General features: G+C 45.8%; 4 protein-coding genes across 17 annotated transcripts; 1 reads left to right on the forward strand and 3 right to left on the reverse strand.

The window, feature by feature from the left end:
* Positions 1 to 14,204: 14,204 nt before the first annotated feature.
* On the reverse strand, positions 14,205 to 43,520 carry Fam186b (family with sequence similarity 186 member B). Its single transcript, XM_004650433.2, has 8 exons — positions 43,425 to 43,520; positions 40,718 to 40,943; positions 36,909 to 37,091; positions 30,721 to 32,374; positions 28,980 to 29,172; positions 18,131 to 18,297; positions 17,199 to 17,381; positions 14,205 to 14,391 (listed from the first exon to the last, which is right to left on the reverse strand). Exons 1-8 carry the CDS (start codon positions 43,518 to 43,520, stop codon positions 14,238 to 14,240), a joined length of 2,856 nt encoding a protein of 951 aa, XP_004650490.2. The 3' UTR covers positions 14,205 to 14,237.
* A 16,980-nt stretch (positions 43,521 to 60,500) lies between these two features.
* On the reverse strand, positions 60,501 to 61,004 carry LOC123453220 (chromobox protein homolog 3-like). Its single transcript, XM_045153370.1, has one exon. The coding sequence runs from the start codon at positions 61,002 to 61,004 to the stop codon at positions 60,501 to 60,503; it is 504 nt and encodes a 167-aa protein (XP_045009305.1).
* An 8,685-nt stretch (positions 61,005 to 69,689) lies between these two features.
* Prpf40b (pre-mRNA processing factor 40 homolog B) lies at positions 69,690 to 94,787 on the forward strand. 11 transcript variants are annotated; one of them, XM_045152298.1, is made up of 26 exons: positions 69,695 to 69,823; positions 79,434 to 79,514; positions 80,234 to 80,377; positions 80,666 to 80,731; positions 81,432 to 81,459; positions 81,722 to 81,747; positions 81,870 to 81,980; positions 82,283 to 82,403; positions 82,494 to 82,518; positions 82,856 to 83,050; positions 83,262 to 83,388; positions 83,473 to 83,537; positions 84,008 to 84,172; positions 84,273 to 84,381; positions 84,728 to 84,878; positions 85,830 to 85,963; positions 87,008 to 87,122; positions 87,267 to 87,358; positions 92,261 to 92,377; positions 92,549 to 92,686; positions 92,895 to 92,990; positions 93,159 to 93,248; positions 93,415 to 93,592; positions 93,832 to 93,911; positions 94,010 to 94,153; positions 94,210 to 94,787. In XM_045152298.1, the coding sequence occupies exons 1-26, from the start codon at positions 69,821 to 69,823 to the stop codon at positions 94,324 to 94,326; spliced, it is 2,718 nt and encodes a 905-aa protein (XP_045008233.1). In that variant the 5' UTR covers positions 69,695 to 69,820; the 3' UTR covers positions 94,327 to 94,787. The 11 variants fall into 11 exon arrangements, with proteins under 11 accessions (XP_045008237.1, XP_045008233.1, XP_045008236.1 ...); XM_045152301.1 differs by having other exon boundaries at positions 94,234 to 94,787; XM_045152303.1 differs by having other exon boundaries at positions 94,238 to 94,787.
* A 393-nt stretch (positions 94,788 to 95,180) lies between these two features.
* Positions 95,181 to 174,965, reverse strand: Fmnl3 (formin like 3). 4 transcript variants are annotated; one of them, XM_045152052.1, is made up of 27 exons: positions 174,726 to 174,965; positions 120,286 to 120,369; positions 117,417 to 117,497; positions 116,983 to 117,059; positions 113,522 to 113,605; positions 109,845 to 109,997; positions 108,607 to 108,715; positions 108,410 to 108,486; positions 108,088 to 108,181; positions 106,184 to 106,258; positions 105,628 to 105,738; positions 105,182 to 105,328; positions 104,713 to 104,814; positions 102,582 to 102,864; positions 102,079 to 102,144; positions 101,875 to 101,999; positions 101,478 to 101,680; positions 99,672 to 99,906; positions 99,434 to 99,502; positions 99,227 to 99,307; positions 99,006 to 99,135; positions 98,322 to 98,482; positions 97,527 to 97,628; positions 97,103 to 97,195; positions 96,730 to 96,853; positions 96,522 to 96,638; positions 95,181 to 96,100 (listed from the first exon to the last, which is right to left on the reverse strand). In XM_045152052.1, the coding sequence occupies exons 1-26, from the start codon at positions 174,849 to 174,851 to the stop codon at positions 96,547 to 96,549; spliced, it is 3,084 nt and encodes a 1,027-aa protein (XP_045007987.1). In that variant the 5' UTR covers positions 174,852 to 174,965; the 3' UTR covers positions 95,181 to 96,100; positions 96,522 to 96,546. The 4 variants fall into 4 exon arrangements, with proteins under 4 accessions (XP_045007987.1, XP_004649868.2, XP_045007988.1 ...); XM_004649811.3 differs by having other exon boundaries at positions 105,182 to 105,331; XM_045152053.1 differs by lacking the exon at positions 109,845 to 109,997 and having other exon boundaries at positions 105,182 to 105,331.
* Between the last annotated feature and the right edge of the window lie 35,734 nt (positions 174,966 to 210,699).

A 210,699-nucleotide genomic window follows, 5' to 3' on the forward strand; every position in this document is an offset into this window, starting at 1 on the left:
GCTAGAAGAAGCCATTCTGCATGTAGTTCAATGGGAGAAAGAGAAATCACCAGTGAAGATAATCAACAGTGGACACTGCAAGCCTTATATTTGGCCAGTCAGGCCAAATGAGCCATCGGGTGCAATAGCGGCTCGTCTGTCATGGTGGGAATCAACTGCCCTCTAATTAGACTGGAGGCCCGCTCCATGGCAGGGAATATATCCCTGAAACTGAAAACTTAAAACAGGGTGAGTTATGAGCCCTAGTGGTGTAACGTCTGCTGCCATTTGGCTAAATGTATATACTATGCTTATCAAACTGCCCAGTAAGCGCTTCTCTCAATGTTCACACAATTATATTAATGCTACCCTCACTTTTGGTAGAGAATCTTCTCTTTTCAGATGGCAGTGACCTTGGGATGACTCAGAAGGTATCATGGTGCTGTATAGAAGTGATCAGAGTGCTCAGTAGTATAATATCTCTAGTACACCTTCCAAGGCTCAGGGTCTAATGCAGAAGAGGTGGCAGAAAGAATGTAAGAGCCAAAGGAAGGGTAGGACTCCTTACAATGTGCTCCCCCCAGACACAAAATGGCCTGGATATCCATGACCTCAGAGTGTCTGACACTACCTACACAAGACCATTATAATAGGAGGAAAAGACCATGACATCAAAATAAAAGAGAGACTGATTGAGAAGGGGAGGGGTTATGATGGAGAATGGAGTTGCAAAGGGGTAAGTGGGGGGGGGGAGGGTATTACCATGTGATACTTTTTTATAATCATGTAAGTTAATAAAATCTGAAAAAAATTACCCATGATTCTCTGCTGGATAGTCCTCTGGGTGGCCTTCAAGCCCAACCAAATCCAGTCTCCTTTGTCATCTGGTGCTACCTGCTCAGCCGCAGCTACACTGACCTCTGTTCCACGAACATGCTTTGTGCTTGGGCTGTGCTATACATTGATTTCTTCCAGATTTGCTTGCCCTGCCACCTGTGGCAGCTCTGCTCCTCCACCAGTGTTTTGTCAATGCCCCACTTATCCCTGAAGGCCTTCTCTGATGTCAGCCTCTGCTATCTCCTGCTCTCCATTGCACTTTTCACAACACATGTTTTTGGTATGTCAGCTTCCTGAAGTTCATTAGTCTGTCTCCAAACTGGAGTGTGAAGAGAGAGTGTGGTCCAGTGCCATTATAAGCCGGAACATTCGCGGTTCATTGGCAAACTTCTCACTTGATAATGTCGTCATTGCAAAGTCATCACTTAGCACAGCACATTCAGGACGCAGTTGCTAAATGAGTGGGTGGGTGGATGGACGGATGGATGGATGAATTGTGAGTTCTCAGTAATACCAAAACATATTTTTGTAAGCATTCCAGGGCTTTATGTACAGTCAGAACCCAGTATTTGTGAAATTTCATTGACAGTCTTTTACTCACTTCTGTGTTCTCAGTGCCTGGTACAAAGCATGACACCAAACTAGATTCCCAATAAGTGATTAGAGGGCTGAGGAGATGACTCAGTAAGTAAAGTACTTGCCAACAGGCATGAGGATGTGAGTTGTTATCCCCAAAACCCGTGTAAAAAGCCTGATATTGCCAGGCATGGTGGCACACGCCTTTAATCCCAGCACTTGGGAGGCAGAGGTAGGAGGATCACTGTAAGTTCAAGGCCACCCTGAGACTACACAGTGAATTCCAGGTCAGCCTGTGCTAGAAGGAGACCCTACCTCAAAAAAAAAAAAAAAAAAAAAAAAAGGCAAACCCTCCCAAAATAGAGTGAGACCCTACTTTGGAAATAAACAAAAAAAGCCAGACACAATAGGGAACATCTGTAATTCTAACTCTATGGCAAGAGACAGAAGAATCCCCAAAACTTGAGGGCCAGCTAACCTGGTATATGCAGCAGCGAATAGAGACACAGCCCCAAACCGGGTGGAAGATGAGGACTAACATCAGAAGTTGTCCTCTGACCTCCACACGTGTGCCATGGCACGTGTGTGCTTGCATTCACTCACACAATTTTTTTATTACAAAGAGGTGAGGAAAGTTTCTGAGGAATGACACCATTCTGGCCTTCACATGTACCTGCAGTAAAGCACACACACGTGTGACCTCCCCCCACAAATATACACACACATACTATGCAATAAATCAGTCTACAAATAATTGGGCATTTAATTTGATCTGTTTGCTTTTTTTGTTTGTTTGTTTTTGTTTTTCAAGGTAGGGTCTCACTCTAGCTCAGGCTGACCTGGAATTCACTATGTAATCTCAGGGTGGCCTCGAACTCATGGTGATCCTCCTACCTCTGCCTCCCAAGTCCTGGGATTAAAGACATGCGCCACCATGCCTGGCTAATTTGATCTGCTTTCTAAGCAGAAACACATCCTGATACAAGCCTCAGAGTCCAGAGCAAGACAGCCCCAAAAGGAAGAATTCACCTATTCCTTCAGGGGAACTCAATGTGGACAGTATGTACAGTCCTCTGAGGAGATGGTGTGCCATAACTGTGGGCCTCTCCTTGTATGGCTTCCAGGCTCACTGTCCTAGTTCAATAGACCAAATGTGGTTATGCTGGAAAACGCAAGAAGGAAAGCAGAAGAGGCCTCAGGAGAAAAGGAATCTGGGGAGGGATAGGGTGCTTCATTATGAGAGAGAGGGTTCTATTTACGCTCATTTAAGCTTTTTCTTTTTTGGGTTTTCTGAGGTAGGGTCTCACTCTAGCCCAGGCTGAGCTGGAACTCACTATGTAGTCTCAGAGTGGCCTCGAACTCACATTGATGCTCCTATCTGTGTCTCCTGAGTGCTGGGATTAAAGGCGTGTACCACTCCTAGGCATATATCCGAAGGACTCATCTCATTTCCTTAGAAGTACGTGCTCAACCATGTTTATTGCTGCTCAATTTATAATAGCTGGGGAGTGGAACCAGCTAGATGTCCCTCAACTGATGAGTGGATAATGAAGATGTGGCACATTTATACAATGGAGTTCTACTCAGCAGTAAAGAAAAATGAAGGTATGAAATTTGCAGAAAAATGGATGGACCTGGAAAGGATTATACTAAGTGAGGTAACCCAGGACCAGAAAGCCAAACACCACATGTTCTCTCTCATATGTGGATCCTAGCTACAGATGACTGGGCTTCTGCATGAGAATGAAAATACTTAGTAGCAGAGGCCAGTAAGTTAAAAAGGAGACATAAAGGGAAGAGAAAGGAAGGAGGAGGGTATTTAATAGGTTGATATTGTATATATGTAAGTACAATGATTGTGATGGGGAGGTAATATGATGGAGAATGGAATTTCAAAGGAGAAAGTGCGGGGGAGGGAGGGAATTAACACGGGATACTTTTTTATAATCATGGAAAATTCTAATAAAAAATTTTTTTTAAAAAAAGGCATGTGCCACCATGCCTGGCTTCATTAAGCTTTTTTTTGTGTACTGTGTGTATACATGTTTATGTGTATCAGTGCAGGTACATGTGTGTCACAGCACTCATGTGAAGGTCAGAGGAGAGCCTTGGGTGCTGGTCCTCACCTTGCACCTTCTTGAGACAGGGTCTTTCCTTGTTTCCACTGCACTCTCCAGACTAGCTGGTCCACAAGCATCCAGGGAGTCTCATGTCTTCACCTCCCACCCCACAGCAGGCATGCTGGGATTACAGATGCTTGTGCTGTTACTCTGGCTTCACATGGGATCTGGGAAACCAAAGTCAGGTACTCACACTTGTGCAGCAAGCCCTTTGTCCACTGAGCCACCTCCCAGTCCTCGTTCACTAAGCTTTCTTTTTATTTTTTATTTTGGAGAGAGAGAGGGAGGGAGAGAAAGGGAAAGAGAGAGAATTGGCATGCTAGGTCTTCAGCCACTGAAATCAAGCTCCAGTCACTCGCACCACCTAGCGGGCCTGTGTGACCTTGTACTTGCCTCACCTTTGTGTGTCTGGCTTATGTGGGACCTGGAGAGTCGAACATGGGTCCTTAGCTTTGCAGGCATGCGCCTTAAAGGTGAAGCCATCTCTCCAGCCCTCATTAAGCTTTCTTAGTGGAATAGGGATTATAATAGCTTTCAGCTGATTTCCCTGCCTGCATGTACCCCATCCCAGTATCCCTGATTTCACCTGTGCTGTGCATCATGATGGGTGATTTCTTGGGTTGAGGACCAGATCATATCACTTCTTTGTTCAAAATTCCACAATAGCTCCTATGTCATCCAGAGTTATCAAAAGTTTTTACAGTGGGCTGGAAGGATGGCTTAGTGGTTAAGGCATTTGCCTGCAAAGCCAAAGGACCCAGGTTTGATTCCCCAGGACCCACGTTAGCTAGATGCACAAGAGGGAGTTCATTTGCCGTGGCTGGAGGGCCTGACGTGCCCATTCTCTCTTCCTCTCTCGCTGTCAAATAAATAAATAAATAAAAATAAACAATAAAAAAGTCTTTACAATGGAGCTGGAGTGATGGCTTGGTGGTTAAGGCGCTTGCTGGTATAGCCAAAGGACCCAGGTTCAATTCCCCAGTTCCCACATAAAGCTGGATGCACAAGGTGGTGCATGCATTTGGAGTTTGTTTGCAGTGGCTAGAGGCTCTGGCATACCTATGCTTTCCGCCTCTTTCTCTCTTTCTCTCTTAAATAAATAAATACATAGTATTTATAGTGGGCTGGGAATATGGTCCAAGGTGCTTGCTTGCAAAGCCTGATGGTCTGGGTTCAATTCCCCAGTACCCATGTAAAACCAAATGTGCACAGTGGCACATGTATCTGGAACTCGTTTGCAGCAGCAGGAATCCCTAGCGTGACCATTCTCTTTCCTCTTCTCCTCATCTCTCCTTACAAATAGATAAATAAAAATATTTTTAAAAAGTCCTAAAAAAAAAAAAAAGTCCTTACAGTGCTGGGCATGGTGGCACATGCCTTTAATCCCAGCACTGGGGAGGCAGAGGTAGGAGGATTGCCATGAGTTCAAGGCCACTCTGGGTCTCCATAGTGAATTCCAGGTCAGCCTGGGCTAGAGTGAGACCCTGCCTCAAAAAAACAAACAAACAAACAAACAAAAAACTCCTTAAAATGACTTTCAGGACTGATATAATCTGCCCCAAATCACTGCTCCTGCATCATTCATCCTATTTTCCTATGCATTCACCCACTCCAGCCACAGCCACACAGGAAGGACACAGCTGTTCCTTGGATATGTCAGGCATCCTCACATCTGGGGCTGGACTCTCCTGGCATGTTTGACTCCCATAGCTCACATCCTCACCTTCTTTAGGCCTTCACTCAAATGTCACCCCAGTGAGGGCCTCTGGGACCTATCTATATTAAATTGCCACCCCTATATTCTGGAACTTCATTCCTCTTTTGAAATTTGTTTCTCCATGACACTGTTGACCATCTGACAAAATGTGTATGATTTTTTGTTTCTTGTCTACTCCCTCTTCTAAAATGTGAGCTCCATGAAAACTCTTTTTTGTTTGTTTGTTTTGAGGCAGGGTCTCACTGTAGCCCAGGCTGACCTGGAACTCACTTTGTAGCCCCAGGATGGCCTTAAATTCACAGTGATCCTCCCACCCCAGCATCCCACGTGCTGGGACTAAAGGTATGCTACCATGCCTGTCTTGAAAGAACTTTTCTTTTCTTTTTTTAAATTAAGTAAAAATTGCATGGTCACATCATGTGTTAGTATCATAATTTCCCTCCTTCCTGCCCCAATTCTGCTGGGGTTCCACCTCAGTGGGATTGCTGGTATTCCCCCTGAGGTTGTGGGTTATGAGATATGAAATATGAGAGCAGCAGTCAGTCATTGCAAGGAGAGAGGTTGAAAGGACTTTTAAAAAATATTTTATTTATTTGAGACAGAGAAAGAGGGAGAGAGGGAGAGAAGGAGAAGATGGGCACACCAGGGCCTCCAGCCACTGCAAATGAACTCCAGACATGTCCACCCCCTTGTGCATCTGGCTAATGTGGGTCCTGGGGAATTGAACCTGGGTCCTTTGGCTTTGCAGGCAAATGCCTTTACCGCTAAGCCATCCCTCCAGTCCAAGCATAAAATATTTTTTAAATTATCTATTTTTATATTTTTATTTATTTTCAAGGAGAGAGAGAATGGGTGTGCCATGGTTTCCAGCCACCACATTCGAACTCCAGAGGCGTGTGCTGCTTCATGCTTTGTGCTTTTTGTGGTGCTATGTGGGTACCGGCAAATCAAACATTAGTCTTTAGGCCTTACAGGTACCTTAACAGCTAAGCCATTTCTACGGCTTCTCTCCTCCTTTTTTTTTTGGTTTTTCAAGGTAGGGTCTCACTTTAGCCCAGGTTGATCTGGAATTCATTCTGTAGTCTCGGGATGGCCTTGAACTCATAGTGATCCACCTAACTCTACCTCCCAAGTGCTGGGATTAAAAGTGTCCACCATCACACCTCACTTGTTTGTTTGTTTGTTTTGTATTTTCAAGATAGGGTCTCACTGTAGCCCAGGATGACCTGGAATTCACACTGTAGTTCCAGGCTGGCCTCCAACTTACAATAATCCTCCTATCTCTGCTGGGATCAAAGGCATATACCACCATACCTGGCTCTCTCTCCCTCTCTCTTTTTTGTTTTGTTTTTTGAAGTAAGGTCTCACTGTAGCCCAGGCTGACCTGGAATTCACTATGGAGTCTCAGGATGGCCTTGAACTCATGGCAATCCTCCTACCTCTGCCTCCCGTGTGCTGTCTCCTTTTTTTTTTTTTTTTTTTTTTGAGGCAAGCCCAACAGACTGGCCTTTTAAAAATATATGTATATATATATATATATTTTTTAAATTTTTATTTATTTATTTGAGAGCGACAGACACAGAGAGAAAGACAGATAGAGGGAGAGAGAATGGGCGCGCCAGGGCTTCCAGCCTCTGCAAACGAACTCCAGACGTGTGCGCCCCCTTGTGCATCTGGCTAACGTGGGACCTGGGGAACCGAGCCTCGAACCGGGGTCCTTAGGCTTCACAGGCAAGCGCTTAACCGCTAAGCCATCTCTCCAGCCCAAAAATATATGTATATTTTTATTTATTAGAGTGAGAGAGAGAAAATGTGCATGCCAGGGCCAACAGCACTCTGCAAACGAACTCCAGATGGCATGGGAAATTGAACTGGGTTCCTTTGGCTTTACAGGCAAACACCTTAACCACTAAGCCATCTTTCCAGCCCTCTCTTCTATTTTGATGTCATCACTAAGTGGTCATTTTCAAGGACAGGTGTCTGTACTGTGGAGCTGAGCCACTGCAGGGGATACATGGCCAGGAAAGGATAAAGTGGCCTGAGATTGAAGAATGGCCACCACACATCACCTACGGATGGGTCAGGAACCCCTCAAGTCTTTCTCCTCCCTTTGCCTCACTTGTCTCCTGCGTTCAGCCTAGCACCTTTTCAGACGGATCCCACACCAGCCTCTTGGGAGTCACCTTTCAGCAGTTCCCAAGTTTCCATCTCTTCCCACTCAGGCCAAGCCTTCTTAAACAAGCACTCTGCTGCCTCCTAGTGGCTTCTGCAGCAAAGGAGCGCTTCTGAAAGTGGGGCCCACTCAAGACCTGGGAACCTGCGGATGGGAGAGGATATCGGAATCTTCTTGGCCTTGAGGCCCTAACTATTGGTGACTGGTCCTTGTCACAGACCGCTGCCTGCCTAAGGCAACAAGCTCCCCTCAGCTGAGCTCTGGCTGGAGCACTGACTGCACTCAGGCTTTGATTATTCCAGGGTGGTTATCTTCAAGGGCCAGCAGGGCCTGCCTCAAGGGCCACTCAGGTTAGTGGCTAGCATATCCAGCCACTGGGGTCCTTAGGCTTCACAGACAAGCGCTGAACTGCTTGAGTCCTCACAACTCAAGACCTCTAGTCTTTGCAGGTGGTGAAGACAGCACAGAGCTGCCCTCAAGGCACGTAATGTAGTACTGGTCAAAAGGCTAAGGCTTATGGAGAATTAGGGGGCCCATGCTTTGTGGGGCACTGCTCAGTAGCTCCTTATGTGTTCCAGCCAATTGCTGTTATTTGTGTTTTTGTTTTTTTATTTTTTATTTTTCGAGGTTGTGTTTTGCTATAGCTCAGGCTGACCTGGAATTCACTCTGTAGTCACATGGTGGCTTCGAACTCAAGGCAGTCCTCCTACCTCTGCCTCCCAAGTGCTGGGATTAAAGGTGTGCACTACCACACCCAGCTCTAATTGCTTTGTTTTTAAGACTTTATTTATTTTATCCATAGTGCCTATTTTTTTTTAATTTTTATTTATTTGAGAGCAACAGACAGAGAGAGAGAGAGAGGCAGAGAGAGAGAGAGAATGGGTGCGCCAGGGCCTCTAGCCACTGCAAACGAACTCCAGACGCGTGCGCCCCCTTGTGCATCTGGCTAACGTGGGTCCTGGGGAATCGAGCCTCGAACCGGGGTCCTTAGGCTTCACAGGCAAGCGCTTAACCGCTAAGCCATCTCTGCAGCCCCATAGTGCCTATTTTTAATCACTATTGTTAAGACTTTATTTATTTAATCTTTTTTTTGGGGGGGGGTTTCAAAGTACAGTTTTGCTCAGGCTGACCTGGAATTCACTATGTAGTATCAGATTGGACTCAAACTCACCACAATCCTCCTACCTCTGCCTCCAGAGTGCTGGGATTAAAGGTTTGTGCCACCACACCTGGCTGCTGATTTCTTTTTCTATAACTTTCTATTCTCTATTCAAAGTCCCTATTTGCTTCTGCATGTTATCTACCTTTGTACTAGGCCAGATCCTCTAAAATTTAATTTTACTTTTATTTATTTACTTGCAAGAAGACATAGAGATAGAAAGAAGAGAGACAGACAGAGAGAGAATGGGTATGCCAAGGCCTGTAGCCACTGCAAACAAAACTCCAGATTCATATGCCCCTTGTGCATTTGGCTTACATGGGTCCTGGGGAATCAAACCTGGGTCCTTTGGCTTCACAGGCAAATGCCTTAACCGCTAAGCCATCTCTCCAGCCCAAGATTTTTTTTTTTTTTTAATATTGAGCTGGAGAAATGGCTCAGAGTTAAGGCATTTGCCTGCAATGCTTAACGACCCAGGTTTGATTCCCCAGGACCCACATAAAGCCAGATGCACAAAGTGGAACATACATTTAGAGTTTGTTTGCAGTGGCTGGAAGTCCTGACACACCCATACTTTTTCTCCTGTCTCTCTCTGCTTTTCAATAAATAAATATTTATTTTTAAGTATTAAAAATAATTTTATTTTTATTTATTTATTCAATAGAGAGAAAGAAGGAGAGGGAGAGAGATAGAATGGGCATGCTAGGGCCTCCAGCCACTGCAAACAAACTCCAGATGCATGCGCCCCCTTGTGCATCTGGCTAACGTGAGTCCTGGGGAATCAAGCCTTGAACTGGGGTCCTTAGGCTTCACAGACAAGCACTGAACTGCTAAGCCATCTCTCCAGCCCTTATATGGCTCCTTTATTATCCCTAGCTGATATTTGTAGTATCTTAGCCATGCATATCTTTGTCTTGTTTTCCTCTCTCTTTCTCTTGCTCTTTCTTTTGTTGCTTTATTTATTTATTTGACAGAGAGAAAGAGGGGGGGAGAGAGAGAGAGAGAGAATGGGCACACCAGGGCTCTGGCCACTGCAAATGAACTCCAGATGCATGTGCCCCCTTGTGCATCTGCTTAAGTGAGTCCTGGGGAATTGAATCAAGGTCCTTTGGCTTTGCAGACAAACGCCTTAACTGCTAAGGCATCCCTCTAGCCCTCTTTTGTTGCTTTAAAAAATATGTTTATTCTCACTTTTGGTTAGAGAATCTTCTCTTTTCAGAGGGCCATGACCTCTGGAATGACACAGAAGTCACCATGGTGCTGAGAATAAGTGACAGAGGAGTGCTCAGCACTGAAACATCTTTATCACACCTTCCAAGGCTCAGGGTCCATTGTGGGAGAGGTGGTGGAAAGAATGTAAAAGCCAAATGAAGGGTAAGAATCCTTACAACGTGCTCCTCCAGACACAAAATATCCATGACCTCACAGTGCCTGACACTGCCTACACAAGATCCTCATAATGGAAGGAAAAGATGATGACATGAACATAAAGGAGAGACTGATTGAGAGGATATGATGGAAATGAAGTTGCGAAGGAGAAGGGGAGGGAGGGAATTACCATGGTTTATTGTCTACAATTATGGAAGTTTTCAATAAAAATATTAATTAATTAAAATAATAAAATAAGCTGGGCAAGGTGGTACATGCCTCTAATCCCAACACTTGGGAGGCAGAGGTAGGAGGACTGCCGTGAGCTCAAGGCCACCTTGAGACTACATAGTGAATTCCAGGTCATCCTGGGCTAGAGTGAGACCCTGCCTTGAAAAAAAAAAATTAATTAAGATAAAATATTATAAGAATGTTTATTTTTAGCTCTGCATGGTGGCACACACCTTTAATCCCAGCATTCTGGAGGCAGAGGTAGGAGGATTGCCATGAGTTTGAGGCCACCCTGAGACTACATAGTGAATTCTAGGTCAGCCTGAGCTAGAGACCCTACCTCGGACAAAAAAAAAAAAAAAGTTTATTATTTATTTATTTATTTGAGAGAGAGGCAGATAGAGAGAGAGGGAGAGAGAATGGGTGTGCCATAGCTTCCAGCCACTGCATTTGAACTCCAGAAGCATGCACTACCTAGTGCGCATGTGCAACCTTGCACTCGCATCACCTTGTGTGTCTGGCTTATGTGGGATCTGGAGAATCAAACATGGGTCCTTAGGCTTCCCAGGCAGATGCCTTAATCCCTAAATTAATATTTTTATTGTGGCTAGAGAGATTTCTCAGTCATTAAAGGTGCATGTTTGCAAACAAACAAAATTTAAAAAGCTGAGTGTGGTGGCACATGCCTTTAATCCCAGTACTCGGGAGACAGAGGTAGGAGGATCACCATGAGTTCGAGGCCACCCTGAGACTACATAGTCAGCCTGGGCTAGAGCAAAAATCTACCTCAAAAAATCAAGGGAAAAAAAAGATATGTACTAAAAATCATTCTCTGAAAGCCGGGCGTGGTGGCGCACGCCTTTAATCCCAGCACTCGGGAGGCAGAGGTAGGAGAATCGCCGTGAGTTTGAGGCCACCCTGAGACAACATAGTGAATTCCAGGTCAGCCTAGGCCAGAGTGAGACCCTACCTCGAAAAACAAAAACAAAAACAAAAAACCAAAAAAAAAATCATATTTAGCCAGGTGTGCTGGCACACACCTTTAATTCCAGAACTTGGAGGCAGAGGCAGAAGGATTGCTGTGAGTTTGAGGCTACCCTGAGACTACATAGTGAATTCCAGGCCAGCCTGGGCTATAGCAAAACGCTACCTGGAAAAAAAAATTAATTTTTGGCTTTTCAAGGTAGAGTCTTGTTCTAGCCCAGGCTGACCTGGAATTCACTATGTAGTCTCAGGCTGGCCTTGAACTCACAGCCATCCTCTTATCTCTACCTCCTGAGTGCTGGGATTAAAAGCATGTACCACCACATCTAGCAGAGAGAGACAGAGAGTGAGAGAGAATGACCATGCCAGGACCTCTAGCATCTGCAAATAAACTCCAGATGCATGCACCACTTTATACATCTGGCTTTACATGGGTACTGGGGAATTGAACCCAGGTTGTTAGACTTTGTAGGCAAGCGCTTTAACCACTGGGCCATCTCTCCAGCCCCAGTGAAGGATTTTTTTGTTTTGTTTTGTTTTTTTGTTTTTAGAAGTAGGGTTTCACTCTACCGTAGGCTGACCTGGAAATAACTATGCAGTCTCAGGGTGGCCTCAAACTCGCCATGATCCTCCTACCTCTGCCTCCCAAGTACTGAGATTAAAGGCATGTGCCATCACACCCAGCTTTTTTTGTTTCTGTCTTTAATTTTTTTTATTTTTATTTATTTGAGCAAGATAGAGAGAATGAGCACACCAGAGCCTCCAACCATTGCAAATGAACTCCAGATGCATGTGCCCCCCTTGTGCATCTGGCTTATGTGGGTGTTGGGGAATCGAACCTGGGTCCTTTGGCTTTGCAGGCAATTGCCTTAACCACTAAGCCATTTCTCCAACTTTTTTTTTTTTTCAGGTAGAGTTTTTCTCTAGCCCAGGCTGACCTGGAATTCATCATATAGTTTCAGGCTGGCCTCAAATTCATGGCAATTCTCTTACCTTTGCCTCCCAAAAGCTGGGATTAAAGGCATGTACTACCACACCTGGTAGTGACAGTATGCTTTAAACATGTGTGTGTATTTGTATATATTGGCATATATGTGCTATGGTACATGTGTGAAAGTCTGAGAGCAATCTTGGGGTGTTTATCCTCCCTTTCCATCCTGCTTGAAACAAGGTCTTCCTTGTCATTTTGTTTTTGTCACTTCACTTTGTGTGTACTAGTCTACCTGGACTGCTAGTTTCTGGATTCTCCTGGTTCTACACCCTTCTTGCCATTGGCGTGTTGGGATCACAGATTCGTGTGCCACTTTGTGTCAGGCTTTATGTCGGTGTTGGGGTGTTAAGTTCAGTTGGCAAGCTTGCAAGCCAGCACCTTTACCATTGAGCAATTTCCCCAGCCCCAGAGAAGGCATTTTGATATGTTGAGTATGATAGGGATGAGGCCTCCCAAAAAAGAGTGAGCCTGGAGACCCTAGAAACTTACCCTTCCTGTCATAGCCACTCTGTGTGTGACTTGCATCTCAACGCTTTCACTTTTCTCCTGACCAGGCAGCCTGTGTTGTCTTAGGCTGTGTCTCAGAAAGTAAAACCTATTTCTGACATCATCCATGAACCAGCTGCTCACATCCCATGTTTTCATTCCCAAAGTTTTTTTTTTTTTTGTAATATATATATATATATATATATATATATATATATTTTTTTTTTTTTTGAGAGAGAGAGAGAGAAAGAGGCAGAGAGAAGAGAGAGAGAGAAAGGGTGCGCCAGGGCCTTTTAGCCACGGTGAACGAACTCCAGACGCATGTGCACCCTTGTGTGCATGTGTGATGTTGCATGCTTGCATCACTGTGTGTCTGGCTACGTGGGACCTGGAGATTCAAACATGCATTCTTACTTTCGCAGGCAAGCACCTTAACCGCCAAGCCATCTCTCCAGCCCTCATTACTAGAGTTTTAATCTCAGCTGGAAGCAAGGGTGGCCACTAGTTTTCTGAAGAGAACCTGGATATGAGCTCTTGCAGGAAAGGGCCACTGGCTGCTTGCTATGCCTAGTTCAAGGCCAGCTGTGGCTAAGTCAGCAGAGGAGCAAGCAGGGAGAGGCTGAGTGGGGATGAGGCAGGTCTGTGTGTCAGGAAGAGTGAGGGGAGGCAAGTGCTCATAACCAAACAGGTCAACCAAAACAGGGCTTCCACTAAACAGACACACGTGACTGCTGATAATAACTTCTAGGCCCACACCAGTACATTCAGAACCTTCATGTCTTTATTTCTTCTACCCTTGTCCCCATTCCTCAAAGACGTATTCTCCTTTGTCTCCCACCACTTGACTCTGACTAATGTTTGATGTATCTTTTTCTTATCTTACTCTCTTTTTTTTGGGGGGGGGCAGAGTGTTCAAGATAGGGTCTCACTGTAGCACAGGCTGACCTGAAACTTACTCTGTAGTCCCAGGCTAGCCTTGAACTCAGCAATTCTCCTGCCTCCGCTTCCCTCCTGAGTGCTGGGGTTAAAGGTGTGAGACTTGTTTTTTTTTTTTCGGTGCTGGAGATTGAATCCAAGACTTCATGCATACTAGGCAAACACATTCCTAAACTCCCCCCAACTTTTTTGAGATAGGGTCTCATGTAGTCCAAGCTGACCTTGAACTATGTAGTCAAGGATGTTCTGATCCTCCTACCTTTGCCTCCCAAACCTGGGATTACAGACACTTGCCACCAGACTTGTTCTCATCTTCTGAGCTGTCATGCTCATTAACAGAATGCTAGTCATCACTAGGACAGCTTGCCGGTTGACCAAGGGCAGTAATGACACTTGGAAGAGCCTCCGATCAGTGCTTAGCTTATTGTCAGGACGACCTTGGACTTGGTTCCAAAGATGAGTCAAAGAGGTGTGGCTTTTAGCAATGAGACAGAAGACTTTAAAACCAATCTCTGTTTTATTAAAAATAAACAGTTTGGGGACTAAAGGAAAAAAAATAGTGTCTCTCAAAATTCTAGGACAAGTTAGCAACACTCAAGAGTGCTTACAAGCACCAGCTAGGAACCTGCATTTGGGATCCTGTTTGATTTTTAGTCACTTGGAAGTTTGAGACTTACTAGCTAAGGAATGGAGTGGGGTCTAAAGCTGCCTCGATCCTTCTTGCTTTGTAGGACTCCAGGGAGTGAATGGCTTGATTTTTTGTAGACAAATTCAGCTAGCTCCTCTGATGGGTCCTGGCATTCCTTCATCTGGGTTGTTGAGGCACTGAAAGAGCTAATACAGGTACAGTTAAGTGAGACAAGGCCCACCCAGCACACCCAGGAGCTTCCTGAGCGGGGAGACAAGTCCAGAACTGGGTCCAGACTCAACCTAGATGTGGAACTGCTTAGCATAATGGTTCTCCAAACCCTAAGGGTTCTGACTCCTCTCTTGTGAGTCTACTTGTCTTACTTTTCCTCTTCCCTCTTTTTTTTTTTTTAAGTTTTTCGGGGTAGGGTCTCACAGTAGCCCAGGCTGACCTGGAATTCACTATGTAGTCTCAGGGTAGCCTTGAACACACAGCGGTCCTCCTACCTCTGCTTCCTGAGGGCTGGGATTAAACGTGTGCACCAGCATGACCAGTTTCCTTCTTTTTAATTTTTTTAAAATTTACTTGTGTGTGTGTGTGTGTGTATGTGTGTGAGACAGAGAGAGAGAGAGAGGTGCCAGGATCTGAAAGTTCATGGCCCTATTAGCCTGGTATATGTAGCAGTAAACAAAAAGAGACCCTGCCTCAAGGTGCAAGGTAAGGACCAATACTGCCAGTACTGGAGATTGTCCCCTGATCTCCACACATGCTCTGTGCATATGCAAACATACATATGAACACATACACATCACACACACATACATATACACAAAGACTTTTATTTTTTTAAAAAAGGAGGGGCTGGAGAGGTGGCTTAGTGGTTATGGCACTTGCCTGCAAAGTCTAACAACCTGAGTTCAATTCCCCAGTACCCACATAAAGCCAAATGCACAAAGTGGCATATGCATCTGGAGTTTGTTTGCAGTGTATGAAGGCTGTGACATGTCCATTCTGTCTGTCTCTCTTCTATCTCTCTGCTTGTAAATAAAAAATAAAAATAAAAAGGAAAAAGGGCTGGAGAGATGGCTTAGTAGTTAAGGTGCTTACCTGTGAAGTCTAAGGACCAAGGTTCGATTCCCCAATACCCACGTAAGCCAGATGCACAAGGTGATAGATGTATCGAGTTTGTTTGCAGTGGCTAGAGGCCCTGGCATGTCCATTCTCTCTTATCTGCCTCTTTTTTTCTCAAATAAATAAGTAAATAAATGAAATATTTTAAAAAATGACTATTCTAAAAAAAAAAAAAAAGCCTATTAAAACAAAGAAAAAGATAGGCAGATCTTCCTTCTTCAACTATGCTAACAGGGTCCGTAACACAGCTCAGGAGTCCCCATAATAAAGCATCAAGGGCAGACTGACATATAGGGAGGTGATCCAGCCTGGGGAGCAGATAGAAAGAGGAGCAAGCATCTGCCAGGACAGATGACAGTGTGATGAATCGAAGAAACTTGTAGAATTGGAAAAGGGGGAAGAAAATTGTATTCACTGAAATTCCCTTAGAAAGGGGAAGCTGTCTTTGCTGGGAACAATATTTTGATAAGTACTTCAGCCTGCAGCCAAGATCCCAAAGGAGGCCTGTGGGTGGGTGGAGCAGCTCTGCTTGAGACAGGAAGAGCTCTTAGAATTTTGCATGCTATACTAAAGAGTTCAAGCAAAAGAAGAAAAGAAAAGGGGAGGAGGGTATTTTTTTCACTGTGAGTCTCTTTACCTCTTATACCTCCCACCCCTTTTCTTTTTTTTTTTTGAGGTAGGGTCTCACTCTGGCTCAGGCTGACCTGGGATTCACTATGTAGTCTCTGGGTGGCCTCGAACTCTTGGAGATCCTCCTACCTCTGCCTCCCGAGTGCTGGGATTAAAGGCGTGCGCCACCATGCCCGGCTCCTTTTCATTATTTTATTATTTGCAAGCAGAGAGAAAGAGAAAGACAGACAGACAGACAGAACTGGCACGCCAGGGCCTTTAGCCATTGCAAACAAACTCCAGATGCACACCTCACTTTGTGTCTGTTTTTTTTTTTTTTTTAATTAATTAATTTATTTATTTATTTGAGAGCGACAGACACAGAGAGAAAGACAGATAGAGGGAGAGAGAGAGAATGGGCACGCCAGGGCTTCCAGCCTCTGCAAATGAACTCCAGACGCGTGCGCCCCCTTGTGCATCTGGCTAACGTGGGACCTGGGGAACCGAGCCTCGAACCGGGGTCCTTAGGCTTCACAGGCAAGCGCTTAACCGCTAAGCCATCTCTCCAGCCCTGTGTCTCTGGTTTTACATGGGTACTGGTGAACTGTGCTCAGGTTGTTAGGATATGTAGGCAAGCACCTTAACCACTAAGCCATCTCTCTAGCCCCTCCCACCCTTTTGTTTTGTTTTTCAAGGTAGGGTCTCACTCTAGCCCAGGCTAACCTGGAATTCACTATGTAGTCTCAGGGTGGCCTTGAACTCATGGCGGTCCTCCTACCTCTGCCTCCCAAGTGCTGGGATTAAAGGTGAAAACGACCACACCCCACCTGGGACAGATAATTCTTAAAGTCAGTGAGGAAATAAAAATGACAAAGGTGGGCCTAAGTCTTAAATTTGTCACAAATTTCATGTTTTCCCTCAATCTCTCCATTCCTCCACCTGGTTCTCTATAAGAACAATAATAGGCCAAGATGAAGGTAAGACACTAGAGAGAGCCATATGCAGCCCAGGAAACAAGTGCGAAGGAGAAATTCACTCAGTGACCTGAGTGCTAAAGAAAATCCCGAGGGAACTACAGAAGTGTTGGCCTGGGGAATCAAGCTGATGCTACTGAACAGATGAGGCAGGTGAGTCTCTTTTCTGATGTGGTAAATAACTGAGACCAGAACTAGTGTTTGGGAAGACACTGCCTGCGCTGGTAGATAGGGACACTGTACCCTTGGTGGACAGGTTTTCCTTGAACCCACGTTAAGTAATGGACTTTGCTCCTTACTGGGTCTTGGAGGACTTCATGTTTCTGTGATAGGAATGTTCGTCCACTGCCAGCAGCCGGGGGATATCTGGGTATCCCTCTAGTTGATCCCAGGGCAGGCTAGCAGGGGTCTTCCTTTCTATTGGGTGACTTGAAGAGGCCACATCAGCCTTCCAGATGGCTTCCATCTTCCTCCCCTGGTGGCTGGGGGTTAGAAGGTACAGAGGATGTCAAAAAAAGACAGACATAGCCATGCATGGTGGCGCACACCTTTAATCCCAGCACTTGGGAGGCAGAGGTAGGAGGATTACGGTGAGTTCAAGACTACCCTGAGACTACTTAGTGAATTCCAGGTCAGCCTGGGGTAGAGAGAGACCCTACCTCAAAAAAATAATAATAGTAATAAAGGACAGTAGTGGCTGAAGAGCCGCAAGCTGTTCAGGGTCACAAGGTCCAAGACCCTGGGCTTTGTTTTTCTCCTCTCCCCAACATGGCTCTATGCTGCTTCTGTGGAAGCTGCGAGTGCTTCCAGACACATGCTGTGAACCAGGACACGCTAAGGTGGGTGTTCAAGTGGGTCTTGGCTGCCCAGAGACTCACCATGTCTGCTTGAGTCTGGGGTCGCATGGTGAGGTGGATGGGGCTTGCTTACATGGACAGTTCAGTGGCAAGTGCTTGGTCAATGCTTAGGGTAGAAATGTTATGTTTTCAGTGTGGGTTCGCAGATGCAGTCTGAAGCACACGTAGACTAGAGCCCAAAGCCCACACATTGCCACCACATCCCACCTCTGGCTCGGAGTACCACAGCTGGGCAGGGCAGCTGAGAAGACAGGATCTTGAGGCTCATGAGGTGACCTCTGCCTGTTGGTGCTTCTGTGCTGCCTCCCCAGGCTGATCACCCCATTCCCTGCCTCCCCTCCTACCCAGCTGCCCCTCAGCTTTCCAGAGCCTACCTGGCCATCTGCAGGGGCGCAGACTCCAGATGCTTAGAAGCAGAGGGGCCCTTGCTAGTGGTGCCACCTGAGTGGACTCTCTCCAGTAAGGCTGGGGGTGACTTGCATTTCTTTGGCTTTGTGGAGGTGACTGGGATGTTCAAGTGGACGTTCCACTCCCGCTGGAGCTAGAAGAGCCAGCAGGGGGAGGAAGAGAGATGGAGGTTAGGCCTCTCCAGGTGTGGAGGTCGGCTGTCTCTGCTGCGCTCTGGGAGGAGAGGCTATGTATGGGCCAGGTGGCGCACGCCTTTCATCCCAGCACTGGGGAGGCAGAGGTAGGAGGATCACCATGAATTTGAGGACATCCTGAGAGTACAGAGTGAATTCCAGGTCAGCCTGGGCTACAGTGAAACCCTACCTTGAAAAAAAAAATTGATAGGCCAGAGAGATGACTTAGCAGTTAAGGTGTCTGCTTGCAAAGCCAAAGGAACCTTGGTTTGATTTCCCAGGACCCATTTAAGCCAGCTGCACAAGGTGGCACATGTATCTGGAGTTCACTTGCAGTGGCTGGAGGCCCTGGTGCACCCATTCTATCTCTCTCTCCCTCTTTCCCTCTCTCACTCTCTCAAATAAATAAATAAAATTTTAAAAATTGACAATAAAAAAGTTTAAAAATCATGGTTTATTGTCTATAATTATGGAGGATGTCAATAAAAAAGTTTAAAAAATATTTAAGGGCTGAAGAGATGGCTTAGTGGTTAAGGCGGTTCCTGGCAAAGCCAAAGAACCCAGGTTCAATTCCCTAGTACCTACATAAAGCCAGATGCACAAGGGGGCAAATGTGTCTGGAGTTTGTTTGCAGTGGCTAGAGACCCTGATGTGCCCATTCTCTCTCTATCTGCCTTTGCCTCTCTCTCTCTCTCCCTCTCTCAAATAAATAAATAAAATATTTAAGCCAGGTGTAGAGGCACACACCTTTAATCCCAGCATTCAGGAGGCAAAGGTGGGAGAATCGCCATGAATTCAAGGCCACCCTAAGACTATATAGTGAATTCCAGGTCAGCCTGGGCTACAGCGAGACCCTACCTCAAAAAAAAAAAATTATTTATTTAAGAGAAAGAAAGAGACAGAGAATGGGGCACACTAGGGCCTCCTGTTGCTGCAAACAAACTCCAGATGAATGCTCTACCATGTGCATCTATCTTTATGTGGGTACTGGGGAATTGAGCCCTGGCCATTAGGCTTTGCAAACAAGCACCTATAACTGCTGAGCTGTCTCTCCAGGCCCTGTCATATGATCTTGCTCATTCTCAACCCTAAGTGGGTTTAGCAAGTCAAGTCAGTTACAGGAGGTTTTTCTGTCAAGACTGCTGCAAGGGGATAGGTACTGAGCTGGGAGAGAACACCATGGAAACCATGATAAGGCTTTTCCCAATACCTGATGCTCACTCACTGCTCCCCCGCACTCAGGTCTCAAGGTGGGGACATCTAAACCCAGGGGAGACCTCAGCCGTTCTGAGTTACTGCTGGAGAATCTTCTAATCTCTGCTAGCCACTGGTGAGCCTATGTGGACATGCCAGCACTTGCCACTTTTCTGCCCTAAAAGTTGAGGGGTATAAACTGGGTGTGGTGGCACACGACTTTAATCCCAGCACTTGGGAGGCAGAGGTAGGAAGAGTGCCATGAGTTCAAGGCCGCCCTGAGACTCCACAGTGAATTACAGGTCACCCTGGGCTAGAGCAAGACCCTACCTCGAAAAAAAAAAAGTTGAGGGGTAAGCAGAGGCTTACTGTAACTAGCCCTGCTTTCCCCAGCCTTCCCAAACCTCAGGTCCAGAGCTGAGCGATACTCTTCCCCAAACATGTATTGGAAAATTTTTAAAGGAAGGGTCCAGCAAGGAACGGTAAGAGCCCCGAGAATTGCTAAAATTGCTAACACCCAGTGTTGACAAGGATGTGTAGCAAAAGAAGCTCTTCTCAAGCAAATGGAAAATGGAAAACAGTTTGACCTTTTTAAAAATTTATTTATTTATTTGAGAGAGCGGGAGAGAAACTGGCAGAGAGAGAGAGAGAATGGGTGCTCCAGGGCCTCCAGCCACTGCAAACAAACTCCAGACACCTGCGCCACCTTGTGCATCTGGCTTACGTGGGTCCTGGAGAATCGCACTGGGATCATTTGGCTTTGCAAGCAAATGACTTAACCGCTAAGCTATCTCTCTAGTCCTAACCATTTTAAAAATATTTTATTCATTTTTATTTATTTATTTGAGAATGACAGAGAGAGAAAAAGGCAGAGAGATAGAGAGAATGGGTGTGCCAGGGCCTCTAGCCACTGGAAACGAACTCCAGACGTGGGCGCCCCCTTGTGCATCTGGCTAATGTGGGTCCTGGGGAATGGAGCCTCAAACCAGGGTCCTTAGGCTTCACAGGCAAGTGCTTAACCACTAAGCCATCTCTCCAGCCCCTAACCATTTTTTTTAAAAATAAAATAAATAGCCGGGTGTGGTGCCACACGCCTTCAATCCCAACACTTGTGAGGCAGAGGTAGAAGGATCACCATGAGTTCAAGGCCACCCTGAAGCTACATAGTGAATTCCAGGTCAGCCAGAGCTAGAGTGAGATCCTACCTCGAAAAACCAAAAAATAAATAAAATATCCATCCATCATGACCCCAAAACTCATTCCTATGCATTACCAAAGAGAAAAGACAACATAAGTTCACACAAAGACTAATGTTTATAACAGCTGCTTTTTTTTGGTTATTCGAGGTAGGGTCTCACTCTAACCCTGGCTGACCTGGAATTCACTATGTAGTCTCCGGGTGGTCTAGAACTCACTGCAATCCTCCTACCTCTGCCTCCTGAATACTGGGATTAAAGGCATGCCCGGGTCGCAGTGGCATTCTTAATAGCCCCACCCTGGAAACAGGACAGACATGCACACAATGGAATATGATTCTGTAATAGGTAGGAATAAAACATTGATACACATAGCAATGTGGATGGATATCCCAATAATTAAACTAGGTGGAGACTTCCATGATTTCATTCAGGTGAAAGTCTAGAAAAGGCACATTTACCATCATCATAGAAAGCAGCCCTGGGTTTACTGTAAGATTGGAGGAGGGGACTGGCTACAGGGGCACATCAGAGAACTTCATGGTATGTCGCAAATGTCCTACGTCCTCATGTGGTGGTGGTTACGCAGCCATGTGAGTTTGTCAAAACCCTCCAAATTATACACAACACTGGTGTGGTGCTTTGATTCAGGTGTCCCCCATAAACTTATGTGGTTTGAAAATGAGGTTCCCGGGCTGGAGAGATGGCTTAGCGGTTAAGCGCTTGCCTGTGAAGCCTAAGGACCCTGGTTCGAGGCTCGGTTCCCCAGGCCCCATGTTAGCCAGATGCACAAGGGGGCGCACACGTCTGGAGTTCATTTGCAGAGGCTGGAAGCCCTGGCGCGCCCATTCTCTCTCTCCCTCTATCTGTCTTTCTCTCTGTGTCTGTTGCTCTCAAATAAATAAATAAATAAATATTTAGGAAAAAAAAAAAAAGAAAAGAAAAGAAAATGAAGTTCCCTAGCTGGTGGCAATTTAGGAAACAGAGACTCCCGGAGATGGTATATTGTTGGAGGTGGCTTATGGGTGTTATAGCCAACTTCTCCTCGCCAGTGTTTGGCACACTCTCCTGCTGCTGTTGTCTACCTGATATTGACCAGGAGGTGATGTCTGCCCTCTGCCCATGCCATCATTTTCTCTGTCATCATGGAGCTTCCCCTTGAGCCTGTAAGTCAAAATAAACCCTTTCCTCCCATAAACTGCTTTTGGTCTGGTGTTTTCTAACAGCAACGAGAAGCTAACTGCAACAACTGGTACATTTTATTTTGTTTTTTAAAATCTTAAGATTCCAGCCAGGCATGGAGGCTCATACCTTTAATCCCAGCTCATGGGAGGCAGAGGTAGGAGGATTGCTGTGAGTTCAAGGCTGCCCTGACACTACATAGTGAATTCCAGGTCAGCGTGGGCTAGAGTGAGACCCTATCTTGAAAAAACAAAAACAGTGTTGGGCATGGTGGCACATGCTTTTTATCCCAGCATTTGGGAGGCGGAGGTAGGAGGGTCTCTGTGAGTTCAAGGCCACCCTAAGACTATATAGTGAATTCCAGGTCAGCCTAAGCTAGAGTGAGCCCCTATCTTGAAAAAAAAAAAAAAAAAAGGTGTCAGGTGCTATGTCTCACATCTGTAGTTCCAGCACTTGGGAGGCTGAGGTGAGAGGATTGGCCTCTACTTCAAGGCCATCCAGGACTACATAGTGATATCTCTCTCTCTTTCTCTCTCTCTCTCTCTCTTTTGTGTGTATGTGTTTTTGAGGTAGGGTCTCACTCCAGCATCCTGGGTTGTAGTCTCAGGCTGGCCTCAAACTCACACACAGCAATCCTCCTACTTCTGGCTCCTGAGTGCTGAGATTAAAGGTGTGTACCACCACATCTGGCTACATGGTGGTTCAAGCCCAGTCTGGGAGGTATATAGCTAGACCTGGTCTCAAAAACAAAAACATAAAAACAAAAGAAAAGAAGGAAGGAAGGAAGGAAGGAAGGAAGGAAAAGAAAAGAGGGCTGGAGAGATGGCTTAGAGGTTAAGATGCCTACCTGCCTAAGGACCCAGGTTCGATTCCCCAGTACCCATGTAAGCCAGATGCACAAGGAGGAACATGCATCTGGAATTTGTTTGCAATGGCTAGAGGCCCTGATGTGCCCATTCTCTCTCTCTCAAATGAACAAATAAACTTTTTTAAGTTAAAAAAAACACAGTGCTCTGGGGATGGCTCAGTGGATAAGGTGCTGGCAGTGTAAGCATGAGTACCTAAGTTTGGAACTCCTAAACCCACATGAAAAGGCAGACACACTGCAATCCAGTGGCCTGTAACCAGAAAGGAGGCAGAAGCAGGGAAATCTCTAGGAAGCTCACAGCCTAGCTAGCCTGGTGAACACAGCAGTAAACAAAAGAGAGACCAAGCCTCAAAGTGGAAGGCAAAGACCAGCACCTGAAGTGGTTCTCTGGCCTCAGCACATGAGCCACACATGCACACATGTACACACGCACACACACAGTAAGATCATAGAAATGAAAATCCCAGTAAAGAACTAGAAGATGGCCATGGGTGGTGGAGAATATCTTTAATCCCAGCACTCTGAAGGCAGAGGTAAGAGGATCACTATGAGTTTGAGGCCAGCCTGGATTGCAGAGTAAGTTCATGCATATGGAGTTCAATTACAGTGGCTGGAGGCCCTGGCACACCAATTCTCTCTTGCACTATCTCTCTGTCTGTGTGTAATAAATTGGTACCCAGAAAATAAAGAACTAGCAGATAGAGTTGATAAGCTTCATTAGAAAGTACAAGCAGGGCTGGAGAGATGGCTTAGCGGTTAAGGCACTTGCCTACAAAGCCGAAGGACTTATGTTTGATTCCCCAGGACCCACGTAAGCCAGATGCACAAGGTGGTGTATGTGTCTGGAGTTCATTTGTAGAGGCTGGAGGCCCTGGCATGCCCATTCTCTTTCTTTCAAATAAATAAGTAAAAATAAAATATGTAAAGAAAGTACAGGCAAAATGTAAAGTGTTTGGAAAATAGTAAAGAAGAAAACTAGAAAATATGTAAGTTCCAATATCAACAGGAGGCATAAACTGAAGCCATTGAGGGCTGGAGAGATGGCTTAGCAGTTAAAGCATTTGCCTGGAAAGCCAAAGGATCATGGTTTGATTCTCCACGACCCACATAAGCCAGATGCACAAGGGGCACATGCATCTGGAGTTCATTTGCAGTGGCTGAAGGCCCTGACACATCCATTCTCTCCCTCTCTTTCTCTCTCTCAAATAAATAAATATTTTTTTTCAAAGAAGGAAACTCTGATTCATGACTGTTTCAGCCTCCTGTGTGTTGGGATTACGTGTGGGTACTACCATAAGACTCAGCTCTTGTATTTTTAAAAAATTATTTGTATTTATTTATTTGACAGAGAGAGGGAGACAGAGACAGAGTCAGACAGAATATGGGTGTGCCAGGATCTCTAGCCACTGCAAACAAACTCCAGATGCATGTGCCATCTTGTGCATCTGGCTTTACATGGGTGCTGCGGAATTGAACCTGGATCCTTTGGCTTTGCTTGTAGGTACCTTAATAACTAAGCCATTTCTCCAGCCCTCTTGTATTTTTTAAAATATTTTATTTATTTCACACACACACACACAGTGAATAGGCATGCCAGGGCCTCTAGCCACTGCAAATGAACTCCAGATACATGTGCCACCTTGTGCATCTGACTTTACATGAGAATCAAACCCAGATCCTTAGGCTTTGCAATCAAGTGCCTTATCCGCTGAGCCATCTCTCCAGCCCAGCTCTTGTATTTTATAATCACAGAGCACTTTGTGAGCATAGAAGACAGATTCAGGTTCACAGAGATGAAATTCCAGACCAGGCACAGTTATGGAGGAAGGGATTTATTGAAGCTTAGAGATCCAGGGGAAGTTCCACAATGGCAGAAGAAGCTGGCCTGCCTTCACAGGTCCAAGCAGAGAGAGATTGAAGCACAAGCCAAAAAGCCACACAGCACCGCACACTTCAAGAACTCCATCTAGGCACACTTTGCCTATCTTTAGATTGGAATCTCAAACCCACCAGCACACCTGAGGGCTGGACCCTAAAACCCACCCAGTGACACAGCCTCCAGCCAGGTGGCTGCAGATCCAAACTACAAGCTAATAAAACACTGAATATATTGGAGGCCATATATTCAAACTACCACAATGAGCATTTTCCATGTTGTAAGATAGAACCATTTTAAAAAATGTGCATATGATGGGCTGGAGAGATGGCTTAGTGGTTAAGCGCTTGCCTGTGAAGCCTAAGGACCCCGGTTCAAGGCTCGACTCCCCAGGACCCACGTTAGCCAGATGCACAAGGGGGCACACGCGTCTGGAGTTCATTTGCAGTGGCTGGAGGCCCTGGCGCACCCATTCTCTCTCTCTCTCTCTCTCTCTCTCTCTCTCTCTCTCTCTGCCTCTTTGTCTGTCGCTCTCAAATAAATAAATAAAAATAACAAAAAAATGTGCATTTGAGCTGGGTGTGTTGCTACACACCTTTAATCCTAGTACTTGGGAGGCAGACATAGGAGGATTGTCATATGTTCCAGGCCATCCTAAAATTACATAGTGAATTCCAGGTCAGCCTAAACTTACCTCAAAAAAAAGTGTATTTAAAAAGTTGAGATTACGCCTTTAATCCCAGCACTCGGGAGTCAGAGGTAGGAGGATCACCATGAGTTCAAGGCCACCCTGAGACTACAGAGTTAATTCCAGGTCAGCCTGGACCAGAGTGAGACCCTACCTCGAAAAACCAAAAAAAAAAAAAAAAAAAAAAAAAGTTGAGATTAATAGTTTTTCTGCTTCATCTAATACTCCCAAATAAAATAACTTACATGCCTAGATGAAACTATATTTTTTTTTATTTTTGGTGTCCAGTGGGAAAAGACAGCAACCACTAACCAGCAGGCAATTCTTGATACTCATAATGTACCAATAGTTTTATCCACTATTGCTTTGGCCCCACCAATGCAAATATCTACATGGTGGGGCAAGGTACTTATTTACTAGTATAAAATATTCAATAGCAGCCAGGCAAGAGGGCTCACGCTTATAATCTCAGCACCTCAGAAGTCGAGGTTGGAGGATCACCCTGAGTTTGAGGCTAGCCTGGGCAACAGAGTAAGAGTCAGCCTGGGGCAGAGTAAGACCCTGCTTAAAAAACAAAAAAACAAAAAAACAAAAAAAAGGAAAAGGGCTGGAGAGATGGCTTAGTAGTTAAGGCACTGCCTGCAAAGTCTAAGGACTTATGTTCAACTCTCCAGGTCCCATGTAAGCCAGACACACAGTGACTCAAGTGCACAATGTCGCACATGTGCACAAGGGGATATATGTGTCTGAAGTTCAATTGCATTGGCCAGAGGCTTTGGTGTGTCTCTCTGTCTCTCTCTCGCATTAAAAAAAAAAAAAAAAGCCAAGCCAGGCATGGTGACACATGCCTTTACCTCCAACACTTGAGAAGCAGAGATAGGAGGATTGCCTTGATTTCGAGGCCACCCTGAGACTACATAGTGAATTCCAGGTCAATCTGGGCTAGTGTAAGACCCTACCTCAAAAAAACAGAAAACAGGGCTGGAGGGATGGCTTAGCAGTTAAGGCGTTTGCCTGCAAAGCCAAAGGACCTAGGTTGGATGCCCCAGGACTCACGTTAGCCAGATGCACAAGGGGGCGCATGTGTCTGGAGTTTGTTTGCAGTGGCTGGAGGTCCTGGTGCATCCATTCATTCACCCCCCTCCTCCTTCTTTCTCTGTCAAATAAATAAATAAATAAATTTTTTAAAAAAACTAAGTGTTAAAAAAACCCAAAAATCTTTAATCCCAGTATCCCAGCACTTTGGAGGCAGAGGTAGGAGGATCACCATGAGTTCAAAGCCACCCTGAGACTACACAGTGAATTCCAGGTCAACCTGGACTAGAGTAAAACCCTACCTCAAAAAAAAAAAAAAAAAGCCCAGCCTATTGGACTTGCCTTTAAAAAATAAAAATAAAGATAAAGGAAACATACAGCCTGATTAAAATATGAGCAAATGACCAAAATACACATTTATCCAAGACACAATAATGGCTAACAGGCATGCAAAACTGGCCAACATTACCAAACATCAGGGAAATGCAAGTAAAACCACCTATTAAGGCCTGGAGGGACAGTGTGGCAGTTAAAGTGCTTACCTGCAAAGCCAGAGGACCCAGGTTCAATTCCCCAGGACCCACATAAGCCAGATGCACAAGGTGGCACATGCATCTGGGGTTCCTTTGCAGTGACTGAAGGCCCTGGCTGCCCATTCAGAACATAAGTCCTTAGACTTTGCAGGCAAGTGCCCTAACTATCTACCTCTTTCTCTCTCAAATAAATAAAATATTTTAAATTATTTAAAATAAATAAAATATATTTAAAAAACACCTACTATTAGCCAGGTGTTGTGGCACATGCCTTTAATCCCAGCACTTGGGAGGCAGAGGTAGGTGGATCACCATGAGTTGGAGGTCACCCTGAGACTCCGTAGTGAATTCCAGGTCAGCCTGGGCTAGAGTGAGACCCTTCCTCGGAAAAAAAAAAACAAAAAAACAACCCTATTAAAAGGGGCTGGGGGTACAGCTCAGTTGGTAGAGTGCTTGCCTAGCAAGCATAAAGCTCTGGATTCATTCCCTAGCACCCCATAAACCCAGTTATGATCTGGGTGTAGTGGCTCACATCTTTAATCCCAGCATTTGGGAGGCTGAGGAAGGAGTGAGTTTCAGGCAACCTTAAGCTACAAGAATGAACTCAAGGTCAGCCTGGGCTACAGTGAGATGCTGCCTGCTTCAAAAAAAAAAAACCAACCAATAAAATATGGGTGTGGTGACACACACCTGTAATCCAGCACTCCATAAGATCAGAAGTTGAAGGTCATGCTCGGCTACGTGAGATACATATTAGAACAACTGTCCCCAGAAAGGTCAGCAGTCTGGTAATGGCATAGAGAAAACAGGAGCCTTGTACACTATTATGTTGGTGGAAATTTGGGGGCTGGAGAGATGGCTCAGCAGTTAAGGTGCTTGGCTGCAAAGCCTGATAGCCTGGGTTCCACTCCCCAGGCCCTACGTAAAGCCAGATGCACAAAGCAGCATGATCAGCTGGAGTTCCTTTGTAGTGGCAGGAGGCCCTGGCGCACCCATACTCTCTTACTCTCTCTTTCTCTCACTCAAATAAAGAAATAAAAATTAAAGCCAGGCATGGTGGCACACACCTTTAATCCCAGCACTTGGGAGGCAGAGGAGGATCACTGAGTTCAAGGCCACCCTGAAATTACATAGTGAATTCCAGGTCAACTTGGACTAGAGTGAGATACTACCTTGAAAAACCAAAATTTAGTAGACTATCAATTAGAAACCAGGGCAGGTCCTAAGTAAAGATACTTTCAGGGCTGGAGAGATGGCTTAGCAGTAAAAGATGCTTGCCTGTAAAGCCTAAGGATACAGGTTCAATTCCCCAAACCCAAGTAAAGCCAAATGCATAAAGTGGCACATGCACCTGGAGTTTGTTTGCAGTGGCTTAAAGCCCTGGAATGTTTACTTCTCTTTCTCTCTCTCCCTCTTTTTTTCCCCTTGTAAATAAATAAAATTTAAAAATGAAGCCAAGTGTGGTGGCGCACACCTTTAATCCCAGCACTCAGGAGGCAGAGGTAGGAGGACTGCCATGACTTTGAGGCCACTCTGAGACATACTGAATTCCAGGTCAGCCTAGGCTAGAGCAAGACTCTACTTGGGGGGGGCGGGGGAGATGAGATAAACTTAGAAGAAAAAAGAAAAAAAGATACTTTCTGACAGCCAGGGTCTCCATGATTTACTTTCCTCTGCACCTTTTTTCAGGAGGTGCCTGGAGGAGAGAAGGGACAGGAAATGAATCAAGATAAGACCTGGAGTTTGGGAAGCAAGAGTGAAGCAGAAAGCAAAACCACTCCTATGCAAGAAATGAGACAGCTGTGCCTCATGCCTGGAGGGCAACCAGAGCCAAAGCGGGCCTGCAGGACCCAGCTTCCTCACCCCAGCAGAGGAGCCTTCTCATCGACAATTTTTGGGGGGCCCCTCCTCACTTGATCTCCCATATGCAAACATGATAAAATTACCTTCCCTATGTTATACAGTCCAGACCAGAAACTGTAACTTGCCCTCTCATCTCCCATCTGCTAACAATGCGCCACCCACCCTCCCTGTGTCCTCACTAAACGGGTGACAAGACTGGAGACCCACCCTGGGGAACATGGTCACCATGCTGCGCAGGCACTCCCGGTGCTTCATCTCCAGGTGCTTCCTCTTGTCTGTCCAGGCCTGCAGCTTGACCCTCTGCTGATGGTCTATATTTTCCAGGAAGAGATAGAGGCTCTGGGCTTTATGGGTGGCCCTTGTTTGTCGCATGGCTCTTATGTGTCTGATCACTTCTTGTCTGGGAAGAGAGAGGAGTGATTCAGGAGGTAAGAAGCCCTTTCTTCCCTCCAAGTCAGTTGACCAGATATGCCTCTGTTTTCTATAATTCCTGAGAACAAGAAGAGGAATGGGGGTCTGGGGAGATGGCTCAGCTGTTGAAGGTGCTTGTTTGCAAAGGCTGTCAGCCTGAGTTTGAGTCCCCCCCAGTACTTATGTAAAGCCAGATGCACAAAGTGGCACATGTTTCTAGAGTTTGTTTGTAGCAGCAAGTGGCCTTGGTACACACATACTCACTCACTCTCTCCTCATAAATAAATAACAAAATAGGGCTGGAGAGATGGTTTAGCAGTTACGGCAATTTGCAGGCAAAGCCACAGGACCCAGGTTCAATTCCATAGCACCAGTGTAAAGCCAGATGCACAAGAAGGCACATGTGTCTGGAGTCTGTTTGCAGTGGTTGGAAGCCCTAGCGTACCCATTCTCTCTCTCTCAAATAAATACTTTTTTTTTTAAGGTAGCTGTGCCAGACGTGGTGGTGCACGCCTTTAATCCCAGCACTCAGAAAGCAGAAGTAGGAGGATCACCATGAGTTCAAGGCCACCCTGAGACTACATAGTACCAGGTCAGCCTGCGCCAGAGAGACCGTACCTCAAACAACAGCAACAACAAAAAAGGTAGCTGTGCTACCCAGTAACACTGGGCCTATTTTGAAAAAAAGAAAAAAAAAGGGCCTGGAGAGATGGCTTATCACTTAAGGCCCTTGCCTGTGAAGCCTAAGGACCTAGATTTAATTCCCCATTATCCACGCAAGCCAGATGCACAAGGTGGTGCATGTGTCTGGAGTTCATTTACAGTGGCTGGAGGCCCTGGTGCACCCATTCTCTCTCTCTCAAATAAATAAAATAAAAATAAAAAATATATATTGAGCCGGGAGCCGGGCGTGGTGGCACACGACTTTAATCCCAGCACTCGGGAGGCAGAGGTAGAAGGATCGCCATGAGTTCAAGACCACCCTGAGACCACATAGTGAATTCCAGGTCAGCCTGAGTTAGAGTGAAACTCTACCTCAAAAAACCACTATTTATAATTTTTTAAAAAAAAAAAAGAAAAGAAAAGATCGGTAGACGAAGAAAAGCAGGAAGGCAGAAATAAGGTGGTATGAGGGGAGGAGGCTCAGAGCTGGACTGAAACAGGACAACCAAGCAAGTGGGGAAGATACTACATAATAAGTAATATAATCTATGACATGATATGTAAGTAATCCGTGTCAGTGAGTGAAGGGCAGGATAATAGGAACTGAGGAAGAAATGGGAAAGCCGGTGTGGAGGAAAAGCCCATACAAGTAGAGCGACACGCTGGTGTCCTGCCTCCCACGCACCTTCAAGTGTGGCCCAGGGCCCGAGGTCGGACAGCTTTTTCCAGTCCTCAGAAGACCATGCCCAGGCCTGGGTGACTCTCTCCATGCCTCTTGCCCACGTGCCTTTTTTCTTTCCCCCTTGGGTTTTGGCTCTGCCCCGTGTTGCAGTGGGTTGTGGGGAGGGGTACCCGGTGCCTACTGGGTACCTACCGGAGTCTCTGGAACCGTCGGTAGTGGATGTACTTCTGGCACAGGCACTGCAGCTTGCAGATGCTCAGCTCTATCGTGGTGGTGGTGAGCGCCAGGGCCTTGCTGCGCAGGTAGTGCGGCAGCGCCAGCTCCGCCTCCCCGCCCAGGAGCTGCAGGTTTTTCCGCTGGGCCTGCGTGTCCATGCGGTACTCCTTCTCCTTGGGGGTGACCGGGTATTTATGCATAGGGGGCCGGGCCACCCTGCGGATCGTTGTCCCAGTGATGGGACAGGAGGTTGACTTCTTGGGTTTGGTGGGAACCTGCTGGGCGGCCCGTGGGGGTCGCTGCGTGACCTCGGCGGAATTCGCGGTCCTCAGGGCTCGGGGGCAGGGCTCCTGGGCGTGCGGGGCCACGGGCAGGCGCGGCCGCCTGCTTTGGCAAGCCGACTGCGACCGGCTCGGGGGAGGCACTGGCGAGGGTTCGGCCTTCTCCAAGTTCCGCCAGCGGCTGGTGGTCGTGAAGATCAACCTCTCTGCGTCCTCCTTCCGCTCCCTCGGCCCCTTCTTGGAGCTGCGGGGCTCCTCCTCGGGCTGGGTGAGCCTCTGCCACTGCTGCCGGGCCGCCGCCTCGGCCTCCCACTGCCGCAGCTTCTCCTGGTGCTCCTGCTCTTGCAGGGCCCACTTCTTCTGCCTTTGGAGCCACATCTCCTCCTCCTGCAGCCACTTCTGCCTCTGCCGTTCCCAGCCCAGCTCTTCCTCCCAGTGCCCCACCTGGCTCTCCAGACTCATCTTCCCGGAGCCGGGTGGGGACGAGTGCTTGCTGTGACAGGACTTTTGGACATCCTCCTTCTCCTCGTCTTTATCTTCGGGCCCTGGGTCCTCGGCCACCAGTCTCTCCCAATGCACCGGGAACTCGGGAGCTCTGGAGGGTAGGAGCACGGGCTCCAGGCTCCTAGTGTGATCACTGAACACATCCGCGATCCTTGCATGCACCGCCAAGCTGGGGCGCGGGGGGCGTGCGGGAGGTGTAGCCCCACCGTCCGAGGCCTTGGCTGAGGATCTTGGGGAGAGAGGGGAGAACAAATGCTGCTCTTCCTTGAGCTCCGGCTGTGTTTCCTCCACAACCATCTCCTTTTCTGGAAGGGTCTCTTTTTCAGGGGTGCTCGTGGAGTGAACAAAATCTTCACCCAAGTCTTCTGCTTGGCCGCCGGCAGTCTGAGCGGCCTGCAGCTGGAATTCTAGGGCGCGCTTTATCAGGAGGAGGTCATGGTACTTCCGCCCTAGGGCCTCTACCTGCTTTAGGAGAGCATCCCTCTTGCTCTCAAGGTCTTCGATGGACTTCTGGAAGTACTGTTTCTGGCTGCCCAGCTCTTTGGTCATCTCTAACTGCAGGTGCCTGTATTTGGTCTCCAGGTCCCTATTCTCCTTGTGCTGGAAGATCAAGGCCTTGTTGAGGTTCTCCACCACAGTGGCCATGTACCTGATGGCCTTGACCTCCCCCTTGTTGAACATGGTAGAGTCCAGGAGCTCCTGCAGCATGGACTTCACCTCGGAGACCTTGGTGCACGCGCTGGGCTTGTCCTGGAACATGTGCTCTGGGCTTGGTGGCTGGGGGTGGGGTGAAGACTTTTGTTGGCTTTTCTCCAGCCAGTCCGCCCATAAGTTATGTTTGGACACTGGAAAGAAAAAAGGTAGCAAGCTCCCATGAAGGAAGACAAACTCACTAGAAGAGAATCATACTGATTCTTCAGACAACTGCTTTGGCCAAAATTCCCATCCACACCTCTTTGAGATTAGGCAAGAAAAAAAAAAAAAAAGTTGCTGAGGCTGTGAGTCAGAGAGATGCTGTTAGGAGAGACCTCTGCCCGCCTGGAGCTTGCCCTGAACTTGGCCTCTGGTTTGCCAAGTGCACAGCCCCTGCCGAGCCCCAAGGGGCCCGGGGATAGTCAACAGTCCAGCCCAATTCAACTGCCTAACCAGAGTGGAGTTACTTTTCTTTTACTTAATTTGTATTTTTATTGACAACTTCCATAATTATAGACAAAAAAACTAAGGTAATTTGCGGTTCTTCCCCCTCACACACACACTTTACTTTCCCCTTCACAACTCCACTCTCCATCATATCCCTTCCCCCTTCTCAATCAGCCAGTCTCTCTTTGGAGTTACTTTTCTTTGTTTTACTTTTTTTGTTTTCTGTTTTTCAAGGTAGGGTCTCACTCTAGTCCAGGCTGACCTGGAATTCATTGTGTCGTCTTAGGGTGGCCTGGAACTCAAGGCCATTCTCCTGCCTCCCAAGTGCTCAGCACTGGAGTTACTTTTTTTTTATCATGCCCCGTCCCAGGTTGAAAATCTGTGTTTGGAGCCAGGCGTGGGGACGTTCATCTTTAATCCCAGCACTTGGGAGGCAGAGGTAGGAGGATCGCCTTGAGTTCCAGGCCACCCTGAGATGACATAGTGAATTCCAGGTCAGCCTTGACTACAGTGAGACCCTACCTTAAAAACAAAAACAAACAAACAAACAAATCTGTGCTGGCTCCCTAATCCCAAACCCCTTAAGATTCATTTCCCCTTTTAACTACCAATGTATTGTGCCTGTAGATAATTTATTACAACTGGCCATACTTTTTTGTTATTGTTGTTTGTTTTTGTGAGGTATCACTCTAGCCCAGGTTGATCTGGAATTCAATATGTAGTCTCAGGATGGCCTGGAACTCACTGTGATCCTCCTATCTCTGTCTCTTGAGTGCTGGGATTAAAGGCATGTGCTACCACACCAGCCACATTTTCAAAATATTTATTCATTTATTTGTAAGCAGAGAGGGGGGGGGGAAGGAGGAAGAACAGGATGTGTCAAAGCCTCTAGCCACTGCAAACAAACTCTAAATGAATGCACCACTTCGTGCATCTGGCTTTACATGGGTACTGGGGAATCAAACCTGGGTCGTTAGACTTTACAGGCAAGCACCTAAACCACCGAGCCATCTCTCCAGCCCACTCTTTTGTTTTTAATGATTGTCCTTTTACATTTTTGGGGTCACAAACTCTCTTGATACTCTGGTGAAAGCAGTGGACCTCCCAAGGAAAATACATCAAGCACAGACAAAACCCCAACAGACCCCAGGTTTTCGAGGGCTGCTCATAGTTGTGGTTGTACCCTCTTAGACCTACTATGTGTGGGGCTGATAGGCTCATCAACTTGGAGCACCTACTCAAGAAACATCACTGGAAGACAAAATACTGGCTAGCTTTGGATGTGGGCCTAGAAGAAATGTGCAGATTAAATGAGTTTAAGGCAAGTGAGCATCTGCCTAGTACTGTCAGGCCATATGACCCAGGAGTTCAGAGCTTGAATTCTAGGATCAAGAAACCTGGATTTGAATCTCATTTTTCATACTTTGAATAAGTTTCTTAACTTCTCAGTGTCTTTATTTCCTTATCTGAAAAATGGGGACAGCCAGCTGAGCTTGGTGGCACACTTCCTTAGTCCCAGCACTCAGGAGGCTAGGAGGATCACTGTGACTTCGAGGACAATCTAGCTTTATAGGGTGTGTTATAAATCAGACTAGGTTAGAGTGAGATCCTGTTTCAAAAAAAGGGGGGCTGGGCTGGAGAGATGGCTTAGCAGTTAATGTGCATGCCTGCGAAGCCTAAGGAACCAGGTTCAATTCTCCAGGTCCTACATAAGGCAGATACACATGGTGGCACATGTGTCTGGAGTTGGTTTGCAGTGGCTGGAGGCCCTGGCGTGCCCATTCTTTCTGTCTCTCTCCCTCTCTCCCTATTTCAAATAAATGAATAAATCTAAAAAAAAAAAAAAAAAGGCTGAGCCAGTCATAGTGGCACATGCCTTTAATCCCACCACTTGGGAGGCAGAGGTAGGAGGATCGCCAAGAGTTCGAGGCCACCCTAAGATTACACAGTGAATTCCCAGGGGTAAAGTGAAAACCTACCTGGAAAAACAAGGGCTGGGGAGATGGCTTAGTTGTTAAGGTGCCTGTGAAGCCTAAGGACCCAGGCTCTATTTCCCAGTATCCACTTAAAGCCAGATGCACAAGGTGGTACATGTATCTGGAATCCTTTGCAGTGGCTAAAGGCCCTGGTGCACCCATTCTCTATTTGCCTCTTTCTTTCTCTCTTTCTCAAATAAATAAATAAATAAAATATTTTTAATATATTTTATTTAGTTATTAGAGAGAGAGAGGGAATGGGTATGCCAGAGCTTCCAGCCACTGCAAAGGAACTCCAGATGCATACACCCCCTGTGCATCTGGCTTACATGGGTCCTGGAGAATCAAACTGGGATCCCTTGGCTTTGTAAGCAAATGCCTTAACTGCTAAGCCATCTCTCCTGCCCAATAAAATATTTTTTAAAAAGGAAAGAATGAAGGGGCTTTAGAGATGGTTTAGCAAGTTGAGGCACTTGCCTGCAAAGCCTAATGACCTTGGTTCAATTCCCCAGTGGCCACATAAGCCAGATGTTCAAAATGGTGCATGCATCTGGAGTTTGTTTGCAGTGGCTAAAGGCCCTGGTGCATCCATTCTCTCTGTATCTCTCTCTCTTTGTGTCTGTCTCTCTTTTCTTGGAAATAAATGAACAACAACAAAATATACATATGGGCTGGAGAGATGGCTTAGTGGTTAAGGCATTTTCCTGAAAAGCCTAAGGACCCACACACCTTTTATTTCAGCACTCAGGAAGCACAGGTAGGAGGATTGATCACTGTGAGTTTGAGGCCACCCTAAGACTACACAGTGAATTCTAGGTCAACCTAGGCTAGAATGAGACCCTACTTGGAAAATACAAAAAGAAAAGAAAAATATAAGGCACAGTTTTTTTAAGGACTTTTATTTTATTTATTTATTTGAGAGAGAGGGGGGCAAGAGGCAGGTAGAAAGAGAGAAAAAGAGAATAGGCACACCAGGGCTTCCAGCCACTGCAAATGAACTCCAGATGCATGCGCCACCTTGTGCATCTGGCTTGTGTGGGCTCTGGGGAGTCGAACCTGGGTCCTTAGGCTTCATAGGCAAACACCTAAACCACTAAGCTATTTCTCCAACCCATAAGGCACAATTTTTTCACTTCAAGAATTTACATCCTAGCAAGGAAATAAATATACAAATGACTGGATTTCAAACATAGTGTAGTGAAGACTGTGGGAGAAATAGTCTCTATACCCATTTTCCCTGTCTTCCTCCTCCCTACCCCTCACAATGTTCCTTTTTCCTCAGACAATAATGATTTAAAACGTACTCCAAGCATGGTACCACATATCTCCTATCCTGTAGAAACCCTCTCAGGCAGGTAATGTTCCCCTTCCTTTTATATATGAGAAGGCCAGAGGAATGAGGTGACTGTTCAAAGTCACACAGAACAAGGCAGAGAGGGAATTCAAACTGAAATTTGCCTAAATCCAAAGCCTATGTTCTTGAGCAAGAAGGGTAGAACCTGTTTGCCACCAACTTTCTTGTGGCCTCTTCTCTTCTCTAAGCCTCAATGTTCTCATCTATAAAATGCAGGAGATGGGCTGGAGGGATGGCTTAGCGGTTAAGGCATTTGCCTGCAAGGCCAAAGGACCCAGGTTCGATTCCCCAGGACCCATGTTAGCCAGATGCAGAAGGGGGAGCACGTGTCTGAAGTTCATTGGCAGTGGCTGGAGGCCCTGGTGCACCCATTCTCTCACTCTCTCTCCCTCTTTCTCTGTCAAATAAATAAATACAAATAAAATATTGAAATGCAGGAGTTAAATAAATAAGCTCAGGTCACTGATAGTGTGAATAGGAGTAAGATTCCAAGGTTTAGCAAGGCAGCTGACTCAGAAGCAGCCAGAATCAGCAAGGCTCCAGAGGAGACTCTGGCTGAGCCTCCCCAGACTACCAGCTCAACAACTGAGTTTCAGTGTTCCTCAGTCTCTGAATTTCAAATTTTGGCTTTCCTTCAGACCTTGTTTTCCAGAACCTATGTGAGGTGACAGCCCCAGCACCCACATGTGGACCCCTGTATCCACCTCTCCCCTATTTGCATTGTGGGACTGCTCAGAACAACTCAGTACTCAGCTGGGTTCCATGGCCCCAATTCCACACCCACTCTGGCTTCCCACTCTACTGAGGAGAAATCAGAAACCCCTGTACGTCTTCTAGGGACTTCTTCCTCTGAGATGGCATCTACCCCATCCCTACCCAACAGCTCTACTAAATACTCCAGGAACCTACTTTGTGTCTTTTTCTTTTGTTCTTCAATGAGAGTTGAGCAAAGAGAAATGAGAGACTCAATGCCTCCCTTGGTAGCCATGAGGGAGAGAGGCAACACTTTCTCCATCACCTCAATCCATTCGTCCATGCCTTCCTCTTCCTCCTCACTCTTCCTGTTCTTTATCTCATAGGTTAGACTGTCACCTGCAGGACAAGGAGCGAGAGGGGCTGGCTAAGGACAGTCTGTCTCTCATGGATGACTTGAGGTTGGACTGGTTTTACCTCATTCTAGCAGATCACTTCCCTGAGCTTCAGTTTCTTTCCCTGGAAGAGGGTTGGATGAGGATTACATAAAATTAAATACAGGCTGGAGAGATGGCATAGTGGTTAAGGTGCTTGCCTGCAAAGCCAAAGGACACAGGTTCAATTCTCCAGGACCCATGTAAGCCAGATGCACAAGGTGGTGCATGCATCTGGAGTTTGTTTGCAATAGCTAGAGGCCCTGGCCTGCCCGTTCTCTCCCTCTCCCTCTCTCCACTTCTTTCTTTTTCTTTTTCTCAAATAAATAAAAAATTTAAAAAGGCCAGACGTGATGGTGCACACCTTTAATCCCAGCACCTGGGAGACAGAGGTAGGAGGATCGCTGTGAGTTCAAGGCCAACCTGAGACTACATAGTGAATTCCAGGTCAGCCTGGGCCAGAGTGAAACCCTACCTCAAAAAACCAAAATTAATTAATTAATTAAAAATAAATGATCAAATGAATTAGGTGGAATCAACACCTCTCTTAGTGGTTTTGGTTGTTTGTTACTTGCTTGCTTATTTGCTTGAAATAGGGTCTTGCTATATAGCCAGGCTGGCCTTGAACTTGGAACCTTCTTGCCTCAGCCTCCTCAATGCAGGGATTATAGGACTGTATTACCACACTCAAGCCTCTTAGTTGTTTTTTTGTTTTTTGTTTTTTTGAGGTAGGGTCTCACTCTGGCCCAGGCTAACCTGGAATTCACTCTGTAGTCTCAGGGTGGCCTCAAACTCTTGGCAATCCTCCTACCTCTGCCTCCCGAGTGCTGTGATTAAAGGTGTGTGCCACCACACATGGCTTTTAATTCTTTTTTTAAAACTATCATTTATAAGGCTGGAGAGATGGCTCAGTGGTTAAGGCGCTTGCCTGCAAAGCCTAACCACCCAAACTTCATTCCCCAGTAACCAACGGAGAACCAGGTGCATCCCGAGTGCTGGTGTTAAAGGTGTGCACAGGTGGTGCATGAGTCTGGAGTCTGTTTGCAGCAGCTGGAGGCCTTGGTGTGCCCATTGTCTCTCTTCTCTCTCTCTTTGCTTGCAAATAAATAAATATTAAAAGAAATATTATTTATTTATTTGAGATAAAAAGAGAGAGAGAATAGGCATACCAGAACCTTCTGCAACTGTAAATGAGCTCCAGATACATGTGCCACTTTGTGCATCTGGATTTATGTGGGTAGTGGGGGATTGAACCCAGCCTTCCAGGCTTTGCAAACAAGCACCTTTAACCACTGGGCAATCTTCAGTCCCCAATTAAAACTTTTGACGGTGGGCTGGAGAGATGGCTTAGCAGTTACACACTTGCCTGTGAAACCTAAGGACCCCGGTTCGAGGCTCAATTCCCCAGGACCCATGTTAACCAGATGCACAAGGGGGCGCACGCGTCTGGAGTTCGTTTGCAGTGGCTGGAGTCCCTGGTGCACCCATTCTCTCTCTCTCTCTCTCTCTCTCTCTCTCTCTCTCTCTTTCTCTCTTTCTCTCTCTCTGCCTCTTTCTCTCTCTGTCACTCTCAAATAAATAAATAATTTTTTTTGATTGACTTGTATGTGAGTTGGAATTAAAGTCAGTAGTAGAGGCCAGTAAGCTAGAAAGGGGATACAAGGGAGGAGAGAGGGGGGTACTTAAGGGGATGGTATTGTATATATGTAAGTAGAAGAACAGATTAATGGGAGTGGAAAGGCCTAAGTGAGTTCAGGGGAAGAGATTGAGTAAAGTAAGGGTGGGGGAAGGGTTAATCAAAATCTACAAGAGTATGAATAAGTCATATGGAAACATACTCTTTTAAACAATGGTGCACCCAGAAGGCATAGACTATTACTAGAAAATCTTCAGTGCCAGGGATGGTATACCTTCCAATGAGTTGTTGGACAGGGAGGTCACTTATTCCCCCAAAACATTACAGACCATTGTTGAGGCTCTTGGTTTCCCACCAGGAACAGATGGTAAGACCCTACTGCTGAAGACTCCACATGTTTGGACTGTAAGGTCACTGAGAAATCCTGCCAGGATGAGCTTTAAACCTCCCCCGTGTAGACCAGCTGTCAGAAAGGTAGAAAAAATGCTGCATGCAGCTCTGTGGGACAGAGAGAAATCACCAGTGGAGATAAGCAACAGTGGACACTGCAAGCCTTAAATGTGGTCAGCCAGGCCAAATGAGTCAACGGGTACAACAGTAGCATGTCTGTTATGGGAGAAACCAATCACTCCCTAATGGGACTGGAGGCCTACTCCATGGGAGGGAATACATGCCTGATACTGAAAACCTGTGATGCAGGAGGTTATTAGCCCTAGGGTGTAACACCTGCTGGTATCTGGCTAAATGTATATATTATGCTCACCAAACTGACCATGTAGAACTATGGAAGGCAGGACCTCATTGGAAGACATGGGTCACTGGGAGTGTGCTCTTGAAAGGTACACCTTGCTCCTGGTGCTTTCTGGTTACTCTTCTTTAGTTCCTGGCTACAATAAAGTGAGCAGCCTCCTCTGCCACACATTTCAACTGCCATCATGGTGCTCAGCCTGGCCACAGGTTGAAAGAGACAGGGCCAAGGGACCATGGACTGACACCTCGGAAAGTATGAGCCAAAATAAAACTTTCATTCTCTTTTATTTAATTTTTTAAAAAATATTTTATTATTTATTTATTTAGAGACAGACAGTGGGAGAGAGGGAGAGAGAATGGGCACACCAGGGCCTCTAGCCACTGCAAATGAACTCCAGATGCATGCTCCATTATGTGCATCTGGCTTACATGGGATCTGCAGAATCAAACATGGGTCCTTGGGCTTTGCAGGCAAGCACCTTAACCACTAAGCCATCCCTCCAGCCCAAAACTTTCGTTCTTTTTTTTTTTTTTTTTTGGTTTTTCGAGGTTGGGTCTCACTCTGGTCCAGGCTGACCTGGAATTAACTCTGTCATCTCAGGGTGGCCTTGAACTCATGGCAATCCTCCTACCTCTGCCTCCCGAGTGCTGAGATTAAAGGCGTGCACCACCACACCCGGCTTAAAACTTTCATTCTTTAAGTGGCTTCTCTCAGGTATTTGTAGAGCAACAAAATATTGGGCTGGAGAGATGGGTTAGCGGTTGAGCGCTTGCCTGTGAAGCCTAAGGACCCCGGTTCGAGGCTCGGTTCCCCAGGTCCCACATTAGCCAGATGCACAAGGGGGCGCACGCGTCTGAAGTTCATTTGCAGAGGCTGGAAGCCCTGGCACGCCCATTCTCTCTCTCTGCCTCTATCTGTCTTTCTCTCTGTGTCTGTTGCTCTCAAATAAATAAATTTTAAAAAAAATATTTGACTAACACAGTCCATCTGAGGAGTGGAGGTAATTGCTGTGACATGAGTTGTAGAATGGTTCACCAGGAGAAGGAGTGTTGTAACGTGTCCTTATCTATCCTGTGTCTACAACCCACATTCCCCTCCCTGCAAATGCTTACCTAGGTAGGGAAAGAAAGAGACTGAGCCAACTGGGACCAGCGTCTTAGAGGAAAGCACCCACCCTGGGATTTTGCCATGCCCACTGACTCACCCCAGTCACCCAGCCAGTCAAGGATTTCATAGAGGTGCTTCTCTTTAGTCTTAGCATCTTTGGAGAAGGAGGCAATTTTCTCCAGCAAGATGAATCTCTTCTTTCCTTTTTGCTCTGGCTGATGAGATTTCGCCTTTTCTTTTAAATCATATCCTAATTCTTCCTGGAAACGGTTGATGGCACAATTGACGTTGTCCAAGATGTCTGAGAGCTGGTGAGAAATATCCTGTATAGAAGGGAGCAGAGTCTGGAGTCAGGTGCCACATTCTAGCAGTATGACCTTAGACAAGTCCATTCGACTCTTTAGGTCTCAGAGTTTTAAAAAATATTTTCAATTTTTAAAAATATTTTTATTCATTTGACAGGGAGATAGAAGAGAGACAGAAGAAAGAGAGAATGGGCACACAGGGCTTCTAGCCACTACAAACAAGCTTGAGATGCACTGCCACTTTGTGCATCTGGTTTTAGTGGGTACAGAGGAATTGAACTCAAATTGTTAGGCTTTGCAGGAAAGAGCCTTAACCACTTAGATATCTGTCCAACCCTAATTCTTTTAAATTTATTTGCAAGGAGAGGGAAAGAGAGAGAGAAAAAATGGGCATGCAGGGCCTCTAGCCACTGCATACAAACTCCAGACGCATGCACCACTTTCTGCATCTGGCTTTTTATGGGTACTGGGGAATCAAACTGAGGTTGTTAGGCTTTGCAGACAAGTGCTTTAACTGCTGGGCCATCTCTCCAGCCCATAGATTTTTTTTAAAAAATATGTTATTTATTCATTTGCAAGCAGATAGAAAAGAGAGGGGGAAGGGTGCACCAGGGCTTCTTGCCACTGTAAATGAACTTCAGAAGCATGTACCCCTTTGTGCATGTGGCTTTCTGTGGGTACTAGGGAACTGGGCTCAGACCAACATCAGGCTTTACAGGCAAGTGCCTTTAATCACTGAAACATCTTCCCAGACCCAGATTTTTTTTTTAATTTTTTTTTTGGTTTATTTTTTATTTATTTATTTGAGAGTGACAGACATAGAGAGAAAGACAGATAGAGGCAGAGAGAGAGAATGGGCGTGCCAGGGCTTCCAGCCACTGCAAACGAACTCCAGACGCGTGCGCCCCCTTGTGCATCTGGCTAATGTGGGACCTGGGGAACCGAGCCTCGAACTGGGGTCCTTAGGCTTCACAGGCAAGCGCTTAACCGCTAAGCCATCTCTCCAGCCTTTTTTTTTTTTTTTTTTTGAAGTAGGGTCTTGCTCTATCCCAGGCTGACATGGAATTCACTATGTAGTCTCAGGATGGCCAGATTTTGTTTTAAACTGGTAAAGTGGAGATCATTTTACTGCTTGCGTCTCAGAGCCTTGTGAGGGTTAAGCCAGTGAGCATTCGTAAAGTACGTGCAGCAGTGTCTGCCACGTAGCAGAAGCATTTGTTTTTTATTGTTGTGACTGTAAATAAGGTTAGTGAACTAAAATTCCACAGTGAATATTTCTCCAGTACTTCAGAACTTGCTGAGACCTTCTGGGCATCTCTTTACAAGGATACCGGGGTTAACATGCAAAAATAAGGACTCAAGACATCCTCTCAGAGCCAGGTGTAGTGGCAGACACCTTTAATCCCAGCTCTCAGGAGGCAGAGGTAGGAGTATTGCCATGAATTTGAGGCCACTCTGAGACTACCCAGTGAATTCCAGGTCACTTTGGGCTAGAGTGAGACCCTAGCTTGAAAAACAAAAACAAGGGAACCGGGAAATGGCTTAGTGGTTACAGCCTTTGACTCTGAAGCCAAAGATCCCCGGTTCAAATCCCCAGGATGCACGCAAGCCCGATGCACAAGGGGGCGCTTGTGTGGGCTGGAGCGCCTGGTGTGCCCATTCCCTGCCTCTGTCCCTTTCTCTCACCTTTAATCCCAGCCCTTGGGAGGCAGAGGTAGGAGGATTGCTGAGAGTTCGAGGCCACCCTGAGACTACATAGTGAATTCCAGGTCAGCTTTGAACCAGAGTGAGACCCTACCTCGAAAAACCAAACAAAAAAAAAAAAAAAGAGAGAGAGAGAGAGAGAGATACTCTCTAGATCGAAGGTTCAAGTGAAAAACTATACTAGAACCTCATATATCGAGTGAGACCCTAGCTTGTGGTCATCATCCCCAAGTGCTTGAAGAACTCAGTTTAGCAGTTTGCTAAGAGAGCCTGAATCAAACAACCTGCATTTCCATGGCCTGGAAAGAAGGTTTAGAAGTTAAAGATGCTTGCTTGCAAAGCTTGATGGCCCAGATTTAATTCCCTAGCACCCATGTCAAGCCAGAGGAGTTTGTTTGCAGTGGCAAGAGGTGGTGGTATGCCCATAACACTCCCTCCCTTTCTATGTATCTGTCTCTATCTCTCAAATAAATAAAACTTGTGAAAATCTGTTTCCTTCTGTCCTAGGACTCACCACTAGAGGATGTTCTAGCTGTTTCTGCCCACTTTCCCAGACTGCTCCCTTCAGGTCCTTTCTGGTTCTAGTCCTGCCTCTCAAGAGTGATTGATCTCAGCCCAGAGGCAGAAGTGAAATGCAGGAGCGATATGCTGAACTCATTTGTCTTCGAACACAGGTGGCCAAGCATCCTACCCCCACAAAGGCTGAGGGCTAAGAATTGTGGTAAACCTGTGGTCAGTCTCTAGCCTCTATATCAGATCCCAGTAGAAGGACGTTTCCTTCGTTTTGTGGGTTACCTCCTGAGTCCTAGTTAGCTGGGCAGCCTCAATCCTTGAGATAATAGTTTTCACCGATGTGGGAATCACCAAATGTGGGGGGTTGTCCTTCTCCATTCTAGATAACTCTGTCAGTCTCACGATGCCCTGTGTCTCTGGTACATAGACCTGGGCACACAGTGTTGGCAGCGTCGGGGGTTAAGGGCCCAAGGTGGCTCTTGGGTACCCTGTGCCTAGCCATAGCTCCTTCAGTAACTGTCAGAGGCTAGATTCCAACTGACTCCCAGTGACATCATCAGTTTGATTTCAAGAATTAAAAGATTAGAGTTCCTGCCAGGTATCTCCTTTTGATTCACCACTTACTATTGTATTTACTTGACCAGTTGGGGTTTTTATTTTATTTTATTTTTTTTTTTAAGGTAGGGTCTCACTCTAGCCCAGGCTGACCTGGAGTTCACTATGTAGTCTCAGGGTGGCCTTGAACTCATGGCGATCCTCTTACCTCTGCCTCCTGAGTGCTAGGTAAAATTTTGTTTTTAAATTCTCTCTTTCTCTCTCCCTCTTTTTCTGTAAAACAAATAAATAAATAGAAATAAAAATAAATGTAAGTTCAAGCCTCAGCAGTGCCATGTCTACTTTGAATTTGTCACCTGACACTCACCTGTCTTATACTATTATTCATTCATTTATTCAATGTTAATACTCAGAGGCTGGGCTTAGTAATTAAAGGCACTTGTTTTCAAAGCCTTCTAGCTTGAGGTTCGATTCCCCAGCCACCCATGTAAAACCAGTCGGGCATTTGTTTGTAGCAGCAAGAAATCCTGGTGCACCTACACATGTACATGCAAATAAATAAAATTTAAAAAACAGGGCTGGAGGAATGGCTTAACGGTTAAGGCATTTGCTTGCAAAGCCAAAAGGACCCAGGTTCGATTCCCTAGGACCCACGTGAGCCAGATGCACACGGGAGCACACATGTCTGGAGCTCATTTGCAGTGGCTGGAGGCCCTGGCTCGCCCATTCATTCTCAATCTCTCTCCCCCTCCCTCTTTCTCTGTAAAATAAGTAAATAAAGGGCTGGAGAGATGGCTTAGCGGTTAAGCGCTTGCCTGTGAAGCCTAAGGACTCCAGTTCGAGGCTCGGTTCCCCAGGTCCCACGTTAGCCAGATGCACAAGGGGGCGCACGCGTCTGGAGTTCATTTGCAGTGGCTGGAGGCCCTGGCACACCCATTCTCTTTCTCTTTCTCTCTGCCTCTTTCTGTCTGTCTCTCTCTAATAAATAAATAAAAATAAAATATTTTTTAAAACAAAGATAATTATTTTACTGGCTCCTTGATTTAACAAATACTTAACCTTGGTAACATGTTGGGTGTCACGTGCATGGGGTTAAGTCGTAGCAGTACAGAAATAAGTGAGCTCCAGTTTGTCAATGAGGCACTCAGACCCTGGCTACTGGAAACATGTCTATTATACGTCTGTCCTGCCTAGATTGTCCTTTAATCCTTTATGATTCCATAACATCTTATAGTTTACCAGTTAGTTATTTACTTGAATTTATTTATTTATTAATATTTTTATTTATTTATTTGCAAGCAGAAAGAGATAGAGAGTAGAGAGTCAGACAGAGAATGGGCACACCAGGGCCTCTAGCCACTACAAAACTCCAGAAGCATGTGCCACCTTGTGCATCTGGTTTACATGGGTACTACGGAATTAAACCTGGGTCCTTAGCCTTCGCAGGCAAGTACCTTAACTGCTAAGCCATCTCTCCAGCCCTATTTTATTTTTATCTTTTTAAAGATTTGTTTTATTAATTTATTACAGACAGAGAGAAGGAGAGAGAGAGTGAGAATGGGCACATCAGGGCCTATAGCCACTGCAAACAAACTCACATGCACCCCCATGGGCATCTGGCTTACATAGGACCTGGAAAATCTAACCTGAGTCCTTAGACTTCACAGGCAAGTGCTTTAACCACTAAGCCATCTCTCCAGCCCTTCTTATTTTATTATTTGAAGGAAGGTCTTACTCTATCCAAGGCTGACCTGGAATTCACTATGGAGTCTCAGGCTGGCCTCAAACTCACAGCAATCCTCCTACTTTTGCCTCCCAAGTGCTGGAATTAAAGGCATGTGTCACCACACCTGGCTAAAAATATTTTATTAAAACATAAATAAACCAGGTGTGGTGAGCTCCAGGTCAGCCTGGGCTAGAGTGAGATCTTCTTCCTAAAAAAACAACAGCAGGGGCTGGGGAGATGGCCCAGAGGATAAGTTGCTTACCTGAAAAGCCAAACGACCTGGGTTCAATTCCCCAGTACCCATGTAATACCAGATGCACAAAGAAGCTGATACATGTTGAGTCCATTTGCAGTGGCTGGAGGTCCAGGCATGCCCATTCTCTCTGTAATAAATAATTCAATATAATTTGAAAATAAAAACAGCAGCAATTTTTTTTTTTTTTTTTTTTGGTTTTTTGAGGTAGGGTCTCACTCTATCCCAGGCTGACCTGGAATTCACTATGGAGTCTCAGGGTGGCCTTGAACTCACAGCCATCCTCCTACCTCTGCCTCCGGGTGCTGAGATTAAAGGTGTATGCCACCATACCTGGCTAATAAAAACAGCAGCAAAATTTTTTTAGTCTCTCTCTCTCTCTCTGTTCTGAGGGTCAAACCCAGAGCTTTATGCATGCTACATACCAACTGCAACTCTTTAGTAACATATAGGAGCCAGCTCAGAGGGGCAGTGAGGTTTACCTGTTTACTACAGACAGAACTTCAGAGTTACAACTGACCTGATTTCTGGATTTTTTTTTTTTTTTTTTTTTTTTGAGGTAGGGGCTCACTCTAGCCCAGGCTGACCTGGAATTCACTATGGAGTCTCAGGCTAGCTACCTCTGCTGCCTCCCAAGTCCTAGGATTAAAGGCATGTGCCAGCAAACCCAGCTTGATTTCTTGATTTTTTTTAATTACTTTTATTTATTTGCGAGAGAAAAAGGCAGAGAAAGAGAATGGGCACAACATGCCAGAGCCTCTAGCCACTGCAATCGAACTCCAGATGTATGCGCCACCTTGTGAGTCTGGCTTATGTGGGTCTTGGAAAATCAAACCTGGGACCTTTGGCTTTGCAGGCAAATGCACTAACCACTAAGCCATCTCTCCAGCCTGATTTCTTATCTGGATTCTTCTTTTCCCCTTTCCTCCCACTATAGTTTCTCTCTCTCTCTCTTCTCTCTTTGGTCTTTCAAGGTAGGGTTTTACTCTAGTTTAGGCTGACCTGGAATTCATTCTGTATTCAAACTCATGGCGATCCTCCTACCTCTGCCTTCCTAGTGCTGGGATTAAAGACGTGCACCACCTCATCTGGCTTTCTTTTTTTTTGTTTTTTGTTTTGTTTTGTTTTTTGGCATGTGTACGTGTGTGTGCATGTTCATATGCATGTGGATGTATCTGTGTGTGTATGTGAATATGTGTGGAGGCCATAGGTCGATGCCAGGTGCCTTCCTCAATTGCTCTCCACCTTTTTTTAAAAAAATTATTTATTTATTTATTTATTTGAGAGCGACAGACACAGAGAGAAAGACAGATAGAGGGAGAGAGAGAGAGAATGGGCACGCCAGGCCTCTGCAAACGAACTCCAGACACGTGCGCCCCCTTGTGCATCTGGCTAACATGGGACCTGGGGAACCGAGCCTCGAACCGGGGTCCTTGGGCTTCGCAGGCAAGCGCTTAACCGCTAAGCCGTCTCTCCAGCCGCTTTTTTTTGAGTGCAAGTGAGTGTGTGGGCATGCACGTGCTATGGCATGTGTGCAGATCAGATGACAGCCTCAAGAAGCCTGTCCTCTTCTTCCACCTTCTTTGTCTCTTTTGGTTTGATGTTTTGTTGTTTTTCATGGCAAGTGTTTTGTCAAATGAGCCATCTCACCAGCTCCCTATTTCTTTTAAACTCTACCTTACTAATAATCAGATTACATGTAAATGACATAGACAAGCTGATTAAAATACAGAGGTTATATAGTTCAATTAAGAAAAGCCCAGGGGCTAGGGAAGTGGATCAGCAGTTAAAGGTGCTTGCTGGCAAAGTCTGCCAGCCTAGGTCCAATTTTCCAGTACTGGTTCATGTGGAGTTCACTTGCAGTGGCAAGAAGCCACGGTGTGCTCATATTCTTTCTCACTCTCTCAAAAAATAAATGATCGGGGCATGGTGGCACACGCCTTTAATCCCAGCACTTGGGAGACAGAGGTAAGAGGATCGTCATGAGTTTGAGGCCGCCCTGAGACTACATAGTGAATTCCAGGTCAGCCTGGGCTAAAGCAAGACCCCACCTCGAAAAGCCAACACAAATAAATAAATTTCTTCCAAGCAAGCACCTTTAACCACTGAAAAATCATTCTAGCCACAATATAAATACTTAAAAAAAAACAAAAAGGCCTGGCATGGTGGCACACGCCTTTAATCTCAGCACTTGGGAGGCAGAGGTAAGAGGATCACTGTAATTTCAAGGCCACGCTGGGAATACATAGTGAATTCCAGGTCAGCCTGAACTAGAGTGAGACCCTACCTAAAAAAAAAAAATAAAGAAAATTCCAAGACCCAGTTATATGCTGTTTATTAGAAACTTTAAACTAAAAAGACACAGTTTGCCAGGTGTAGTGGCCCACGCCCGTACTCCTAGCATTTGAGAGGTAGAGGCAATAGAATCAGAAGTTCAAGGCCATCCTCAGATGCATAGCCAATTCCAAGATGGACTATGTGAGACCCTGTTTCAAAAAATTGAAACAAAGGGGCTGGGTGTGGTGGCACTTGGGAGGCAGAAATAGGAGGATTGCTGTGAGTTTAAGGTCAGTCTAGGCTGGAATAAGACCCTACCATGAAAAAACAAAAACAAAAAAATTAAAATTGGGCTGGAGAGATGGCTTAGCAGTTACAGCACTTCTCTGCAAACCTTAAGGACTCACATTTGACTCTCCAGGTCCCACATAAGTCAGACGCAAAAGGCGACACAAGTGCGCAAAATTGCACACTTACATTATGTGGTGCACATGTCTGGAGTTCGTTTATAGTGGTTGGAGGTCCTGGCACGCCAATTCTCTCTCATGTTCACTCTCTCACATTAAAAATAAAAAAGACAGGGCCGGAGAGATGGCTTAGCGGTTAAGGGCTTGCCTGTGAAGCCTAAGGACCCCGGTTCAAGGCTCAATTCCCCAGGACCCATGTTAGCCAGATGCACAAGGGGGTGCATATGTCTGGAGTTTGTTTGCAGTGGCTGGAGGCCCTGGCGTACCCATTCTCTCTCTTCTCTCTCTGTCTGCCTCTTTCTCTCTCTGTCACTATCAAATAAATAAATAAAAATAAATTAAATAAATAAATAAATAAAGACAGAAAGCCAAGCGCCACATGTTCTCTCTCATATGTGGATACAAGCTACAGACGACTGGGCTTCTGCATGAGAATGAAAATACTTAGTAGCAGAGGCCAGTAAGGTAAAAAGGAGACATAAAGGGAAGAGAAAGGAAGGGAGGAGGGTACTTAATAGGTTGATATTGTATATATGTAAGTACAATGATTGTGATGGGGAGGTAATATGATGGAGAATGGAATTTCACAGGAGAAAGTAGGGGGGGAGGGAATTAACATGGGATTTTTTTTTATAATCATGGAAAATGCTAATAAAAAAAAAAAAGAATCCGGTTCTTAAACCAGGAGTGGCCGCACACACCTTTAATCCCAGCACTTGGGAGGCAGAAGTAGGAGGATCGCCCTGAGACTCTATCGTTAATTCCAGCTCAGCCTGGACTAGAGTGAAACCCTACCTCCTGGAAAAACCAAAATAAAACAAAATAAAAGTCTAAAATAAATAAATTAATTAATTAAAAAGACAGTCTGTTGGGCTTGCCTCAAAAAAATATTTAAACAGATAATATCATGTCGCTATAAAAGATAAACACATTGTAAATACAGCATCATTAGTCGGTGCATTAGAGAAATGCAAGCTGAAACCACAAGATACCAACTCTGGTAAGAATGAATCAGATGGTAAGAAGTGTGAAGGAGGATGCTGGGAAAGTGAAGCATTCATATATTGCTGGTGGGGATGTAAAACAATATCACCACTTGGCAAAACAATTTGGCAGGTTTGTTGATTTTCTAGAATGCATATAATGTGTGGTGAGTAGATGTGAACATGCCACAAAGTGCATGTAAAGGTCACAGTTAACCTTCAGTGTTAGTCCTTGCCTTCCACTTTGTGTGAGGCAGAGTCTCTTATTCTTTAAGCTGCATTTGCCAGCCTTGCTAATCCACAATTAAAAAAAAAATATTGACTACTTCCATAATTATAGACAATAAACCATAGTAATTCCCTCCCCTCTTTCCCTTTGCAACTCCACTCTCCATCATATCCTCTCATCCTCTCAGTCTCTCTTTTATGTTCAAGTCATCACCTTTTCCTCCTCTTATGATGGTCTTTTGTAGGTAGTGTCAGACACTGTGAGGTCATGGATATCCAGGCCATTTTGTGTCTGGAGGAGCACGCTGTAAGGAGTCCTACCCTTCCTTTGGCTCTTACATTCTTTCCACCACCTCTTCAGCAATGGACCCTTGCCCCCGACCTGCGGGGCCAACGTTACGCGGGGTGGTCGAGGAGGGCTGCAACCTGAAAAGAACAGGCGGGAAGGAAGGAGACCAAGGGGAGGTTTTGTCAAGGTCTCCTTTAATGTCGGATTTTCTAGCTCTTTTATAATCAACCAGCAGGTAGGGCAATAAGAGGGGAAAAAGGGGGAGGGGGTACAAGGAGGTAGGGCCACCTGGCCGTAATCTTTCTGGATCATCTTGAAATGGAAAGTCTTGTGACCTTTTCCCAGAGCTGTTGTCTGCCCTCGGGGAGGGGTCATATGAAGGCTGTTATCTCTTCTTTTGTCCTAGGGCAGTCAGGTCAAGGTCTCTGACAGACCCTGAGCCTTGGAAGGTGTGATAGAGATATTGCAGTGCTGAACACTCCTCTGTTACTTTTTCTCAGCACTATGGTGCCTTCTGAGTCATCTTAATGTTACTGCCATCTGAAAAGAGAAAATTCTCTAACAAAAAGTGAGAATTGCTTTAATATATGGGTATGAACATTAAGAGAAGTGCTTACTGGGCAGTTTGGTGAGCACAGTATATATATTTAACTAGCCACCAGCAGACAACATACCCCTAGGTCTTATGATTTCCCCCATCATGGGTTTTCAGTATCAGACATGTATTCCCTCCTGTGGAGTGGACCTCCAATCCAATTAGAGAACAGTTGGTTTCTCCCATAACAGACATGCCACTATTGCACCCGTTGGCTCATTTGGCCTGGCTGGCCAAATATAAGGCTGGCAGTGCCTACTGTTGTTTATTTCCACTGGAGATTTCTCTCTCTCCCACGAAACTTCATTCAGCATAGCGTTTTCCAAACTTCTGTCAGCTAGTCTACACGGAGGAGGTTTTCAGCCCAGCTCCAGCAGAGTTTCTCAGTGACCCTGCAGCCCAAGTACATAATCCATGAATTTTTGAAGGGATTCTCCTATTTCTACCTCTGTTTTCACCATAGGCATGCTGAAATTACAGATGCTCATACTATAGCACCCGACTTTATGTGAATTTGGGAGATCCAAACTCAGATACTCTGCTGGGCATGGTGACTCACGCCTTTAATCCCAGCACTTGGGAGGCAGAGGTAGAAGGATCGCTGTGAGTTCAAACTCAGCCCAGACTACAGAGTGAGTTCCAGGTCAGTCTGTGCTACCCTGAAGAAAAAACAAAAACAAAACAACTCAGATACACTTGCACAGCAAGTACTTTATCCACTGAGTCATCTCTCCCCAGGCTGACATTTTTTTTAAGTACTATTATTCAGCCCAGCAATTTCATTCCTAAGTATTTACCCAAGAGAAATGAAAACAAAAAGATCTACAGACAGGGCCAGAGATACGGCTTAGTGGTTAAGGCACTTGCCCATGAAGCCTAAGGATACAGGTTTTATTCCCCAGTATGCACATAAATCAGATGCACATGATAGCACACACTTCTGGAATTTATTTGCAATGACTGGAGGCCCTGGTGCACCTGTTCTCCCCCCCACTCCCTCTTTCTTATTTTTTAATTTTTTCATTTATTTGACAGAGAGAGAGAAGGAGAGAGAACAAGGCAGATAGAGAATGGGCACATCAGGGCCTCCAACCACTGCAAATGAACTCCAGACACATGCACCCCCTTGTGCATCTGGCTTACATGGGTCCTGGGGATTTGAACCTGGGTCCTTTGGCTTTGCAGGCAAATGCCTTAACCGCTAAGTCATCACCCCAGCCCTCTCTGCCTCTTTCTTTCTCTATCTCTCTCAAATAAATAAAAGTTTAAAAGTTAAGATCTACAAAAAAATGTTCATAAGTGGCTCTATTTATAATAGTCCAAACTTCAAACAACCTGAACCCAACAATCCATCAACTGGTGAATGTATAAACAAACTGCAATGTGTGCATGCAATTGGGGCTGGATAGATGGGCTAGCAGTTAAGGTGCTTCCTTGCAAACCAAAGTACCCAGGCTTGATTCCCCAGGACCCACATAAAGCCAGATGCACAAGGTAATGCATGTGCTTGGGGTTCGTTTGCAGTGGCTAGAGGTCCTGCTGCATCTATTTTCTCTCTGTATCTGCCTTTTTCTCTTTCAATTAAATAAAAAAGAATGAACTGGCCATGCATGGTAACTCATGCCTGTGACCTCAGCACTCTAGAGGCTGATACAAACAAGATCATCATGAATTAGAGGTCACCCTGGGTTATATAGTGAATCCTAGGTCAACCTGAGCTACAGAGTGAGACTACCTCAAAAAAAAAAAAACAAAAAAAAAAAAACAACTAGGGGCTGGAGTGATGGTTTAGCAGTTAAGGCACTTTCCTGCAAAGCCAAAGGATCCAGATTCAATTTCCCAGGGCCTACATAAAGCCAGATGCACAAAGTGACACATGCATCTGGGGTTCATTTGCAGCAGCTGGAGAAGCTGGAGTGCCCTTTTTTTTTCTCTCTCTCTCCCTCTCTTCCTTGTCACTCTATCTCTCTCTCAAATAAATAAAGATAGCTTTAAAAAAATGATTTAAAAAATAACACAACTAGCCAGATGTGATGGTGCACACCTTTTTTTTCCCTCACCCTCACCCCCACACCTGCCGGGTGCACACCTTTAATCCCAGCACTTGGGAGGCAGAGGTAGGAGGATTGCCATGAGTTTGAGGCCACCCTGAGGCTACATAGTGAATTCCCTGTCAGCCTGAGCTAGAGTGAGACCCTACCTCAACAACAATAACCAGCTGGACATGATGGCATAAGCCTTTAATCCCAGTACTCAGGAGGCAGAGGTAGGAGGATCACTGAGAGTTCAAGGCCAGCCTGAGGCTACATAGTGAATTCCAGGTCAGCCTGGGCTCGAGAGAGACCCTATCTTGAAAAAACAAAAGCGAAAAAATAATAATAACTTTAAAAAGTGGGTCCAAGGGCTATGGAACAGGAAAGCTGATGTTCCCCTCTAGTCACTGCAGAGTGCATGGAGCGCCGCATGGGTACATACACACACATATACCCCCCCACACACACTCGTGTGCATATGCACAAAAAAATGCAGTGGGTTTGGTGATGGCTCAGTGGTTATAAGTGCTTGCTTGCAAAGCCTGCCGGCCTAGATTCAATTCCCCAGTGCCCATAAAAAGCCAGATGCAAAAAGGTGCAGAGCCGGGAGTGGTGGCTCACGCCTTTAATCTCAGCATTCAGAAGGCAGAGATAGGAGGACTGCCAGGAATTCAAGGCCTGAAATGACCTTGATGTATCTCCCCCCACATGTAAATACATAACTGAATATATGTTGTGGGGTTTTTAAATTTTAATTGATTTTATTTATTTGAGAGAGACAGACAGAGAAAGAAATGGAGAGAGAGAGAGAGAATGGGCACACCAGGGCCTCTAGCCATTGCAAATGAAGTCTAGATGTATGTGCCACCTTGTGCATCTGGTTTATGTGGGAACTGGGGGAATCAAGCCTCAAACTGGGATCCTTAGGCTTCACAGGCAAGCGCTTAACCACTAAGCCATCTCTCCAGCTCAGTTTTTTTGTTTGTTTGTTTGTTGTTGTTTTCCAGGTAGGGTTTCACTCTAGCCCAGGCTGACCTGGAATTCACTATGTAGTCTCAGGGTGGCCTTGAACTCATGGTGATCTTCCTACGTCTGCTCCCTAAATGCTGGGATTAAATTTTTTTTGTTGTTCATTTTTATTTATTTACTTGAGAGTAACAGAGAGAGAAAGAGGTAGATAGAGAAAGAGAGAGAGAGAATGCTAAGTGCCGGGATTAAAGGCGTGTGCCACCATGGCAGGCTTTTTTTTTTTTTAGGCGGCCCAACAGACTGGCCCTTTTAAATTTTATCTTATTTATTTATTTATTCTTCACACTGGCCTCTTTTATGAGAAAAAATGAGAGCAAGAGAGACACAGAGAAAGAGAATTGGTGTGTCAAGGCCTCCAACCACTTTAATTGAACTCTAGACATGTGTACTACCTTGTGCACGGGTGGGACCTTGCGCATGCATCTGTCTGGCTTACATGGGATCTGGGGAGTCGAACATAGGCTCTTAGGCTTCACAGGCAAGTGCCTTAACTGCTAAGTCATCTCTCCAGCCCGAATATACATGTTTTTAAAAATGCAACGTTTTGAGCTGGAGAGATGGCTCAACGGTTAAAAGCACTTGCTGCTTGAGCATGAGAGCCTCTCAGGCAGGACGCTGCCCAGTTTAACTCCCCAGAGTGCATGTAAACGGCTGGATATGGCCGTGTGCCTCTGTAACGCCAGTCCACATGAGGCAGAGATGGGAGAATTACTGAGGCTTGCTAATAGACAGCAGCCCCAGGTTAAGGGAGAGACCCTGTCCCAAGGAAATACACAGATAAGCCATAAGAGGATACCCAGCGTTCTCCTCTGGCCTCCACAGGAGCTCACATGGGGTATGCACATCTGCACACGCACATGGCACACACCATATCACACAGACCCCCCCCCAACACACACACTCCAGTGATTTGTAATACTCCAGACAATGGAGGGATTGTGGGCAGACAGTGCAAGGAACTATGTGTTAGAAAGGTACTGGACAGTAGAAGGAGACAAATCTTCATAGCCTAGTCCCTTGGGACTAGGATGCTCACTCCTCCAGACACTTGTCCTTCTGAAGCCCTCTCCCCTGGCCAGCCTCATGGCCAGCTGCACCACCCTTCAAAGCCACACTCAGGAGATCTCTAGCCTAGGAGAGATATTTACAGACAATTATTATCTCCATTTCTTTTTCGAGGTAGGGTCTCACTGTAGCTCAGACTGACCTAGAATTCACTATGTAGTCTCAGGGTGGCCTCGAACTCATCTACGGCGATCCTCCTACCTCTGCCTCCTGAGTTCTAGGATTAAAGGTGTGTGCCACCACACCCTGCTCAGACAATTATTTTTAATGCAGCCAGCTCCCCTTTCTAAACAAAGCTTTGTGCAGAGCCTCCTAATCTAAAACAAATGCAGTATGTTACCAGTATTGATTTACATTAGAAAGCAAGATTGTGGCTCATGACAATGATCTCAACACTTAGCAGCCTGGGATCACCCTGAGTTTGAGGCTAGTCTGGGCTACAGAGTAAATTCTAGGTCACCTGAGCTAGATAAAATCCTGCATTTAAAAAAAAGAAAAAAGAAAGGAGCCCGGGGCGTGGTGGCACACGCCTTTAATCCCAGCACTTGGGAGGCAGAGGTAGGAGGACTGCTGTGAGTTCAAGGCCAACCTGAGACTACATAGGTCAGCCTGAGCTAGAGCAAAAGCCTACCTCAAAAATCAAAACAACAGGGCTGGAGAGATGGCTTAGCGGTTAAGCACTTGCCTGTGAAGCCTAGGGACCCCGGTTCGAGGCTCGATTCTCTAGGACTCACGTTAGCCAGATGCACAAGGGGGCACATGCATCTGGAGTTCGTTTGCATTCATGCCCATTCCCTCCCTCTCTCTCTCTGCCACTCTCAATAAATAAAAATGAACAAAAAAATTTTAAAAAGAAATAAAGAACTTTAAAAACAACAAAACAACAACAAAATTCGAGGCATGGTGGCACATATCTTTAATCCCAGCACTCGGGAAGCAGAGGTAGAAGGATCACCGTGAGTTCAAGGCCACCCTGAGAATCCATAGTCAATTCCAGGTCAGCCTCCGCTAAAGTGAGACCCTACCTTGAAAATTTAAAAAGAAGAAGAAGCAGCAGCTGGGTGTGGTGGCACATGCCTTTAATACCAGCACTTGAGAGGCAGAGGCAGGAGGATTGCTAAGAGTTGAAGACCAGCCTGAAACTACATAGTGAATTCCAGGTCCTGGGTTACAACAAGACCCTGCCTCAAAAAACAAACAACAACAACAAAAACGAACTTCAGATGCCTGCTCCACCTTGTACGTCTGGCTTTATGTGTGTACTGAGGAATCAAATGCAGGACATTAGGCTTCACTGCCAAGTGCCTTAACCACTGGCTGAACCATCATGTGTGTGTGTGGGGTGGGGGGCATGCATTTTTGTCACTTTTTTTATATAGGTGAGAGAGAACTGGCATGCCAGGGTCTGCAACCACTGCAACCAAACTCCAGACGTGCACATTCGTGACCTTGTGCATGCGTGACCTTGTGCACCTGGCTTACATGGAATCTGGAGAGTTCAACTTTGCAGGCAAGTGTCTTAGCTGCTAAGTCATTTCTCCCCTCCATCTCTCCTAGTGTCTCTTTTTGCATCTGGCTTTACATGGATGCTGGAAAATCAAACCTGGACTAACAGGCTTTGCAAGCAAGCATTTTTAACTGTAAATTCATCTCCCCAGTCCTTATTTATTTATTTGCAAGCAGAGATAGGGAAGAGACAGAAAGAATGGACATGCCAGGGCCATCAGCCACTGCAAATGAAACCAAGACACATGCGCCACTTTGTGCATCTGGCTTTATGTGGTCACTAGGGATTCAAACACAGGTCTGTTATGCTTTGCAGGCAAGTGCCTTAGCAGCTGAGCCGTCTTTCTAGTCCCTCTTTCTTTTCTTGAGATAGGTTTTCACTTGCTATATAGCCAAGGATGATCTTAAACTTCTAATTATCTACTTCCACCTCCCAAGAGCTAAGATTATAGATGTGCACCATCATGCTTGGTTTTATTTTATGCAGTACTGAGGGTCACACCCAGAGCCTTATGCAAGCTAGACAAGTACTCTTTACCAACTGAGCTACATCCCTAGCCGTGTGTGTGTGTGTGTGTGTGTGTTAGAAACTATTGCCAAGCTAGAGAGATGGTTCAGTGAATAAGATGAGGGCCTGAAAGGGTCCAAGACTGTCTGAGTTTGTATTCCCCAACACCCACATAAATAGCTGAGTGTCTGTAACACCAGTTCTGTGGGGAACAGGACCATAGAATCACTGGAGTTCATGAAAACTGTAGATCCAGCTTCAGAGAGAGACACTGTCTCAAGGAAATACTTGATGAGAGATAGATGAGGACATCTATTCTCCTCTGGCCTCCACATGCACATCTCAGGGCATCTACACACACACACACACTCTCTCTCTCTCCACACCATCCACACAAAAGATGGTGACATTACAATGTCTTCATAATTCTGAAGGAAAGCAACAGCATTTCCAACAAGAAGACACAATCAGGGTAGAGTAAACGGCAAGGAACAATGTGTAGTTTCAAAAACAATTTATCTCCTTTCCTAAAAAATTTCCAAAAGATGGTTTCTTCCAAAGAGGAAGTACACCAAGGAAGAGAAAAATATGAAATATGGAAATACATGATCCAACAAAGGAGACAGGCAAGGAGGGTAAAAAATGTGATGCCTGGTTGCTTGATAGGCAGCAAGGCTTGAGAGTAAACACTCGAGAGGTCAGAAGGTGCCCGCACAGGTCTCTTTCAAAAGGATTAAATAGTACAATATTTGTTCCACCTAGCTATTCTGAGGTAGGGGAAGCTCTTGTGGAAAGATTTTGAGGCAGATTTTTTTTTAAGTTTTTTTTTTTTTTGGTTTATTTTAATTTATTTATTTGAGAGTGACAGACAGAGAAAGAAGCAGATAGAGAATGGGCACGCCAGGGCCTCCAGCCACTGCAAACGAACTCCAGATGCATGTGCCACCTTGTGTATCTGGCTTACATGTGTCCTTACAATTCCCCTTATGTGGGAATTGAGCCTTGAACCAGGGTTCTTAGGCTTCACAGGCAAGCTAAACCATCTTTTCAGCCTCTGGGGCAGTTTTTTTTTTTTTTTTTTAAACTTTTACTTATCTTTGTATGTGGGTATTGGGAGATTGAACTCAGGTCTTCATGCTTGCAAGGCAAGCAGTTTACCTGCTGAGCTCTCTCTCCAGCCCTTGAGGCAGATTTTTTTGAAAAACACACACACACAACAGTGCCGGGCGTGGTGGCGCACGCCTTTAATCCCAGCACTCGGGAGGCAGAGGTAGGAGGATCGCCATGAGTTCAAGGCTACCGTGAGACTATATAGTGAATTCCAGGTCAGCCTGGGGTAGAGTGAGACCTTACCTTGAAAAACCAAAAACAACAACAACAACAAAAAACAGCACATGAAGCAATTGAAAAAGAAAAAATGCAATAAAAATGAAAATTTGCCCAACTCTGAAAGCAGTCACAGTGTTGAAAGAAGTGAAAGCTGAATACACAAGAATTATTACAGGCTGGGAGTGGTGGCGCACACCTTCAATCCCAGTAATTGGGAGGCAGGGATAGGAAGATCCTCATGGGTTTAAGGTCACCCTGAGACTACAGAGTGAATTCCAGGTCAATCTGGGCTAGAGCAAGACCCTACCTCAAACACACACACGAATTATTATGGAACTAAATTTTGGAGATGGGCATTGGAAATGATATATAAATGGCAAAAAGAGGAAAAGAAAGGAGCTAAGCCTCAAATCTGTCTCTGTTCTTTCTACTTTTTAGAGGCTGAGGCAAGACTAGATGAAAACTCATATACTAAGAGCCGGGCATGGTGGTGCATGTTATTAATCTCAGCCCTTGGGAAGCAGATGTAGGAGGATTGCTGCGAGTCTGAGGCTATCCTGAGACTATATAGTGAATTCTAGGTCAGTCTGGGCTAGAGTGAGGCCCTACCTAAAAAAAAAAAAAGAAAAAAGAAAAAAGAAAAAGAAAATTCATATACTAAATGTTTCAAACTATAAGTTAAGCTAGCAAACTATTAAGTAAAATGAATTCTAAATTCTTCACTTGATCTTAGCCAAAAGGCCAAGAAGCGATCATTCTAAATTCTTTTTTTTTTTTTTTTGAGGTAGGGTCTCACTCTAGCCCAGGCTGACCTGGAATTCACTATGGAGTCTCAGGGTGGCCTCGAACTCACAGCAATCCTCCTACCTCTGCCTCCCGAGTGCTGGGATTAAAGGCATGTGCCACCACGCCTGGCTAAATTCTTTTTTTTTTTTTTAAGGAATATAAAACTATTTATTGACCACTGTTCACCATTATTTACAATAAATTAAACAATATACAGCTGGATAACATTCTGATACTACAAAGTTATTATCCTGGGTTCTGCTGAATCAGTGACCCAAATACTGAAAAGACTGAGCCTCCATGTGAGGAATGCGTCAGGGTAAATAAAGCAGCATGCAGGTCAGGAACTCATAGTATCAGGTGTTGTGCCAGCAGGCCCTAAACTGCCATTTCTAACCAGGATCACATTGCCATGCATTGCCTTAGAAATTCTATGAACTGTGATTTTTTAGTATAGATTTTAGCTTTCAGCACAGGAATGACTTCATAGAAGAACTATACAAGTCTTGACCCATTAACAAACTGGGATTTGTCTAGTGTTCCTGATTGAATGAGGAGTTAGTTGGTTAGTAAAAAATTTTGCAAATATACTATTGAATTTATGTGAGAGTATAGGTAAGAATTATGATGTGGCTGCCTTTTAAATTATCCAACCTTTGATATTGTATATATGTAAGTACAATGATTGTAATGGGGAGGTAATATGATGGAGAATGGAATTTCAAAGGGGAAAGTGTGGGGGTGGGGAGGAAGGGAATTACCATGGGATATTTTTTTATAATCATGGAAAATGTTAATAGAAATTTAAAAATTAAAAAAAAAAGAATTTGGTATATAAATATATCTATTATTGTAATAAAATAAATAAATAAATTTTACTTTAAAAAATAAAAAAAAATTATCCAACCTAAACTATCCAGTTAACTACAGAATCATCTAATTTCAAAAGTCATGGCTTCAGGAAAAATTTGAACTTAATCTGATGTGATTTCTTAGGAATTCTTAGAATAACAGCTCATCATCCATCTTTTTTTGAGGGGTGGAGGAGGGTGTGTGTGATGGGGAGTATTAAAAACAAAGCTACTTAGAGTAAGTATTTTATGCACACACACACATAGTACAACAACAAAAAAATACAGAATGGTCCTTCTTCACACCAGTTAGAATTAAGTTCTGACTGGAAAATTTCCTCTAACATTTAGAAAAAAACTATTTTCCAATGTAGAGGAACTATACTATGGTATCAAATATTCTACTGTTAAGAAGCATCTATAGAAAGCTCAAAGTAACCAGTGCTCTTGATGCAAAAAGTAAAATAAAAAAAATTCTGACAACTGTCAATATTTTCAAAACCAATGTATCAAACTTGATCTGTATTAGAATGTAGTTATTTTCACGCCAGTAATTCAAAACCCAAGACCAGATTTTATATATACGTATAAATATTAAAAAAAAAAAAAGCCGGGCGTGGTGGCGCACGCCTTTAATCCCAGCACTCGGGAGGCAGGGGTAGGAGGGTCGCAGTGAGTTCAAGGCCACTCTGAGACTACAGAGTTAATTCCAGGTCAGCCTGGACCAGAGTGAGACCCTACCTTGAAAAACCAAAAAAAAAAAAAAAATTTATATATATATATATATATATATATATATACACACACACACACACACACAATGCAAATAATTACTGAGCTTCATCTTCTGCACAAGAGTGCCAAGTCAGCCTTTCTTCCTAGAAAGCGATGACGATCTGAGGACATTTCCTGTTCGCCTCCTTCGCCAGCACCAAGTCGGCCTCATCGGAGTCCTTCCATTTCATGAGAAACATCAATTCCCCACTGCTGTCTGTGGCACCAATTATTCGTTCAGGATCAAGACCTCTGGCAAAGCCTCTGGGTTTGTCAGCAGCATCTCTTTTCTTCTTTGATTTGCTGTCATCAGATTCACTGTCAGATAAAGATTTTCTTTTTGTACCATCTTTTTCTTTACCAGCCTTTTGAGAATTAAGAAATGCTTCAATTAACTCTGGACAATCTAACTTTTTTTCAGGTTCCCAAGTATTGTCAGCATCTGGAAATCCCTTCCACTTCAGGAAATACTCCACCTTCCCATTTACCACATGTCGATCCAGTACTTTTTCTACCACAAATTCTTTAGGCTCTGCCTCTTCAAGTTTTTTACTCTTTCCATTCTGTTTCTTTCCCACCTTTTGCAAATTAGTTTTACTGGAGGCCATTTTTTTTTTTTTAATTGCAGACTGGAAGAGTTCACCGCTTCTGATGCTCCAGGCCGCAGGTCCTGCACTAAATTCTTAATTTAAGAAAATCATACCTGGAAGGCCAAGTTCTGAATCAGAATTTTTGGACTCTCCAGAATTCTACATTACAAAATGGCAACACCCGCCCCTGGCTCTTTCCTACCTACCTTCCTTTCTGCCCTTGCTCTGTCCTGTATTGAGGAAATCTCACATAGGACTCAGCGAGCCCTGGCTTATTCTGAGCCTTTCTTTACTAATAGCTCCTCCCTCTATTACTCCTCAGGCCCAAGTATGCCCACATCTTCCATTTCTTAGGAATTCTTAGAATAACAGCTCATCACCCCTCTTTTTTTGAGGGGGGGAGGAGGGTGTGTGTGGTAGGGGGGCACAATTTCCCTGGGAAAGGAAGATCAACTAGAAATTGGTGTTGGCCCCAGGAAGCAAGTTGGACAGGGAATTCCAGAATCCCTGCATTCAGAATATGATCTATAAAAGTGTAAATAGGGCTGGAGAAATGGCTTAGAGGTTAAGGCATTTGCCTGCAAAGCCAAAGGATCCCAGTTTGATTATCCAGGGCCCACATAAGCAGATGCATAGTGGGCGCATGCATCTGGAGTTCATTTGCCATGGTTGGAGGCCCTGGCATGACCATTCTCTCTCTCTCCCTATAAAATATATATATAAAGTATAAGTAGCTTTGGATGGGCATATTTCCTTGTATCTCTCACCCTGTGGGGAGGGATACAGCTGGTGGAGGGACAGACATATGAAGGTAAATATATTTTTAAAAAGTTGGGCGTGGGCATGTATGCCTTTAGTCCCAGAACTTGGGAGGATTGCCATGAGTTCAAGGCCATCCTGAGACTACATAGTGAATTTCAGCTCAGCCTGGGCTACAGCGAGACCATAACTAAAAAAAAAAAAAAGGACTAGAGAGATGGCTCAGCAGTTAAGGCACTTGCCTGAGAAACCTAACAACCAGAGTTCAATTTTCCAGTACCCACTTAATGCCAGATGCACAGGGTGGGACATGCATCTGGTGTTTGTTTGCAGCAGCTAGAGGCCCTGGTGTGCCCAGTCTTCCTCCCTCCCCCCCCTTTCATAAACAAACGTGAGCTGGAGAGATGACTCATTGGCTAAAGCCACTTGCTTGCAAAGCTTGCTGGTGTGGGTTTGATTCTCCAATATTCATGTAAAGCCAGATACACTAAGTGGCACATATATCTGAAGTTCATTTGCAGTGACAAGAGGCCCTGGTGTGCTCGCTCTTTCTCCTTCTCCTTGCAAATAAATAAAAATGTAAAAAAAAGGGGGGGAGGACCTGGAGAGATGGCTGATGGTTAAGGCATTTGCCTGAAAAGCCAAAGGATACCAGCTCAATTCTCCTTGGTCAAGTAAGTAAATCTGTCTGAACCTCACCTTCTTTATAAAGCGGGGGTCATTTCTAAGATGGTTGTGCGGATTAAGGGAGTGAGTGGTGTGGCATCTGGCTCATAATAAGCACTCAGTAAACATTACCTGTTAGCTGCTGCTTCCTTTCTCTTCTCTTCCTCTATCTCTCCATCCTTGTCCCTTTCTCCTTTTGTTCTTCTGACTACTTAGTTCTGAGACGCACCTTGGATCTGAAGGCTGAGCAGAATTGTCTTCTAGTGGGGTGCTGCCACTGGCCCACATGAATACATGCTAATCTGATGGTCAATGGCTTAAAAGTGATCTATTTGGGGCTGGAGAGATGGATTAGCAGTAAAGGCTCTTGCCAGCAAAGCCAAAGGACCCCAGTTTGGTTCCCCAGGACCCATATAAGCCAGATGCATAAGGGGGTGCATGCATCTGGAGTTCATTTGCAATGGCTGGAAGCTCTGGCAAACCCATTCTCTGTCTATCTTTCTCTCTCTCAATTAAATAGAATATAAAAATAAGCCAGGCATGGTGGTGCACACCTTTAATCCCAGCACTTGGGAGGCAGAGGTAGTAGGAGGGCCTTGAGTTCAAGGCCACCCTGAGACTACATAATAAATTCCAGGTCAGCCTGGGGTAGAGTGAAACCCTACCTTGAAAAACCAAAAAAATAAAATAAAATAAAAATTAAAATAAAAAGTAATAAATAATAAAACAAAGTAAATAAAAAAAGAGAAAGTGGGGCTGGAAAGATGGCTCAGTGATTAAGGCACATGGCACATGCCTGAAAAGCCTAGTGACCCAAGTTTGATTCCCCAGTTCCCATGTAAAGCCAGATGCACAAAGTGGTGCATGCATCTGGAGTTCATTTGCAGCAGCTAGAGGCCCTGGTGTGCCCATTCTCACTGCTTGAAAATAAATCAATAAAAATATTAAAAGACAGACAGAGAGAGAACATGCAAGCCAGGCATGTTGGCTCAAATCTCCAGGCTCACTGAGTTGGGCTATAGAGAATTTTATGTTAACCTGTGCTAGAGTAAAACTTTCCCTCAAAACAAACAAGCAGGACATAGTGTGCACTCCTTTAATCCCAGCACCTGGGAGGCAGAGGTAGGAGGATCAAAGTGACTTTTAGGCCATTCTGGGACTACATGGTGAGTTCCAGATCAGCCTGGGTTAGACTGAAACCCTACCTCAAAAAACAAACAAACAAAAAATGGCTAGGCATGGTGGCACACACCTTTAATCCCAGCACTCAGGAGACAGAGGTAGGAGGATTGCCATGAGTTTGAGGCCACCCTGAGAATACAGAGTGAATTCCAGGTCAGCCTGAGCCAGAGTAAGACCCTACCTTGAAAAACCAGAAAAAAAAGGGAAGGTACTGGAGAGATGGCTTAATGGCTAATGTGCTTGCCTACAAAGCCTAAGGACCCATGTCTGACTCTCCAGATCCCACATTAGCCAAACACACAAGGTGATGCAAGTGTGCAAGGTCACACATGGGCACAAGGTGGTACATCCATCTGGAGTTCAATTACAGTGGCTAGAGGCCCTGGAGAGCCAATTCTCCCCCCCCCCCCCCCCCCCCCCCCACACACACACACACACACACACATTTTAAAAAAGGCCATGGGCCGGGCGTGGTGGCTCACGCCTTTAATCCCAGCACTCAGGAGGCAGAGGTGGGAGGATTGCCATGAGTTTGAGGCCACCCTGAGACTCCATAGTGAATTCCAGGTCAGCCTAGGCTAGAGTGAGACCCTACCTTGAAAAACAAAAAAAGAAAAAGATAAAAGGATGGCTTAGCAGTTAAGGCATTTGCCTGCAAAGCCAAAGGACCCAGGTTCAATTCTCCAGGACCCACATTAGCTAGATGCACAAGGGACACATGCGTCTGGAGTTCGTTTGCAGTGGCTGGAGGCCCTGGCGTACCCATTCTCTCTCGATCTCTCTCCCTCCCTCTTTCTCTGTCAAATAAATAAAATATATATTTTTTAAAGGCCAGTCTGTATGGCTTAGTGGTTAAGGCACTTGTCTGCAAAGCCAAAGGACCCAAGTTCAATTCCCTAGTACCCAAGTAAGCCAGATGCACAAAGTGTCTGGAGTGTTTGCACTGGCTGGAGGCCCTGGCACACCCATTCTCTCTATCTGCTTCTCTTTCTCTCTCAAATAAATAAATAAAATAATAAAAAAATCAAGAAGCATACCATCAACATAGGCAAAGGTGAGCTGGCCCCAGCAGGCCCTGGTTTCTGCTTCCTGACAGCAGCAGATTGACTGTTAGTGTTCTTGCTGCCACGCCTCCCCAGCCACAATAGACTGCATCCTCCAGAACTATAAGCCAAAATGAATCCTTCCCCTCCTTACCTGCTTTTTGTCAGGAATTTGATCACAGCAATAAGGAAAGTAACCAACACATTAAAGAATTTCCTTCTGTAAATAAAATTGTGAGATGGTTTTATGAGGTGCGTTATAAGTTAGGGATGTTGGGTTGGAGAGATGGTTTAGCAGTTAAGGCACTTGCCTGCAGAGCCTACTGACCCAAGTTTAATTCCCCAGCACACACATAAAGCCAGATGCACAGGGTGGCGCATATGTCTGTAGTTTGTTTGAAGTGGCTAGTGGCTCTGGCATGCCCATTCTCTCTCTCTCTTTCTCTCTGCTTGCAAATAAATAAAATTAAAAATATTTAGGGATAGCCAGCCGTGGTGGCACACGCCTTTAATCCCAGTACTTGGGAGGCAGAGGTAGGAGAATTGCTGTCAATTCAAGGCCACCCTGAGACAGCGTAGTGAATTTCAGGTCAGCCTGAGCTACAGTGAGACCCTCCCCCCCAAAAAGAAAAAAATTAGGGATGTAGAAGAGTGCTAGTACCTTAAAACTCAAGGCTACAAACATTCTGGCCCTAAGAAATCATAGTTTTTGTTTTTGTTTTTTTTGGATTCATACTTACTTATTTCAGACTTTATGACCATACAACCCTATTTATTTTGCTAATCAAGCTGTTTAAGCTTTGGCTATTGGGGGCATTTTCGGGTTAGTTCTCTCTCTCTTTCACATATCCTCTTTTTTTTTTGAGGTAGGGTCTCACTCTAGCCCAGGATGACCTGGAATTCATTCTGTAGCCCCAGGCTGGCTTACAGTGATCCCCCTACCTTTGCTTCCTGAGTGCTGGGCTCAAAGCCATATGCCACCACAGCTGTTTTTTTTTTTTTTTTTTTAATTTTCTTTATTAATGAGAGAATATGGGCATGCTGGGGCCTCTTACCACTGTGAACAAACTTCAGATGCAGGCATCTCTTTGTGCATTGGCTTTACATGGTTACTGGGAATTCCAATCCAGACCAGCAGGCTATGCAAACAAACACCTTTAACTGCTGAGCCATCTCCTCAATCCCTCTTTTTTTTTTTTTTTTTGTTGTTGTTTTAAAGATTTAATTATGATTTGTGTTATTTCAAAAACATCAGTTCTTTAAACCATGTAAAAATAAGTGTGGAAAAAATGCACAAGCAAAATGTAATTTAGGGCTAGAGAGATGGCTTAGCAGTTAAGGCTCTTGCCTGTGAAACTAAGGACCCATGTTCAACTCTCCAAATCTCAGGTAAGCCAGATACACAAAAGTGAGGCAAGTGCGAGGTTGCATATGCCCAGTATGTGGCACAAGCACCTGTAGTTTGATTTCAGTGGCTGAGGTCCTGACGTGCCAATTCTCTCTCTCCCTCTCTGTCTCTCACTCTCTCCAGAATAAAATAATAAAATATCAAAAAGAAAACATAATTTAAATGTGAGTAGATAAATGACCTGAAATCTGAATAATCCAGTCACTTTCTTCTTATGTTATGGTAGCCAAGTAATCCTTAACTTCAGGTGGAGAGTCTCCTCAAGCCAACTTCATTACAGATCAGGCTTCCATGTTTTCGTCTGCCCTTTGCCTTTTGAGGATTTCTTTGAGTGTTAAGAAGCCTGCATGAATGTCATCTTCTAGGTCATGTCTCTTCTCAAGGAAAGTCTTCCCATTTGCGTAGTTCTTTCTCATTGCTGGGAAGGATAAGCTCTTAGCCTCTTGAGTGCTGGGATTAAAGGTGTGTGCCACCACATTCTGCAAGATGTCAGGGTTTTTTTGTTTGTTGGTTGGTTGGTTTCTTTTGGTTTTTGAGGTAGGGTCTCACTGTAGTCCAGGCTAACCTAGAATTCACTCTGTAGCTCCAGGCTGGCCTTGAACTCATGGTGTTCCTCCTACCTCTGTCTCCTAAGTGCGGGGATGATAGGTGTGTGCCACCATACCCGCACACCGATTGACCTCCTCAACGAATGCCTCTCACGGGGCACACTAGTCTGCCGGGTTCCTGTGGCCCCCTGTTTTTTTGTTTTTTGAGGTAGAGTCTCACTCTAGCTCAGGCTCAGAGTGGCCTTGAACTCATGGCAATCTTCCTACCACTGCCTCCCAAGCGCTGGGATTTAATGTGTGTGCCACCATGCCCAGCCCTGTTTTTGTTTTTTCAATGTAAAGTCTCACTCTAGTCCAGGCTGACCGGAATTCACGATGTGGTCTCAAGCTGGCCTCGAACTCACAGAGTTCCTCTTGCCTCTGCCTTCCAAGGGTTGGGATTAAAGATGTGCCCCACAACGCCCAGCTGTTACTGTTTTGTTTTTGCTTGAGATGTCTTTAGAAAAGTGTGGGAAGCCATGCTGGCTTTATCAGGCTTTGCTGTGTCAGCAACTGTGGGAAGCCATGCTGGCTTTATCAGGCTTTGCTGTGTCAGCTTGTTTACTGCTTTTGTATCCTAATTGTCTGTGCATGAGCACATGATGTTATCCTAACATGGCTGCTCACCTATCCCGATTGGGTGATGCATAGTCAGCTGATGAGACTTAAGCCAATCAGACGACACTGCACAATCATCTGACCACTAGTATATAAGCTTGGGGCTCTGTAGGGTCAGGGTCCTTCTCTCTTTCAGTCTGGAGCTCCCAATAAAGTGTGCTTGAGAAGAATCCTGTTGTTGTTGTTCTTCCTGCTGGCGGGAGGGGCGCAACAGAAAAGAGACATGTTATTATCTCTGTAGGCAATTCTGGCTTTCTCAGTTCTTGTAGTTACCTTCCCGTTGCTTGGACAAAACACCTGACCATACAAGTAGTTGATAGGAGGCAAGTTTTATCTTGGCTTACAGTCTCCAGGGGAAGTTTCATAATGGCAGGGAAGACATCACCTCTGCTATGTAGCAAGTAGAGGACAGTAGCAAGGCAGTAAGCCCAGCTCCAGCAAGGGGGAGCCAGCTATAACACCCCACAGTTCACCTACAGGAACTCACCTCCTCCAGCAAGGTTCCACCTCTCAAATTGCCTCCACAATTGTGTTCAAGTTTCTTTCTTTTTTTTTTTAATATTTTTTTGTTCATTTTTTATTTATTTATTTGAGAGCAACAGACACAGGGAGAAAGACAGATAGAGGGAGAGAGATAGAATGGGCACGCCAGGGCTTCCAGCCTCTGCAAACGAACTCCAGACGCGTGCGCCCTCTTGTGCATCTGGCTAACGTGGGACCTGGGGAACCGAGCCTCGAACCGGGGTCCTTAGGCTTCACAGGCAAGTGCTTAACCGCTAAGCCATCTCTCCAGCCCGTGTCCAAGTTTCTTGACTCAGCAGGAAAAGCAAATTAGAACCCAGGGCAAGGGGCTTCTTTCCTTTGTTCCTTTAATTTTCCCTTTCTAGCCTGCCTCTAAGCCACAATGAAGTTTTTCTTTACAGTAGCCCACAAGAATGAATCCCACTTTCTTTCCCCTCCACTTGTCCTTTACAACCAGTAGTTTTACTTCCAGTTGGTTGTTTTCCCATCCCTCCTCCAAGATTCTAAGCTTCTTGTACACAGTAACCAGGCACCTATCTTATTTGAAAGGAATCTGCTGGAGTAGTGAACACTTATTGGCCCAGATTTAGGTGTTGTTCAATAAAGGCACAGGAAGCCTCTTTACTCATGCTTTGGAGGGTTCTATGCTTGGTGCAGGGGCCTAGAACACGAGAAGTCATACTAGCCCCAAACTGCCCTTATCAGCGTAACAACGTTTATCTCCCACTTTAATTCCTATAAAAGATTATAGGAGCTAATTTCCCAAAGTAATTTCAGGGTCGTGTGAGAGGAGTGGTAAAGGTTTAGAAGCTCTGTACACTTCTCCTCCGCCCACCCTGGAAGAAAGCTAGTTGGAACAGGTGCTCAATAAGTAGCTCTGGAGGGTTTTTAATTTAAGTGCTGAAATTACACTGGAAATTTTAAAAAGATACTTTGTGGGCTGGAGAGATGGCTCAATTGTTAAAACGCTTGCCTGCAAAGCCTAAGGATGTGGATTCGATTCCCCAGTACCCACATTAAGCCAGATGCAGATGACACATGTATCAGGAGTTCATTTGCGGCTGCTGGGAGCCCTGGCACGCTCATTCCCTCTGTCTCTCTACTCTTTCTGCTTGCAAAAAAAAACCCCAAAGAACCCAGGTGTGGTGGTGCATGCCTTTAATGCCAGCACTCGGGATGCAGAGGTAGGAGGATCACTGTTGAGTTCAAGGCCACCCTGAGCCCTGAGACTACAGAGTGAATTCCAGGTCAGCCTAAGCTAGTGAGACCCTACTTTGAAAAACAAAAATGTAAAAGATAAATAAAAATAAAATAAACATTCCAGGCCAGCCTGGGCTAGAGTGAAACCCTGCCTCGAAAACCCTCCAAACAAATAAATAAATAAATACATATTCTCTTAAAAAACAGACTTCGTGAGCTGCAATGGCGCCTTACATAAAGAATGAAGGACTCGGGCTGAGGAATAGTTAAGGTGTTTGCCTGCAAAGCTAAAGGACCCAGGTTCGATTTCCCCAGGACCCACGTAAAGCAGATGCACAAGGGGCACATGCATCTGGAGTTCGTTTGCAGGCTAGAGGCTCTGGCCTGCTCATGCTCTCTCTGCTTGCAAATAAATAAACAAATTTTTTTAAAAAATGAAGGATTCGGTCCAGCCCGGCCCCGGCCCAGGGAGCGGCAGCGGCAGGTTGCGAGGCCGAACTCGCCGAAGCGCGAGGGCGCTCGGGACCGCGCTCTGCGTGGCTCTGCGTCGCGCTGCGGCCGGCCGGTCCCGTCACTCAGGGGCGGGGGCAGGCTTGCCCCGCCCCCCGGGGGCGGGCCCAGGAGCCGGCGGCACGGGGCGGGGCCTAGCTCTCCGTGCCGGGGGGCGGAGCCGGGCCCTGACACACCGTGCCGGTTAGGGGCTCCGCTCGCCGGCGGGAGCCACCGGAGCCCCGGCCACGAAGGGGTGCGACCCCCACCGGCCCCGCCCTCCCGGCTGCAGCCCGGCCAATCAGAGTGGCTTTTACTGGCGAGCGGGCCGAGCCGGCCCAGCTGCTCTGAGGCTCTGGCATGGTAACGTCCCCGCGCGGGGGTGGTGAGGCCCGGGGCTGTCCCACAGCGCCCCCTGCGGCCCGGGTCGGGGCTGAGGGGTTGGGGAGACTACCGGGGTACCCCGGAGTCCGAGGGAGGGCGAGGGGACCGAGGGGTGAGGGAAAGGAGCCCCAGAGGGGGATGGGGGCGGGGATTTGGGGGAGAAGGGGCGGGGAGGCCATTATGGAGCATGGCGAGGGGTGTGCTGCGGGGGGTGGGGGGGCCTGCTGAGGAGAGTGCGGCCCCGGGTGAGGAGGAGGAGGGGGAGGAAGAAAGGTCGGGAAGGAAGAGAGGGCGGGGGATGAGGGAATCACAGTTACCCCTCCTGGGATGTTTTCGCATGCCCCGTGCCCCTCCCCCAGAACTGGGGCTTATTCCCTTTGGAAGCCCCCTTGGGACCACTAAGGGTCACCCTCCTTTTGCTCCCGCATTCGCAAGGGTTCCTGACGTGAGGAGGGGGCGTCTGAGGAAAAACAGGCTCCTGGCCATCACCTCAGAGCTGAGCATTCCAAGAAATGGAAAAGCAGTGGTCACCTGGTCCCATCCCCTGGCTCTGCCATCAACAAACTGTCATAACTCTTGTGTGACCTTGGGCAAGTCACTACCTTTCTTTGGGCCTCCGATTTCCCATTGATTTTGAAAAAGGGGAAATGGTTGAAAGTGATAAGCCAGTTCTCCAAACAGGGGCATCTTTTGGAGGAGGAAATTCAGGTGAATGGGTTCTAGGGAAGCAGGAAGTATGATTCTGGTGGGGAGATTTTCAGCTGGACTAGAGAAAATCCCCAAGGACCAGGGTTGGTGTGGGGAAGGAAGGAGAGACGGGTTGTAAAGCTGGGGCCCAGCAGCCTGCACCTTCGGAACCTATGAGGAATGGGAGAACTCTAAGTAGAGGAGGTTGAACCCTGACCCAGGAAAGATGAGGACCAGAAGCAACATTCTGTTTAGAAGAGTGAGGAAATGAAGGGAGATCAGAGCAGCAAGAACATATTTTCTAGAAAGTTCTTCCAGGCTTTTTGGGGAGCAAGAGGAACCATAGAGCTAGTATAGGAGAGTAGGAGCTAGGAAGGTAAATGGAAGGAGGGACTGATGCTGTTGTGGGGCAAGGGAAGAAGGATAGCAGGGTAGTCAGCTGGTTTCTCAGCTACCTTTTGTGGTGCAATGTGTTGAATTTAGGGCCTTGTTCATGCTAGGCAGATGTGTTACCACTGAGCTACACTTCCAATCCTCAGCTATTTCTTCTTGGTAATGGCTACCTCTTTCTCAGAACCATGTCTTCCTAGCTTTTTGTTTTCCAACAATCCCTTCTGGGAGTGAGAGTGAGTCAGACCAGGCCGACTGGGATCACCTGGCTCTTTGAGACTCTCAGGATTGGGGTAAAAAGAAAATAGGAATGAGCCAGGTGTGGCACATGCCTTTAATCCCAGCACTCAAGAGGTAGAAGTAGTTAGGATCGCTGGCAGTTCAAGGATAGCCTGGGACTACAAGAGTGAGTGCCAGGTCTGCGTGGGCTAGAGTGAGACCCTACCTCATAAAGAAAAAAAAAATCAGAATGAATGTGAGGGTAAGAAATAGCATCTATGGTGCCATACTCCTTGCTGGGAGACAGTTTTGTGGAGTAGTTGAAAGTACAGGCTTTGGGGTCAGACTGCTTGGATTCCAAACCTGCCTCTGCTATTTAATCTCTTGGAGCCTTGGTCAAGTAAGTAAATCTGTCTGAACCTCACCTTCTTTATAAAGCGGGGGTCATTTCTAAGATGGTTGTGAGGATTAAGGGAGTGAGTGGTGTGGCATCTGGCTCATAATAAGCACTCAGTAAACATTACCTGCTAGCTGCTGCTTCCTTTCTCTTCTCTTCCTCTGTCTCTCCATCCTTGTCCCTTTCTCCTTTTGTTCTTCTGACTACTTAGTTCTAAGACGCACCTTGGATCTGAAGGCTGAGCAGAATTGGCTTCTAGTGGGGTGCTGCCACTGGCCCACATGAATACATGCTAATCTGATGGTCAATCAAGTATTTTATCATTGTCTCTCCCTAGCACCTAAATGTGTATTTATTCCAGGGAAGACAGAATTTTTTGCTTCATTTTCAGCTCTTTCCTGTGTCCCTCTTTTGCATTGGCTGCTTCTTTGGAGTCTCATTCAGAAATATAAGCAGATCCAAGGTTGTACTGGCATTGTAACAGGTGGCAGAAGGGTGTGTGTTTCAAGAGAGAAGTGACAAGGCAGCTCAGGAAAGGAGGACTTTGAAAGTTCTGTAGTAATTTACAGCCATCCTGTTATTGTAGCTTACCTTCATCCTATTGCTCAAGCTTCCCTAGGGAACTGATTGAAACAGGCTACTGTCTGAATTCAGGCCAGAAATCTCCATCTCAACTTGAAGGTGGTCATATAGTTAGCCTTTTATCATGTAGGTTCCCCAAGTTGGTATTTGATGCCAGCTACCTTTTACTAAGCCAGCATCACTTCTGCCAAGGATCCTTTTTCTATTACAGCTTACATTCAGACAATTTACACAAATGTGGATGAGAAAACACTCTTTAGGACGTTTCCATATGCAAAGATCTTTTAATAAAATTAGGGATGAAACTCCATTTTTTCACAGCATTTTAAGTGTAGGACCCCCAAGTGGGGACATTTTGAAAGAGAAAACTCAGTCTGTAAATGTAGGGAAATCCCTAATAAATTGGAGAGACTGGTAGTATAATATGAAACACTCAGCAAACATTCACAGAGGAGATGCCACTCTGCAAAATAGTGCAGCATTTATCTTTAAAGGACATAGGTAGGAGGGGGGTAGTGTAAAAATAACTTGAAGGAGGTGAATATTGGATCATCTTGAATAAAACGAGAGGCAAAGTGGAATAAAAGAAACCCATGAAGGTAATCTAACAATTACTGTGCAGAGAGGAGGAGGAAGCCCCTCAGTCAGGATGTGCCAGAGTGTGGAATGGGCTTTGTTGAAAGGTTTGTTTTTATTTTTAGTTTTTGTTTGTTTTCAAGGTAGGGTATTGCTGTAGCCCAGGCTGACTTGGAATTCACTATGTAGTCTCAAAGTGGCCTTGAACGGGATTAAAGGCGTGCACCACCACACCCAGCAGTTTTTTTGTTTTTGTTTTTTCAAGATAGGGGCTCCCTGTAGCCCAGGCTGACCTGGAATTCACTATGTAGTCTCAGGGTAGTCTCAAACTTCTGGCAATCCTACTACCTCTGCCTCCTGAATGCTGGGATTAAAGGCATGTGGCACCATGCCTGGTTTTAAAAAAAAATCAGAGAGAGAGAGAGAGAAATGGCATGCCAGATCCTCTAGCTACTGCAGTCTAGATGTGTGTGCCACCTTGTGTGCATGTGTCAGCTTGTGCATCTGGCTTACCTGAGTCCTTAGTTTTCACAGGTAAGTGCCTTAACTGCTAAGCCATCTCTCTAGCCCTATTGAAAGGTTTTGCATGTGATGTGATGTAGGTGAGATCCTTTGTAGGGTAGGCTGTAGGGAAACAACATCTCAAGAAAATGTTGGGAGGGCTGGGGAGATGGCTGAGTGATTAAAGCGCTTGCTATGCAAGCATGAGGTCTTGAGTTGGATCCCCATAATCTACATAAAATGCTGGGCATGGTAGTATGTGCCTTGTAATCACAGTGCTGGAGAGGCAGGGACAGGGAATCCTTAGGATTCACTGGCCAGCTAGTATAGTTAAAACAGTGAGCTCTGGGTTCAGTCAGATACGCTGTCTCAAATAATAGAGCAGAGGGGCGTGGTGGTGCACACCTTTGATCCCAGCGCTTGGGAGGCAGAGGTAGGAGGATCACAGTGAGTTTGAGGCCACTTTGAGACTACACAGTGAATTTCAGGCCAGCCTGGATAAGAGTGAGACTCTCCTCCTCCACCCCCCCAAAAAAAAGAATAGAGTGGAGAGCAATTGAGGAAGACCCCCAATGTGGACCTCTCACCATTCATACATGTACATGTGCCCATGCACATAAACATGCCTCTATTCACTACATACACACACACACAGTTGCAGGACTACTGATTTAACCACATAAGTTGCAGTGAAGGTTTGTTTTTTCTGCTTTTTCTGTCAGGTACTGTGCTTGCAAGGGAGGAGAGCTAGAAGACAGATTGGATTCAGGGATTTACTCCCTAACCAGCTATGGGGACTTGGATATTACTCCTCTTATCTTTCTCACATAAAAACGAGAGTACCTGGGCTTAAGGTACACCTGTAATCCCAGCACATGAGGGTGAAGGTAGGAGGATCAGGAGCGCAAAGTTATCCTCAGCTACATAGTAAGTTTGAGGCCAGTCTGGGTTACCTGAAACCCTGTCTCAAAAAACAAACAAAAGCTAGTGGAGCATGGTGGTGCATGCCTTTAATCCCAGTACTTGGGAGGCAGAGGTAGGAGGATCACCATGAGTTCAAGGCCATCCTGAGACTACATAGTAAATTCCAGGTCAGCCTGGGCTAGAGCAAGACCCTACCTTGAAACACCCCCTCCTGCAAAAAAAAAAAAAAAAAGAAAAGAAAAGAAAAAAGAAAATGAGGCTGGAGATAACGGCTCCTGAGCAGTTAAAGGCACTTGATTGCAAAGCCTGAAGGCCCAGATTTGATTCCTCAGTATCTACATAAAGCCCTGGAGTTCATTTGCAGCAGCAGGAAGCTCCGGCATGCCCTCCCCCCTCTTTCTGTGTGTATGTCTTGCAAATAAATAAATTAATAAAAATTTTTAAAAATTTTAAAAAACAGAAAGGAAAAACTTTGGTAAATACTTGATATGTGAAAATGAGGTTGGATGTGTAGTAGTACATGCCTATAATCCCAACACTTAGAGGTAGAGGCTGGAGGATTGGTGCGTGTTCAAGGCTAGCGTGGGCTACACAGTGAGGTCCAGGCCAGTCTGGGACACAAAGTGAGACCCTGCCTAAAAAAAAGCAGGGGGAGTATTTTGTGTGGTTGTTAAGTCCCCTCCAGCTCTGAAATTGTACTCCCTGAATAGTAACCCTTATAGTGGTCCACTGTTATTTCTTGGGACTTGCCAAAACCAGTCATTAAATCAACAAGTGCTAATTAGCACCTACTCCTGCCCTTTTTATTATTATTGTTTTTTGTTTTCGTCCTTCCCCCCTAGGTAGGGTATTACTCTAGCCCAGGCTGACCTGGAATTCACTGTATAGTGTCAGGGAGGCCTCAAACTCACAGTGATCCTCCTACCTCTGCCTCCCGAGTGCTGGGATTAAAGGCTGAAATTAAAGGCTTGCACCACCACACCCAGCTATGTTGTGTTTTGAGGAAAGTTCTCACGCTGTAGCCAAGGCTGGCCAGGAACTCATGTTTCTCTTGTGTCAGCTTCCTAGATGCTAGAGTATAGGCATGAGCCACCATACCCAGCTTATCCCTACCCTTAAATTCTCAGTTTAGTGGGTGGTATACTAGATATTTTGTTAATTCTAAGACTCAATCAGGATTTATCTTAAAATTAATGTGTCAGTTAAATGGGCAGCATTGGTTTTAATGCCACATAAAATACCACTACAGGGCTAGAGAGATGGCTCAGTGGTTAAAGGCCCTTGTTTGCAAAGCCTGATAGCCTAGGTTTGGTTCCCCAGTACTCATGTAAAGTCAGATACACAAAGTGGCACACATGTCTGGAGTTTGTTTGCAATGGCAAGAGGCTCTGGTGCACCCATTCTCTCTTCCTCCACCTTGCAAATACATAGGATAGAACATTAGAAAAAAAGATGGGCTGGAGAGATTGCTTAGTGGTTAAGGTGCTTGCCAGCAAAGCCAAAGGACTCAGGTCTGATTGCTCAGTATCCACATAAAGCCAGATGCATATGGTGGCACATGCACGGTGTCTTGTGAGCAGTGGCTAGAAACCTTGGTGTGCCTATTTTCTATCTGCTGCTTTTTCTGTCTCTCAAATAAATAAAATATTTATTAAAAATTTTAAAATCCTGGGTTAGAGTGAGACCTTACTTCAAAAAACCAAAATAATAATAAATAAAATAAAAGAGGCCAGGCATGGTAGCACATGCCTTTAATCCCAGCATTCAGAAGGCAGAGGTAGGAGCATCACTGAGTTTGAGGACACCCTAAGACTGCAGAGTAAATTCCAGGTCAGCCTGGGCCACAGCGAGATCCTGCCTTGAAATCCCACCCCCCCAAAAATTTTTTTTTAAAGATAACCACTACAATCAAAACTACAAATGGCCAGGCGTTGTGTTGCACATCTTTAATCTCAGCACTTGGGAGGTAGAGGTAGGAGGACTGCCAGAAATTTGAGGCTACCCTAAGACTACATAGTGAATTCCAGGTCAGCCTGAGCTAGAGTAAGACCCTACCTCCAAAAACCAACAACAACAACAAAAAAACCCTATACAAATGACTGTAAAGTCCCAGTGGGCAAATGCTGTCAGGATGGTACATGGTATTGAGTGGGTATGTAAAGGAAGGTTATAAATAGAACAGTGCGTTGGCAAAGACTTTTCCTTGGAAATGTTTGGTTTCTATGAAGTGTATGCAGGTGAGGTGGCCGGTGCACATGTGGATGCCTGAGGTGAGAGAGCCCAGTATGGCTGAAGCACAGATAGGGAGATGGGCACGGGTGAGGAGACACAGTCATTGGCAGCCTAGTAGACCTGAGTGGGGCTTTGGTATTCACCCTAAAACCAGTGGGAAGGCATTGGAGAGTTTTAAGTAGGAGCATGATGGTCTGGGGAACATTTTGAAGACTGTGCTATTGAAGTTGACATGGGGAGGACAGAAGAGTGCACAAGAGGTCAGATGGAAAAAGCGGTGGCTTGAACAAGATATGGAAGTGGAGGTGGAAAGAAGTGGTTTGAAAAATCATAAGTAACATTAAGAAGACTAAGTAATGTATTAGCAAGGATGCTATGGAGAGTGACTTGTAGGTTTCAATCTTAGGCAGATGAATGAATGACATGGTGCTAGTTTTGGAAACAGGCAGCCCCAGGGTTTGATAAGACCCAGAGATGGTTACCTGGGAGGTAGAGAGTCTTCTAAGGTAGCTTGAGAATAAAAGGTAAAATTGGATTTCTAGCCAGGCGTGATAGTGCACACCTTTAGTCCCAGCACTGGGGAGGCAAAGGTAGGAGGATTACCATGAGTTCGAGGTCATTAGATTAGAAAGTATTTTTTTTGTTTTTCGAGGTAGGGTTTCACTCTAGCTCAGGCTGACCTGAAATTCACTATGGAGTCTCAAGGTGGCCTCGAACTCACAGCGATCCTCCTACCTCTGCCTCCCGAGTGCTGGGATTAAAGGCGTGTGCCACCACGCCCGGCTAGAAAGTATTTTTTAACTGCTCAGCCTTTCAGGATAGGGGTAACAGAGATAGTGGAGAAGTGGCTTCTGTTCATCCAACCTGTTACCTTTCCTCAGAATGCCTCTGCCACCTTCAGCTTTCAGGCAGAGAGGATGAAGAGCAGCAGCAGCTCTAAACCTTGGTTCAGTTAGAAATATTTTTCAAGGGGAGGGAGGGTATTACCATGGGGTATTTTTTAAAATTTTTATTAGCATTTTCCATGATTATAAAAAAATATCCCATGGTAATTCCCCCCCCCCCACTTTCCCCTTTGAGATTCCATTCTCCATCATATTACCTCCCCATCTCAATCATTGTACTTACGTATATACAATATCAACCATGGGGTATTTTTTATAATCGTGGAAATTGTTAATTAAAAAATTTAAAAAATATATATTTTTCAAGGCTGGGCATGGTGGCGCATGCCTTTAATCCCAGCACTCAGGAGGCAGAGGTAGGAGGATCGCCATGAGTTTGAGGCCACCCTGAGACTACATAGTGAATTCCAGGTCAGCCTGGGCTAGAGCAAAACCCTACCCTGAAAAACAAAAACAAAAAAGTGGTTTGTTTTTTTTTTTTGAGATTTGAAGAGGGTTCAGCAATCAAGGTGCTTACTTACAAAGCCTGATGGCCTGAGTTGATTCCTCACTACTCACATAAAGCTGGATGCACAAAGTGGCACATATGTCTGAAGTTGGTTTGCAGTGGCAAGAGGCCTGGTCATGCACATTCACACACACTCTCTCCCCCTTGCCAATAAATTTAAAAATATTTTTGAACAGGTAATAGTTATGTAGTTGCATAGTCATAAGGAGGCCTGCAGTGAAGACTCCCACCTCTCCCCCCCCCCACCTGTGTCTTGTGTGTCATCTCTTATGGTCCTTATCTTGACAATGAGCTTCTTTGTTCTTTCTTAGGACTGTGTGGTGTTCCATTTATGTTTGTGTATAATCTCCTGGTTCCTTACTGATGGATATTTAGGTTGATGCGAACCTTCTATGTTTATAAGTAATACTAAAATGAATATGTGGGGTTGGAGAGATGGCTTAGCGCTTAAGTGCTTGCCTGTGAAGCCTAAGTACCCCGGTTCGAAGCTCCATTCCCCAATACCCACATAAGCCAGATGCACAAGGTGGTGCATGCATCAGGAGTTCATTTGCAGTGATTGGAGGCCCTGACGCACCCATTCTGTCTCTGCCTCTTTCTCTTTCTGCCTGTCACTCTCAAATAAATAAATAAAAATAAACAAAAAAATTTAAAAAAATGGACATGTGGTACAAACATCATTTTGGCCATGGGGCTATGTGTGTAGAATGACTTTTTAGAATTAGATTGTTCTGTATAGAGAAGAACTGTTTCTTCATTTGTTCTTTCATTCAGTCAATATTTATTGAGTACCTATTATGTGCCAGACCCTGAGGCAGGTACCAGGAATCCAGCCTTCAACAAGTCAGATATTATCTCTGCCCTTGTGAAATGACATTACCCTCTGTTAGGGGGAGGCATTCTCAGGCAAACATTGTAATAACAAAATTGTGTACATGAAGAAACTAGAGGAGAATAAATTAGAAAGAGCTACTTTAAAGAGCATCAGGAGGGCTTCTTAGAATCATAGTGCTTAAACTGAGCACTGATGGATGTGGTTGGCCAGTGAGGTGGGGGGGGGCTCAGAGGTACTTAGGCTGGGCAAAGCTTGTGTCCACAAGGAGATGAGTTCAAGATTTGTAGAGGAAGGCTAGCTACCACAGAGAGGGTGGATGGGATAGTACAAAGAGATGAAAGTGGTGATCGGGAATGGAAGATGAGGCTGGTTAGGTGAAGAAGCTGGGAGAGGAGAGGAGATGGTAAAGGGCTAGCCGCTCTTTGTGTTGAGAACTTTGAATTGAATCTCCAACCCAAATAACTGAACATGGAAGAGGCCAGGCCCTAACTGGCTTCAGAGAGGTACGGGTGGATGGGTAAAAATCTGTAGGAAGAGCCAGATGTTTGAACTAGAGCCACCTTCTACGTCTTTTTTGTGACTTTGGCAAAATGGAAATTACCAAAATAAAGCTGACATTGAAGTGCTCAAGTCAGCTGGTTCCCTGGGCTGGCACAGAAAGAACAGTTCCCCAGGGCTCACAATGTCGGGAGGGGGGGGTGTCAGGAAATTGGGTTTGGAGACTCCCTCCTGAACTTTGTGCTCCTTTTTCATCCTCATCCCTTCTGCTTCCCTTCCACAAAGCCCATCTCTGTGCCCATCCTGGGTCCTATGACTTTTCTCTCCCTCAACAGTCGGTTCCCGATTCTGGTCCCCGGCCCCCAGCAGCGCCTGCCCCCTTCCCACCGGGGCCCCCCATGATGCCACCACCCTTCGTAAGTTTTATGTGTTTCCCTGGGCTTGGCTTTTCCAGCCTGCACCCCAATTTCCCAGTCCTTGCCGCTGCTGTGTTGCCAGCACGGTTCTGTAACACCCTTTTTTGTTGCCCTTGAAAGATGGGTGGTTTTGTGACCACTAGGGTGGGGAGAGCTGCTGTGAAGCATTAGTCCATAAAGTGACAGGTCCACCTTTGTCTTTTTGTCCTGTGGACACACTGGGGCTGGAAGAAATGGAAGGGAAAAGACCCCCCCCCATAAAGTAAGGGCTGGGGAGGCTTCTTTCTCACTACTTCTTACCTGTGCTCTTTTAAATTTGGGCTGGAATAGCATTGGTGGTCATGAGTTGGAGAGAAAGGGAAGGGAGGCAGGGGACTGGGATGCCTGCTTTCTCCCTTCACCTGAAAGTCCCCTTGTGGGGAGTTCTAAAAGACTGCAGCTTCCCCACAGTCTGTTGCTATTCCCTTTTCCTTTCCCACCTCTTGAGAGGCTATATGCTTGTTGTTAGGCCCAGAGGACTCCTCAGTTACCTGTCTTGCTCAGTGGTGAGGAGGGAGGTAGTTTCTTGCCTCTTGCTTCTCAAATAAAACCCTTATAATTGCCTCCCAGCCAAGAGGAGGGCTGGGTGGGTAACAGGTGGATGTCTCCTGATGGGTCTTCTCTTCTCTAACAAGACCATATCCTCTCTGTTCAGTGTCTCTTCCTTTCCTCACTTCCAGATGCCCCCGCCGGGGATCCCCCCTCCCTTTCCTCCAATGGGGCTTCCCCCTATGAGTCAGAGACCGCCAGCCATCCCCCCCATGCCACCTGGCATCCTGCCCCCAATGCTTCCACCAATGGGGGCACCACCACCGCTCACACAGGTAATTGTCTCCCTCCACAGGGCTCTCAGGAAACCCTGTTTAGCTGGCTACAAGGTGAAAGTGGGCATCTAGGCTTTAGAAACTGGGGAGGAAAGGGAGCTTTAGGCAGGTCCATGTGGATTTGACTGCTGTAATGAGAGCTTTCAAGCAAGTTGAATGCCTAGAACCCAAGGATTGCCTGAGAAGGTAACCCTGGGGAGGACTGGAGCCGCAAAGGGAACTACAGTTCACAGAGACCCTGCCTAACCTGTACCTACACACATTGGTGGCTGGTTTTTGTATTCATAGATACCAGGAATGGTACCTCCAATGATGCCAGGAATGCTGATGCCAGCAGTGCCCGTCACTGCAGCGGTAAGCACTAGGGGATGGCAGAAGCAGGTTCTGTACTACATTTCTGTGGGTCTGACTTGGAGTATGTGAATATGGACTTCTTTTTCTCCTTATCATCATATCCACCCTGGTCCCTGGTAGCACTTCTCACATTCACAAATGTGAATTCAAATACTCAACAGCCACATACTCAGCCATTCTAGTTTCCTTCTCATCCCCAAAGGCAGCACATTCTCTTTTCCTTACTGTCCATGTTGCATCCAGCACCCTTAAGGAAAACACTCATGCTCATGCCAGACATTCCTCACAGAACTATGCTTTGTAGACATACTAGTAAGGTCCCTTTTATCATATCCTCTTTGCCTCTGGAAGAGGCAGTGGCACCTGGGGATCTTGCTGTACCTTCTTGTACTGTTCTTCAGTATAGTAGAGTCTGAGTGGGGTGTAGATTCGGCATCTACTGTGAAGAGATGAGTCTCAGGAGTTGCCCAAATACTGTCACTCATGGAAAAATGAAGAAAGGAGCTGGTGTGCAACTCCCTATAGGGTCTGAGCATCACAGCCCCGGAGTGGGGTGGGAGGACGGTACTGTTAGAGGACAGAGATCCCTGGGAACAGGACACACAGATCCTAGCCTGGCCTGCTTTTCTATCCCCATGGCCTGGATCCTGGGGACCACTGGGCTTGGCCCCAACCCTTCCCCCTCCTCTTTCTTCGGCAGACGGCTCCGGGTGCGGACACCGCCAGCTGTGAGTCTTCTGGGGGTCTGTTCCCCCCAGGCTCGGAGGTTGGGGGGCATAGGGGAGAGGGGACCATGGACTGAAGCCCACCCTGGATCATGCCTGTTGGGATGACAGGGAGCCTGGGATGTTGATGGGACCAGGGGGATATCTATGGGGGATGGAATAAGGGAGGACTAGGTGGGAATAAGAGGAGGATTGGAAACAAGTGCTTAGTAGATTTCCTTTGTGTTTTTTTTTTGTTGTTGTTGTTTTGTTTTGTTTTTTCTAGCTGCAGTGGCTGGGACAGGCCCTCCGGTGAGTCCTTCTAGCTTGGGTCTCTGGGTAGAAAGTGGGAGGCTGATGGTTAAATCTTCGGGGTGAGAAAAGACTTTGGGAAAAGGGCCTTGACCACCATTCTGTGCCCCCCCTCCTCTCAGAGGGCCCTATGGAGTGAGCATGTGGCCCCTGATGGGCGCATCTACTACTACAATGCTGACGACAAGCAGTCCGTGTGGGAGAAGCCCAGCGTGCTCAAGTCCAAGGCGGAGGTCCTGAGTGGGGCTTACTGGCTTTTCCTTTCAGCTGCCTTGACCCTTCCAAATCCTTGGCCTCCCCTGAGTCTTTAACCATAGTCATTGTGGTTTCTCTGACCCCAAGATCCCTGACCACCCCATATTCCTTGGAATTACCTCCTTATAGGATCATAGGAAGTCCACCTTTCCCCAGTCAAGCCAGGTCAGGTGGTAGCTAAAAATTACTATGTCCTCTACTCACTGGGCCACTTAGCTCCCCTGACTATGGCTGGAGAGCTCCCCAGCCTACTGATGTCCTCTGACCCATCCTCTTGCAGCTGCTGCTGTCTCAGTGTCCCTGGAAAGAGTATAAATCAGACACGGGAAAGCCTTACTACTACAACAACCAGAGTCAGGAGTCTCGCTGGACACGGCCCAAGGACCTGGATGACCTAGAGGGTAAGGGGCCCTGGAGGTAGTGGGAGAGGCTTGGGCATAGCTGCTGGGAGTCCTTTGCTACCATGTGACTTTCTTCTTTTCCCATTGCAGCTCTAGTCAAACAAGAGGCTGTAGGGTAAGTGACTTGCCCACATATCCATCCTTACTTGAGGGACCTGAGAAAGGAAGTAGAATCTTTTGTTTTTGTTTTTGAGGTAAGGTCTCACTCTGGCCCAGGCTGACCTGGAATTTACTATGTAGTCTCAGGGTGGCCTCAAACCCATGGTGATCCTCCTACCTCTGCCTCCCCAGTACTGGGATTAAAGACGTGTGCCACCACGCCCGGCTTAGAATGTTTTTATTATCCCTACTTTGTAGGACTGGTTGCTCTGGCCCTAGGCTAGAGAAATCAGCTTACCTCTATTTTCCCATCCTTATTCTACTGTGACACCACTGTTTTGGCTTGTCTGCAGGAAACAGCAGCCACAGCCACTACAGCCACAGCCACCTCAGCCTCAGCCTGACCCCCCGCCTATACCTCCTGGTCCCATGCCAGTACCCACGGGCCTCCTGGAACCGGAACCAGGTCGAAGTGAAGATTGTAATGTGTTGGAGGCTGCCCAGCCCCTGGAGCAGGGGTTCTTGCAGCCAGAGGAGGGTCCCAGCAGGTGAGGGCTGCCGCTGTAGACTCAAGCTCTCAATCATTCATTTCAGAGCCTCGGGGAGGGATATGTGAAGGTCTGGACATGACCTCTTAAGAGCTCCTTGGGGAGCAAAGACTGTGTGATATGTTGCTGAGAATGTAAGCACTGAAAGTTGTGAGGACTAAGGATCCTATGGCTAAGTCCTTTCTATGCTCTTCCTCCACCCCACCCCCAGTTCTGTTGGACATCAGCTACCACAGCAGGAAGAGGGGGAATCCAAGCCAGAACCAGAGCGGTCCGGCCTCAGTTGGAGCAACCGGGAGAAGGCAAAGCAGGCGTTCAAGGAGCTGCTAAGGGACAAGGTGCTGAGGGTGGGGGTTACTCAAGGAAGGCCTGGAGGGTCTAAAGATGAACAAGTCTTAATACCTGTACTTGCTCCATTCTAGGCTGTCCCATCCAATGCATCATGGGAACAGGCCATGAAGATGGTGGTCACTGATCCTCGTTATAGGTAGGCCTGGCAGAGAGGGCCATTCCTTGTTCAGGAGAGTAGCTGGGTCAGGGCCTCCCTGAGAAGTCTCAACTCAACATTCAGGCTCAAGGGGCTTGGGTAGGGGACAATGAGAGGAAAAGCTGGTGGGCTTTCCAGACAAGGAAAGGTATTAACATGTTCTGCTTAGTAAATGCTTACTGGTTTGGATTGAACTGGACTGAAATTGGAATAAGAGGAGCTCAAATAAGGTGGAGGTCTGACAGTGACTTGACATCTTCAAAGCAGACTTAGTAGCAGCAGTGTCTTAGGGCCACACCTCTTCCCTCATGCCTTCTCACTTGTGCTGAGCCCATGCATGGATCCTTAACTAGTACCTATGGTGACCTTTCCCTGTATCCCATGGCCTTACTTTGTGGGCTGTGCAGAGATTGAGGTTGCCTTCTTCCCTGCCCGCCCCCCAAACCCCAATTGCATCCTGTCCACTCCAGTGCCTTGCCCAAATTGAGTGAGAAGAAGCAGGCATTCAATGCTTACAAGGCACAGCGGGAGAAGGAGGAGAAGGAGGAGGCCCGGCTGAGGGCCAAGGAGGCCAAGCAGACTCTGCAGCATTTCCTGGAGCAGCATGAACGCATGACTTCTACCACCCGTTACCGGTCAGAGGGCTGACCTGGGCTGGGGTTTGGGAACCCTGAGAACACACAGGTGCAGGGGTTTGTTTTCTTCCTACCTACTCACAGCCCATGTGCTCCACAGGCGGGCAGAACAGACTTTTGGGGAGCTGGAGGTCTGGGCTATGGTCCCTGAGAGGGACCGAAAAGAGGTTTATGATGATGTCCTCTTCTTCCTGGCCAAGAAGGAGAAGGTAATGGTCACTGGGCCAGAGTCTCAACCCTAGTCTCACTGCGGACTCTCCTTGTCTTTGCTTTCTTGTGGGCCCTGGCCATTCATTTCTCTACTTGCCCAGTGTCCCAGCTCCTGCACTGGAAGCTGATATGGCTGTACATTCCCTATTTCTGCCCTAGGCTTATAGCTCTGGGTGGGGAGTTCAAGGAGGAATCTTAGAAAGGTTGTTTACTGTTCCTGTGCTCTGACTCCTTTTCTGAGACACAAAAATCTTGAGTTTGACCTCTCTAGAGCTCTCTAGCTACCTCCCTTTTCCATATCCCTGTCTACAAGCCCTACCTCACTTTGTTACTATGGCTCCCCAGGAACAGGCCAAGCAGCTCCGGCGCCGCAACATCCAGGCCCTGAAAAGCATCCTGGATGGGATGAGTAGTGTCAACTTCCAAACCACATGGTCCCAGGCCCAGCAGTACCTCATGGATAATCCCAGTTTTGCTCAGGATCAGCAGCTGCAGAGTAAGCCTAGGTCTCTACTCTTACCTGTCCCTTCCCCTTTCTTCACTGGCCTGAGACGTTAGAGTCTGCCTTATAGCACTCCTCTGTCCCTTTCCCCTTGTGCCTATCCCAAGATTCCTTAACACACTGTCACTGTCCCTTTCTTGACTCTGGGGTCCCAAAATGTCTCTCATTATTTTTTGTCTGTTGTTTTGGTTGTTGGTGTAGTTCTAGGAGATTAAACCCAGGCCCTCACACATTTTAGATTAGTCTGTTTCTTTTCTGTCTATTTATTGTTACTGGGAATTGAACACAGCCCTTACATATGTTAGGCAAATGCTTTGCCACTGAACTATCTATGCCCCCAGCCTTGGAGTCTTCTGTTCACCTGAACATTGTATCTCTTAGAGAAAAGAATCTTTGTGTGCCTCTGGAATAGCAATCAGAAGTTCTGGAGATGATGTATTTGCAGCTCATGTGAAAATGGTTTTAAATTGTCATAGTACAATAGGCCTTAACTGTTCACATATGCTAATAGTAAACAGTTGTTGGCTTGTAATCACTTATAGTATGAGAAAGTCACCTGAAGTTTCATCAAAGCCTGGTAACAGTGTCTTGTCTTGTCTCTTCATGGCTAGACTTCCTGTTGTGAGCCTAGTACTATCCAAGTTCCACTAGACCCCTGTGATAGTTTCCTAAGATAACTGGTTTCATGTTTTCATGTGATGATCTCCAGTAACTGAATTCACTAAAGTTGAACACTTGCTAACTTTTTCTGGTACAAATAATGCCCTTCTGCCTCAAGAATCATCATTAATGTGTCTGTTCCAATAGAGCCCTCTCTTCACCTTTTCCTATTCCCTTGGGTGTTTGCAGCACCTATAGGTGCACCATCCTTGAGACATGGGATGCTGAGTTCTGAGAGGGAAGTCTACTGGTATGGCACTTGCTGAATCTCTTCCCTGCCTGTAGATATGGACAAGGAAGATGCACTGATCTGCTTTGAGGAGCACATCCGAGCTTTGGAGAGAGAAGAGGAAGAAGAGCGGGAACGAGCCCGGCTTCGGGAACGGCGCCAGCAGCGCAAGAACCGGGAGGCCTTCCAGGTGTTTTTCTTTATTTATTTTATTTTATTTTGTTTTTTTAGGTAGGGTCTCACTCTGGCTCAGGCTGACCTGGAATTCACTATGTAGTCTCAGGGTGGCCTCTAACTCACGGCGATCCTCCTACCTCTGCCTCCCGAGTGCTGGGATTAAAGGCATGTACCACCACGCCCGGCTGTTTTTCTACCTTCTCCTGTCCTCTACCCTACTCCTTTCCAAGTTCCATAAGACCTTTCTGCAGTTGTGCTGTGCTGTGTGCCCTCAGCTCAGGACTGTGCTTTTTTTTTTTTTTGGGGGGGGGGCTTTTTGAAGTAGGGTCCCACTCTAGCCCAGGCTGACCTGGAATAATTCACTATGTAGTCTCAGGCTGGCCTCAAACTTAACAGCAATCCTACCTCTGCCTCCCAAGTGCTCAGATTAAAGGCATATGCCACTACGCCAGCAACAACTAATATTCATTTTATTTTTATTTTTTTGGATTTTTCAAGTAAGGGTTTCATTCTATTCCATGCTGACCTGGTATTCACTATGTAGTCTCAGGGTGGCTTTGAACTCACAGCGATCCTCCTCCTTCTGCCTCCCGAGTGCTGGGATTAAAGGTGTGCGCCACCACATCGGGCTTAGGAGGACTGTGCTATTTTAGCTGTGTATGTACCCCTAGAAACCATCAGAAGCATGCATCCTGTAGTCACAGGTACAGTGTCTTTCTTATGGTTAGCCAGATGGGCAGTTTGTCCTCCAGTTTAGGGGCTGCAATTGTGGGATGACTAAGCTGGATCATGTCAGGAAGTTGAAGTCATAAAAGATTATGCTGCTAGCAAGGTTCTGCTTTCTTGCCTTCCAAGCAGGCTTGTTTCCAGTTTTTGTTGTCTTACATCACCTTCTTTTGTAGTAGTCCTTCCCCACATCTGTATCTTTTCATCTCTGCCTCCTGGATTTCCTCAGTCTATATTGCCCATTTCTCCCCATGCCATTCCTTCTCTTCTTCCCTAGTCCCTGCCTTCCTATCTCACTTCACTGTCTTATCACTGGCCTGTCTTTGTTCAGACCTTCCTGGATGAGCTACATGAGACAGGGCAGCTGCACTCCATGTCCACCTGGATGGAGCTGTACCCAGCAGTCAGCACTGATGTCCGCTTTGCCAACATGCTGGGCCAGCCGGGTAAGGCAGCCAGGCTCCCTTGTCTGGTCTGGCTTCCTACCCTGCCAGCTTCTCTGCAACCCCACTCCCTGGTCCTGTCCTCTGCCCTGCCCCAGGCCTTGGGAAGCTGCCGCCCGCCAGGCCCCCCTTCCTCCCTCCCTGCAGGCTCCACCCCTCTGGACTTGTTCAAATTCTATGTGGAGGAGTTGAAGGCACGATTCCATGATGAGAAGAAGATCATTAAGGACATTCTGAAGGTGAGAAGGACCTGAGCTTCTGTGTGGATACAGGCTGGGCACAAGCCAGAGTCCAGAGTTGAATCCTCAGATAGGACTTAATTTGTTTTGTACAAGCATGGTAGCTTGCTTAACAGCTGGCTTCTCTGGTCCTTTACCTTGCACTGGAGATATGTGTAAGGTACATTCTCTAGCTAGATATGGTGGTGCAATTGGGAGGTTGAGGCAAGAGAATTGCCACAAATTTTCAGTCCAGCCTGAAACCCCTGTCTCAAATTCAAACAAACAACTGACATTTTCTTCTCCTAGGAGCTTATGGTTCATTATGAAGATAGTCATACCTGGTGGGGCAAATGTTATTAGAGATATGAATCAAAAGAATTAACAGTTGAGCCTCTCACCTTTAGGAATGAATGAGTAGGTAGTGGAGATAGTATGTACTATATATGAGTAATATAAGAGCAAAGGCAAATAGGTAGATAGGGCATGGCAGGCTTTTTTTTTTTTTTTTGGTTTTTTCAAGGGTCTCACTCTAGTCCAGGCAGACCTGGAATTCACTACGTAGTCTCAGGGTGGCCTCAAACTTATACCTCTACCTCCTGAGTACTGGGATTAAAAGCATGCGCCACCATGCCCAGCTTACTTTTTTTAAAAATTAATTTATGAGAAAGAATGGGTACACCAGGACTTCTAGCTGCTGCAAGTGAACTCTAGATGCATGTGCATCTGGCTCACATGGGTTCTAGGGAATCAAACCTGGGTCCTGCCGGACGTGGTGGCACACGCCTTTAATCCCAGCATTCAGGAGGCAGAGGTAGGAGGATTGCTGTGAGTTCGAGACCACCCTGAGACTCCATAGTGAATTCCAGGTCAGCCTGGGCTAGAGTGAGACCCTACCTTGAAACGCCCCCCCCCCCAAAATAAAAACCTGGGTCCTTAGGCTTTGTAGGCAAGCACCTTAATTGCTGAACCATCTCCCTAGCCTCTCTGCTTTATTTTATTTTTTTTCTTAAGGTAGGATCTAGCCCAGTCTGACCTGGAGTTCACCATGATGCCTGGTGATAATTGTAAATTTCCTTCTATAAGAACTACAGATACGGTTTTTCTTCCAGTTTATAAGATATTTGGAAATTTTTGGAATTGCATTTTAAAGTCGTATTTCACATAAGAATCTGTTTGCTTTGGTTTTTGAGACAGAATTTCATGTAGCCCAGACTGGCTTTTTTAACCTAATCCTTCTGCCTCCACCTCCCAAGTGCCAGGATTACAGGCAGGTATTGCCATGCTTGGCTTCACATGAAGATCTGGATCTTCAGTTTTTCTTGTCAGCTTGAATGACCTGTCAACCCTGGGCTGTTTCTGCAAGGCATTTTGTGAATTCCACCTGAGATGCCACTGCCCTCTTGGGAAGTGGAAGAGGGTGCAGCATTCTTTCCCTCACTACTCCATACTGCCTTTTTGTTACTAACCCACGGGCCCTGTCGCTGCAGAAGTTGCTTCTCAGTGTCCATGTCTGTCATAGTTACAAATGAATAAGCAAATGGAGAGCCTTGGGTTCCAAAAGAAAAAAAAGGGGGGGTCTATTTCTGCATGGAAATGAAGCATATCATTCTAATGCATTTGACGAAATAAGTCTATTAGTGATTAGCAGCTGTACTTGAGGCTGACAGCTTGGAGTAGAAGACCAGAGTAAACTTTTACTAGTGACCTTGGGCAGGCCACTTATCCTGAAATTGTTTCCCTATGTGAAAAATGGTGATTGTTCCACCAAAGGACACCCAATTACAGGGGACAATAACATAGTGCCCAACTTAAGGATCTAGGCATAAAGTTGGGTAGGTCCCACTGAGTATGTTTCTTTGAAATCTTTCAAAGCCATACATGTGTTAAATTTTAGTGCCAAATAATTTTTCTGCTTAATAAAAATGTAATAAGCCTGGTACGCTGGCATGTGTCTCTAACTCAGTGCTTGAGAGGTTGAGGCAGGTGAGTTTTAGGTCAACCTGGGCTATATAGTAAGATCCTGTGTCTAAAAATCTGATAGATAAAACCTGGAAAAAGAATTTTGTTTTTGAATAACCATTAAGTAATCTGTATCACATTGTCATATGGCTTCCTCTGTTTCTCATACCCCATGTGGAAGTAGAGCCTTGCATATAAATTGCTTTGAATGCTCAAGCAAGAAATTTGAATGTTTATCTTGTAAGGAAAATGTCTTGGAAAAGCCTCTGGGGATAATGTGTTTTCCCCTAAGGCAAGTGACAGTGGAGGTGTGGTAGAACAGTTCTTGAAGCTTCAAGATACTAAAAGTGGTTTGAGCTCATTCTGTTATCAATGGTCTTTGATATGTTAAAAACGTCAGATGCCTGAGATTCTGCTTAGAGGGTTGGAAGAGGGAAAGTAGGAAGACCATCAGATAGCCGAAGAATCTAGATGGGAGATGAAGTCATCTTGGAGAGGGGCAGTGGGGATGGCAAATAAGAGCAGGATGCCTAAAGTGCCCTCAGAGAAGCAAGAGGAAGGGTAAGTGTAGAAGGGTTTTATGCTTTCCCTATTTTCAAGTGGAGCCACTTGCATCTTTTTTGTGCATTGAGGTGCTATGTCAGATTTTGACTGATAAAGTGAGTTTCAAATTGGTGGGAGAGAATCACTACATAGAATTACCAAAATCACTACATAGAATTACTTGTTCTGTGAAGTTGAGGGAAGGAAATGAGAGGTGGCAGTGGTAGGCAGTTAATGGCAACACCATAGTTAAGGATTAAAAAAAAGATAAAACAAGTAACTGAACTCTTTTACTTTTGAAACAAATGGGGGAGGGGTGAGAACGGATGTGCCAGGGCCTCTAGCCCCTTCAAATGAACTCCAGATGCATGTACCACCTTGTGCATTTGGCTTATGTGGGACCCGGAGAATTGAAACTGGGTCCTTAGGCTTTGCAGGCAAGCACCTTAGCCACTAAGCCATCTAGCTCTCTAGCCCAGGATTAAAGATTTTACACAGTGAGTAGAATTGAGATAGAACTTCAAACTACAGAAGATAGGAACTCCATTTGGGGATTTATGTTTGAAAGCAGCCTGGAGAGGGAGGAATAACGGCAAACAAAATATTGTAAACAGGATGCTCATAAAAACTAGAAATGCCCATCCTAAGATAGCTGAATTTCTTTGGACATAGAGTGACTGGTATAATTGACTACCTGAGAAGGCAGCTATTTTGGACAGGTCCCCTTGATATACCTCCATTTGGGCTCCTGGCTTTGGAGGCTAGATGAGCCCAAGAGGTCTTGTAGTCATCCATAGCCACATGGACTGTGGTGGAACCTCTCATCTCATAGAATGTCACAGGATTCTGGGCTTGGAGAAGATGGAAGCCCTTCTGGGCCTTGGGAGATCAATGAGGGGTATAGAGGTACTAACTAGAAATGTATTCTCTCGGGATCTGTTGAATTTGAAATATCTATGGCATAGTCTAGCATGAGTCTGAAAATCAACAAGTGAGTAGACTGCTATAGAGTATAGGTCAGGTAGTGAAAAAAGACTGAGGGCAGTTCTCAGGAATATGGGCATACAAGGGAAATAACAAAAAGAGGTCAGAGAGGTAAGAGGGGACCAGGAGAAGGAAGTATTAAGTTAACAGAGGACCTGAAGACCAAGCAGGAAGAACCGTTAGACTTGGCCATTAAGACATGAACTACTTTAGGGAGAATGAGGACCTTGAGGTGGTTGGCACTGTTGTTCAGTCAAGTAACCCGAGTGTTGGTTCAGAGACTTCCACAAATTTATGTAGCACTCCTGGGGTCAGTTTGATCTTCCATTATTTGAGGATAATCTGTGTAACAGGTTGTAAGCATCAAATAGCATTTGTAGATGTTAGCCTGTTGTTTTGTAAATGCCCCACTTATAATGGACTTCCAGTGAGTATTTTTCCTTGTGCTGTAATTCAAGGGAATCTTGAAACTGAGGAAAACAGCTAGCTTGAAGAGCTAAAAGCAGGGTAAAGGGATATTCCAGATTAAGTGAGCTAAGTGGAAGGAGCCAGTGAAGGGGATGATTTGAAGCCTTCAAGAAAGATGGAATGTGTTTGGCAATGGTTGTAGTAGCATGGGTTAAAACCATACCTCTGCCACCAATCAGCAAGAGAGCCAGAGGAAGTCAGCACTGTATGAAGGGACAGAAGGGAAGCTGGCCGGTGTTCCAAAGGTTCCATTTGCCACTCATGTTAGCTTGGGCTACACGAGATTGGTCTCCTGTGCCTCTACTTCACTGGGATGTCAAGGCTTTGAAGAGAAGCACAGGGCCCGATCCTGTGCTTACAAAAAAAAAAAAAAAAAGACCACAGGTTCTTCTAGGAACTAAGCAATCATGGGTATAGTGCCTGAAAATAGGTTTGGGGGTTAGAAAGACCTAAGTAGAATTCTTGCCCAGCCATAGGTTATGAGTCCTTACACAGTGCTTCCATTTCATTGCCTACATAAAATTAGACCATGACATAAAAGAATATTGAGAATTAAATGAGAATTTGCCAAGCACTTTGCAGGGAACCTGGGACACAGTGAGCACTCAGTAAATAGAGCCAAAGGGGTAGAGACCAGATGTTGATTAAGAATGCATGAAAGCTCCCCTGAGCAGCAGAAAGGCCCAGCTGCAGTCAGAGAAACAAAGATCTAATTGTGAGAAACTTGGGCTTCCAGTAGCACAGTGTGAAGACACTTCCAAATCCCTTCAGCTCCACGTGACATCTGCGCTAGAGATAGCTCGTATGAGGGCTTTGTCAGGTGACAGCATGGTGTGTCAAATCATGTGGACCTTCTCCTAGATGCAGAGGCTTCTTGAACATCTTGTAGTAGTTTGACCCTCTGCCTGTTGGCCTTGGGTCTCAGGCTTATGGTACCCCTCATTTCATGTGTGGCTGTGCCCACAGGACCGGGGCTTCTGTGTGGAGGTGAACACAGCCTTTGAGGACTTCGCCCACGTCATAAGCTTTGACAAGAGGGCTGCTGCGCTGGACGCAGGCAACATCAAGCTGACCTTCAATAGTGTGAGGGGCTGGGCTGGGCGGGCTTGATTCTTGCACTCAATACCTCACTATTTTGGGCTTGGGGAATGATGGCAGAAGTCCAGGTCCCACCTTCCGCCCTCTTAAGGTAGACCTGAGTAGGCCTGGGGCACCCACCCTTCTAGGTAACACCGTCCTGTGTCCTGCCCACAGCTGCTGGAGAAAGCAGAGGCACGGGAGAGGGAACGGGAAAAGGAAGAGACACGAAGGATGCGGCGCAGGGAAGCTGCCTTTCGAAGCATGCTGAGGCAGGCCGTGCCTGCTCTGGAGCTGGGCACTGCGTGGGAAGAGGTCAGGAGCGCAGCCTGGCCCCCCCAATCACCCTCAAGCCTGAGGGCAGCGGAGCTTCACCACTGAGGGCCCACCCCAGTCACAGCACAGCCCTGGGCCAGCTCCAGTTCCCTTCCTTCCTCTGCCCCAGCCCTGCCCAGTGCTCGTGGCGGTGTCCAAGCTGGGCCAGGCGGGGCCTGGTCTGATCAGCAGTGCTCTCCCGTTCAAGGTCCGTGAGCGCTTTGTGTGCGACTCAGCCTTTGAGCAGATCACCCTGGAGTCGGAGCGGATCCGGCTCTTCCGGGAGTTCATGCAGGTGCTGGAGGTAAAGCAAATTTTGACTTCCTGCTTCACACCTGACCCTTACCTCCCTAAGCCTGCATGACAGTGACCTCTCCACTAAGGCTCTTCTTTCCCTGGCAAGCTAAGGAAGGGAAGGCCTGAGGAGGCCCTGGAATAGGCAGAAGGCCCTCATCTCTCCCTCTGCCTCTAGCAGACTGAATGCCAGCACCTCCACACCAAAGGTCGAAAGCACAGCAGGAAGGGCAAGAAGCACCATCGCAAGCATTCCCACTCACCCTCAGTGAGTTGGCAGGTAGAGGGATGTGGGGTGAATATACAGTGTTTTGGAAATTACTTGGAGGGAGATTTGAAGATTACCTTGGCTCTGGACCCTCTCTTATCCCCAGATCCCTGACGAGGGCTTCTGGAGGAACTTTCGCACTGACCTAACTTGCCCCTCTGCTCAGGGCTCCGAGTCGGAAGAGGAGGAGCTGCCCCAACCATCCCTCCGGCCCCCCAAGCGGAGGCGGCGGAACCCCTCAGAGTCTGGCTCTGAGCCCTCATCCTCACTTGATTCAGTCGAAAGTGGGGGTGCTGCCCTTGGAGGACGGAGCTCTCCCTCTTCCCACCTTCTCCTTGGATCAGGTAAGCAATTGCTAGGAGTCTGGGAGATGGGGTACTATGGCATCAACTGAGTGGAGGCCCTCGGCAGACCCCAGGTCCCTTGAGGGCAGATTGGGTTGGGGAGGCTGAGCTGTTGGGGAACAGAAAGAACCTATCCCTCCTGGGCAGGGAGCTGGGAAGAGGAAGGGAAGCCAGATTCAACCTGCCTCATCTACTAAATGGACAGGGGAAGGGTGAGCTCTTTTTTTCTCCCATGACAGGGATTTTTCCTTCTCCAGATCATGGCCTTCGGAAAGCCAAGAAGCCAAAAAAGAAAACTAAGAAGAGAAGACACAAATCAGTGAGTAGAAAAGGATTGAAGTTTGTGGAATCTCTTTTTCACCTGCCTCCCAGCTGCTCTGCCCAGTCACTGAGGAGGTGGGCTCTGGACTCTTACAGAACAGTCCTGAAAGCGAGACAGACCCTGATGAGAAAGCTGGCAAGGAGAGTGAAGACAGAGAACAAGAACAGGACAAGGACAGGGAATTCCGGCAGGCAGAGCTCCCTAACCGCTCTCCAGGCTTTAGAGTAAAGAAGGAGAAGGTGAGTGGGAAGGCAGGCTCTGTTCCCAGCCTGGTGACACTATCCAGGGGACTCAGGTAAGCCATGCCTTTGCTCAACAGACAGGCTGGGACACATCAGAAAGCGAACTGAGTGAGGGGGAGCTGGAGAGGCGGCGACGGACACTCCTACAGCAGCTGGATGACCATCAGTGACCCCACAAGCTACTTTCTGCCTTGAGACTGGGGGAGGAGGTGGCTCTGGGGTCACCCTCACCATCTGCCTCAAACTCCGTATGTTTGGTCTATGTCTACTTTTCCTAAACTCCACCCTCAGCACACCACTGTTGACACCTTTCAAGGTTGTTCTTGGTGTTCAAGGGTTCCCCAGTTCTTGGACTAGTGGAGTCCTTGTCCTCAGCCCCAGACCAGAGATGGACAGTCCATGCCATGTGGGGTGGGTGATACCAGTAGATAAAGTATGAGAAGGGGGTCTTTAAGGAAGAGAGAGACTGGTGGGCATAGCCTGGGTGGCAGAGGACAGGACTCTCACCCTCTAGCATCAGTGCCTGCTCTTGCCTGCCCTGGTCCTGAGGCTTCACCACTGCTTCCTCTCCAGCCCTGGGACCTGATGTATGTGTGTGTTTGTTTTTCTAAATAACAATATTTATAACATGGTCAGTGACTGTTCTCTGCACGTGCTGGGGACTAGATAGGTGTACATATGCCCAGCAGAGGGCACTAGTGTTCTACCAGGCCTGCTGCCTCCTTTGTGTGCTTAAAGCCCACTCAACCTCCACTTACAGGCTCACTTCCCCTGAAATGGAGGCAACCTTACACCAGTCTTTATGTTGTTGTTGGTTTTTCAAGGTAGGGTCTCGTTCTAGCCCAGGCTGACCTGGAATTCAGAGTGGCCTTGAACTCATGACAATCCTCCTACCTCTTCATCCCAAGTGCCGGGATTAAAGGTGTGTGCCACCATGCCCAGCTTCCACCAGTCTTTTATCTTCATGGCCATCCTAGCGCCCCTCCCCCCCCAAAAAAAAAAAGTTCAAAAGGATGAGACAGTCTGGTGCTTCAAGCCTTTGTTGAGGGATAATTAGGGGTTTATGTACAAGAGAAGAGGGAAGTTGTACATGTACAAAAGGAAGTGGCTCCCACATTCCTTTACAGAGTCTAAGAAGCTGGTAGGGAACTGAACAAATAGTCTATGAAGACCCTTCATGCCTCTTGTCCCCTGCCAAATCCCACCTAAGTGAAGAGATGACTGGCACACTGGAGCAGCCTTGGACTGACAGAAAGCACCTTTGCTCTTCAGCCTACTGCAGGAAGGTCAGCAGCTGCCTAGTGTGGATGAGGCCAAAGGGAAGGGGGCAGTGGGCCTGGCATTGCTCCTCTGCCCTTTTCACAAACGCATAGAAGGTCCTTAACTCCTCGTGAGATGATCTCAGATTGGCAGAGTATAAGAAATTTCAGAGCCTGGATTCTTGTAGACCAAAGCTTACCATGAGACTTCAAAAAAATAAGAAAAAAATTTTAAAAAGGAAGGAAAAAGGATGGGAGAGTAGCATTCTCCTCTCCTCTCCTCTCTCCTCTCATCCCATTGAGCCCTAGTGGGGAAAAGGCCACAGTACTCCTGTGAAGGCTAAAGCTAGAAGCACTTTTTCCCAGACCTGATTTGACCCTTCAGGAAAAGGAGGCAAAATACACTCTGGGAGGCACTAGGGAAGTGTCAGGCCCCCACAGACCTAGAGCCCACAGTGGCACAGGTAAGATCCAGCCTCAGAGCTGCGTTAGCCAAGGCTGAGAGAGCAGCATAGCTTTCAACAGGGCCCCAGGCTTCAGGTCCACTGTCCAGACTTGAAGGACTTGAGAGTTGTGCTTCTGCCTCAAAAGAGATCTCAGTGGGGACCAGGAGCCCGAGGAGGGCCACTGGGTGGTCCAGCACTCCGGGCTTGATGGCAAACGATAATGGGCTGGCAATGGAGGCCTGTGGAGAATATAGGCATATGAAAAGTCAAGAAAGCTACCAGGGTGAAACTTGGGAGAGGAGGGGCTTGGCAGGCTCTGGAAGAGATCCTGGGAAGCAGAGATCAAGGGCCACCTGACTATTCCTGGAAGGAAGAATCCTAGGTGAGGCCAGGACCAGCCCTCTGGGCCCAGGAATGGAACCTTAGCAACCAGAACCATGTCCTGGTCCTACTACCTGCTCTGGCATAGCTTCTTAGTAGCTAGGACAGCACTAGTGAAGATATACCACTTCCCTGCGGTCACATGCAGGAGATAAGCCATGCTTCTCAGAGCATGCAAAAAGTATGTGTTCCTGTGGCATGCAGGGAGATGCCTGTGGGCTCCCACAGGAGTCTGGGGAGGTGGGCATGCAGAGGGGCACAAACTGTGGTGCCTGGTACCTTTTAGGGACCCCAGCCTTGGGGGTTAACAGTTTGACTCATCGTGGTGGGCTGCATCACAGAAGAAGCGTGAGCCCCGCTTGGCAGTACGGGCCGTGAAAGGGACACTCTTCAACACTATGACCCAGGAAAGAGACATAGTGATCAGGCTCCATGGGAAGTAGGGTGGGCTCTCTGGGAGCTGGGCCCAGGGGGACAAAGGTCCTACCTGTGATGATGTCCTCAATGGTACCATCCTTCCCTTCATAAACAGGCCGGTGCTCCTTAGCTTGGCGCCGCCTCAACTCTGCAATTAGCTCCTGCTGTTGCCATTTGTTCCGCTGGGATGGAGTCTAGGGCCAAACATTGGAAGGGAAGGAAGTTATCACTAATCTGGCAAGAGGCAGTTCCTGTCCCAAAATGTAGTCTGAGGATGCTTGTGCTAGTGTACTAGTAGCCTGTTGTATCTGCCCAGGCCCTCCCCTTTCCCTCTAGATGCTTCTCTGGGGGTTGGTCTGTTCTAGTTTTCTGTGACCTTTCAAGCTCTCTGCTCCCAGTCCCCTATTGTCTTGCCCTCCAGGTCGGCTCTTGGTCCCACCCACCTTGGCATCCAGCTTCTTGGCTTCCTGAGCCAGTTGCTTCTCCCGCATTACTTCCTCCTGCTTCTTGCGGGCTTCATTTTCTTGTTCTGCTTCCTAAGAACCAAAGGGGTAGGAGCTGGTGGGCTTGAGGCTCTCATAGGCTGGGAGGGGAGGGGCCAACACTGAGGATGGAAAGTGGGTAGCAGAGTGACCAGCTAACCCCAGGTGGCCACCCTTGAGTGGCACTTCCTGCTCCAAACAATGACAGGAAGGGCCTGAGCTCCCACCCTGCCCACTAGTTCACAGCTAAGAGGCCTGTCACCAGCTTCCATCACTCCTTCCTCAGGAATCAGAGGAATTGGAAAAGGCCTACACTGCCCAAGCTCTCTCTTGCCCAACCAGTTTTCTTTGAGCCAAACCGTCTATAAATTTCTTTTAAGCTTACCTTGTAAGAACGAATAAACCGGACAAATACTGGGAAAAATACAGAAGGAGGTGTAGTCTTAGGACTCTCGCCAAAGTAGCGTACAACAGCATTGTAGGCCTCCTAGGAAGGGGTGGACAGAAGGGGTCACCCTGATGGGAAGCAGTTCAGTTCCCACATTAAGGACAGGAGCCTCACAGAAAGCAGATGCTAGGGCCACAGGAAAGAAAACCAATCCCCCAAGGGTCCATGGATGCCTACTAACTATCTCACCCCACTCCCATATAGCTGGCCAGCTGCTTGATCAAGAACTAGAGTTGGGGGGTTGGAGAGATGGCTTAGAGGTTAAGGTGCAAAGCCAAAGGACCTCAGTTCAATTCCCCAGTACCCACATAAGCTGATGCACAAAGTGGCATATGTATCTGGAGTTCATTTGCAGTGGCTGGAAGCCCTGGCAGGCCCATTCATATTCTCTCTCTCTCTCTCCTCTTTCAAATAAAACAAAAAAAAAAAAAAAAAACAAAAAAAACAACTAGAGTTGGGGCTGGAGGTAATGGCTTAGTGGTTAAGGTGCTTGCCTGTAGAGCCAAAGGACCTAAGTTCAATTCCCCAGAACCCATGTAAACTAGCTACACAAAGGGGCACATGCATCTGGAGTTCATTTGCAGCAGCTGGAGGACCTGGTGTGCCCATTCTCTCTCTCTACTTTCCTCTAATAAATAAATAAAAATAACTATAGTTGGAGGCCTACCTAAAAGGGCCTTAGGCCTTGGCCCTGGCTGTTTCTGCCAACCCCAGGCCCTATCCCTTGTTCACCTCAGCAGTCTTGGCATCACGCTGGAGCTTGTCCAGTTTGCCTTCATTGGTACTAAGGAAACTTCGAAGGACGCTGTTGTCATGAATGCTGCATTCCCGCCGAATCAGTTCCATGCCTCGGCCCAACTCTTTCACATCTAGTAGCACATTCTCCAGGGACACTGTGGTTACCAGATGCTTGGCTGAAGCCTGCTCAGGGCTACAGCAAAGTTGTGCACCCCCCACCCAACCTATAGGTGCACTCTGATTGTCACCCTCAGGATACAGGGAAGTCCATACAAACAGGGTGAGCTCTCAGAGGCAGTGGAAAGGGGAGGCTGTGGGTTCACTGACCCCAAAGAGAAGCAAAGTAAAGAAAGGCAAACCATAGAGACTGCTAGGCTCCAAAATGGAGCTACCTTAGGTCAACCCCAGTTTTTATGGGTGGGACAGAAACCATCACTGCATGTGACTATAGGAGGGTTAGCAGATTGTCTTAAGTCACATACATCCAAGAAATGCAATCTCTGGGTCGCCTGAGGTAGGTGGGAGTAAACCCCCATCTCGATTGCACCTAGTTAGGGAGAGCCGGGCCTGTGGCCCAGAGGAAGGCTCACTCTGGGATGGGCCCAGGTGTTCCCTCTCAGCTTCCCAAGACTGCCTTCGGTTGGATAGGAGACCGCCCAGGGACGAGGCTCCCCTCACCTGCTGCAGCCTTCTCCACAAAGTGAAGCTCATGCCAGAAGTTAGCCAGGTCTGGGTATTTCTCCTTCACTGTCAAAGCGATGAAGTGCAGCAGTGTCATTTTCCGGTCAGTGGACTTCGTATCCAGCAGCTGGGAGGGAGTAGCAGCAGCAGACAGCTAAGCACATTGGCCATAACACCACTTCCCAGGCTGCCTCCCCACGCTCCCCCCAGCACCTTACCAGATCCAGACTCTGGAGCTTGAAGCCATACACAGCTCCCCGCTTGCTGCTGTTCATGTAGTTCCCCAGTGCAAGTATGATCTGCCCATAAAATGCATGGAGGCAGGTCAGAACACCCTAAAGGCTCTTTCCTTGTTTCTGTATAGCCCCAGGCCCCCACCCAGGACCTGGGAGCCACCAGCACCCCATTCACTCCCATCTTCCGACCTCCAGCATTTGCTTCAGCTTCTGTGAGGATTTGACAGAGGCAGAGGCTGCAATGATGGCATTCAGTTGCTAGAAGATAAGATGAACACTCAGTCACCTGAGGCTGGGAGGGAGGGAAAGCCAGGGGCAGGATAATGTTGGGGAGTGGAGCTAGAAAGACCCAACAGGGTAACTAACTAGTGAGAGGTGTTTATGGAGGAATTTCAGTGAAGGATGATGATTTGGGAGGCAGCTATACCGGTGTGAGCATCTGCAGATTGTCCTGGAAGTTGCCCAGAAAGGCCATGCCAGCCATTCGCTGGGTCAGTCGCTCCACCTTGCTGAAGAGCAGCATGAAGCGGTCTTCAGCGGCCAGCTCCTCGAGGGGCTGACGCTCGCGCTCATACTGCCGTAGTAGCTTCACCTCGGCCTCAGTGGGCAGGAAGCGCATCAAGCACTCCACGAAGTCCACAGGTAGTGTCTGCAGGTCAAACCTATGTGGGGGGAAGACTACCTCAGCTCTGGCATTTGTCCACATTTTTCCTCCTCTCTTGAAGTTTGCAGGTAAAGGACACAACCAAAGGTAAAGCACCATTACTTCATCTGTCATAGTGCCAGAAACAGTCCTAGCTTCTTACTATGTGATCTAGGATGGCCTCAAATGTGATTCTCCTCTCTGCCAGCCAAGTACTGGGATTAAGGCATAAATCACTGTGCCCAAGCCCCGACACTCCTTTTGTGTGTACTGTGTATGATGTGTGTGGTGAATGTACATGAATATGCAGAGGCCAGAAAATGATGCTGTGTCTTCCACCTTAGTTCCTGAGACAAAGTCTCTCACTGAACGTGGAACTTGTGCTATGTTTTTGGTGAGACTGGCTGACCAGTGAGCCCCAGCTCTTGTCTCTACTCCTTACACCTTGGAGATTTCAGGCATGCACAATCATACCTAGATTTTTACATGTGCTGGAGATTGAACTAAAGTCCACAGCAAGTGTTACTTTATTTTACTTTTTGTTTTTCAAGGTAGGGTCACACTCTAGCCCAAGCTGACCCGAAATTCACTATGTAGTCTAAGGCTTGCCTCAAACACACAGTATTCCTCCTACCTTTGCCTCCCAAGTACTGGGAGTAAAGGCTTAAAAAAAAAATTTTGGTCTTTTTCAAAGGTAGGGTCTGGTAGCCCAGACTGATGTGGAATTCACTCTGCAGTCAAATGCTCTACCCCTGACCTATACCCCTGGAATTCACTGTAGCTCCAGGTTGGCCTTAATCTCATTGCCATCAGCCTCCTCAGGTATTGGAATTAAAGGCACACACTGCTGGCCTGCTTATTTTTTCGATTTTATTTATTTGTATTTATGTGCGTTGGGGGGGGGGGCATGTCAGGATCTCCTGCCACTGTAAACTAACTCCAGGCACATGTGCCACTTTGCGTCCAGCTTTACATGGGTGTTGGAGAAATGAACCCTCGCTGACAGACTTTGCAAGCAAGTGCCTTTAACTGCTGAGCCATCCCCTCACCTCACAGCAAATACTTGTACCTACTGAGCCATCTCCCCAGCCCCTCTCCCCAACTCATGTTTAAAAGCACTTCTTGGAGAAGAAGGGAGGGAAAAAAAAAGTCTTTTCTGGACCTATTCATCTAGACTACAAGACTTCTGCTCACCTTGTCTCCTCCCTACCCTACACTAGAGCCAGATTTCATTTTCAGTACCCAAAGTGCCAGGTCCTGAACCAGACTAACTTGTGCAATTCCTTCAGTCTTAGCCCTCCTTGACAACACACAGCACTTGGCCCTCCTGCCTGTGCTTTGCCAACCTGGTGGTATCAGTATTTCTGGCCTGTTTCCACTAGATGGGATCTTCTTGGGTATAAATGTTTAGCCCTTCACACTATGGGGCACGCAGCTCGGATGCAGTAAGCTCTAGCCAAGCTGGCGGATGACTGAAGGGTGTGAGAAAGTTTGTCAGGAACCCTAGAATCCAAGGGAAGCCTAGCCCCTGGGAGGGAAACTGGGTTAACAACTGTCTGAGGATCAGGGTAAGATCATTGGGAACCTCACGTGTGGATGGCCCTGCAGATCTCCTCTGCTGAGCGGCCAGCCTTGCGGAGAGTGATGGCCAGGTTCTTGGCACGATTGGCTTCCAAAAGGGTCACCTTGCTGGCAGCCTTTTGTGCTGTCTTATTCTTGGAGCAGATGAGGTCAAGGGAAGGTCCCTGGGCTTTTGTCTTAAACAACTCTTCAAATTTGTCTAGGTCCAGATCCTGTCAGGAGTAGATAGAAAAAGAAAATGTTGTGATCTTACACTATGACAGTACCTGCTAGTTGCACACTCTGGCTCCTAGAGCTGACGTTGGCTATGCTGTACCTGAGGGCTTTTCCAAAGTCAGTTTTCACTAAAGGGAAATCTGGTCCCTAAGCCTCCAACCCCACCCCTCTGGGCCCCAGAGCCTGTCACCTCTAAGATCTTCTCATCATCAAGTTCACTGAAGACAGTGCCGTTGATTTGATTGGGTTTTAGTGCTGTCCAGTTGAAGACTGGCAGTCGGAACTTGGTCTTGATAGGTTTCTTAATGCGAATGGCTAGTTTGGAAGGAGGATCAGTGAGGCAAGGGCCAAGGACAAACTCCTCCAGCCTATCCACAGCCCTGGGGACACTCACCTGACAGGCCCACGGTCAACACCACAGAAGGAGCACCAGGGAGTGGTGGGGCAGGGGGACACTTATCTGGAGGTAGAAGTGGCACAGTAATCCAGAGGGCACAAGATTCTTCCCAAACTACCCTCCCTCTGTCTGCCCCATAAATCCTTAAGAAAAGGAGGCTATGTGAACTCTGCTAAAGCTGATCTCAGGAGTCTTCACTATAGGGAACAGCTTGAGCTAGTACCTAAATTTCTGTTTTAAGCCTCTGATTACCTTCAAAGGAACTAATAGTAGCACCATGGTGATCCCTGAAGCAGAACCTGCTCCTGCCATGGCTTCACACAGTAACCTGTGCTTCTCTGGTCTTGGCCCTCCCTCAGTCCCCCACTCTTACCCTGACTTGATATTCTCCCAGCCCTCAAGTGACGCTGTTTCCCAGCTGCCCCTCAAGAAAGACACCACTGACTAGAGTCTAAGCCCCACAAAAAGGCTGTGCTTCCCTGTCCAGGGGCCCTAATTACCTGGTAATGGGGGAGGTGGAGGGGGCAAAGGTGGAGCCGGTGGAGGGGGCAAAGGAAGGGCTTCCTCAGCAGGTGGGGCTGGAGCCAGCAGGTCCAGGCTGGAGGGCAGTGTGCTCTCACTCAGCTCTGCAGGTCCTACCCTGGCCAGGGCCTCATTACCACCCATGGGCTCTAGGCCCCGGGCACTTGGTTCCAGGTGGCATCGGCGTTGGAAGGCCTCCTCCTTCTCCTTAATGAGCCGCCGGAGTGTGTGCACCTGGTTGCTTGTGTTCTCATAGGTCTCCTATCAGGCACACAGCACCATTAACAGTGGGCTAAAGGTACAACTGTCATTAACCTGGGATCAAGAATTCCTACCCAAGTGATTCCTCTAGGGTCATCTTTGTGAGGGTGCTCAGTGTAGCAGGAATCCAGGTGTGGGAGCAGGGAAGCTTGCTGTAGCAAAGCAAAAGAGTAGAAGACTCCACTACTTTCACTTGCACCCTGCACCCTGATGTGTCCTTCTCTCTGCTCCCATCTGCTCTTAGTGCACAGTCCTCAAAGCCCAGGAAAAGATGTTCCTGTAAAACTCTTCATTGGTCCACTGCCAGCTGGACAGAGTTGCTCTCTCTGGTCCTCATTACGGCTTTTATTTGATCTGTGTATAATCTCTCAGATGGAATCCCCACAGATAGGCCTTGTCTTAGCCATCTCTGTGTCCTCCATAGAGCTCCCAATATGGTACTCAGTAGTGGCTGACCAGATATATGACAAGCTCAGTGGGGCCAACATAACCATATTCCTTCAGAAGAAAAGGGAGTTTGGGGTATGACTTTATAACTAAGCACAAGTTGGGTGAAAGAACAGGAGAGTGAAATACAAGGAGCCTCTAACTGTTCAGCATATCTGGTGTATAGCCAAACAAAACATTAGGCTACTCTGACTGCTCAGTAAGCAGTGCTGAGGAGCACATGGAGGAAAAGGCAATGACAGGCAAGAAGCAGGTGGACTGGATTGGACTCGAGGGATGCATGAGCACATCCGCTCCAACCCTCTTCTGTATGTGTCTGACCCACTCTGGCCTCAGCTTCCCTCTCCAGTTAAAAAGTGGGAGGAGAAGCCAGATGTGGTGGTGCACACCTTTAATCCCAGCACTCGGGAGGCAGAGGTAGGAGGATTGCCATGAGTTCGAGGTCACCCTGAGCCTACATAGTGAATTCCAGGTCAGCCTGAGCTAGAGAGAGACCCTACCTTGGGGGGAAAAAAAAAGTGGGAGGAGAGCTGGAGAGATGGCTGAGTGGTTAAAGGTGCTTGTTTACAAAGTCTGGGTTTGAGTCTCAGTACCCACATAAAGCCAGATACATGCACAAAGTAGTGCATGCATCTGGAGTTTATTAGCAGCAGCAAAAAGTCCTGGCACCCATTCTCTTCCTCTCTCTCTCTCTCTTATAAAGAAAATATAAGGGCTGAGGAGATGGCTTAGTGGTTAAGGTGCTTACCTGTGAAGCCTAAGAACCCATGTTTGGCTTTCTAGGTCCCACATATGCCACATATACAAGGAGATGCAGGTGCACAAGGTTGCACATGCATGTAGGGATTGAGTACAGTGGCTGGAGGTCCTGACACACCAATTTCTCTCTTGTTCATTTTTTTAAAAAAAAGCCATCCCATTGAGCTTGCCTCAAAAAATAAAATAAAAAAGAAACAGGAGGGTGAATTCCAGGCCACCCTGAGATTACTTAGTGAATTCAGCTAGAATGTGACTCTACCTTGAAAAAAACAAAACTAAACAAAAAGAAATGGGAGGAAATCACCAGCCCGCTCTTGCCTCAAGAATGAATCATAGTCTTGCCTTGACAGGACTTGGTGCGCACATTAGGGGTGGGGGTCAGGCTGCAGCAATAGCTTAGAAGTTAAGGTGTTTGCCTACAAAGCCAAAGGACCCAGGTTTGATTCCCCAGGACCCACGTAAGCCAGATACACAAGGTGGCACATGTGCCTGCAGTTTGTTTGGTGGAGGCCCTGGCACACCCATTCTCTTTCTTTATCTGTCCCCCCATCTCAAATAAATAAATATATTTAAAACAAAAAACCCAAAGTCCCAAGCACTGGAGCCGTGAGTTAGCCATGACCCCTTCCCCAGTTGCTGCACCTTGATGCTCTCCAGCTCCTTTTCCCGCTGCAACAGCTGCTTCTCTAGCTCTGCCACTCGCATCATGTTTTCATTCTCCAGGTCCACAAGCTTCTCTGTGAGCTGGAAGACAGGAAAGGCAGGTTCAGAGGTGCACGGCTTGAAGCCCAATCCAGACCCAAAAGCAGTTCCAAAAAGGCAGCTTCCCTACATCCAATGGGCCTGCAGTCCCGACACTATATAAAATAGCAACAGATACAAGACAACTGGCAGCCAGTCTTGGCTATTTCAAGCTTAAGGATCCTCATACCCAGCCATGGAAGTCAGCGTGGTGCCCAGTAGCTCAGGCCAGAGCATGATCTAAAAGCCTCCCGTGAATCTAAAGCCTTGTGGCACAATGTGGAAGCAAGTGTGTTAGGACTCCTGGGACCTAGCTGTGCACATCCATCCCAACCCTCCGCAGTGGCTCTGGCAAACAAAGGATACCTACATGGGACACATGCTCTTCGAGCTCCTCCACCTTCTCCAGGGCTACATTTTTGGTCTCAGCATCCTCCAACAACCCTCCAACATCAAACACGTTGTCCAAGTATGCCTGAATCTGCACTTGCAGCTTCTCACTCTCCGTGTGCCTTGACTTCTGGGGAAAAACAAAGTAGTTGATGGGGGAAGTCAGCACAGGACTGGAGGAGCTCCTCATCATTGCTTCACTCGCTGCCACTTCTTGAAGCATAAGACCAGAGTCTTTCTACTGATGGCCAGGTCAGTCTGGCTTTCAGAGAACTTCCTAATTGGAGAGACATTGGCAAAAAACTCCCAAGGGTCAGGCCAAAGAAGACAGGCAGGTTCCAGAATGATGTAGGATTACTCTCTAGTAAAACACGTTGGTTGTCTATCCTAAAGCATTTCACCCTTTCAGGGCCCTGACCAGCTCACCTGAAGGAACTCCTCCAGCCCCAGCTTGGTAAACTCATATTGCAGGTGGACCCGGAAGTTCATGTCCTCCACTGAGTGTACGACAATGTTGATGAACTGCATACAGGCCACCTGGAATGAAATGGAGTATCAAAATATGTTGTCAGGGCTGCAGAAATAGCTTTGTAGGTAAAGTGTTTCTCTTGCATATATGTCAACTTGACTTGATTCCCAGTCCCCTTGTTAATGCCAGGTGAGGCAGTGTGTGCCTATAATCCCAGCACTGGGGAGAAAGAGATAGGCAGATCACTGGAGCTCACTGGCTAGCCAGTGTAGCCTAATTAGTGAGTTCTTGCCCAGTGAGACTTGGATTCAAAGGACGTAGACGGTGTTCCTGAGGAGACATCCAAGATTGTCCTCTAGCCTCCACACGAACACAAGTGCCCTCCCAAATGAACATGCATTCATCGATTCATGCACACCACACACATGCTTAAAAACTGTCAATGTGGCCCCTGGCTTTGCAGGGCACATAGCCTTGATGGGCATGCAACCTGTCCTAGGCCCAGTTCCTCACCATGAAGTCAATGTTACTGTCTTCATTCCGGAAATACTCCATCAGTTTCTCAAAGCGGTGCATCTCCTTGCACACCTGAATAAGCAAACGTTCTCGGTAAGGATCTATGCTATGTAGAACCTAAAACCTCTGAGCTGTGGCTCCCAGCAACATCATGTCAAAGGTACTGGGTCAGACCATTAATCACAATGCAGCCAGGTATGGTGGCTCATGCCTGATATCCTAGGAGGACTGCTAGTAGTTTGAGGCCTGCCTGGGCTACTGAGTAAGATCTTGTCTCAAAACAAGAAAGGAGCTGGGTGTGGTGGCACACGCCTTTAATCTCAGCACTCAGGAGGCAGAGGTAGGAATATCGCCATGAGTTCGAGGCCACCCTGAGACTCCATAGTGAATTCCAGGTCAGCCTGGGCTACAGTGAGACCCTACCTTGAAAAACAAACAAACAAACAAACAAACAAACAAACAAGAAAGAAGGAAGGAAGGAAGGAAGGGCAGGAGAGATGGTTTAGCACCTAAAGGCACTTGCTTGCAAAGCATGCCAGCCCAGGTTTAATTCCCAAGAATCTATGTAAAGCCAGATGCACAAAGTGACACGAGTCTGGAATTTGTTTGCAGTGGCAAAAGACCCTGGCATACCCATACTCATATTCTCTCTCTCAAATAAAAATATTTTTAAAAAATAGAGAAGTAATCTAGGGAATGGGCCATTTTGGAAACTATAGAAGAAAACCTATGACCTGGAATATGACCCCATGTCCCCCCGCCCCACCTCTGGCACCCACCATCTCACTGAGAGAACCCAGCACAGCCTGGGGCTTTAGGTGCTTCTGGGGCTATGCCTGATCAGAGGTCTGGTGCTGTCAAGTTACTGAGAGAAAGGAAGGAGGAAAGGAGTCAAGCCATGTCTGAGGTCTCAGGGGGACACGGGAGGGGCCGGTGTGCAGGAAAGCCCTTTGCTGAAAGGGGTCCAGGGGCTCCTCTGAGCCCCTGAGCTTTAAGGAGGAAGAGCTGTTTCCTGGACTGAACAATGGATGCTAGGGAAGAGGCTCAGAGAGGAGGAAAGGGTGGGACCACAGCTGTGGCTAGATGTCGAGGAATCTCATGTTCAAGTTAACCTGAGTTTCAATGTTAGGCCTAGAAACGGGAAATTCCACACCCCCCTCCCCTCATCAGCAGCCAGGAGACAACCTTCTTCCCTGCTAACATATCTGCTCTGAGTTCCACCTGTGGGTTTACTACACCACAACCATCTGGGAAGTCTTATAAAGTGTAGACTCTGAGGCTCCAGTGGGGCAAGAGTGGGACAGGAATCTGTACTTTCTTTTTTTTTTTTTTTTTTGGTTTTTCGAGGTAGGGTCTCACTCTGGTCCAGGCTGACCTGGAATTAACTCTGTCATCTCAGGGTGACCTTGAACTCATGGCAATCCTCCTACCTCTGCCTCCCGAGTGCTGAGATTAAAGGTGTGCGCCACCACGCCCGGCATGGGATCTGTACTTTCAACAAGCTCCTCAGGTGATTCTGAGGAGTCATGTTAGGGTGCTGCACTGGGTCCCACAGCATCCTTAGCTGGCTAATTGAGAGGTGTCCTGGCACAAGATTGAATTCTGATTTTGCTTTAGTTCCAATACTACCCTGTGAACCACAGGGGCCGGGCATGGTGGCACACACCTTTAATCCTGGCACTTGGGAGGCAGAGGTAGGAGGATAGCTGTGAGTTGGAGGCTAGCATGGAACTACACAGCATTCCAGGTTAGTTTGCGCTAGAGTGAGACCCTACCTCGTAAACAAAAAACAAAACAAAACAAAACCAAAAACCCAACAAAACAGCAACAATCCCAGAAAATGGGGTCCATCTGGCTTCTCACCCTCTCCAATACACACACACACACTTAGGTACACTGACCTCTTTGAAATTGTCAAAGGCAGCAAGGATTATTTCATGACCTCCCCGTACCAAACACACAGCTGCCAGGAGTTCCAAGACCAGGGCTTTGGTCCTAAGGGGGTGAAGAAGGAAGATTAGCTCTCGTCTCAGCCACCACAGCTCACACACTTTGCAGGCAAAGGAAGAAGGCTGGCTTCCTCACTAAGCTGTGCAGAGCAGAGAGAAGCCAGGACAACTGTTTAGCAAACCTGAGGGGCCCAAACAAAGGGAGGATTTGTCAGGGACAAGTACAACCAGGATCTTCAGAGCCCTGGACACAGTGAGAAGGGAAGACACTCACCTTGGATTCTTGTTGTTGAGGCTGAGTGCAATCTCATTGACAGCGTGAGGATGGGACATTACCAGGTTGAAGCCATACTACAAGGGAAAGGACAGGAGGGGACCTTGATGGTGGGAAAGGGGGAGCCAGTGGATTTTCCACTAGCAAACCCGCTGCCCTAGTGAGGCAGAGTGCCCACCGTTAACTACCACGCTTACCTGATAGTTCATTATGGCTCTGAGACAAAGGATACAGACGTGGACATCATCCTTTTGGCTCACGAGGCGGGAGTTCTTCAGGGCCCTGCGGCCAGGAAGAGTGCTATACCTGGGGGAGAGGGTCAGGTAGTCAAGTTGGGCCTGAAGCTGCTGGTGAAGGTTCTAGGAACACTCACCATCACCCAGATAGCAGGCTGCCCCTTAGCAGCAGCAGAAATTGGGGAAGGAAGACCTTGTACCAACAGCCAAGAAAGGCAGGGTACTGGAGGCAGGGCAGTCAGCCTGTGTTTACCTCCCTGAAATAGGTCTGCGTCAGCTCCCCGCGGGATCCCAGCTTTATACCCCAAAACATGCTAACCCCAGCCCCTCCAAAATACACAGCAGCTTATAAGGATCTTGTTGCCCTCAAGGTGGGTCATAAAGAAATTCATTTGAGCCTGTCCTCGCGTGCCCAGCTGCTGCATTTTTGGCACATTCCATGGGGCACAAGCATCTTGGCTCTCCTTTTACTCTTTCCCCAAAAGGCAGAGCAGATCTTGCAGGCTTTAGAAAGGCCAGGGGCTATGCTGGCTTTGCACCATTTCCCCACTGCCTCAGTGTTTTGTGAAAGAGAGAGGAAGCACATATGGAATGTGCTTTGGCAAGAATGATATGTGGCATCCAAAACCCGAGAGAGACAGAGGCCAAGGAAAGGGATGTGGAGCCTCAAGGACTGCCTCTGGGAAGGAGGGGCCCTAATGTCACCCAGTCCACCCACCTGCCTCACTCTTAAGACGCCATGAAGTCACAACAGCTTTGGAGAGAAAAGGCCTGAAGGAAGAAGGGAAAGAAAGGGACAGGCAGGTAGGTGGGAGCTGTTCTCCAAGCAGCTGACAGGCCGAGTGAGAGCTACAGGGAGAGGGCCATGAGTGTAGGAGCTAAATGAGACAGTGAAGCCCAAGCCCTGCCTGAGAGGTCAGGGAGGAATGGCCAAGATAGTGTGAGGAATGGAGGAGGGGGAGAGCTGGAGCCCCAGGTGGGGTGGCACAGCTGAGGACCATGTACTTACCCAGGACAGACCGCTGGGCAGAGTCAGGGAGACAGAGAGGACAGATCAGAGACAGACGAGCAGGCAGAGGGCAAGAGAGCTGAGCCTGGAAGCAAGAGTGGAGGAAGGAGCATGAGCACTCACCGCGGTGACTGAGACCTGGACTGGGGCTGGGGTGGGAGGCAGGCAGGCAGAGCGAGCGCACACATACCGGAGCACAGACTGGCGCGCAGAGCGAGCGAGGCTGTTGGTGAAGGGGGCCGACAGGGCGCTGGGCGGCTGCAGGTCCTCGATCGACCTGCTCCAGGACCGGAGCTTGTCAAATGCACCATCATCACCACTCTCCAGACACTCAAAGTCAAACCTGGAGCATGAAAGGACACACATGCGCACACGCAGGCACAGACACAGGAGAAATTTTGTGCCAAGCTCCCAGCAAGCCCATCTCCCAATTCTTCAGGCCTCTAGGGCAATAAAAAGCAGGGGAGCAGCAAGAAAGCAGAATTAGGCCTTAGAGACCCAGCCCTGGTTGGGAGCCACCAGCATAAGAAAGGGACAGAGGAAGATCAGATACCTCTAGGAGAGGGGATCTAAGATGGAATACTAAGAGGCCAGCTCATTTTTTCCCTATCAGTCTAGCAACAGCAGGAGGAGTGCTGCCCATCACCCCACACTCTGTGCCCAAATGCTACAGGGAATGGAGGACTTCCTGCGCCCCTAGCCTTAAGTGAGCCATCTCAAATAGCTGTGGCTCCATATCTTATATATGGAGAATCTGTCTAATGGAGGGCCAAATGTAGGTACTGTTCATTGGCCAGTGGCAGCAGCCAAAGAGGTTGAGTAGATCTGAAAGGAAAAGAATGAGATCCTAGCTGGGCATGGTGGCCTTTAATCCTAGCACACAGGAGGCAGAGGTAGAAAGATCACCATGAGTTCAAGCCTACCCTGGACCAGAATGAAACCCTACCTCAAAAAAAAAAAAAAAAAAAAAGAATGAGATAAAGAAAAACTAGAGTGGGATGTTCCATTATATTTAGGAAGTGTACTATTCACTTCCTTAACCTACCAATGGCTTCTGTAGTTTGGCTGTTTTGTTTTGCAGTGCTGGAGTTTGAAGCCAGGGCCTTGCACTAGCTTAACATGCTAAAAAGAGCTCTCTCACTGAGCTATACTCCCAGACCCACGTTTTAATGGCTAGGTTTTCTATTACTGGCTACTTGAGGCTTCTAGGTTTTTCTCCTTGGCTTCAATTTGTCTGTAGGAAAAAAAAATTATAATCTGGAACTGTGGGCTGGAGAGATGCCTTAGCAGTTAAGGTGCTTGCCTGAAAACCCTAAGGACCCGGATTCAATTCCCCAGTGTCCACATAAAGCCAGATTCACAAGGTGGCACATATGTCTGGAGTTTGTTTGCAGTGGCTAGAGGTCCTAGCACACCCATTCTATCTGCCTCTCTCTTAAGTAAATAAAGAAATAAAATATAATCTGAAACCATGGTGCTGGAAAGGCGTTCTAACTCCTGCAGAGAGGTTGGAGTGCTTTCTCTGTTATTTCCAGTTTCTTAGATTCACGTGTGGTGGTTTGATTCAGGTGTCCCCCATAAGTTTAGGTGTTCTGAATGCTAGGCACCCAGCTGATGGAGATCTGGGAATTAACGCCTCCAGGAGGCAGTGTATTGTTTGTTATGGGTATTATAGCCAGTGTCCAGCACACTCTCCTGTTGTCCACCTTATGTTGGCCAGGGGTTTGTGTTCAGGGCAAAGAGAACAGCCAAGATCACAAACCCAGGGACCTTGTCTTATACATCAAGCTACATCCCCTGAGATGTAATTCCACTCCTCCCCTGCCACTAACGACTAAAAAGTGTCTCGTATAGGCTTGTCTTTCCATGGGGCATTCTGCTCTACACATATGCCCACAGTCAAAGGCACAGACGCCGAGGCTTTCTGGAACAGGAAGTGATATATCTACAGGTGCCTGAATATTTTTAAGGAGGGAATACAGGCTTTAATGTCCCAAGTATCAGAAAAATGCTCAGAAGCACTGTCCATCAGACTTCACAGGGAACACTCTGACATGCAGACAGCTCACTGGTGACCTTACTCCATCAATCATGCTACTTCCAAGCACTGAACATACTGTTTATATGCTTTCACTAAAACTCTTTGTGGCCTCACCCCTTTCCTCAAGTCTTCTCAAACATACATACTCTCTCCCTTGCAGCCTTTCCTCTTACAACAGAATCAAAGATACTGCCATGGACACAAAGCACTGAGGGCCCGGTGTATTCTTGGTTTAGAGCAACTTGGATTTGTTTGCTTTCCAAATAAGATAGGCTTATTTGGAAAAATGATCTACATATTTTTACTATAAAAGTTCTGAACTAAAAAAAAAATTCACTTCAGCAAATGTTTTTCATTTCTTTCTATAAAAAGAGTAGTTAAAGGGAGAGGGGAGAACTGTGAGTTTTGCAGAGACACTCATGAAAATTGAGCCACTCTTAGTTTTAATGGGGGATAACCTGGAAAAGGTGACAAGGTGGCCAAACTTGGCAGAGGCATTAGTGTGTGCCCCTGAGATTGAAGACCTACTGGACAAAGGAGAATAGCCAAGGAGGAAGAGACAGTAGGAAAGCCAAAGTCTCCTCAAAGGCCAGGACTCAAAACTAAGGTTTTGCAGGATTAGAGACTTTAGTGCTGTGGAACCGCAAAGACCAAGATGCCTATTCTCCTGAGGCTGACTTGTTTAAGGTGTTAAGTGTGAATGTGTCGGCTGCTTCCTTTTACTATCATAGCCACTCTTTCCATATATCCATGTAGGGCATGCCACCCTGGATAATAATAAAATAACAATACAGGGCTGGAGAGGTGGCTTAGCGGTTAAGCGCTTGCCTGTGAAGCCTAAGGACCCCGGTTCAAGGTTCGGTTCCCCAGGTCCCACGTTAGCCAGATGCACAAGGGGACGCACGCATCTGGAGTTCGTTTGCAGAGGCTGGAAGCCCTGGCACGCCCATTCTCTCTCTCCCTCTATCTGTCTTTCTCTCTGTGTCTGTCGCTCTCAAATAACTAAATAAAATATTTAAAAAAAAAAAACAATACAGTAGCTACCACAGTGTAGATATAGCACGTTCCAAATACTAAGTGCTTTACATACATTGCCATTGATTCATGACAACCCTGACATGGGGATCTCTTTTCAGCAAGGACGACAAAGATGCTTTAAGTCACAAATACAGCAGAAAACTCAACTGAGATCCAACCCCAAAACTGTCTGACTGAAAAGCCCTCATTTCTTGCACTATACCATATTGTATTTCCTGTGCTAACCCACTGCTGGCAGCCTGCAACCCCAAAAGGCTGCCAAGAAAATGTTCCCCAATGCTTCCTGTCTGTTCAGGTCAAAGATGATGCTCACTGCTCCTGGTTCTTCAACAATGACCTGCAGTGGCCCTCTGCAGAGATGGGTGGATCCCACCAGGTCATCTCCCTCTGAGCCAGAACATATACTTGGATAGTTCACACCTGGCTTGCTTGGACTGCTTGGGTTCTTGTTCCTCCTCGTCCACACTGCTCCCTTCTTGCTCCCTAGCACATACCTCTTGCTCCAGCTAATTGGCCAGTCTGCACTGACTTGGGACAGTCCCCTATCTTGCTTGTCTACTTCACGCTACTTCCTCCTGCCCTGGGATGCTTATTCTCCCCATTTTCTCCCTTACAATCCTGCTTTTCTCTTCTGCTTTTTTCCCCAGGGACTTAAGCATATGCAAGCAAGGCAAAGTGCTCTACCATGGGGCTACACACCCCTAAACCCCTTCATTCTTCCACTTCTAAGTAAAAGGTACTGTGCTCTCCCAGTAAGCCCCCAGCGACAGCTTCCTTGTGGTACTCACATGACGGAACACTGAGCAAATGACAAGTAATCCACCAGTACATCCAGGCCTTTGTTTTCATCATTGAGAAATTCCCGCACCCACCTGTAGATAGATATAGAAAGGAACTTGTAAACTGGTTTGGGGGAAGGCTCTGACCCAACAATACCATTCTTCCAGAACCTAGCACCAGGTTGGGAAAATCCTGAAAACCAAAACCCATAACAGATGCATTCATGGTCATATCACCAGACTGAACCTTCCACAGACAGGGATGGGGAAGCACCGGTTCTTCCAGTACCAGTTGCTTTACTGCAAATGAGCTTCAGTAAAACAAGCTTCCAGGGCCTGTCTCCTAGTGAGCTGAAGCTAGAGCTCCATCATCTCTTGTACCCCTTAGGGCTAACACCATGTTTTTTCTCACTGGTGGAAGAAGTGGGGGAGCATTCAAGCGTTTACCACAGCAGGGCTATGCTTGACAGTCAGCAAGGCTGTGGCCAACTGAAATCTCAGTCAAGACACACACAAGCAGGAAGTGCCAAGGAAGCACTGAAATAGAGCCTTACAGGCCCTAAGATCTTCATCGACCTCAGATTTTAAGGCGTGGTGAGCAGAGAGGGTTGTCCCAGAGTTCTATGTTCAGTCAGAGTGAGTCTGGCAGTGCCAGAAGAGGACAGAGTGTGATCAGGAACTCGACAAACTCCAGAATGCTGTGACCCTCAGACAAATGAACATGCGCAAAAAAGCAAGCAGAAGAACATTAAAGGAGAACGTAGCCGGACGTGGTGATGCAAGCCAATCCCAGCACTCGGGAGGCAGAGGGAGGAGGTCGCTTTGAGTTCGAGGCCACCCTGAGACCAAAGTGAATGCCATGTCAGCCTGGGCTAGCGTGAGACCCTACGTTGAAAAAACAAAATAAAATAAAGGAGAATGTCCTGGGGCATTTTTTCCTCTCTCTTGGGCTATCTCTAGAATGAAAATTGAGAGAAAACTCCAACTCAGGTGGGGGTCATCATATGACAGGCTCACTCATCCCACTATGGACATATAACTACTGGGCTGGCATTGTCATGTCTGTGGGTCTCCATAAGCAAGCTGTGTGCAAACTGCCCCAAAGGGCTGCTGTCACCCCACATCTATGCTCGTCAGCCATACCAGAAGCTGAGAAGAGAGACTGGAGCCGGAGCACCAGGCCTGGCAGAGATTTGGCAGCAGACGACTTTGGCTGAAGCTGACACTGGAGCTGCCTGAAGTTGGCTTCCTCTCTCCCCCACTCCAGGCCTCCCATTTCCTGTCTGTCTGCTCTCCAGCTCCCCACCCCCTTCTCATTTCCTGTCTGAGTCTACACTGCTATTTTCGGGATGCTGACACTCTGAGGAGAGGTTAAAGGGCACTTAGGCAAGGCAGAGAAATCAATACAAACCAGGGAGTAAGGGCTGGAGGGCTCTGGAATTCCACTTCCTAGCCTGGGTTTCCATCCGCTGCTGCACGCCGCTGCCCCAGAGGCTATAACCAAGGCAGGACCCTCCTCTCTCTCCTCAGCTTGCCCTGGCCTCCTCCCACCTCAAGGCTCTTCCTACAGGGAAGGAAGGATCCTGGCTCTCACACATAACTACCCAGAGACGGCACAAGTCACAAGACAGGCGCTCCTACAATGAGAGCACTAAAGTTGTTCTTGAGAACCAGGGACCATGTCCAGACCTCTAACTTGTGCCAAATGCCAAGAGACCTTGAGGCCTGGGAACCATGCTGGCCAGATGCCAAAGAGGCAGGCATGATAGTGGGTAGCATCAAGGGGACTATCATGCTCTGGGTCCTCTCCTGAGCGTAGAACCTCACACCCACTGGTAGCACTCGATGTCGGTGGGGCCTAAGGAGGAGGGAGGCCCTGTGCAGTGGCTCAGGTGGCAGGTGTGACTGCCACAGTATCACTCTTGCCCACGTACACGATCTTAAGTTAAAAGCCTTGCCAGTTCTGTGAAAGGTTCCCAAGCGGAGGAGGTCTGACCACGCCTTTCCCAGTGGCTTGGCTTTTTGTGTCTGATTCACAGATGGCCATAGTGTGGAAGCCAAGCTTTGACCACCACAGCACAGCTTCCGACACCAGGAACTGTCCCTTTCCTGTCTTCCCCTGGGCCATTTCCCTTCTGGCTGTTGCTGTCACTAGTTATGCAGATGTCCCCTTGCTCTACAGCACTCCAAGCAGGCTTGGCCTGGGAGTGGACAAGCAGGCTGCCGCCATGACAGGAGAGGAAAGGCTGATGATGTCATTTGGCTCTTTCCACCTTGCTGTCAGGAAGCCCAGGGTCTTGGGGCTGGCAACTGTCCAGCAACTCTACCTCAGCCCAGCTCCCATGCTACTCTCACTCACTGAGGCACTTACCATCACGCCAGGCCCCTCCGTCAAGTTGGCACCCCCAGGAGCAGAGCTGCAGTCCTCTACCAGGTGACCGCCACTGTCCTTTCTGCATGTGTGCCATGCTCTCTCTCTCTCTCTCCCCATCTTTCTACACATGTGCATGTGTGCCACGCTCTCTCCATCTTTCTACATGTGCATGCATGCCACGCTCTTTCCATCTTTCTACATGTGTGCATGCATGCCATTCTGTCATTCTGCAAGTGTGCATGTGTACCACTTTCTCTTTATCTTTGTGCATGTGTGCCACTCTCTCTCTCCATCTTTGTGCATGCGTGCCTCTCTCTCTCTCTCTCTCTCTCTCTCTCTTTCTGCATGCGTGCCACTCTCTCTCTCTCTCCATCTTTCTGCATGCGTACTACGTGCTCTCTCTCTATTTCTGTCAGTCTGTCTCATAGGACAGAGGCCCTGCTCCTCTCTCTCTGAATGTCACTGCACCTGTCCTCTGCCTTCTCGGCAACACCAGGTTTCCTACTCAGACGGAAGAGTCTCACACAAATCCGACGGGCCTCTCAGTGGGCTGGAACACCAGGATCTTAAATACAGGAGACATCTAACTCTTGGCCTTGCTGTCTTACATCTTTCTGTGATGGTGCTTCAAGAAGCTTCTGCTCATGCCCTCAGATTACTTTCTCTCAGACAAGCAAATACTCTCTGGGCAACCAAAAAGTCTAAGCAGTAACTGAGTAGGGACAAGGTCTTTGCTGCCCAGTGTAATGTATTCCCCACTCCAGCCTTCACTGGGCCTCGCTTGGCCCAGCACCAGGCCACAGGCAGACTCTAGTCTCAGCTGCTGTGGGAATGTCTTCCACTCAAAGCCACAGGCTGAGGACCCCAAGGAAAGGCCCCAAGCTTGCCAAAAGCATCCAGTCAGCAGCTGAGGAGCTGAAGGGAAGAAAAACCAAAAAGGGCACATTCTAAAGCTCTACGGAGCCAGAAGCCAATCAAGGAACAACTCCATACCAGAGACGATAAACAGGCACACCACTGTCAGAGGACAGAGATCCTATGTGGCAGGCAACACTCAGGGCCAGGTAGAGAACTGGGATGGCCAGACCTGACTCACCCAATGTGATTGGTACGAAGTGAGATCTCCAGCTCCCTCAGGACTTTGGTTGATTCCTGTACTCTCCTCCTGAACTTCTGTAAACATGAAATCCACCATCACTGCTGGAAGTCAACTTCCTATGGGGTGGTAAGCAGCATCTTGCTATAATAGCTCAGGCTGGCCTGGAAGTCATAATCCTCCTGCTTCAGCCTCCTGAGTACTGGATTACACCACCATGCCTAGCCATCCAATTTTACATTACAAATAAAAGGAGCAGAAAAAGAAACACAGGCTATAAAATGTAGTTACAGACCTTCCCTCCAACACTAGATAGCCACTTTAGAGCCCAGAAATCCAACTCCCACTGCTCAGAAGCAGGAAGTCTTACCCCCAAGTCAAAGGATGTGTGCCCAAACCCCACAAGACAAGAGCCTTTCTGCCTCATACTTCACCTTCCGAGTTACACTGGGGTCCAAGAAGCTCTGAAGTTTCTGGATGTAGGTATGGGGAGGATTCTTGACTTGGAACCGTTCCTATAAGGACAATATACATGGTACACACACAAACACAGTCTGGCAGAAGGTGCTAAGGAAGGAGAGTGCCCAGTATTCAATGTAAGGGTACTTAGCTTCCCAGCTGTCACCTGGCCCTCAGCATCACCCAAAGCCTTGATTCCTTTTGTTGACTTAAACCTAGGCATTTCCCACATTGCCAGGCTCCTCTTCTCTTCCTGTTGGTGCTCCCTGAGCCTGAAGTGCTTGTCTATGTCAAAAACTATGCTAAGGGGCTGGAGAACCTATGTTAAGGGTCTTAGTGATTAAGGTGCTTGCCTGTGAAGCCTAAGGACCATAGTTGAATTCCCCAGGACCCACGTAAGCCAAATATACAAGGGGCACATGCGTCTGGAGTTTGTTTGCAGTGGCTGGAGGCCCCAGTGTGCCCATTCTCTCTATCTGCCTCTCTCTCTTTCAAATAAATAAATAAAAATACATTAAAAGAAAACTATGTTAAGAAGCCTGGCATGGTGGCACATGGCTTTAATCCCAGCACTTGGGAGGCAGAGGTAGGAGGGTAGCCTTGAGTTCAAGGCCATCCTGAGACTACAGAGTGAACTCCAGGTCAATTGATGGGCTAAATAGAGATACTGACTCAAAAAAAAAAAAAAAAAAAGCTAAGAGCCTGTTACTCACTAAGATGCAGGGATTACAGAGCCTTGAAGAGGACCCAAGTAAAGAAGTGACTGATCAACTGAGAGATGCAGGAAAGCGGAGGAGAGATCTGGTGGTGCAGAATCCAGCTTTTGTAGCTCTGAGCCCTGCCACTGGCGTGGGACTGGTTTTGCGGTGTTGATACAGCTCAAGGCAAGTGCACTGCCTGCTCCTTGTCCAGAGCCTGGACCCCAATAATCCAAAGCAGCCTCAAATGTTGACGGCTTCTTCCAACCAGGCCGCGTCTCAGCCCTCACTACACAGGGCACAGGGCTGTGTCCTCTCTACTTTGGTCCAACCATTCATCAGATCTAAGAGGAAACTTGGAAAGCCCTTTAGCATTGTGGTCCTGTAAGGTCCTTCACAAGCAAGACATCTGAAGAGCTCTGAGGAAGAGAAGCATTGAAAAGGCCTAGAAAGTGACAGAACACTAGGAAACAGGACCTGAAAATACATAAAAGAAAAATGTGAGAAAGTTGAAATTATTTGACACAGAAAAGACAGATTAATTAAAGAACCTCAGCACCAAATGGCTGCTGCTTTCCAAACCCAAAGCAGGTGTTAACAACTCAGTGCAGAGCCCAAGGAATGGGCTTCTCCTGGAGAAGGCTCTAGGCATGGACCTCAGAATCATAATCTCAGCTGAGCAGCAAGCAGCTGATTTGGGAGATAAGGGAAGAGAAGAGCTAAGGAAGCACACAGCTGCACCACTTGCCTGAGTCCCACAGGGTTTCTGTGAGGAGTACATGAGTTATCTCAGTACGTGTAGAGTTCTTGACACATAATCAGCATACAGGCATTAGCTACCATGATTTTGCTCAGAGCGTGAAAAGACAAAACTCTTGTATGGCAAAGTGCTCTGTACACATACTACCCACACTCTGTGCCAGGTCTTACCACACCTACCAAAGATTGGAAGGGCTAGGAATGTAGCTTTGGTTGCTCAAAGCCTTGGGTTTGAGTCCCAAAACCATATAAATCAGGCTTGATGGCACAGCACTGGGGAGGTGAAGGCACAAGGATCAGAAGTTCAAGGTTATCCTTGAACTATAGTATAGCCAGAGACCAGTCTGCACTAGTGACTGACTCAAAATACAGATATGGAAGTAGCAGTCAATGCTGAGCCCTACAAAGAGCTCTGAGGTCAAAGACCTGTGACCTCCAAATGTGTGCAGAGGAAAGAGCCAGGCAGCAGATGTAACTCTCTCTCTTCTAGTCCAACTCTAAACACTGTTCGTGCAATGCAAGGAGAGCTAAGTGCTTGTCTGTGCCAAGCTGTGGAGGCAGGAGCCAAGAAGGCAGGGGCATTTCATTCCTAGAGGTCTGTGGGGGACAAGAAAAGCATTCTGCTATTTGCTAGACCTAGGGCAGAGAGAGAGAGAGAGAGAGGGAGAAGGGGGAAAGCAGGGAAAGAGAGAGAGAGACAAGAGACAGATGGGAGGTCCTTCACTACACTCTGCAGGACAGCCCTAATCCTGGGGTGAGGCAGAAACAGGCTCTGATGGGAAAACTATCCACTTCTTCCAGCCAAACCTGCACAAGCCACCATGGTGCCACTGCCCACTAGATGACCCTTTGTGGGAGCTCAATCTCCCAGTTCTGTCTCTGTCATGTATCCCCTTGGAATAGAAGGTCAGTATATGCCATGGCAAGCCCAGGCTGTGGTTCCTACCACGGCTGCAGGTACTGACTTTGGCCTTACTGTTTTTGTTTTGTTGTTGTTTTAGAAAAACTCCAGACACATGCATCACCTTGTGTGACTGCCTTATGTAGATACTGGGGAAAAGAACCTGGGTCCTCAGGTCTCAAAGGCATGTGCCTTAACTGCTAATCCATCTCTCTACCACCAGCCCCCCGCAATTTAAAAATTTATTTGCAAGGAGCAAGAGAATGAGAATGGGCAGGTGTGCCAGGGTATCTAGCCGCTGCAAAGGAACTCCATATGGATGCACCACTCTGTGCGGAAGGCTTTACATGGGTACCAAGTATGGAACCTGGGTAATTAGGTTTTGCAGGCAAGCGCCTTAATTGCTAAGCCACCTCTCCAGCCCCTACTATCTTGTTAACCTGACAGGAATTGCCACCTCCTAGCGTTTTCCACCTTGGTACCTACCTGATCACAGATCAGATCCCACTTCTTCTCATTGTCATACTGCCGCAGGAGCCGGGCCTTGTCAGGAGGCAGGTTCATGGAGCTCTGCAGAGAAAACCTGACTCAATAGGCTGAATGAACCACCACCATTCCTCTTCCTTCTCCTCCCACTCCACACACACATCTGGAGAACAGAAAGGTTGGACTCTTCCCCACTTTCTCCACCTGGCCATCAGACTTCACCATAACTACTGCCATAAGGCAAGGCTCATAAAAGCAGGCCCTCCTGCTGCAATAGCCAAGTTTGACTGAACAGTGTTTTCCCAACTACAGGTCATGGAATCAATTCAGTGAGTCAAAATTAACCTTATTTTAAACATCAACAAGACTTCAGAACAGAAGATACCAAGATTCACTGCAGGTAGGAAACATAAATAAAGCTTTCAGTTTTTGTTCGTGCCACATGTCATACGCACATAGGTCATGCTATAAAAGGTACTTCTGTGGTTTTTTTAAGTTTATTTTGTGTGTGTATGTGTGTGTTTATGCCAGGATCTCTTGCAACTGTAAATGAATGCAAGATGCATATACCACTTTTTACATCTGGCTTTATGTGGGTGCTGGAAAACTGAACCCAGGCTGGCTGACTTTTCAAGCAAAAGCCTTTAACCACTGAGGCATCTCTCCAGCCCTCCCCCTTTTTTGTTTTCTTTTTTGGATTTTTTGAGGTAGGGTCTCACTCTAGCTCTGGCTGACCTGGAATGCACTCTGGCCTCAAACTCACAGCGGTCCTCTTACCTCTGCCTCCCAAGTGCTGGGATGAAAGGCATGAGCCACTATGCCAGGCTTTGTTTTGTTTCTGAGACAGAGTGCTACATGGCCCAGGCTGACCTTCAGTTCATTATGAAGCCAAGGATGACTTTGAACTTCTGATCCTTTTGGTAAATGGTGGGATTACAGCATATGCTAACAGACCCAGTTTATGCACTGCTGAGGGGATCAAACCCAGGGTTTTGTGTATGCTAGGACAAACACTATCCGCTGAGCTATATCCCCAGAGGCAGAGATAGGAGGATCACTGTTGAGTTCAAAGCCAGCCTCAGACTACACATAGTGAATTCCAGGTCAGCCTGAGCTAAAGTGAGACCCTACCTCAAAAAACCAAAATAAACAGGTCAAAATTCAGTAAGGCCATATTGTATAAGATTTTATCATAAAACAAATCAAAACTTTCAAAGCAGTCAAGTTTACAGAAGCAACTTCCAATCTTCTTTTCTGCCATATCCTGAGACACTTTTTTTTTTTTTTTTTTTTGGTTTGTTTGTTTTTCAAGGTAGGGTCTTGCTCTAGCCCAGACTGACCTGGAATTCACTATGTAGTCTCAGGGTGGCCTCGAACTCACAGCGATCCTCCTACCTCTGCCTCCCAAGTGCTGGGATTGAAGGCATGCACTACCACACTTGGCTAGAAACGTTTTTTGTTTTGTTTTTCGAGATAGGGTCTCACTCTAGTCCAGGCTGACCTGGAACTCACTAAGTAGTCTCAGGGTGGCCTCAAACTCACAGTGATCCACCTAACTGCCAAGTGCTGGGATTAAGTTGTGCGCCACCACACAGGCTCCCCCCCCCCTTCCTAGGTAGGGTTTTACTGTAGCCCAGACTGACCTGAAATTCACTATGTACTCTCAGGGTGGCCTCAAACTCATAGCAATCCTACCTCTGCCTCCCCAGTGCTGAGATTAAAGGCATGCATCAGCACACCTGGGTTATATATAAAAATAAGTATTTTTATTCATTTATTTGCAAGCAGCAAGAGATGAGAAGAGACAAAGAGAATGGGCACACCAGGGCTTCTAGCCACTGCAAATAACTCTGATGCATGCACTACTTCGTGCATCTGGCTTTACGTAGGTACTTGGGAACTGAACTCGGGTCACTGGGTTTTGCAGGCAAGTGCCTTAACCACTAAGCCATCCCTGTAGCCCTCACACACTTAAAAAGAGTTTATTTATTTGAGAAGAAGAGAATCGGTGCACAAGGGCCTCCTGCCACTGCAAATGTACTCTAGACTGATGCACCACTTTGTGCATCTGGCTTTATATGAGTACTGAGGAATTAAACCCAAGCTGTCAGCCTTTGCAAGCAAGCATCTTTAGCTGCTGAGCCATCTCCCCACCCCTGTTCATACACTTTTAGAAAATTTGCAAAGGGCTGGAGAGATGACTCAGCGGTTAAGGTGCTTGCCTGCAAAGCCCAAGACCCAGGTTTGATTCCCCAGTACCCATACAAAGCCAGATACACAAGGTGGCACATACATCTGAAGTTCGTTTGCAATGGCTAGAGGCCCTGGCATGCCCATTCTCTCTATTTGCCTCTTTCTTTCTCTCTCCTCAAATAAATAAGTACATAAACAAATGACTATTGCGGAAGAGGTGGCGAAAAGAATGTAAGAGACAAAGGAAGGGTAGGACTCCTCCCAACGTGCTCCCCCCAGACACAAAATGGCCTGTATATCCAATCCATGACCTCACAGTGCTTGACACTATCTACACAAGACCATCATAATAGGAGGAAAAGATCATGACATCAAAATAAGAGAGACTGATTGAGATGGGGAGAATGGAGTTTCAAAGGGGAAAGTGGGAGGAAGGAGGGCATTACCATGGGATTTTTTTTATAATCATGAAAGTTGTTAATAAAAAATTTTTTTGAGAAAAAAAACCACAAATAAAATTCTTCTCTCTAACAGTCTGACACTTTGATCAGCTCTCTGTACCTGCCACCACACTCCTGAATCAAACATGACAACAACTCAGCTTCTCACAGAGCCTTCTGGAAGTCTTTCTTCCATCTCTCTAGCTACTGCTCCCAGTCCAGCTCTCACTTCCCGGTAACCCAAGCATGACTACTTGCTTCACCTCTTCCCACACCCTGCTCTGCTGTCCCTAAGGACATGTCCTCCATTTTCTTTTCTTTTTGGTTTTTCGAGGTAGTTTCACACTAGCTCAGGCTGACCTGGAATTCACTATGTAGTCTCAGGGTGGCTTCGAACTCATGATGATTCTCCTACCTCCGCCAGCCAAGTGCTGGGATTAAAGGTGTGCGCCACCACTCCTCCGTTTTCTAAATAACAGAGGAAATCTTTAAATATTCATTTCTGGGCTGGAGAGATGGCTTAGCGGTTAAGCGCTTGCCTGTGAAGCCTAAGGACCCCGGTTCGAGGCTCAGTTCCCCAGGTCCCACGTTAGCCAGATGCACAAGGGGGCACACGCGTCTGGAGTTCGTTTGCAGAGGCTGGAGGCCCTGGCGCGCCCATTCTCTCTCTCTCCCTCTATCTGTCCTTCTCTCTGTGTCTGTCACTCTCAAATAAATAAAGAAAAATTAAAAAAATAAAAATAAAAAAATAAACTAAATATTCATTTCTATCACAGTCTATTTGACATGTAGTTACCTCCCACATACTATTATGCCAGCTACATATTCATCTCTCCTAAGGACTATGGCTATTTTCAGTATTTTTTTTTTTCTTAATGTTTACAGGTAGGGTCTCAGTCTAGCCCAGATTGACCTAGGATTCACTATGTAGTTTCAGGGTGGCCTCGAACTCACAGAGATCCTCATAACTCTGCTCCCAAGTGCTAAGATTAAAACAGCATGCCACCACGCCCACTTGGCTATTTTTACAGTCTTTTACTTCTATGTACTTTATTTGTAAACAGTGAGCTGATGGTGAGCCTATGGTTAACAGGCCTTATTAACACTGGGCTCAACCAGAAACAGAATCACTATGGTTCCAGAAAGGAAGTTAAGTTGAGGTCTCCAGTTGTCATTTACAAATGGAGGAATTTAAGACTAGAGAAGTGTGCCTGGTGAGAGAAGAAAAGAAAAGGAGGAAACAAATCACACCATCTCTCTCCTATGGCTTAACTGGCTCCACAAGTGTGCCTGGGCTTCTACAGGAAGGAGGGGTACAGGAGTTGGCTCAGTAGGTAAGGGTGCCTGCTTCACAAGCACGAGAACCTGAGTTCAGCCTTCAGCACCCAAGAAAAAAGCCAGATGTGGCCATGTATGCCTGTGACCTCAGTCCTGTGGGGAGTGAGCACAGGGAAATGGCTGGAGCTCGCTTGCTAGCCAGTCTGACTGAACAAAATGGCAGCACCAATTTCAGTGAGAGACTCTTTCTAAAGCAAACAACCCGAAAGAGTGACAGAGGAGGACATCCAGCAATGTTCTCCCCTGGCTTTGGCACACATGCATACATATTAAAAAAAAAAAAGGCAGGCTGGAGAGATGGCTTAGTGGTTAAGGGCATTGCCTGCAAAGCCAACGGACCTAGGTTCAATTCCCCAGGACCCAACAGAAACCCAGCATGTTCCCTCTGGAACTGCTTTGCTGATAGCAAATCTGAACATGTCTGTATGACCAGTAGGACATTAGGCTTTAACAAACAGGGACATTAAAATGAGCAGGCCCAGAGCAGGCCTTAGCCTATCTGGGGGCCAGGGTGCTACCAAAACAGCTGAGCCAAGACAGACTGAGCAAAAACAGTCCCCTAGGACCAGTACTGGTTCTGCTTGTCCCAAGGGTATCACTCCCATCTAATGGGTTCTCCCAAGTATGCCAGAAATGATTTACTATTTTCGCTCCTGGAAAAGATACTAGTAACAGGAGGGAATCGCCTGCTGCTACTGTGGCAAACATCATGTCCTGTCTATACCAACTTCTTCTTTTGGCCACCACTATCAGCTGCTGTGGCTTCACACCTCTCCACCACCAAGCACACTGGTAAAAAAAAAACCACAAAAACAACAAAAAAAAAAAACACAAAAAAACGCTGGTTCTCCACATGTTCTCCTTCATATGTGGATCCTAGCTACAGATGATTAGGCTTCTGTGTGAGAAGGGAAAAACAGTAGCAGAGACCAGTAAGTTAAAAAGGAGATGTAAAGGGAAGAGAAAGGAAGGGAGGGGGGTACTTAATAGGTTGGTATTGTATATATGTAAGTAGAAGAATAGATAAACGGGGGTGAAAAGAACCAAAGTGTGGTCAGGGGAAGAGATTGAGTAAAGGAAAGGTGAAGGGAGGTCTAATCAAAATCTAAAAGGATGCAAATAAATCATATGGAATCCTCTGGTTTCAGACAATGGAACACTCAGGAGCCATAGATCGTTGTTAGAAAATTTTCAGTGCCAGGGATGGTATACCTCCAGTGAGTTGTTGGCCAGGGAGGTCCCTGATGCCCCCAAAACATTACAGGCCATTGCCGAGGCCCTTGGTTTCCCAACAGGAATCGATGATAAGACCCTATTGCTGAAGACTCCACATACTTGGGCTGCAAGGCCACTGAGAAGTCTTGCTGGATCTGAGCTGATAACCTCCTCCATGTAGACCAACTGACAGAAAGCTGGAAGAAGCCATTCTACATGTGGTTCAATGGGAGAAAGAGATACCACCAGTAAAGATACTCAACAGTGGACACTGCAAACCTTATAAATGGCCAGCCAGGCCAAATGAGCCAACGGGTACAATAGTGGCAGGTCTGTCATGGTGGAAACCAACTGCCCTCCAATTGGACTGGAGGCCAGCTCCATGGGGGGAATACATCCCTGATACTGAAAACTTAAAACAGGGGTAGTCATGAGCCCTAGGGTGTAACATCTGCTGATGTCTGGATAAGTGTATATACTATGCTCATCAAACTGCCCAGTAAGCACTTCTCTTAATATTCATACCCTTATATTAATGCTACTCTCACTTTGGGTAGAGAATCTTCTCTTTTCAGGTGGCAGTGACCTTGGGATGACTCAGAGGGTATCATAGTGCTGGAAAGAAGTGGCTGGAGTACTGAGTAACATCTCGATCACACCTTCCAAGGCTCAGGGTCTAATGTGGAAGAGGTGGCAGAAAGAATCTAAGAGCCAAAGGAAGGGTAGGACTCCTTACAACATGCTCCTCCAGACACAAAATGGCCTGCATATCCATGACCTCACAGTGCCTGACACTACCTACACAAGACCATCATAAGAGGAGGAAAAGACCATGGCATCAAAATAAAAGAGAGACTGATTGAGATGGGGAGGGGATATGATGGAGAATGGAATTTCAAAGGGAAAAGGGGGGGGGTATTACCATGGGATATTTTCTATAATCATGGAAAATGTTCATAAAAATTGAGAAAAAAAGAAAATCAAAATCAAAAACAACAACAACAAAAAACAATGGTCCTGTCTGGGCTTCAAGACTGGCAAAGTCAAGCCGGGCATGGTGGCGCATGCCTTTAGTCCCAACACTCAGGAGGCAGAGGTAGGAGAATCACTGTGAGTTTGAGGCCACCCTGAAACTACATAGCGAATTCCAGGTCAGCCTGGGCTAGAGCGAGACCCTACCTTGGAAAATCACCGACAATAAAGACTAGCAAAGTAGCCCCTTTGTGAGTCCCCAGCTTAAGAGCACATGAGACACAACAAGGATCTGGTCAAACTTTAGGTCCTCAGAGAAGGTGGACCCCTGAAGTGTATAAACAGGCAGCAGAAGCATGGTGCAGCCCTGAACACAGGCCCAGGCTTCCTTGTCTACAGCTTTAGGTAGCACTTTCTTTTCTTTCTTTCTTTCCTTTTTTTTTTTTTTGGTTTTTGTTTTTTGAGGTAGGGTTTCACTCTACCCTAGGATGACCTGGAAATCACTGTGTAATCTCAGGGTGGCCTTGAACACACGGTGATCCCCTCCTTAGGTAGCACTTTCTGAGCAATGACCTCAGTGTTCTCTTTGTCAGGACTGAGAGTGTGATAATAAAGAGATGGTTAAGAGCCAGGCATGGTGGCGCACACCTTTAATTCCAGCCTTTGGAAGGCAGAGGTAGATGGATCACCATGAGTTCGAGGCCACCCTGAGACTACACAGTGAATTCCACATCAGTCTGAGCTAGAGTGAGACCTTACCTCGAAAAACCAAAAAAAAAAGACAGAGATAGGTAAGGAAAAATTTTCAACCTCCAATCTTCTCACAGAAGGGTACTAGCTGTGATGGAAACCTCCAGCCAGCACAGTAGGACCAGGGCAGTTCTCCTCCTGTCAGCCAAGGACATCAAGGTTCCTGCCTCCACGTGACTATGTGTATGAGTCCAGCAAGGGTCCAGTGTTCAGAGGAAGCTTCTCTGCCTTTCGGAAGGACAACTTCCTGAGTTCCTGGGACAGCCAGGGAGCAAACCTGACATGACTCTGGACTCTGTCAAGAGGTTTATTTCTCTTGACATTTCCCCTCAGTGCTTCCTCAGAGACTGGGCTTTCAGAGGCAAAAGTTGAGCTAAACTGGATGTGGTGGTGAATGCCTTTAATCCCAGCAGAGGTAGGAGGATCACCTTGAGTTTGAGGCCACCCTGAGACTATATGGTGAATTCCAGGTCAGCCTGGCCTACAGTGAGACTGTACTTTGTAAAACAAAACAAAAAATAATTAATTTTTAAAAAGTTGTCAGGTGTGGTGGTGCACGCCTTTAATCCCAGCACTCGGGAGGCAGAGGTAGGAGGATCACTGTGAGTTCGAGGCCACCCTGAGATTGCATAGTCAATTCCATTTCAGCCTGAGCTAGAGGGAGACCCTACCTCGAAAAAACAGGGACAAAAAAAAAAAAAGCTGAGTTAAGTTCTTGCTAACTCCTCTATGCAATTCTTTTTTTTTTTTTTTAATTATTTGTTTGAAAGATGCAGAGGGAGAGAATGAGAATGGGCACACCATGGCCTCTAGCCATTAGAAATGAACTTCAGACACATATGCCACCTTGTGCATCTGGCTTATGTGGGACCTAGAAAATCGAATCTGGGTCCTTTGGCTTTGCAGGCAAGCGCCTTAACTACTAAGCCATCTTCCTAGCCCTCTTCTATGCAATTCTTGCTGAAAGAAAAAAGATGGAGATCAGGGCACTGAAAGTGGGGCCAGAAGGCCCAAGATCAACTCTGAGCTCTTTAGACCTTGGTGAACTCATCCATGGACCACATCCCTCACAGCACTGTAGGATGATGGGAACATTTTGCACCTGCATGTATCTATCTGGAATACAGTGGGTAAGATACAGCTTCCTGCTTTCTGAAAAACCTGTGTTGTCTGCTGGCCTGCTCCCAGGTTGCCTCTGTTCCCAGCTCTCCAGCATCAGCTGCTGCCCAACACTGTGGCTACTGTGCAATCCTTTAATCCCTTCTTTGAGCTCTCTTTGGTTTCCCCTAAGACTAGGTGGCTTTTTTTTTTTTTTTTTTTTTTTGGTTGGTTTTGGTGTGGTGGGGGTGTGCTCGTGTGTGAATGCAGACACAAGTGTACACATACGGAAGTGAGGTGAGAGTACGTCTGTCATTCGGATGCCTGTCTTTGCCTTCCACTTCATTCTGAGGCAGGGCCTCGCACTGTTCACAGCTCCTTTTGTAAGGCTAGTTGGCTCATGAACTTCTGGGAAATTCTGATTAGGAGGCAATTTAAACTCCACCATCCCAGAGGGAGGGAGGAGCCCTCCCCCTCTCCAGGGAGGGAGACAAGTCATAGCCAAAAAGACACAAGAAGAGACAGGGGAAGAAAGGGAAACAGCAAGAAGCTGCACCATCATCCAGGCCCACGGGGAAGAAACTGAAAGACAGCTCTGCCGCTCCCCCGGCACAGCTGCTCCAGCCACTGCCTGCTTGGCAGGTCTGTGTGAGCAGGAGTCCAGTCCCTCCAGCAAGGTTCCTTACTCCTCATCTGACTCTTGTCAGACCCAGGAAAGCTAGGGAGAAGGGAGGGGCTCTGCCCTCAGAGGTTCCCTTCCCCTTCCTGCATTGCAACCCATCCCACCTAGCCCCTCCTCATTTCCTTCCCCAAGCAAGGGGAGGGAAATGCCAGTGAACTTTGGAGTTTCCTTGAAAGCTGCAGGCCCTGCTCTGGAACTCACCCCTATTCTGCCAGTCCACTTGTGCCAGGTCTGGGAAAAACCCAACACAGAAATAGGAACCGCCAAAATTTCCCTGCTCCACTGTTTCTGTTGATCCCAACTGACCATGATAAATCTAGGATCAGAGATAAAAATGGCATAGACTGGCAGTTTTTTCGAGGAGGGACACATGAAACACCCCTGGGAAAGGGGCTGGTAGAGGGTCTATGGAGGGCCAGCAAGCTCTGTTTTCTTTTAGCACACACAGAAAGTGAGATGATTCTATTAACGTTTTCTCTCTTTGAACAACTCCCAGCGGGCTTCCTATTACTGGATCAGTCTTAGGCCATGGAGATAAGAGTGTCACGGACAGCTGAAGCTGCCACCAAGCCTCCTTGCCATCTGCAGAAGAGCCCAGTGGACAGAGAGAGGCAGAAGAGGGAATGGGTGAGGAAGCACAGTTTGGAAGTCCGTTCTCATGCTGTGTCCTTTAGGGTTACCTTCACCAAACAAATCTGCCCTAAGCCAGTGAGAAAGCAGGAGCGCAAGGCACAAAGACCAATCACCAGGCACCGATAAGACAACACATTAGGAACAGTCCAGCCTGCCTTTCACATGTCTTCACTGGTGGGCATGGGCACAGCTGTGGCCACTGGGCACTGCTCTCAAGGGGTGAGAGCTCAAGGAGGCAGGAGGCATCAACTCCTGCTGCCTTGGCCCCTTGGAAGCCACAGCCAGCCTTGCTGCAGTAGCAGCTCCCAGACAATGAGAGTTATTTTCAGCCAGTGCTTTAACACAAGCCAGCTGGCCCGGGTGCAAGGCGGGAGTCCTCCTCCACCCAGGCCGCCCAGACAGCAGGCAGGCTGGCCAGCTCCACCCAGCCCACGGCCCAAGGCCTAATGCTGCTGCCACCTCTGCATCACTGTTTATCTCACTGTTTCAGCACAGTCCCTCCCAGGTCCCTCCAAAAGGGCAATCCTGTCAAAAGGAAACTTGAAAAATCAGAATGTGATCAAAGGTCCAGAAGCTAAGATTAAAAACAGGTCCAGATATGGGAAGTACAGCAGCCCCTCCAAACACCCACACTTTTCCCCAAGCTCATGACTGGCTGGAGTAGCACAGGGGCGGAGACGGAGCCCATCACTGGCCAGATCTCACTTGGGCCCTCACAGACTGGGAACCCAGGTTGCACTGCCCAACTGGAGAGACAAAGCTCAAGACTGCTCTCCTCACCAGCCTTCTGACCTCCTCCCCAGACCTGGGGTTTGGAGACAGACAGTCTAGAATGAGCCTGAGTAAGCTGCCGAAGGTTCTGAGCAAGAAAAGCTATCTTGCCGCAGAAAGCAAGGGACAGTGACACCAGCTGGAAACACAGGCAGCCCCTGGCCTGACTTAATAGAGTGGGGTAAACATTCCAACCAGCCCCCCTGCAACACAGTATTCTAAAACAGGAAGCAGGGAGGGTAGCAACCACCTCCCTGTCCTCTGGGACTCGAGCCCTTTTCTGCCAAACTTCGGGGCCTCACAATGCAGTCCCCCCACCTCCCTCAGAAAGGAACCTTGTCATAGGAACATGGACACAGCACACAGCTCTAGACACAATTTTCTCTAGGCCTATCTGATATAAGGGAAGGTTGCGGGAGCTTCCATGGCATCAGAAAAGTAAATGCTCTTTTCATTGACTTAGTGTCTCTAGTGGCTTAGGCATGCCTTTCTGGATTTGTTTAACAGAAGCCATCACTTTGGAGACAAATTGCCAGGCACTCCAGACAGTTCACCATGTCTGGAGAACGTGATCCTGTGGTCACTGATGACTCTATAACCAAAAATGACTTGCTGAGCAGTTATGGGCCAAGTCCCTAAGCAGCCCCAAGGAAAAAGAAATGGATCCACCAGATGTCTCTGGCTGAGCTCTGCAATCCACACTAGACAAGTCAGATGAAGGACAGGTCCTAGAAGGCCAGCATCACTGGGACCGGGAGATGGCTTTTTCCAACAAGTACACCCGTGAAGCCTCTTCTTCACCCTGGAGGATTCCTAATGAATGCAGAGAAGGCAAGTGAAAGCAGCCATATCCACACCACCAGGAAAGCCCCTCACTCTACCCTCTCCACCACACCTATATCTATTGCCCTTATCCCGGGTGCCAGGTTACCTCTGCAGGTGTCCTGGCCACCAGGCCCCTGGCTGAGATCACCAGTCAAGGAGGATTGCTGTTGGCATTTTTCAGCTGAGCCCCTTGGCCTTAGCTAAGAAGCCACTGCCACAGCAACTCGATCCTCCGCCCCTCCTGCGGTTAACCAGACCCACACACTCCCCAGTTACGCAGAATGGAAACTATTCCACTGGGGGCAGCAGGTTTTCCAAACCCAAGGAGTCTTGGGCAGAGCCTTTGGGAGCCCAAAAGGCAGCGCCCCATCTCTGAGGGCTTGTTATTTGTGGGCTCACATCCATCTCTCCATTTCTTCTATTTCCCACTGTCACCACCTGGACAGGCCTTTACTATTCACTTCTTTCCTCTAGGACCTCCTAGATGACTTTTTGTTTTATTTTGTTTTTTTCGAGGTAGGGTCTCACTCTAGCCCAGGCTAACCTGGAACTATATGTAGTCTTAGGGTGGCCTGGAACTCATAGTAATCCTCCTACCTCTGCCTTCAGAGTGCTGGGTGATTAAAGGCGTGCACCACCACACCAGCCTTTTTTTTTTTTTTTTTTTTTTTTTTTGAGGCAGGGTCTCACTCTAGCCGAGGCTGACCTGCAATTCACTATGTAATCTCAGGGAAGCCTTGAACTCAGTGATCCTACCTCTGCCTCCTGAGTGCTGGAATTGAAGGCATACACTACAATGCCCGTCTAGATGGCATCTTTACTTCCCGCACTTTTTTTCCCTTTCCCCTGGCACAGGGATGAAGCTTCCAAAGATCTAGTACCGAAGATCAATGGTTTCTTTCTGGTTCAAAGATACTTCAAGTCTCCTTACTTATACAAAATTGAAGTCCTTGACCAGTTGCTCTTAGCAACATAATCAGAAAGAGTTCCCAAGCCAAGCTTCTCCCCAGAATGGTCCCAGTATCTTATGAGCAGCTCACCCTCTGAGCTCTGGACTCTCCTGAGACAACCTCACTTGCTGTTCTCTGGCCCTAGGATCTGCCTATAACCAATGTTTTCTCAATCTTCTGAATTCCTAGTATGATCTGACTCAAAAATCCAACAGCTGTGAGTACCCTGCCAACACTCAGCCTGTCTTCGGAGCTCCATGATCATTTGGAAGATGACACTGCACACACATAGAAGCTTGTTGTCCCTCAACCTCTTCTCCCCATCTGCTTTAGCAATGTTTAGTTGAATGCTCAGTAGCTTGCCCTCTCACTGAGGTATGGCTATATGATTATGTAGAATGTGAACAGAGTTAAGTGTATATAGACTGTGAAAATATTATTAAAGGGAAGGAGTATACACATCCTTCTCTTCTTTCTTCTGCTTCTAGCTAGTTAGAATGCAGAGACACTGGCTGGAACTTTGGACCAAGAGAAATGACTCTGGAAGTGAAGTCTACATGAGTAAACTAAGAAGAGAACATTTCTGGAGCTGGGGATGGGGTTCAGTAGTATGGCACTGGTCCTGGCTAAGGCTCTGGGTTCAATCGTTGGTGTTCAAGTACATGCCTGCATGTGACCCCCCTACACACACACACACAAAGGGAGAGGGGGGAGAAAAAAGAGGAGGGGAAAGAAAAAAGAAGGGAAGGAAGGAGGAAGAGGAGCCACTGCTGCAACATCTCTTTGGGGAGTTAAGGCAGGGGAATTTTGAGTTCAAAGGCAGCCAGAGCAATTCAATAAGACTTTTTCTCATGGAGGAAGAAGTAGAAAGGGGTAGAGGGGCAGGTGGGAAAGAATGGCTCCTCATCATTGATACCATGGACCATTAATACAGTTAAATATATTCCTAAACCAGACATTGTGACACACGCCGTTCATCCCAGCACTTGGAAGGCAGAGGTGGGAGGATCACTGTGAGTTCCAGGCCACCCTGAGACTCCATAGGTCAGCCTGAGCTAGAGACCCTATCTTGAAAAACAAAATAAATATATTCTTTACGGCATCTTTTCTTGCTTCTCTGTCCGTCTGTTCACAACGAGAGCATGAACTCCTGAGGGCAGAAGTCGTGCCTTACCCCTCTGAACGCTGTGCTGTGCTCCATAAATAATTCACTGATCCTGCTACTGCTTTTCCTGCCACCAGGTCCCTTGTTCTGTCCCCTGGTTATTTGCAGTTGGAAAGGATTTTCTTAATTTCTCATCACTATCCTTGGGATTTGTGTGTTCTTACCTATATTCTTCTGCCTTTTGTACTACAGACCAAGTAACATTCTACATAGGCTCATGATTCTGTCAGTTCATGCCATCATCTAAGACCCTTCCCTTCAGCCAGGTTTGCCTTTTCACAGTCTGCTACACAATGTGCTCAAGCACAGGGGGTCACCATCAGTTCAATCAAACATTGGGAAATTTGGGCTGGAGAGATGGCTTAGTGGTTAAGCACTTGCCTGTGAAGCCTAAGGACCCTGGTTCGAGGCTCAATTCCCCAGAACCCACGTTAGCCAGATGCACAAGGGGGCGCATGCATCTGGAGTTCGTTTGCAGTGGCTGGAGGCCCTGGCGTGCCCATTCTCTCTCTATCTTTCTCTGTTGCTGTCAAATAAATAAATAAAAATAAACAGAAAAATAAAAATAAACATTAGGAAATTTTACTTTCCTCATGCATGAACTACTGCTGTTCCTCCTGTCCCTATGTTTTCTATTCCACGACACCTCAGGGATCACCTTCTTTCCCACTGCCAGGCATGTCCTTCCTTCAGTTCCCAACAGGAGATTCCAGCTCCTCTAGGAAATCTTTCAAAAGTCATAGATTCCCCCAACAAGGTCTCTCCACATTCCCAGGTATGGTGGCGTATGCTTTTGATCCCAGGACTTGGGGGAAGGGGTGGCTAAAAGTTTGAGGCCAGCCTGGGCTATAAAGTGAGTCTGAGGTCAGTCTGGGCTAGATTGTGACCTTGCCTCGAAAACAAGCATTCAAAAAGTCTCTACATGTTTACTAATTCTTTTCAAATGTGGTCACGGTGTTGTGACTTATGACTAATGTTTCTTCACCTTTTTTGTACATTCAATAAACATCCTTATCACAAATCTCAGTGGCACTCCTGGAGGCATAATGCAGTTGTTAAATCCAAGGGTTGTAGAGCGACATTGGCAGTCTGGAATCCTGGCTCTTCTACTTATTGTGTGTCCCTGGAGAGGAATTAAATGCAGGAGCCTCCATCTACTCGTTTGTAATGTAGGAACAGTACCTACCTCACAGAGTTGCTGTAAGGTTTAAGTGAGCATAAGAAAGCATTTACATGGGAACCTACACAGTAAACATTAGAAATAATAGGAGTTTTGCTAAAGCTTTTAAATCAAACATTTAGCTAGGAAACGACTATATACCAAGCCTAGTAATTTAATCTGAGGATACTGACATAAATAGCATGATCACTATCTTTGGGAAACTTACATACAGAAGTGAAGCTGACCAGCAAATGAGGGTTAAGTGTGGCCAGCTTGGCTGAAAAAGAGGCAGTTACTCACTGTTCACCTTTTGCATGATTTCCTGAACTAGAATAGGCTCCATCAGGGACGTGGCCTTGCACACACTTGCTCCTGGGCAAGGATGCCTGGGGCACAGAAGTAGCTTAGCAGAAACTGGCTGCCCTCTGAGACTGCAGGGGCAGTGTTGAGGCAGCACTTTGCCCACAGCCTGGCTTTCCAGGAGTCTCATTATAAACCCAGGAGCTTATTATCTAACCATAAAACTTAATGGACCCCCTTCTACTTGCAAACACATGTGGGGGGGCCATGACTTCTGCTTTGTGGAAGGGCAAACTGAAGCTCAGCCCAGGTACGTATCTGTTACGTGTCACACCAGCTGGGGAGAGGCTCCCCAAGTGCTGTCTCCTCCTTTTCCAGTGGTTCTCAAATCGGACATGTCCTCAGTGCCTCAGGGCTCTTGACCTATGAGAGATGACCTTCCAAATATGTTACCTCCTCATACCTTTAAGGCCACAGTTCGACAGAGGTCATGGCTACCCACATCAACAACATTTTTTTGACTTGTTGCAGCTTATTTTAATATTTATTTTTTATTTGTTAGAGATGGCAGGGCAGAACAGACATGCTAGGGCCTCTAGCACCTTAACTTCTAAGCCATCTCTCCAGCCCTTGTTACAGCTTTAAAAAAAAATTTTTTTTACTTCATTTATTTGAAAGAAAGAGCTGGGAGTGGTGGCGCATGCCTTGAATCTCATCACTTGGGAGGCAGAGGTAAGTGGATCAAGGTGGTTCAAGGCCAGCCTGAGACTACACAGTGAATTCCAGGTCGGGCTGGACTGAAGAGAGACCCTACCTTGAAAAAACAAAGGCTGGAGAAATGGCTAAGCCAAAGGATATTGGTTCGACTCTCCAGGACCCACATAAACCAGACGCACAAGGGGGTGCATGCACCTGGAGTTCATTTGCAGTGGTTGGAGACCCTGGCACACCCATTCTCTCTCTCTCTCAAATAAATAAATTAATATATTAAAAAACAAAGAAGCAGGTACACACACAGAGAGAGAATGAAGACCAGGGCCTTCAGCCACTGCAATCGGACTCCAGATACATGTGCTACCTTACCCATCTGGCTTAGGTGGGTACTGGAGAATTAAACCTGGGTCCTTTGGCTTTGCAGGCGAGACCCTTAACCACTAAATCATCTCTCCATCCCTTGTTCCAGCTATTTTGTTATTTCAGTGGATTGTTCAGTTAGATGAGAATAGCTCCTTGTAGTTAGTCTTCTAAGAGTTCCCTCCCCATGAGCTAAAGAGACACTGAATTTTCTGTGTTTCTTGAAAAATCTGGCTTACAGAGTGCCATATCCTCACAGGGCTAAGGATGGGGAGAGAAACATTACTGAGAGTCTCTTATATGCTACACATTTGTCTCAAATGATCTCATTTACTGCCCTCAGCAACCCCTGGAGGTAAATGTTATTATACTTGTTTGGCTAGTAAGGCAATTAAGGATCTGAGATCAAGTGGATCAAGGTCATACAGAAAGTGATAAGACATGGCTTTTCTACCATGTTCTGGCATCTCCTCACAAAGGAAAAAGAATTATCTCCATTTTTTTATTTTTTGCAGGGGGGGGGAGGGGACAGGGTTTCGAGGTAAGGTCTTGCTCTAGCCCTGGCTGACCTGGAATTTATTACGAAGTCTCAAGGTGACCTCAAACTCAAGGTGATCCTCTTACCTCTGCTTCCCAAATGCTGGGATTAAAGGCCTGCACCATCATATGCCAGGCTTGTTTTTTTTGAAGCAAGGTCTCATTCTAGCCTAGGCTAACCTGGAACTCACTCTATAGCCCAAGCTGGCCTTGAATTCATGGTGATAGATCCTCGTATCTCAGCCTCCTAAGTGCTCAGATTAAAAGCAGGCTGAGTGGCTTTTTAAACTTTCCAAATGCTATAGATAATAGCATGGGCTTTGGAATCAAGGGATAACTTGGACTTGAATTCTGGTCAAGAGACCTTAAGTAGATCATGAATCTGGGTCATTCATCTTTGAATCCTTTTCACAAGACACTGGGAGACTTACCAAGGTTCTCTAAACCCTCAGTTTCTTCATCTTTAAAATATGAATTATATAGCCACTTCTTATTTATAACCACTAAGTAAAGGAAAGAATGAATAAAAAGAACTTGGCATAGTACGTGACACAGGAAACCTCTATAACTGGAACTAGGATGACCTATTTCCAGGAGTCCCACTGGAAGCTAACTCAAGTTAGCTTCTCAGTATATACACAAAATACAATGTCAGAGTTCTCTAAAATACATATAGAGAGCTGGAGAGATGGCTACGCGGGTAAGGCACTTGCCTGTGAAGCCTAAAGACCTAGGTTTGGTTCCTCAGCACACATGTTAAGTCAGATGCACAAAGTTGCACATGCCTCTAGAGTTCATTTGCAGTGGCTAGAGACCCTGCGTCTGGCATGTCCATTCTGTCTGTCTCTCTCTGCCTCTATCTCTCAAATAAATTAAATAAATAGGGACTGGAGAGATGGCTTAGCAGATGCTTGCAAAGCCTAACAACCCAGGTTTGATTCTCCAGGTCCACCATAAGCCAGATGCACATGGTGGCACATGTGTCTGGAGTTCATTTGCAGTAGCTAGAGGCCCTGACATGCCCATTCTCACTCTCTCTATCCCTGTCTCTAATAAATAAATAAAAATAAATCTTGGTCTGGAAAGATGGCTTAGTGGTTAAAGCACTTGCCTGCAAAGCCAAATGACCCAGGTTCGACTTCCCTGGACCCACGTAAGCCAGATGCACAAAAGGGTACATGCATCTGGAGTTCGTTTACAGTGGCTGGAGTGGCATGCCCATTCTCTCTCTCTACCTGCCTATTTCTGTATCTCTCTCTCTCTCAAATAAAAAATAAATGAATAATAAAAAATTTTTAACACATGTAATAATCTGGATATGGTGGTGCATGCCTTTAATTCTAGCACTTGGGAAACAGAGAGCGGTAGGAGGATAACCATGGGTTTAAGGGTGGCCTGGGCTACAGAGTGACTTCCAGGTCAGTCTGGGCTAGAGTGAGACTCTACATCAAAATAAATAAATAAATAAATAAATAAATAAAGTACACATAGATGTGGCTGAACAGTCCAACCTAACACATATAGGATATACTTCCATTACTTCTGAAACTCCAGTAATTCTCTGGGTTAGAGCAGCTGTGTACATGCCCTATCAAAAGGTAAGACAAGGGCTGGAAGAATGGCTTAATGGTTAAAAGTGCTTGCCTGCAAAGCCAAAGGACCCAGGTTTGATTCCCAGGACCCACATATAAGTCAGATACCCAAAGTGACAAATGTCTGGAGTTCATCTGCAGTGGCTGCAGGTCCTGGTGCACCCATTCTCTCTCTGTCTCTTTGTATCTCAAATAAATAAAAATAAATAATAAATTCCTTCAGGTTTAAAAAAAAAAAAAGGCAGAACAGTAATAGCCACCCAGAGACTCATGAGAAACCTGGATCAGAATTCAGTAGAGTAAACTGGGTATGTTAGGGCACATCTTTAATCCCAGCACTTGGGAGGATCGCCGTGAGTTCAAAACCACCCTGAGACTACATAATGAATTCCAGGTCAGCCTGGGCTAGAGCAAGACCCAACCTCAAAAAAAAAAAAAAAAAAAAAAAGAATTTAGGGAGGTAGAGAATACAGTCATTGACTAAGCTGTTCCACTACTAAGAGCAGCTGGGTAATGGGGACAATGCCACTAAACTGTTAGGGCCACACTTTTGCAATCAGTGGTGAGATCCAGAAGAGATTTTGCTAGATTATCTCTAGTGGCTTACCTCAAATCCCTTACTTCCTCAACTGTCTGACTTCCTCAAGAAGTGCAAACCCGAGGTCTCGTTCTGCTACAAATCTATTTTCATCCCTGTCACTATTCTTCTTCTTCTTCTTTTTTTTTTTGAGGTAAGGTCTCACTCTAGCCCAGGCTGACCTGGAACTCACTATGTAGTCTCAGGCTAGCCTCAAAATCACAGCAATCCTCCTACCTCTGTCTCCCAAATGTTGGATTACAGATGCTACACCACCACGCCCGGCTTCTCTCTTTTTAATTTATTTTAATTTATTTGAAAGAGAGAGAAAGAGCCAGGCATGGTGGCACACGCCTTTAATCCCAGCACTTGGGAGGCAGAGGTAGGAGGATTGCCATGAGTTCGAGGCCACCCTGAGACTACAAGTGAATTCCAGGTCAGCCTGAGCTGGAGTGAGACCTTGCATCAAAAAAACAAGACAGAAAAGCCGGGAGTGGTGGTGCACGCCTTTAATCCCAGCACTCAGGAGGCAGAGGTAGGAGGATCGCCGTGAGTTCAAGGCCACCCTGAGACTATAGAGTTAATTCCAGGTCAGCCTGGACCAGAGTGAGACCCTACCTCAAAAAACCAAAAAAAAAAAGACAGGGAGGGGGCGGGGAGAATGGACACACAGGGCCACCAGCTGCTACAAACTCCAGATGCATGTGCCACTTTGTGCATCCAGCTTACATAGGTCCTGGGGAATTGAACCTGGGTCCTTTGGCTTTGCAGGCAAGCACCTTAACCACTAAGCCATTTCTCCAACCCCATCACTATTGTTCTCAACAATTCTGCTTTGCTCCCTGGGTGCCATAGGAGTAGAAAGGCATCAGACTTTTTTGTTTGTTTGTTTCGTTTTTCTGAGGTAGGGTCTCGCTCTAGCCCAGGCTGACTTGGAATTCACTCTGTAGTCTCAGGATGGCCTCAAACTCACGGCGATCCTCGTACCTCTGCCTCCCAAGTGCTGGGATTAAAGGAGTGTGCCACCACGCCCAGCTCAGATATCAGATTTTATTTGACCAGTACAAATACACACTTCTACCAGACAACTCCTTTAAGCTCCATTTCTAGGTATCCAACTGCTCAGTGGACATTTTGTCCAGACACCCCATAGGTGTGGCAACCTCTCAAACTGGCTTCATCACTTTGTGTTCTCAGATTGCCTTGACTGATGGAAGGAACATCCATCTTACTCATCCAGCAAGCTAGAATTCTTGGGTGTCATCCAGAGTCCCTTTTCCCCCCTCATCACCACATTCCCAATGCTTAATCTGTCAGTAAGTCTTGAAAATTAAATCTTTGGAACTAGATATCAGCCTCTGTGCCATGATCTCCACTGAGAATGGCCTCAGTGTAGGCTCCCAACATCATTACATACTATTCACCTCCAACCTCCATGCTGACTCCCTCCTAAGGGACTCTTGGGATTGACCTACCATGGACTCAAAATGTGACAAGCATGGTAGCGCACACCTTTAATCCCAGCACCCGGAGACAGAGGTAGGTGGAGCTCTGTGAGTTTGAGGCTACCCTGAGACTACAGAGTAAATTCCAGGTCAGCCTGGGCTAGAGTGAGACCCTACCTTGAAAACCAAAAAACAAACCAAAAAATCTGACCATGCCACTCTCCTGGGGAAGACCACATCATGCTTTGTTTTGCCTCGAGGCCACTGCCCATGCTGTCTTTTCTACCTGGAGTATACTCCCTTGCATATTTCTGTGCAATTCCTAATTACCTCTTCTGCCAGCAGAGATTTCCTCCCGCGGGTGGTATTCCCTAAGACCCACCTCTCTGAGCCATTTTCCCTTATCTACATTTTTCCTTATCTACACCACAGCCCTCACCCAGCTACACATTATTCAGTGGGTTTGTCTCCCCTCTAGCCTGAACTCCTGGGGGCAGACACTGTGTTACTCATCTAGTTCTCTGGCACTTAACACAATTCTTATTGCTCAATAAATGCTTGCTGAGTGAATGAGTGATGGCTGGTGTCTTACGCCCGGTCCTTATCCCTGTCTCTATCTAGGTTGGGAAGATGGTAGAGCTGTTCTCAATTCACCGTCTCTGAGGCCCTGTAAGAAACTGAGGTGAAGCGGAGTGTGGTGGCACATGCCTTTTGTCCCAGCACTTGGGAGGCAGAAGTAGGAGGATCACTGTGAGTCTGAGGCCATCCTGAGACTACAGAGTGAATGCCAGGTCAGCCTGGGCTAGAGCGAGAAAAAACCCAAAAGAAAAGAAACTGAGGTGAATCTTCACCAGCTTTGTTTTAGGGAAAAAAAAAAAAAAGTGGGAGTAAACTCTGTGACTCCGAAATATCAGAAGCAGCTGGCAGCACGAATCTCTTATGACATCACCCTGACTTCCCTGGGCACCTGGAGGCAACAAGAACTGGTTCCTTTATGATCCTAGGAAGGAATCAACTGAGAAGCCAAATGTCCCTTGACACTCTAGCTGGCTACTCTTCAAGTCCTAAGGTTAAGCTCACAATTTTTAGCAAGGTTATTCTGGGAGAATGACAGATAAAAGCTCTGGGAGCATACCAGGAGCTTTGCCATGTCAATGTACAAGAGATTCTGAATTCCTAGTCACCCACTGTGCCAGCAGTAATTAAACAAGCCCAAGGGGAGCAATTAAGAGCTGCTATTGGACTCTCAATCTGGAACTCTTACCAGATGCACAAGAAAACAATCTGCAGACGTGAGCACTTCACCAGGGAGTAGGATTCACCAAGTGCCCAGTCTGCCAAGGGCCTGGGGATAATGAGTACTTGTGTGAGGCTCGTTCTGCTAAGTAGCACGTAAAAACAAAATACCCACAGCCACAAATGAGAAAGCTGTCCAAAGTAAAGGTCTAAGCAAACTCTGGACACAGAAAGCCGAAAGTGTCCTTTCTTAGGCAACTCTGGTCCATCCATTCTAAAACTCATCTGAGCCTCCACAGGGCTCACATTGAGAGGAAGGAGGTATTTAATCTCCAACGTGAAAAAAATGTACTCACTTAACAGTGGCTTTACCACCCAGAGTACAAGATAGTCCCAAAGTACAACTCCGGACCTTGGCAGGCCTATAGTAGTTGTCCTGGCTTTGATAAAAGCCTACCAGTTCAGAATGAATGCCCTTAAAGCCAGGACCTTCCATGGATAAACTAAAGACAAAATGCACTATGGGGCAGGCTGACAAGTGTCAAGGGTTATCCTGAATCCTGGGGGCGTCCCTAAGGCTTAGAGACAAGTCATGGCTACACTGATATCATCAAACAACAGGAAAGCAAAGTGACAAGTATGTGGTAGGAAGTTCAGTGATTTTGTAACTTGGAGGCAACAGAGAACTAGTTTTTAAATCAGTAACAATTTATATCTCTTTGTGATTTTTTTCGGTTTTTTTTTTTTTTTATTATTTGAGAGTGACAGACAGAGAGAGACAGAGAGAGAGAGAAAATGGGCACGCCAGGGCCTCTAGCCACTGCAAACAAACTTCAGATGCATGTACCACCTTGTGCATCTGGCTTACATGGGTCCTGGGGTATATGAGCCTTGAACTGGGGTCCTTGGGCTTCACAGGCAAGCACTTAACCACTAAGCGATCTCTCCAGCCCTTCTTTTTTAAAAAAATATTTTATTTATTTGAGAGAGAAAGAGGGACAAAGAGAGAGAGAGAGAGAGAATGCAAGCACGCCAGGGCCTCCTGCCACTGCAAACAAACTCCAGATGCATGTGCCCCCTTGTGCATCTGGCTTACATGGATCTTGGAGAATTGAACCGGGATCCTTTGGCTTTGCAGGCAACCACCTGAACTGTTAAGCCATCTCACCAGCCCCTTTTTTTTTCGTTTTTGTAAGGAAGGGTATCACTCTAACACAGACTGACCTGGAATTCACTATGTAGTCTCAGGCTGGCCTTAACTCACAGAGATCCTCCTACGTCTGCCTCTCAAGTGCTATTGAATATTCTTATTTGGCTCCTTAATACCAGATCCCTGGTTCAAAGGTCATTGATCTTAGAATGACTTTAGAATATTTCTTGGGCAAAAGATGTAAGTCAGTTGGTAAAATGACTGCCTACTATACACAAAGCCCTGGATTCAGTCCCCAGCACCAAGTAAACTGGGCTTGGTGGAGGCACTCATATAATATTCCCAGTACTGACTGGGGAGATAGAGGCAAAGAGGATCAGAGGTTCAAGGTCGTCTTTGGCTACACAGCAAGTTTAAGGTCAACCTGGAATACTCTAGGCTTTGCAGGCAAGTGCTTTAACTGTTAAACCATCTCTTCAGCCCTAGAATATTAAAAAAAAAATTTTACTTATTAATTTGCAAGCAGAGAGAGAAAGAGAGCAAGACAGAGAAAGGCACAAAAGGGGGGTGTCAGGGTCTCCAGCTACTGCAGGAACTCCAGATGTATGTGCCACTCTGTGCATCTGGCTTTATGTGGGAAATGAAGAATCAAACCCAGGCCTTTAGGCCTTGAAAACAACCTTAATCACTGAGCCATCTTTCCAGCCTCCTAAACACTGTCTTTTTTTTTTTTTTTTTTTTTTTTTGCAATTAAAAAATATTTTAGGGCTGGAGAGATGGCTTAGCGGTTAAGCGCTGGCCTGTGAAGCTTAAGGACCCCAGTTCGAGGCTTGACTTCCCAGGACTCACGTTAGCCAGATGCACAAGGGGGCGCACGCATCTGGAATTCATTTGCAGTGGCTGGAGGCCCTGGCGCGCCCATTCTCTCTCTCTCTCTCTATCTGCCTCTTTCTCTCTCTGTCTGTCGCTCTCAAATAAATAAATAGATAAATATCACAAAAAATTTAAAAAATATATTTTATTTAATTTCAGAGAGAGGAAAAGGCACAGAAAAAAGAGAGAATGGGTGCATCAGGGCCTCCAGCCACTGCAAACAAACTCCAGATGCACGCACCTCCTTATGCATCTGGCTTATGTGGGTCCTGGGGAATTGAACCGGGGTCCTTAGGCTTTGCATGCAAATGTCTTAACTGCTAAGCCTTTTCCCCAGCCCTCTTTTGCAATTTTTTTAAACTTTTTTAAATTGACAACTTCCGTAATTATATAGATTCTGTCTTAAAATTTAAAAAAAAATTTTTTTAAGAATATTTCTTGGGGGCTGGAGAGATGGCTTAGCGGTTAAGCGTTTGCCTGTGAAGCCTAAGGACCCCGGTTCGAGGCTCGGTTCCCCAGGTCCCACGTTAGCCAGATGCACAAGGGGGCGCACGCGTCTGGAGTTCATTTGCAGAGGCTGGAAGCCCTGGCGCGCCCATTCTCTCTCTCTCCCTCTATGTCTTTCTCTCTGTGTCTGTCTCTCTCAAATAAATAAATAAATAAATATTTTTTTTAAAAAAAAAAGAATATTTCTTGGATTTTTAAATAATGGCACATCCAAAAGCCATAGATTGTTACTAGAAAATTTTCAGTGCCTGGGATGGGATACCTCCCAGTGAGTTATTGGCCAGGGAAGTCTATGTTGCCTCCAAAACATTACAGGCTATTGCCAAGGCCCTTGGTTCCCTGTGAGAAAGAAATGATAAGACCCTATTGCTAAAGACATCACGTGCCTGAGCGGCAAAGTCATTAGGAAATCAAGGTGGTGCTGAGCAGAAAACCTTCTCCCTGTAGCCCAGCCAACTGAAAGCGGGAAAAACCTGCACTGTATGCATTCTTATGGGAGACAGAAGTCATCAGCGGTGGAAACAGTGGACACTGGAAACCTCAAGTTCGGCCAGACAGGCCAAATGTCTGAATGAGTGCAATAGTGGCATGTCTGCTCTGGGGGAAACCAACTGCTTTCTAACTGGACTGAAGGCCCACTCTAGGGGAAGGGAATACATGCCTGGTACTGAAAACCTAATCAAAAGCCTATGGCAGGGGAGGTCATGAGCCTTAGGGGTAGTATAAAGCCTGCTCTTGTCTGGATAAATGCATATATTACTCTCACCAAATTGCCCTGAAATCACTACATTTAATGTTCATATGCATATATTGTTACTCTCACATCTGGTTAGAGAAGTTTCTCTTTTCAGATGGTGATGGCCACTGGGATGGCCCAAAAGGCAACATAGTGCTGAGAAGAAGACAAGGAGGAGTGTCCAGCACTGAAACATCTCACACCCTCCAAGGCCCCTGGCCAACATAAGGTGGACCATAGCAATAGGAGAGTGTGCCCCACACTGGCATGGGGAAGATGGCTATAACACCCAATTGCCCGCCCCCAACATATACTCCCTCCAGGAGGCATTAATTCCCAAATCCCCATCAGCTGAGAATCTAGCATTCAGAACACCTAAGATTATGGGGGACACCTGACTCAAATCACCACATTCCGCCCCTGGCCCCCCTAAACTGATAATCATACATGATGCAATGCATTCATCTAACTTTAAAAGTCCCCATAGTTTTTATCAATTCCAATGATGTTCATACATCCCTACAGTCCAAGATCTTTTCACTGTGCCATAATGCCAAAAAATAACCTCAAAAACAACCCATAATGGCACAGAATGAACACTCACACCACAAAAGATGGCATTGGGCATAGCAAAGAAACATTCAGCCAATACAAGATTTAAAACAACCGGGACAAACATCAAACTCTGTAACTTCAAGTCCAACACTCTGGCCAGTGATAAGTCTCCAAGTTCAATAATTCTAACCAGCATCAAGTCTCTGGCATTCCAATTCCGCCCCTCCAGCTAGGCTACTCACAGTCCTGGAAAACTTTATTGGGGGCAGCAGCTTTCCTTAGCAGCCATCTCGTGGTCCCGGCATCTCCACTGGGGCTCCACTTCAATCCACGGTTCATCCTCATGGACCCATGGGGTTCTCCATGCAGGCAACCAGCAAACCTGCTTGACACTGCCCATGGCCATTTCCAAAACATAAGACTGTGTTGCAAACTCAATAACCCTCTCTTTCCTGCATTTCTTATACTCACAGTACCAGAGAGGGTGCCAATTTGTTAATCCAGAGGGGAATAAAGCAGACTTTGGAGAAAAGGACACTTCTTGAGCACTCAGTCCCCTTCAAAAGAGTCTACATTCTTCCTGTTGCCCCAACGCAGGTCAGCTAGGCCAATCTCAGTTGTAATCTCTCAATTGCAGCTGAACGGACAGCAATTCACCCAAAGATTTTTCTTTCTGTGCCATATCCCTCTGTTCATAACAGTTCATTTCTACGTAAAGCAACTCTGCACAACTTCTCAGGACCCAGGCACAACAGTAAGCTTCCCACACAAACTGCTAGCCCAGTCCAGGCACAGCTCTTTCTCATCCTCATAAGTCAAACCTCACAGTCCATAGTTCTTACTGCATTCAGGTCTTTCAACTCTGACCAGAATAGTCCATCAACCTGTACTTAACAGCACTGCAAGGTGCCTCTTAGGCCAAGGTTTCAAATCCTTCCCCATTCTTCTTGAAAATCAGCTCCAAAGACCAAAGCCACACAGTCAAGTGTCTAGCAGCAACCCTACTCCTTGGTACCACTTTACTGTTGCACTCAGGTTCTCATTGCTGTTAGAAATCACCCAACTAAGAGCAGCTTGTGGGAAAAAGTGGTTTATTTTGGCTTACAGGCTCAAGGGGAAGGTCCACAATGGCAGGGGGAAATGATGGCATGAGCACAGGGTGGACATCACCCCCTGGCCAACATAAGGTGGACCCTAACAATAGCAGTGTGCACCCAACACTGGCATGGGGAAACTGGCTATAACACCCATAAGCCTGTCCCCAACAATATACTCCCTCCAGGAGGCATTAATTTCCAAATCTCCATCAGCTGGGAACCTGGCACTCAGAACACCTAAGTTTATGGGGGACACCTGATTCAAACCACCATAGTAGTTAAGGTACTTGCCTGTGAAACCTAAGAACTCATGTTCAAATCTCCAGGTCCCATGTAACCAGAAACACAGTGATACAAGTGCACAATGTTGCCCATACAAACAGGGGGGTGCAAGCATCAGAAGTTTATTCACAGCAGGCTGAAGGTCCTGACACGCCCATTCTCTCTCAAAAAAAAAATAAAAAAATAAAATAAAAGGATACTTCTTTTTGACATTTTTTGCATGTATGTGGTGTATGTGCATGTGTATTTATGTGTCATATATGTGGGGGTGCACATTGTATGTGAGTGCATGTGGAAGGAGAGGACAACCATATATAATATAAAAAGTGTGTATATGTGTGTGTGTGTGTGTGTGTGTATATATACATATATATATATGCACATATATATATGTATATATGTATATATGTATATATGGCACGCTAAGGCCTCCAGCCACTGCAAAGGAACTCCAGACACATGTACCACCCTGTGCATCTGGCTTATGTCGGTCCTGGAGATTTGAATTGAAGTCTTTTGGCTTTGCAGGCAAGTGCCTTAACAGCTAAACCATCTCTCCAGCCCTAAGTGTGTGTGTGTGTGTGTGTGTGTGTGTATGTATGTATACACACACACACACACACACACACACACACACACACATATATATATACACATTTTTTTTTTTTTTTCTGGTTTCTCAAGGTAGGGTCTCTGCTCTGGCCCAGGCTGACCTGGAATTCACTACATAGTCTCAGGCTAGCCTCGAACTCATGGCGATCCTCCTACTCCTGCCTCCTGAGTGCTGGGATCAAAAGCATGTGCCACCTAAAACATATTTTTTACAGTTAAAAAAAAAAATCCACCAGGCATGGTGGTGCACACCTCTAATCCCAGGACTTGGGAGAAAGAATTAGGAGGATCATTGTGAGTTCAAAGCCACCCTGAGACTACATAGTGAATTCCAGGTCAGCCTAGGCAAGATCCTACCTTGAGAGGGGGAAAAAAAAAAGTTCCCTAGAAGGTAAGCACTTATAATTATCCTTATTATATAGATAAAAAAAACTGAGGTTTAAGGAAATTGAAAACTGGCCATGGTCACAGAGCTAATAAATTAGGTTTCAAATCCAAATCTAGAGTTCTTAAGCTCTTGCAAAAGGCCTGATGAGGGCTGAAGAGATGGCTCAGCACTTAAGGCACTTGCCTACAATGTCTAATGACCTGAGTGAGATTCCCCAGCACCCACATAAGGTCAGATGCATGTATCTAGAGTTTGTCTGCAGCTGCTAGAAGCCCTGGCATGTCCATTCTCTCTCTTTCCCTCTGCCTGTCTCAATCTCTCCCTCCCTCCCTCCCTCTCTCCCTCCCTCTCTCTCTCTCTCTCTCTCTCTCTGCTGCAAATATTTTTTTTTCCCTGAGGAAGGGTTTCACTCTAGTCCAGGCTGATCTGGAATTCACTATGTAATCTCAGGATGGCCTCGAACTCACGACAAGCCTCCTACCTCTGCCTCCTGAGGGCTGAAATTAAAGGCATACACCACCACTCCTGGCTGCAAATATTTTTTTTTAAGGCCTGATGAGGGTTACATAAATGGCTCAGTGGTCACATGTGCTTCCTACACGAGCATGAGGGTCTGAGGGGACCTGAGTCTCCAGAACCCACATAAACAGCTGGGCATGGTCATACATATCTATAACCCCTACTCCTGTGGAGTGCAGAGACCGGCAAACTGCTAAGGCTTGCAAACTCCAGAATCAGTAAGAGACAGGCAGGTGAGCAATGGAGGGAGCCGGTCTCCTCCAGCCAGTGCACATGGTACCACCTCACCAGCTCAGCATATGCACAAGTGTACACATCACCACACACATACTGCTCACATGCAAAAAAAAAAAAAAGCACGTAGGTACACAACACAGGCAAGAGGAATCCCTGCACCCCTACAAGCTGTTTCCTGAGACAAGCATCATACTCTTCCTCTGCCCTAGAACACAGTAACTCCAGGAAATCTAAAGAAAAGAAAGCATCTACGTACAGTTAATCAGCCCTGACAGCCCTGCAGATGGTTCTGACACCTGGAGCCAGCAGGAAACAACCACAGGCTCTGACGGAGGCCTCCCTGGGGCTAAGAACCAGCTGAGCTCCTGAGGAGCACTGCCTCAATCCTCACCAGCCTGACTGCACTGTCATAGGAAGTCCTTCTCAGACACAGGACCCAGAGTCCACAGAAGTGGGTCTTCACCTTTTTGCCTTTCATACCTCAATCCCAGAAATCATCTGAAATATCACCACCATAACTCTCTAGCACCTTTCCCTTCCCTTCTTTGTCTATGTAGCACTGAACACTACTTAACATTATTATTTTAACTTTTCTGTTTATTTTTCAAAGTACAGTTGCACTCACTCTAGCCCAGGCTGACCTGGAATCACTCTATGGTCTCGGACTGGCCTTGAACTCATGGCGATCCTCCAACTTCAGCCTCCTGAGTGCTAGGATTAAAGGCATGTGCCACCACATCCAGCAACATTATTTAATATAACTGTCTATTTATTTATTGTTTTCACCAACAACATGAATTCTGAGGCCAGTGTCTTTGTCCTTCTTGCTTTCTGTAATATCCCTACAGTAGCTGGGCATGGTGGCACACTCCTTTAATCCCAGCACTTGGGAGGCAGAGGTAGGAGGATCAGCATGAGTTCAAGGGCACCCTGAGACTACATAGTAAATTCCAGGTCACCCTGAGCTAGAGTCCCTACCTCGGGAAAAAAAAAATCCCTAAAGTCTAAAATATAAACACTCAACACTTGTTGAATGAATGAGTGGTGGTACAATCGAAAGAAGAAACAAAGAGGAGAAATAAGAATGAATAGCCTACTTTCCAGGAAGCCCTATTAAACCTGCTGTTGGACCAAATACCTCCCTAACTCCCCACCCTGCCCTGATACATCTCACCCCCAAGCTCTGGCCTTGCAGAATCTGGAGCACTGCCTGGGGAGGAAACCCACTTCTCCTCCAGTTAAGTACAGCCCAGGATCTCTGCAAATTAAAAGCTCTCTCTTCCCTGAATCTACTCAGCTTTAGTTATAGGTCGCACTTTTTATTTTTGTAACCGGCCAACCCACCAAATTATAGGCTCAGACCATGGGTAGGCACGCCAAACATTGGGGCCAACCTAGCAGAGACACTGCCCTTTCTGGCCTGAGGGTAGGTACGGGAAGGCTGAGCAGAGTCATACCTAAAGGAACAAAGAACACCATCACCCTGCTGGCAAGCCTAGTGAGGAGCAGAGGTGACATATTCCAATACTCTCACCACAACCACAGTAACCTCAACACTCTGAAGCAAAGTGGGTATTACCATGCCTAAAACTACCCCGCAACTGACTCCCAGACTTCTTTCTAAAGGCTGGCAAGGTCCCATAGCATGGTTTGGGCCCTGCTCAATTCTGATGCCTTCCCAGACTTCAATAGCCTCATCAACCAATTTATCCTTTCAGTTCCTTGGACGTGCATTTGTTTTTCCTCTCCCAAGGTTTCATTCTTTCTAGAAAACCCTTGCCCCAGATCTTAGCACAGGACTATAACCATGGACAGAAAACAGTTAGATCTTTGGTGACTGAAAAAAGACAACGCCAGCAAGTCCATTACAACAGATCAGGCAAGAACTGAGAACCACTTGTAGTAATGATAGTGCAGACGGATGGAAGAAACCAGGCCCATGATCCTAGCACTTGGGAGGTACAGGCAGGAGGATCAGGTTAAGGGTCATCCTCAGCTTCATAAGGAGTTTGAGGCCAACTGGGACTACATGAGACCCCCTCTCAAAAAACCAAAACCAGGGCAGGCATGGTGGTACACACCTTTAATGCCAGTTCGGGAGACAGAGGTAGGAGGATTGCCCTGAGTTCAAGGCCACCCTGAGACTACATAGTAAATTCCAGGTCAGCCTTGGCTGGGCTAGAGTGAAACTCTACCTCAAGAAACAAAACCAAAAGGGCTGGAAAGATGGCTCAATGGTTAAGGCACTTGTCTGTAAAACCTAACAACCCACGTTCAGTTCCCTAGTACCCACGTAAAGCCAGATGCACAAAGTGACCCATGCATCTGGAGTTTGTTTGCAATGGCTAGAGGTCCTAGCATGCCCATACTCTCTCTACTCTCTCTGTGTGTTTGCAAATCAATTTAAAAAAATTATTTTAGAGCCAGGCGTGGTGGCGCACGCCTTTAATACCAGCACTCGGGAGGCAGAAGTAGGAGGATCACCATGAGTTTGAGGCCACACTGAGACTACATAGAGAATTCCAGATCAGCCTGACATAAAGTGAGACCCTACCTCGAAAAAACCAAAAAAAAAAAAAAAATTTTTTTTAATGCCGGGTATGGCAGCACACACCTTTAATCCCAGCACTAGAGAGGCAGAGGTATGAGGATCGCCATGAGTTCAATGCCACCCTGAGACTACATAGTAAATTCCAGGTCAGCCTGGATACAGTGAGACTCTACTTTGAAAAATCAAAAATAAATAAATTTTTAAAATTAAATTAAATTAAAGAACAGCTGGGCATAGTGGCGCATGCCTTTAATCTCAGCACTACACAGGTAGAAGTAGGAGGATCACCAAGAGTTTGAGGCCACCCTGAGACTACACAGTGAATTCCAGGTCAGCCTGGGCTAGAGTGAGACCCTACCTCGAAAAACCAAAAAAATAAAAATAAAATAAGATTAAAGAGACCCAACCAACCCAACCCAACCAAACCATGGGGCTGTAGAGATGGCTCAGTAGTCAAAGGCACTTGCTTGCAATGCAATTGTTACTTACTTGAGCCAGTCTCTTAATGATCCCTCAAAGCCCTATGCTTCTCTGGCCTGGTCTCCAGGGCTGGAGTTAGTCATGTGTGGCCATACCCAGCTGTTTATGTAGGTCTTGGGGAGCCAACTCAAGTGGTCTCTCAGGCCTCCTCAAGCATGAGCACTCATGCTTGCCAGGAAATGCTAACTGCTAAGCCATCTCTCTGGCCCTCAACCACCCAATTTTTGTTTTGTTTTATTTTTGTTTTGCAAGGCAGGGTTTTATTCTAGCTCAGGCTGACCTGGAATTCACTATGTAGTCTCAGGGTGGCCTCGAACTCACAGCGATCCTCCTATCTCTACCTCCTAAGTGCTGGGATTAAAGGCATGTGCCACCATGCCCAGCTCCAGTCATCCAATTTGTAATGAGTAAACTCATGAATGGCCAGGGACCATTTACCAACTAATCTCTATTCCCTGATGAAAGTCTGGCCAGTAGGGCCTCCACATAGCTTTTTCTAACATCAGTAAATCTTTAGGCAAATCTCTGTGGACCAATGGTCCACCCTGTTCCAAGCTCACTTCTCTATAACTAGGCTCCTCTCCTCCGGCAGGAAGGCTTCCTGACCGATCTCCATCCAGCTGGTTCATTCTTCCTCCTTTATCCCCACCCACTCTGCTCTCTCCTGGTCTGTCTTAGTCACCATAAAGATCTGAGATATAGCTCCACCAAATTCCTGATTTTATACCTGGCTGATCTTTCCCACCTCTCCAATTCCTCTCTGCTTCCAGCTAACTGTATAGAACCTCACCACCTCAGGAACTTCCTCTGTTTCACACAAACACATGACTGGGCAAGGGGAATAGTGTCTGTTTGGATAAAGTAGCTGAGCTGGGCACAGTGGCTCACACCTTTAACCCCAGCACTTGGGAGGCAGGGGTAGAAGGATCACCTTGAGTTTGAGGCCAGCCTTGTACTATAGCATGAGTTCCAGGTCAGCCTGTGTTAGAGTGAGACCCTACGTAAAAAATAAATAAGTAAATAATTAAGTAACTGAAACACGAAAGCCTCATAAACCCAAGAAGCATATTTAATTCTTCAGTTTACAACATAGTTCTCAGTACTTGTCTCTGCAACTCAGGTAACATCATCTGTCTCTTTGGTATACAGATGTGGTGTGTACAAAGCAGGCATCTATTTCTCTCTCCTCCACCCAAGGAAGGAAGGAAAATGAACACTTAGAGTAAACTTCAGGCTTGCCCACCTAAATGAAGTTGTTCTTGTTACACTTTGCTCTTTGCCTCCCAAAGATAAGATCCTCCTGCCTCTACTTCCCAAGCCTTGGAATTGTGTCTCCATATTTGGCCTGATTCCTTTGTTTTGTTTTTTTGAGGTAGGGTTTCACTCAAGTTCAGGCTGACCTGGAATATGTAGTCTCAGAGTGGCCTCGAACTCACAGTGAGCCTCCCACCTGTGCCTCCCAAGTGCTGGAATTAAAGGCATGTGTCACCATGCCAAATGTAATTACATCTTTTTGTTTGCTTGTCTGTGTTTGAGATAAGGTCTCAGGTAGTCTAGGTTGGCCTGAAATTTGCTATGTAGCTAAAACTGGCCTTGAATTCCTTATGTTCCTGCCTCTACCTCCGAAGTGCTGAGATTACAGGTGTGTGCCACCACTCCAGGCTATAATTACATCTTTATTTAACATCTGTCCTTGCCTCTAAACTCCATAAAGGCAGAAATAGTTTGGTTCACCACTGCATACCCAGTGATATCACTAATGTGTGGAAATAATGAAACAGATGTCCTTAATCAAGTATGTGGCTCACACCTTTAATCCCAGCACTCAGAAGGTTGAGGATCACAGAGGAAGACTGTCACAAAAAAAAAAAAGTAAGTGTCCTTGCTGGGCATGGTGGTACATGCCTTTAATCCCAGCACTCGGGAGGCAGAGGTAGGAAGATCACCGTGAGTTCAAGGCCACCCTGAGAAGAATACAGAGTGAATTCCAGGTCAGCCTGGACTAGAGTGAGATCCTACCTTGAAAAACAAAACAAAAAATAAAATAAAAAAATAATGTGGCCCTGGAGTCTGACTGACTGGATTCAAAATCTGACTATGTGGCTCATATACAGGTCCTTCTGACCTTTCTGTTGATTCCAAGGCTGTCAGCTAAGCAAGTGACATAACTGGGATTGCAACCATGATCATATTCTGGTCCTCTACCCCTTTCCCAGTATAGCCACCTGCCACTTCTGCACCTGAGGTCCGAGAACCTTTGAAGAATTTTAGTCACCTAGGCTGAGCCTCCCCATCCGTTTCTAGGGTCTGGTTCAGCTCTTCCTCTTTGACACCAGACATTACCTCTCTCCTCTTCCCCATGGTCCTGACAGCAAGTCAGCCCTGGCATCAGCTAATTACCTGGTTTGCAAAGTATCCAATCAACACTCCTAGCGTTGTGCCAGCCTCTGGCGGCGGGCTCAGAGTTCTGTTGCATTCTTCTCTAGCCTTGTTTTTTGTGTGTAAAAATCTAGGGTCTGTTCTACCAGTCTCTGCCCACAAAGCCATGCTCAGGACTTCTGCTGTCCTGTGCAGCTAAAGCAGGGCTCGCCTAGGATGGCCACGGCAGCTTCGCAGAAGCTGGACTCAGTTTGATCCTAAGTCAAAGGCAACCCTGAAGTGGCCGCCGGCCGGCCTGCAAACACCTCTGCCCAAACAGCCCCAAGGTTCAGTCTATGGCTCCTCCCTTCCCTTCAGTGACTGAGAGGTTAGATGGCACAATCCCCTTCAGGAGCTAAGGTGATCCTCCCACACTGGCTGCTGCACCAGGGGGCTGCTTGTCAGATGCTGACTGGCTATATTCCTCTTCCTTCTTTCATCTGAGAGCCACCCTGACAGACATGCCACCTTTTCCTCCTCCATCCAGAGAAAGCTGCAGTCAGCTTGGGCCACCAGTGATCATCACTGCCTGCTGGCCAAAGTCCTTCAGGTCTCACTGGGGCCTGGGTCATTTCCTGATATTCAGAATCTTTCATATTAGAGAAATATTTCCTCAGTTGCTGTCAGGCTGTTTGAATTATAGTGCAGGAGGGAAAAAAAAAAACCTTGCAATAATCCAACTAGCACAGCCAAAAGGCAAAGAGGTTTTGATACACAGAATCAAATATTTAGAGATTTTGGTATGGGACAAAATTGGTTTGCTTTAAAATGAGTACATTAATTTTTTTTCACTATTAAAGGAAAACATGCTGAGAGAAATACATAATTAAACATGGAGAAAGGGCTGGAGAAATGGCTTAGCAGTCAAGGTGCTTGCCTGTGAAGCCTAAGAACCCAGGTTTGATTCTTCAGATCCCATGTAAGCCAGATGCACATGGTGGTGCATGCGTCTGGAGTTTGTTTGCACTGGCTGGAGGCCCTCGTGCAACATTCTCTCTCTCTCTCTCCTTCTCTGTCTCAAATAAATAAAAATAAATCTTGGGCTGGAGAGATGGCTTAGCGGTTAAGCGCTTGCCTGTGAAGCCTAAGGATCCCGGTTCGAGGCTCGGTTCCCCAGGTCCCACGTTAGCCAGATGCACAAGGGGGCGCACGCGTCTGGAGTTCGTTTGCAGAGGCTGGAAGCCCTGGTGCGCCCATTCCCTCTCTCTCCCCCTATCTGTCTTTCTCTCTGTGTCTGTCACTCTCAAATAAATAAATAAAAAATTAAAAAAAAAATCTTAAGCTCAGAATCCAAGTTAACTTTGGCTTACATTTGTCCAGCCTCCAGCCTTTCTCTGCATGTATATATCTATAAGGACTTCCTTAAGTCTATACTGAGATGACTACGTGTCTAATGAGACTGAGCCGGGCGTGGTGGCACACGCCTTTAATCCTAGCACTTGGGAGGCAGAGGTAGGAGGATAGACATGAGTTCAAGGCCACCCTGAGACTACAGTGATTTCCAGGTCAGCCTGAGCTAGAGTGAGACCCTACCTCGAAAAAGCAAAAATAAATAAATAAATAAATAAAAAGAGAGAGAGAGAGAGACTGAACAAATCTGCTTTGTGTAAATTTTTCATCTGAAAACTTTGAAGCTCATTTTATCAGGGGGTTCCAAGTCTTTCAGGTCTGAGATCATGCAAATATTTTTATAACAAAAATGTTGCATATTGGGTTGGGGAGATAGCTTAGGGGGTAAAGCACTTGTTGTGCAGGCCCAGGTACCCAGCTGAACATGGTGGTACATGCATGCCTCTAATCCCAGTGCTGGGGAGGTAGAGATAGGAAGATCCCTACACCTGCTCACAAGTTCATCTAGCAAATTTGGTGAACTCTTGGTTCAGTATGAGAACCTGTCTCAAAATTATAAGGTACTGCCGGGCGTGGTGGCACACGCCTTTAATCCCAGCACTCGGGAGGCAGAGGTAGGAGGATCACCGTGAGTTCGAGGCCACCCTGAGACTACATAATGAATTCCAGGTCTGCCTGAGCCAGAGTGAGACCCTACCTTGAAAAACTAAAAAAAAAAATAAAAAAATTATAAGGTACAAAGCCAGGCATGGGGGCACACGCCTTCAACCAGCACTTGGAGGCAGAGGTAAGAGGATCACCATGAATTATTCAAGGCCACCCCGAGACTACAAAGTAAATTCCAGGTCAACTTGTGTCAGAGTGAGACTCTATCTTGAAAACCCAAAAATAATTAAGTTACATAGCAATCAAGGAAGACACCTGATATCAATCTCTGGCCTCCACATACATGCTCATGCACACCTGAACACACACAAGCACTCACACACATAAATACACACAATGTAATACATGCACATGTAAAAAAAAAACAAAACAGGGCTGGAGAGACGGCTTAGTGGTTAAGGCATGTGCCTGCAAAGTCTAAGGACCCAGGCTCAATTCCACAGTACCCATATAAGCCAGATGCACAAGGGGGTGCATGCATCTGGAGTTCATTTGCAGTGGTTGGAGGCCCTGGTGTGCCCATTCTTTCTCCCTCTCTCTAATAAACAAACAAAAAAGAAATTTACAAAAAAAAAAAAAAAAAAAAACCAGCATAGAATGGTGTTTAGGTGCATAAGGACCGAGTTCAAATCATAACTCTCCCATTACTGGTTTTGACTGTGGACTTGATACTTAACCTCTTTGCCCAATGAAGTGCCAAAGAGACCTGCTTCTCCCATGGCCAGCTAGCTTCTTGTCTCCTCCTTGGTTCTAACGCCACCAGTACTAGGACAGATGATCCAGAAAATGGGTTGCTAAGTGCCTAAACAGTACCCACCATGCAACAGGTGCAGATGGCTCAATGGTGAAAGGTGCTTGCTCCACAAGCTTGCTGACTGGAGTTCAGCCAGCACCTATGTAATGCTGGGCATGCAGTGGAGCACGTCTGGAATCCCAGAGTGCCTATGGCCATGGGAAGAAGGGTGAGGAGAACCCCAAAGCTTGTGAACCAACAAGACTGGCCTTCCCAGTAGCTGAACAACAAGAGATCCTGTCTCAAACAAGGTATGAGAAGACCACTGGCCCAAGGTTATCCTCTGACCTCTACATGCCCAACATGGTACACACACATCCATATGCACACACGACACACATACCCACAAATAATAAAACCATTAACTCGTAAAGTTGGTATTTGATGAAATGTTTTATTGTATTTATCTGTAAGATCCTATTGTTGGCATTTGCCCTGCAAGTATATTGAAGGTCTGAAGGAGAATGTCCTAGTTGTGTGCTTTAGATCACAGGGGAAAAACTACTGCTGACTAACAGTTGTGGGTAACTCTTGAGAAGCAGTAAATTCATACCACAAAGCAGCATGAAATCAGGTAGAAGTAAAGCAGCCAACAAGAAGAAAATATAACGAATAATTTTTATGTTTTTAAAAAACATTTTATTTGAAAGAGAGACACATAGAACATGAGTACATCAGGGCCTCTAGCCACTGCAAACAAACTTACTCCAGATACACGTGCTGGCATGTGCATCTGGCTTTACGTGGGTACTGGGGAATTGAACCTGGGTCCTTTGGCTTGGCCAACAAGTGCCTTAACCTCTAGGCCATCTCTCCAGTCCTTGAATATTTTTTTAACCCTTGAGCAAACTTTTCTATATATGACCCTAAGGCTATTTAAAGAGAGAGAGAGAGAGAACACAATGATAAACTTAAAAAAAAAAAAAGTGGCTTTCTCAAATGCTGACTACCTTCCTACTCACTGCAAAATCCTAAGTGAACTATTTAACCTCCCTGAACCTGTGTCCTCATCTACAAAGTGGAAACAATAACTGCTTTGGGCTGGGGATGTAACTCAGTGGTCAAGCATGTTTGAGGCCCTGGCTCATCTTCAGCACACACAAAACCCAAGCACAAACTAACAAAGCTTGCTTCAGAATGGTGGTGATGAAATGACAGCATGTGTACACAGTGCACTGCGAGACGCTTGGCATACCAGTACCATTCAGTAAATGTTGGTTATTAAAAATTACTAGTTGTCCATATTTTTTTATTTATTTTGGGGTTTTTTGTTTGTTTGTTTTTTCGAGGTAACGTCTCACTCTAGCCCAGGCTGACCTGGAATTCACTAAGGAATCTCAGGGTGGCCTCGAACTCACGGCAATCCTCCTACCTCTGCCTCCCAAGTGCTGGGATTAAAGGTGTGTGCCACCACACCCGGCTAGTAGTCCTTATTTCTAAGACCCTGCTGAGCTGACATGGGAAAGCACAGGTACAGTGAAGCCTAGAGGTCAGGCTTATTTCTTTTGCTGTGGTTACTGCTGTGGCTCCTCCAAAGCTAGAGGTGTAGCTGTGGGTGGAATAGAAATTAAACAGGCTAAAAATACACAATATGCCTCAGTCTGGGTGACCAGAACCACACTGATTTTAGGAATTTAAAACACAGCCTCAGAAAACTTGAACTCTTCCTCCCCAACAGTCTACCCTGTTCCATTTTTATTCTTCCTTTTTAAATGTTGTATCTATTTATGAGAGTGGGAGGGAGAGGAAGAATGGGTGCACCAGGGGCTATGTGGTTTGATACTCTAGTATCAAACCAGGGCCATCAGGCTTCACAAGCAAGTGCCTTTAACCTCTCAGCTATCTCTACAGACCCACAGTACATGACATGTTGTTTAAAAAAAAAAAAAAAGAAGAAGAAGGTTCAGGGGTGGAGAGAGATGGCTTAGCAGTTAAGGCGGGCACCTACAAAGCCAAAGGACCTCGATTCTATTCTCCAGGACCTATGTAAGCCAGATGCACAAGGGGGCACATGTGTCTGGAGTTCATTTACAGTGGCTAGAGGCCCTGGCGTGCCCATTTTGTCTCTCTCCCTCCCTCTTTTCCTCTCTCACCCTCTCAAATAAATAAATAAATAAATTTAAAAAAAAATTCAGAGGCCAGGCATGGTGGCACACACCTTTGATCCCAGCACTCAAGAGTCAGAGGTAAGAGGATTGCCAAAAGTTCACGGCCACCCTGAGACTCATAGTGAATTCCAGGAGCCTGGGCTAGAGCAAGACCCTACCTTAAGAAAAAGGGGGGCTGGAGAGATGGCTTAGTGGTTAAGCGCTTGCCTGTGAAGCCTAAGGATCCCGGTTCGAGGCTCGGTTCCCCAGGTCCCACGTTAGCCAGATGCACAAGGGGGCGCACGTGTCTAGAGTTCGTTTGCAGAGGCTGGAAGCCCTGGCACGCCCATTCTCTCTCCCTCTATCTGTCTTTCTCTCTGTGTCTGTCGCTCTCAAATAAATAAATAAATAAATAAATAAAATTTAAAAAAAAAAAAGAAAAGAAAAAGAAAAAGAAAAAGGGGCTGGAGAGATGGCTTGGCAGTTAAGGCGTTTGTCTGCAAAGCCAAAGGACAGTGGTTCAATTCTCCAGGACCCATGTAAGCCGGATGCATGCATTTGGAATTTGTTTGCAGTGGATACCCTGTGGCATGCCCATTTTCTCCCTCCCTCTCCCTCTTTCTCTCAAATAAATAAATAAAATATATATTTTTAAAAAAGAAAAAGTTCAGAGCTGGAGAGATGGCTTAGCAGCTAAGGTGCTTGCCTATGAAGCCTAAACATCCAGGTTTGATTGCCCAGGACCCAGGCAAGCCAGATGCACAAGATGGTGCATGTGTCTGGAGTTCATTTGCAGTGGCTAAAGGACCTGGCATGACCATTCTCTATCTGTCTCTTTTTCCTCTTCCTACCCTCCCTCCCTCTCAAATAAATAAAATATTTTTTTAACAAAAAGTTCAATCTACGGGCTGGAGGGATGGCTTAGCAGTTAAGGCGTTTGCCTGCAAAGCCAAAGGACCCAGGTTCTATTCCCTAAGACCCACGTTAGCCAGATGAACAAGGGGGTGCATGCGTCTGGAATTCATCTGCAGTGGCTGGAGGCCCTGGTGCATCCATTCTCTCTCTCTCCCTCCCTCCCTTCCTCTTTCTCTATCAAATAAATAAAAATAAAATATTTTTTTTAGTTGGGCATGGTGGCGCACAACTTTAATCCCAGCACTTGGGAGGCAGAGGTAGGAGGATCGCCAAGAGTTAGAGGCCACCCTTAGAATACATAGTGAATTCCAGGTCAGCCTCAGCCAGAGTGAGACCCTACCTTAGAAAACCAAAAAATATATACATATATTTTTTTTTAAGTTCTATCTATTCAAAAGTTCCTCAAATAGCTGGGCGTGGTGGCACACACCTTTAATCCCAGCACTTGGGAGGCAGAGTAGGAGGCTACCCTGGGACTACATAAGGAATTCCAGGTCAGCCTGGGCTAGAGTGAAACTATATCTCGGAAAAAAAAAAAAGGGAGGAGGAGGAGGAGGAATAGTCCGGCTGTGACAAAGGCTCAGGGGATAAGGCACTTGTCTTTCAAGCCTGAGTACCTGACTTCAACCCCAGACCTCTTGTAAGAAGCCAGAAGCCGGTGGACTTCTGTAATCCAACACAGGCACTCACCAGGAGACGCAAGGTGGAGGACAGAAATTTCCTGGAAGCTTGTAATAAGTGCAGCAAAGAATGGTAGTGTCAGAATCCAGAGAGAAAAACTGTCTCAAATGAGGTGTGTGAGAGAGGACTGATCCAAAAGTTACCTTAGGCCCTCCACATGCACACCATGGCATGTGCACACCCGCACTCACACACATGAACACACAGGCAAGTAAATAATAACATCATGACTCAGCTCCCAACCTACCTATTCCCCACCAGAGGCCACCACAGTTTAATACTGATGCTTTCAAGTCATTTTCTACACACACCTACATACAAACATGTATTTGTCTTAAAGCACTACAAGTCGGGCTGGGGACATGACTCAGTGGATAAAGCACTTACCTTGCAAGTGCGAGTGCTTCAGCTCAAGCCCACAGAACCACGTAGAGCCAGGCACTCTAGTACGAACATCTGTAACCCCAGTGTGCCAATGACAAAAAGAAAAGTGCAGAACTGCCCAGAAGCTCACAGGTCGGCTAGCCAGGCCTGCAGCAGTAAACAGAAAGAGACCCTATCTTAAAGTGGAAGGTGAGAACTGACACTTGAAATTGTCCCCTGACCTCCACACGTGTGCTATGACATATACACATACACACGCGTGATCAATCATACACTCACATATAACACATACACACACTAAAAACCGTTATAGTTTTTTAACTGCCTTTTCAGATTATCATTTTTACGCGTGCGCACACACCCACATACACACCTTAGAGATTCCAATAGGCCACAGACATTTTCTTTTTCACAGACATTTTTTAAGTGCCTACCCTGTACAGTGATAAGTAAACATAATGTCTCCACCCTCGTAGAGTCAGCAGTCTGGGAAGAAAGATAATTAAACAACTAATCAAGTAATTTCAAAATAATAAAATAACACAAAGGAATGAGCAGGGTATTTTAAATCCCAAGAGTTTAAGTCCTAAAGTACAGTTAAGCATTTTGCAGACACAGGCAAAGGGCCCTGGGAGGAAGCACCCTGTACAAAGGCTCTGATGTAGAAAGGAGCATGTCCTGAAGGAAAGACTACTGGGAAGCGTTTGGGAAACGGGAAAAGGGAAGGCTGGAGACGTCAGCAGGGCCATAGATAGTCTTCAGGGTCTATGTTCTCTCCCTTTCTCCAGCAGTACCTTTCACAGCTGAACCATTTCCCCCAGTCGGGCTTTTTGTTTTGTTTGGGGGGGGGTTTCCTTTAGTTTTTCAAAGTAGGGTCTCACTCTAGCCCAAGCTGATTTAGTCACTATGTAGTCTCAGGGTAGCCTTGAACTCATGAGGATCCCCCTGCCTCTGCCTCTGGGTGCTGGGATTAAAGACATGCACCAGCCCTCTTTCAAATGAATGTTTTTCTTAGCTGGGCATGGAGATTCACACCCAGAATCTCACACTTGGGAGACTAAGGTAGGAAGATTGCCATGAGTTTGAGGCCACCCTGAGACTACATAATGAATTCCAGGTCAGCCTGGACTAGAGTGAGACCCTACCTTGAAAAACAAAAACAACACAAGTTACTGTTGTTTTGAAATATTTTTCTTATTTATTTACAAAAGGAGAGGGGAAGAAAGGGTGAGAGAAAATGGGCCTCTAGTCACTGCAAATGAACTCCAGAGGCATGCACACCATGTGCATGTGGCTTACATGGGTTCTGGGGAATCAATGGGTCCTTAGGCTTCCCAGGCAAGCGCCTTAACCACTAAGCCACCTCTCCAGATCTTGAAATAAGTTTGTTTGTTTTTTAATGAAAATCGCCAAAGAGCTAAAAATTTTCTCCAAAAATTTTAGTTTAAAGGGGCTGGGAACAAGTGTGGTGGTGCACTCCTTTAATCCCAGTATTCAAGAAGCAGAGGTAGGCGTATCCCTATGAATTGAAGGCCAGCCTGAGACTACATAGAAAATTCCAGGTCTGCCTGGGCTAGAGCAAGATCCTACCTCCAAAAAAAAAGCGGGGGAGGGACTGGGGCGACGGCTTAGCGATTAAGGCGCTTGCCTGCAAAGCCAAAGGACCCATGTAGTCCAGATGCACAAGGTGACACATGCATCTGGAGTTCATTAGCAGTGGCCGGAGGTCCTGGCGTGGCCATTCTCTATGTGTGTCTCTCTTCCTCTGCTTCTCTCTCAAATAAATTTTAAAAGGGTGGGGGTGGGGGAGGAGGTAGAGAGCTGGGAAGGTAGCTCAGTCAACAAAGTGCTTAACTCACACGCATGAGGACCTGAATTCAACTCAGTACTCACATAAATGCTGGGCATGGTGGCACATGCCTGTAATCCCAGCACTGGGGAACATGGACATAGGCAGTTTCCTAGAGGTCACTGGCTAGCCATATAGCCTAATTAGTGAGTACAAGATCAGTGACAGACCCTATCTCAAAAAGAGGTGAACATGGGTTGGGCTCAACTGTAACAAAGCCTAACGAACTGAGTTCAATTCCCCAGTAACCACATAAAGCCAGATGCATAGAGTGGCACATGCATCTAGAGTTCTTTTGTAGCAGCTGAAGGCCCTGGCGTGCCCATTCTCTCTTCTTGCAAATAATTACGTTTATTTATGGTGAACAGTGTGCTTGAGGATGTCAGTGTATAGAGGTTGTCCTCTGGACACCACACATACATGAACACATGTACATGCATGCCACACACATACACAAAAGAAAAGTCAGTTTAAAGTATTTGCAGCAGTCAAGAAAAGTGTAGGTCATTTTGTTAAGGTACAAAACAAGGAGACTTAAGCACAGAAATAACTTCTAAAGACAAGGGTCTTCCTAGTTCCCCAGGCTCTCTCTGGGACACTAACTCTGCCTGGACATTTCCAGAACCTTGCCTGCAGGAAGGAATTGCTGCTCCTGGCAGGTAAGTACCTTCAAACACAGGATATGACTTAAACTGTCCTTCCACTGCAACAGGCCACTGGTTCCCTAGGACTTGTCAAAACACATCCAATTACTCCTAGACAGATGTTTCCAGGGGGTGAAGGACAGAAAGGGGAAGTTTCTACTACAGAAAAATCCTTAACCAAAGTGGAATCAGTGTAGAGGAACCTTTCTCCCTCTACTTGGGAACTGGCCAACCTTCAACAAGCTCTTTTTGCTGGAACCACTAGCAACAAAGGCATCCTTTTATCTGCACTGATAACCAGGGCTCCTTCCTACAACAGACCTTCACAAGTATTCTTTCCTCTATCCTTTCCTACTCCTCCCGGTTCAAAGCAGGACTTTTCCAGCAAAACCAAGAATGCCCTCAAGGGCCAGGGAAGATCAGATGGCTCAGTGGGTAAAGTACACAAAGCACCAAGGGTGACAACCCGAGTTCAGATCCACAGGAACACGTGTGATGCTGGGCATGTAGAACCAGCACCTATAATCCTTGTACACACACAGCAAGACAGGAAGTGCAGACAGGAGAATCCCAAAGCTGGGATTACTGTGGGAGGTACCTCAATACTGCTGGATATTTAACATCCCAGAAATCCTAGGTCCTCAAACACCAAGGGCAGCCCCCTTCTAACAGCCTCACAACCCCATCACGGGATGACCCTGTCTTCAGGTGAAATGCATTTTCACTTAGGAAAACAGAAGCAATATAACAGTGAGTGTACATACATACATATGTGCACACTTAGTTATTGAACCTTTATAGATTATTAAGTTATTTTCACTGCTTTCTTAGGAGGTAGAGGCAGGAGGGTCAGGAGTCAAGTATCCTCAAAACCCTGTGGAGTCTGGCCAGCATGGTGGCATTTGCCTTTAATCCCGGCACTTAGGAGGCAGAAGTAGGAGGATAGCTGTTGAGTTCAAGGCCAGCCTGGGGCTATAGTGAGTTCGAGGCCACCCTGAGACTACATAGTGAATTCCAGGTCAGCCTGGGCTAGAATGAAACCCTACCTGGGGGGGGGGGGGGAAGCTCTGAAAAGTTAAAGGATTTACGCATGGTCATTGACTGAAACAGACTACAAAACTGGGCCAAACCCTCAGTCTTCTGGTTACAAAGCCAACAGTCTGTCTTTCAAGCAAGCGTCTGTAACCGCTGAGCCATCTCCCCAGTCCAATAGTCTTTCTTTCAAACCAAGGCTGAGCCAGCAAATCTTAAACCAGCTACTTCCTCCCCACAGCAAATGGTTTCATGGGAAACTTTGGGACTATCTATAGTGACTGGCTCCTCTGCTCCCTATGAGGAAGCTGATAAAAACAGCTGAACTCTGCTCTAAACTGTAAGTAGTTATTAAAACAGAGTAACTATCTCTTAAAATAGCTAAACCCTGAGCCGGAGGTGGTGGTGCATGTCCTTAGTCTCAGCACTCAGGAGGCTGAGGTAGGAGGATTGTTGGGAGTTCAAGGTGAGCCTAGGGCTATAGAGTGAGTCCCAGGTTAGCCAGGGTTAAAGGGAGACCCTGCCTTAAAAAAAAAAAAAAGCAGCTGAACCCTAGGCTTGCACCCTTCTTGTACAAGGGAGGATGTGAACTCCCATCCAGAAGGCAGCTATGCTAACCACTATACCGCCGGCACTTTTTCCAATCTGAATTTAAGCAGATGCACCAAGAGGGAAGTGGGGAAATAGGCATATTCCATTACTATGTATTAGGGAGCCCGTGGCAAGAGTAAAGGGCTACAACCCCAGCCCTGGCTGGCTAAGGGTGGGAGGTGACCACAGAGATGGAGACAAGCACGCAAGCACTGCTCATGCAAGAGCCGCAGCCCTTCCTCTACTGGCAATGACTGCCAAGTAAAGAATTCTACCCACGGTTAAGTCACTCAGAGCACCTTTCAATGACCTGGAAGTACTTTACAAACTAAGAAACTATGCACATTAGTAAAGTTGGAAGTATGAGAGATTCTGCTCACAACCCCCCCCCCCCAAAAAAACCCTCTCCAGGTCTTCCCCACCCAACACACACACACCTAACCCATGCCTTTGCTGTGAAGTGACAAAAAAAGGTAAAAGACATGGAAACGGGGAAAGGAAGCAGAGGAGGGAAGAGGAAAAGATTGCAAAAAACAATTAAGTGGCAAGGACTGTGGGAAACAAAGACCAGTATCTCCGGAACTGAGAAGCAGTCTGACCCCTCCACGTCTTTCTTACCCTTGCTCCTGGAAGGAAAGCAGAGAGACCCAGAGATTCTAAGCTGCCCAGCTCAGCTCTACTCTGGAACCCCACCTCCCTTTCACACAGCCAGACCACCTTAAAACCCTCCATTACCCATGTGCTGCCATTCAAAGGAGTACCCAAGTGTCCAGAAAGGGGCAGGAGACAAGGGAGGCTATGCGACCACAACACCATCCCTTATCTTCAAAGAGGTCCACTTCCAAACTATGATCAGCCCCCGTCTTTCCCTGCCAAGCAGCCTGGCTCAAGCTTGGCAGAAAGGTCTCTCGAGAATGGAAATGACTAGCCGGGTAGCCCAGATGATAAGCTGACTTCAGGCAGCCAGTGCTACTGTCCCATGGGCCCACCCAGTCAGCTCTAGGGTTGATACTTTTGTCTTGACCATAGAACCAGGGCCCTGCCCTGCCTGTTGGTACCCTGCCTTCCCAGGCACTCTCAGGGACAAGAGAAGATTTGTGGTCTCACTTCCTTTCCATCTTGGCTTCTTTCTCCACTTCACTGACGATCAGTTATTTCTACCAAGACCAGTTCCTGTTCTCACCAGCTGTAGAGTTGTTTTCCCAGAGGCAGAGTCATGAAGCACGGGTATGACGGCCACCTGGACTGTCCCAGCTGCAGAACAGACCCAACAAGTCCGGAGCGAAAGGGTTTTTTTTTTTCATTCCCGATAAAGTAGGAAGAACATAAGGGGCAGGAAGCAATTCCAAAAATTCCACAGTACTCTGTCCTTACATAATAGTTATTTTCAGATGTGAAAAATATTTTATAATGCTAAACTGTAGAAAACACATACATGTATTACATAGGCACATGATTATGGAGTAAGTCCTCAACAGAGAACAAAAGACAAACAAGCTGGCTGTGGTGGTACACGCCTGTAGTCACAGCATTTGGGGAGACAGAGGTAGGAGGATCACTGAGTTCAAGGCCAGTCTGGGTCTACAGAGTGAGTTCCAGGTCAATCTGGGCTAGAGGGAGACCCTACCTCAAAAAATAAAAACAAGAGCAAGCATGGTGGCACACACCTTTAGTCTCAGCATTCGGGAGGCAGAGGTGGGAGAATCACAGTGAGTTCAAGGCCACCTGGAGACTACATAGTGAATCCCAGGTCAACCTCGGTGAGACCCTACATCGAAAAACCAAAAAAACCAGGCATGGTGGCACACACCTTTAACCCCAGCATTCGGGAGGCAGAGGTAGGAAGATCACTGAGTTCAAGCCCACCCTGAGACTACATAATGAATTCCAGGTCAGCCTGGGCTAGAGAGCCTACCTCAAAAAACCAAAAGTAAATAAATAAACAAAAGATAGTCAAAATATTCAGAGACGTGCATGCAAAGTAAAATAAATACCATTTCATATTAATAGAATTGACAAAGGGTGTGTGGCTTTTTTTTTTTTTTTTTGGCTTTTCGAGGTAGGGTCTCACCGTATCTCAGGCTGACCTGGATTATTCACTATGTAGTCTTAGGCTTGCCTCAAACTCTCAGTGATTCTCCTACCTCTGCCTCCAGACTGCTGGGATAAAAGACGTGTGCCATCACAGCCGGCTGTTTTAAAAAAGGTTTTAAAAAGCTAAACCAGGGTTGGAGGAGCTATCAGGCGTTTGCCTGCAAAGCCAAAGGAGCCAGGTTCAATTCCCCAGGACCCACATCAGCCAGCTGCATAAGGGGGTGCACATGTCTCGAGTTCATTTGCAGTAGCTGAAGGCCCTGGCATGCCCATTCTCTCTCCCTCCCTCTTTCTCTGTCAAATAAATAAAAATAAAGTATTTTAAAAAAAGAAAAAAAAGCTAAACCAGGGCTGGAGAGATGGCTTAGCGGTTAAGCGCTTGCCTGTGAAGCCTAAATACCCTGGGTCGAGGCTCAATACCCCACGACCCACGTTAGCCAGATGCACTAGGGGGCGCAAGCATCTGGAGTTCGTTTGCAGTGGATGGAGGCCCTGGCACGCCCATTCTCTCTCTATCTGCCTCTTTCTCTCAGTCTGTCGCTCTCAAATAAATAAATGCTAAACCATTCAGAAAGTTAACTGTTAAAAGTTAAAGAGAAGTGGAGGTGCTGGGATGCAACTCAGGTATAAAGCACTTGAATTAGATGCCTAACAATGTGGGAGAAGGGAAGGAGGGAGAGGAGGAGATAGGAAAGGCAAGGGAAAGAGATACATACTTTTTTTTTTGGCTTTTGGTTTTTTTTCCTTTTTTCTTTTTTGGTAATGTGTGGTGTACATGCATGTGTGTGCACATGTGTATGCATCTTTCTCAATCACCCTCCACTTTATTTACTGTGGCAGGGTCTCGCAGTTGAACCTAGCTCAGCCAGTTTGCCCTGGAGATAAAGACCCCAACTCCTCCACCTCCACAATGCTGGATTACATGGGATTACAAGCAGGCCACCACACCCACCTGCATTACTGTAGGTGCTTGGGATACAAAATTCAGTTTTCATGCTTACTCAGCAAGCTCCTTCTCCACTAAGCCGTCTCTCCAATTTGAAGTTTTTGTTTTTCTGAGATAGGTCTCACTATAAATCTCAGGCAGGCCTGCTTTACAATCCTCCTGCTTAAATGTTCCATGTACTTGAGATTATAGGCATGTGCATGCCACAGCACATGTGTGGAGGTCAGAGGGCAATTTTGGCGTCAGTCCTCGCCTTCCATCCACCTTTTTTGAGGTAGGGTCTCTTGTTCACTGCTGCAAACACCACACCAATTGGCCTGTGAGCTTTTGGGGCATTCTCCTATCTTGACCTTGCATCTCATCTGAGTCATGCTGGGATTATAGACACGAACACTACAGTGTCCAGCTTTACATAGTTCCTGGGGATCCACAGTCATGTACTCATGCTTGTGTGGTAAGCACATTATCCACTGAAACTTCTTCCAGCCATATTACTCTTTTTAAAAGATTTCTTGGGCCAGGAGTGGTGGTGCATGCCTTTCATCCCAACACTTGGAAGTCAGAGGTAGGAGGATCACCATGAGTTCAAGGGCACCCTGAGACTACATAGTGAGTTCCAGGTCAGCCTGGACTACAGAGAGACCCTACCTCGGAAAGAAAAAAAAATAATAATAATAATATTACTTGGAAATATGTATGCAGGCCTACAGAAAACAATTTATAGCCTACAATCTATCAAATTCAATTTTAAGTTTCGATATCCTACAGAAAACTGTAAATTTGGAAAAGACTTTCTGTATCAAGATGTTCACCACAGCCTATGTTCCAGTAAATAACTCCTGACCTTTACACATGCAACTAACCCTATCAAACTCAAGTGGGTAACAAAAACAAAAAAAAAGAAAGAAACCACCAGGTGTGATGGCCTTTAATCCCAGCATTCAGGAGGCAGAGGTAGGAGGACTGCTGAGAGTTCAAGGTCACCCTGAGACTACATAGTGAATTCCAGGTCAGCTTGGGCTAGAGAGAGACACTACCTCGAAAAAAACAAAAACAAAAAACAAGAAGATAACAAAGTAGAAGTGGGATTAGTTGGGAAGAAGGAGGAGTTCAGGGGGGTGGGAAGGGGAACAAGAGTAGTTAATGGGAGGTGGATATGACCAAAACACATTACACACATGTATAAAAATCGTCAATAACAAGTAATTTTTGTTTGTTTGTTTTTTTGAGGTAGGGTCTCACTCTAGCCCGGGCTGACCTGGAATTCACTATGTAGTCTCAGGGTGGCCTCAAACTCACGGTAATCCTCCTATCTCTGCCTCCCAAGTGCTGGGATTAAAGGCGTGTGCCAACACGCTCAACAATAATAAGTACATTTTTAAAAATGCTCACTACAGGGCTGGAGAGATGGCTTAGCAGTTAAGGCACTTGCCAAAGGACCCAGATTCAATTCCCCAGGACCCACATAAGCCAGATACACAAAATGGCTCATGCGTCTGGAGTTTAAAATAAAAATAAATAAAAAATAAAAATGCTCACCACAGCATTGTTTATGATGGCAAACAGAAGCAGACAACCTAGTGTGCAACAATAGGAGTGTAGCTGAGCAAACAATGCTCCATTCACTTTATGACCCATCATCCAAGCACTTTAAAATGTTTACAATTACTAGCTCAGAAAAACCATCGGGATAATAAAAGCAAAAAAGTGGCTAAGTTTATATGTATCAAGTATCACAACATGGTACCAAAATCTAGACAGAGAAAAAAAAAATATTTTCAAACATACCATCTGCATTTGGTAAAGGAACTAGAGAAAATAAGGTTATTTTTCTTCTAACTAAATCTTCAATCTCTGTGAATTGGCTTTTAATTAGAGAGTATTACTTTAAGAAAGGGAGGGGGAATGTCATCTCTCACTCTGGACAATTAGAACAATGCCAAAGGATCTGCACCATGCCATCCCCACGCATACACACCTTCCCCTTACCAAGGTGAAAGAGGGAACACTGCGAAAACAAGACTGAAAGAGAAAGAAAAGGAGTGGAGTGTGGGAGGCAAAAATCAAGGGAAGGAGGCTCATCTCTGTGGCCTAGAATCTTCTTGGTGGGGTTTCTGAAGGAGTTCCTGTGACTAGCTGCCCTTGTCCTCCCCCAAGTCCTACTCCAGCCTGAACTAATTCACCACAATCCCCAGAGCTGGGGGTGGGAGGAATTCCACCATGGCGATTTGGAACCTGATATTTAGCCCAATTTTTCCCAGCCCTTCCTGTGTCAAGGGAGGCCTCTCCGAAACTCAGACGACAGCACCCAGTCTGGTTAGCTGCTTACTTTAGCTACAACACTATGGCAAAGTCCAAGTCATCAGTCATCACCAAAGAAATGTGAGAAGACATTGCAACAGGGACAGCCCTGTCACACAACTCCATCTTCATGCCTCACGGCCTCTTCCTGAGGAATAGCTGGATTTTCTTTTTTTACTGGCACCAAAACTTTGAGAATCAGTTTTGAGTCCTTAATAAGTTAATGAAGAGAAAAATCTGGGTGTACACATGGCAAAGGCAGAGAGAGATATCCTTTCAAAATCCTGAGAACCTTCTGCCTCCCTTCTGTACCTAAATCAAGTCCAGCCAGGCATGGTGGCACACCCCTTTAATCCCAGCACTCAGGAAGCAGAAGGATCACTGTGAGTTCGAGGTGAGCCTAGGACTACAGAATGAGTTTCAGGTATGCCTGGTAAGCCTACCTCAGGAAAAAAGAGAGAAAATGAGAGAAAGAAAGAAAAGGGGAGGGAGGGAGAAAAGTCCAGCATTAGCCAGAATCGTAGCTTCTGAGTTTGGGTTGTCATCTAATTGAGACTAAGACACAGATTGGAGTTTTATTAAACAAGACATTGGCTCTCATTCTGGTATTACTAAGGTAGAACTTCAGTAGTTGCTCCACTCCAAATTTCTCAATAACAAAATGGGAATTGCTGTTCTGACGTTAACAAGGATCCGAGTTTCACCTGCTTTATACCAAGGCACACCTAGAGGAGACCAATCAGGAGTTACAGCTGCCCTAGGAACACAGGGCATCAGTAAGCTGGCACACCTGGGACTAATGTGATGTAAGACACTGGTTAGGACTCAGGATCAATGTCCCAAACAAATCACCTCAGCCTCAGGCCTTAAGCTCTCCAATGGGAGCTGACAAGCTGAGGGTCAGATCATGTGTCTGTACCAGAAAGCTAGGAACCTGTGGTCTTGACTCAGCACTGATACAACTTCCCTAGTCAGGGTGTTTTTCAGGGGGGTTTCCACTGATGTAGGGTAAGCAAACGCTCCCTCTTACAAGATCAGGCAGAGCCTGAGACTGAATATACAGCACGGGGTAACGGCCTTCATCAGATTTCTGAACCTAAAACCCCTTCTGAGGACTGCAGGTGATCTGAGTCACCACTGAGATAAAAATCTTCAAATTTGCCATTTACCGATGGGGCTGAGGAGATGGCTCATTAGTTAAAGCTGCTTGCTAGCAAAGTCTGTCAACCCAAGTTCGCTTCCCCAGTACTCACATAAAGCCAGATACACCAAGTGCCACATGGCTCTGCAGTTTGTTTGCAATGGCAAGGAGCCCTGGTATACCTATTCATATTCTCTCTCTCTCAAATAAAAAAAAGACTTTAAAAAAGGAAAGAAAGAAAGAAAGACAGACAGACATAGGATCTGGGTGTGGTGGTGCATGCCTTTAATCCCAGCACTTGGGAAGCTAAAGTAGGAGGATCACCATGAGTTTGAGGCCACCCCGAAACGACATAGTGAATTCCAGGTCAGCCTGGGACAGAGCGAGACCCTACCTCAAAAAAAATAAAAAATAAAAATAAATAAATAAATACTTGCCTGGAGAGATGGCTCAGCGGTTAAGGGTCTTCTCTGCAAAGCATAAGTACCCTGGTTCAATTCCCCAGTACCCACATAAAGCCTGATGCACAAAGTGGTGCATTTGTCTGGAGTTCATTTACAGTGGCTAGAGGCCCTGGAGTGGGCATTCTCTGTCTGTATCTATCTGCCTCTTCTCCATCTCTTTCTCGCAAATAAATTTAAAAATATTTTTAAAAAATAAGAAATACAGGGCTGGAGAGATTGCTTAGTGGTTAAGGCACTTGCTTAAGAAGCCTAAGGACCCCGGTTCAATTCTCCAGGTCCCACATAAACCAGATGCACATGGTGGTGCATGCATCTGGAGTTCCTTTGCAGTGGCTAGAGGCCCTGCCGCGTCCATTCTCCCCCCCCCCCCCCCGCTTTCGGTCTCTAATAAATAAAAAAATAAAATAAAATATTTTTAAAAATAAGAAATACAAAGCCGGGTGTGGTAGCACATGCCTTTAATTCCAGCATACTGAGACTACATAGTGAATTCCAGGTCAGTCTAGGCTAGAGCAAGACCCTACCTTGAAAACCAAAAACAAACAAAAAGAAACACAAAGTTACCATTTACTGAGCATACAGTATATGCCGGGCTCTGCTAAATATCTATCTTCCACTTTCATTAAATCTACACAACCACTTTATGTGGCCAGTGCTATTACTACATCCATTATAAGAGGACAATGGATGTCAAGGGGATTAACAGTATCTTGTTTAAGGTTAAGCATAACTGGAGATGTGAAGAAAACTACCTGAAACCAGCCAATTACAGTGAAACTAACAAGCTGGGAAAGAAAAACTTAAGAACAATTTGTCTGCCTCACACCATCAAAATAAAAAGTAATCTGTGCTAAGTACCTCACACATCTAGTTCTTACAATCCCAGGAATAAAAACAGAAGTAACTATACCCCCCCTTTTTTGGGGGATGGGGCTTCAAGGTAGGGTCTTACTATGTAGTCTCACCATATAGTCTCAGGCTGGCCTCAAACTCACAGTGACCCTCCTACCTCAGCCTCCCCAGTGCTGGAATTAAAGGTGTACACCACCATGCCTGGTAACTAGCCCCATTTTACAGGTGATGAAATCCAGGCTCATAAGACAAGACTGCTTTTTCTACTATAGTACGCTTCTGAGTGTTCCACAAATACAAGTGAACCTGGGCCTGGGTCAAACATCCAATTCACAATTGATATTGTTCCCAAAGGATGGTAGAAAAGGGCAGGTATGGAGCAGCAGACACATTTTTAAGAGTCCTTAGAGAAGAACTCGAATACCCAAGAAAGAATAATTTTATTTTTTCTGGTAAAAAATTGAGAATAAATCCCTTCTTCTGAGATAGCTAACTGTGGCCTGCCCTGTTCCACCCCTCCATCAGCAGCAGCTCAAGCACACAGAAACATGAGCAAAACAAAAGTCATGAGGAAATAAATGCGGAGGAAGGACTTCAAGTGGGTGGTCCAGTGCCCTGCTTGACTTGGGATTTCTGAGTACTCTGGTTAGTAAAGACACCAAGTGCATTTTGTGAATATTAAAGTCATCAATTTGTAGGTTAAACAAACTAGCCAGCCAAGCTCCAGTGTGGACATGATAGAGTCTGGGTGAGTTCTCCCAAAAGCCTGGCATGGCAGTCTCTAACTTCTGTAGCTAATTGCTATTGGCTTGCTGGGGATTTTCACACTCGTAGTGAAGAACAGATTCCCTCCTACTCTTTTCCCCAACAGTTGAGTTCTTGTTCTCCAGCCACAAAGTCGGGGTCTTTCTTCTCAGCCCCTGAGATGGTGCATAGCACATGAGTAATTCCTGACTCACCCATCCCTCTGAAGCGGCTTGGGGAAATGTAAAAAAGGCCACAGGATGTATGGCCCGGATCCCTCTGCAGAGCTGGCAGGCAGAGAGGTGCCAGTGACATGGCTTCCCCTTGGAAGACCCAGGAGGGCCCTGTCTAAGTTAGCGCTGGTGCCAGTGGCTGATGTCAGGCTCTCCACCATGGCAGGGGCCAAGATCTCTAGACAGCTTCACTTGCTGCCAACCGATCTAATCTCCCTCTTCCAAGGCAGATGAAATCCAATAAGGCTGCTAAGTCTACAACTTATCCCTCCTTACTAGCAAAGTCAGCCCTTTAGGCCATACCAACAGTAATGCCAGAATTATTATCCCAGAGAATGTTCTTTGGGGGGAGGGAGGGGATGAGAATTATCTCCCCAAGTGTTTCAAAGATTTCTGTTATCAAGTGTTCAGTTTCTTTCTTTCAAACTTCATAATGAAACTTCAACACATGTCCCAGCTCCATCCAGTGATAACCATTTCATAACCTCTGTTTTCATAGAGCCAGGCACGTTCATCACCAGTACCCACGCCCAAGAAGATCCCCAAAGTCGGCTCTAAAAATCCATCTACAAAGACCGTCTTGAAACCCACAGAATGATGACAAAGAAGCACAAGCAAAGAAAACTAGTCTATAGAGCTTAACATGAAAAGTTTGAAAACAGGAGGCCGAGTGGTTTGTGTATTGTTTCAAGTGGGGGAAAAAAATACCCTAGTAGAATAGCTTATCCACATGTTCACTCTAGGCAAACCCACTGTAACTTAACAGGATGCCTTCAGGCAGTTCTCGAAGAAGTCGAATGGCATCACTTTTTATTCCGCCCCCTTCAAGAGCTGCCAGCCCCCTCCCCGTTCTCCTTCTTCCCCAAAACATCTGGTCTGGGCAGGGCGTGGGACCCACTCTGTGGGAAGCCTCCATGTTAACACGGGAGGCAAAGCCCGACTTCAGCTGGGGAGCGAACAGCTCCAGCTGCCGAGGTCACCCCATCAACGAGGTTTCCCGGGGACCGGCCGGGGGAGACTGAGGGGAAGTAGGGAAGAAGTGATCAGGGCAGCAGGAGGGGGCGGGGAGAAGCCTGGGACCTCCTAGGGAGGTCCCAAGCTGGGGACCCCTCCTCCCAGTGGTTGAGGCGCCGTCCCCACTACCCCAAAGGTGCGGGTCCAGGATGACCAGCGGCAACTCAGGGGTTCCCGGGAAGGCGCTGGGAGGCGGGGGTCCGTGGGGGACCTAGTCTGGAAGGGTGGGCGGGACCAGGCCTGGCACAAAGTCCCACCCGGGGCGGTAGGAGGGGGAAGGGGCTGGGCTCAGTCCTCACCAGCACCAGGGCGAATCTCTCCTCCAGCTCGCAGGGCTCGGGCATCGGCATCTTGCCGGGCGGCAGCAGCAACGGGACCGAGGGCGGCTCGCCCGGACCCCCCTCGGCGCTCTCCAGGTTGCCCATCGCAGCGGGGGGCCCCCTCGGGGGGCCTCAGCCCCCCACCTCCACGCCTGGGTGCCTCGGCCTCGGCCGCTGGGACCTCCTGCGGCGCCGGCTCCCGAGTCCCGATTCCTCGGCCCCTTCAAAGCGGGGGGTAGGCACCGGGGGCCTCCCCGGAGCCCGGCGGGAGGCGAGGGCGGAGGCTGCGAAGCGGACAGCGGCACCGAAGCGCAGCGACGGCGGCGGCTGCCGGCTCCGTCCCGACGCCTCGCCGCTCCCGCCGCGCTGCCCCTCCCCGCCCCCCGCGCGCTCTGCCTCCCTCCCCCCACCACGCCGCTTCCTCCCACCCACTCCCCGCCGGGACTGCAACTTCCCCGCGAGCGCGCGAGCTAGCGAGCGAGCGCCGACTGCAGCCAGCGAGCCAGCCGCGCGCCTCGTTCATGCAGGCTCCGCCCCCCGCCCACGGGGGCTCCCGGGCGGCACGCCCCGCCCCGCCCGCGCCCAATTGACAGCCGCGCCTGCCAATCACGGCCCCTCCCGCCCTCGGCGGCTTCGCGCCTGTCACGGAGCGCGCCCTGGCGGCCCCGGTGGGCATCCAATCACCACTCAGAGGACGGTGTGAGGCCAAATGTGCACAAGTTAAGTACCGGGCAAGGTGATGTGCAAGGAGCGAGACCACATCTGTTCAGAGTCATCATGGTGGAAGCCTGGCGTGGTGGCGCGCACTTTAGTCCCAGCACTCGGGAGGCAGAAGTGGGAGGATCGCAGTGAGTTCGAGGCCACCGTGAAACTACATAGTTAGTACCAGGCCAGAGAGAACGACATACCAAGACCTTGTTTCAAAAAAGGAGGCCACTCTGAGACTACATAGTGAATTCCAGGTCAGGGTAAAACCCTATCTCCAAAAAAACGAAAGAAAGAAATACAGGGTTAGAGAAGCATCTCAGCCGTTAAGGCATTTGTCTGCGAAGACTAACAATCCAGGTTCAATTCCCCAGAACCCACGTAAAGCCAGATGCACAAAGTGGCACATGCATTTGGAGTTTGCTTCAGATTCTGGCATGCATCCATTCTCATCCTCTCTTCCTTCCTCCTCCCTCCTTCTCCCTCTCCCTCTTTCTCTCCTTCACTCTCTCTCATTAAAAAAAATAAAATAAAATAAATAGAGCTAGAGAGATGGCTTAGCAATTTAGGTGCTTGCCTTCTAAGCCAAAGGACCCAGGCTTTCTTCTCCAGGACCCATGTAAGCCAAATGCACAAGGTGGCGCATGCATCTGGAATTCGTTTACAGCGGTTGGAGGCCCTGGTGTACCCATTCTCTCTCTTCTTTTCTCTCTCTCTCTCTCAAATAAATATATTTTTTTAATTTATTTGAGGGAAAGAGGCAGAGAGAGGGAGAAAGGAAGAGAGAGAATGGGTGTGCCAGGGGCCCCACCCACTGAAAACAACTCCAAACACATGCACCACCTTGTGTATCTGGCTTACTTGGATCCTGAGGGATAGAGCTTGGGTCCTCTGGTTTTGCAGGCAAGCACCTTAACTGCTAAGCTATCTCTCCAGCCCTGAAGTATTTCTAATTTTTTTGTTTATTATTTATTTGAGAGCGACAGACAGAGAGAGAGAATGGGCGCGCCAGGGCCTCCAGCCACTGCAAACGAACTCCAGACGCCTGCGCCCCCTTGTGCATCTGGCTAACGTGGGTCCTGGGGAACCGAGCCTCGAACCGGGATCCTTAGGCTTCACAGGCAAGCGCTTAACCACTAAGCCATCTCTCCAGCCCGGTTTTGGTCTTTTTAACTAAACCTCTTTTAACACACTCAATAAAAAGAAGTATGGAGTTGGGTGTGGTGGCGCACGTCTTTAATCCCAGCACTCCGGAGGCAGAGTTAGGATCACCATGAGTTCGAGGCCACCCTGACTACATAGTGAATTCCAGGTCAGCCTGAGCCAGGGTGAGACCCTACCTTGAAAACCAAGAAAATAAAAATAAGTCTGTTTGTCAAAAAAAAAGAAAGAAAGAAAGAAAGAAAAAGAAAGAAGTAATCAAAGCCATATGCAGGATATTGTAAACTATTGTAAGGTTTTGTTTCTAAGAATATATATAACCATTGCAGAATTTTGAGCCAGGGACATGCTTTAACTTATGTTTATTTTGTGTGTATTTTTGTTTGTTTGGTTGTTTGGTTGGTTGGTTGGTTGGTTGGGTTTTGGAGGTAGGGTCTTGCTTTAGCCCAGGCTGACCTCGATATCATTATGTAGTCTCAGGATGGCCTCAAACTCACCGAATTCACTACCTCTACCTCAAGTGCTGGGATTAAAGGTGTGTACCACCATGCCCAGCTTTAATTTATGTTTTAATCACGGCTTCACTCAAGGATAGAGGTATGAGCAGGAAGGCCAGTTAGCAGTCTATATTACCTTAGTCTAGTTGACGGATGACTGCAGTTTGGGGACAAGATGGTAGTTGTACAGATGGAGAGAAATGGTCAGATTCTTGATAGACTTAAAAGTAGAGTCAGTGAAATTCCTTGCCAGTTTCAATGTAGAGGTAACTGGAAGATGACTATAAGGTAATTGAGCAACTAGGGAGGAAGAATTCTCATCAGTTGAAATTGGTAGGAATAATTTGGTGAGGAGAAGCTATAAAGAGATCAGAAATACATTTTTTTCTGATTTTTTTTTTTTTGAGGTAGGATTTCACTGTAGTCCAGGCTGACCTGAAACTGACTCTATAGCCCAGGCTGGCCTCAAACTCACAAAAATCTTCCTACCTCTGTATCCTGATTGCTGGAATTGAAGGCATGAGCCACCATGTCTGCCATAGAAATATGTTTTGATCATGTGTGTTTGACTTGTCTGTTGAGCATCCAAGTAGAGGTATCTAGCAGACAACTGGATATATATGAGTCTGACAATCTAGGCTGACAATAGCAATCAAAATCATCTGCAGGCCAGGCATGGTGGTACATGCCTTTAATCTTAGCACCCAGGAGGCAGAGGTAGGAGAAACGCAATGAATTCAAAACTACCCTGAGAACCCTGAGACTACATAGTGAATTCCAGGTCAGCCTGGGCTAGAGTGAGACCCTACCTCAAAAAACTAAAAAAATGAGCCAGGCATGGTGGTGTACACCTTTAATCTCAGCACTCGGTAGGCAGAGGTAGAAGTATCACTGTGAGTTTGAGGCCATCCTGAGAAGACACAGTGAATTCCAGGTCAGCCTGAGCTAGAGTGAGACCCTACCTCTAGAGGGCTGGAGAGATGGCTTAGTGGCTAAGGTACTTGCCTGCGAAGCCTAACGACACAGGTTCAATTCGCCAGGATCCACATAAACCAGATGTACAAGGTGGTGCATGTGTCTGGAGTTCCTTTACAGTGGCTGGATGCCCTGGCACACTCATTCTCTCTCTCCCTCCAACTCTCTCTGACTCTAATAAATAAATAAAAATGTTTAAAAAATTGAGAATTCAATGAGAAAAAAGTCATCAGACATTTATCATGGATGTCCAAGTAACATCTAATAGAAAGAGAAATAACAGGACGGTCAAAAACCATTCATCCTGGTACGGTCTCTTGATCCCCAGCCTTTTGTTTGACTTTTGTTGCTCAAGACTAGCCACCACATCTACATAACCTAGGGTCTTTTGGAGTTCACTAGATTACTACTTTCACTAAAAACTCCCTTTACTCTCTCCAATACATTTTCACTTTTATGGGGTAAAACTTTGATTTATATAATCTCTAAACCTTAATTGTTCTTTGATCCATTTTTCTTATCTCACCTACCTCTAATTCAAATAAACTCTTCAGCTGGGAATGCCTGTTTGCTTCTAATAGAGGGGAAGATCCAGCAATGAACAGGTGTTCTAGACACAGTCTGGTAGAAATCTAGTAGACTCTCAGGCTAATGTTTACAAAATGGTGTGATCAGTGATGTAATAGATAAGTATACAAAGTGCTTTTTTTTTTGTTTTGTTTTGTTTTTTTGTTTTTTCTAGATAGGGTCTCACTCTGGTCCAGGCTGACCTGGAATTAACTAGGTAGTCTCAGGGTGACCTCGAACTCATGGTGATCCTCCTACCTCTGCCTCCCGAGTGCTGGGATTAAAGGCATGCACCACCACACCCGGCTACAAAGTGCTATTGAGAAAACCATAGACACAGCTATGGAGGAAGGCTTTAGGGAGAAGATAACCATTGGATCAGGGTTAAGAGTGAATAGAGGAGTTAAATGTGAAAGTGAGAACAGTATGGGGAAAATGGTAGAAGAAAGGGTGACCAGGAAGGGGAAAAGGTATTGTGGGAGGAAGAAAATAAAGAGCTACGAAAGAGTGTGATGTTCAATAAAAAGTAAGAAATTTAGCCAGGCAGACTGGTGCATGCCTTTATTCCCAGCACTCGGGAGGCAGAGGTAGGAGGATCACCATGAGTTCGAGGTCACCCTGAGACTACATAGTGAATTCCAGGTCAGCCAGGGCTAGAGCAAAACCCTAACTTGAAAAAAGAAAAAAGAATAAGGCTGGAGATATAGCTTAGCAGTTAAGGTGCTTGCCCTCAAAGCTTAAGGACCCAGATTTGATTCCCTAGTACCTACATAAACCAGATGCAGATGATGGCACATGCATCTGGAATTCATTTGCAGTAGCTGGAGGCCCTGGCTCACCCATTCTCTCTCTCTCTGCCTCATTCTCTCTCTCTAATAAATAAATATAAGAAAAAACAAAATATAAAAAATTTAAAAAGAGGGCTGGTGGGATGGCTTAGCAGTTAAGGCACTTGCCTGCAAAGCCAAAGGACCCAGGTTCGATTCCTCAGGACCCACGTAAGCCAGATGCACAAGGTAGCACATGTATCTGCAGTAAGTGAATACCCTGGTGTGCCCACTCTCTCTGTCTCTCTCTCTCCCCCTGACTGTCTCTCTTAAATAAATAAATAAATATAAATCTTTAAAACTTTTATAAAGAAATTTAGTAAGGATAAAATATATTATAAAGTGAGCATAATAGAGATAAAACTAGAATGGTGAGTTGAATCAAGAGGAACCTTATGCACAGCTGAGAAATTTATGCTTTTTAATCTGTAGATAATCCTGTATCCAAATTAGGGCTGTTTGTTTGAGACAGTCTTTCTATGTGACCCAGATTTTCATACTTAGTGGAGTATATGTTCTTATACTATATCCGTATGATTTTTTTTAATTACTCTAGTATCTGTTATAATGATGCCTTTTTCATCTCTAATTTTATTAACTTGTATCTCTGCTCTTTTTCTTTTGGTCAGATTTGCTAAAGGTTTATCAATCTTGTTTATCCTTTCTTTTTTTTGGTTTGATTTTTTTCTCAATTTTTTTATTAATATTTTCCATGATTATAAAAAATATCCCATGGTAATACCCTCCCTCCCCACCCACCTTCCCCTTTGAAATTCCATTCTCCACCCTATCCACTCCCCATCTCAATCATTCTACTTACATATATACAATACCAACCTATTAAGTACCCTCCTCCCTTCCTTTCTCTTCCCTTTATATCTCCATTTTAACTTACTGGCCTCTGCTACTGAGTTTTATCCTTCTCACGCAGAAGCCCAATCATCTGCAGCTAGGATCTACATATGAGGGAGAACATGTGGCGCTTGGCTTTCTGGGCCTGGGTTACCTCACTTAGTATAATCCTTTCCAGATCCATCCATTTTTCTGCAAATTTCATAACTTCATTTTTCTTTACTGCTGAGTAGAACTCCACTGTATAAATGTGCCATATCTTCATTATCCACTCATCAGTTGACGGACATCTAGGCTGGTTCCATTTCCCAGCTATTATAAATTGAGCAACAATAAACATGGTTGAGCACATACTTCTAAGGAAATGAGATGAGTCCTTAGGATATATGCCTAGGAGTGCTATACCTGGGTCATATCGTAGATCAATCTTTAGCTGTTTTAGGAACCTCCACACTGATTTCCACAATGGCTGGACTACATTGCATTCCCACCAAAGGTGTAGAAGGATTCCTCTTTTTCCACATCTCTGCCAACATTTATGATCATTTGTTTTCATGATGGTAGCCAATCTGACAGGAGTGAGATGGAATCTCAAGGTAGTTTTAATCTGCATTTACCTGATGACTAGTGACGTAGAACATTTTTTTAGATGCTAATATGCCATTCGTATTTCTTCCTTTGAAAACTCTCTATTTAGCTCCATAGCCCTTTTTTTTTTCCTTTTTTTCTTTTTTAATTTTGATGGGAAGACAGGGTTTATTTTTGCTTATAGACTCAGGATGCTCCGTGATAGTAGGGCAAATGTGGCATGGGCAGAGGCTGGACATCACCCCTTGGCCAATAACAGGTGGATAACAGCAGCAAGAGACCGTGACAAACCCTGGTAATGGAGAACTGGCTGTAACACCTGCCCCCAAGCACACAAGTCCTCCAGCAACTCCCAGATGGCCATCAGCTGGGGACCTAGCCTTCGGAACACATAAGTTTATGGAGTACACTCAATTCAAACCACCACACATGTTCATCATAGCCCATTTTTTGATTGGCGTGTTTGATTCCTTATTAGTTAATTTTTTGAGTTCTTTGTATATCCAAGATACTAATCCTCTATCAGATGTATAGCTGGCAAAGATTTTTTCCCATTCTGTAGGTTGCCTCTTTGCTTTATTCACAGTGTCCTTTGCCATATAAAATCTTTGTAATTTCATGAGGTCCCAGTGATTAATCTGTGGTTTTATTGCCTGAGCAATTGGGGTTGTATTCAGAAAGTCTTTGCAAAGACCAACATGTTGAAGGTTTTCCCCTACTTTTTCCTCTGGCAGTTTTAGAGTTTCTGGTCTGATGTTAAGGTTTTTAATCCATTTGGACTTAATTCTTGTGCATGGAGAGATAGAAGGATCTATTTTCATCCTTCTACAAATACATATCCAGTTTTCTCAACACCATTTGCTGAAGAGGCTGTCTTTTCTCCAATGAATACTTTTGGAATTTTTATCGAATATAAGGTGGCTATAGCTACCTGGGACTTGCATCTGGGTCCTCTATTCTGTTCCATTGATCTACATGTCTGCTTTTGTGCCAGTACCATGCTGTTTTTGTTACTATGGCTCTGTAGTATAGGTTAAAATCAGGTATGGTGATACCACCAGCCTTATTTTTGTTGCTCAGTATTATTTTAGATATTCAAGGTTTTTTGTGATTCCAAATGAATTTTTGGATTGCTTTATCTATTTCCATGAAGAATGCCTTTGGAATTTTGATGGGGATTGCATTAAATGTGTAGATTGCTTTAGGTAAGATTGCCATTTTCACAATATTGATTCTTCCAATCCAGGAACAAGGGATGTTTTTCCACATCCTAGCGTCTTCTGCAATTTCTCGCTTGAGTGTTTTAAAGTTCTTGTTGTAGAGATTCTTTACTTCCTTGGTTAGGTTTATTCCAAGGTACTTTATTTATTTATTTATTTTTTGATGCAATTGTGAATGGAAGTGATTCTCTGATTTCATCCTCTGTGTGTTTGTTGTTAGCATATATGAAGGCTACTGATTTCTGTGTATTTATTTTGTATCCTGCTACATGGCTGTAGGTTTTGATCAGCTCTAACAGTTTGCTAGTAGAGTCTTTAGGGTCCTTTATGTATAGAATCATGTCATCTGAAAATAGTGATAACTTGATCTCTTCCTTTCCAATTTGTATCCCTTTTATATGTGTCTCTTGCCTTATTGCTATGGCTAAGACTTCCAGAGCTATATTAAATAAAAGTGAGGACAGTGGGCACCTTTGACTTGTTCCTGATTTTAATGGAAAAGCTTCCAGTTTTTCCCCATTTAGTAATATGTTGGCTGTAGGCTTGTCATAGATAGCCCTTATTATATTGAGATGTGATCCTTCTATTCCCATTCTTTGTAGGATTTTTATCGTGAAGGGATGTTGGATTTTGTCAAATACTTTCTCTGTGTCTAATGAAATGATCATGTGATTTTTGTCCTTCAATCCATTTATATGATGTATTACATTTATAGATTTGTGTATATTGAACCATCCCTGCATCTGTGGGACTAAGCCTACTTGGTTAGGGTGATCTTTCTGATATATTCTTGTATTCTGTCTGCCAATATTTTGTTCAGAATTTTTGCATCTATGTTCATGAGGGAGATTGGTCTATAATTTTCTTTTTTTTGTTCTATCTTTGTCTGGTTTTGGTATTAAGGTGATGCTGGCTTCATAGAAGGAGTTTGGTAGAATTCCTTCTTTTTCTATTTCATGGAAAAGCTTAAGAAGCAATGGTGTTAGCTCTTCCTTGAAAGTCTGGTAAAATTCAGCAGTGTATCCATCTGGGCCTGGGCTTATTTTAGTTGGGAGATTTTTGGTAACTGTTTGGATCTCCATGCTTGTTATAGGTCTATTTAAGTGATTAATCTCATCTTGATTTAATTTAGGTAGGTCATATAAATCAAGGAATTCATCCATTTCTTTCAGATTTTCATACTTGTGCTTTTATAGTATGTCCCTATGATTTTTTGAATTTCTCTGGAATCTGTTGTGATGTTACCTTTTTCATCTCTAATTTTATTACTTTGTGTCTCTTCTCTTTTTCTTTTGGTCAGATTTGCTAAGGGTTTATCAATCTTGTTTATCCTTTCAAACAACCAAGTCTTTGTTTCATTAATTCTTTGGATTGTTTTTGTTTGTTTGTTTCTATTTCATTAATTTCTGCCCTGATCTTTATTATTTCTTCCCATGTACTGATTTTTGGTTTGCCTTGTTCTTCTTTTTCCAAGGCTTTAAGGTAAAGCATTAGGTCGTTTACTTGAGACCTTTCTATTTACTTAATATAGGCACTTAAAGCTATAAATTTACCTCTTAGAACTGCCTTTATTGTATCCCAGAGATTTTGGTATGTTGTGTTCTCATTATCATTTGACTCTATAAATTTTTTGATTTCCTTCTTGAGTTCTTCATTGACCCATTCATCATTTAGTAGTGTATTGTTTAGTTTCTATGATTTTGTGTATGCTCTATAGCCTTTCTTCCTATTGATTTGTAGTTTGATTCCATTGTGGTCAGATAGAATGCAAGGAATTTTTTCAATTTTCCTGTATTTGTTAAGATTTGCTTTGTGTCCTAATATATGGTTTATTTTAGAGAATGTTCCATGTGCTGCTGAAAAGAATGTATATTCTGCAGCATTGGGATGAAATGTCCTGTAGATATCTGTTAGGTCCATTCCTTCTATACCTCATTTAGTCCAGATGCCTCTCTGTTTATTTTTTCCTGGGATGACCTGTCAATTGATGAGAGTGGGGTGTTGAAGTCACCTACTACCACTGTGTTTGGTGTTATCTGTGACCTTAGTTCTAATAGTGTTTGTTTGATGAATTTGGGAGTCCCCATGTTAGGTGCATATATGTTTAGGATTGTAATGTCCTCCTGTTGGAGTGTGCCCTTAATCAATATAAAGTGACCTTCCTTATCTTTCTTGACTAATGTTGGACTAAAGTCTACCTTGTCAGATATTAGGATAGCAACCCCTTCTTGTTTTCTAGGCCCATTTGCTTGAAACACCATTTTCCAACCTTTCACCCTAAGATAATGTTCATCCTTTGTAGAAAGGTGAGTTTCTTGGAGACAACAAATTGTAGGATCCTGCTTTTTAACCCAGTCTACAAACCTTTGTCTTTTGGTTGGGGCATTGAGGCCGTTGATATTAAGAGATATTATTGAAAGGTGTGTATTTATGTTTGCCATATTTTTGTGTGGTTCTGGTTCTACCTTTGTGTTGAGTAATCTGCTGTAATCCTGATGGGATTGCCTTTGTAGGTAACTTGATTTTTCTCTCTGACTGCTTTCAATATTTTTTATTTGGATTGTGTGTTTGGTAGTTGGATTATAATATGGCGAGGAGAGATTCTTTCTAGGTTTTGTCTGGCTGGTGTTCTAAAGGCTTCCTGTATCTGCTTTGGCACTTCTTTCCCAATTTGGGGGAACTTTTCTTCTATGATTTTGTTAAGGACGCCTACTATGCCCTTGGAGTGAGATTCTTCTCCTTCTGCTATGCCCTGAGTTCTTATATTTGACCTTTTCATAGTGTCCCAAATATCTTGAAATTCCCACTCACACTTTTCTATAAGTTTGACTTTCTCTTTGTTGGATTGTATTAGATCTGCCACCTGGTCTTCTAGCTTAGATAATCTTTCCTCTCCTTCATCCATTCTACTGGTGAGATTTTCTACAGAGTATTTTATTTCATTAACTGTGTTCTTCATTGCTAGTAATTCTGACTGGTTTTTCTTTATTATTTCTATTTCCTTATTTATGTTTTGCATTGCCTTCTTTATTTCATTAAATTGGTGTCCTGTATCTTCTTTGATTCCTTTGATATTAAGAAATATTATTGAAAGGCATGTATCTATTTTTGCCATTTTTCTTATTTTTTAGTTCTTCCGGTTTTACCTTTGCTCTCTTGTATTAACTAGTATTTGAGCATGGTTTGTTTTTTCCTAGTGATGAGCTTTTAAAGGTGATACTCACTTCTGTTTCAGCCTGTACTGAGTGTTCTGGTGGACCATGCTGGAAGAGCTTCCCCCACATGCCCCTGCTGCTATGAACTTAGCCATTCCTTCCTTACCATGATGGACTGAAATTTCTACAACGATGAGCCAGAATAAACCTTTCTTCTCTAAAGTTGTTTCTGTGAGGTAATTTTTTTTTTTCTGTCAAGTATTTTGAAACAGTAATGTGGAAAGTAACCATCACAGCTAGTTTGTTCTTGATAGCTCTTGTCATTTTATTCTCTTTTCTCCAAGGGTTGGCACCTCTAGCTTACTCAAGCTGTGAAACCCTCAAGCTTTGTCACATTATCAGCTGATAATCAGGAAAGGAAACTGAGTAAGTATGTGAGTTATGGCCAGGCATGGATGGTGGCATATGCCTTTAATCCTAGTACTTAGGAGGCAAAAGTAGGAGGATCACCATGAATTTGAGGCCAAGCTGAGACTACATAGTGAATTCCAGGTGAACCTGGGCTACAGCAAGACTCTACCTTGAAAACAAAACAAAAAAAAAAGAATATGAGTGATGCACTTGTGCCTAATTTATACCCAAATCTTAGAAGCTAAAAACAAACAAAAAGATTTCCTCTCTTGCATAGTGTGAGAGTCAGGAATCTGGGAGAGGCTTGGCTGAGCGCTTCTAGCTCAAGCCTTCTTGTGATGTTGCGGTAGAGGCATTGCTTGATGTTTCATTCATCTGAAGTCTTGACACCTTTAAGATGCCTCATTTGGGCTGGAGATGTAGTTCAGTGGTGGAGCACTTCAATCCCCGCTGTGTGTGCATGCGGCACAGGCACACACAGTGCCTCACTCTTAATTTATGGCTGTTGTCAGGATACCTTCAGTTCCTTCTTAGTTGTTGACCAGCAACGAGTGGCTCCTTACCACATCGACCTTTCCACAGGGCAATTGGAATGTCCCCCTGACACAGCAGCTGGCCATGAGTGATCCAAGAGAAAGGAGAGAGTGCCTTTTACAGTCCAATTTTGAGTCACATATTGTCACTTACACTTTATTTATTTGTTAGAAGCAAGTCACTAAATTCAGCCTATGGTTAAATGAGAATTCAGTTTCCCCTCTTAAATGGAGGAGCTCAATTTGTGGAGCTATTTCAAAACCTTTACAGGAAGACAAGGGAAAAGAAGACAAGGGGAAAAGGATGTACTGAAATCTAACAATGCAGTGAAGATTTAGAAATGAATTGGAACAGAGTCTGTAGGAAGTCAGTATAGAGAGTCGTGGTTACACAAGGGTACTGCCTGTTCTGCCTGCCCAAAGGTGAACCAAAGAAAGCACATGGGGAAGCTGGCCACGTGTTTAGGATTTGCAAATAGTGACAGGAGAGAAAAGGAGTCAGAGTTCATGAAAGTCCTCAGTGAACTGATCTGAAGCTCAGACTGAGGCTCCAACGACAGAGCAACAGCTAAAATCTGAAACATCTGTGAGCTCTTGAGGGCGACGACCTCATCTATTTCTGATTTCTGGCCCTCAACAATGACGGGCCTTGCGATGTCTGCCTTACTGACCCTGACGATTTCTCATGCACAGAAAGTGAAATAAGGGCTGGAGATGGCTTAGCAGTTAAAACACTTGCCTGCAAAGCCTAAGGACCCAGGTTTAATTCTCCAGTACCCATGTAAGCCAGATGCACATATGTCTGGACTTTGCAGTGGCTAGAGGCTCTGGCATGCCCATTCTCTCTCTCTCTCTCTCTCTCTCTGTGTGTGTGTCTTTTATTCTCTCTCAAAAAATAAAATAAAAAAGAAAATAATTATGCTTCCTGTGACTTAACTTGCTCACATCTACCTCTTTTCTCCTTGACACTGAGTGGTAAATATGCCTGATGCCTATCCCCCACCCCCTGCCCCAGTAGCTCAGCTCTCCGCAATGGTGTGGCCCCCTGGGCTTTGCTCAGTATTTCCTTCCTTGAGAACTGTGTGCCTAGGACTTTAAAATACAAAATTAGCAAGGATATACAGAAGTTTCTGTGGGCTAGTCCCTTCCCTCCAGTAGTACAATTTCTGTTTAGTACATCCATCGTATTTTTCCCCTGACACTTCCACCATTGTTCAGAGTGATCTGCAAAATCGTTCTTCACAGAGTTGTTCTTGTCTGGTTCCTTTGCCTTCCCCACTGGTACTGAGGGTGTTGATACTACATTGTCACAGGGGTGGGGGAGTTACTCCTAGATAAAAGCCCTCACGGCCATTTCCAGGTGCCAACCGCTAAGCACTACGTACTACAAAAATAGTAACTGTAATGCGCACACTGTTTGGTAATTTTTAATAAGCCTCTTCCTACTAGAATGTTTTTTTTTCCTTCTTCACCATACAATCACGTACTCTTTAACAGAAATTGCTTTAAAAAAAATCTGGAACTGTCTTTAAAGAACCTTAATAATCGGGCTGGAGAGATGGCTTAGCAGTTAAGCGCTTGCCTGTGAAGCCTAAGGACCCCGGTTTGAGGCTCAATTCCCTAGGGCCCACGTTAGCCAGATGCACAAGGGGGTGCACACATCTGAGTTCATCTCTCTCTGCCTCTTTCTCTTTTTTTCTCTCTCAAATAAATAAATAATTGTTTTTAAAAAAGAACCTTAATAATCATGTATTTTTACTGATCACATTTTGAAATGCCTAAAAGACTTTATTGTTCTAATTATCCAGACGTACCTTTGTAAAATAGCTCTTTTATGAATTAACTGATAAGGCTGTATGTTTCTGGAACAAAATATTGGTCATCTAAAAACTTTCTGTTTTCCAGGGTCTGGGAAAAATTGAAACTTAAGAGTTCAAATATTAAATAAAGAAAAAATAAAATAAAATGTGAACAAGTATGCTTTTTTTGTTGTTGTTGAGGTAGGGTTTCACTCTGACTCAGGCTCACCTGAATTTAACTATGTAATCTTGGGGTGGCCTCGAACTCACAGCAATCCTCCTACTTCTGCCTCCTCAGTGCTGGGATTAAAGGTGTGTACCTCCATACCCAGCTAAGAATCCTTTTTTTTTTTCTATGCTGGAGATTTAACCTAGAGCCCCATACATGCTAGGCAAGCAGTCTTCTACAACCTCTGTGACTGTGTGTGTGTGTGTGTGTGTGTGTGTGTGTGTGTGTGTGTCTGAAGACTAAACCTAGAGCTTCACCTATGTTAGGTAAGTATTCTACCACTGTTCTATATTTCCAGCTCACAATAATTTTTTTTTTTTTTTTAGGTAGGGTCTTTCTTTAACCCAGGCTGACCTGGAATTCACTGTGTAGTCTCAGGCTGGCCTTGAATTTACAGTGATCCTCCTACCTCTCCCTCCTGAGTGTTGGGATTAAAAGCTTGTGCCACCAAACCTGGCACAGTTATTTAGTTTAGTTTTAGTTTTTCAAGGTAGGGTCTCACTCTAGTTCAGGCTGACCTGGAATTCACTATGTAGTCTCAGGGTGGCCTAGAACTCATGGCAATCCTCCAACCTCTGTCTCCTGAGTGCTGGGATTAAAGGCGTGCGAGGCTAATAATTTTAATAGCAATAAAATGTCTTTTAAAAATTTTTTTTTGTTTTATGTTTATTTATTTATTTGAAAGTGACAGAGAGAAAGCGAGAGAGAGAATGGGCATGCCAGGGCCACCAGCCACTGCAAAGGAACTCCAGACGCATGTGCCCCTTTATGCATCTGGATAACATGGGTCCTGGGGAATTGAGCCTCGAACCGGGGTCCTTAGGCTTCACAGGCAAGTGCTTAACCACTAAGCCATCTCTCCAGCCCAATAAAATGTCTTTTTAACTTATAGTGTAGAAGAATAACAAGAAAGTTAGAAAAAGCTGGGTGTGGTGGTACATGCCTTTAATCCCAGCACTCAGCACTCAGGAGGCAGAGGTAAGAGGATCACCATGAGTTTGAGGCCACCCTGAGACTACATAGTGAATTCCAGGTCAGCTTGGGTTAAAGCAAGACCCTACCTAAAAAATAAAATTATTGTGAGCTGGAAATATAGATCAATGGTAGAATACTTACCTAACATAGGTGAAGTTCTAGGTTTAATCTTCAGACATACACACACAGTCACAGTGGTCAGTGGAAGACTGATTGCCCAGCATGTATGGGGCTCTAGGTTCAATCTCCAGCATAGAAAAAAGAGCATACTTGCTCACATTTTATTTTATGTTTTGAGAAAGAATAAGAGAAAGAGGCAGAGAGAGAGAATGGGCATGCCAGAGCCTCTAGCCACTACAAAGTTCAGACATATGTGCATCTGGCTTATGTGGGTACTGGGGAATCAAACTTGGGTGCTTAGGCTTCACAGGCAAGCACCTGAGTGCTAAGCCATCTTTCTAGCCCGTCACTTTTTTTTTTTTTTTTACGAGAAAGAGAGAGCAAGAGAAATAGAGAATTGGTATGCCAGAGCCTCCTGTAACAGGGTGCTAAGGGTCCAGGAAAGTTAGGGTGCTAAGGGTCCAGGAAAGTCCTTGCATTCCCAAATACTAGGTTTGTTTCTAACTTTAGTCAAAGAATTGAAAAAAAAATAAAACTCAGAAGGATAATTATTAAATTATTATATTTACTGAGGGAAGCAGAGCCAAGGAAAGGCACCCACGTTACTAGAGATCCCATGTGGAGGGCTTAGGGAAGAGCGTGGAAAGAAAAGAACAAAGGCAGTTCAAGGAGTCCCTGCCATGTGGGGAGCTGGAGAGGGTAAAGAACCCATGCGGAGAGTAGGAGGTCTGGGGTCCCTCGGTCTGGGCCAGGGCAGAGGCAGCCCAGGCCCAGTGTAGGGAAAAACTCACCCACAGCTGGAAGTTCCCACGTGATCAGAAAGCCTGCCCTTCCCTTGCAAAGGCATTTATAACCTTAGGGTGGTCGGCTCTTTTCTGGCCTAGGTGAACCAGAAGGCCAGCTGGTTGGTTAGGGCTGGGGGCTGTCTCAGGAAGAGGTTAGCTCTGGCACCAAGTCCCTGGGGCTGAACTTGACCAACCACAGTGTTTAAATCCTATGAAAGACCTCCCTCCCAGCAGGGATCCTGACTGTGGAAGAACTGGTGTCTAAGGTACTAGGCAAAAGATAAGAAGTCAGCCTGTGCTTTTCACCTTCAGGGGTCCAGTCCCCCTAACTCTGTCCCCCTCTCACTCCTGCTACTGCAATGGAACACCAGACGTGTTTGCCACCTTGTGCGCATGTGCAACCTTGTGCATGCATCACCTTGTATATCTGATTTATATGGGATCTGGGAAGTCTTTTTATTTATTTACTTATGGTTTTTCGAGGTAGGGTTTCACTTTAGCTCAGGCTGACCTGGAAGTCACTATGTAGTCTCAGGGTGGCTTTGAACTCCTTGGCAATCCTCCTACGTCTGCCTCCCAAGTGATAGGCACCACCATGCCTGGCTTTTTTTTTTTAAGTTTTATTTATTTGAGAGAGTCAGAGAGAGAGAGAAAATGGGTGTGCCAGGGCCTCCAGCCACTGCAAACGAACTCCAGATGCATGAGCTACCTTGTGTATCTGGCTTACATGGGTCCTGGGAAATCAAACAAGGTCCTTTGGCTTTGCAGGCAAATGCCTTAACTGCTAACCTATTCCTCCAGCCCAAGTCTTGTTATCTTGTTATTTTTTCCCCTATAAACAGTCTACAGTAATAATATACCATAATATTGGGATTGGGGAAAAAACAGCCTAGTTCTCTCTCCTGGTCTGTTTTTGTTTGTTTGTTGTTTGTTTTTTCAGGTAGGAACTCCCTCTTTCTCTTTCTCTCTCACTCTCTCATCCAGGCTGACCTCAGATTCATAGCAATCCTCCCACCTTGGCTTCTCTGGTTCTGGGATTAAAGGCATGAGCCACCACATCTGGCCTCTCCCAGTCTCTCAACATTAAGTATTATTACCTTTTTTTTTTTTTTTGGAAAGCCTTCTTTACTGAAACAAACAAAATATCACAAGATTGTTGTGCACAAGACCTCACAGTAACTGTTGTTACCTGCACAGTATTGAGCATACCAACATTCTGTCATGGATGATAGACTAGGGTAATTGGTCCTCATCCCTCCCTGAAGAGGTATTGGCAGTTAATGGTTGCTAGGGAACAGGAAACACTTTCTTTTTCTTTTTTTCACAGTGTCACTTTTAAAATATTTTATTCATTTGAGCGAGAGAAAGAGACAGATACAGAGAATGGACACGCCAGGGCCTCCAGCCACTGCAAACGAACTCCAGATGCATGTACCACCTTTTGCATATGACTGCACGTTTACTGGGGACTCAAACCTGGGTCCTTTGATTGGCAGGCAAGCCCCTTAACCACTAAGCTATCTCTCCAGCCTGGGAAATATTTTCTATAGTGGGTTAGCCTTCAGTAAATTGCACAAGCTCTGATAAATAATCCCCTAGCCATGTTCATGCAGGCAACCCTAATTAAACTCAGTGGGCCATAAGCATACAAGGAAAAATAGAAACATCAAGGTAGAAGAGGGACTAGAGGGGAAGAAGGGGTTCACTGGAAGGGAGTTGGGAAAGAAAGACAAGAGAAGGCAATGGGAGAGACTACGACCCAAACACGTTATATATCGGTATAAACTTGTCAATAAAAATTATAAAAAGGAGGGAGGCTGGAGAGATGGCCTAGTGGTCAAGCACTTGCCTGTGAAGCCTAAGGACCCTTGAAAACCAGATGCACAAGGTGGCGCATGCATCTGGCGTTCTTTTGCAGTGTGGCTGGAGACCCTGGCATGCCCATTCTCTCTCTGTCTGCCTCTTTCTCTCTCTGTTGCTCTCAAATAAATAAATAAAAATAAACAACAAAAAAATTTAGAAAAACATGGAAAGGAGCCAGGCATGGTGGTGCATGACTTTAATCCTAGCACTTAGGAGGCAGAGGGAGGAGGATCGCTGTGAGTTCAAGGCCAGCCTGAGACTACATAGTGAATTCCAGGTCAGTCTAAGCTAGAGGGAGACCCTACCTTGGGGAAACAAAAGCAAGTACTAGGCTGTGGGGCTGAGGTGGGGGCGGGGTAGCAAGGGATCGCCAGTCATGAAATCAGGACAGAAAGCAGCTGTGGCCGCTTGCCTGGGTTCCAGGGTAGAACTTCCAGGAGTCCTGTGAAATGCTACTCTCCATTGGAATGTTCTTGCTGTCTGTCAGCCACACAAGTTCACAGCCTCTTGATTGTCCAGCTCTTTGCATTCCTAAACTTACTGCCTGTAGAAGCAGACATTTTAGCATAGTTAGTATAACTCTGAAAATGTATCTCAGACATTTGAAGATCTTCCAGTGAGGTTATAGACTGCAGGCTGAAGGGTTGAAGGTTTTTTTTTGTTGTTGTTTGTTTTTGTTTAAGACAGAGAAAAGAGTGGGAGGGAGGGAGAGAGAGAAGTCACTGCAGACAAACTCCAGACGCATGCACCACCATGTGCATCTGATGTGTATCTAGCTTATGTGGGACCTGGAGAATCTAACCTGGATCCTTAGACTTCTCAGGCAAGTGTCTTAACCAGTAAGTCATTTCTCCAGCCCATGAAGGATTGCTTTTTTTTTTTTTTTTTTTTTTTTTTTTTAATTAAACTAAAGCCAGGGAATGCCTGTGAACCCATTTTGCCTCCCCCTACTAACATACAATTCAATTGGCTCTTTCATTGTGTTGATTGAAGGCCTGCTTGTAATTTCAACATAAAAGTCTTAAATGCATAAGGAGCAGGGTACAGAGCTGCAGTGGTTCGCAATGTGGATTCTAATGACATCATTAGCATGGGTGCTCCAAGGGCCTCCAGCTGTGTAAACAAATTCCAGATGCATGCACTGCCTTATGCATCTGGGTCCTGGAAAATTGAACCTGGGTCCTTTGGCTTTGCAGGCAAGTACCTTAACCACTAAGCTATTTCTCCAGAACTGTAAACATATTTTTTATTGACAACTTCCATAATTATAGACAATAAACCATGATAATTCCCTCCCCTCCCCACTTTCCCCTTCACAAATCCATTTTCCATCATATTCCCCCTTCCCCTCTCAATTAGACTTGGTTTTTTTTGTTTTGTTTTTTGTTTTTTGTTTTTTCGAGGTAGGGTCTCACTCTAGCCCAGACTGACCCAGAATTTACTATGTATTCTCAGGGTGGCTTCAAACTCACGGTGGTCCTCCTACCTGTGCCTCCCGAGAGTTCTGGGATTAAAGGCAGGCATGCACCACCACGCCCAGCTCAATTAGACTTTTATTTTGATGTCATGATCTTTGCCTCCTATCAAGAGGGACCTGTGTAGGTAGTCTGGTACTTCGAGGTCCTGGGTATCCAGGCTATTTTTATCTGGAAGATTGCACTGTAAGCAGTCCTACCCTTCCTTTGGCTCTTACATTCTTTCTGCTACCTCTTCCACAAAGCTACCTTTTCTTAGGCTATTTCAGTTGGGGAGGGGGCAGGGATCAAGAAGCACGCAAGGAGGAAAGAGAGAGAGTGCAGGAGTGAGGCATGGCTGTAACTCCTAAGACTAGCCCCACAATGACCCAATTCCTCCAGCTAGGCCTGCCCTTCTAAAGGTTCCATAGCCTCCCAAAATAGCACCATTACCTAGAGCCCAAGTGTTCAAGCACATGTGCCTGTGAGGGACAGTTTACACTCAAACCACACCACCATTCTTTACAGGATGCAGCCTAAATCCCCACTCCCCAAAAGTAGATAAGACTTTTGTAATGAAAGCAGGGTTATGTTTAAGGTATGTGATGTTCCAGGTAATTGTTTTGTGGGACCCAATCTATGTAAACAAAATCAAATTAAAATGCATTACAGTCTTATATGTGATATATAAAGCACAAGTAGCCAAAGAAAAATAAAGTGGATTTCATAAAAATTAAAAACTGTTTTAGCCAGGTGTGGTGGCGCATGCCTTTAATCCCAGAGGTAGAATCCTCCTGAGTTCGGGGCCACCCTGAAGCAACATAGTGAATTCTAGGTCAGCTTGGGCTAGAGTAAGACCCTACCTCAAAACAACAACAAAAGAACAAAAAAACTGTTTTGTAGGCTGTAGAGATGGCTTAATGGTTAAGGCACTGTGGCAAGCAGTAAACTCATTAGTCCAGAGGTGGATTATGTTAATACGGTTGCCACACTTTATTCACTCTTCACAGAAGTTAATTAAGCCAGGTCCCTTTTTCCCTTATCCCCTCAACTAGCCTGAACCCATGAAGCACTCACTTGCGACTTCACTTGGCCCACTTGGCCTACGGGCTATGTTGGGGGTCAGGGTCCTGCTCTGTCCGCTTCCTGCCAGGCTGCCGAGGGGCCCCACCAGCTGCTGCTTCTCGCGGCAGGTATCAACACAGAAAGGGACTTGGAGACCTGAGCTTTTGCTGGCTTTTTTTTTTTTTTTTTTAAGTTTTTCAAGGTAGGGTCTCACTCTAGCCCAGACTGACCTGCAATTCACAATGTAGTCTCAGGTGGTCTTGAACTCACAGCGATCCTCCTACCTCTGCCTCCTGAGTGCTGGGATTAAAGGCATGTGTCACCATGCCCAGTTTTTGCTGGGATTTTAATACCTATTTTTTCCCTAGTCATTTTGGCTGCTAATAGCCACTTTAGGATTAGCTCATTTGCATATCAGTTTACCGCAGGTCTCTGCTCAGTCTCTGGTAGCAGCCCCTGTTGCCATGGTAATGTTGTCCCTGCAGAGTGAGGGACTATTGCTCCTAACAGGCACTTACCAGCCAAGCCAAAGGACTCAGGTTTGACTCCCCAGTACCCATGTAAAACCAGATATGCTAGGTGGCACATGCATCTGGAATTTATTTGCAGTGGCTAAAGGCCCTGGCCCACCCATTCTCTCCCTCCCTCTCTCCCTCCCTCCCTCCCTCTCTCCCTTTCTCTCTCAAATAAATAAAATATATTTTTTAAAAAGTAATACTGAGCCAGGCACAGTGCAGCACACCTTTAATCCCAGTACTAGGGAGGCAGAGGTAGGAGGATCTCCATAAATTTGAGGCCACCCTGAGGCTACATAGTGAATTCCAGGTCAGCCTGAGCTAGAGCGAGACCCTACCTCAGAAAAAAAAAAAAGGAGTTAGAGAGATGGCTTAGCGGTTAAGATATGTATCTTTGGAGCCTAAGGACCCAGGTTCAATGCTCCAGGTCCCATGTAAGCCAAATGCACAGGGTAGCACGTGCATCTGGAGCTTGTGGTAGCTAGAGACCCTGGCATGCCCATCCTCTCTCTCTTCCTCTCCCTCTCCCTCTCTCCCTGTCTCAAAAAAAAATTAAATAGAGCTGGAGAAATGGTTTAGTGGTTAAGACACTTGCCTGCAAAGCCTAAGAACTCATGTTCAAATCTCTCCAAGTCCCACATAGCCAGATGCACAGTGATGCAAGCTCACAATGTCACACATGTACATAAGGGGGTGTACACAGCTGGAGTTTGCTCACAGCAAGCTGAAGATCCTGGTGTACTCATTCTCTCTCTCTAAAAAAAAAAAAAACTTACAAAGTTAAAAAAAAAAATAGGTTCCAGTTAAGATGGAGGCTTAGGAACCACACCAAAGCACCCTAGGGGAGAAAAAGCTAAAGGATACCTAGCAAAATGCACACTTTTACTAAAATGTGAAGTGTATAAGAAATTAAAATGGCAGCAGAGAAGTAGGAGAGATCCAGAGAATCCAGAGTCCACACAGGCAGGCCTAAGTGGCTCTGACAGCTGCGGCTCCAGCTCCAGCATTGGCAGCGCTGGCTCCGGCAGCGGGGATGACAGGTCTGTGGCTGTCTGGCCACAGCTGCCAGGCTCGGCTTGCCCCGCAGGAAAAGCCAGTGCCCAGCTCCAGAAAACAGAACAGTGGTCCAGGGATCCAGCCAGCCTACTTGAACCCACAGGACACCAAAGAGGGACGCAAGCATAGCACAGCATAACTGAGACCAAAAGCATCCAAAAAGGTAACTGGGATTGTACCAGGGAAGGGTCTCAAGCTGACATGGAACCCTCAACAGACCAGAAATCTTACCCTCTTTGTTGATAGAGGATGTGGTTGTTATAATACCTACTCTTGCATAAATACTTGGTGCTGTTTTTCATTGAATGTGTACATTGTTTAGTTAAATTTTAGAATCTATCCGTACTTTGTTCCACTCAGCCAACTTGAATACTCTTACAGCAGGCAAACCCAACCCCTAGGAACACCTTTGTAGATACTCTGAGAGTCTGAAGAGCCACACCTAATACATTAAGCTCCTACCCTGAAGAGATATAACATCAGATCAATTGATATAGCTAAGAATACCCAGCTAACTAGAAAATTCAAGCATTAACTTATTCCAAGATACAAAAATATATACATTATAACACAAGAAACACTAAAAATAAAGACAATATAAATCCACCAAAAAGTATTAATGCATCAGAGATGACCTCCAGTGAGAATGAGTTGGAGAAAATGTCTGAGAAAGATTTCAAAAGAATGATTGTAAATATGTTCAAAAAAGTCAAAGAACAAATCAAAAGAAACAAAGAGGAAATCAAAGGAATCAAAGAAGACACAGGACACCAATTTAATGAAATGAAATCAATACAAGACATAAGTAAGGAATTAGAAATAATAAACAAAAACCAGTCAGAATTACTAGCAATGAATAACACAGTTAATTAAATAAAAAAAAACTCTGTAGAGGGCTGGAGTGATGGCTTAGCGGTTAAGCGCTTGCCTGTGAAGCCTAAGGACCCCGGTTCGAGGCTCAGTTCCCCAGGTCCCACGTTAGCCAGATGCACAAGGGGGCGCATGCATCTGGAGTTCGTTTGCAGAGGCTGGAAGCCCTGGCGCGCTCATTCCCTCTCTCTCCCTCTATCTGTCTTTCTCTCTGTGTCTGTCACTCTCAAATAAATAAATAAATAAATAAATAAATAAATAAATAAATAAATAAATAAATAAATAAAACTCTGTAGAAAATCTCACCAGTAGAATGGATGAAGGAGAGGACAGAATATCTAAGCTGGAAGACCAGGTAGCAGATCTAATACAATTCAACAAAGAGAAAGACAAACTAATAGAGAAGTATGAATGGGAATTTCAAGATATTTGGGACACTATGAAAAGATCAAACATAAGAATTCAGGGCATAGTAGAAGGAGAAGAATTTCACTCCAAAGGCATAGTAGGCATTTTCAACAAAATCATAGAAGAAAACTTCCCCTAAATTGGGAAAGAGGTGCCAATGCAGATGCAGGAAGCCTTTAGAACAACAGCCAGACAAAACCTGGAAAGAACTTCTACTCGTCATATTATAATCAAACTATCAAACACACAATCCAAAGAAAAAATATTGAAATCAGTTAGAAAAATCAAGTTACCTACAAAGGCAAGCCCATCAGGATAACAGCAGATTACTCAACAGAAGGGCTTGGAGTGATGTATTCCAAAATCTGAAAGATAACAACTGTCAACCAATGTTACTTTATCCTGCAAAGTGATCCATTCAAATAGACTGAGAAATAAGGAATTTCCATGATGAAAGCAAGCTAAAGGAGTATTTGAAGACAAACCCAGCTCCATAAAAAATACTTGAAAGAATACTCCATGCTGAAGAGGAGGAAAAGCACACATATAAGGAACCTGGAAAAAAAATAATATTCAAATACTAGTTAATACAAAAGAGCAAAGGTAAAACCAGAAGAACTACAAAAAAATGGCAAAAATAAATACACACCTTTCTATAATATCTCTTAATATCAATGGCCTCAGTGCCCCAACCAAAAGACATAGGTTTGCAGAGTGGGTTAAAAAGCAGGATCCTACAATTTGTTGTCTCCAGAAAACTTACCTTTCTACAAAGGATGGACATTATCTTAGGGGGAAAGGTTGGAAAATGGTATTTCAAGCAAATGGGCCTAGAAAACAAGCAGGGCTTGCTATCTTAATATTTGACAAGGCAGACTTTAGTACAACGTTAGTCAAGAAAGATAAGGAAGGTCACTTTATATTGATTAAGGGCACACTCCAACAGGAAGATATTACAAGCCTAAACATATATGCACCTAACATGGGAGCTCCCAAATTCATCAAACAAACACTATTAGAACTAAGGTCACAGATAACACCAAACACAGTGGTAGTAGGTGACTTCAACACCACACTCTCATCAATTGACAGGTCATCCTGGGAAAAAATAAACAGAGAGGCATCTGAACTAAATGAGGTCATAAAAGGAATGGACATAACAGATATCTACAGGACATTTCATCCCAATGCTGCAGAATATACATTCTTTCAGTAGCACATGGAACATTCTCTAAAATAGACCATATATTAGGACACAAAGCAAATCTTAACAAATACAGGAAAATTGAAAAAATTCCTTGCATTCTATCTGACCACAATGGAATCAAACTACAAATCAATAGGAAGAAAGGCTATAGTTCATACACAAAATCATGGAAACTAAACAATATACTACTAAAAGATGAATGGGTCAATGAAGAAATCAAGAAGGAAATAAAAAAATTCATAGAGTCAAACAATAATGAGAACACAATATACCAAAATCTCTGGGACACAATGAAGGCAGTTCTAAGAGGTAAATTTATAGCTTTAAGTGTCTATATTAAGAAATTAGAAAGGTCTCAAGTAAACGACCTAATGCTTCACCTTAAAGCCTTGGAAAAAGAAGAACAAGGCAAACCAAAACTCAATAGATGGGAAGAAATAATAAAGATTAGGGCAGAAATTAATGAAATAGAAACAAACAAACAAACAAACAAAAAAATCCAAAGAATCAATGAAACAAAGAGTTGGTTCTTTGAAAGGATAAACAAGATTGATAAACCCTTAGCAAATCTGGCCAAAAGAAAGAGTGAAGAGACACAAATTTAAAAATTAGAGATGTAAAAGACAACATCATAACAGATTCCAGAGAAATTCAAAAAATCATAGGGACATACTATAAAAGCATATACTCCACTAATTATGAAAATCTGAAAGAAATGGTTGATTTCCTTGGTTTATATGACCTACCTAAATTAAATCAAGATGAGATTAATAACTTAAATAGACCTATAACAAGTATGGAGATATGAACAGTTATCAAAAATCTCCTCACTGCTGAATTTTACCAGACCTTCAGGGAAGAACTTATGCCATTGCTTCTTAAGCTTTTCCATAAAATAGAAAAAGAAGGAATCCTACTAAACTCCTTCTACAAAGCCAGCATCACCCTGAGACCAAAACCAGACAAAGATAGGACAAAAAAAGAAAATTACAGACCAATCTCCCTCATGAACATAGATGCAAAAATTCTCAACAAAATATTGGCAAACAGAATACAAGAATATATCAGAAAGATCATTCACCCTGACCAAGTAGACTTTATCCCCGAGATGAAGGGATGGTTCAATATACACAAATCAATAAATGTAATACATTATATAAATGGACTGAGGGGCAAAAATCATATGATCATCTCATTAGACCCAGAAAAAGCATTTGATAAAGTCCAATATCCCTTCATGAGAAAAGTCCTACAGAGACTAGGAATAGAAGGATCACATCTCAATATAATAAGGGCTATTTATGACAAGCCTACAGCCAACATATTACTAAATGGGGAAAAACTGGAAACTTTTCCACTAAAATCAGGGACAAGACAAAGGTGCCCACTGTCCTCACTTTTATTTAATATAGTTCTGGAAGTCTTAGCCATAGCAATAAGGCAAGAGACACACATAAAAGGGGTACAAATTGGAAAGGAAGAGATCAAGTTATCATTATTTGCAGATGACATGTTTCTATACATAAAGGACCCTAAAGACTCTACCAGCAAACTGTTAGAGCTGACAAACACTTACATCCACGTAGCAGGATGCAAAATAGATACACAAAAATCAATAGCATTCGTATATGCTAACAACAAACACACAGAGAATGAAATCAGGGAATCACCCCATTCACAATTGCATCAAAGAAAATAAAGTACCTTGGAACAAACCTAACCAAGGAAGTAAAGGATCTCTACAATGAGAACTATAAAACACTCAAACGAGAAGTTGCAGAAGGCACTAGGAAATGGAAAAACATCCCTTTTTCCTGGATTGGAAGAATCAATATTGTGAAAATGGCAATCTTACCAAAAGCAGTCTACACTTTAACACAATCCCCATCAAAATTCCAACGGCATTCTTCATGGAAATAGAAAAACCAATCCGAAAATTCATTTGGAATCACAAAAAATCTCGAATATCTAAAATAATACTGAGCAACAAAAACGAGGCTGGTGGTATTACTATACCTGATTTTAACCTATACTACAGAGCCATAGTAATAAAAACAGCATGGTACTGGCACAAAAGCAGACATGTAGATCAATGGAACAGAATAGAGGACCCAGATGCAAGTCCAGGCAGCTATAGCCACCTGATATTTGATAAAAATGCCAAAATTACTCACTGGAGAAAAGACAGCCTCTTCAGCAAATGGTGCTGGGAAAACCAGATATGTATCTGTAGAAGGATGAAAATAGATTCTTCTCTCTCTCCATACACAAGAATTAAGTCCAAATGGATTAAAGACCTTAACATCATATCTGAAACTATGAGGAAAAAGTAGGGGAAACCCTTCAACATATTGGTCTTGGCAAAGACTTTCTGAATATAACCCCAATTGCTCAGGCAATAAAGCCACAGATTGACTGCTGGGACCTCATGAAATTACAACTATTTTTTTTATGGCAAAGGACACTATGAATAAAGCAAAGAGGCAACCTACAGAATGGGAAAAAATCTTTGCCAGCTATAATACATCTGATAGAGGATTAATATCTAGGATATACAAAGAACTCAAAAAATTAAATAATAAGAACTCAAACAAGCCAATTAAAAAATGGGCTATGGCCGGGTGTGGTGGCACATGTCTTTAATCCCAGCACTCGGGAGGCAGAGGAAGGAGGATTGCTGTGAATTCAAGGCCACCCTGAGACTACATAGTGAATTCTAGGTAAGCCTGGACTACAGTGAAACCCTACCTCAAAAAACCAAAAAAAGAAAAAAAAAAAAAAAAAAACGGCTATGGAACTAAATAGAGAGTTCTCAAAGGAAGAAATACAAATGGCGTATAAGCATCTAAAAAAATGATCTACATCCCTAGTCATCAGAGAAATGCAGATTAAAAGTACATTGAGATTCCATCTCACTCCTATCAGATTGGCTACCATCATGAAAACAAATGACCATCAATGCTAGCAAGGATATGGAAAAAGAAGAACCCTTCTACACTGTGGGTGGGAATGCAATGTAGTCCAGCCATTGTGGAAATCAGTGTGGAGGTTCCTAAAACAGCTAAAGATTGATCTATGATATGACCCAGGTATAGCACTCCTAGGCATATATCCAAAGGACTCATCTCATTTCCTTAGAAGGATGTGCTCAACCATGTTTATTGTTGCTCAATTTATAATAGCTGGGAAATGGAACCAGCCTAGATGTTCCTCAACTGATGAGTGGATAATGAAGATATGGCACATTTATACAGTGGAGTTCTACTCAGCAGTAAAGAAAAATGAAGTCATGAAATTTGCAGAAAAATGGATGGATCTGGAAAGGATTATACTAAGTAGTTAACCAAAGCCCAGAAAGCCAAGCATAGCATGTTCTCCCTTATATGTGGATCCTAGCTACAGATGACTGGGCTTCTGTGTGAAAAGGAAAAAACTCAGTAGCAGAGGCCAGTAACCTGGAAAAGAAATAGAAAGGGAAGAGAAAGGAAGGGAGGGGGGTACTTAATAGGATGGTATTGTATATATTTAAGTAGAAGAATAGATTAATGGGTGTGAAAAGGCCCAAAATGAGGTCAGGGGAAGAGACTGAGTAAAGGAAAGGTGGGGGGACAGCTAATCAAAATATAAGAGGATATAAATAAAAGATATGTAATCCTATTTTTTTGGACTATGGAACACTCAGGAGCCATAGATTGTTGCTAGAAAAATTTCAGTGCCAGGGATGGGATATCGTGTAGTGAGTTGTTGGCCAGGGAGATCCCTGATGCCCCCAAAACATTATAGGCCATTGCCGAGGCCCTTGGTTTCCCACCAGGAATCAATGGTAAGACCCTAGTACTGAAGACACCACATACTTGGGCTGGAAGGCCACTGAAAAATCCTGCTGGAACTGAGCTGATATCCTCCTCCATGTAGACCAGCTGACAGAAAGCTGGAAGAAGCCATTCTACATGTAGTTCAATGGGAGAAAGAGATACCACCAGTGAAGATACTCAACAGTGTACACTGCAAGCCTTATGATTGGCCAGCCCTAGGACGACTCAAAAGGTATCATGGTGATGGAAAGAAATTACTGCAGTACTCAGCACTGCAATATCTGTATCACACCTGCCAAGGGTCAGGGTCCAATGCGGAAGAGGTGGCAGAAAGAATGTAAGAGCCAAAGGAAGGGCAGGACTCCATACAACATGCTCCCTCCAGACAAAAAATGGCCTGGATATCCATGGCCTCACAGTGCCTGACACTACCTGCATAACACCATCATAAGAGGAGGAAAAGATCAAGACATCAAAAGTTAAAGAGAGACTGATTGAGATGGGGAGTTGGTATCATGGAGAGTGGAGTTTCAAAGGGGTAAGTGGAGGGAGGGAGGGTATTACCATGGGGTATTTTTTATAATCATGGAAGTTGTTAATAAATATGTACATATAAATACATATATATATTTATATATATATAATATATATATTTATGTATAAAGAAAAAGAAAAAAAATAAATTAAAAAAAACTGCTTTGCTTCAATGAACCATCCAGAAGAAAAACCACCCATAAGCCAGGAGTGGTGGTGCACGCATTTAATCCCAGCATTTGGGAGGCAGAGGTAGGAGGATATTGTGAGTTCGAGGCCATCCTGAGACTATATAGTAAATTCCAGGTGAGACTGGACTAGAGTGAGACACTACATCAAAAACACAAACAGGGCTGGAGAGATGGCTTAGTGGTTAAGTGCTTGCCTCTGAAGCTAAAGAACCCCAGTTTAAGGCTCAATTCCCCAGGACCCACGTTAGCCAGATGCACAAGGGGGCGCACGCATCTGGAGTTCATTTGCAGTGGCTGGAGGCCCTGGCACACCCCTTGCCTCTATCTTCCTCTTTCTCTCTCTGTCATTCTCAAGTAAATAAATAAATAAATAAAAATAAAACAAAAAAAAACCATAAAACAGAAAATATTTGCAAACTATATATTTGACAAGTATATAGAATATATTTTAAGAAATCTTGTGCTGGAGAGATGGCTAACTGGTTAAGGTGCTTGCCTGCAAAGCCAAAGGACCCAGGTTCAATTCCCATTACCCATGGTCAGCCAGATGCACAAGGTGGCACACTTGTCTGGAGTTCATTTGCAATGGCTGGAGACCCTGGAACATCCATTTGCCCTCTCTCTCTCTCTTTATTTTCTTTTCTTTCTTTCTTTCTTTCTTTTCTTTTTCTTTTTCTTTTCTTTTTTTTGAGGTAGGGTCTCACTCTAGCCCAGGCTGATCTGGAATTCACTCTGTATTTTCAGGGTGGCCTCAAACTCATGGCGATCCTCCTACCCTGCCTCCTGAGTGCTGGGATTAAAGGCGTGTGCCAGCGTGCCCGGCTTGTTTTTTTTTTTTTTTTTTTTTTTGAGGTAGTTTCTCACACTAGCTCAGGCTGCCTACATAGTCTCAGGCTAGCCTCAAACTCACAGCAACCCTCCTACCTCTGCCTCCCAAGTGCTGGGATTAAAGGCGTGCACCACCACACCTGACTCATTAGTCTTTCTTTCTTTTTTTCCTTCCTTCCTTCTTTCTTTCGTTCTTTCTTTCTTCCTTCCTTTCTAAGGCAGACTATCACTCTAACCCAGGCAGACCTGGGATTGACTATATAGTCTCAGGGTGGCCTCAAACTCATCTCTTCTATGTGCTGGGAATAAGGTAAATGCCACCACGCCTGACATTTATAATTACTTAGTATTTCTCTGGTGTATTTACTTATGTGTAGGGTATGAGTATTCCAGGCTGACCTAGAATTCACTATGCAGTTTCAGGCTGGCCTCATTGCAATCCTCCTGCCTCTGCTGGGTTTAGAATATAATGAAAGGGCTGGGAAAATTGCTTAGTGGTTAAGGCATTTGCCTGTGAAGCCTAAGGACCCTGGTTTGATTCCCCAGGACCCAAGTAAGCCATATACATAAGAAGGCGCATGTGTCTGAAGTTCCTTTACAGTGGCTGGGGGCCCTGGTGTCCCCATTCTCTCTTTCTCTCTGCCTCTTCTTCTCTCTTTCAAATAAATAAAGAAATAAAATATTTAAAAATATTAAAAAAGAAAGATAGATAGCTAGATAGAGCTGGGCATGGTGGCACATGCCTTTAATCCCAGCACTCAGGAGGCAGAGGTTAAGTTTGAGGCCATCCAGGTCAGCCTGGGCCAGAGTGAGACCCTACCTAGAAAAACAAAACAAAGCAAAAACAAAACAAAAATTAAATTTGCAACTTAATAGTAAAGACGACAAATAACTTAATCTGAAAATCAGATGCTCAGTGGTTGAGGTGCTTCAAAACCTAAGAAAACTGATTCTCTCTGGTACCCACATAAAGCCAGACACACAAGGTGGTGCATACATCTGGTAGTCATTTGCAGTGGCTAGAGGCTCTGGGGTGCCCATTTTCTCTATATATATCTACCTCTTTCTTTCTTAAATAAATAAATAAATAATGTTTTTTAGAAGGATGAATGTGCTGAGAATGTAGCTGATAGTAAAGTATTGGTTTAGCATTTTCAAAGCCCTGCTTTGATCCTCAGCCGTGTAAACTGGATGTACATGTCCATGCGCTCAGCACTCAGGAGGTGGGATCAGGAGAATTAGAAGTTCATGGTCATCTTTGACTACGTAGCAGGTTCGAAGCCAGTCTGGGATCCAGGAGACCCTGGCTCAAAGTAGGGGAGAAAAAAATGGATCTGGGGAAGGAACAAAGTACCTGTATATGCATCCTGGATGGTCCTGGAAAATGTTAGGCTGAAGGAGTGCTCTGGCTCCTTCCTGGCCTCTGCTCCCTTGCAGTGGATTCAACAAAACAAAACAAACAAACAAACAAACTTGCAACAACAAAGAAAATTATGATTCCAGCACTATGAAATGTCCAGAATAGGCAAATATTTAGCAAATTAGTAGTTATTGGGGTGGGAGAGTGAGGAAATTGTTTATTTCATAGAGATTTAATGAAAATCTTTAAACAAATTTTTAAATTTATTTAAAAAAGAGAGAGAGGCAGGTAGAGAATGGGTGTACCAGAGCCTCTAGTCACTGCAAACAAACTCCAAACACATGTGACACCTTGTGCTTCTAGCTTTACATGGGTACTGGGGAACTGAACCTAGGTCTTTTGGCTTTGCAGGCAAGTGCCTTACATATTAAGCCATCTCTTCAGCCATGAAAATCTTTTTTTTTTTTTTTTTTCCAAGGTAGAGTTTTGCTCTAGTCCAGGCTGACCTGGAATTCACTATGCCTCAAACTCACAGCAATCCCCCTAACTCTGCCGCCTGAGTGTTGGGATTTTGTCAATAATGTTAATTTTGTCAATAATGTATACTTTTGTCTTTTTTGTTGTTGTTGTTTTGAGGTAAGGTCTCACTCTAGCTCCAGCTGACCTGGAATTCACTATGTAGTCTTAGGGTGGCCTCGAATTTATTGTGATCCTCCTACTTCTGCCTCCCGAGTGCTGGGATTAAAATTAAAGGTGTGTGCCACCACACCTGCCGACTTCAACCCCACCCCACATCTTTTTTGGTCTTTTCTTTTTTTTTTTTTTTCGAGGAAGGGTTTCACTCTAGCTCAGGCTCTCCTGGAGTCTCAGGGTGGCCTTGAACACACACAGACACACATGGCGATCCTTCTTCCTCTGCCTCCCAAGTGCTGGGATTAAAGGCATGTGCCACCACACCCGGCTTTTTTTTTTTTTGATCTTTTAAAAAATATTTATATTTAGGGCCGGGGAGTTGGGATAGTGGTTAAGGCACTTGCCTGCAACCCAAAGGACCTCAGTTCAATTCCCCAGAACCCATGTAAACCCGATGCACAAGGGGGCACATGCATCTGAAGTTTGTTTGCAGAGGCTGGAGGCCCTGGCATACCCCCTCTCTCTCCCTCTCTGCCTGTTTCTTGCAAATAAATCAATAAAAATAAAAATAACTATTAAAAAAGTTTAAAAAATTAATTTTAGAGCTGGGCATGGTAATGCACACCTTTAATTCCAGCACTGGGGAGGCTGAAGTAGGTGGGTTACTGTGAGTTCAAGCTACCCTGAGACTCCATAGTGAATTCCAGGTCAGTCTGGGCTAGAGTGAAACCCTACCTCACAAAAAGCAAAAAAATAAATAGATAAAAATAAATTATATATTATATAGGTATGAATGAATGAGAAGGGCAGAGAGAAAGAGAAAGAATGGGTGTGCCAGGGCCTCTAGCTGCTGCAAACAAACTTTAGATGCATGTGCCATCTTGTACATCTGATTTACATGGGTCCTGGGGAATAGAACCAGGGCCCTTTGGTTTTGCAGTCAAGTGTCTTAACCACTAAGCCATTTCTCCATTCCCTTTTTTTGGTCTTTTGAGGTAGTCTCACTCTATTCCAGTCTGACCTTTACTATGTAGTCTCAGGCTGGCATCAAACTAAAGGTGATTTTCCTACCTCTGCCTTCCAAATGCTGAGACTAAAGGCTTGGGACACCATCCCAGCTTTGAAATTATTTATATATATATGGTTTTGTTTTTTCAAGGTAGGGTCTCATTTTAGCCCAGGCTGACCTGGAATTCACTCTGTATTCTCAAGGTGGCCTCAAACTCACAACAATCCTCCTACCTCTGCCTCCCGAGTACTGGGATTAAAGGTATGTGCCACCATGCTTGGTCTGAAATACATATTTCAAAAGGCTGGATTTTGGACTGAAGAGATGGCTTAGTAAAAGCACTTGCCTGAAAATCCAAAGGACCCAGGTTCGATTCCCCAGAACCCATGTAAGCCACAAAGTGGTGTATGTGACTGGAGTTCCTTTGCAGTGGCTTGAGGCTGTGGTGTGTCTATTTGCCCTCTCCCCCTCTCCTCTCTCACACACACACACACAAATAAATAAAAATAAAAAATAAAGCATCCAGACATTGAGTGTGGTGGTGTATATCTATAATCCCAACACTCCCATGTCACCATGTAGTCTCAGGGTGGCCTCAAACTCTCCGCAATCCTACCTCTGCCTCCTGAGTGCTAGGATTAAAGGTATGTGCCACCATGTCAGGCCCCTAAGTAGGTTTTTACAAACAGAGCTGTAGTAGATAGTAGTTTTGCTTTTTTTTTTTTTTTTTGAGGAGGGAAGTTTTAACTCACTCTAGCCCAGGCTAACATGGAATTCATTATGTAGTCCCAGTTTGGCCTCAAACTGATAGTGATTGTCCTACCTCTGCCTCCCAAGTGCTGGGATTAAAGGCATGTGCCATCATGCCTGGCTTTCTTTTTCTTTTTAATTTTTTAATTATTTTGTAATATTTAAATTTATTTAGAGAGAGAGAGAGAGAGAGAGAATGGGCACACTAGGGCCTCCAGCCACTATAAACGAACTCCAGATGCATGTCCCACCTTGTGTATCTGGCTTACATTGGTTCCTGGAGAATTGTGCCTGGGTCCTTTGGCTTTGCAGGCAAGTGCCTTAACCATTAAGGCATCTCCCTAGCCCCTGGCTTTCTTTTTTTAAAAAAAAATTTATTTGGAAGCAGAGGGAGATAGAAGACAGAAAAACAAAATGGGTACACCAGGTCCTCCAGATTCTACAAACTCCAGAATGGCATGTACCATTCTGAACATCTGGCTTTTATGTGGGTACTGGGGAGTTGAACTCTGGAGGTTAGGCTTTTCAGAAAAGCACCTTAACCACTTAGCTATCTCTCCAGCCCTCTTTTTATATATTTCTTTCTTTTTCATTTTTTATTGACAATTTCCATAATTGTAAATAATATATCCTATGGTAATCCCCCCCCCCACTTTCCTCTTTGAAACTCCATTCTCCATCATATCCCCTTACCTTTTTCAATCTGTCTCTTTTCTATTTTGATGTCATGATCTTTTCTTCCTATTATGATGGTCTTGTGTAGGCACTATGAGGTCATGGATATCCAGGCCATTTTGTGTCTGGGGGGAGCACGTTGTAAGGAGTCTTACCCTTCCTTTGGCTCTTACATTCTTTCCACCATCTCTTCCATTATGGACCCTGAGCCATTGAAGGTGTGATTGAGGTATTTCAGTGCTGAGCACTCCTCTGTCACTTCTCAGCACCATGGTGCCTTCTGAGTCATCCCAAGGCCTTTTTTTTTTTTTTAAGTTATTTTGTGTGTGTGTATGGTTGTATGCATGCTTTTTTCTGGATACAGGCATGTGCGTGTGGAGGTCCAGGACCATTTTTTTTTTAATATTTATTTATTTGAGAGCAACAGACACAGAGAGAAAGACAGATAGAGGGAGAGAGAGAGAATGGGCGTGCCAGGGCCTCCAGCCTCTGCAAACGAACTCCAGACGCGTGCGCCCCCTTGTGCATCTGGCTAACATGGGACCTGGGGAACCGAGCCTCGAACCGGGGTCCTTAGGCTTCACAGGCAAGCGCTTAACCGCTAAGCCATCTCTCCAGCCCCCAGGACCATTTTAAGTGTTGGTCCTTGATGAGCTTCTGGGGTGTCTCTTGTCTCCTCCTCCATTCTTGCTGTAGGTGCACTAGGATTAGACACTTGCATTACAAGATTTGGGGGCCTGAATTCAGGTATTCATGCTTGCACAGAGCCAGCTCCCTAGCCCTTCTCTTTCTTTCCTTTTTCTTTTTTACGTTCTAAAATTTATTATTTACTTATTTATTTGAGAGAGTGAGAGAGGGAAAGAGGGAGGGAGGGAGAGAGAGGAGAGAATGGGCACTCAAGGGCAAATTAACTCCAGGTGCATGTGTCACTTTGTGCATCTAACTTATTTGAGTCCTGGGGAATCAAACCTAGGTCCTTTGGCTTTGCAGGCAAATGCCTTAACTGCTAAGCCATCTCTCCAGCCCTATATTTAATTAATTAATTTGGGAGAGCGATAGAGTGAAAGAGACAGACAGACAGACACACACACACACAGACACACACACACACACAGAGAGAGAGAGAGAGAGAGAGGGGGGCCAGGGCCTTCAGCCACTGAAAACAAACTCCAGACACGTTCACCTCCTTGTGCATCTGGCTTACATGGGTCCTGGAGAGTCGAACCTGGGTCCTTTGACTTTGCAGGCAAATGCCTTAAATGTTAAGCCATCTCTCCAGCACCCCCCTTTTTTTTTTTTTTTTTTTTTTTACTTTTTGTTAATATGTATCCATTTGTTTGTTTGTGAAAAGGAGGACCCTTTATCTAGCTAGGAACTTGATTCTCCTGCCTCCTCCACCACTGGAATGCTATTTCTCTATCTCTCATCTCTTTATTCCTCTACTGCTTATTTAAAAAAATTAAAGATATACATATATATATAATTCATTGAGAGAGAAAGAAGCAGACAAAGAGTGAGTATGGGTGCATCAGAGTCTCCTGGCACTGCCAATAAACTCCAGATACATACACCACTTTGTGCATCTGGTTTTACATGGGTACTGGGGAATTGAACCTGAGTTGTCAGGTTTTACAGGCAAAAAAACCCTTTAAACATGAAGCCATCTCTCCAGCCCCTCTATTTTCTTTTCTTTTTTAAATTTTTTAAAACATTCTTACTTATTTGGAGAGAATGGGCACAGCAGGGTCTCCAGCCACTGCAAACAAACTCCAGATACATGTGCCACCTTATACATCTGGCTTAGGTGGGTTCACATTTGGTTTACATGGGTCCTGGAGAAATAGAACCTCGGTTCTTTGGCTTTGCAGCCAAGTGCCTTAACACTAAGCCATCCCTCCAGCCCTCTTTCCTTTTCTTTCTTTCTTTCTTTTTTTGAGGTAGGGTCTCACTGTAGTCCAGGCTGACCTGGACTTCACTATGTAGTCTCAGGGTGACCTCGAACTCACGGCGATCCTCCTTTCTACCTTTGCCTCCTGAGTGCTGGGATGAAGGGCATGCACGACCACACCCGGCTTTTTTTTTTTTTTTAATTCTTTTTATTTATTTATTTGAGAGCGACAGACACAGAGAGAAAGACAGATAGAGGGAGAGAGAGAGAATGGGCGCGCCAGGGCTTCCAGCCACTGCAAACGAACTCCAGACGCGTGCGCCCCCTTGTGCATCTGGCTAACGTGGGACCTGGGGAACCGAGCCTCGAACCGGGGTACTTAGGCTTCACAGGCAAGCGCTTAACCGCTAAGCCATCTCTCCAGCCTTTTTTT

This window comes from Jaculus jaculus, chromosome 6 (assembly GCF_020740685.1).
Source record: "Jaculus jaculus isolate mJacJac1 chromosome 6, mJacJac1.mat.Y.cur, whole genome shotgun sequence".
In the NCBI taxonomy this organism is placed as follows: domain Eukaryota; kingdom Metazoa; phylum Chordata; class Mammalia; order Rodentia; family Dipodidae; genus Jaculus; species Jaculus jaculus.

What these genes read in the sequence shown, in the direction of transcription:
- Fam186b (XM_004650433.2), bottom strand. Translation starts at nt 43,520, where the DNA reads ATGGAGAAGGACAACCCCCCACATTTGGTGATTCCCACATCGGTGAAA. An exon ending in GCGCCCCTGCAGATGGCCAG is followed by an intron (nt 17,382 to 18,130) that starts GTAGGCTCTGGA and finishes TCTAACCCCCAG; the next exon opens with CCACCAGGGGAGGAAGATGG. An exon ending in ATGAAGTCCTCCAAGACCCA is followed by an intron (nt 14,392 to 17,198) that starts GTAAGGAGCAAA and finishes TACCTGTATTAG; the next exon opens with CTCTTTCAGTGCCTCAACAA.
- LOC123453220 (XM_045153370.1), bottom strand. Translation starts at nt 61,004, where the DNA reads ATGGCCTCCAGTAAAACTAATTTGCAAAAGGTGGGAAAGAAACAGAAT.
- Prpf40b (XM_045152298.1), top strand. An exon ending in CAGTGCCCGTCACTGCAGCG is followed by an intron (nt 80,732 to 81,431) that starts GTAAGCACTAGG and finishes TTTCTTCGGCAG; the next exon opens with ACGGCTCCGGGTGCGGACAC. An exon ending in AGGAGCTGCTAAGGGACAAG is followed by an intron (nt 83,389 to 83,472) that starts GTGCTGAGGGTG and finishes GCTCCATTCTAG; the next exon opens with GCTGTCCCATCCAATGCATC.
- Fmnl3 (XM_004649811.3), bottom strand. Translation starts at nt 174,851, where the DNA reads ATGGGCAACCTGGAGAGCGCCGAGGGGGGTCCGGGCGAGCCGCCCTCG. An exon ending in TTTGCTCAGTGTTCCGTCAT is followed by an intron (nt 109,998 to 113,521) that starts GTGAGTACCACA and finishes TTCATGCTCCAG; the next exon opens with GTTTGACTTTGAGTGTCTGG. An exon ending in GGTTTATTCGTTCTTACAAG is followed by an intron (nt 97,196 to 97,526) that starts GTAAGCTTAAAA and finishes TTTGGTTCTTAG; the next exon opens with GAAGCAGAACAAGAAAATGA.